Consider the following 288,358-nt stretch of genomic DNA (forward strand, 5'->3'; position numbering starts at 1 on the left):
CAATAGTTACATTTTACATTAGTGAGCTTGTAGGCCTCATTGCAGTGACACAGGTAAAAAGCCCTGTTCACATTTACTGATCACTTCACAGTATGCTGCCACCACCACACTTGTGCTACTTATCTCCTGGCTAAGGCAGTAGCCTTTCACCACTCTGAGGGTAGCACTTTGGCTGTCTATCCCATTCCAACAAGGTGGCAATCTGTGAGACAGGCCAATGCCATGATCTGTGTTCATCTTTAACAATAAAAGTCAGCATCAGGGATCCAGACATCATTGCGACTGGAACGTTCAGGGCAGGAATTCATGGCCCACACCAAGTGAGGGGCTTTTCTGTCCCAACAAATAGTGCTTAAGCAGCAATATTATAGACACACAGACAAATGTAGATACAGGGAACCCAATCTTGCCTTTGCCTCATGTTAGTTATCTATCAGTGTGGCCAAGCATAACAACATCTCGATGTCCTGCTTAGTTCCATGAGAGCCTAGCTGAAGAAACACAGTTCCGAAGTCATCCATTAGTTTGGCTAAGGACACTGCTAGGAATACTGCAACATACATACACAATACTGCTCATCAAATTACAACATGAGATAATAGTTAATTAAAAAACTGCAAAAATTAGCAAAAGACAGCTTTAACTTTAGCTGTCTGTTTGCAGACCTTTTCTTTCCCGTACAAAACATATCATTGGATGGGGCTTTAGTCTAGCCCCTTGCTCATTATTATAAGGATTTGCTGTCTTTCTTAGTTGTCTGCTTTCAATGAAATGCACTTTTTTCCAATTCTTGTGATTGTCCTATCTAGGAGCATAGTGATCTCAAAGTGTTCTTATTGGTTGGGTTGCATCCCACCACTTCCTACTTGAGGGACTCTTTTAGGGTCCTGGCTACAGACGCTTTTAGCTGTCTCTTGTCAAGACCTATTGTTTCAAGTACATAACGTATATTTAGTGTGAGCTTTCGATCAGCCCCTTGCTCATGTTTGGATCACTTTGTTGCTTATCTCAGGTGTCTGATTGTGATTCAATGGTTGTCTTCCCTATTTTTGTGGTTGTCTACCCAGAAGGATTTCACCCTCACAGTAGTGACAAAGTATTCTTACTGCATGAGTTGTAGTCGAGGTCTCTGACTTGATATAACTCTTTTTCACTTAGTACTTGCACGTTTTGTTGCTATCTCCCACCAGATTCTCTGTCCCCTCTGGGTGACTTATGTTCACTTCAATCCATGTTTTATGTATATTCATTTACATATTAAAGCATCTATTTATTAGGGCCTAGTAGCTGCAAAGTTCTGCCAGACTGCTCTCTTGCTTTATTTGGACTTGTATGCACTTTCATTTCAATTTCTTGTCACCCGGTCTCATGCACTCTATTTCTACTCCCCTCTCCACTCACACAACTCCCCCACTTTCATTTTTTATGCAGCTATTACAATTATTATTCATATTAATATTATTATCATCATTTTTCTTCTTACACTTAATATTATTAGTAGTAGTTGTAGCAGTAGTATTAGTAGTAGTAATATGTTATAAGGGCTTAGGAGCAGTAAAGTGCTTCTGGACCATTAGCTTTATATTTCAGACCTGTTTTTTTTTACTTTTAATTTACTTGTCTAATATGGCACCGTGTTAGATCCATGAATTAAAAATATTTGGCATGCATCACTACACAGGTGATTGCAAGTCTCACTAATCATGCATGTCCATATATCTTGACACATGCATGCGCTTGCATTATGGCACACGCATTGGCAGCCTTACTAACATTTGTTTTGTGTAGTAGAATATCGAATGCAAAATCGCTAGCCATGAAGTGCATATGTCATGAAACGTGTTTGCATGTGGGCAACAAAAAAGTAAAACATTGGCAAAGCCAATAGCTTGACCTTTTAAGACTGAGACCTATTGGCTTTGGCAGTGTTTGGTTTAGTTTGTATTTGACACTCCAAGAGGCTGCACGGCTTTTCTTACTCTCCTGGTCTTGCTTTTTGTTCTGCCTTCCCCTCTACACTCTTTTCACTCCCACCACCCGCTCCCTGATGCTCCTTGCCCTGCTCCCCATTGTGGTCCTGGTATTAAATATTTTCATGATATTTAATTATTTATTTTTTGAGTGTCAGGCAGCTGTAAGATACAGCCGGGCTGATTGCTTGTTTTCTGTACTTTATGTGTGTTTCATTTTATTGACACTTTAATATAGCATTCTAACATTGACATTCACTATGCTAGAACAGTAAAGTAAACACACGTCAATATGCATGTGTACACGTCATGGCAAAGGTGTGTGCAGCACCAGCTAACTTGCAATGTATTTTCTTTAATATAACCCCATTCAAATGTCATCAGCCACGCATGTGCATGCCTCTGGATGCAGGTGTTCGCATGCTACAATTATGAAGCGTTGGTACCATCTCTTAGAGCAGAGACTTATTGCCTTTGCCAATACCTGTTTTTGTGTAGTGAGTCATATCACACAATTGCTCGTTCAGTGTGATGTAGCATGACTGATGTTGGTACTCAGTTTACAATCCTCAAAAAAGTAGAAGAGTGAGTCTACCTTCAAAAGAGTGTCCTTTAGATTATTGCAGATGTCAGCACAAGTGGTAACTCATTGAACTATCTTGCCAGCTTGTTTCAAAGTGTCACTATCAATACATTTCATTATTGATTATATAATTCTCTTTTTGCTAAATACTGTATTCCATGTTGGAAAGGACACAGGAGACAGGATACTTTGAATGGAGACAGGCTATGCCCTCTTCCTGTCAGAATTCCTCTTAGAATTGAGGTCATGAAACGTGTGGTCTTGAACGAGTACTTTATGTTTTTTTCCTTCGGAAGGCTATTAGCGAAATCTCAACACTTTTAGTTGAAGGACATCAAGTAAATATCCATTAAGACTGTGCAAAAGAGACTGTAGTCATGTGCAGGCGTTTCTATGACCTACGCCCTAGACTGAGAGAAGCAGAATATAAATAAGGTGTATTTGACCCTGCACTGCGAATCTGGATAAATTACATCACCAAGTCCTTCACCTCACTTTCGGACTTAATTACATACCTTGATCTTTGTGCTCCAGTGCCAATTGAATCTCAGTCTTCTACAAACACTCCTTGATGGTTGTTGCTGTACAACTAATATTATTCTTTTCTCACATTAGCAGGCATTATGTTCCCCACCTGATTTCTGTATCTCACCTTTGTAGTTTCAGTATTAATTCTATTTCTTTCTCTTCCCAACGTTATGTATGTTTGTTTGTCCAGATCATGTCATGTGTCTGTCCTTATTCATGGGCTTCTTTCTTGTTCTATTCCTTTCAAGTTTTTCGAAATCCTATATATACACCCCACTTTCTTTTGTACTTTTCTGTCTTCTTTAACTTGTTGTGGCAAGTAGTTGTAAGTTACAAATTGCTTCACTCAATGTTAAAGGTTTACAACATATAGTAAAACGAATGAAAATTCTAGATTATTTATACAAATGTAAAGCTGGTATCTGTTTTAGAAAAGGAACCCATATTGATGATATCTTCCTAGCATCTATGACCCAATTTAGGCTGGCTCAGGACCTGCTGTCTTTTAGGAAACAACTTAAAACGTGGCTGTTCCAACAATAACTCCCGGTGTCAGGGAGGGCCTCTTTTCTACTTCAGTTTTTATGAGATTAGCGCTGGGAAACTCCCTGTGAGTATCTGTGTGCTTTATAAATGCCTAATTTCATTTCATTTCATTTCAATCATGGGTGGGGCACATAGTTGCTTCACCAGCATCAGGTTGCAAAAATGGAGTAGCTATTCTTTTTTAATGCAAACTTCAATGTACCATTTTGAATCGTGAAGCTGGTTCAGATGGCCGTTACATTCATGTTCATATCCAAATTGATATGTATTCTCTCCACTTATTTAATATTTATGCAGCCTATTTTTGGCAATTACGTCTGAAATACTTGCTAAAGGCCCTGTACCTCTTATAAGGGTTGACTTTAGTATGATTGCTGACCCACTCTTGGATACAATTTCCACATTCATCTTTTGCCCTACCAAAACGTATGCATTATTCGACCACTAAAGTGCTAGATCTTTGGCGACTCACACATTCAACTGATAAAGACTTTACATTATTTTCCAATGCTCGTTCCACATATTCATGTATTGACTATAAATTATCATTTAGACGTTTAACCCATCACTATATCAGATCATACTTTACTCTCCTTTACTGACGTTCCTCAAAATACATATAGGTGGAAAATGAATACTAGGGTTCTACTATCTGACCAAAATCAACTCAAACTAGCAGCTTCAATAGAAGATTATTTTCAAAGCAGAAAAACTGAAGATACCACAATGGTTACTCATTTGGGACGCTTTTAAATAATGCATACAAGGTGTTTCTATTTCCATATGGCACATGAGAACAAGTTATTTAATGCCAAATTATGATTATTAAAGAAACAAATTGCTATAGCTGAACAGCATTAATATCTTCCGCAGACATACAATCTAAGCTAAAATTGCAAACCATTCGCTATGAATACAATATACTGCTTAGTAATAGGGCTAAACTTTATATTTGCAAACAGAAAGTTAATTTCCAGTTAAATGCTAATAAAACAGGTTGTATTTTTGCTAAATATTTATGTATTAAAAGAGATGAGATACAGATTCCTTCCATTGGTTCCTCAAGTGGCCACCTAATATTATCCAATACAGAAATAGCTCAAGAATTCCAAAAGGCTTTCTCAAACTCATACAGTAAACTCCACAATGCTCCTGACGCTACATTTGATTGATTCCTTTCTCATTATAACTTATCAATATTATCTTGCACAGATAAAAATATTTTTATGGCCCTTTAACTATCGAAGAGGCATACTCTGCAATTAGCTCCTCAAAGTCTGGTCCAGATTAAATTCTAGGAGAATTCTGCAAAGCTATCTCTACTAAAATAGCCCCAGTCCTCTTATCCAAATTCCAGGATTTAGATTCCAATGCTTTTGTTGAGGGAATATTTAAAGATGTCACAATCATTGTGCTCCTCAAACCAGACAAAGACCGTACATAACTCTTAAACTTTCGCCCCATCTCACTCATTATTCAAGATTGCTAAATAAATGCCAAAATCAATGCACTTAGACTATCTAAGGCATGAATTCATATTATCCACCTAGACCAAACAGGTTTGATGAAGGAATGATTATCAGCATTCAGTACCAGACTTGTCTGTCATACTATTACTTCCATACCCAAAATAATGTTAATAGCATACACAATGGAGCGCAAGGATAAATATAGACCATGGGTAACTGTAGTTATGAGGAATAAATGCACCTAAGCAGAGCAATGCACATGTAATACTCTGGGAAAGAAATCATGCCCAGGATACTTGGTTGAATCAATCGGGGCACAAAACCAATGATTACAGAAAGTCACTCAGGCATGAATGTATGACGCAGTTACTCAGCATTACAAAGTCACAAATACAATCACTTTGATACTTCTGCATCCACAAGTAATAATACAAAATCCAAACAGGGTCAGAGTGTTTAGTAAATGATGTTTTAGTCAATTCACAGTTATAGGATCATCATCCCTACTCTGCTACCCAGTAAAGGTGACTATAAGGTACCAAATTATCGCCCAAGGGAATGTAAGGGTACGTATACATCGAGCACAGAACCGAGGGTTCGCGGATTCACTTTCTTTGGTGCCAGTAGTTCTATTCTATGGAGACACTGGTCCTGAGACTTCTAGGAGTTTCTTACTTGCCTTTGACATGGAGTAATTATTCTCCTTGCTAGTTGCCTGATTGTATGCGCATGATACACACACCTTGCAAGATGATGTGGTAGAAACTTTACACCATCGATTCTGCACTTGCTGTACACAAAGTCCTTACTTTCCCTTGGTTGATAATTTGATACCTGATACAGTTGCCTTTACTGGCTAGCAAAGTAGTGGATACTCCTTCTTTAGAAATTGCATATGCATGGTTGTGTTACCATCTACACACAGTTTGCTTCTGTTCGCCAATCTTTAATTCAATTACTTGCGTTCCTATTTCTTCTCCTTCCCTGTTATCATGGGTTTTCCTTGTAGTTCTCAGGCTTGAATCACAATGTCCTGATGATGTTCCCAGAAATGTAGATGGATAGAAACATCATAGACTATATACTCTGACACAGGTTGAATTTTGTATTATTGATTGTGGGTGCAGAAGTGTTGAAGTGATTGTATTCATGACTTTGTAATACTGAGTAACTGCGCCACATATTCATGCCTCAGTGACTTCCTGTAATCAGTGGTTTTATGCCCCATGAGGTCTCACCCCTTCATAAGTCTTTTAATTGTATCATTAAACCTATGATTTTAAATGATTGATTCAACCAAGTATCCTGGGCATGATTTATTTCCCAGCGTTTTTATTGTGTATTGCTCTGCTTAGGTGTCTTTGTTCCTCATACCTACATTCCCAAAATAAATCATCCTATCGGTCTTATCGCTCTAGATGCTGAAAAAGCATTTGATAAAGATAGCTGGAAATATTTGTTCAAAACTATGAAGGCATTTGGTTTTGGTACAGCATTTATTTCAATGATTCAGGCATTGTATTATTTGCCTGAGGCAACTATATGTTAATGGTATTACCTCTGTATCCTTTGCTTTATATAGAGGTGCAAGACAAGGATGCCATCTCTCTCCCCTATTACTGGCTATCAAACCTTTATTATTTTTTCTTCGTAATTCGCCAGACAATACAGGGATTACTGTTAATAATATATCTGTAAAACCATCTGCTTATGCAGATGATGTCCTATTCTACATAAGTGAACCCATCAATACTATACCCATCATTCTGTGAATTATTCTGGATTATGCTTCAAGTTCAGAATACACCTCGAACATCAATAAAACTGGGTTGTCTGCACTGAATGATTATTGTACAACAGGTATGCTTAATTAGTACTTATATTATTTGGAACTCATTTAGTCTAAAGTATTGAGAAATATATTTTAAAAATTCAATTACGAGCACTGTCGATATAAATTGCAAAAAAGTTATATCCTGTATTCCAGTGAAATTAGACAAATGATCATCATTTCATTTATCCTGGTGAGGGAAATTTGAAGGTAATAAGATGGTAATTTTGGCACTAATATTATACATACTATCTATGCTACCTTTGTCATTTCCCACATTTAAATAAAAAAATATATACAATTCTCAATAAGTTCATTTCGAATAAAAAACCTACAAGGATTACATATAAAACCTGACAACTCTCAAAACTGAAGGAGATTTTTGGTCTTCCTGATTTTCAGAAATATCATTTTTCTTTTTAGCAGCACAAAGTGTTAACTGGTTTACAAACACAGACATTGATCATACACCAAATTGGGTTCTGATTGGGTGGAATATTGCCGCTCCTTTTCCTCTACCTACAATCCTTACAATGGACCTTCATGTTATGTTGTGTTATAATATTGAAATTTGTAAATCACCCCCAAGGAGTATCTCGGCACTCCTTTTGATTGCACTTGATTTAAATTTGCAAACGAAATAACCAAGCTTTATTTAAATATGTCTAAATTAGCACAGGAGTGTAGGTTTAGTGGCAGCTGATTCCAGTGATGGGAGCCAGAAGGAGAAAGAGCGCCCCACATACCTGACTGTACGGATGCACCAGGAGCATTATAACAGGTTCTCAGGCTGTGGGTAGGAATGTAATGTTGCAACCTATTTTGTAAGTAACGGGGCCCCTTTCCATGAAGAGACCTATGGACCTGACATAAAAGCTCAAAAAGGGCATGCTTTCTTACAGGCAACCAATGGAGAGATATCAAAGTGAGTTCAGAAGGAGAGCAAGACAGTAGGTTACAAACCAACTGCGCTGCTCTGTTGTGTATCACCTGGAGCTTGAAAAAGAGACTCTCATTCATTGCAACCATTAGAGAATTTCCATAATCCAGGCGGCTCACAATGAGACCCTGGATACATTATTTCCTAGTCTGCAAGTGTAGCCACTGATGGGCTTTTCTGAGCATGTGCATTAGGCCAAAACAGGTCCTGGAAATAAGGTTCACATGCTCTTTCTTGGACAGATTTTCATCCATTAGCACCCCTACATTTGTTTACTATTTCTTTTGAAATGGGAAGGATGCCCAATTCCCTAGACCAACAGTTGTTAGACCAAAAGGAATGAGCTTTCCTAAAAAACAGTATTTCTATCTTACCGGTGTTCATTTGAATGTGGTTAGTGGACATCCATGCGGTAATCTTAGTCATACAATCGCTGATCCTTAATTTTGTAGATTCAGGATTGGGCACCATGGTGATTACAAGTTGGGTGTCATCTGCATACAAGATGACCCCAAAGCCACACTATCTTATCACTGTGGCTAAGGGGGGCACATAAGTGTTGAAAAGAGTAGTGCTGAAAGGTGAGCCCTGTGGCACACACTTGTCCGATACTATAGTTCTGGAATTAAATGAGTCCAACTGTATTGAATGGGTTCAATCATCCAAAAAACCTTTTAACCAGCCTAATACTTTGCCCCTGATTCCAATCTCCCTCAATCTTTGAACTAAGGTTGCATGGGATACGGTATTGAATGCTGAGGAAAGGTCAAGTAGAATCAGCATAGCAGAATTCCCCCCATCCTAAGTAAGTTTTATAGAGTCCAGGGCCTCCGTTAGTGCTGGTTCTGTACTGTGAGTCGCCCGTAATACTGACTTGGATGGTCCAACAGCGAATGAGTTTCTAAAAAAGTAATACATTGTTGGTTAACTAGAGTCTCCATAAATTTTCCAAGAAAGGAGAGCAATGATATGGGTCTGTAGTTAGCCAGCTCTTGAGATTCAGCCATAAATTATTTTTAAATGAGTCTGCCACAGACGCTTTTCCACTTTGCTGGAAAGGATTCCAGAGTCATGGAAAAGTTGAGCAGATCGGTAATCGAGGGGAGAAGATCAGAGGCTAGACCAGCTTTGACATGTGAAGCAGGATCATCTGGGAACCTTGATTTGATTCTATTCATCAATACCAGTATTTGTTCACGGGTAACCAGATTAAAGGTATCCAAGCAGGATCATCTCGAGACCTCGATTTGATTCCATTCATCAAGATCAGTATTTGTTCAGGGGTAACCAGATTAAAGGTATCCAAGAAAATAGGATCAGTGGTACCAGAAAGGTTACTCAAAATTGGTCGTGCCAGGTTCCTACCATAGGGAAAGGACTTATAGATCATGGACAATTTTTCTCTGAAGAAGTCAGTGAGATTGTCGCAGAGAACCTGAGAGGCAGGAATAGGTGAAGCACAGTTTACAGGATTAGTTAATTCCTTCACTTATGTATAGAGTTCTCTTGATGAATTAGCCCCATTATTGATCCTGTCTATAAAATGAGCTTTTCTTGCTTCTTTAATATTTGATTGATATTTTCCTAGCGCAGTTCTGTAGTTGGCTTTGTCTCCAAAAATTTTGGGAGTTCTCCATCTGTGTTCTAATTTCCTGCAGCCTGTTTTCTCCCTTTTTAGGGATTCAGTGTACCAGGACAATACTATATACTTCCTATTCTTACTGAGTTTGTGGGGAGCGATGCTGTCTAAGGTGTGGAAGAGAGCTCCCTCAAAATCATTTAAGCCTAGGTTGATATCATCATAGTTCCTCACAGTGGGGGGGAGAAGGCCGCCGTGAAGAGGGTGGCAACTACCTTCCTCCAGGATCTTGTCAGTCTAGGATTCTTGCAGACTAGTCTTGCATTCAAGATCTCAGATTTCACAGTGTATTTTTAAGATCAAACTACATACACCTATCTCTTGTTGGTGTTTATGGATAGTTGTTGGGATATTTTACATTTCTGATATCTGTCATAGCAATATGTTTTTCCTCTTCTCTGATCTTCAATCCAAACATCTCATACCATCATCTGCTTTCCATCAATATGTGGTCTTATACAACACAATCCTTAATACCTGTATTTGCTCTATTCCACACCCTTCTTGTTCAGATATAAAGCTTTTCGTTAATATTCATAGATTCGCTGGCCATAATGCCTCTAATATATATATAAAAATAATACTTACTACTCCTTCCAACCAAACAACAATTGGAAATTTGGAATCGTATCCTTCATACTATTTGTATCCCACTCAATACAAAGAAAATTCGGCTCAGCAATTTTTCTAGTTGGTTACCTTCATCTATCTGCCAATCCAATTCAATTATGTTAAACAATTACTATTGGTCTCCTGTCAAATTATATGATGTGATAAACCGGACTGTTGGCACTGCAGTTCAGGACCTGGTACTCTGAAACATTTTTTTGACTGTTACGTATTTTTCAATTCTGGTCAAATATTTGGGACAGAATTTTTCACATCTTTACGATTTATACTTCCTAACCTTTGACATTATTATAAACAAACCTTTTCCCTTGCTACTCCTTCATGATATGTGGATATGAAATTACTTCTAATTTCATGTGCAATCAACTCCATTACTATGAATTGGAAATATGCAAACCTTTTAGCTGTACAAGTTCAGTGGGATTGGATTCTATACCTAAATAAAGGAATCGATTTTCTTTTAGCAAAACTAAAAAATCTCCTTTAATCCGATCTCATATATGGAAAACATTGGAGGACTGTATTTCCACTTGCTAAGATATGAAGATGCATTTTTTATATTCTTAAACCAGTATTACCTATGTAGCTCTATATATGGAACTTGAAGGAGTACTTTTTTCTGGATATTATTCTGCAGCACAGTGATCTCTATGCTGAATGCAACACAAACATCTGCATGTGAAGCCTTCATTGTGCTACACTCGGCTAAAACAATATGGTGCTTTCCTAGCTAATATCTAATGAACAGGCAATATTTGACCAACACCACCACAGTCCACTGAACAGTCTCACTGATCACCAGTTTTGCTATCTCAGCAGAGCTGAGCTGCGCATCTGCTCTTACTATTGTCATTTATTCAATGGGATTAGTGAACAGAATTCTAAGTGTCAAAATTTTCAATTGTTCAGTGTGGAAGTGATATTAGGATTAAGTTTGGGACTTAGATTAGGTGGGCATTCCTACCAGTTATGGAGATATCTCAAGGCCAGCAAGATATACCCAAAGATGTGAGCTGTATAGGCCTATCACAGTATGCTGCAGGAACCAGTTTCGAACTATCTGTTGGTGTGGGTGTTCCAGAGTCTAAGAATACATTTGGAGTTCATTCACAATACTACTGGTAAGAAAATACAAAGTAGATTATAGTTAGTCAAAACTGTAACATAGCAGCTAGTCCATCATAGACTTTTTAAAAGTCCTTGTTTCTAGATATAAATCCAATATTCAAACTAGCTTCAATGATGGAAAATATTCATATCATATATAGCTTCAAAGAAGAGACCATGTATAAGCTCTGCTCATTACAACTAAATTATGGGCCAGATGTACAAAGCATTTCTACGTTCTCAACACTCTGATTTGTGGTTAGCGACCACAAAAATGCTTTATCAAATTACGAATGGCAATTTAGGAATCAGTAAACTTTTACCGATTTCTTAAATGGGATTGTGATTCCATACTGATTTAGTATTTCTGAGGGGTGTATAGTAGGCACCCCTTCAAAATACTGAGAGGCATATTTATCAATGTGTTGGTCGCCCTAGCACCACGCAAGGGGATGCAAGGGTTATGCAACACTAAAGAAAGATTTATCAAGCAATGTTAAGCCACCTTGCATGGCCCTGCATTGCTTGGTAGTTCTGGAGTAATGCAACACATATCACTGCATTGCATTACTCTGCTCAAGGGAGGTGTTTCATGCGTGGCGTGTGGCTATTCCCACGCATCCACCCCTGGATTTTGGAGCATTCACCGACTTGCCATTGCTGGCAGAACTGGAAATGTGTCAAAATGCTACGCCTCCCCAGGTGAGACGTAAAGAGGAAAAATATCTTTATTTCTCCTCATTTTTCTTGTCTATACATAGAAAGAGGAAAATGCCTCAGAAGATTGTTTTTTGTGCAGGAAGGTGTCCCTTTCTGCACAAAAACAATCCTGCCTACAATGCAGGCATCCATGGTGCAAGGGTGCCTGCGATGGTGCTAGGCAGCCAAGAGAGTGACAGAGCATGGAAAGGACAGGAATACCCCAAATGATGATAAATACGGTGCATTCTTGTCCTTTCACGCAGCACAGCAGAGAAAGGTGGCTTGCTGCGCTTCTTGAAAATGCAATTAATGTGCCTCTTAATCGTTATGCATTAAAAAACTACAGTCTCCTGAGGTGGGGTGGTAATGGCTTCGCAAAAGGGAAGGGGTTCTGTTGTAGAATACTCGGAGGCTTCCTGTGTACAAGAGCTGGTTTATTGCAGTAAAGAAACAGCAGGCATCTTCAACACAAGCTGGCCAGGCACAAACTGTCTCAACCTAGAACCCCAGGAAGAGTCCAAGCCATCTACATTCTAGAATATGTGACATAAGGCAAAACAGAGGAAAAGCATGGAAACAAAGGTAGGATTAATATACAACAGGTTCCTTTAGTAGCCTCTTCCACGTTTAAGATAAAATATTTGTTGAGGAGCAAGCAGTGGTCTCTAACGAATTCTTCAAGAAAGAAAATATATCCTTTTAACTGCAGCTCTTTACCTTTAATAAAAATGGACCACAATTTTTTTTTAAAGTTACTTTATTGAAACACAATCCCACACAAGTTGGTCTGCTGACACTCACAGGCCACTATCCTTGTGTTGGCCACTAATCAAAATTTAGCGAACCAACCTATTCATACCTAAGTCAGTTTGTTAAATTCTTTACTAGCCACGAAAATATTGGTAGCAAAGCATGGGCAGACTTTTGTGACCTGTAATTAGTACATTATGCACTATATTTCCAATCAATATGACTTTCAGTACAGGTATAATGAAGCATATATATATAACTCAGTATTCTAATATTATCCCACTACTGAGTGGTAGCACAGGCAAGGACACCATGGCACACCTGAAAGCAGTGAGGGTCATAAAGAGGCTTTCATCGGTATGAATTATCGGTTATAATAGTAGTTGTTTGCAACAAAACTCTTCTTTACAGCTCATGTATGATTTCTTTGCACTGAGACTACCAAAATATTGGCAGTATGGAACAAATCAAAAAATTTGGCATGTGCAAAATTTGAGAAATTTGTGTAATTTGCATTTGCGTAATTAAGCAAAATTTAGAGAAAATCCTGCAAAATTAGGTGAAACGAACATCTGGCATTTTGTGCTATATTTTTGCAAAATATGTGGCCTTGCATCCATTTTGATGCATGGATGACATTTATGCTAACAAACTGCAGTTTGTTTTCTGGTAGTTCACATTTCTCCCATGCTGTAAGTTTACAGTGAAACCAAAGTAATTATGCAACATGGCATTATGGGGCTATTTTGGGACGTTCTCGTAACAAGCACAACATTCCTGAAATAACGCAAATTAAACAGGCATAATTGAAATTCTGGTCTGTCTTAGTAGAAATTAGCAAAATTCGAGGAAATGCTATTCCCATTACAAACTCTCCCATGACCTACCAAAAACATAAATGAAAATGTTTTAACATTTGACTAGCAAAACCACACACTACCCATGATTCAGAGAATGGAGTTAAATTCCAAACACTGCACAAACGTATGCGTATGCAGGGAACGAAATTCCTCTTTTTGTAATCATTATGGTCTTTCTCATCTCAGAGATTTCAACATGTCACACCTGCTGAAGTTTATCATGGAGAACTGTGTGATAAAAAAGGCAAAGCATGTTTAAATTGAAAAAAAAAATCATAGAGGTAATTTTAAGTATGGGAGTGCAGTGTCAGACACATTTTTCATGATTGGTGTACTAATGTTTTTTTTTCCCTTCTTCCTTTCATATTCACATATCAACCCACGAACTATTATAACGGATTACCCACGATCTATCTATGTATATAATTACTTTAACAATGACACCTTATCTGTTCCATTCTCATTATTTCAGTCTTACTTTACCTTTTGTGTATTTTTCTTTGCCTTGGTTGTATTTTGAAAATTAATAAAGATTATTTTGAAAATAAAACAGGCAAAGCATATTCCTTTGTGGAACAGATACCCAATCCACACATAATTACTTATTTTATCCATGGAAAGCATGGGTTTTGCGGTATTTACTGCACCCATTCAATATCTAATCCTCCAGTAATGACTGTCTGACATACTGGGAATGCCTGCTCCTTTCATACAGATACCTGCGTGAAGGAGTATGATATTTATAAGGTGGCATTAAGTCACACAAAGTGGATTAACGCTGATTTGTAAATATGGAGCAGGGCATTGCTCCAGTGGAACGTTGGAAAAAGTGACGTTCCGGTGGCACAATATCCATGCAAATATGCCCCTTTGTCTTGTACTCGAAAACTACCAGTCAAGTGTGGTACAAACAGGCCCAGTTCTAGCCAGTGGGCTGGGTGGGCCAGGCCCACCTAAACATGAGCCTGGCCCACCCGAACATGAACAGTGGCCCTGACGTCAGGGGTGCAACATAAAATGGCCACAGCAATTAAAACGTTCATCTGAACGTTATTTTACTTATTTTTCTAGGAGTTGCGTGATTGGGCCTGGACTTTTTATCAAAGGCACCCCCAATCACGCATCTCCTTTTAGAAGGGTGGGTTATGTCCCCGCCCACTTGTACAGGGGCATGGCGATGGAGAGAAATCCTCTTTGGCACCGGGTAATGTGTGTGCACTGTCCTACTGCATGGATATATCCTTTTCAGCACTGGAGAAAAGGAGTTTGTTGATCCAGATTCACCTTTCCTGACCCCTTCAGCTGTTTATAAGATCGGGCTGTAACTGAACGGAGCAGTTAAGAGAATGTGTGGCTATTGTTCCAGATTTTTTATCTGCAAAGGCCCAGCTAGATGTGTGCTTCGAGGATGTGTGTATATTAGTTAATTATTTAAAAATCTATGAGGGCCCAGCATGACACATACTTCGTGTATGCTGTGTGTATTTTATATCGTTGTATCGTTATCATGAGGGATGCAAGACACAACTACTAAAATGTCCAGATAACTCTGGTGATTAATGATTCTGCTGGAGAGCAATATTTTGTCTGTTCCTAATTTTTAAATGCAGATAAACTGTATTCATGTAATGTAATGTATGTATACTTGTAAAGCGCACTATCACCTTTCAGGCATCCTGGCGCTGTATACCGCTGTGGAACCCTTCCTGGCTTTCCCTGTGAGATGCCCCCTACTGGGCACCCTCATGGTGAAGCCAGGCACCCTAGCGCTTTCGGGGCTGTTGTGGAGATTAAGCAAGCTATTGCCCAGAGTTGCAGAGTGGGACCCATGATTAGAGTAGGCACCTAGGCGAGAATTATCGAGTCCGTGGACATTGAGCCCAAGACCCTCCCGCGTTGGGAATTGAACCCTGGTCCCGGGCCAGACCTCTGCCTCAGGGTCTGCCGCTCTAATCGGTGAGCCACACTTCTCCATGTGGATACTCAATGGGTTACTTGCAGTGCAGAAGTTACAATCCTAAAATAGGACAGTGACCTATGAACTGACATCAAAGAGCTGCATACAAACCTGAATGGTATAATTAGAACTTATTTTTTTTTGTGTTGCAATATAGTCAGAATTTACCCTGCCTTTCATTACTCTAATGTTGCTATAAAGAGTTTGTTTTGGCAGATATACATTTTACTCAGTAAAGCCAACCCCGCAACCACTGGGGTATGCTTCAAGTCCTGTGTTTCCTGACCAAACCCTCTTAAAAAATACTGCCCACTAGTATGGATGACATGGGATACCTACACCTTGTAATCCTCATTGGCTTATGTGACATTCCCTATAGACTGGTTTACATACTTGCATGATTTATTGTCTCTGCATGATGGAATTACTGTGACACCCTACACTATGAGTAGCGCTATACAACAAATGAAATCTGTTAGATATGGGATTTCTGGTTGGCTGAGGCTTGCGCCAAAGCCTGGCAGAAACCACCACTCTAGTCAAGGCAAGGGAGTTACACGCCAAGATAACCCCTGCTCACCCCCTTGGTAGCTTGGCACGAGCAGTCAGGCTTATCCCGGAGGCAATGTGTAAAGCGTTTGCGCAACACACACACACAGCAGCGACACACTAGGCACACCACAAAAAGGAACTCCACACAAGGTTATATATAAAAATAGCCTTTGTATTACACATAAACACATTAGATCATAATCACACAGATACACTGTGCCAACTGGCACTGGGCAATATTTACAGGAGATTATATAGACAGGACAGGGCCACATGGGCCACCGTCAGAAATAGCACTTAGTAGAAATAGCACTTCTAGGACATAGAATAATTGTAGCACAAAATAATAAGTGTAGAACACAACCAGTAACCACTGGTAAAAGGTAGGTACACACTACGCAATCCTAATCCCTTTAGGCATAGATCACGCACGGAAACATCAACTCACTAGCATAAATCATACTAGGCAAAACAACCTCCTACTCATAAAAACACATTTAGAGGTATAGGCATAAAACACAGGGTGCGTAAAACATACTAAATGCTTTACATTTCCTAGCACCACAATCACCTCAGCACATAAATCATATTAGGCACAAACAGTGTACCCAACGCGAGGGCCCAACACATGAAAACTGTCCCCAGGGCCAACTGGCCTCTCCCAGGGCCAACGCCCTATGTCCACACAGTCAGGGCAGGCTGCGCAGGCAGCAAAAGAAGAGTGCGCAACAGGGGCCTAAATGTAGCAGATGCCCACTACTTGCTGGGCAGCTGTGGAGTCACCACGAGGTGCACAGCCTAAACATTGCAGCTGCCCACTAATTGCTGGGCAGCTGGGAGGTAGGACAAAAATGTGGCAAGGGCTCTCCGTCATCCTTTAAACAAATGGCACCAAACGTTGGAGCTTTCGGGGCTCTGAAAACAAACATGCCCCCAACGGCGGAGCCCTCTAGGCTCTAGAAATCATTGGGCCCCAGGGCAGAGCATACGGGCCCTATTAAGTAAATATGCCCCAAGATGGAGCCACGCAGAGGCTCTGGGCACGCCGGGGGCTCTAAGATAAATCCAACCCACGCTGGAGTGGACACGGCCCCTTAAAACATCTATGGCCCCCGTTGGAGCCACGGGCGCTCTAAAATGAAATATGCACGCCAGAGAGCCACGCCACGCTCTAGGAATAACCAAATGTGCCCCGTTTTGCAGCGGCCTGCAACTGAAGCGCCGCTGTGAGCCCAAAGAAAGAATGGGCATGACTGGACTGGGGAGCCCCGCTCGGGGGACTCTAAGAAACAAATGTCCCCAACTTTGGAGTCCCGCTCTGGGACTCGGAAACACAGCACCCGCCCACTGTTGGAGCGGCCCGCCAGCCCCCCAGCCCTGCCTCACTCACCGGGCTGATCTGGGTCATTTCCTCTTTGAGTGCGGCGGGTTCCTCTCACCCCAGCAGTCCTCGGCCCTTTACCGGTCCGACCCTTGGGGCCGGGGTCGTCACCACGGCAGCATGTGGGGCTCCGTCCTCATCATGGGTACCCTGCGTAGGACCCTGCTCCGGTCTCTCTCTCTGGGAGACCAGCGAGGAGGTTGCACGGCTTCCACCGGGCCGGGGAAGCGGAAGGAGAATACGGCAGGCCCCGCCCACGTCACGCCACAGCTTGCCTGGCATCCGGTGTCTCCTGGAACACAGGCATGGCTCCGCTTGTGCTCCGACAGGCGCTCCTCTTCTGGGTCACCCCCAAGCCCCACCGGCAACCCAGGCTGCGAGGTACAACATCCGGGTCGTTGTGGGCAGCGCAGCGGCCCTCTGTACCTCCTACGGCGGCAGAAATACGGGGTAGGCTCCTGAAAATTAACAAGGTCCCTGGCGGGGTGGGCACCCGCTAGGGTTTTAAAGGCGCTGCAAAGTCCCTGGCGGGATGGGCACCCGCTCCGGTAAAAAAATCAGCAGATATGCGGGGTAGGCACCTGCTAAGCACACCATGCAGGGTGGGCTCCTGCTTGAGTTGGCACCGATGCAGGGAGATCCCCACGTCGGGAGGGGGACTCCCCCTTGGCAAAGGATTGCAGTTCCGTGCTGCAAGTCAACAGCTGCAGCGCTGCTCCTCGTGGTCTGAACAATAGCGTGCTCCCCAGGAAACAAAGAGATAGCGCTTCCCAGGCGCTTGAAGTCCTCAAAAACCCAGGGCAAAGTTCAGGCAGTGATGAGGGGGGCAAAGGCTGGGCCCAGGGGCCAGCGCACAGGGCCCTCCAGCAGGGAGGCAGTCCCCAGTGGCGGTCCTCCTGGTGCCCAGCAGCAGCAGCAGGCCCCCCTCAAGTTAGGATCAGAGTGAACATTTTACATGGGGTCACAGCCCCTTCTTATACACCAAATCCCTTTGTCTAAGGCTGTAGGAGAGGGGGAGAACCAGTTACAACTGGTTCTTGAGCACTTTGTTGTGCCCAACCCCTCTCCCCATTCACAGGGCAGGCTAGGGACATCAGACGCACCACAGGGGGCGGAGCCAGCATTGTGTAGGGAAGGCCCAGCCCTATTCAGGTCCCAGGTGCACTTCTCCCTCCCATCAACATGCAGATCTCTCCATTCACCACCGGGGCAGACCCATCCTGACTCCTGGAGCCAGGCACACCAGCCAGCTCCAGCCAATCACACGCCAGACAGTCAATTCACATTTACTACAAAGCCATGCCAACTTCTAGAAGTGGCACTTCCAGACCAGACACATTAAATCTGCGCACACCATCGCGCAGCATTTGATCTCACGAGTTCGCACATACCAAACTCGCCCCTGCACTCCCCACACATCAGGAACTACCATGGACACACACATTCCCCATGCATTCCTATGGGAGGGCAGGCCAATCTCACCACACGCACTCAGACTGCGCACCCACTTTACACTGGGACACAGGGTTAAAGTGGGCAGAAGCCTAAAACAACTAACACCAGGTCACCTTTAAAAGCAAAAAGTCTGGGGGTGAACCTGCCAAAAGGGCCAAGTCCAACAAAATCGAATATGAGAGAGATGAAGGACACTGTTGGAGAGTGACAATTAGGGAATCCGAGGAGTGTGTCATGGGGGGACTATGGAGAGATGAAGTGAACTGTTGGAGGGCGGTAGTGAGGGAGTCTGAGGAGGAGGTGATTAGGGGGAGAGGATATGGAGTGATGAGGGGCACTGGTGGAGGGTGGCAATAAGGGAATCCGAGGAGGAGGTAAAAAAAAGGGAGAGGCTATGGAGCGATGAGGGGCACTGGTGGAGGGTGGCAATTAGGGAATCCGATGAGGTCATGGGGGAGAGGCTATGGAGTGATGAGGGGCACTGGTGGAGGGTGGCAGTGAGGGAATCCAAGGAATATGTCATGGGGGCTACAGAGAGATGAAGTGAACTGTTGGAGGGTGGTAGCGAGGGAGTCTGAGGTGGAGGTGATGAGGGGGAGATGATATGGAGCGATGAGGGGCACTGGTGGAGGGTGGCAATTAGTGAATCCAAGGGGGAGGGTGGGAGATATGGAAAGATGAGGGGCACTGGTGGAGGGTAGTAGTGAGGGAGTCTGAGGAGGAGGTCATGAGGGGGAGGTGCTATGGAGAGATTGTGAGGGGCACTGTTGGAGGGTGGCAGTGAGGGCATGCGAGGAGGAGGTCATGAGGGGGAGGGCTTTTGGGGCGATGAGGGTCACTGTTGGAGGGTGGCAGTGAGGGAATCCGAGAAGGAGGTCATTGGGGGAGGGGCTACGGAGGGATGAGAGGCACTGTTGGGTTGGAGGGTGGCAATGAGGGAATCCGCAGAAGAGGTCAATAGGGGGAGAGGCTATGGGGTGACGAGGGGCACTGGTGGAGGGTGGCAATGGAGCAATCCAAGGAGGAGGTCATAAGGTGGATAGCCTTTGGAGAGAGGAGGGTGCAGTTGGAGGGTGGTATTAAGGGGATTCGAGGACGAAGTCATGAGGGGGAGGGGCTTTGGAGAGATGAAGGGCACTGTTGGAGGGTAGCAGTGAGGGAATCAGAGGAGGAGGTAAATGGGGGAGGGTGGGAGATACATAGAGATGAAGGGCACTGGTGGAGGATGGTAGTGAGGGAGTCTGAGGAGGAGGTCATGAGGGGGATGGGCTACAGAGAGATGGAGTGCACTGTTGGCGGATGGTAGTAAAGGTATCTACAGAGAAAGAGGTTAGTGGTGGGGCACCAATAAATAACTCTCCATATGCTCTGTATACACACAGAAGCAATCCTTGTATCTTGGTGACTGTTTGCAAGTAGATATGATGTAATCTATGGCTTGTAGACTAACTCCAGGAATGACAAATTGGGCCTGTAGTGGCCCACCCGAAAGCACCCTTTGCCCACCCAAATAAAAATTCCTGGAGCAGGGCCTGGGTACAAAACTGAAGGTTTATTGAGCATCACATAGGGATATGTTATTTAAAGCACTTAAGTACAACAGAAGTCTAAAACAAAGGTAATTAATGTTTTCAGTGGCATTGAATATACTGCTTTTATATTATTACCAATGCTTTTCGAGGTGATGTAAGTGGGGTGTAGTCTTGACAGCCGGTTGTTTTTTCTATGACCTTGCTTTGCATGTTTGTATTGCTCAAGAAATGCTCAGCTATCTTGCAGTGTACATGTCTACTGCTAACAAGCTGTAAGATCAACTCGTCCTTGAATCCTTTTGTGGTAGGTAAATCACGTGCCAATAAAAAAGAACAATATTAACTGATCCCCCTTAATGGTGTGGTATCAAGCACTAGGTGAAAGAAATGCTTCCAGTTGCCAGATACTCTTCCCAAATGAAAGGACTTCTACCTCTACTAATGTTAGTTAATTTTGACCTCAAAAGATCCTTTTTTACTGGAAGGATCCTCATGAAGTTCATTAAAATTTCCACAAACCCTTGTGTTGAGAAATAAAAGTGTCAGGCCTGTAAGCAGGTCTCGCCATTACTTGCTACATGTAGCCAGTCCTCAAAGAGGACCAGGTGTGTGAAGATAACAGTAAATAGGAGCATTTTTTACGACAATGTTCGATCAGATCTCAGGTGCCCTGATCAGGGATGCTGTGCTTCCAGCACATAGAGAAAGGCTACACATCTCAGTACAGTTTCTCTGCCAAGTTTGCTAGGATCTTCATAGTTTCATGTTAAGTAACCGCCTGACAGACTGCATTTTTACTGGTGTCCTTCTGGATGCAATCCCTGTTTGATGGCTCCTTTATAATATCCTTAATTATTGTAGCAGGGCAGTTCATGGGAGTGTCCATCTGTGTAATCTGTTCTTATCTAGTGGACATATTGAGATGTGTACCAGGAGGTAGTTCCTTCTGTGAAAAGAGATAGGGGTCTTGTTTCAGAACTACCAACAGCAGTCCTGGGAGAGCCTAGGGGATCGCTCTTGCTGACACAATGTCATCTGCCTCAAACCTATTGATTTGCAGTAGCATGTCTCAGTCTGAAACCTAAATTATTCTCCTCATAAAATATTGATTTCAAAGGTAATCTGGGATTCTGCACAGAATTAATAGTTGAATGACACTGTCATATACAAATACAGACTTGTACTTATATGGTTATATGTGCAAACATGGAAACCAAGTGCCAACAGACAGATATCTCACTCAATCCTAAAGTGATACATTTACACACAGTCACATTGTCCTATAAGCAAATAGAAGCTGGCATCCCATTAAATCCGCTGTAAATGCTAATAATCAGTTAGTTATCATTGTCCACTAGACATACAGATCATATTTATTCTTATCTAATTGTTAGTGCACTGACCTTTTCATCCAGTCTCCCAACTGTTGATTCATTCTCTTATTCATAGACTCACCTATCTAGAAAAATCACACATAAAACCCAATCATTGAAGAAACACTAGGTTGTAGGCCAGACCTATTGGCTTTGCCAGTGCTTGAAATTCATTGTCATTGGTAAATGTTTGTTCCCCCTTTCCAAATATATCTGCGTCTTGTTCAACAACGGGATCACTTGGCTCATGGCACTATCCTCCTTACTAACTTACTATGTCAAAATTTTGAAAAGCAGGCACGCTACTAACTCTACTGACCTCCATAATCATGGCTTTGGTAATTGCATCCCCTCTCCTTTGTAGTACGTATCATTGATAGACCTCTGCTGCTCAAAAAGGCAATTGAACATGTAGAAGGTTGGGTTCCAATGGGCTGACATCTCCACTTCGTCTTCTTTAAGGGTGTTTTGCAAAGGCTACTCACTGGCATCACCATTGAGGACACTTGTGAAGCATTCAGTGGCATGCAACAGCTGCAGTGATCTCCATTGGGAAATCACATATAGCTGCCAACATTGAAGAAGAATTTAATGACAGAGTCAACAATGGTTTCAACGAAGACGTCACAGCATTGATTTTTTTTAAATTGACAATGGCAGTAATATTATGAAATCCATGAGGTTGCTTTAGAGTCCTATGTTTAGAGCATTGACTCACCTAATTGTGCAGGACTTCCTAAAAAAAGAATTAATGGTCACTTTTTGCAGTGTTTGCATTCATTTCGGCTCTCCTTTCAAAGCCAGGAAGCAGTTATGGATCATTCAACTTGGGAATATAGTCTCAGAAAAAGCCCATATACAGTAGGTATCATGCGGCCTAAGTGTAAAGAAGTCCTAAACTGAAGAGGAGCGTTTTCTAACAGAGCCAGTGGCCTGAAGAACTTGTTGAGGTAGAGCTAGGTGGTTTTGTTTGTTTTTCTTGGGTTGTGCCTTTGGTGTCAGTGGTGGTGGCGGCTTAAGGTTTTTGGGTCTTGAAAAGATGGAAGCATGTGGTGTTGGTGGTAGAATAGAGGTGATCTGCACTTCTTCTGTGCCACACTTCACATGAACAATCACTGGTTTGGACACCCCCGCGCCGCACGGCCACCAGCTGCTGCGTGTGCCCCTTGCCTGCCTTGTGCCTCGCTGCTGCCTCGTTTGCCGGTTGCCGGCTGCCGCCGCTGCGGTTGTTTTTGCCCTTTGTTTTGACGATAATTTGTGCCTGCTTTGTTTTACTCTGATTTTGCCCTTGTTTTTTCGATTATTTGTGCCTGTTTTGTTTTAATTTCATTTTCCCCGTGTTTTGCTTTTCCTTCCTTGTTGGCCGCCTACCTCGCCGCCCTCCGCCCTCCCTTCCCGCCAACGCCGCTTTTCCCCGCCCTTTTTCTATTCTGTACCCTCCCCGCTCCCGCCTCCCAGCTGCTCCGCCCACCCGCGCACTTGGCCTTAAATGGCGACCGTGCGACGCAGGTGAGTGTGACCCACTTGTGGGACACCCCCGCGCCGCACGGCCACCAGCTGCTGCGTGTGCCCCTTGCCTGCCTTGTGCCTCGCTGCTGCCTCGTTTGCCGGTTGCCGGCTGCCGCCGCTGCGGTTGTTTTTGCCCTTTGTTTTGACGATAATTTGTGCCTGCTTTGTTTTACTCTGATTTTGCCCTTGTTTTTTCGATTATTTCTGCCTGTTTTGTTTTAATTTCATTTTCCCCGTGTTTTGCTTTTCCTTCCTTGTTGGCCGCCTACCTCGCCGCCCTCCGCCCTCCCTTCCCGCCAACGCCGCTTTTCCCCGCCCTTTTTCTATTCTGTACCCTCCCCGCTCCCGCCTCCCAGCTGCTCCGCCCACCCGCGCACTTGGCCTTAAATGGCGACCGTGCGACGCAGGTGAGTGTGACCCACTTGTGGGACACCCCCGCGCCGCACGGCCACCAGCTGCTGCGTGTGCCCCTTGCCTGCCTTGTGCCTCGCTGCTGCCTCGTTTGCCGGTTGCCGGCTGCCGCCGCTGCGGTTGTTTTTGCCCTTTGTTTTGACGATAATTTGTGCCTGCTTTGTTTTACTCTGATTTTGCCCTTGTTTTTTCGATTATTTGTGCCTGTTTTGTTTTAATTTCATTTTCCCCGTGTTTTGCTTTTCCTTCCTTGTTGGCCGCCTACCTCGCCGCCCTCCGCCCTCCCTTCCCGCCAACGCCGCTTTTCCCCGCCCTTTTTCTATTCTGTACCCTCCCCGCTCCCGCCTCCCAGCTGCTCCGCCCACCCGCGCACTTGGCCTTAAATGGCGACCGTGCGACGCAGGTGAGTGTGACCCACTTGTGGGACACCCCCGCGCCGCACGGCCACCAGCTGCTGCGTGTGCCCCTTGCCTGCCTTGTGCCTCGCTGCTGCCTCGTTTGCCGGTTGCCGGCTGCCGCCGCTGCGGTTGTTTTTGCCCTTTGTTTTGACGATAATTTGTGCCTGCTTTGTTTTACTCTGATTTTGCCCTTGTTTTTTCGATTATTTGTGCCTGTTTTGTTTTAATTTCATTTTCCCCGTGTTTTGCTTTTCCTTCCTTGTTGGCCGCCTACCTCGCCGCCCTCCGCCCTCCCTTCCCGCCAACGCCGCTTTTCCCCGCCCTTTTTCTATTCTGTACCCTCCCCGCTCCCGCCTCCCAGCTGCTCCGCCCACCCGCGCACTTGGCCTTAAATGGCGACCGTGCGACGCAGGTGAGTGTGACCCACTTGTGGGACACCCCCGCGCCGCACGGCCACCAGCTGCTGCGTGTGCCCCTTGCCTGCCTTGTGCCTCGCTGCTGCCTCGTTTGCCGGTTGCCGGCTGCCGCCGCTGCGGTTGTTTTTGCCCTTTGTTTTGACGATAATTTGTGCCTGCTTTGTTTTACTCTGATTTTGCCCTTGTTTTTTCGATTATTTGTGCCTGTTTTGTTTTAATTTCATTTTCCCCGTGTTTTGCTTTTCCTTCCTTGTTGGCCGCCTACCTCGCCGCCCTCCGCCCTCCCTTCCCGCCAACGCCGCTTTTCCCCGCCCTTTTTCTATTCTGTACCCTCCCCGCTCCCGCCTCCCAGCTGCTCCGCCCACCCGCGCACTTCGCCTTAAATGGCGACCGTGCGAACGCGCAGCGTTGACGCGCAGCGGGCGCGCCGATTGTGCGCCGAAGGCGCGCCAAAGGTAAGCCCGTCTGCGCCCGTCCGCGCCTGGACCGCGCCCAGGGCCAGGACCCCTGGCCCACGAAGATCCCGACCGACCCGCCTGACGTACTCCGCCGCCACCCTCGCCGCTCTCAACACCGGCCGACTCCCAGAATGCCATCAAGCCACTCCAAAACGTACCCACGGAACTTTCAGCTGCCACGCCTGCAAGTTCTCCTGCATCCGGACCTGCCCCGCACCAGCTCTCGCCAAGTCGAACACCAGCAGCACCCACCTCAAGTGCATCCTGCTCAACACCCGCTCCGTCCACAGACACACCATCGAACTCTGGAACCTCCTAGACGCCACAGCCCCTGACGTTGCCTTCCTCACGGAGACCTGGATGAACGCCTCCTCAGCTCCCGACATCGCCATCGCTATCCCAGAGGGCTACAAGATCGTCCGGAGGGACCGAAACGCCAACCAGATGGGAGGAGGCATCGCCATCATCCACAGGAGCACCATCCGTCTCACGACCAGCACCGACAACACCCTGACCAGCGCCGAACACCTGCATTTCCAGATCCACACCAACCCGAACACCACCCTCAGAGGCACTCTGATCTACCGACCCCCTGGTCCACGCACGCAATTCAGCGAGGACATCGCCGACTTCGTCAGCCCGCATGCCCTCCCCTCCGCTGACTACATCCTCCTGGGAGACCTCAACTTCCATCTGGAAAACAACAACGACCGCAACACCAGCACCCTGCTCGACAACCTCGCCAACCTGGGACTCAAGCAACTGGTGTCCACCCCCACCCACCGCGCCGGACACACACTCGACGCCGTCTTCTCATCCAGCACAGACATCGACTTCAGCCACGCCACAGAGCTTCAATGGACGGACCACAGCTGCGTCCACTTCACCTTCAAGAGAACGACGACCCACCAACACCAGCAACAGGTCGCCCGCAGAAGCTGGAACAAGATCACAGCAGTCCAGCTCGCCACCTCCCTGAGCCAGCACCCTCCTGCCAGCTCAGCGAACCCCAGCCAGGCCGCCGACAACCTCACGAAGTGGATCAGCAACTGCGCGGACGAACTCGCCCCTCTGAGGACCCCGCCTAGCAGACCCGGCAGCAAGAAGACCCCATGGTTCACCGACGAACTCAAGAGCTCCAAGAAGAACTGCCGAGCCCTCGAGAAAGTCTGGAAAAGGGAACCGACACCGGACAACAGGACCTCCTACAAACTTGCCACCCGGAAACACCACCAGCTGATCCGCGCCGCCAAGAAAACAGCATTTAAGGACCGGTTGGACAACAACACACACAACTGCAAGGAACTCTTCAACATCGTGAAAGAGCTTTCCAACCCCAGCGCAGGAAACAACGACGTCACCCCATCGCAAGACCTCTGCAACTCCCTCGCTTCATACTTCCACAACAAGATCACGGACATACACAGCAGCTTCAACAACCAACCAACGCACACCATGACCGAACAACCACCCCCCACCACCACCCTCCACGCCTGGACCCCGATCAGCACCGAAGACACCATCCGCACGATGAACTCCATCCACTCCGGATCACCGACCGACCCCTGCCCTCACCACGTCTTCAATAAGGCCGACGCTGTCATCGCACCCCACCTGCGAGACATCATCAACACATCCTTCGACACCACCATCTTCCCTGAGAGCTGGAAACACGCCGAACTCAGCGCTCTACTCAAGAAACCAACAGCGGACCCCACCGACCTCAAGAATTACCGCCCCATCTCGCTTCTCCCGTTTCCAGCCAAAGTCATCGAGAAGACCGTCAACAAGCAGATGGCCGCCTTCCTCGAGACGAACGGATCCCTCGACCCCTCACAGTCCGGCTTCCGAGCCAACCACAGCACCGAGACCGCCCTCATCGCCGCCACCGATGACATCCGAGCCCTGATGGACAATGGAGAAACAGCGGCCCTCATCCTCCTAGACCTCTCCGCGGCATTCGACACTGTCTGCCACCGCACCCTAGTGCAGCGCCTCAGCAACGTCGGAATTCAGGAGAAGGCACTGGAATGGATCATCTCCTTCCTCGACGGAAGAACACAGAGAGTCCGCCTACCACCGTACAAGTCAGAGGCCTCCGAAGTCATCTGCGGCGTCCCCCAAGGATCATCTCTGAGCCCCACCCTCTTCAACGTCTACATGAGCCCCCTCGCGGCCATCGTACGCAAACACAACCTCAGCATAATCTCCTACGCCGACGACACCCAGCTGATCCTCTCCCTGACCAACGACCCCGCCGCCGCCAGAGCCAACCTGCACGAAGGGATGAAAGAGGTAGCCGAGTGGATGACGATCAGCCGCCTGAAACTGAACTCGGACAAGACGGAGGTCCTCATCCTGGGCTCCTCACCCTCCGCCTGGGACGACTCCTGGTGGCCTCCCGCCCTGGGCACCGCACCCAAACCGACAGACCATGCACGCAACCTGGGCTTCATCCTGGACTCCTCCCTCTCCATGACCAGGCAAGTAAACAACGTCTCCTCGGCGTGCTTCAACATCCTACGCATGCTACGGAAGATCTTCTGGTGGATCCCCACCGAGACCAGGAAGACCGTCACCCAGGCCCTCGTCACCAGCCGTCTGGACTACGGCAACGCCCTATACGCCGGTACCACCGCCAAGCTCCAGAAGAGACTCCAGCGGATCCAGAACGCCTCAGCCAGACTCATCCTCGACATCCCACGAACCAGCCACATCTCCGGACATCTGAGAGACCTTCACTGGCTCCCCGTCAACAAAAGAATCACCTTCCGCCTCCTCACCCACGCACACAAAGCCCTACACAACCAAGGCCCGAGCTACCTCAACAGCCGAGTCAACTTCTACGCTCCCAAACGCCACCTCCGATCAGCCAACCACGCCCTCGCCGCCGTCCCCCGCATCCGAAGAGCGACTACAGGAGGAAGGTCCTTCTCCCACCTGGCCGCCAAGACCTGGAACTCCCTCCCGACCGACCTGCGCCTGACCCAAGACCACCTCTCCTTCAGGAAGAAGCTGAAGACCTGGCTGTTCGAGCAGTAGCGGCACCCCCCCCCCCAGCGCCTTGAGACCCTACGGGTATGTAGCGCGCTTTATAAGTGTCACTGATTGATTGATTGATGGTTTATTATCTTTCTCAGTGGTTAGGCTTTTGAGAAATGCCTTTTTTTGTCTCTCTTGACTAGTCTTGGTCCGGGTTCAATACATGTTAGGATCATCAGATGCAGGCTTGAAGAAGATGGGGGAGTGCTCTTTCTTTTCCTTGCATGAGAGCATGAAGTCATTGTGTCCAATGGAAGAGCAGTCCCATCTTGCTCACCAGCAAGCCCAACTTCCTGCTCTGTTCCTACCTCCGGAAGAGCAGGTTTAGCTCACGGTGTTCGCTTTTAAATATCCTATGAAGGAATTTTAGTTTACTTCTGGGACAACTTGATTTCAGACTCACTACTCCCAGCCATGACTGAAGGGACAACAGTCCTGAGAGACATTGGTGTCAACGTTGTTGGTGGTAATACCTTTGTTGATCCAGGGGTGAGCCTCCTCTTAACCTCTTTCTTCCCAGAGAAGGGTGCAGCAGGAATGCTATATTGCATGAAAAAGGATCAGGGCTTGATGCCAGAGGTGGCAATAGACATCTTGTTCTCTTCACTGGCCAATTTCTTAACAGGAAAGTCCTAGTATGTGGCCATCTACTTGGCTTCTTGTATGAGCAAGCAACACATGTCACACCTATGTTCTCCGAGATGCTTTCTTTTTCCTGTTTAATTGCAGAGTCAGCCTGGACACATCAATCCCTTGAGTTCGCATCACTGCTATTGGTACATTCAAACACAGTGGTGATGCTATGAATACAAGGGGAAGTGGGTCTGGACCAAATAACAAACAAAAGAAAAAGTCCAAAAAGACAAGTTATGTATCTCCCTGTGGAAACAAAAATATCTTCATTTAGTTCTCAGTTCGAAGTTTACTTTTCTTTTAGGCAAATCCTTCTTTTCTCTTTATATATAGTCACCACACCTACCTGTAGGATTTCTATAGAATGGTCACATCACTTAATCTTGTTTTTAAATGTTTTCATTGAATTGTTTGAATCTTGCAAAGCCTGAAACAGATTGTGTTATTAGTACATCTCATTATGTCAAGAATGGTCCACCAAGTTCAACCCTCTCCCACATTGATACTTACCTTGGTTTTTTAATTTAAGACTGCAACAATTATTTGATACTAATGGCACTTCCTTTGTGTACCCACATCTGCATAAGTTAGAATTGTCTCAATTACAATATAGGACCACATAATTATTTAGTTACATGTGTTACAGTACACACTGTGATTGCCTTCATGCGTTCATTTCTATTCAAGAGTTGTTAAGTTATGCTTATACAGATTGGTTTCACAACATACAAATCAAATAATGTCTCATTTATGACATAAACAAGCTGTACAGTGTTCTAGTTTGATCATCAACATACACAGTCTCCATTTTCTGTTCTCGCCATGTTGATTGACAAACATTGTCCGGCAAATCACAGAGATGAACATTTTCTTGGACTTGCTCTTTCTTTCCAAAAATGAATTCCAATTTAAAAAGTGTATCTTTTGTACCTACAAACAGAGTTATTTGAACTAATGCTCTCAAGAAAACGTTAAAATCATAGTCCCAAAGAACCTGAGTAGGCAATCCTTAATGTCTGCTAATAATTATAAGACCCCTAATGGGTCTAGTACTCAGCTGAGTGTTCCAGATGAAGGGACTTCTTCTAGCTTCAAAAGGCTCCTAAAAGTAAAATACCAACAGAGTAAAATGACAAATCTAGACAAAATTCCCAAACCAAGACAAGGAAATGGACAATACATATAAAACCCCAGGCCTCCACCTTCTCCAAAATGTACTTTATCCCTTCGTCCCAATGGGTCCCTAGTTCAAACTCCAGCTCATCCAACAACAAAAACAAATTGAAGAAATAAAAAAGAGATGGAAACTAGGGGTGCCTGCGCTCACCAAACAGCAAATATTTTGCAAAGTACTGCCTTAACCTTACTTGATTTTTTCTAAAATTAAAGATTCCAAAGGTGGATGCACAAGAGATTGCAGACAAAAATCCGCCCAGGTCAGGAAACCAGGCATCCTCGGGATCCCAAACGGGACTGCAGTAGGTGCTTGAGGCAGGTGTTCATCCTTGACAAAGTAAGTAAAGGGCCACCCCATGGGCAATTACTCTATCAAATACCAAGCATGAGGAACTTTACCTCATACCTGATCTCTCCCGTAGGGTTTGACTATAGGCAATGCCCTCCCTGGATGATCCATGAGGTTCCGGATAATAGCGAAATGAGTAAGCCCGATGGACTTTGTTATTTACTACCTTCGTTTTCACTGCCATCTAGAGATGGGTCAAGGAGTATTGGAATGGAAGTAAGGTTGTTATCGTTAGTGAGGTGATGAAGTTTGCTACATGTGCAGGTGATATTGTAAGGAAACATGATTGGAAGGGATTGAGTAGATTGTTATAGTTGAAATGCAGTCAGGAGTTTGAAGGCAGAGGACAACATTTTTAGTATTGATAGAAGGAAGGAAGGTACAACACTGAGTGACTGTTGAAGAGGGATGAGGGATCTGATGAATGATTTTCAGCATTGGTAAAACCACTACAGATCCAAAGCATGGAGGGAAGTGTTGAGATGGAACTTGACCCTGCATGGTGTCTAGTGTCTGAGCCTTTGATTTTGGTACTAGCCTCATACTAATCCAGTGTGTGAGTGGAAGCCTGTCTGTCCCTTGACATGAGTGAAGTTCTTGTCCTTTCCTGTGATCTGGACAATGAACCACAGTCCCTGTCGTAGCTTTAGCATGTAGAGTTAGTTAATTGTAATTTATTTTATATAAATAGTTTATATAAATTAATGTACATAATTTGAATTAATTTACATTTTCAATATATGATTGAAAAGTACTTGTATATCTTTTTGCATATATTTAATGTTAGATTGTTTTATATGTATTTTTTTTCTATACATTTTAATTGGTAAGTCTGAACCTGCCAATGCCCAACACTTTCTCTATTATTGCTTAGTTTGGCTTAGATATTTGAAATCTGACCCACACAAAGTCCAACACTTTCCATACTGTTTCTTAGGTTGAAATGGAAATAGTAAATGTCACTGTTCCAAAGTCCAAAACGATCCTTACTGTTGCTGTGGTTGGAGTGGGAATAGTAAATTTTTGTCCCTTCAAAGTTCAACAATTTCAGTACTGTGCATATTTTATCTTGAACTCAGAATGCTATTTCATATAGATTTGTTTTTTTATATTTCCATTTTATTTGAGCTTAATGTTAAAATATTTTAAGTATATATTTACCTATCTAATGTCAATATTTTTGGTGACAAGATTTTTGTGGCTTACAATGTAGGATTAATTGTTTTCTATAAACATCCCACTTGTTCATTGTGCATGTTTGTGTATGTGGCCTGTGTGGTACATGCATTCTGTGTATTGGTGAGCCAAAATAATGGAGGCCTGCAGGATCTATTTTGCAAACCTCTTGCCTGTTACTGTTCTCGAGATGACGGTGAGAATGTTTTCTCAGGCTGTGGACGTTTATGGCTGAGATTTCAGAAGTTGGAGTTCTTGGGTGTACGATGGACTATTACTTAGTGGACTTCCTCTTCCCATAGCATAGAGCCATCTGGTAGCTGCTGTCCCCATCGGCTGCTGCTGGTTCCTCTGACCCAGTGGTCAGGTGTTCGAGGCCCTCCTTCTCCCACAGACTCCAGCGTCTATTTGTTAGTGGTCCAGTGGTAGAGCGTCACTGCTCTGCTGCTTGACTGTCCTTATTTTCTGCTGTTCCTGTCCCTCTTTCTGCTCTTCTCCATTGCTTTCCACCTTTGGCTTTTTATTTTTTCTTTGCTTTGTTTGGCTTTGTCTTTCCTGTGCTATTGTAATGTTCCTTTTTTCCTGTCCTCTCCCTCGTTAACATTGTAATCTCCCACAGTCCCGCCCCCTCCAGTGTCCTTTCCCACCTTTCCCACCTCCCAGCTGCCCAGCCCACCTGCAGCACTACTTAATGACAGCCACAGTGCATCCATGTTCAGTGGGTGGGCCACTGGTGCACTGAATGTGTGCCAAAGGCAAGCCCATCTGTGCTGTCTGTGCATGGCCATGTATAGTGCAAGGGACCCTGCCTCCTGGACACTCCACCGCTATGATGCCAGCACCCTCCTCGGCACAAATCTAAACGCCACTCCACCTACACTTTTATATCACCAAAGAATACCCTTGCACCCTTCGCTTGCCGAAACTGAAAACACACCTTCTGCCACATCAACACATCAGCGCCTTTCATTGCCCAGCCAACCAACAGCGCGCCCGACCGTCTAAAATACATCCTCCTCTACGTGTGGTCCCTTAACTTCACTTTCTTCACATAAACCTGGACTAACCTCTGCTTCAGACCGGACATCGCGATCACCATCTCCGACAGCAATGACATCACCTGCAAGGGCCACCCTCACCGCCTAGGAGGAGGCATTGCCATTGTCTACAAAAGTACACACCAATTGACCATGCACTCTAATGACCCAAAGGAGACAATGGAACACCTCCACTTCCAGATTTGGACCAAGCCCAACACCACCCTGAGCAGGCACCCTCATCTACAGGCTCCCCGGCCAATGACCCCTCATTCACCGATGCCATCTTAGACCTAATCGCACCCCAGGTTCTCCCATCCACCAACTACATCCTACTTGGAGAGCTCAACTTCCACCTGGACAACCCGGGTGACCAGAACACCACCATCCTCCTGGAGAACTTCACCAACATCGGACTCAAGCAGCTAGTCACTGCACCAACCCACATAGCCAGACACACTTGACCTTCCTTCTTCACCAGTGGGAACATTCAGCTACAGCCACACCAACAAACTCTCCTGGACCAACCATCATTGTATACATCACACCTTCACCTTGCCCACCATACACCACAGCCTTCATTACCCCCTCCCTGTCGCAGCTGGATCAAGGCCATAGGAGAACTTCTTGTCAACTCCCTCAGCACCACCACCCTGCCAACGCTTACAGCCACCAACACCACAGCGCACAACCTCCACTTATGGATCTCTAACTGCACCAACACCCTGGCACCCTTCAAGGAGAAACTGGGCAAACAATACTCTAAGAAGGCCAACTGGTTCACTCCCACCCTCCACTAGTCCGGACACACATTCAGACATCTCTAGAAGAGATGGAGACACATCAATCAACTCCGCAACACAGTCACCCATCCACCATGGCCAAGGGTGCCTGCTTTGGCGCATTGCAGCCATTGTGCGCCATCGTAGGGGAAAAAGACATGGGGGCTTTTTCCTGAGCCCCTTCAGACAATTTAATGCCGCCTGTGCATCATTTTCTTGATGTACTTGCTGCATGAATCTTGCACTACGTTGCGTCGAATTTACAAAGTGATACATTCAGGCGTATGCGTGACCCTGTGAAGCCCTGTGCCATATTATACCTGGGTCAGGTATGATGTATGCAAGCTGGGTGTTCCCACGCAACAAAGCCTCACAGGAGTGGTGCAGTGAAGTCTCTCAGATTTCACTGCGACTTTTCGAGGGCATCACTGCGTCAAAATCTTAAGCCTGCCTCATGGCAGACGTAAGGGTGATGCAGTGTCATAGGGATAGGCTGGACCCGTGCATTGCTGTAGTTGGGTCATGCTTGCGGCACAACTGCAGCAATGCATGACTTTAACTCTGAAAGATACGTCAGGATTCTAGGCGTATCTGTCATTAATTGCAACATGGAGTGTCACACATTGAATACGGCACATCCATGGTGTTGTAAGGAGGGTGAAGTGAAAAATGTTGCAACACTGTTTTGTCGCAGAGATGCAACACTTTTCATGAATGGGGCCCAGAAATGTGCTCTATCCTATTGATAGGGGGCATCTCCGACCTTTTGCTTGGCTCAGGGCATCAAAGCAATACTCCTTGCTGCGCTGTCCAGCACCCAAACACCTTATATGTGAACCCATGTGTTTACAGCAATTTTAAGACCAGCTATTTGTTGGTCTAAAAAAACTGCCTCTAACTGGACTTATCAGCAGTTTTGGAGGGGTTATCATCATACGAAAATGTAATTGTAAATATCGCAAAGTGTGATTAGCTGCAGGTTTTACACGGAAACGCCTACCTTGCATCTCATTTTCGTTAAGTCCGGCTATACTGAAAATTCCCATTTACGCTGGAAAAGTGCCGCTAACCGCAATTACCGGCAACTTGTAAATACAGCGATAAAAAAAAGCCTCCGTAACGTCAACAAATTGATGCTAGTGCAGCGTTAAGTTCTGATAAATATGCCCCAGAGTGGTGTGGTTTACCTCCGGTCCTACTTAAATCATGTAAACAAAAAGGGAACTTTCTCTCACATCTGTAGCTTTTTCCCCAACCCAGAGTAATAAACCAAAAAGAAGGTAAAATTAACAAGAAAGAACAGAACCACAGTGCAGTACTTTAGTGAACAAACACCACAAACTCTTAATTTTACTAGTGTAGGGTCGTGGGAAACATCTACATAAAAATGAAATCTCCTCAAAGGAGATAGAGTTTTCGAAATTCAAATTTACCTTGAGGCAAAGCTTGAAATAGGATTAACAGAGCGTGAGAAAAATAAACCATTCTTTTTATCCTAAAAAGCGAACGTGAAAGCCCACCTCAAATGGGGTTTGAAAAAGAATATGTCAGTTATATTGTATTCTTTATACCATATAACTAATAGAAACAATACAAATATTGTTGAAACATGCATTAAGGACAAGCTGCATACTGTGCAATGTAAACAAGCATCTCCATTCCTGAATCCCTGTCCCTCCGGTGCTGGGCTGGCCCTCTGTGCTGGGTCCTCCGATCCACTGGGGATGGTAAGGCCTTGGACTGGGCCTCCATCAGATTGGGAATGCTGACAGGCACAAGCAAGCAAAAGGTAAAGTTGGCCTTTAAGTACCACAGGGACAAAGATGTGAGTGAAAAGCGCCTCTGGCAGTGTTTGTCAGACTCTCAGTCCAGGTGCCTGCTGGGGCATGGACCAGGCTCCTGTGTGACCAGTGTGCATTGTGTGGCAGTCTAGCCTGGTGCTTGGGTGGCAGTCTAGCCTGGTGCATGGGTCTCTTGCACCTTTAGCTCTAGTAGGTGAGGGCAATAGGGTGCTAGGAGTGGGGTACCAATGGTCTGGGATGGGGGGGCAAAGGAGAAGACTCCCTCAGGCTAGCAGACAGGCACACACAGTTGCACAATGGGCATCAGCTTGTACTGGAGTGACTCACTCACAGTCACTCAGGAGATGATGCTCATGGTACTCATTGAGTGAGACTGCCTAGGGCGTGGTGTGAATGGTGGCCCCAGCCTTAGTGAGTCCAGTGAAGGTCAGGGCAGGTTCTTTCCATCAGCACTTCATCTGCCCAAAGATGATCACATCCAATGGCTCACCATCAACACTCAAATCATTTTCAAAGCCCTCTGCCTCACCCACAAATGCATTCACAGGAATAATGATGCAACAAATGCAGTGCCAAGCCCATGGACAGTGCCTACAGCACATTAAAAGGTAAAGGTGGGGGTGAACTCTCATTTCAAAAACTCCTGTTATGAAATGAACACCCTCTGCACTGAGTCCAACCACCTCCTCTTCAAAACAAGAGTCAAAACCTACCTCTTACCTCTCCACACTCTCCAACTTATCACTGCAGCAGCTTAGTTCACACCTCTGCAGTACACAGGCCATTCATTCACTCACTCACACAGCTAGAAGTTTACCTTTTTCACAGATAGGTTTTGCTACGTTTTTTAGATATTAGGACCAAGATGTAGGTAAAGGTACCCCACTCAGACTGCAGGTATTCAAACACATGCAGTAAAAATAAAATTGAAAATGCATGAGAGTAATGAACCTTTTGTGAAATGAAAAGGCAGTTTTAGAGTTTTTTTAAAAGCATTCCTGCGTGAAGGAGATTGTGTGCCAATTCCGAATACACAGCAGGCTGTAGGTGAGGTTGCAAGCATGCCTTAGGTGAGAGTGCCAACAGGCCTTAGGCGAGAGTGCCAGCACACCTTAGGTGAAAGGGCCAGCACGCCTTAGTTGAGAGTGCCAGCAGGGCTTAGGTGAGAGTGCCAATAGACCTTGGGAGAGAGTGCCAACAGACTGCAGGTGAGAGTGCCAGCAGGCCTTAGGTGAGTGTGCAAGCAGACCTAAGGTTAGAGTGTCACCAGGTCATAGGTAAGAGTGCAAGCAGACCTTAGGTAAGAGTATCAGCAGGCCTTAGGTGAGAGTGCCAGCAGGCCTTAGGTGAGGGTGCCAACAGGCCTTAGGTGAGAGTGCCTGCAAACACAACAATGATGGACAGAATGTGGATCAATGTCACACATTCACCCCAGTCCAAAGATCTGGGCCCAAATCCATCGTTTTTCCACTCCACACCACCCTGGGTTAGACAATGGCGATATGCAAATCAGCGCTGACCCTGTGCCCCATGGGAACAGTCCAGTCCGAACTACAAAAGCCATGTCCTTCCCAGAACGGAAACAAGCATCCGAGGACCGGCCCGGTTTCGAGGTAACACCTCTCATCAGCCCGGCTAGCTTGATTCCAGTGGTGTGGAGTGCCTGGGACTCACGTCTGAGCATCCCCAGTACACTTAGAGCGGTACCTGCAAACACAACAATGATGGACAGAATGTGGATCAATGTCACACATTCACCCCAGTCCAAAGATCTGGGCCCAAATCCATCGTTTTTCCACTCCACACCACCCTGGGTTAGACAATGGCGATATGCAAATCAGCGCTGACCCTGTGCCCCATGGGAACAGTCCAGTCCGAACTACAAAAGCCATGTCCTTCCCAGAACGGAAACAAGCATCCGAGGACCGGCCCGGTTTCGAGGTAACACCTCTCATCAGCCCGGCTAGCTTGATTCCAGTGGTGTGGAGTGCCTGGGACTCACGTCTGAGCATCCCCAGTACACTTAGAGCGGTACCTGCAAACACAACAATGATGGACAGAAAGTGGATCAATGTCACACATTCACCCCAGTCCAAAGATCTGGGCCCAAATCCATCGTTTTTCCACTCCACACCACCCTGGGTTAGACAATGGCGATATGCAAATCAGCGCTGACCCTGTGCCCCATGGGAACAGTCCAGTCCGAACTACAAAAGTCATGTCCTTCCCAGAACGGAAACAAGCATCCGAGGACCGGCCCGGTTTCGAGGTAACACCTCTCATCAGCCCGGCTAGCTTGATTCCAGTGGTGTGGAGTGCCTGGGACTCACGTCTGAGCATCCCCAGTACACTTAGAGCGGTACCTGCAAACACAACAATGATGGACAGAATGTGGATCAATGTCACACATTCACCCCAGTCCAAAGATCTGGGCCCAAATCCATCGTTTTTCCACTCCACACCACCCTGGGTTAGACAATGGCGATATGCAAATCAGCGCTGACCCTGTGCCCCATGGGAACAGTCCAGTCTGAACTACAAAAGCCATGTCCTTCCCAGAACGGAAACAAGCATCCGAGGACCGGCCCGGTTTCGAGGTAACACCTCTCATCAGCCCGGCTAGCTTGATTCCAGTGGTGTGGAGTGCCTGGGACTCACGTCTGAGCATCCCCAGTACACTTAGAGCGGTACCTGCAAACACAACAATGATGGACAGAATGTGGATCAATGTCACACATTCACCCCAGTCCAAAGATCTGGGCCCAAATCCATAGTTTTTCCACTCCACACCACCCTGGGTTAGACAATGGCGATATGCAAATCAGCGCTGACCCTGTGCCCCATGGGAACAGTCCAGTCCGAACTACAAAAGCCATGTCCTTCCCAGAACGGAAACAAGCATCCGAGGACCGGCCCGGTTTCGAGGTAACACCTCTCATCAGCCCGGCTAGCTTGATTCCAGTGGTGTGGAGTGCCTGGGACTCACGTCTGAGCATCCCCAGTACACTTAGAGCGGTACCTGCAAACACAACAATGATGGACAGAATGTGGATCAATGTCACACATTCACCCCAGTCCAAAGATCTGGGCCCAAATCCATCGTTTTTCCACTCCACACCACCCTGGGTTAGACAATGGCGATATGCAAATCAGCGCTGACCCTGTGCCCCATGGGAACAGTCCAGTCCGAACTACAAAAGCCATGTCCTTCCCAGAACGGAAACAAGCATCCGAGGACCGGCCCGGTTTCGAGGTAACACCTCTCATCAGCCCGGCTAGCTTGATTCCAGTGGTGTGGAGTGCCTGGGACTCACGTCTGAGCATCCCCAGTACACTTAGAGCGGTACCTGCAAACACAACAATGATGGACAGAATGTGGATCAATGTCACACATTTACCCCAGTCCAAAGATCTGGGCCCAAATCCATCGTTTTTCCACTCCACACCACCCTGGGTTAGACAATGGCGATATGCAAATCAGCGCTGACCCTATGCCCCATGGGAACAGTCCAGTCCGAACTACAAAAGCCATGTCCTTCCCAGAACGGAAACAAGCATCCGAGGACCGGCCCGGTTTCGAGGTAACACCTCTCATCAGCCCGGTTAGCTTGATTCCAGTGGTGTGGAGTGCCTGGGACTCACGTCTGAGCATCCCCAGTACACTTAGAGCGGTACCTGCAAACACAACAATGATGGACAGAATGTGAATCAATGTCACACATTCACCCCAGTCCAAAGATCTGGGCCCAAATCCATCGTTTTTCCACTCCACACCACCCTGGGTTAGACAATGGCGATATGCAAATCAGCGCTGACCCTGTGCCCCATGGGAACAGTCCAGTCCGAACTACAAAAGCCATGTCCTTCCCAGAACGGAAACAAGCATCCGAGGACCGGCCCGGTTTCGAGGTAACACCTCTCATCAGCCCGGCTAGCTTGATTCCAGTGGTGTGGAGTGCCTGGGACTCACGTCTGAACATCCCCAGTACACTTAGAGCGGTACCTGCAAACACAACAATGATGGACAGAATGTGGATCAATGTCACACATTCACCCCAGTCCAAAGATCTGGGCCTAAATCCATAGTTTTTCCACTCCACACCACCCTGGGTTAGACAATGGCGATATGCAAATCAGCGCTGACCCTGTGCCCCATGGGAACAGTCCAGTCCGAACTACAAAAGCCATGTCCTTCCCAGAACGGAAACAAGCATCCGAGGACCGGCCCGGTTTCGAAGTAACACCTCTCATCAGCCCGGCTAGCTTGATTCCAGTGGTGTGGAGTGCCTGGGACTCACGTCTGAGCATCCCCAGTACACTTAGAGCGGTACCTGCAAACACAACAATGATGGACAGAATGTGGATCAATGTCACACATTCACCCCAGTCCAAAGATCTGGGCCCAATTCCATCGTTTTTCCACTCCACACCACCCTGGGTTAGACAATGGCGATATGCAAATCAGCGCTGACCCTATGCCCCATGGGAACAGTCCAGTCCGAACTACAAAAGCCATGTCCTTCCCAGAACGGAAACAAGCATCCGAGGACCGGCCCGGTTTCAAGGTAACACCTCTCATCAGCCTGGCTAGCTTGATTCCAGTGGTGTGGAGTGCCTGGGACTCACGGCTGAGCATCCCCAGTACACTTAGAGCGGTACCTGCAAACACAACAATGATGGACAGAATGTGGATCAATGTCACACATTCACCCCAGTCCAAAGATCTGGGCCCAAATCCATCGTTTTTCCACTCCACACCACCCTGGGTTAGACAATGGCGATATGCAAATCAGCGCTGACCCTGTGCCCCATGGGAACAGTCCAGTCCGAACTACAAAAGCCATGTCCTTCCCAGAACGGAAACAAGCATCCGAGGACCGGCCCGGTTTCGAGGTAACACCTCTCATCAGCCCGGCTAGCTTGATTCCAGTGGTGTGGAGTGCCTGGGACTCACGTCTGAGCATCCCCAGTACACTTAGAGCGGTACCTGCAAACACAACAATGATGGACAGAATGTGGATCAATGTCACACATTCACCCCAGTCCAAAGATCTGGGCCCAAATCCATCGTTTTTCCACTCCACACCACCCTGGGTTAGACAATGGCGATATGCAAATCAGCGCTGACCCTGTGCCCCATGGGAACAGTCCAGTCCGAACTACAAAAGCCATGTCCTTCCCAGAACGGAAACAAGCATCCGAGGACCGGCCCGGTTTCGAGGTAACACCTCTCATCAGCCCGGCTAGCTTGATTCCAGTGGTGTGGAGTGCCTGGGACTCACGTCTGAGCATCCCCAGTACACTTAGAGCGGTACCTGCAAACACAACAATGATGGACAGCCGGGCTGATGAGAGGTGTTACCTCGAAACCGGGCCGGTCCTCGGATGCTTGTCTCCGTTCTGGGAAGGACATGGCTTTTGTAGTTCGGACTGGACTGTTCCCATGGGGCACAGGGTCAGCGCTGATTTGCATATCGCCATTGTCTAACCCAGGGTGGTGTGGAGTGGAAAAACGATGGATTTGGGCCCAGATCTTTGGACTGGGGTGAATGTGTGACATTGATCCACATTCTGTCCATCACTGTTGTGTTTGCAATTACCGCTCTAAGTGTACTGGGGATGCTCAGACGTGAGTCCCAGGCACTCCACACCACTGGAATCAAGCTAGCCGGGCTGATGAGAGGTGTTACCTCGAAACTGGGCCGGTCCTCGGATGCTTGTTTCCGTTCTGGGAAGGACATGGCTTTTGTAGTTCGGACTGGACTGTTCCCATGGGGCACAGGGTCAGCGCTGATTTGCATATCGCCATTGTCTAACCCAGGGTGGTGTGGAGTGGAAAAACGATGGATTTGGGCCCAGATCTTTGGACTGGGGTGAATGTGTGACATTGATCCACATTCTGTCCATCACTGTTGTGTTTGCAATTAGGTGAGAGTGCCAGCAGGCCTTAGGTGAGAGTGCCAGTAGGCCTAAGGTTAGAGTGCTAGCAGGCCATTGGTGAGAGTGCTAGAAGGCCTTAGGTGAGGGTGCTAGCAGGCCTTGAGTTAAGTGCCAGCAGGCCTTAGGTGAGAGTGCTAGCAGGCATTAGATGTGAGTGCCAGCAAGCCATAGGTGAGGGTGCCAGCAGGTCTTAGCTGAGACTGCCAGCAGGCCTTAGGTTAGAGTGCTTGCTTCTGTTCAGTGTCAGAAACTCGAAGTTGTAATCAGGGTTTTGAGCACACAGCAGCAAGGCAGTGAGAAGAAGTGACCCACAGTTACAGAGGCTCAAGCAACAGTCTTCCTTTTTTACCTTCATTGATTTGAGGAATTACGCAGGGCAGGTGTCACTTCCTGAGAATGGGGGAGTTCAGAATTAGCAGAGTTGGCCAAAAAGGGTAAAAGAGAGGCCAGCCGTGGTGGCTGGTGTACTTTGAAAGTGGTGGGACGAAAAATTGTATCGTAGAATAACAAGTGAGCGAGACCGCACTGCAAAAGGAGAGTCCCCCCCCCCACAAAAAGTTTTTGGGGAAAAAATGGATTCAAATGGTGGCTTTTTACACCACATATTTACAGCAAATTGTTGGAAAAAGGGGATCTAAATATATCATTTTAAAGCACAAGTGTGAAGAAAACATTAGAAACAAATACAAATGTGCCCCATCCTCGAACTGGTCTGCTTGCAAAATGACCCCCAATCAAAGCATACACAACCAATGGATATAGGGCCTCTAAGTGTTTTCTACCTGTAACACATCTTTGCCTATTTACTGTACTGGTTGATGAAGTCATCAAGGCTCACACCATTGGTAACACTGTACATTGCAAATACTTTAAAAATTAGTTGGCAAAAGAGATCCATCCCAGGATTGCAGTTCATCCTAGATTTTTTCAGTATTAGCCAGGCAAACAGAAACTATATTTCATCAAACTGTGGGATTTTTAGATCATTACTCTCGCCACATGTACCTCAGCACACTAGCACAGGCACAGTGAGCGCATGTTCTCACAGGGGTCAGAGCCAAGAAAGGACGATCCCACCAGGGCCTCTTGACTCGAGGCAGTCCAGTTCAGCCCTGGTTACGTCTGCGTCACTGTCTGTACAAGTCCCCAGCATAGTCAGAGACTAGTATTCCTGTTTGTGTGGTTACACGGATCGATTTCTATGCACTTACTGATTAGCATTCCTTTTTTTATAAATGTTCTATTTACCTCTTTAGTACTGAATGAATATACTGCTTCGAAGCAGTCTTCTACGAGCAGATACAGGACATGAGAGTGTGGGACCAGAACTGCACTATTATCATTTCCAACATCCCTGCTTCCCAGACACTCAAACATATACCAATAGAAGCTTTGTTAATCAAAGCTGTTTCAGTATGTGCCTTAGCGTTCACAACCCAAGAGTGAACTCTAGTGCCTCTCAGTTCTCTGATATTCGAAAACACTGTGAAAGTGTAGATATGACATCAATTTAGAGATACAGTGGAAAGGCACTCTGCTCACTCGCTAGGGGAGTCAGGTTGCCGCACTGTGCTGTTGGACGCGTATTCATTCACCTCTGTTGTTGTGTGCAGCACACTAGCAGCAGTTTGAAGGCTGCTCTTAGGTCTAGAGAAGGTACTGTGCACATCTGTACATTTGTTTATGTAAAGCTACACGGACAGTGACCCTTGCCTCTCATTCACTGGCGGGGATTGAGGACGGCCTGAGTACTCAGGTGTGGATTTATTTTTACGACAGGAGGAAACAGACACCATTAGAAAGAGCTCATGCAGAAAGGGATGGTTTTGAAAGATCATTTTGTGAAATACTTTTTAAGTTATGCTTCAAAGTAATGTCACTAGTCCCTTGCTTTAGCAACACTAGCAAGTTATTCACAAATAAACGAGGCCAGAGCCTGGTCCAGAACAAAGCTTGCAGACCAATTCCACTGTTATAACAAGAGATTGCTTTAAAATTGTAGTTTTATTGATATAACACTTATTACCCCTGATGAAGCGTCAAAGTGCTTAGATGCCTTACAGTGTGTGTGTGAATTTGATTTCTGGGTGAGACTGGGCCTGTCCAGACGTCGAAGTGCTCAGATGTCCTAGAGTGTGTGTGCGTGAGTTTGATTTCTGGGTGAGACTGGGCCTGCTCGGTGTTCTTTCTGTGGGGTCGGACTAGCAGCAATCTGCCCGTGCTCGTTGGGCTGGTCTGACAGCTCAGTGTGTGGGCCTGTTGTTTTGTGGCTGTATGTTGGCCGGTTTTGTGTTTGGCTGCTGCCTGGGTTCATGTTTACTGTTGCTTTCTCTGATCATATTACTGCAGACATGCACAACAGCAAAAGCACAAATGCATGCTGTAAGATAACTATACACCATCACCATGTCTTCACAAGTTCAAATTTGCCCTGATTTGCAAATGTCATCACGTAGGCCAGTTTGTAGCTATCTAGGGTCTGCTTTTATTTCGGTGCCCGGGCTGGAGCGTATTTTATGTTCCAGACTGTCTGAGGCTGACCTTGATGTTCTTCATGCGTTTTTGAAAATAAGGTTTGGTTGGTGGCACGTGAAGAGTTTACTTAAGTAAAACTGCTTAATAATGGTGATAACATTGAACAAGATCACAGAAGCCACTGCAGTACTGACAAATGAGGGCTGCACTGCACAGCTGGATGCAGTGATGACTGTTTCTAGAAACAAGTGACATGTGATCTTTGTACTGGTTGAATGCGAGTGCTGCTTAGGGGCAGACAGTGCTTAATTTGAGGCAGTGGTTTCTGGTGCTCAGCACCAGCACTTAATTGGCAGCAAAGGCACTTATGGCAGTTCGCCACATAGTGGGCTGTTTGCCTGATTTAGAGTGAGCAAAACAACAGTTGTTTACTTATTCATTATACAGTTAAAAATGACAACGATTATGCTACAATGCACAAACTGGGGAAGGGAACGAAACCAGGAGTTTTTATGTATCTGTATGAGCGACAACAATGGTTATTATACTGTACAAAACATCATAATGGTATTTCTAAATATGCTGTAACCGGTAAACAAATGGATAATGTTCTGTTTATCATGGAAAAAGTAATACAAAATGTCAACCAAAAAAATGACTAATAGCTGCCACCCTTGCTAATCTCATAGCTTTGGGGACCTGGAATAGTCTGAACTGACACACTGGTAGGAGTGTGATGGTTAGCAGCTGGTTTGGTACTGTCACTGGTAGCGCTAGCAGAGGCAATGGGTGGTGTAGGCTGCAGTGACCTCCTGATGAGGGCCCTGGCACTTATATTTTTACAAATTAAGCACAGGGGGCAGAGGATAGAAGAGAGGGGCTTAGAGTCAAAAGCTTTCTCTTTAACTGCCCAAAGGCACCAACCATTTTATGCTACTGTGAGATGAAATAAGTAGGGCTCAGTGTGTCATGATGTACACACCATAAAGCTGTGTTTTAAATGCAATATCCTCCAGAGCAATCCACTTTACAGGATCAAAGGTTCTTTCAAAGGAGACCCAGCCCTGATCTGAAAGAGTCTACATAAAACAGCAACTGACTGCTAAATTGTTATAAAATGAGCATCCAATTCCAGGGTGTTGTAGTTGTGCCTTTTTTGCTGTGTAGCATATTTCTCATGTACAGTTCATACTTTGAACAGAGTCATCTTCAGGCATTTTTAATGGGAGAGCATTGAGAGCTTTAGAGGCTGAATGCAGTGCAAATTTTCCCCAGTGCCTGTCAGTGGGTCAAAAAGGTTTTCAGAACACTTGGTCATTAAATCCTTGATTGCTCTGCTGAACATAATAAGCAATGGTCACTTGTTCCAGAGACAATTGTTATTCTGTGCAACTGTGTGTGAAGGAGTTACACGGTTGCAAAAATAATGAGAAGGCAAAAGTATATAAAAATAGAATGCTTACAGGTGAGTCGGTGCATTGTGTGTTTGGGGGTTGTGAAGGTCTCTGGTTAAATTGAATAAGCAGCTACCTAGGTCATCATCATATGAAATCTCTTAATTGATGTCATATCTACACTTTCACTGTGTTTTCGAATATCAGGGAACTGAGAGGCTCTCTTGGGCTGTTAACTCTAAGGCACACACTGAAACTAATAAAGCTTCTATTGGTATATTTTTGAGCGTCTGAGAAGCAAGGATGTTGTAAATGATAATAGTGCAGTTCTAGTCCCTCCCTCTCATGTCCTGTATCTGCTTCTAGAAGATTGCTTGAAAGCAGTATATTCATTCAGTACTAAGAGTTAAATAGAACATTTAAAATAAGGAATGCTAATCAATAAGTGCATAGAAATCGATCTGTGTAACCACACAGACAGGAATACTAGTCTCTGACTGTGCAGGGGACTTGTACAGACAGTGACACAGACGTAACCAGGGCCGAACTGGACTGCCTCAAGTCAAAAGGCCCTGGCGGGATAGTCCTTTCTTGGCTCTGACCCTTGTGAGAACAGGAGCTTTGCCTGTTCTAGTCTGCTAAGGTACATGTGGAGAGAGTTATAATCTAAAAATCCCCCAGTTTGCTAAAATATCATTTCTGTTTGCCTGGCTAATAGTAAAAAAATCAAGGATGAACTGCAATCCTGCGATGGATCTCTTTCACCATCTAATTGTTAAAGTATTTGCAATGTACAGTGTTACCAATGGTGTGAGCCTTTATGACTTCATCAACCAATACAGTAAAGAGGCAATGATGTGTTACAGGTAGACAACACTTAGATGTCCTATTTCCATTGGTTTTGTGTGCTTGGATTGGGGGTCATTTTGCACACAGACCAGTTCGAGGATAGGGTACATTTTTTATTTGTTTCTAATGTTTTCTTCACACTTGTGCTTTAAAATGCTATATTTAGGTCCCCTTTTCGCAACAATTTGCAGTAAATAAGTGGTGTAAAAAGCCACTATTTGAATCAATTTTTTCCAAAATATTCTTGCTGGGGGAAAACCCCCGCGCACCCTCTTTTGCAGTACAGGCTTGCTTCCTTCGCTCGCTCTTTATACTACAATAACATTTTTCGTCTCACCACTTTCAAAATACACAAGCTGCCACTGAAGTCAACATGTTGCCTAGCCCTCCGCACACTCCAGCCAGAACACCAGGTATGCGGTAGAGAGGGAGACGGCGTGACCAGGAGGGACAAAGAGGAAGGCCAGTGGTCAGGTACAAATACATCGCCGACCCACTGGGCACCAGAAGTGGGGCGTTCTGGTGCCCAATTTGGGGGACACCCGAGGGTCCCCGAGACTGGAGTGAGGGGATGTGATCAGTGCAGCACTAAGGTGGCTGCCCTTTTCGCTGGGAGCCCTGTGTGCGCCTCGGGCAGCCTCATAGTGCCGATATAGGCAATCCTCCCCATGCATTATGAACATAGCATGCACTGTAATAAATTATCACACAAAAAACGGTTTGTTGGAATATAGTTTGCTGCAGGTTTATTTCATAGAAGGAGTATGCCAATGTGGTGGGTTAACTTACGGGTGATCCAAGGACTGACAGCTGTGACTGACCTAAGCTGCCCTGCTTGCCTGATGAGGCAAACTGCACCATGTCTAACCCAATCGGTACCACCACTTATGTGGGTCTCTCCCCCTTAAATAATGTGGACCACCAGTCCATGACTTTACTCATACCTTTTTAGGGCAAAGCGTAGCAAGGCAAGCCCCCAGTTGCTCAGGCTTACAACCACCCGAAGGACCAACGGGGCACCGACATTCATTTAGGGTCCTGCTGTAAATTCTCCTGTGGTTTGGCATAGGGCACCCCTATTGTGCTCCTGCCGAGGATACTCCAATGTACCAGTAAGCCTCCAACTCGCCCTGTAACTCTGCCAAAGCCCTGGATGTGGCCGCCGTCATATCCAGGGCCCCCTCACCATGTCAATGCTCCATAACCTCCCGCAACCTGCAGATACCAGTCCTTCTAGCTGGATCAATTGCCTATCAACCTCTGGCAGTTGTGTCCCGTCCCTATCGGGGTACAATGTTGTGTTTGCGCTAAAGATGCCATGCCTAATTTACCAAGCTCTTCTTATTTTATTTTATTTTTAATTTGAGATGAAACAAGCCCTCCTGCTTGGTGGGCTAGTACTTGGCTTTATTTACCCTTCTGTAGGAAAGTTCGATGCCTTCCCCGGAAGTTGGGAACTACTGTTCTCCTCTTTAACCACAGTTTGGAGATATGTCCCTCTGGTGCCCTCTGTGCTAATGGGCCTTCTGATTAGGGGTTGGTTGGGCCTGTATTTATCCCTCACTGTCTAGGCCCCGGATTCAGGATTCACTGGTAAGTATAGAGGCCACCAGTATGTTTGTTTAAACCCGTTCCATGCATCGGACGGCCCCTGATGGTCTGTTGTCACAGTGGGCATATGCAGAGAATAGCCGGGGGCCATCCAAACCCCGCCCACTCATTAATTCCCCCACACCACGGCCGAATTTGCGCCGTGGTCAACGGGTGTAATAAGTAATTGTTGTGGCCAGCACAATATCCGTATCTTTATCCGCTGACCTCCATTTGTATGGGAGCACAGCACTGGCCAGAAATGTAACCCCTTGGTGATTTCAAACAACAGCTCTCTTCGTAACCACAGTTTTGTGTGATAAAATCCATTGTCCACTTTGTGCAAATTTGTGCATTTTCATTTGGGCTTGACTAAGCCCGTATTTGCCCCCTTACTTGGAGGGTCCCAAATTTGAGGGTTCAGATCGATGACTAAGTGCCGCACCAGCAAGTGAAAATGTAGACATGTATTGAATTTAAGCTGTGTCATGTCCTTTTGAGGACGACTGGTGATCCTCTCCCGCCTAAAACACGACAAAGGTGGATCGAAAAACAGGGGGTGACGCCTGAAGTCCCCCAATTGTACTCCAAATATTCTGCTACATATCATGTCCTAATTATCTGTAAAACCCATCAGCCTGAGTGCGATTTTCAGATGCTGTGTCACCATGCTGGTGTCCCCACCCTAGAGTATGTAGCCCATAGCCAGTCTTTTGCTAAAAGTATACCAGTGTGCAGAAATGCCAATGCTTTTGGATAGTGAGAACCGAGAGTAAAATATATGAACAAAATGTGCCTTCACCTTCTTAACACAGAATGCAAGATGTGTTCTGGTGATAGTCAGTATATCTGCTCCAAACCCAATATCTCAACACTATTGAAGCCAAAGTAACGCAACACACCTGGCTGAGGGGCTGCGGGGTATATTAGCTTAATTGCAGGAACATTTACCCAGACTCTTCTTTACAGTATTCTGCTTCATGTCACCATTGCCTGCAAGCCCGTCACCATCTGACTGCGATCTTTAGATGCTGAGTCACGCTGCTGATGTCCCCACCCTAGCATGAGTAGCCCAGTGCCAAACCTTTGCTAATGTATACAAGAATGCAGACAAGTGGATGACAAAGTTTCTGAATGGTGAGAACGGGATGTACAGAATCCAATCCCAGTCTAATTGTGGACTTTATTGGATGTTGTGTTACCGTACTGATGCACCCACCCTGGCGTGGATTGCCGATCACCCGAATTCTGATACAGATATTGCCAGGTTGCCAACAACTAAATGTGAATAGCTTTAATACACTTTGTCAACCAGAGTCCTCCAAACAAGTGTTCCCCACACCTTGAGAACCCTGCCCCCTTTACAGGGCAACCACTCCTACACCACCTGGCTGGACCAGCCAAAGGCTAGGCAGACTCTAGCTTTAAGTGAAACATCCTGCGATACACACTGGATTTTCTGTTGACTGGTCGCTAAGTATGCACCTCACCCGATCTATTGAGACAACGCTATTGAACCAATGTTGTGTCATAATCCGGTACCAGTGGGTAGTTGTCTTTTGTGCATCATCATATCAGTCCCTTGCTAAATTTAACCATATTAAATTATTTCGGTATCTACACACTTTCTATTCCTTCTCTGACTGAACCATGAAAGGAGTTTGCGGCACCAGTCCCAGTGGTAAAATTAATTGAAATTTAACACAGTATGTGTCTGGGCATGTCCTCCTATTAGACCTCTACAGCTGGGATACCTGACTAGATCTGCTAGCTGCGATACCTAAATTGCTCCCCCTCAGTGGTATTTTGTAGTAAATCCATGAGTTGTCCACAGCGATGGTTGTGCGGCCTGAAAACCCATTTGTGCCCATAGTTCCCTCTTGTGACACCTCTGTTACCTGTGCTAACCTATTTGCTCCTATCCAGGTGTAATTTTGGTAATTCAAGGCACTGACAACCTCATGGGCCTATTGCAGGACTGTGTATATGCGGCCCTGGATGAACTTAACAATTGGCTAAGTGTGGATGAGTTGTCAACTTAGCTTGACAGTGGTCCAATACCTGTGCCCGAGCAACTCATTTCAAGACGTGCCAGTGCAGGTAGAAGTAAGAGTTATATCTAGCCGCTTTACATTCCTCTCTTCCAGTTATCCGTGTATAGAGCTTGTAGGAGCATAACATAATTGTGTATTTGTGAAGTGCACGTGCTCCTGTAGGCTTGTTGGCGCTGAATAAAAAATGCTTGTCACCCCACTCACTGATACTCATTTTAACAACCTCAGAAGAATGAAAGGTTGATACAACCCAATGTCGTTTGATCCTACGACCATGAGGTCGAAACCACCACCAGAACCAGCAGATAAATCGGTCCAGGTTTTCTTTGCCATTGCCTCCTATGCCCTTTGAACTCACCATTTAACCTGAAAGTGGCCATTTGGTAGTCACCCCAGCAGGACCTGGAAGTCCTATTTAGCCTTCATATCCTTACAGCACAGCAACACTGAATGCTGCAAATGCCTAGGTGTGCAAGCATCCAATGCTTGCACTAGTTAATTCAGTAATTATTTCATTTAATTTAAACAGTGTATATGAATATAACAATGCACGGGCAGTTGAACATTTCACTCGTATTGTAATGTGACACATTTTGGTCTTGTCCGTTAAATTAAGCTAGTCGCCTTAGATCAATTGTGTGAGCAGTGCAAGTGCATCAAACTGAACGAAGAATGGACGATAAGGACCTCAATTGAACTAAGACGGAAGCTTAGTGCGGGTGTGTTATCCAAATGTTGCCTGGCTGTGGTGGAATTGTCCCCACATGTGCATCAAATTATTGAACAGATCTGCTCACATTCCCCAGGCTGTATAAATATTAACAATGTGAGTTGCCAATGACATCCATGTTGGAATCTAAGATTCCCAGTTTATGTTCTAACGCAGCCCATCTTATTGTGGGTCCTGCAAGGACCTCTCTGCCTCACTGAGAGAAACCTAGATACTTCTCACTTAACGCACTTGTATGTCACTCAAGAAAGACACCTAGCAACAACTTGATGCACTGCAGCTAGGAGAGGATTCAATCTGTTGCACCCAACTCCATGGGGCCATCTGACAACGTCTGGAGCCGAGGGTATTGGAGCACTTGTGATCACCAGCAGCATTACCCAAGAACACATATCTTGTTAGTATGCAAATGGAGATAAGCGATGTGCCCAGGGTCGCAGGTTGGAGCGTTTGCTGTGACAACCAGGTGGGCTTCCCACCGTCGCCATTGTAATAGGCCAGACCCAAAACAAACATGGCAGCCTGCATTCAAGGACATTTCCTGAGGCCATAACGATAAGAACCATGTTGCTGCAGGTATCCATCGGCCAAATCTGGGCAACGGGGCTGCGTACATCGCGGAGTGTTCGGTGAACTGCTGCCCCAACTACCACTGCAACTGCCTAGACATGAGAGGGAAGCCCTTTGTAGGCGGTTCTTACAAGAAGTATAGGTGGTTTCTCTAGCCAAGGATGAATCCCTCTGGCACCTGGACAGCATGACCGGGAGGGACAAAATTGGCCCGTGCGGACTACCTCCTCTGACTATGGGCTGGGCCACCAGCAAGAAATTCCAGCCTTGGCTTACATGGCCCGTGAGCTTGAGCTAGGCCATCCCAGTGATACAGTTCCTGGCTGGCGCTGAGTGGGCCGTAAGGCAGCATTCTGTGGGTAACACAGAAAATAGTAATTTATTAGGTTATTATAACCTAGACCTATATTTGCAATTCCAGGCCTGCTAACTTAAAGAACACATGACTTCTGCCTTAAAAGATGACCCGAAGTACCAAACCTCCTCCCCTACAGCCTTACTCTCCCTACACCAATAACGTAGCTGTAGTGTAAGCTGCATCAGGAGGATATTACTGTGAGCAGCCATTACAAAACCATCCCAGGATCCGAGGCACTGCTTGAAAGTATAATGAGCCCTCCAGATAAGGAACACCATTGACCCCATAGATTCCCCTATTTCTTTATGCCCCAAAGGCTTACTTTGATCAGCTGCTCAGAGGGAGCGGTGCCGTTATCCTCAATGCCTCTTGAGCCCAACCAGGAGTGCCGCACAACGCGCCTTTCTCCCAGCCAAGAACACGCTTAGGACACATTAGCAGCTACTTGAGTTTTGGCACCTTTGAAACACCTCCGAGTGGTTGTGTCCATGGCCACCACCCGGGTACAATGGAACAGACCCCCATCGGAGAAACCCAACGCTTGGTCTCAGGGCTGAACGGTCACTCGGACCGTGCTCTTCTTTGTCATCCTCCCTCCGCCAGAATCCCCAGATGGGGCAGGGCATATGTGGCAGCCTGCAGCCACCCGTTCTCCACTTTCACACTACGCTCCATCTGCACTGCTAGAAGTACAGCAATGATGCCCCTGACACCTCTCAGTCGGGACCCGGGCGCAATGAAACCACCCTCAAGCCCCCCTGCCAAAGCAAGGCAGGGCAAGCACATGGTCCCTCCCGTGGACGCCCGGAGGGCCCAGCAATTTTAGAATATCCTCCTACCCCCAGTCACAAGATATGTCCCTGTGGACCACAACTAACCAGGGGATACACTTCACTTAGAGGCTGCCCGGTGTACTAGCAGCGGGCAGAAGCCAGGCCAAACCGGCACCTCGGGAGGAACCCAACACCCCCCCCACAACGGCTTTTTGCTGCTACAGGGTGAAACACGTGTTGGCTGAGTGTTCGCTGCCTACTAAAAGCAACTTAACTAATGTACACACGTGTGTGAAACTGCCATGTGCTTCTTGTATTGAAAGACTGATTATTCTCACTAATTGATGTTCATAATAACAGATGACTATAGAGACATCTTTTGAAGCTACCATTGTAGGTAGCTTCTGTAAGTCCTCCTACTTTGCTTCCAAGAAATCACATATAGATTCTGCTATTATCCAAATTCTTTATTTAAACTAACCTTGTTTTTAGAAAAATGAAACAAAACGTTCATAACAAGAACAATTTTGACATTTTAAGCTAAGAGCTTGTATCTAAAGCACATTTAGAAACTGGCCATATATACATCCAAACTTCAAACAGATCTCTCATTCGTTCTGCCATTGTTTTCTGAAATAAACCATTGTCCAAAAGTGTGAGTAAAGCTTGCACTACAGAGGGGCATATTTACAAGATCCATTCACCGTGGAAGTGTCACTTTGTTGACGCTACTGTGGCGTAGTGACATTTCTCATATTAACATTGCGGCGAGAGTGGCATTCTGCAGCACACATAGGAAGTGCAAATCACCATTATTGATTGTTTATGTGCAGAAAGGTGTCCCTTCCTGCACATAAACAATAACCCTTGCAGCCCAGGCACCCTTGTGACATGGCGTCAGAGTGCCTGCTCTGGCGCTAGGCAGATTATTTGCGCCAGTGCTAAGGGAAACACAGGGGTACACAGTATTCTTGTGAATACGGCGCATCCCTGCTCTTAAAAATGTAGGTGGGTGGTGTTTCCAAATTTGGCGTAGCACAGATTTCCAACATTTTTTTGTAAATATGCTCCAGAGTTTCACCCTTTTCCTTGAGTTCCAAAAAATCTCTTTTTCAGCTACTAAATTTACGTTTACACACAAATCACTATTTTGCATGCAGTTTGTGTATTTCAGCATCTTTGTTTTTTTAACAACAGATTTTATTTGGTTATTTTGCAATATGTAGGGGTCGCAGCCCCGCCAAGGCATGAAAAGTAGAAGGATAATTTGTTCCAGCAACTATATTTCTGACTTATACCAACACCCATTAAGCATACAGGTGTAATAAACATACAGACTGTATCCGGTCTCCACATTCGAGCAAATGGTGCATTTATAGTAGCGTTAATTATAAAACATGGCAATCCAACCAATTTAAAACATACAGTGGGAAAACTGAGGCTCAAGAAAAGTAGGGCCACTCTCAGGGATCTACCTCCAGCAAAGGAGGAAGGTCGATTTCACGATAATCCGCCCATCGAGTCCATATGTTTCGCAGGGCACCCTCGGGCCTCAAAAACAGAAATCTCAGCCCCCATACATTTATCGAGCTCCGTTTTCCATTTGCCTAATGTCGGGGGAGATGTCGCCTTCCACATTTACGCTATGTCCCTCTTGGCCAAAGTGAGAGCTAGAAGAACAGGTGCTGTGTGTACTGATTTTCCCAAATATCATCTGTCAAGTGTAATAGGAAGAGTCGTGGATCTAGCGGGAGGTCCCACGACAACACCTCGTGGAGACATAATCTGACCTTACGCCAAAGGGCTGTAGTGCCGAGCAGCTCCAGACTGTGTGTAAGAATGTCCCCTCCTCCCTATCGCATCTCAGACATGTGGGGGATGGGATAACACCCATCCATCACAAACAAACCCCTGTGAAAAATCTGCAGTGTTGATACTTGAATTGGATGAGCCGATAGCGTGTGGAAACTGCAGCGCCCCTTGGGCTAGTGATGGCTTTGGCCCAGTCGTCATCTGTCAGTTCGGGTATATCAGCCTGCCATTCAAGCGTGTTTTGTCTAGTGTGGTAGGCAAATGGGTCGTCAGCATCTGATATATTTGTTTTATCTTGTGAAGTCCGAGGTCTCCCATAAGCAATCGGCCCTCTTGGGGCTGAAACTCATGGAGGGCCACTAAAGTATGGATCTGAGGGATAAGTGCATGTCGGAGTTGAATAAAATTGTGGTACCGCGTAGCACGTTTCCAAGGGTCGATATCCCCACTCAATCCCACCCCCGAACCCTTTCAGGGTCGTCACGGAGCGAAGATATGTGCCTTGCCATAAGGGAGTCAATTGGGTAAGTGTCCCCTGCCAACCCATCTGTCGGGTCTTAGCCAACCATAACTGTATCACCACCCTGCCAGCCAGCGGCAAGTGATCCAGACGGGTGGAACTGTATAACAAGTGAAGGAGAGGGACCTGGTCCATCGCAGCATGTTCAGCCAAATAGGCGGGATCTGTGGGGGAATTATACTACCATTCGTTTATTACCAGGATGTGGGATGCAACGTAATAGGCATAGATACCTGCTGCGGCGATCCCTTCACAATATATGGATTGCGTACATGTGTGGAGCGCCACTCTGACTGCCCCTCCGTTCCTCATGCATTTATTTTGTATGGCAGCGACTTGCGCAAACCATGAGCATGGAATGGGGTATGGGAAGTTCTGGAGGCAATACAAAATCATGCATGTGAATTTAATAGTTTTATTTGTGTGAGGAAAATTGTGAGAATATGTAAACAAAGACGGCACAGTGATAAACAATGTTTAGTAATTTTGTGTTCTTTTAAACCTAGAATCTGTCCTGAAGAAGGTGTTTTTGTGAAAATAAGCCGAAACTCTGCGTCGACATTTTTCTGATTCTTGTTGTATTAATGATGTTTTATGTTTTTTTAATAAATCTTTGCATTAATTGTCAAAAGTATTGAGATGTGTATTCATCTATGTTTTTAATGTATTGATAAATCAAACTGTATGTAACAATAACATTTCGTACATATTTTTTCACAAAAAAACCTCTTGTAAACAGCCTTGTTAATCCAGTTTTTGCAGAAAATGTAAAAAGACTGCATAAACTGTGGTATTTATTGCCTTGTTGTACCGCTAAAAATAGGATCTCTTACCTCTTGCCTTTTTCGTACCCAAGCATTTTCAGATAGGTAATTTGTTTGTTTGTGTTTCGTAGAGAGATTCACAAATCTCCACATAGTAGTCCTGAAGTCCAGTAGTCGGACTTATAGTGTGGGACACCACATGATTTCCAATACAAAATAAGGGTCAGCGACACCATCTTAAAAATCGCGGAGTGCCCATACAGGGAGAGGGGGAGTGAAGACCATATTGAGATTTCGCTGTTGAGGCCAGCTACTAATGGAGTGATATTGCGCGCCCAAGAGACTTTCGGACTCAGGGAGATATATATGCCAAGATATTTGAAGCAGTCTGTTGCCCGGGAAAGTTGTGATGCCCAGGTGTCACGACCTTGATGTCTGCACACCGGGAATAATATAGATTTGGCGGGATTAGCGTGAAGGCCTGTAGTTCCCCCGAACACCCTGAGGATTTCCAATATGCGGGGTCCCTAATACCAGGGATCCGTCATGAAGAAGAGGACATCGTCTGCATATAATGCTATACCGTCAGAGCACGAACAGGACCAGTCAAAACCTCAAAGGACCGGGTCACTCCTAACCCACGGCGCTAGGGGCTTAATTGCGAGAGCAAACAACAATGGGGACATGCGACAGCCCTGCCGGGTACACCACTGGATAGAAAAGGGATGTGAACGGTGTCCTGCAACACGGACCAACCTTGTCAATTCCGTTTAGAGCAGGCGTGTGTATGCCAAGAAGCGGGGCCCAAAGTTTATTGCCTCGAGTAGCTGGAATAAATACACCCAGCTCAAGGAGTCGAATGCTTTATCTATGTCTGCGAGGAGCAGGGCGGCTGGCCTGCCTAATGCCGGGTCTGCCGCCGTGGCATTATGGAAGCGTCGAATATTATGACGAGTACCCCGACTGATCTGTATGGATCAGGTCAGTGATACAGCTCCGTAAGCGATCAGCCAACACCTTCCCCAACAATTTAGGTTCAAAGTTTATGAGGGAAATGGTGCAGTAGGATGAAGGGTCATCCGGGGGTTAATGGAAAAGCACAATTTCTTCATGGCGCCAGTCCCTAGGTAGAAGCGAGTTCCGTGGCCTCCTGAATGGTGGCCAGCAGATGAGGCCTCAAGGTGTGTATGTTTGGCCTCAGGAATTGCATTCGGAATCCTTTAGGTCCGGTGGCATGACCAGAATGGAACGCGTTGAGGGCCCCAGTCAGCTCATCCGTTGTGATAGGAGTGTCTAGTTGTTCGCGGAGATGATCAGAGACGCAATGGGGGATATCTACGAGGAATTCTGCAATAAGGTCTGCCGAGATTTGTTCTTGCTGTGTATATAGGGTTGCAAAGTGCTGGGCAAATTCCGCAGCGACACCCTGTGGTGTTGGGAGCAGGGACCCATCCATACCACGAATAGCAGGGGTAATCGCCGGAGACGTGTCCGCCTGGCAGAGTCTGTGAAGCATCTTGCTAGACTTATCGCCCCATTGTTAAATCCGGTGTTGTGACGCCTCCCAGATCTCCCTTGCTTCGTCCATAAGATGCTGCCTTCGATCCTGTTGTGCTTGCAGCAGGTTCTGTTGAATAGCAGGGTTGAGAACGATATTGAGCTGTGAGGCAAACACCGCTTGACGAGACTCTAGAGCTTCCAACTTCTCTCATCTTGCCCGCCTTTCGTTAAGGCGATAGCTAATGGCAGCCCCGCAGATTGTCGGCTTAGGGGCTTCCCACAAAATATCCTAGAGCGGGCAATTATCCTCTAAATATGTAGTGACTGCTTTGTGGAGCATATCCCGATATACCCCACTGAAAGGGGGGTTTCCGGGAGCGGGTATGAAACTGTAGATTAACCCGAGAATGGTCTGATAACCCGCGTGGCAGATGGGTCACATGAGAGAACCGGGGAATAAAAAAAGAATCTAATCGCGATTGTGAACCATGCACCGTGGAAAGATAAGTAAAGTTGTGTTTGGTGGGATGATATTCGCGCCATATGTCAGCCCATCCCAAGGTGGAGGCAAGTATGTGTAGCTTAGTTGGGCCCTGCAAAGGTGCACTGTCTGGACTACGTTGGCGATCCAGTGGCACCATGATATCGTTCCAGTCGCCCCCTAGCAGAGTCAAGCCCTCGGATATGTCGCCCCAGATCCCCAACAGTTTGTCAGTAAATGCAGTTCCAAGAGGAGGAGATTTCAGCATCTTTTATATAAACCTCTATTTGACAGTCCATGTTCTTCACCTCTACAGTAATCTGCTTACATTGCATTTCATTTAACTAAATATACAGTTACATAATCCACCAAAGGAGAAAATGTGATCCAGTTGTTGACCTTTGACTTTCAAAACCTGGTTCTAAATAGGTGACTACCTCATGTGACTAATGAGTTGTGGGGCAAAAATTGAGAAATACCACTGAAATGTAATTTAAAATGTAAGAAAATTGACCAAACTAACAGGGGCATGCACATGGAACAACAATTTGTATAGCTTCCAAGACATAAGACTAACAGTTGTATCCATATGTCTGTGGATTGTCTGCAAAGAGGAAAATTCCTGAGTCATAGGGTGAGAGAAATATTCAAATACAGATTATTGTTTTTCTTTCTTTCTATTCTCTGTCTGGAAAACATTTTAGAACTGGCTTTTGAGACAGCTTTAGCTCTTTGCCAGACTCTTGTTTTTCCAAATAATAATTTATAATATATATAGCTAGAAAGGCTCAGAGGGCTTCCTCTAGTGGCCTGTTCAACTGACATTCACATTTTGGTTCTGCCCACCACACCATAGAGCATAGGGGAATGGATCAGCCTATTTTACGTATTGGCCCTCTTCAATTTGAGGGTTTGAGTGAGTGCACAAAGCCTTTGTTCATTTTTCACATTTGCCTTTCTTTTCAGTGACAAAACAGCTTTAAAGTGTGCTTTGTTATTCAATTTATTTTTAAATTAACTTCAAATGCAATTTATTTAACCTGCACTTCAGGTGTCCAGTTAGATCATGATTTATTTTGTGTCTCCTTTTCAAAGTTATAAAGTGTTCACCATTGTAAAGTCCTGTGATTTCAGTGCCCTCCATTAAATTGTGATTTATTCTTGTCTGCTTCAGAAATAATAATACTAGTAAGAATAATAAACGCAAAATCCAAACAAATGACAGATTTACTCTGGAGTCAATGTAATCTGTCCAAGCTCAATCCGTGGATCTTAATTCCGTGTCCTAGGACATGTTGCTTGCTGGTGTAGACGACACTTTGAGTACAATCTGTACAGTGGTGGCTCCTATGCAATGGTGTAGGAGCGTCTCTCCACTTAGTTTAGACCCAGCAGCTGGAAAATAAAACAATATTTTATTATCGTTTTATTTTTTACATGCTAAGTGAGCCAGCATGTAAAGGGAGGGGCGGGGCCAGCCGGCCAGAGAAACAGACCTGCGCAGTTAAGTGTCTCCAACCCAGCTGTATTGCACAGCCGGGTTGGAGAAGCAGCACAGCCTCCCTGTTCCTGAGTGAGCATTAAACCAGGTTGCTCAGGCCATTCCCCATGCTGCTGGCATAGCATGAGAGCAGTATGGGGATTCCACCGGGAGTCGAGTCTCTGGGGCTGTCCTAGTGTCTGCTGGGACCAAGAAGAAGAGGAACAGCGAGGTGCAATGTGGCCGGCAGCTTCAGGTAAGCCTTTTTTTTAAAATTATTAACCACCCCAAGCGCCCTACCCCACTGCATCTGCACCAGTAAGAATTGAATCCTTCCTGATTCTGGGCAAGCCACATTACCTCCCTGTGCCTGACCTTGCAAATATGTTAAAATTAATTGCACACTACACCCTCAAAATAACATGCTCCTCACTCTTCCCATTACATACTGGATTAAGTCATCTGATTTCAGCTTTTCCCTTACACATTATCCAGTAATTTATACAGGAGGCAACGCCGGAAATCATTCTGCTACATTAAAAATGTTCTCTGTAAAGCACTCTGCTGCTTCTTAATATGAAATTCCTTTTATAAGAAAGTTTCAGAAAAGTCATGCTCACTTTCAGGTGTCTTGTTTACCTCTCATCCTTTTCAGACATCATCCATTTCTCCCCGGAGTCCTTGGCTGCTGGTTAGTGCTGCCCTGATGCCATTAATAGCTACTCGCAGACATCCTCTTCCTGTCACAGATGCTAGATCAAGGTGGGGCGCATGGTCACGGAGCACTAGGTTTGTAGCTGCTTTATTGACTGTGTCTGATGGCCTTGATTGTTTTGCATGCATTTTATATGTGTAATTACACCCTGCGGTAGTTGCTTGGACATTCCCATAAACGAATCAAGATGCGCATCAGCAAGTCTTGGACACCTTTCTAAGTTTAAATTGTCCTGTCAAACTTTTTATTGCCGTCTCATTAATTTTCTATCATTATTTGAGCCAGCTGGTCCTTGCCTGTTGCTCAGTAATGTCTGATTATGCGATTACAGAAGATCAGAATATTTTTATAGAACAATATTGTGCTCTAGCCAAGCTGTGTACATTGCTACATTTACGGGAGTATTGGCCGCTTCCTTATGGGGCACCACAAGAGATTGCAAAAAATGAATTGAACGGCCCTCCTGCTTGGGGAAAGGCAGCCACCCAGATGCAATCTGTCACTTTTCTGTACAGCATGAACTGAAGCATTGTAATTTATGTTTTAGGAGATGAGACAAGCTAAAAAGTTAACAGGTGCCAGGATTCAAGAAAGTACATGTACATTACAAAACATACACGATGTTAAAAAGTCATTGGTGAGACACATATAAATATATAAATGATGAAAAGGTTGTAATAGCTAATTACCACCAAAAGGTTATGGGTGAAGAAAGGAAACTAATGCACAAAAGAGTTTCAGGTAAGGTTTTACAAAAAAGACGGAAAAAGGAACTAATTATGTCTATTATGTCTATTTTGTTTAAAAATTGTATATGCAGAGGATTACTAGATACCTTGTAATAGTGACTGGATGTTCACTAGAGCAGCATCTTGTGAAATAGCCCCCTTTAATAAACATGTTTTGCATGCACTATTTCATGTTCTTGGTGATACGTTTAGGCAGTGCTTGATGCAAACACATTTTACTGCAGTATTGTGAAAGTAGGTTGCTGGAGGTGGTAATGTGTGTTAAGAATGTGTGTGTGTATTTGTTGTGTTGAATCTAGAAGTGATGGTGATGTGGTCAATTTTTCTAGTGTCGCTATGTTTTTGTCCTGGATTATTGAAATGTGACACCACTGTTTTATTGTATTTTGCCTTTTTATATTTTAATTTGGTTTGAAGTTACTTTCAGTGTGTTATTGTGTTATGTTCTGTTGCTTGCTATAGATAAGTCAACAAACACCTCTACATTTCCAGGCAAAAGCAGCATTTACCTTTAAAGTTCATGTGACAAGCACCCATTTTAAAACTTTGGAAGCTTGTCAAATACTGCTGCTCTAGTTCTTCAAGTAGTTTAGATATTGTTCAGCCCAAAACAGTGGCAGCAACTATGTCTTAAAATTGCTGTGGTAGTGATTCCTTTATGTCATATGGCTCTTTGTCTCTAAGTTCACTGAATTAGGAGGAGGTTTAGGCTATGTTACAAATGGGTCACACGGTCTAACATTGGCTTCATGGGGCTCTAAGCAAAATGTGTAAAGTCTTGAAGTTAGCAGTGCTTATTTTGAGCCTGTGGTTTCCAGTGCACTGTACCGGCACTTAATTCTCAACACCGGCACTGATGACAGTCCAACATATAGTGGTACTGTCTAATTTTGAGATGAGCACAACAAGTGTTCAATAATTCAATATACATTAAAAATTACAATTTAGACTATCACACGCCACTCTTATAGCTTCGGGTGGCTTGGAATAGTCTGAATTGTCACAGTTATAGGAGATCAATGGTTAGTGGTCATGTTGATATTGGCGTTACTGACAGATGCAAAAAGTGGTACAGGCTTCAGAGGCTACCTAAGAAGGGCCCTGACACATACCTTTTTTTCAAATTAAGCATTGGAAATTTCCTGGCATGAAAGGAAAATTCTGAATACTAAAGCAGGATATATGTCTTTAGTCAAACAATCAGCTGAGACTCAGAACTATTGGCAGCAATCTTCTCCAGAGTGGGAGCTGAACCGAAAAGTGCCTGATGAGAGTTCTAAACCCTCAAATCAGCTAAATGGATGTGTGAGGTGAAGACAAAATACTTTAAATGGGGCAGGCAGAATGAACATGCAAGAAGTGTTGATCAGATTTTGGAAAAGGGGGGTGGTGATGGACAGAGTTTCTGAATGATGCAGAATACTCTTACCAAGTCAATAGATCATGGTTTTAATCCATCACCGTTTTTTAGCTCACTGCACCATCCCAGCTCAGAACCTGGCTATATGCAAATTAGTCTGTTCCTGTCCCAGTGCATGATGGGAACAGGGCAAACCAAACTACCAAGCCAATTCTTATACTGGGAAGGAAACAAGCTTCCGGGGACCGGTTTCTGGCATCACAGACTTCTTCGGCCCGGCTTGCTTGAATCCTGATGGTGCAATGAGCAAGGGACTCACGTCTGAGTATACCCTCCCACACATAGTGTGGATAAAACCGATTTTGGAAAAGGGGGGTGGTGATGGACAGAGTTTGTGAATGATGCAGAATACTCTTACCAAGTCAATAGATCATGGTTTTAATCCATCACCGTTTTTTAGCTCACTGCACCATCCGAGCTCAGAACCTGGCTCTATGCAAATTAGTCTGTTCCTGCCCAATTGCATGATGGGAACAGGGCAAACTAAACTACCAAGCCAATTCTTATACTGGGAAGGAAACAAGCTTCCGGGGACCGGTTTCTGGCATCACAGCCTTCTTCGGCCCGGCTTGCTTGAATCCTGATGGTGCAATGAGCAAGGGACTCACGTCTGAGTATACCCTTCCACACATAGTGTGGATAAAACCGATTTTGGAAAAGGGGGTGGTGATGGACAGAGTTTCTGAATGATGCAGAATACTCTTACCAAGTCAATAGATCATGGTTTTAATCCATCACCGTTTTTTAGCTCACTGCACCATCCCAGCTCAGAACCTGGCTATATGCAAATTAGTCTGTTCCTGTCCCAGTGCATGATGGGAACATGGCAAACCAAACTACCAAGCCAATTCTTATACTGGGAAGGAAACAAGCTTCCGGGGACTGGTTTCTGGCATCACAGACTTCTTCGGCCCGGCTTGCTTGAATCCTGATGGTGCAATGAGCAAGGGACTCACGTCTGAGTATACCCTCCCACACATAGTGTGGATAAAACCGATTTTGGAAAAGGGGGGTGGTGATGGACAGAGTTTCTGAATGATGCAGAATACTCTTACCAAGTCAATAGATCATGGTTTTAATCCATCACCGTTTTTTAGCTCACTGCACCATCCCAGCTCAGAACCTGGCTATATGCAAATTAGTCTGTTCCTGTCCCAGTGCATGATGGGAACAGGGCAAACCAAACTACCAAGCCAATTCTTATACTGGGAAGGAAACAAGCTTCCGGGGACCGGTTTCTGGCATCACAGCCTTCTTCGGCCCGGCTTGCTTGAATCCTGATGGTGCAATGAGCAAGGGACTCACGTCTGAGTATACCCTCCCACACATAGTGTTGATCAGCACAGTGGCCTTTCTGTGTTAGCCATTTTGTTGATTTGTAGACAAATATAAAGAGTATCGAATAAAGTTTGCAGTCCTCTGCTGGAGATCTTTCGTGGATTTTTAGAAAACCTTCTTCCATGTAAGAAATTATAGAAATTTGTCAGTTTAACCTCATTGAGGTGGAAGGGACAGTAGCAAAAGAAATCCAAGATGCCCTGATCATTGCATTTAAGCTCCATGCTGGACATACAGAAATAGCATTGTTTCCTTCAGTAAAGTTTTCTTTAGTTTTCTGTCAAAATTGTCTTGGTAAGGCAGGAAGCTCTTTAGCTACCAAATAGACTTGGGGTCCCAAAAGGGTGCTCAATAAACGGGTGTTCAGCTTAGAATTACAAAAAGAAAATCCTAACTTTGACTGATGGGAACCCCAGTGCCTAACTTAACCACTGAAATGGGGTTCCTTCCCACTTTCACAACTTCTTCAACAACACTGCCTTTTACCTGCAAAGACTCCACAAACACTGAAAATAAATAACATAAGGACCCAAATTCTCCAACGAAGTCTGCACTACTTCTGATGCTTGAGGAATTAATGGATGAAATAAAACTCTTAAAATCCTTTGTTATGGAGACCAACGATACGCTACAACGGATAAAGAAAAAAATGCTTATGTCTCAATTCACGGGCAACCAAGGTTAAACAGAGTCTCAGCAATGTGCAGGACGCAGCATCTAAGATTGAAGTTATGTCTAAAGACATTGCTCTTCTAAAACAACAGACAGAAGATTTGAAAAATCAAAATAGATGTAATAATCTCAGTATTTATGAAATCCCCAAAGGAACAGAGGGTCCAGATATGCTTGCCTTATTCAAAATTGACATTCCAAAAATAGTCGGGCTCAAGGAGGAAATAATCCTTAATTTGCAATTCGCTCACTGTGTTGGCCTTAAACCGTTAGGAGCTTCTTCATCGGCCTGCCCAAGAGCAAATATTGTCGTATTTTTAGAATATTTTTTGAATATACTGATCTACTTTTGGTTCTGTCAGCAGTGAAACAAAGAAAACAAATGCTCTAGTCGGGTCAAAAAGTTTTTATTTCCTAAGATGTGACCTGTGCAGCAGTAGCTAGACAAAAGGAATTTGTGTCATTCCTTCCTGCCTTACGCTCCATGCACGCCGGGTATGGACCTTGGAAAAAGTTGAACATTTCAACTTTTCTCCCTTTCCTCATTACAGGCCTCTCTGGCCTTACTCCGGCTTTTGTTCAATATGAAGTTATAGTTATAGAAGATGTTCTTTTATTTTATAATATGTATTTTGAAATATTTTTGTCTTTTATTTTTCTGCAGGTGTCCTCTGTCAGACCCATACCTCCATCCCAGGTGATTTATTCATATGTGTATCTTCCCCTTGAACTAATATTTGCATTTTTTCTTCAATTGTTGGTAAGTGCTCCAAATTCTCTTCATTTTGTTGTCTTCACTTATATCTTTAATTATTGTCTTATAATGTTAATTGGTATCTAATTTTCTCAGACGGTCTCATCCCTTCATCTGCACCAACTTGACTCTGTTTTGGTGGTTTTTCTTTTTCTTCATGCTTCACCACCCCACCAATAAATGCTTGTGTTACTTCATGTTTTGTTGTTCTCTATGGTTAAAGCGTCTTTGGCTTTTTACCATCTTCTTTTCATTTATCAGATTCTGTCCTTTCCCTTCCCCTCTTTTCCCCCCTCTCCTCTCCTTTTCGTTATCTAGTATCTTCACTTCTTCACTTTACCATACACTAATATGCTGTGCTCAATATATGCTTCACTGGTTGCTTTACATGTTATATTTAGATCACTATGCTCTGTTCATCTCTGATTTACATGACAAATAATCTCTGTGTTGTGTCCCGGAATGTTAAAGGTCTACACATCCCTATTAAGAAGCAGAGAGTGCTTACACATTTATCTCGATGACATTGTAAGATTGCTTTGATACAAGAAACACACCTTACAGACAATACTTCATTAAGGAGGCATTGCGTGTGCCATGCATTCAGTTCCCCACGAGATAAAATAAAATGGGGTTGTTATATTGCTTCACAAGTCCCTTTCCATGAAGATTAAGAAGGAGGATTAGGATGAAGAGGGTAGATGGCTGCTCCTCCAGCTTACTATAAATCATACCCTAATTTCCCTTCTCAACGTATATGGCCCTAATGGCATCGAGATACAATTTTTGGAACAAATCTCAACATCTCCATGGCCCTGTTCTAATCCAAACTTTTTGCCGGGGGGGATCGTAACCAAATTATGGACCCCTTTACTGATAGAAAATCTCTTTCTAGGTGTGTCCCCAACAAAATGCAAAAAACAATTAATAATACTATTCACTCCAGGGGACTGGGAGATGCTTGGAGGGCTTACATTCCTGAAAATATATACCTTCTACTCCCCTGCACATTAATGTAAATCTATAATTGAGTACATTTTCCTTACACAAAGGGGCATATTAGGATGGCGGGTGGACCTGAGTCCGCCCGCCATCCTAGCGGGAACGGAACCGCCCGCCTGCCATGCGCGGTCCCGCACCTCTGATCATGATGCGACTGCCACCGCGGAGGTCGCATCTGGCTTTTTAATATTGCTGCGGTTGCTGCTTGCTGCGCCTGCCGCAATGCTAAAATGCCATGTTGTGCATTTCCATGCACAACATGGCAGGCACTGCAGAGTGCCTGCCACCTTGTGCATGAACATGTAGGGGGTGCCATAGGTACCCCCCAAGTGCATCCCCCCATACCCCCGGGGCTCGCAACAGGCCCAAAAAGCAAGTACCAACCAGCCTTTCCATGGCAGCATCGTCTGCTAGGCACCGCCACCATACATGAGCCCCAGCTCAGACTGGCCGACAATCGTAACGATTGCGACCGGTGGAAAAGCAGTGGACAGACTTTCCGTCTGCTGCAGTACCCACTGCCATCGTGATATGGCGGTGGGTAAATCACGTTATGATGGCGTGACGGTCGCCACTGACGGCACATCGGTGGCGATCGTTACGCCTTCATAATCACCCCCTCAATCTCCACTTTAGCACATGCTGAAATTGGTTCCATACTTAGATCAGACCATGCACCAGTTCTTTTTTATATGGAAATATTGCCTGAAACCTCTAGATCAAATAAATATTACTTCAACACCAGTCTTTTAAAGGATAAAACCTTTGTGGAAAGGTTTGAATTATTTTTAAAGGATTATTTTGCCTCCAACACTATTCCTGATCTCCCATTTTATAGTTTTTTGGGGTGCCGTTAAGGCTACGGCTAGAGGTTACATTATCGATCATGTTGTGGCCAAAAAGAAAAAAATCCCTTAACAAATGTTCACTCTTACTTTCATCTATCAAACAACTTGAGCATGAATAGTATACTTCCAATAATGATGCCACTGTAAAGCTCCTTAAACAAGCTCAGCTGGCTTTAAAACAAAAAAACGATGAAAGAGACATCTAGCCTGCTACTAAAGATTAATGTTTATGGAGGGCATGGCAGACCAGGAAAGCTCCTTGCAAATTATCTCAAGATCAAATCTCAAAAGTCCAAAATAGTTAGCATTATAGATGATAATAGTATCAAACATTTTATTGATGCTGAAATTTCAAAATGTTTTTCAGACTTCTAGCAAAACCTATACTCACGAGACCAATCTCCTTCAGATGAACCCCTTGACTCTTTATTTAATTGTCTTCCACCACATGCCCATCAGACTCAGGACTTTTCCCCTCATGATAAAGATTTATACATCTCTGAAATAAAGACTCTGAATTAATTACCTAAAGCCAAAGCCCCAGGACTGGGCGGGTTTACATCCAAATTTTACTTAGCTTTTAAAAACATCTTACTTCCTCATCTTCTCTCTTTGTATCAGTACGTTCTTTCCAATAATGTGGCTCTGTGTACTTTTTTGGAAGCAAAGCTGTGTTTGAGCCCAAAACAGATTAAAATCTCTCATTGAGTGCTATTTACATACCCATTTCTCTCACAAGTCTAGACTAAAAAATCTTTGAGAAAATTATAGCCCTTCATTTCAATCATTTTATCACAGATATGATTGTTCTCGAGCACACCTGATTGGTAAAGGGTAGATTCATGGACGATAACTCCTGAGCCTTCTTGGACATTTTACATCTTGCATCATAAAGTTCTACACCCATCGCCGCTATTTCATTAGAAGCAGAAAAGGCATTTAACCGTGTACACTGGCATTTCATAATGCATGCACTCAAATGATATGGTCTCGGACCTGGTTTTTAAAATATCTTAGTCTGCTTTACTCTTCTCCAACAACCTCAATCCTCATACTTTTTCATCTTCCAGGGTACCCGTCAAAGATGTCCACTATCCCCTCTACTTTTTATATTATCTTTGAAACCTTTACTCCATACTCTTCATCAGGCGCATTCCTTTCAAGGTTTTACATAAAAAACCCTGAAATCAAATTTACCACATATGCAAACGATATTGTCCTTTACTTTTGAGATACACAAAAGTCCATTCCTGCCTTTACAGACCTCTTAACCACTTATTCCAACATATCGGATACAAACTAAACTCCACTAAATTTGAGATGCTTCCACTGAATAAATGTTGTCTAAAAGAAATGTTTACGGATATTTGTTTCAAATGGAATTCTAACTGTAGTAAATGTTTAGGGATCAAATATTCCTCTTCAATAACAAAAAAATCCAGATAAATGAGAACGATGCTCATCAACAAATTCTTCAAATGTCAAACAAATGGTCCCCTCTGGACTATCCTTGTGAGACAGATTAGACACGATCAAGATGATGATGCTGCCTGTTATAAATGTTTATTTGTCCATGTTGACAGTGAAACTTCCATTGAAGTTCTTTAAATCACTAAATAGCATGTTAGGAAAATGTTTATAGAATGGACAGAAAGCAAATCATCATTAGTTTCTTTATGCAAACCTCAAGAAATGGGAGGGGTTAATTTTCCTACTTTTCAACAAATCCTTCCTCATTTGTAATAAAACAAGTTTTGACTCGTTTACATACTGTCACAGAAACACCCTCAACTGTTTGGAAAATTGAATGATTCTTTGATCTCACCTTTCTCTTTTCATTCTCTGGCTCATTTTTCACACACACCAAGATCCTTTGCGTCTCCCAACATTAAACATTCTATATCTACTATATTTCTGGTACTTACTCAGTCTCTGCCATCATTGCAGGTGTTCCTGGACTCTTCAATATAGCACAATAAACATAATGAACTGTCTAATTCTATGGAAAGACTGGGTGGCTAACGGAATAATTCAGGTTAAACAGGTATTCAGGGGTATGCATCCTCTCTCCTCATCTGAAGTTCAAAGCAAATTCGGCCTCTCCTCTGCTTCCGCTCTCAAATACTACTTTTTAACAAATGCTCTTACACAACACACATTCACCCTTCAGTGGAGTCTTCTCCCACTCCCATTTTGCTTCCGGAATAAATAGACTTCTCCTCACCCATCAAAGCCTCTACCATATACAGATATCTCCACTATACACTTCCAAATCGTCCCAAGTCTAAAACAGAATTATTATGGGAATCAGAATTACAATACTCTTTTTCCTTACAAACCTGGAACTCAATCTGGTTGAAAATTCACCACACCTCCTTAATGTCAGCACTACGCAAAATTTATATTCTACGATATTTTGTTTTTAACTCCAACGTCTCTCTGCACATACAATCAAACCATGCAGAATACATGTTGGCCCCGTGAAAATGCACCAGGCACATATATGCATATTTTTCTTTCATTGCTCAACCATTAAATCTTTGTGGATGAAGATATGTGTAAAAAATTTCATCAATATGTTCTATGACTTTTCTTTTTAAGATTAAATATATTTTTGGGGAAGTTCTTCTCGTATATGGATTGGCACATGCAAATTAAGTAAAATTGTGGATTTACTTATTGCTATTGCTTTTCAAATAATTATATCTAATTGGAAAGAGGCTCCTAAGATTACCTTTACCGAACTTACTATGTCATCTTCATAGGATCAATAGATTATCAGCTACTTCCAAGCAACAACTTCTCCAGAAGGATACTTTTTGGTCACCTCTTACCACATACTTACGTAGTCACTCCAATCTGATCCAAGACAGAAAAATTGAAATTCAACTGCCATTAACTTTTCTTTTATTATTTACGGCACTGTAATTAACCATACTTGTATTACTTATTTAATAATTGCCATATTAACAGATACCTGTAAACATGCATAACTTTATTATTCCTTTTGTCGCTTTTCTCTCTCTGTCTACCCTTTCTTGGTTCTCCCCCCCACACAAAACACAAACTACAGATTGCAGTATTATTAGGTACTCTTTTGCATCGCTCCTTTTATTGGTCAATAGTTCTACAGTGTATTATTTTCCTATTTATCAATGCTTAGGTCATAATTCATACTCGCACTCATTTCTGTATATCTTTCCGTTTTAAATACTAGACATGTTTTATTACGATGTACTTGTTGATGAAAATGTAAATAAAGCTTCGGTAAACTAAAATAAATTAAAAAAAATACAAACAGAGAAAGGAAAGGAGATGACCATCCTTTCTCCATTATGTTCTAGCTGAATAGCTGAAAACATGGAAAACCGGACAATCGTCCTTTCTGTCTGAGAGTAAACACATCAGCACCTCTATGAATAAGTTAAGGCGTAATGGTATATTGATTATCTATTGTTGTAGAAATAATGTTAAATTATCATTTTATTGAATCATTCCATCACAGCAGTGCAATGTTTGCTAACCTGTTACATCTTCCATTGAAAGACCATGACTCGTATGCAAGATCTGTAACCTTTGTTGAGGTTTGCTTTAGTGTGGTGTTTTGTTACAGTCAGTAAATACCTATATGAAACCAACAGGAAACATTGTGTATGTATTGTATGGGCATTGAACATCAATAGAATGAAGATTGAACACAGGACTACACAAGTGCTTTCCGAGGTATGGGTAGATAACACATCGGCGTAAGTGAGAGGTTTTTAAATCCAATTCCATGACATGAGAGAAGGGAAACACTGAACTAAGTAGGACCAAGAAGGGGGAAGGGGCAGGAAATATTTTAGAGTAGGTTATATTAGTGTCTTTTACAGAACCAGATCAGAAACAATGGTCAGTAAGGTGGGTAAGGAACAGAAAATCACAAGTAAAATAACAAAAACAGAGCAGGAATAGGAGGAATTTTAATTTAGGGGACAGAAAATGTAACACACGAAGGAGTCAAGAAAATTGAGCCTGAAAGAGACACTTTGTATCAAGACTTTGTCTCAACACTTTGGGCCAGATGTAGGTAGGAAACATTTACCTATTCTTATTTACCGAATTTTACCAATTCGGTAAATAAGAATCGGTAAATAAGAAGGGGGGAGATGTAGGAACATGCAGATGTTCCTTTTACCGAATCGGTAAAAATCGGTATTTACCGATTCGGTAAATACCGACCGGTAATGCCCATTCATTCCTTGAAGCCCGTAGGAATGAATGGGCATTACCGGTCGGTAGTTACCGAATCGGTAAATACCGATTTTGACAAGGGTGCAGGGGGTGTCACTTTGGCACCCTCTAGCACCCCCAAAAAAGGTTCGGGGGCCATGTGGCAGGCAGACCTGCCCTAAGGGCAGGTCTGCCTGTCATATGGCACAGGTGTGCATGCACACATGTGCATGCACACCTGAATCGGTATTTTACCATCAAATTGAATTTGATGGTAAAATACCGAATTTGTAGGGCTTGTGGGACTCAGAAGAGTCCCACCTACATCTCAATTTTACCGACCGGTATATTTACCGATTCGGTAAAATTACCGAATTGGCCTGTTTCCTTCCCCCTACATGTCAAAAGCCAAATACCGGTCGGTAACGGCCGAATTCGGCCGTTACCGACCGGTATTTGGCTACCTACATCTGGCCCTTTGTTTTAACATTGTTTTATGTATCTGTGTCTGGTGGCTCAGCGGACTAATGAATCTACATATGAAATCTCAGTTTCACCCATTGGTCACAGCTGCACATCCTGATGGGGCCACTTAGCTGCTCAACATTCATCCTGCTGAGGTTGATAAAATTAGTACAAGTCAGTGCTTTTCCACAATGCTGTTTCGCTGTAATGCCCTCTAGGGGTTATTTTGACCAATACCGTGGAATGCCAAGTATATGAAAGAATTCCCAAACACAAAGTTTATTCTTCATAAATGTTTTATTGGGTTTTCATAATGATTACACATGTTTTATTAATTCATCATTAACACAATACTGATCATGACTCATGTCAAAGCAATGTTATTATTACACAAAGACTGTTGAAACTCACTTGATACGCTTGGGTGACCCCTCTAGAGGGTCACCAATCACAATGTCATCTATGGTATGTTCCATCTGCCAGTGTATATTTGTAAATTATTGCCTGGTGTTGAGTAGGGTGTGTGTTATAAATGTACCTCTCCTTTTTCTAAAGAAAAAGTACTGACTGGACACTCATTTATTGAGTGCTATTATTGCATGCCAGTAATTGGTGATTACTAGCCCACACCACCTCCCTTGAGTAGGCCTTGAAATGCTTCTCGTCACTACCCTGTGAGAGGCAAGCTCTACGATGGGGTGTTTGGTTTCCACTGAGGACAATTGGCGACCTGTTACTTGTGTTGGCCACATAACCAACAGCCCAATTTCCAACACACATGTTGTCTTAAGAGCCTAATCAGTGGTTTAGAGATAAAGAGTCACATGTCAATTGTGATCATGAAGCAATGCTTTTTGGGGGAAAAAGTAAGTGTGTATTTAGATGATAGTCTGGCCCTAGCAAACATATATTGTTGTTTTCAGTCATATGTAGCATGCAATACCAATTGGCAAACATTTAAAAAAAAAAAAAAAAAAAAAAGCGGTCTAGCTTTCTAGACCAGTGGTTCTTAACTGTGTTCCAAGGACCCCCGGGGGTCCATAAGGCTTTTTCAGGGAGCCCACACCTGCTTTACAAATAATAAATAAAATATGGGCAAATAAAAAGCAACATTGAAAATTTTAAAACTTTTTCAATATGTGATTGTGAATTTAGCTCAATATTTGAGCATTTGTTTGGTGTATACTTTTTGTATGGACTTTTGTGCTTTAAGGTTTCAATTACAGAAATTACTTAGGCTGGGGGTCTCCAGTTCCAAGAGTGTCTCAGTGGGGGTCCCCGGATTCCATTAATGATTCAGTACCCTATTTGGATCTCGGTGGATGGCTACTCTGTCACAACGGTGACAGCTATCCCGTCCACCGAAATACAAATCTCATTATATCCTATAAGATTTAAATTTTGGCAGACAGGATATTTGTCACTGTTGTGATGGGGTCCTCCGAGATCTAAATCAGGTCCTCGGTGTGGGTACACACAAGTCAAAAGGTTAAGAACCTCTGTCTAGAGATGTATGTTGTTACAACGCATGCTTTCACAACGCATGCCTTTACCACGCAGGTTTTACAACGCAAGTCGTTACAACGACTTGCGTTGGGGGGCGCTGGATAGTGGAATAGTTTAATTTACTATTCCAACTCCAGTCCCCGTGGATAGAAGGGGAGGTTTTGGATAGTAAATTAAACTATTCCCTATCCTACAGCGGCCCCCAGCGCCAGTCGTTGTAACGACTTGCGTTGTAATACCTGCGTGGTAAAGGTACTGCGTTGAAAAAGTTGCGTTGTAAAGGATGTTCCTCCTGTCTAGACACACTACCCCTTGCACCGAAGTCCATTCCTTTTCAGGATGCTGTTCACGTGATCAGGAATAATGCCATCCCACACACTGCAAGACACCCAGTGGTTGAATTAGGCTGACCCCCCTGGCCACATACACATACTGTATGATGTGGAGACAGAAGCACACCTTCACCTCAACAGATAAATAGATGAATGAAAGGAGTTGAATAAAAGCTGTTGCATGGATACATGTATGTATTTTTATTGTGAATTTGTGGGAAAACATGAGCTTTTTGAGACTCTAGGCCAAAGGCCAGATATAGGAAATTGTATTGCCGCGGCGATGTATTACTTTAGAAGCTGCATATGCTTCTGTGATCCCTTCCGTAGTATGTAGTGTATATGTCCTTGCCCTCATGCAAGGGAGGGGATGTCTTGTCTGTATGTCTTCTCCATAGTACAGATGCAGGAGCTGAGCAAAAAGCTGTGTCTGGGTTTCCCTGGTCCTCTTCAAAGGTAGGGTTTCTTTGCACATGGAAAGCCACTAACAGCTTGGTAAAAGCCATGATGCCTGAGTCTGTAGTACACCCTGAACACTGACCTGTGAATGTAGACTGGAGGCCCCAATATGCCTGGTGCAGTACATTATACTCATGTTTGTAATTCTGCCCTACTAAATATATATTTACTTTTACACTTAGGTTAAACCCAGAGAATGCTTTCATGAAGGTTACAAATATGAAAGTCACGAAGAGTCTCTCACTGTAAGTAACTATGTTTAAAGGAAGGAAAAGCATCAAGAAACTAGAGGCTTTTTTCACTTAATTTCAAATGTACTCTAATTAGTGTAAAAACTGCATTCAGATGTGTTTAAAACTTCAAAATGTGCACTTTTGCTTGGCATGCCAGTTCTCGCCGCTCCAATTTTCTCCAAGGATTATCTGAACTCTTCCCAAACCTGTCCCTCTTGTCTCGGCTCATTCTTTGTGCTGAACCAACAGGAAGACGATACCCTGGGAAGCAGCGAGCAAGGGACCCCCTGAAGCTGCGAGCCCCTGCAGTTTGTTCAGATGTGCTAATGGCAGACTGTCAGCTCTGCAGCCTCCCCGGAACCATTCCACTCGAGCTGCTATTTACACATCATTCTGAATTAAGGCTCCGGCGCAGGCCGGAAGTGACGGGGTCTCAAACGCTCCCATCTGAATCCCTTCTGCAGCATTCTTCAAATCCCCAAGTGCACCTTCACTCTTGCACTCCTGCATGAAAGCAGATTACTCTGCTCCTGCTGGCATTTTACTCCTGGAATGTCTGCGGCTCCCCAGGTGACGTTTGGTTGCTGTGTTTCTCACGAGCCGCATTACGGTAGGAGGGATGCTACACCTGTTTTGGTTTTTCTCTTCTTCATTCTCGCTAGATTTCCAATGTATTAATTCCTTCGTTGTTTTCTCTTCTGCATCTTTTTGTCCAGCTACACAGAACCTATGAAAACAATAAGATGCACTTTTATTCTTCTGCGCTTTGTAAAGTAAACTTACGAATTTATACTTATGTATTGGGTAGTGCAGAAATACACTATTTTATCCATCACTGCTAGATGTCTCATTGAAATCCTTTGCAGTAGGTAAATTTTAGCTGGAACTGTGCATTTTGGGAAAGCTATTTTATCGCCATATCATTAAATTACGCAATTTTATTCTATTAACTATATCGAACCGCTGAATGATCTCTAGAATGTCTGTAACATTGTTATGTAATTTTATGATTTTATTTACTATTGAAAAATTAAAAGTAAATCGTCTTTGAATAAGGAGACAGGTGGATTGGCTCTGCTAGATAATGATATGTGTGTCGTCTGTTAGAAATGGAAATGAAAGAACATTACATCTAAAAGAAGAGATACATTAATTTGTGACTAGAGAAAGCACGGGCGATTTAGACAAAGATTTCTGCTTTCACAAAACCTGTGATTCGCTACTTCGAAGAGTTTGCAACCACAGAGTGGCTTTTTGTTATTTACTAAACCCATTTTGTAATGTGGTAACAGATTCTGATTTGCAAAATAGGTTTCGATACCAATGATGAATCGCTATTAGCAAGGGTGCGTGTTTAGGTGTGCTTTCCAAATAGCGATTTGTTATGCATTTTTTGCAACCGAAATCCAGGGGTTTATTTATAAGCCCAGTGCACCGCTGGAACATAACTTTTAATGAGGTTCCGCTGTTGCACTGGGCTCACCCATATCTATGACGCCACGTAAGGCTATACCCTGCATGACTTTTCATGGCCTCGTGGATATGGTGTGAGATAATGCAGTGCAACTCACTGTGTTGGCTCGCACTGCGATGTGGATGCGTGCCATTGGTGTTACAGTGGGTGTACCCATGTAACACCTATGGCATTTATCACATTCTCACATTTACAACATGCTGCAAACCTGTAAATACTTCAAAAGCTTACACCTCCCCAGGGGTGGCACAAGGGTTGTTTTTGCGAGGGAAGGTGTCCCCTCCCCCACAAAAATAACCTGATTTCAACACAAACACCCTTTCACCATAGCACCATTCCTGTGAGCGAAACGCGTTGGCTGATTCTGTTTTGTGCATATCAAGTAACACTACTGAAAATAATAGAAGAATACCTACACAAGATTCTCTTCGTCAAACTGATTGTACAGTTTTTAATATGAACTAATTGATGTTTCCTCTCATTCACAAAAAAATTGCTATTGTTTTCTATGATCTACCAGCAGCGGGTCATTTGAGGTGGGCAATATATGATATATTATCTTGTGACTAGTCTTGGTGGTGCTGTCCGTTAGAACCCAGCTGCTTTTTCTCCACAAAAGATACCCTTTCACCTTAGTTCAAGGGTGCCTACGTTGGCTCATAGGAGCCATTTGAGTGCCAGAGCAGTAACAAAGGACAGGACTGCGCCGTACGGCATTCTTTCCCTTTTCTTTTGATGTAGGGCAGCGTAGCAGGAATGCTTGCCACACTGCCCTATGCCAAAAGTTTGTAAATGAGGCCCCCAGTTTCAAAGTATTAATCTTTTGCAAACACCTCAAAGGAGGTGGTAACCCCATTTGCAAACGGGAAGAGGCCCCCTAGCTAACCTTACACCTTCATGAATAAAAAAAAAATGGTTGTGAAGTAGGCAGTTGTCCTTGGGACCACAACCAGATCTCAAACAAAAATACTTATCTTTTTAAAGGCAGCCCTGTTTCCTTTAAGGGAAATGGGCTGCATTTAAAAATAAAAATGTTGTCTTTATTCAAAATGTGATCACAGACATGTTAATTTACTGACCCCAGCAAGTCATCTTCCCTATGATGGCGTCCAATTGTAGTGAGTCACAATTTGCAATCTACTTGAATATTGATTAAGTAGGCCAGATTGCGACCCACTGTGATTCTGAATTTTGTGACCTCATTAATTAGCTAAAAAGTCTGTTCACAAAACCATTAAAAAAAAGTAATTGCACATTTTTTGACTACTTTTTGCAAATGGAGTTTTTGTACACCATGCCCCACATTACAACTTTGCTTAGGCCAATAGTAGATTATGACTTTTATTTAATATTAGTGAATATCAGAGACATTTTAAGGCACTGAAAAAGATAGCAATTGCCCAGGGCCATGCCTTTCAAGGTGCCCTGGCAACCTTACCAGGATGTCCTGCAGCTAGCTAGAACCAGAAATGTGCATTATATAAAGCAAATAAAAGAAATTGTTGCAAATAATCAGACATAAAGAAAGTTATCCCATCACTTTTACGACAGAACACCTATACCAGGGAGGGTCATATGAAATATTTTACAAATGTTGTCAAATGCCAAAACACAGTTAAATGAGGGCTTCACAATATAACATTTCCTGTTTCAAAGGTTATCCTGATGTCCCATATGTAAGCTGCAATGGATAATCCTTCAGCGGTTAATGAATACATTCTTAAAAAGGAAAGATTGATACATGAAAAGGAAGCAAGTATATCAAAGTATTAATGTTGGTGAATTATATCACGGCTAAACGGGAACCCTCTATAAGGGACTGATTAGGTGTCTGCAGAGTGAGGGATTGTTGCCGGAGGCTGTAAGAGATCTGCAACCAGATGGACAAGATTTCTGTGTGAACCTCTACCCTGAGATGATCCTTTGTTCTAAGGTTTACATCTTTAGGATTTGTGTATTCTAAAGTCAGACCCTTGACAGTGGCATTTACCCCAACCAAGTATCAATACAATGCCCAGTTTAAAGAGGAGAATACACGATCTGTGCCATGCAGTTGACTGCTAGAACTTCTAGGGTTAAAAACTTTCCAATTACATGCCTGTGTATGTTTTCCCTACAATCACCTTAAACACCGAGTCTGTATTATCCTATATACTATATGTGTTTTAGATGTATTAAAAAATTACAATATGGGTTAATGTAACCATGCACATGTTTAACACATAAGCAAGATATTTCTACTGTTGAGCACCCTATTAAATTCAATGGTACATACTTTAAAAATAAACAAACATAAAACACTACATGCAAATTGCCAAGTATTTTGTCGGTGAATAAGACATATAGGGGCCAGATGTACGATCAAGAAAATTGTTCACAGCAAATTGCGACTCTTTTGCGAGTCGCAATTTGCGAGGCGCAATTTCGGATGTACAACAGTGTATTTCACACTGTTTGCGATTCCCAATGGGGTCGCAAATTGTGAGGCTCATTAATATTAATGAGTCTCTCGCAATTTGGGAATGACATTTAAAAAAGAAATATGAAATCTTTCAGTTTAATGTTTTTAAGGGCAGGCAGTGGTCTCTGGGACCACTGCCTGCTCATAAAAAATGTTTTCCAACATACTCACAAAGGGGAAGTGTTTTGCGGCCGCAAATGTGGTTGCAAAACACTAGTACCTAGCATGTTGACTTGCCAGTAGGGAGGGACGCCTCTTCCTATTAGCGAGAGTTGCAAATGCTATTTTGCGAGTCAGGGACTCACAAAATAGCATCTGTACATGCTATTACCCTTTTTCTGCGGCTGCAAAAAAGGATTGTTCATCTGGCCCATAGACAACACTGTTAAAATGTGAGTGATATTGCTGAATTTAGCCAAATTAAGCACAGTTCCTAAAAGTGGTAATATTAGTATTTCTTATAACTATGCAACCAGAGATTTCAGTTTGTCTGCGAAGTTTACGTAATATCTAGCACTTCTTAAGAATAAAAGCCACCTTAAGACTTTGAAAAATACCCCTCTGCCACACTAGTGAAAAAAGGTTCACCCCTTTTTGACTAGTTTGCCATGGCAACAGCTGTCCTCTCTTCCCCCAGGCTGCCTATGCCATCTTGGCAGGAACCCCCTCGAGAATATGAGCTGTGTAACAGCAATTCCACCATGGCCAGGCCACAAAGTGAGATACATTTTCATAATACACATAACAAGTGGCCCTAAAGTGCTTAGAATTTCCCATAGCACATCAGGAAAAAGCACACAGTTCAGTACAAGACAGTCATGGTGTGCACAACGGATGTACATGCAGGAGGTGTTACCATCAGTGGTGTTGGACTTGCAAGCCTAATTTGTTCAGCTAGAGCATCACCTTTTTCAGTAATGTCTGTTCTACAAACATGACGTCCTGGTGACAGAACTGGAAGAGTTCCTATCATCAGTGAATCCACCTCATAAGGGATGGGAGAAGGCAGAGAGGTGAAGAAAAGTCTTCCAACATCGTTTTGTGGCACGTCATTCCCACCCTCCTCTCATGGCCTAAATGTTCTGTTTTACTTGTTGTACTCAGGATCCCATAAATCCCTAAGTGGCACTGGTGAATTTGCAGCCGTAGCAAGATTTGCAGATGCATCTATGTTAAAAGTTCAACCTACCGCTTTATTTGGAGCACTGAAAAGTAAGGAGTTAAGTATTCGAGTATCTCAACCTCCTGTAAAACAAATAAGTGTCTCAAGGATTATTTTTATGTGAGGAACCCTCTCCTGATGTTGTAGATAAAAGCAGAACAAGTCATTATAGTAACTGGGGTTCATATGGAGGAATAGTGTGGCAGGTGTGCCCCCTAGAAAATCATTAGTCAAATAGGGTATTATAAGCCACCAGAGAGTAAAGTAGTTCACCATAATTTGGCTGATCTTAAGCATCTGACAGACCATTGGTGTAGGAGAAAGAGTGGATGGTGGCTGGCCATAATGGCAGAGAAAGGGACTGAGGGTGTAGGGGAATTTAGTGTTATATAATTGAACTTATAAGCAAATGTTCACTTTTCTCTGTAAGTGGTATAGGGGTTTGTGAAAGGCAGCTATTTAAGGTCCACCATCGAAATGTTACATCCAAAAACATGAAACAGACCCCCCCACTTTCTAACCCATAAAGAACACTCCTCCTTACTCTACCTATCCTCGCCAGTTAAGCAGTAGTTCCATTTCCCCATACCTAAAATTGACTGGACTGGCAGAGGAGAATCCATCTATCCACCACCCTCCCGAATCCATCCATCCACTTGTCCATCCATCCATCCATCCATCCATCCATCCACCCATCCATTCATCCATTCATCCATCCATCTATCCATCCGTCCTATCGTATTCTCCCTCCCTGCCTTTTGTTTATTATGGATATGGGCACAAAGGCAAAAAGACCTTCAGGATGTTCACATAGTGCCTAATCAGTATTTCACCAACTAGGCGACCACAGCACAGGAGAAAAGAGGGCCCCACACACTCCTCAGACATCTTCCTGAAGGTAGATGCAGTCACTCACTGCACATGCCTGCAGGGGATCTCTGTCTCCCTTTTTAAAGCAGGACAGGTACTACTGTACTATGAGAGCTGGAACAGCTGCTTGAAATAGCTGCTCTACCTTTCAATAACGTGCGGTTCCCAGGGCAGCTATTACTTTGCGTCTGCTCTGTGCCCAGCTGTAACGTAACAGGGTGCACTATCCCCGTTTGCACCTGGCGCATGCTGGTAAAGGTGTACCAGAGCGCAAAACAGGACATTGCATCCGAACTATAAAATAGCCCATGAATTCTTGCAATGGTCGGATACATAGGTTTAAGTTACATAGTTGTCCCACAAAAAAAATCAAGCTGCTGAACATTAAATTGCAAATTACTATAGATTTTTATTAACACATTGAAACTTTCAGCATATGTTAAGTTTAAAAGAATAAGAAAAGACTTCCATTAAACATCACCTTTCAAGATGAGGAGCCTTCTTAGGGGTGATTTAATATCACAGAAGAGTCACACCCACTTAATTACTCGTGCCTCATTATGATGTAGGTGGTAGGGTGACCAACTGGCACAGGTGCAAATTCAGGACGGTGAGTGTAAAAATTCAGGACAAAGGGACAAAATTCAGGACAAAAATTCAGGACAAAAGGTCAAAATTCAGGACAAAACTTCGGAACAAAAGGTGCGTTTTACAGACACGTCAGAGGTAGTCGCGCAATAGTATATAAGTAAGTAAATAGACCACTACCTAAGTAGAAGTCAATATAAGTTTATATTAGGTTGAGACAATCGTGCACTTCACGGTTTTTCAATATGCCCGCAGCTTGCTACCTTAGACAATTCAAAATTTGCATCTCGCTCCAGCAGGTACATTAGTCACCAGACAATGGTGAACCACACCTGAATATAAGTGAGGCCGCTTTTATTGTTGATTGAAAACTACTGGCTATACAAGGAACTTTGCAGTGCCAGCCCCACAGTAACAAATTAGCTCCCCCACCCTGCTTTCCAGCCTCCCAGGGAGACACCCGATGCCCAGTCCGGCCAGTCTGGCCTTGCTACCACCCTAAAATGGTGCCCCTCATCATCACTTTGACCGTCTCTCATGTGCATATCATAAGTATGTAGGGCAGGGTGTTGGAGTGCATTACATCACACACATTATATAGAGACAATGACTCATATTAACATAAATGTCAATGTATAGGAAATGTTATTTACGATAATGGGTGCTACAAGGTGTAATCCTTCTTTTATCTACCATTCAGTCTTTCACCATTCATTCTGTCCTTCCATCTGTGTGCCCATCTATTTCCAAACATATTCAACCTTTTGCAAACCTATCCACCATATATCCTTCCATCCACCCCTTCACTCAACCATCCATTATTCATCTACCCACCCTTTCACCCCATTCATCCGTACAGTCATCCATCCACTCTTCCACCATCCATCTATTCACTCATCCATCCAGCCATTTACCCGTTCACCCATCCATTTACTTACTCATCCATCCACCCAGTCACTTATACTTCCACCCATTCACCCTTTCAGTCATTCATCTACCCTTTCTCTCTCTCTCGATCCCGCTTTCACTTATCCATCCATCCACCCACCCATCTACTCATCCATTCATGAATCCATCCATTGATCCTATTACTCATCCATCCTTTCACTCATCCTGTAGTGTAGCTCCTATTTTCCCAATAGGCTCTGCGCATTGGAATAGTACCTACAGCAGTAAAGGCCTAGGCCAGACGTTAACTAGGTCTACTACTGTCGATACTAGACTTAAGTTTTGGGTTTGCCAGCGTAGCTCAGAGTTCGCTAGAAACTTTCTCGAATGTTCAAGGAGGAATTAACTTCCCTGATTAGACAAGAAGGGATTTAGTTTCTGACAACCATAGAACATGACAACTTTGCTCTCCCCTAATCAAGAGTCAATCTCAAGAGTCGTGTGAGCACAAGGCAATTATTTTACTCAGTCAGTACGTGCATTCTTAGTCTCATCAGATTGTAGAGAAAAGGAAGAGACGGGCGTGTTCAATAAAAAGGTGTTATTTATTGATCAGTCTCTTTTCTCGTACAAGAGAAATGGATCGATATTATTGCAATACTTATGGTTAAGTAAAGTGCATACATTAAAAGCAATAGTATAAAATAATACTGTAAAACATTGATATGGTTTCTGAGCCATATGATGTTTAAAATGATTAAAATATATTTACATACACATATACATTTGACTAAACGTACTCAACTGGTGTTTCTAAATACGCCTACCCCGTGTACCTGACCTAAGTCTAATGCGTGGGCGGGAATAGAAAGTTACAGTTTAAGTTAAGTTTGTTTTTGCCAAGTGAATAACTAAAGAATTCTCTGTGAGGGGTTATTCAGTTCTGTACCTGGAATTTAGGATGAATGAGGAATGGTATCTCTTTCTCTGCTCTCGATATTCCAGGCTGCCTGCGAGGGCTGCCCAGAAGCGCCGGTGCTGGGTCTCTCGGCTTGAGATAGCAGCGCGTCTCTCAGCGCGTCAGGAAGGCGGGGCTGCTGCCAGCGGGGTCTGCTTCTGCTTTCGGCTTCGGCAAGTATGGCTGCTCCGTCTCGTCACCACGCGTGGGTTTGCATAGGGCAAGATCGGCAATATTTATACCTTAAAGGTGCCGAGATTGACGTAAGGATGGACATAGATACGTCAATAAAGATGTCATACGACTTGCTCGTTAGCACATTCTTTTACTGAAGTTCTCTGTGAAATCAAAACAATGGCCGCACGGATTTTCCAGGTTGTCATAGGTTTGATTTGTTATGAGAACGTCGTATGCCTTATCAGGGGCTGGAGGAATGTCGCTTGTCTAATTAGATCTCAAGCGTTATGACCTAATCAGATAACACGTTCCTGTGCCGTAGTGTGACTGCGTCAGATAACGGTATCTGCATCATGGGGGCTTTTCTTGCCTCATGGGCTGACTGTTAGTTAACTTGATAGTTAGTTTAACCAGAATAGGGTCAGGAATAGGGGGATCGATTCAGAACCTATTGGAATACATGACACCCACTCCACGCTAACTATGGTCATATTTACTAATCTATGCATAGTATAACATAGTACAACATACTATAGAGTATAGTGTATACCTTACCACCCCAAAATACATAAATGCATTTTGAAATTTTCAAATATACTGAAAAATTGCAGTCATATATATTGTATGCACTTAAGCTATGAATTAAACGCTAAAGTAAACACGCATTTGTAGACATTATTGCTTATTTGGTATATGAGAAATACACATGAAATGGCTCTTAATATAGCTATACAGAAAGGAAGTTCGAGACCATCTCATCACATAATAAAATATTTGTGAACATACCAGCGGGCAACTAAAGTTTATAAAGTATCTAAAAATAGAAATCTTAGTTCTCTAGGAATAGTTTCTTACTTTAAGCAGAAGATAAGTGTCCCGAAAATTTTGTGAAAAATAATTTGGGGCTGCTAAAAAATTGTTGTCCGTGAACTGGTGGGAAGAATTGTTCATGTGACTTTATTTTTAAAGTTGAAGGCCGAATTCAGGGAACGCCGTGTGCGAGCTTGCTCCAAAGTCTCTATTTCTGTTCTGGAGAGAACATCATATCATTAAGGCTTTCGAAAAAACTGTCAACAGCTTCATGGGAAAGTTCCACTAAGTCGGAAATAGGGGTAACCATGCATTCGTGCGCATGATTGTCTGCATTGACATTCTGAATCGCATTGCTGACAGAAGGTCGTACCTGTTCAATGCTGCTTTCATCTTGAACTTCACTACTCTTCAATCGTAGTGGTGAAGATTCCAGGAATGCCGTCATCAGGATTGGTAGCCTTTGAGGGCAGCACAAAGCGTGAACCTTGGTAGGAACCAACAATGTATCTGCATCCACTGGCGCATCCGATTGTAGCGTCAGACAGGTGTCTAACACGCATTCTTCTCCGCATAGCAGACATCTCAATACAGGTAAAACACATCTTTGCCACATTGGTCGAAATGATAGAAACCAAGTCACGTTCAGGTCTCTAAGCCGGGATAGTCCCAGGATTTTTGATATCCGGTCCCGGTATCCAATGGCTAGGATCGTATCTTCCATTGTCGCCAGAGTTTGATCTGTGACATGGGTTGCCATAACGAAAAATAAGGACTAAGAATAGGATTCCTGCAATTAGTCCCAGGATCTGGGGAAGTCCGCCAAAAATCGAATGGACGAAATCTGGAAAAATACCCAGTATGGCTTTGAATGGTGTTAATGCCATCGAAAATACTGTCTTAAATACCTTTGAGACCCCAGTGGTATCAGAAATATTTAAGATTTCGCTCAGGATTTCCGCGAAATGTACGGGGGAATTAGTCGATAATAATGTATGTATCTCTGCAGTCGTCCTTGCGACTTGTAGATCATACGTTTCTTTTGATGACGTGAGCCTTGTAGGCGTCTGAAGAAGCACTGTTTTCATTCTGCTTAAAGTATCTATTCGAATAGGAGTAATTTTCAAATTGGGCCATGCCCTTGCCTCCCTGTCTGGAAAGGAGCTGGGGAATAAAGAACGTCCACAGCACTTGACCTTCGCCGTCGTAGTGACTAGATAAGGAGTCCCGGGCATAAGACTACAACATCTGCGGTCTACAATAAGAATGTAACTCCCATTATAGAGTCTTTGAAAGAATGGTTCTATTTCAGTTGCAGGTGCGCCTTGCTGGTGACATGAAAGGTTGTATGAATTCCCTTCACAGGCTCCATGCAAACTAATTCCGTTACACAGAAGCGTGCCGCTTAGTGACATAGCACAATTGTTGCCACTAAGAAACACTTTCTGTCCTTTATTACTGACACATGCATGCGAATAGGGCAGGTTCCAAGTTGTTTTAAGGTACCCCTTTCCCAATTTCTCGTACATGCCAGCCTGTATATATTTTTGGCAGTATTGAAACCTGAAGGTTGAGATTGGAATATTTATGATTCCGTGGATTATCCATTCACTGACAGGTCGTTCTGACATTGTCATTGGTAATCTTTCTAGTTTTTCAATGCTCAAGATTGTATAATCAGCACCCTTTTGCGCCATACCGATTTGTCTATCAGTAAGGTTAAAGATTTGGAATAGTGACGTTGTGTTGATTAAACGCCAAGGCGCATAGCCTGAACGCAGATTTTGTAACGTCCAGCCAAGCTGTACAATAGAACGCAATTGTGACTGACCATGTTGTAATAACAGTAAGTCTTGCGATAATATATCGATTGCTGACGACACAATGCTGTCCAAAGAAAAAATTCTGGAGGACAGAGTCATTAACCCATTGTCCACTACAGAAAGTGATTTTTCCAAATTAATACGGTCAATTTCCCGTATTCTCTCTGCTGTTTCAATTTGAGTAACCTTCCAGGCCTCATTGTATGCTGCATATACAGAGGCTGCTATGAAACGCTTTTGACGCTGTTTGCGTGGTCCCATTATGAAATCACGCAAGTCAGCACCATCAGTAAGTAAAGTTAGGTGTTGCTTAATTTCAGGCAGTGTGGAAGTTTGTAGCCATTGAAGGCATAATTTGCCCACACTGTAGGTTGTTATTATCCCTGGGTGATGTCTTTGGGGATATCTAGGGTCTGGCCTGGTCATTTTGAAACCCTGTGTTTTATTCAGGAATCTATCTTGACAGTTATTTGTATCTGTGGGCCAGATCAACCATTGTTTCCAATCAGGATGTGTTCTGTTTTGGTTTAATATATGGTTTACGTCTATCTCTTCATCTGTATCAGAGTTATTGCTAAACATTATTGGCTTTGGAATAGACGGTTTATTTAAATCTTTGATTTTGGCTAAGCCAAGACAGGTGGTTTGTTGAACAGTGTCATTTAAAAATATCATTTGTTCTGGGATCATGCAGGCTCTAAACAAAGCTTCTAAACCCTGTACTTGCCAATCTTTTGTACCCCAAACACTTTTCAAATCAACAATTTTGTCCCAATAATCAAATCCAAAGGTATTCATTTTTTCGAAGAATGAATCTGAATATATCAATTTTGTGTTGGTTATCATGGTTTTCATCCCTGTCTTGTTTGACATTTTAAAATAAAATGTTTCAGCATTACTTGTGTTAAAACCTGAAAAATATGAATATTTGTCATAAACGGTTCTTGAGCTCCCTTTTGGAGGTGTTGCACAATGTTCCCATTGATTATAATTTAAAACATTTCTAGGTTGTGCCGATTTATGCAAAAAATGATTACCATAATGGTTATAGCAATACATACTATCATAATTTGTAGAACCTTGCAAATAATTATGTTTTGTAAATTTAGCAGACATTACTAGATCAGACATCATGTTGTTAATGCTTTCGAAGTCCCAATCATCAGCAAATGAGTTTGGTTTTGCAAAGTCACTCAAGGAGATCTTGATTTGGTGTGGATATTTCAGGATCTCGACCGGACCATAAATTTCATAGTCAGTGTTGTCCCATGCTACCCCACCAGGTATCGGATTGGCTGTGAAGTTGGCTGAAGAAAGTTCTCTTTTCTCGACGTGTGAAGATGTGTGTGGTTTGAGGACCAAGTTGATGTTCTGACTTGCTGTGTCCATTTTAGCATATTTTCCCTCAATGAAGCGTCCCAAAGTAAATACCATGATGAGCCAAAGTATGAGGATAAATGCACCAAAACCCACCCAAAATTCAATCCATGGAGAAATCAGATATGTTTCTTTCAGTTGTTTCAAAAGTTCCTTAGCTTTGTCTTTAAAGGATTTTGATGATGGCTGTGTCTTTGATTCACTGAAGCCTTCAGAGGAATCATCGAAGTTGATGAAGTACCCGGATGCAGTTCTGTCAATTGTTCCAATTGCTTCAGGATTTTTGTTTCTTGCATTGTCACTTGGTACTTCATTGTAGATTGGTGTGTCTCTGCTAAATGTTTTTATTTGGGTTGTCAGAGGTCTGAGTTCTATTGCATTGTTGCATAGTCCTTGTTGTTCTTCTGTAGGCGTTTCGAATGTGATGAGCCTCTTTGTTAGGACCTCTGTACTGGTAGCAAACCTTGGTGTTCTGCTACTTATTGGGAGTCCACTTGGCCTACTGTTTGTTATCGGCCACATGTTGTGGTTTTACCAGGTCGATGGATACAACTCGGTTCTCCTTTTTACCAGCAAGTGGCGGTAGTACAACTGATCTTGTCCCGTTGACAGACAAGACAGGAACTGCTTTTCTGTAAGAAGGCCCAAATTCCTTCTTTACCGCGATCTTCTCCCTGACTAGATCCCCGACTTTTGGAATCCAGACAGGTCTTGCTGGGACAGGTGGTGATTCTTCAGTGGTTGTTGGCTGTTGTTTCAACTGTATGTTGCTCAGGTCTTTTCTTGTTTTGTTTAAGTCCTGCAAAATAGCCAAACGGTCTTTGACATCAAAGCTTTTTTCTTTAACCACTGAAGTCTGACTATCAAGGTCAGAGACTATCATTCTAGTTCCAAATAATAATTCGTACGGACTGAATCCCTTCAGAGAATTTCTTGGCAAGTTATTTAGACTACGTTGGACACTTATTAGATGTTTGACCCACCCAGCTCCCGAACCTAATATCCTTTCCATTATAGATTGCTTTCTGCCTTGGTTTTTTCTTTACACCATCCAGTACCCTCAGGAAGGAAGTGAGAAGATTCCCGCTGGGCTGTGCTCATTAGGCCATGTTTCCCCCCCGGCCGGAGGACTTGAGTGAAAACAATGGTCGAACGTAGCATGCTCTTAGCGTATATGCCATTTAGACTCGCAAATCTTTGTATAACAGTCCGGACGTCAGCCAAGTGCTGGTGATCTACATTATAAGTGGAAACTAGCCTGTATATGTTAATCGCAAGCCCTGCTTTTTACTGGTGATATTATCTGCCTTGATACGACGAGGTATTAAACTGTTTCTCTCCCCACTGCGATCTCTGTTGCAGTTTGGGCCGTTTTTTACAAACATGGTGTAATGCAGGCTCATGCCTGGCCACCAGTACCGTGATTGTAATTCTTCCAGAGAATCTTTCAGTTTGAGGTGTCTGAGACCCTCGCCCATGTGTGCGTCTGCGATTAACAAGTTTCTCCTGTCCATGTTTGGAATCACTCTATCCCCCACTCCAGGGATTCGAGCAAAAGGGACGGAGTTCGCATCAATTATGTATGTATAATTGAGTGGATAGTTGATCGGTAACGCTGAGCAGTCGCCTTTTGATGACGTTTTCACCGCCAGCATTGTTTCACCGTCAATGTATTTTAATGTACGCTTTTTTCGATCTACGGGAGCCGGTTTAGTGGCTGCCGCTGCGGCTGCTTCAGCCAATGAATTCCCTACAACGTGAACGCCATCACGCTGATGACTCAGTGAGTGTGTCACGTGAGTATTTGGTAGTTCTTTTTGTAAAAGAGCTACTTGTTCCCAGAGCAGTTTCTGCTTTATTGGTGCATCTGTGTCATCTTTGTAACCGTTCTGAATCCATGTCTGCAAATCCTTGTTATATGCTTTGACGCAGTAATATGAATCTGACACTATAAGTGTCGGGAATTCGCGATCCGCATTATCTAGCGCCATTTTCAAAGCTATTATTTCAGTTTGTAGTTCTGAATTAGTTTCTACTGAGTGTGATTTTGTTAATAGAGGTCTTAGTTTACCTCCGCGCCACACTTCTTTTGTAATCTCACATGTGGGGTTGTATGCATGTTCTCCCCAAACGGAGGGTTGAGCATGTCCGTCTGTATAGATTACACAGGCGTAATGTCGTAGAGGCAGAATGTCGATTGGCAGAGGATACGTCTTTTCATATTTTAGATTTTTTAATTCTTCTAGTTCTGGATCAAAGTAGTAGCATACTTTGTCCGTTGTGATTGAATTCACCCATTGTATCCATTCCGGATTCAATGTTGTTGTTGGTAAATTACAAGGTGTTGTTAGTGCCTCAAAGGCTGATTCTGCTGTTCTGACTGTGATATGTCTACCGTCAGCTATGTCTTTTTCTCTAGCTATTGCGGTTTGAACTGCACGAATGATTTTTTCTGTATTACTGAATTTCTGTTCAGCTTCTGTATACAAGTGTGATTTGAATGCAATTGGTACCTTTTCTCCCTCATTAGAGGTCAGGTATGTGAATCCGCATCTCCCTGGGATGACTCGAATCACAAGATTGCGTGTGTTATCACGTGTTTCTAATTTTGTTTTAATTAGCATGTCTGTTTGTAAGGATCTCAAAATTTCTGTGTGTGTTTGAGTCCAATTGGATTTTTTAAAGTCTGGTTTAATTAGATCATAAAGGGGTTTGACCCTTTCTGCGTAATTTGCAATGTATGTTCTTCCGAAATTTAGGAAGCCTAGAATTGACTGTAGGTTTTTTAGTGTTTTAGGAGCTTGGATTACGGCACATTTCTCTAGGAAATTGTCTGCCAGGCTTTTACCTTCACTTGATAACTCATATCCTAAGAACAGGACTGTCAGATGGGCAATTCTGGATTTTTTAAAGTTGAATTTGTAACCCTCTGCAGCGAACCCAAGTATTATGGTGTTCACTCTTTTCAAGTGAGTATCCAAGTCATCGTCTGTTAAGTAAATGTCATCGACATAAGATAATGCTTCATCATCATATAGTTGTAGTAATTCTGTTACTCTCGCTGAGAATACTCCCGGGCTATTCTTGTACCCCTGGGCTAACCGACAGAATTGTTTTTGAGTGCCATTTACTGAGAATGCAGTTAAATATCTGCTCTCTGGTGCTATGTTTTGACAAAAGAATCCATTGGAGATGTCCAAGGTTGTTTTGTATTTTTTGCGCACTATGTTATTCATTAGTGCAGCACTGTGTGAGTTTTGTACTGCAAAGGTTTTGCAACATGTGTTAAGGTGTCGGTAATCCAAAACTAGACGATATGAATTGTCTGGTTTGGAGACCGGAAACAAAGGATTGTTCATTTGTGAGGTGCAAGTTTCAATCACCCCCTGGTATTCTAGCTGATCTAGTATTTCATTTACCTGTTTTTTAGCTTCTTGCTTAATTGGGTACTGCCTTTGTGCAGTAGGTTGTGATTTTAACTGGATTTTGTGAGGAGGGGAGTCCTCATCCCATCCTACATGATTTTTATATAAAGCAGGTGCTAAGGCCACTGCCCACTTTCTAGCAAGTGTATATTTTTTATGAATCGGGATTTGATTCGAGAAGGCAGGCATAATTACTTCTTCGCCATGAGGGCACTCCCTGACAAACTCTGGTGGCCAGTCTTTTTCAGCTAGAAGGATGTCATAACCCTTGGAGAGGTTATCCCAAAATAGTCCCCTTATTTTCCTAGTCTTATCTCCCTCTATACGTAATGTTATCTTGTATATCTTGTGGGGCTTGCTAACTCTGGTGTCTGCAGTTTCCACTTGAAGATATTCATTCGTGTCCACTGTCTCCAGATGATTCATAAGGACTTTGCGAGCTATGCTCACTTCTGCTGCGCTGTCTAGCATTGTCTGAGCCCACTCTCCGTTTTTCAGTTGTGTCCTCAGTATTCTCGGCATTGTTAACTACCTTGATACTGGCTACCTTCTTTTTGGGAAATTGTAATTTCTTTTTTAGCTGAGCAGGTTCCTTGTCTTTGGACTTGGCGTGCTCTTCTCTTTGTTCTGATCGTCCTCTTCTTTCCGATATCTGCGAGGAATTCTGAAAAGATTGAGAGGGACGTGTATCAATGTCTTGATATCTATCAGGTTTTTTAATATTATCCCTATTTCTAAGGTTATATCTTTTCCCAGAGGGGTCACTCTGGGGTGACCTGTGTCTCTGGTTCGGAGATTTCTCCCTTCGCCTAGGAGACCTTCCTCGGGACTGGAATTTCTTTTCTTTTGGATTGGATTGCTTGTTTCCATCCCAGTTCTTTTTTGGTGAATTATTATTAAAAAATATTTTTTCTGGACTTTCAGTCAGTTGCGGTTTTACTGGTATTCCACCTAAACTGTCTCTACCTAGTTCTTCATAGGATTTTTCTATGATTCTGGCAATTTCAGCTGGTTGGTCTGCTATATCTGTCTCTTTTAACCTCTGGCGGATCGCCACGTTTGCTGCTTCACCTTTTATATTGGCTAGTAATATAGCCGAGACCTGCTTGAAGTCTTTCAGTAATTTCATACCAAGAGTTAAAGCAGGTTCTGGACCGTATTCATCTTGAATTTGTTTTAGCACATCTGGTATCACCGAAATGGAAGGAACACCGTGCGTTTTTGTGTAGATTGAAGCAAAGACTGTACCCCAAGTGTCACAGTCCTCTATGTGTGGTGCGATTCCCATTGGGAGACATATAGTCAGAATCCTGTGTTTTTCTATCGGGGTGGTGTCAGGAAACACCGCCTCTATTTGGGTGATTTTTTGTGCCAACCAGAATGGTATCTGTTCCCGTTTAGCCGGAACTTTACCTAGGCAGGATTGGATGTTCTGTGGTGTGATTTTATTTGTGTTCCCCTGATGAGGGGTCAGCTGTGGTAGTTTAATCGCTGGCTGAATTGTTGAAGTCCGCATTACATACTGAACTAATTGTCTATGAATTTTTAGTAATTGTTTTAGCTGTATTAACAGTTCTCCAGTAGACATTCCTTCGATGTCTGGGTGTGGTGTGTATCCGGCTAAGACCGGCCACGTTGCTCCTGGTCTACCTAAAGGACCGAGCCTGGTGATGTGATTATTATGTATTAGGGCGCCATCAAATAAGAGCAAATGCTCTTGGAATTTGAGTGGTACTTCCACCTCCTCGAAAGGAGTGTAAATGTCGGGTGGAACCTCTATTTTGTAATAGTGGAAGTACTTTGTTACAGCATTTGCTGCTGGAAAATGTATCCATGAATAGTATACCTCTGTCTGCCGATATTCGTGTGCCTCAATTACGAATATGACTGTGCCACCTCTAGGTGTCAGTCCATTTTCTATAAGTTTTAAGGTTATAGATTTCCTTTTGCTGACCGGAATGAGTATTATATCCGCGTCTGCATCCTTTAGTGCAGTATCTGCTGCTGCTATTTCAGCTGCTAATCTAACTGCCTCTCTTTCTTCATCACTTTCTGACATTTTACTGTCAGGATGGTTATTTTGTTTGTTTGCAGATCAGGTTTCTTATGGAACAGAGATTAGATGCACAATATTTTGGAACAGTGTATCCTTCAACGTTGACTATACCAAGAACCATACATAGGAGTTCCCTCCTGTGCGGTTTTGGAGGATATTACCTTTCACCCACTCCAGACGTCTTTGGAGTATTTGGAAAAAGGGGTCTGAGTGAGAAAGCACGACTGAGTTACTCTAAATGTCTTACGTTAGTTTTATCGCCCTTTCCAAACGCGTTGGGCGCCATGTAGTGTAGCTCCTATTTTCCCAATAGGCTCTGCGCATTGGAATAGTACCTACAGCAGTAAAGGCCTAGGCCAGACGTTAACTAGGTCTACTACTGTCGATACTAGACTTAAGTTTTGGGTTTGCCAGCGTAGCTCAGAGTTCGCTAGAAACTTTCTCGAATGTTCAAGGAGGAATTAACTTCCCTGATTAGACAAGAAGGGATTTAGTTTCTGACAACCATAGAACATGACAACTTTGCTCTCCCCTAATCAAGAGTCAATCTCAAGAGTCGTGTGAGCACAAGGCAATTATTTTACTCAGTCAGTACGTGCATTCTTAGTCTCATCAGATTGTAGAGAAAAGGAAGAGACGGGCGTGTTCAATAAAAAGGTGTTATTTATTGATCAGTCTCTTTTCTCGTACAAGAGAAATGGATCGATATTATTGCAATACTTATGGTTAAGTAAAGTGCATACATTAAAAGCAATAGTATAAAATAATACTGTAAAAACATTGATATGGTTTCTGAGCCATATGATGTTTAAAATGATTAAAATATATTTACATATACATATACATTTGACTAAACGTACTCAACTGGTGTTTCTAAATACGCCTACCCCGTGTACCTGACCTAAGTCTAATGCGTGGGCGGGAATAGAAAGTTACAGTTTAAGTTAAGTTTGTTTTTGCCAAGTGAATAACTAAAGAATTCTCTGTGAGGGGTTATTCAGTTCTGTACCTGGAATTTAGGATGAATGAGGAATGGTATCTCTTTCTCTGCTCTCGATATTCCAGGCTTCCTGCGAGGGCTGCCCAGAAGCGCCGGTGCTGGGTCTCTCGGCTTGAGATAGCAGCGCGTCTCTCAGCGCGTCAGGAAGGCGGGGCTGCTGCCAGCGGGGTCTGCTTCTGCTTTCGGCTTCGGCAAGTATGGCTGCTCCGTCTCGTCACCACGCGTGTGTTTGCATAGGGCAAGATCGGCAATATTTATACCTTAAAGGTGCCGAGATTGACGTAAGGATGGACATAGATACGTCAATAAAGATGTCATACGACTTGCTCGTTAGCACATTCTTTTACTGAAGTTCTCTGTGAAATCAAAACAATGGCCGCACGGATTTTCCAGGTTGTCATAGGTTTGATTTGTTATGAGAACGTGGTATGCCTTATCAGGGGCTGGAGGAATGTCGCTTGTCTAATTAGATCTCAAGCGTTATGACCTAATCAGATAACACGTTCCTGTGCCGTAGTGTGACTGCGTCAGATAACGGTATCTGCATCATGGGGGCTTTTCTTGCCTCATGGGCTGACTGTTAGTTAACTTGATAGTTAGTTTAACCAGAATAGGGTCAGGAATAGGGGGATCGATTCAGAACCTATAGGAATACATGACAATCCATCTGTTCTCTCATCCATCCACCCTTTCAATTCTTCACTCATCTATCCACCCTTTTGTCCATTTACCCCCTTTGACTCACTCATCAATCCTTACATCCACCCTTTCACTCATCCATCCATCCACCCTTTCACATATTAATTCATCAATCCATCCATCCATCCTTTCACTCATCCATCTACCCATTCACTCGCCCATCATCTACGCTTTCACTCATCCATCCATCCACCCTTTCACACACCCATCCACCCTTTTACCCACCCATCTACACTTCCATCCATACATCCATCTATTTACCTGTTCTCTCATCCATACTTCCACTCATTCACTCATCCATCCTTTCTTTCATTATCTATCCATTCACCCTTTCATTCATCCATTAATCCTTTCAGTAATCCATCCAGCCATTCACACATTCCTTCACTTATTTACTCACCCACCTTTTCACATTATGAGCTGGGCCTTTGTCTGCAGAGTTGCAGACAGAAGTGGCCGTCAAGAATTTCACCCCTACTGCAGTTCCTAAAGCAAGGGGTGTGGTGGGGTGTTGGAGAGTTCGCTATACCCCTGCACATAGACAATTTAAAAACGAAGAAGTCATGAGTCATGCATGATGCACAGTGCCAGGATGTGAGGTGACTGTGACATGGTGTTGTTTCCAGGGCCTTAAGTGGGGTTAAAAAACTGGGGGGTCTCTTCAAAGGGGGTATTCGATGTAATTAAGGGCGTGGCTTAAAACACCTATAGTAAAAATCTGCGCTTAGCATAGTATCCCCCCTGACTGGTATTATGTTGTTTCTGTCATTGCATCCAGATATATAATACAGCAAGTATCATTACATCAACAACAAGCCAGGACTATTGGCTTTGTCAATGGTTGTTAGTTGCTTAAAATGAAAAAGCAGCAACCATGGCTTTGTTGAACATAATATTGAAAATACTTCAGTTCTAAAATGATGAGACTGAAAGAACGATAACCCTTCTTTTTTATTTTATTTTTCAAACATATTTTTATTGGCGTTTAGTTTAATATCCATCAGGAGCCTTAACATTCATCATCATTAGTGCATATCATAGCCAAAGGAAAAACCCATCCAAAGCATATTTAAACGTTTGCTTGCTACTGTCAATTCCTTTATACCACCCCCGTTTCAAATAACAGTGCTGCGCAGGAACTGTATATTGTTGGGGAGGAGCCTGTCATTCTATAAATGGTCACATGAAGGGTGTCTTCAAATATGCGGTGGCGTCGAGGCGCTGCTGTAGTCTTGCCATTGATGCAGATTGATTGCCTGGGGTACGTGGAGTTTAGGGTGGGCAGGGGCGGGCAGAGGTCAGCTGACTCACGCCAGATTTCAAGCCATTACTGCACTCCAATCGTATGCTATTATCGCGCGGGGGGGGTGGGGGTGGGTGAATGATCTGTTGGGGCAGTACCCACGTGTAGCCTTTGTCTTTCAGAAGGGGTTACATAATAAGAAGAACATGTAAGATCCTTCCCCAAAGTGTCTTTTCATGCCGTAGGTATCAAGGTACACTATTTAGATTCAACGATGGATTCTTTATTGCTTAGGTAATATGCTCGAGATAAAACTAAATTTGAATCCATATCTAAAAGAAAATCAAATTACTTCAATACTGAAACTACAGACTATCCAGAAAAATTATGAATTCAGAAATAGGGAAACGTATAGGGAAATGGGAGATGAGAGAATGGGTACGTTTGCAATCGAGCGGAATAATTTTGCATAAACTAGACTTGAAGCTGATCAAAAAGATAGACTTACCATATTTAGACATGACAGTCTAACTTCTTCCAGTGTCTTCATCCTTCGTAGTATTAAGATACTTAAAATGAGTTACAGTTACTTCCATGGTTATTACAGAACTTTTGTTTCACAGGCTTCTTTATATGAACTGTATTCTCATATTGCAGCATGGGCGTTGTACCTTTTATGTTACAGAATGCCCTGCTGTACACTGAGGTAGGAGGAGGCCCCCACATGATGTCACACCCCAGACTGCCTCATTGACATTCTGTATGTGGCAATTAGCTGGCATACAGAATGACAATGGGCAGGAGGGGCTGCTCTTGTGCTCCAGGAGGAGTGCGAGGTGGCCCCATCAGAGGAGGGTGAGGCCTCTCACAGGGGAGCAGTGCTGCTCCCTCTGATGGCCAAAATTACGGACAAAAGGCGTCCGTAAAAGGGATCCTCACGGACAACGGACGTGAGGTCCAATTTACGGATGGTCCGTGAAATTTACGGACGGTTGGTCACCCTAGTAGGTGGGGCCGTCACCGACAAGCCATTGATGGCGGCCGCACGGACATCTATGCCATTGGTCTGACCGCTGGATTATGATTCCGACGCTCAAAGTGAGTTAAGCAGGGGTAAAGACTCCGACAGGCTCGGGACGCCGGTCGGATCTTATTCCCTACAACAGGGGCAGTGCCTGCTCAGGCACCACAGTAGGAAATACAATGTCCCTATTCCGACAGCTTTTCATGGTGGTCCAACCAGCATGGAACGGCTGCCGGAAAGGGACTTTGGGGGGCCCTAGTAGGGCCCCTGTCAACCATGGGCCTCCACTATGAGGCCATGGTTCGAGGCACATGGCGGATGGATGTTTAAAAACATGTCCTTTTCCATTGTGGCTTGTTGCTGCGTCTCATTTCCGGGCTGCAGTACAAGCCACAATAGAAAAGGGCATGTTTACGATGCCTCACGGGCTGTTGCATTGTAATCTGGTGGGTAGATGTGCGGAGTGCCGAGTACTAGTTGGGCGGTTACCATCCCACTACAACACTCGTCCGATGGCCATCATTTTTTATTTAGCAAGTGTGCTACTAACCACCTCAAAGTCAGCACATATACAGAGTGTTGGACAATAACAGTTTTGATACAAAAAAGGGGCAGATTTCCAAAGCCCAGTGGGCTTAAATGAATGTAGAAGACACTTTCACAAGAAGATAAGGGATTTTGGAATTTAGGAATACAGATGCTGTCTACAGTTTTTTGGTTCAACACTCTGTGACAGCTTTCTATGTTTGAACACTTTCAGATGTTTGCATATCTTATGAACTCCATCCACTCCGGATCTCCGACCGACCCCTGCCCTCACCACGTCTTCAACAAGGCCGACGCTGTCATCGCACCCCACCTGCGGGACATCATCAACACCTCCTTCGACACCGCTACCTTCCCGGAGAGCTGGAAGCACGCCGAACTCAGCGCTCTACTCAAGAAGCCATCAGCCGACCCCACCGACCTCAAGAACTACCGCCCCATCTCGCTGCTCCCGTTTCCTGCAAAAGTCATCGAGAAGACCGTCAACAAGCAGCTGGCCGCCTTCCTCAAGACGAACGGTTCCCTCGACCTCTCGCAGTCTGGCTTCCGGGCCAACCACAGCACCGAGACCGCCCTGATCGCGGCCACCGATGACATCCGAGCCCTGCTCGACAACGGAGAAACAGCAGCCCTCATCCTCCTAGATCTCTCCGCGGCCTTCGACACTGTCTGCCACCGCACCCTAGTGCAGCGCCTCAGCAGCATCAGACTCCAGGAGAAGGCACTGGAATGGATCTCCTCGTTCCTCGCCGGAAGGACACAGAGAGTCCGCCTCCCCCCGTTCAGATCAGAAGCCACGAAGTCATCTGCGGCGTCCCTCAAGGACCCTCGCTCAGCCCAACCCTCTTCAACGTCTACATGAGCCCCCTCGCAGCCATCGCACGCCAACACAACCTCAACATCATCTCCTACGCCGCCGACACCCAGCTGATCCTCTCCCTCACCAACGACCCCGCCACCGCCAGAACCAACCTACACGAAGGGATGACAGACGTAGCCAAGTGGATGATGAACAGCCGCCTGAAACTGAACTCAGACAAGACGGAAGTCCTCATCCTGGGTTCCTTACCCTCCGCCTGGGACGACTCCTGGTGGCCCCCCGCCCGGGGCAGCGCACCCAAACCAACAGACCACGCACGCAACCTGGGCTTCATCCTGGACTCCTCCCTCTCCATGACCAGACAAGTCAACGCTGTCTCCTCGTCATGCTTCAACATCCTGCGCATGCTACGAAAGATCTTCCGGTGGATTCCCACCGAGACCAGGAAGACAGTCACCCAGGCCCTCGTCACCAGCCGTCTGGACTACGGCAACTCCCTCTACGCCGGAACCACCGCCAAACTCCAGAAGAGACTCCAGCGGATTCAGAACGCCTCAGCACGACTCATCTTGGACATCCCCCGCCGCAGCCACATCACCGGACACTTGAGGGATCTGCACTGGCTCCCGGTCAACAAGAGAATCACCTTCCGCCTCCTCACCCACGCACACAAAGCCCTACAGAACCAAGGCCCAGGATACCTCAACAGCCGCCTCAACTTCTACGCTCCCACACGCCAGCTCCGATCAACCGGCCACGCCCTCGCCGCCATCCCCCGCATCCGAAGAGCCACAACAGGAGGAAGGTCCTTCTCCTACCTGGCCGCCAAGACTTGGAACTCCCTCCCGGCCCACCTCCGCCGGACCCAGGACCACCTTGCCTTCAGGAAGCAGCTCAAGACCTGGCTGTTCGAGCAGTAGCGGACCCCCCCCCCTCCCCTAGCACCTTGAGACCCCCGGGTGAGTAGTGCGCTATATAAATGCTTTGATTGATTGATTGATTGATTACTTTACACCATATATTTCAGATAACTATTTTATTTTCACATTTTTATATTTTCCAGCCTTAATTTCCAACTGCTGCCGGGGAAGATTGCTGCAGCCTGACTATAAAGAAGGCAGAACGCTTTTGGTTGATGATAAGATGTTTATTGCTCATCAAGACACAGCTGACATCACTCACATCCTGAGGCCTGTGAGCAACTGACTGACCAGTTATCTCTCGCAGGACTGATGGAATGTTATCATGTAAGTTAAGTGTGACAGAAAGGCTATGAAGCAATAATCAGGGGCAGAGAACAGTGAAAGACAGGAATGTACCATTGGGTTTTAAATAAAATATAACACATAACACATCTCCTTACGGAATGATTGAAAGGCAACCGAACTACAGAGTCCAAGTGGTGCAAATCAATGAAAAAACAAATGCACTTTTGTGTAAAATAGTGAACTTTTTATTTACAGAGCATCCAATCGTGTTTCATGATGTACTTATCGGATCAGTCTGCACTGACGTGGAGTGTAGTATCACAGGATGAGGTTTGCACAGCCTATGTATTGTTCACATCTGCCTGTTTGCTAAGGGGTACACATTCTTTCCATCTTCGAAGTTCTAATGGATCACAGAATTAGGAACACTTGCCTGTAAGTAAGTAAGTAAGTAAGTAATTCCTTTATTCCGCATAATTCACAACACCATAAAAAGTACATATATATTTAAAAAGGAAACACTTTGACAATTCACTACAGTCAGTGAGAGTTACATTCAATGACTTAAAACACAACAACGACAATGTTCATTTCATTTAAAATGAGATAGTCCAGTTTACTTCCCCCCTCAGTAATCCTATGAGCCTTTGTCTCTCTTAATTTCAGTGCTAACCTAAGAAAACTAGTGATGGCAAGAGGGTCCTGCGCTAATTGTAAGTATAGAAGGGCAACCCTAGCATGTCTAAATTTCATTTTCTTTAACCAATTTTTTAAAAACAAACGCCTTGGCAATTGATAATATGGACAAAGTAATACAAAATGAAGGGTGTCCTGCGGAGAACGTTGATCGCCGCCGCAGGGCCCTTTTGACTCTCCAGAATTTATAAAACCTGCTGGCTCAGCTAATAAATAATGTAAAATGTTGAGTCTAAAACGTGTTATTAAAAATCTATCCTGAGCGTTATGTGTGAGTACTAAGTATGGTTCCATTTCTTCACAGGACCTGACCAAACAATAGGCTCTCACTGACTGTTTCCCCCATTCCATCTCCTCTCTGATGGCTATCTTGTAATTGAGGAACTTCTTCTTCACGCTAGCCTTATCCCAGACTATTCCCCTCGCCGGGTCTGGGAAGAGGTCCTTACAGTCAATTTTCTCGAAGGCTGCTTTGATCGACTTGAACCAGGGTATGTCCAGTCCCTTATCCCTCCCAAGACAATCCACTATAATTTGCCTGGTCAGATCAGCCTCCGGGTTTTCCCAAATCTTAAGCCATGCTAACAGTGATCTAACTTGTATCCTATCTTCCAGAAAGGGGGCCCCCAGGTCTTCATGAACTATATAGGCAGGAACGCCCTTGGGGACCCGCAGGAGCCTTTTCATAAACTTGTTCTCCTCAACCTGCAACTTTTCCATGTCGGAGAACCCCCAGATCTCCGCTCCATACGCCACTTTAGAGTAGCAGATCGAGTTATGCAACGTCATCATTTGTTCTGGTGACCACCGACCCAGTCTGCGGCCAAAGTTCATTATTGCCCCTGTACTTGACAACAACTTAATACAACGCTCCTCTACTAAGACTTTAAATTTTAAACGCCCATCAAACAATATTCCCAAGTAAGAAAAGGATTGCACCTTCTTAATTCTAGATTCTCCTATGCTGTAAATAAAACTTGCCCTCAGTTTTTTCCCCTCTTCCATGACATAGGACTTGGATAAGTTAGCTAACAAGTCTAGGTTACCCATGAAAGTCACAAAGCCATCTATCAGGGTTTGAAGGCCCCGCGGAGTACGGGCCAACAGAACCACGTCATACGCGTAAAGTAACACTGGGATTGCTCTTTTACCTATTCTTGGGGAATCCACCTGTATTTCTAATAGCGCTTTCTCCAATCCATTTATATATACCGAGAAGAGAAAAGGCGCCAATATGCATCCTTGCCGCACACCACTTCTGCAAGCAAAGGACTCCGTGCATCCCCCCTCCATGTTATATCTTACATTGGCGATAGTACTCCAGTGCAGGGCTTTTAAGATGTTTATAAGATTCTTGTCTGCACTTAAACTGTCTAGAAGGTCCCACAACTTATCTCTGTTCACGCAGTCGAACGCTGCCGTGAGGTCCATAAAAGCCAGGTGGACCGTTTCTGTGCCTGCAATTGTGTACTTAGACACCAATAAATAGAGATTGAGGCACTGATCTGAAGTGGCTCTATTAGCTCTGAATCCATACTGGACGTCAGAGATGATGTGGTGGTCTTCCGCCCAGATCATTAGGCGATTAAGAACTACTCGACACAGAATTTTTGCCGCAACATCTATCAGGGAAATTGGACGATACCATTGGGGATTATCTTTGTTGCCCTTTTTAAAAATTGGCACAATTGTGGCCGACGACCATGACCGGGGTAGCCCTGTGGCTATTGCGGCATTCAATATTCTAGTTAAAATTGGGGCCCACAACTCTACTTTACTTAAAAATAAATCCGGCGGTATCCCGTCCGGCCCTGGTGTCTTGTTTTTTGTGAGACCCCGAATACCCACAGTGACCTCCTCCAGTGAAAACTCCAACACTACATTCCATTGGCCCTCACCTTCACCCCTATTTTGGTACCCCTTATGGTTCCTATTGTAGAGGCCAGAGAAGTGTTCTACCCATTGGTCTGGTAAGATGTTAGAACCAATTTCTGGACTATTGGTTTCTTTGAAACAGGGGTTATTAATTATGCTCCACAAGGCTACCAGATCCTTCCTTTCTGCAGCGCCTCTTAAGTCCACCCATACTTGTGTTTGGAGTGACTTTTTCCTTCTGCTCAGTTCCTTTTTATAGCGTGTTCTGCATAGCGCGACTCTCCATTTATCCCTAAGGTTCAACCTCAGGGCGGCCCTCAGCTTCCTTTGTGCAAGTGAGCAGGCGCTATCGAACCATCTGGGTTCCCTTCTGGGCTTTCCCTGTCCTTTTGTTCTAAGGAGAACATCGATTATGCGGCCCATTTCCTCAAAAGCCGCCACCAATTTGGGCCCTTCTATCGAGAGATCCAAACATTTATCGATAACTCCTCCACCTAAATTTACCAGGGACCTATAGAAGCTTTCCCCGTCGATTCTTGCCCATTACAGCCGCCTTCCCTGATCCGTTAACCTTACACTATTTGGGCCATCCCCTTTATTTCCCTTTCTGCTTGCATTTGATACTTGCAAGGCCAGTGTTAGGGGATTATGGTCACTAAAGCCACTTACTTCTATGGCAAAGCCCTCGATCTTTTTTTTAACGGGTGCGACACTAAGATAAAATCAATGAAAGGGGTGGCACCCCGACCTTTAAAGGTGGGCGTGACCTGCCTATCTGATGGGACCATTACTTGATCAATTGTATGATCCAGGGTATGTTTGCTCATTAACCTACTCAGCCCTTTGCCCTCCACTGTGTGCTCGAAGTGTGGCCCTTCCTCCAAATTACAGGAGTTCCATTCTGCTGTAATGGGAAATAAATCTGGGCACAGATGGCAGTTACAATCCCCCATTACAACTAGCATTGGTGCCATGGAAATATGTTTGTGCTTCAGGTTACCGATCCTCTCATCAAGCTCCCTCACTCTGGAGACTTTTGAGTTATAAAAATTCACCAGGGTTATATTGTGATCCCTATTCCTGAACTCCGGTGCAAGCAGGTCTTCCGAGTTCCATCTTAAATCACACCAGTTCCCACCTAGTGATACATCTACCAATGTTAGGAGCCCCCCCCCTTGCTCTGCCAGCCGTTGATTTATTGGCGGGTGTCCAGAAAGATTTGTACCCCACTAAATGGAAATTGGTGCGATTCACCTCCCAGGTTTCCTGAAAGCACATCATTTGGAATTTGCTAATAAATTCCAACCACTCCTTATTCCGGGATTTTGAGGCCAGGCCTGCCACATTCCAGCAAACCAAATTTATGACATTCTATATTTTACTGGTGACTGGGCTAAATACCCTACTTGATTCCCCGATGTTACAGGTTACCACCCCTTGCTTATTTTTCTCCCGAGCCTGGCAGGCCGTACTCCTCCCGAGTGGCCTGCCCTGATCGCTCTGGTTGGGCCTTGATGGTCGGGGGGAGGTAATTAGTATATTTACTCTGATATGATCCATCCCCTGCAGTCAATCCACCTCGCTCAGGTGTCTGTTCAGCTGAAGTGGTGCGTACCTGTTGTACAGGAGGAGTCCTGAGCCTGCCCCTCCCAATCTCTACCGCTCTGGCAACTATGTTGATTTCCCACCCCCAATGGGTCTGCAACGGGGTCACTCCTTCTCCCTCTATCGTCCCCTCTTGCTCTGTTCTCTCTTTCAGGACTACCCCACTGTCCTAGAGGGCATTCCCAGGCTTGTTTACGAGTTAGTGGGCTATAAAAATATCTTAAGTTCTGGGCTTGCACTGCCAGTGCCCTTGAATTTGTCCACGGCCCCCTGCAAATATGTTCCACCACTCTAGGGTCGTTAAAATTATTTACAATGCAGTCTCCTGCTATGGATTTACGCTTACTCTCCACTCAATTTACTCTTCATACTGAAAGAATTTTACAGCTTACATCATTGGGGAGTGGTCTATTTAGGTTTAACCAATGTGTAGTCTTATTTTTCAGTTGGTCGTGGGATTCGGTCTTACCCTCCCCCAGTTCTGGGACACCCCTTAAAATAACCACATACCGGTGGGAGATTTAAATGGGGGTGTAAAATCTTCATCACCGGCTCTACTATAGCCGGGCCATCGCCCCTCTGAGGTCCCTGGGCTTTTGATTTAGCTATAAGATCTTCCCTTACTGGTCCTCCCCTTAAATTATCCAAGCCCAAGGCCCACTCAATTTGCCCCGGGGGAGTTGATGTTCCAGATCTGGGTCTAGGGTGGGCAACAGGGTCACCTTCCCCCGTTTCACCCCTATCAGCCCTTTCCCCCTCCCCCCCACACCCAGCCTCTATTTTTCCCTCCAATTTCTCCAAGCTGCTTTGGATGTATAACAATTTGTCCAATAGGGGCTGTAAAAACGATGCCACTAAGGCCTTCAATTTCTCCATATATTCTGTGTCTCTGACCTCCAGATCCATTGTATTGACTTCCCCCCTGTGGCCTGTTCCATTCGGGGTTGGAGATTGTGGCAACTCAGTGAGAGAGTCATCCGTAACCGTTGATGTGTCTGTATACTCCGTTTAGTTGTTTTGGCTTTCTTGCCCTTCTGTTGCACACTACCCCGTATTCCACCTTTTTTGCGTTTGCCCCCACCCCCCTAATTTAATGCAGCAGAGTCAGTAGGGTTGGGTTGCTCTTGATGCACTTCCGCCACACAAATGACAGTGCTCCTAGTTTGAATTGGCACTGGCCTTAATGTCTGCTCCCGAGTACTTACAGATTCTTTCTCCTTACCCGTCATAGGAGCATTTGAGTCCTGGCTTTCAACATCCCCTTCCCTAGTCGATCCATCTGCAGAGGCGTGCTGGGAATAAGAATCTGGTGAACGGGCGTTAGCCATAGCCCCTAAGGAGGAGCGCCTCACATAAGCTGACTCCAACGAGAGGCGATGTTCTGTGATTGCAATTTCATGTGCCAACACGGATGATGCCCTGATGATAAACTGGTCCAGAGTTCCAGCCACATACCCTGCTTCATCCCTATAGCCTCCCGTGATGTCATAGTTCGGAGGTGCACTTATAGATGCTGATGGGAGACTCGGGACCCTTTGTGAGATAATAAATGTAAATCTGACCGTTCACTTACTCCGGTGGTGTTCCTCTGCCGATGGAGTTCAAGGACTTAAAGGTGTAGCCCAGTCCAGCCTCGTTCGGACTCGAACGGGCTAAAACGGGCCCGCCCTTGGTCCGGGCTTAGCCCGGCGCTCGCCCGCGCGCGTCCCGTGGGACTGGAATAGAGGGCTAAGTAAATGCACCTGGACAGGGCGTGGATGATGGGCGTCTCCTGGCCCCGCGGTCTTGTGGGGAGCGTAGTGCTTCCAGGGCATGTGCCCCTCAGAAACTCCCTGTGTGCTCAGAGTCCATGTCAGCGAGTATTTCCTGTAGTCATGCCTTTCCTCTTGATATGCTCACTGAGTCTCTCACCCACCAAATGATACTGTTTATACTCTAACTACTGTCATATCTTGCTTTTGTGCGTGTTCTCTTTTCTCTCAATGTTACTTCTGACACCTCCTCTGTCTAACACCACCACACTCCCTAATCCCATGCAATAAGGAGCCATTTTGATGCAAGCTTTACATCCCTTTAAATAGGCAAATGGTGACAGACCTGTGACTGAATTAGGAGTAGTACTGAGAGCTCATAACCTTTAAAACTGACATATATTTACCCACATCCCGTCCTCATCGCCAGTGTAAAGAAGACAAGCTGATCCTTGAATGATCCTTGAATTGCAAATAAATGTGCATTATTCATCATGCTGCAAATAACATCACTCACATCCCGTCCTCATCGCCAGTGTAAAGATGACAAGCTGATCCTTGAAATGATCCTTGGATAACGATAAAATGTGCATTATTCATGAAGCTGCAATATAACATCACCCACATCTCATCCTCGTTGCCACCGGCCTCCCAGAAATACCTCTGCAGGCTGGTGCAGCCACTCACTGCATTCGCCTGCAAGGGGATCTCTCTCCCCTCTTGAAAGTGCAGGCAGAATGCCACCTGCACTATGCAACATGGAGTGGCTGCTTCACCTCAATGCGTTGCCTCCAGGGCAGCACAAGTTGGTGGCTGCGGGGGGGGTTGGGGGAGGGGGTGTATTTTCCCTAATAGGGCACATTTTTCTTGTTTGCTCCCGCTGCACCTTATGAAAGGCGTGACATGGAGCAAAAAGGGATAGGGCACCGTATATATAATGCAACCAAAGGTCGGCTAAAAAAAAATAATTGGGAAACTTTAGTAAGAGCAGGCACCTGCCATTCCGAGCTCCAAAAGGGAAGGGGTCTAAAGGAAATCAGTTACCAACCCAACCTATTAGTCAGCAACGGATCAATGGTTTACAAATGAAATTACAAGTCACAAACCTTTGATACATCGATTATGAATTGCAATGTGGGAGGGACTCCCCTAACACATCCCTTCCCAATTGCTACAAGCCGCCCTCCCCGTTTTTCACCAGATTTTATTATCAAATACTCCTCCACAAGAGAAGCCTTGTTGTCCCCACGACCAATAAGTAAGTCCCCATACTGCTGTATTCTGCAGCTTAGATCCTTATAAAACGCCGGCTCAATCTGGGTATCAGAGACAAAGCCACAGCTTTATCTCTCCTAGCCTCTTTCTCATCAGAGTGATAACAACAATAGCCATAAACAGCTTTTTCTCACAATCCTTCACCCTCCAATGCGGCGTCCCCCAGAGTGCATCCCTTAGCCCCACTCTATTTAACATCCACATTATCCCATTGATCAGACGTATTAGGAATTTTGGTTTCATAGTGGTGTCATATACCGACGATACCCAAATCATTGCATCAGTGTCAGACAATCATGCCCTGACAGCTGAAAAATTTCGCAACTGTGTGGAAAACATCAGCTCGTGGATGAGCCAAAACTGCCTGAGTCTTAACTCAGGCAAAACTGAAGTCCTGCTGTTCCTCGGACAGGTGGCCAATAAACTTAGGCCCTCTTCCAACACCAGTAGAAAAAGTTAGGAACCTTGGAGTAATCTTTGATAAAAGACTTACGTTCGAAAACCAAGTAAATCAAATTGCATCTGCAGTGTTTTACCTATTAAAGATCATTAGGAACATCCTGCCATTTATCTCAATTCAGCTTCAAAAGCTTGTGGTTACAGCACTTATTTTTTCTAAACTAGACTATTGTAATGGACTGCACTTAAACCTACAACAATAACTGTTGACGAAACTACAAACTTTACAAAATGCTGCAGCACACCTTATTTTTAACATTCCTAAACATCAGTCTGGGGCCTTACGGGAACTTCATTGGCTACCTACACAAAAAAGAATTACCTTCAAGACGCTATTCTTCACCTACAGGGCCCTGCACAATATTGGACCAACATTTTTAGTACAAAAGTTCAACTATTATAGACCATCTAGAACACGTGGGGCCATAGGTATCAAAACAGTTTTGCGATTCTCAAATCGCAATTTTTAGCATATCGCAATTAGAGAATCGCAAAATGCAATATATGTAGGATTTGCTAAAATTTTTGCAAATCCTATATATTCCTTATTTGCGAATCGCAAATTGAGATTTGCAATTAAGGTATACCTTCCCATTCTTTCCTATTGGCTAGGAGGCCCTTAGGAATGAATGGGAAGACATTCTCAATTTGCGATTACCAATTAGAGAATCGCAAAATGAGAATGCAATTTCAAGGTTGCAAGGGTGCCAAAAGGACACCCTGTTGCCCCCCTGAAATATGCATCTGTTCACATTTTACACACATACATGCCCTAAAGGCATGTATGTGCGACATATAAGAATTAAAAAAAATCTAAAAAGTGCTTTTTTATAGAGAATTGCAAATTACCACCAACTTGAAGTTGGTGGTAATTTGCAATTCCTTAAGGCAAAATAGCAAATTTCTGGTGCTTCCAAAGTTGCATTTAAGGAATCGCAATTTGCAATTCCTTAATTGCATGTGCAAAATAGAGAATCGCAAATTTTGCAATTCTCTATTTTGCAATGCCCTTTTTTCAATTCTCAAAACACGCCGACTTTGAGAATCTGCCCGTTTGCAAACAGGAAAAAGGCTTGAAACATATGGCCTGTGGCCCTCTAATGCAAAACTATTGACAGTACCTACCTTCAAGAAAGCACTGTGGGGGGGAGGTTTTATGGTTAGTACTGTAAAGATCTGGAATTCCCTTCCTTTTAATCTTAAAGCTTCCCTAAATCTTCTTCAATTGAGAAAACCCCTGAAAACCTGAATTTTCAATCATTAGTCTCAGGATCTCCGCCTGCTTATCTGATCTCGATCTTTTCTCCAAGGCAGTGCCGAGACACCTTCGGGTATTCAAGCGCTATATAAACATATTAGCATAACATAACTTCTAAACCCATTTTGTATATCTGAAATGAAATTATGAAATGGAAAACTGGATTAGCGCATAGGATCATTGCAACCTCAAACGCAGTATTTTACTGAATCAGGTGGTTTGTGACTGCAAAAAAACCATTTGCACATCTGGCCCAATATTTTTCCAGGCGCTAAAATGATTGTGAAGTGCGGAGATCTTGAAAGTCTTCTATGATGAGCTGAGAATTCATGATGGTGTAAGCAGGTGTAGAGTGATTAAGGAGTATCTATTGATTATTCTGACAGCATAACGTCCTTTAAAGAACACTACGTCACGACACAGTAACAATCCACTTCTGCTCTCAGAACACAGCTACCCTTTCAATCTCTTGCTGACTGTAGCTTTGCCTTTGGGCTTTTGCTGCCTTTCAGCTATGTTTGCGCTGCACACATACCACATGCATACAACAAAAAATACCCTACCTACCTAAGTCCACTTTAAAATTATACACACTCACCCCATGAGGTTCCTTTAAAAGAGAGATAGAGTATGCACTGATTTTTCTGCAACCTGGACTATGACAGTAGAAACCACACTTTAACATTTCATTTAAAGTGATGAAGTAAATAAAGTATAAAATGGTAGAGGTGGTACACATAACTCACATTCATTGATTTCATGCATTTCTAATTCTTCATTTTCAGCTTACATTTTGCAAAATTAACATTTTACTTTGTAACTCATGTTTATGTGTTAGCCTACAATTCTTTTCTCCAAAATAGGCTTGTAGGTCATATACAAGTAATTGGGATTAAAGTCATTTAGCATTTCATCAAAATGTATATGTCAGCTGTAATTATATATTGTTTGCTCAAATAAAGCACCATTGAGAATCTTGGCCCCAAAGAACTAAAAGGAATGGGGCAAGGTTGTTAGTTTCTAATTTATATGGGCAATTAGAATGGCATTTTTTATAATTGAGTTTGTGTATTTTTCCGACTGACCAGTTTTTAATTAGATGTTTTAAATGTGCACATTTATTTGATGGCTGTCATTTTCATCCTTGGAAATGTCATTTTATTTAATTGATTGAAATGAATGGCAACTAGCGGGTCATGAATGTCTGACAGGGTGGGAGGGGGGACTGAGTCTGCATTGGAGGCGGGCTACTAGAGCCGAGAAAGTGGTCAAATGGAAAAGGACATAGACGTTTCACTGCATTTGCATTGCTTTGAGACATTGTTTTGCACAGCAGCAGTCCGTGCAGGAAAGAGCGGTGGGGTAGGGCGGGGTGGGACAGGGGGATGACAACAAACGAAAGAATAGAATTTTTTTATTTACTTCATTTTCCCTATTCCGTCATATGTCTACTTCCCTGCCCCCACCCCACCCCACCCCGCCTCACCGCACTTACCTGCACAGACCGCCGCTGGTTATGCAGGTCTGGGTTTGAGGGTCATCTTTTAGTTGAATGACCGGGAGAGCAAGGTCAAGAAAAGTCTGGTGAATTAAATTTTGCTCCCAATTCACAGATAGTTCATGTGTTAATTTCTTCTCCCTGATGAAGCTGGCAGGAGGTGAGCCTAATGCGGACTGTATATTTGATGTTGCTAATACACTGAATTCTCATACTTTAGAGAGACAATCAGCGTTGAGAAGCTCAGTGTTGGTGGGTGGAGCAAGCATACACTGCAACGCATGCAGGATGTGCCAATTGCCTCCACTGGAACAGAAGAAGGTACAGACTGCTGAATGAGATACGCTTGATTGACTGGATGGCAAAATGCCTCTTCACTACAGTACTGCATAATAGTTGATGGAATGTCAAAATTGGCAAAACAGTGCAAAAATAAACACAGACTAGTGTAGGTTATCTTAAATAAGCAATAGATTATTTGGTAATGTACAACATTGGTAAGCTTCATGGGAGAGCCGAGCATCTCACAGTAAACTAGGCATCCAGGTCCTGAAGACCAACTGGAAGGTCATGGTATCTTCTCTTATCTTTTTGTGAATATGTAAATGAGTCTACACTGCAGAGAAGCTGTAGTATTTACCTTCAGGACTAAAAGGGATAATATTTTCTTAGGTGCCAAGATGGCTCCCAACATGGACTTTCTGTGATGAGCTTCCGAACCAAGGGTGCCGTACTCTTGTACCTGTTATCTGCCAGTAGAAAATTGGGTTATTAACAGAGGGAGGTGAAACCCTACTCAAGAAGGAACCACAATTCCTGTCAGGGTGAAGTCAGAAGCCAACCCCAAATTAACCTGTGCTTAACCCTCTTACAGCTTGGCACACAATCAGTCGGGCTTAACTTAGAGGCAATGTGTAGAGTATTTAAACAGCACTTCAAACAATAATAAAGTGCAAACACAACACAAGAAAAAGCCCTGACCAAATAAAAAAAAACAGGGTAAATTCCAATATATTATTTGAGACCAAAATTACAAAAATCAAATCAGTAGGAGATATGCAATTTCAAAGTTTTAAATAAAAATAGTGCCTAGAGGCACAAAGTTCCAACTGTGGTTATCTGCTAATGCTGAATCTGGGCAAAGTAAAAAGTTTATGCCAACCTCGATAAAGAGCGTGCTAAATACAGGGACTAGGCTAGACCTGCTGAACAAAGTACCTTAAATCCTGGTTGCACACCATTGCAAGGCCACGTTGTCCAGTGGTGGTCCTGAGGAGCTGCAAGACTGTGATGCAGAGTCCTGCCTCATCATTGAGGATGCTGTCAACAAGGGGCTAGTGATGCGAAGTCCTGCATCAAAGATGCATTGTGCAGCACCAGTTCCAAGGAGGCTGATGGCTGCGATGTGAAGTCTGCACCATCGTCGAAGATGACGTGTGATGTAATGCTTGCATTGAGGATGCATTGTACAGCTGTGATGCAGGGCTCTGTATCTGGGATGTGTCATCTTGTGTCAATTCTGAAGCAGAGCTGCAAGAACTTGTGCTGCTTTGCATCAATTCACAGGACCACATCTGGGCTGGAATAGCACAATCAAGGGTCCAGGACTGGGGTGGCACCACTTGAGGAGTAGGATTCACAGCAGACAGAATCCAGATGGTGGGTTCAAGATGGTCTGAGCCTTTTTCTGTCCTTGAAGCTCTGATCAGGAGGCCAGACAACTAGCCCTTGGAGTCACTCTGGTGGTCCTGGGTTCAAGATGCGGGTTTAGTATTTTCACTCAGGCAGCAGGACAGCAGAGCAGAAGGGCAGGTGGGCAGTAGGGCAACAGAGTAGCAGTCCTTCTTGCAACCATGGGCTTTGGATAATCTCCACCTGGAAGGCTACACACATCATTTCATGGAAGCAAAAAAAATCTGAGAATTATGGCCCCCCAAACGGAGGCCTGGCAGTTTATACGTCTACATCACTCGACATTAATTCCAAACAATTAATATCTCCAGATCCCGGCCTGTAATTAACCATACTTTTGCATGGAGGGAACCCGTAATTTAGAACAGTTCTATTGATTAACATATACAGACACCCTGGGCCCCCTCCAAAAAAAAGCATTAAACCGGATGAAAATCAACAAACTTACATCAAACAACACATTTTGGGAAGTCCCATCCCAATTTGAGCTACCAGCATACCACCCAGATCACACAGGTCGGGAACATATGGCTAAGTTCGAGTACGTACGAATGAGGGTTCTTAGCGGGAGAACAACAGAGGATTCCCCATCGAAAAACACATTCCAGAGTACAAAAGTACGATCAATATTGGATTATACAATCATCTCCCTATCGTTGATACCGCACTTAGCCCAGTTCCCCATCAATTATTCGACACAGAACGACCATAGTCAACTGCACATTTCCTTTGCTCCCAAATAACTCAGCATTGATTGGCACCATAAACACAATAAATTTAAAATGGTTGAGGTGGACAAATGCATTACTACAAGATTTGAAGCTTGAAGTAGTGAATCAATTACTGACTAGCCACAAATAAAAACAACAAAGATCTCATAAGCGCCTGGACAGACTTTACATCCACCTTGACATCAATAATGACAAACCACCACAGAAGGAAAATAGGGGAGGAAAACAAAGTCACTTCATACGAACTGACAACACTAAATCAAGAACTGCGAAAGGCCATCAGTAAAAATAAACCCATGGATACAGACCATCAAGGATGGGAAAAAGTACGCCAGCTGAGAAGATAGTGCAAGAAATTCAGTGGAAAGAAAACCAACTCAAGCAGTTTCTGGGACCAAATAAACAACCTGAATAGGCCAACCAAAATCCTGAATAACTCAAATGTTCAAGAGGAGAACTGGGCAGACTTCATAGTAGAACAATTTGAAGGGAAAATCCATACAGAATCATCACAAAAGCAGCCACCAAAACACCAATTAAATCACGATTACAAGACAGATCAGATGGCCCCAGCAACAGAAGAACAACCAAAAGAAAAGTGTCAGATCAAAAATTCTTATCTGATGTCATCATCGACACACTAAAGAGAGGAAGAAGCAATGAAGCACCAGGTCCAAATGGCATTCCCTAAGCAATATTCAAAGAAGAAATAAAGTTCTGGGGTACTCAACTTTCAATGTTGTTTAATGAAATGGAATTATTGGGCAGTATCCCTCCAAGCTGGCTCAGCTCCATACTAAATCCAATTTACAAAGGGGGAGATTGAACAAACCCAGTAAACTACAGACTCATCGCATTACTTGATGTTGAAGCAAAATACTACGCTTCTATGATTCTGGCAGACCTAACCGAGTGGTTGGAGAAGCAGGACCTGATCCCAGTCAATCAAACTGGATTCAAGAAAGGAACCGGAACTATTATGAACATACCAACAGTATCTCAAGTTGCTGATAAATGTAAAAGGGAAAGTAAAAGACTTCTTCTCTACTTCATCGACCTAAAGGCAGCCTTCGACAGCATGGACCGACAAAGACTGTGGAAAAAGCTAATATCCCAGGAAATATATTAAGAGGAATAACCTAGCTAAACATCAACACCTGGGTAAGAGTGAAAGTAGGGGACGGCAAAGGGGTTTCGAGGGTGATACTAAAAAATAGGGTTCTGAAACAAGGATGCTGTTCATGAGTGACCTTGCTCAAGGGTTAGATCAAACTAACACTCACCCCCCACAACTAAGGTCCCTACCTTTGTCACATCTCTTTTACACTGATGAGCTAGGCCTCCAGAGGGCGCTGACAGAATCGCAGAATTGCCTAACAGCAAACAAATTAGAAATCAACACAAGACAAAAACTATGCTGATCCAAAACAGATCGAGCCACAAACTCAAGATCTGGTTGAACGACATGATGCTGGAGGAGGTTTCAAACTACAAATATTTAGGAGTCTACTTAGAGAACAGATTCAACCAACCAGCACAAAGGAACTACATGGAAAAAAGGGCTTAGTCATTAATATTTACAGTCAGCACACTAGCAAAGAAACTGGACTGTTCGTTGTTTAAGCCACTATTAGCAGTGATGGCAGCAAGGTTCCTGCCAACACTATCTTATTGCAGCATTACCCAATATGGAAAAAATTCCTCACTACTAAATAAACTTCAAGTTACCACCTTCAAACGAACCTTCCAGCTGCCAAAAAAGTGCATCTCCAGATCAGGTGTGGCTGGAATTTAGCTTCATAAATGAATCACTGGGAAGAATGAACTCAACTGTAAACAGCTGGTACAAAATAAAACATAACTAAGAACACTGTCAAATCAGTGAAGCACTCTGGACAGAAGTCGAGAAAGATAAAAAATCCTCATATAACAAATTTCTACAGAAAGCCCTCCAAACACCAAGTCAGTAGTCCTGTGGAACAAAAGCCTGTCCTTTTCTGCATTTAGACGAATCACCAACAAAATGGCAAGACTGCAATCATTGGTAGAAGACAAAACTACTTTCAGCAGGAGAACACACCAATGGATGGTAATTAACAATTATGACTCTTTAAAACAAGTACCTTACTTAAGTGCCACATTTTCGTTTTCTTTTAGAAACGACATATGCCATTCCGTTTCGGTGATCTACCATCAACAGCAGACCTACCAAGCTGAAAGTATAATGGCTTCACAACATGTAGATTTTGTGGTCAAACAATTTTATTTACTTGATCTGTATTTGTACTTACTTTTACGCAGCACAAGTCACTTTACTGCAGCCAGACTTCAAAAAGAGGAAAACTAGGATATGTAGAGCTGCCATTACCCAGTGCCTCAATCCATCGGATACTAAATTGAACTGCAAGCTGCTGAAGTTTGTAAAGTACCGTGAATTAGCCTTAAAAACCAATCTCAGTTCAATTACCATCATGTTATGTTATGTTATGTTAAGGCCATATTTTTAGAGCGCACGGCTGCCCAAAGGGGCGTCCCGGCGCTTTGGCAAAGAGGCCTGAGATCTACAAACACAAAGGGAGACAGCACTGTTATCACAAAATTTACACAGAAAAGAGGAGAGTCTTCAACTCTTTCCTGAAAACCAGGAGGTTTGTAGCTTTGCGTAGAGGGAGAGGAAGCTCATTCCAACAACGGGCTGCCACAAATTGAAAGGCTCGTTCTCCCATCCGGACCCGCTTAGCCGGGGGCACCTCCAATTTAGCCAAATCGGCAGATCGTAACACCCTCCGCGGCACATAGAAAGCAATCCGCTTCCTAATATAGTTGGGACCGATGGAATGAAGGGCTTTGAAGGCCAGCGTAAGAATCTTAAATCTGATTCTCTTAGAAATAGGCAGCCAATGCAGCCTATTCAAAAGTAGTTGAGCGCTGGCTCTCCTTGGCAAGCCGAAGATAGCTCTGGCCGCCGAATTTTGGACAATTTGCAGTCTGGCCAAAAGATACTTGGGCAGACCTGCAAAGAGCGCATTAGCGTAATCTAACCTAGATCCCACTAACGCCTGGACTACTGTCTTCCGGTATTGTAGAGAGAGTAGAGGAAGAAACTTCCTCAGCATCTTGAGGATGCCAAAACATTTCCCGGATATCCCCATAATATGGGGGCTAAAGGAAAGAGCATCATCAAACATCACTCCCAGATTTTTCACTTGGGAAGATGATTGCTCAGGGGGAAACATATCCTGGGGCCACCAGGTCTTCCAGTCCGGATCAGGCATACAGCCGAAGAACAGCAACTCAGATTTATCTGAGTTGCACTTCAGGCTGTGTCTCAGAAACCACGCAAATACTGCGCTCAAACAACCCTTAATCCTGTCGCCATCAAAAGCCTCACCTTTGCTGCAGGTGAACAAAAGCTGGGTGTCATCAGCGTATGAGATGACCCGGGCCCCATAAGCCTCCGCTACAAGCGCCAGAGGGGCCATATAGATATTAAATATGGTGGGGCTCAGAATGGACCCTTGAGGAACCCCAACCTCTAGCGCTTGCATTTCGGCGGAGAACGGGGGAGCCCAGATCACCTGCCGGCGGTCCGAAAGGAAAGAATGGAACCAGTCCAATACCGTCCCCCGCAAGCCGATCTCCCTGAGTCTTAAAAGGAGACCAGCATGAGGGACGGTATCAAAGGCCGCCGACAAGTCCAACAGGACTAACATAGCCTTACCCCCAAGATCGAGCGTCTCCCTGATGGCGTCGGTCACCTCCACGAGGGCTGTCTCCGTGCTGTAGTTCGCACGGAAACCAGATTGAGAATCATGCAGAATGTTATTCTTCTCAATAAAGGTGGTAAGTGTGAGTTGAACATGCTTCTCAACTACCTTCGCCAGAGCAGGGAGGAGGGAGATCGGTCTATAGTTAGCCAATTGCAGCGGATCTAACAGAGGCTTTTTGATAAGCGGCAGAATGAGGGCATGTTTCCACTCCCGCGGCACCGCTCCGGAACTCAAAGATAGATTGAGCAGGGGGTTCAGCAAGTTGTTAAGTGCCGGAGCCACCCTGCCCAAACATCTTGCTGGACATACGTCCAGAGGCGAGCCAGATTGAAGCCGGGTCAGTAGTTCCAGGGAGGTTGCGCAAATCATAAATGAAACATTTCATATTACACTGAACTGTAATTTGAATATTCTGTTACAGAAGTTAAAAGTGTCCAATTTGTTTTATATAAATGTTTTGTATGTAACATTGTAATGGTTTTAATTAACCAAACAATAAAGAATTTCCTAGTCAGTACTTGTTAGATTTGGGGGTCTCTAGTTGGCACAGGTAGGTACTTGTGACAAATAGGGACCCTTGCCTCTAGTCAGGATAAGGGGATTACACTCCTAAAATAACCCCTGCTCCCCCCCTTGATAGCTTGGCACGAGCAGTCAGGCTTATCTCAGTGGGTAAAGCATTTGTGACCACATACATTAACCCAGTGAGAACACTACAGATGGACACCACACAGGGTTTAATATCAACAATAAGTATACTTTATATAGATTTACCACAAGACCATAAACGACAAAAATACACAATACTCTTACTTTAAGATGGTAGTTTTAGCTTAGCTCAGTTCAGTTCATAAGATGCGACACTTTGCGTCAATGTACCTTACGATGCTTTGCGCTTCCACGACAAGCAATGTCGCGATGAGGGAAATGTGGCAAAGTTCAGGTGCAAAGAAATAAACATGTGAAGATCTTCCAGATGTGGCACACTTCTCCGGGGATGCGAGAAGATCTCGATTTGATGCGTGGACTGCAGCGGCAACACCCTTGTTCAGCGATGCGCGGCAACAGCTTCAGCTGTGACACTCTTCTCCCACGTTTGCGTGAAGCTTCCGCACGATGCAACAACTATAGCGGCCATATCCTTGTTCAGGAATGCGTTGGCAGCAGCTCCGATGGAGGTGCGCTTCGTGAGGGATGCGAGGCGCTTTCCTTGATGCGGTGCAAAGCGACAGTTCCAGTGGCGACACCCTGGTTAAGAAGTGCAACGGCAGCAACAGCGATGGCGACACGCTTCTTCCTCGTTGCAAGACTCATTTTACGATGCGGTGCAGTGCGACAACTCCAGCAGCGACATCCGTGTTCAGAAGTGTGACGGCAGGCAGCAGCGATGACGACACGCTTCCTCTTCTTTGCGAGACGCTTCTCTCGATGCAGTGCAGTGCGACATATCCATTGGCAACACCCTTGTTCAGAAGTGCGACGGCAGCAGCAGCGACGGCTACACGCTTTTTCTTTGTTGAGTCACGCTTCCAGCTCCTTGCGACACGCAGTCCCTCAGAAGGCCTAAAACAGCAGCAGGCACTTCCAAAAAAGAACTCTGGGGAGCTGGTGGTTGAAGTCTATTGTCCCTGAGACTTCAGCAGGAGGCAAGCTCTTTTCCAAGCACTTGGAGATCCTTCACAAGTTGAAAGCAAAGTATACAAAGTTCCTTTCTCCTCTCTTTGGCAGTAAGGCAACCACTGCAGGCCAATCCCCTAAGCAGCACTTCAGCTTAGGAATAGTCTCTCAGTTTCTTCAGGTTCCTCTCCTCAGCAGGGGTTGTTTCTTGTAGTCCAAAAGTGATCTAATTTCTTGGGATCAGGGTCCCAATATGTATACCCCAAAATCCTTTGTCCTCTGAAGGTAGAGGGGCCTTTGCCCAGTCCAAACCAGTTCTGGAGCACTCTGTTTACATGACTCCTTCTTTCCTTTCACAGTGCAGGGCAGAAAGATCAGACGCCCCACAGGAGGTGGAGCCAGCATTGTGGAGTGAAAGCACAGCCCTGGAGCACTTTGTTGACATGATTCCTTCTCTTCTTTCACAGTGCAGGGCAGAGACATCAACCACACCACACGGGGTGGAGCCGGCACTGTGGGGGGCAGGCACAGTCCAACAATAACAAGAGGATGGAAGGGAAAAGGTTGAGGAAACACCATACCAAGCATGTCAAGTGCAGCACTGTCCCTCTAAAAATCTACTATCAACATCTTTTTTAAACAGGCATTAAGCTATATTATCGTACAATTATTTTGAATTTGCCAATGGAAGGCTAATATGTGGATCCCGTGCTCACTGTTCCACAGGATAACAGCTATACTTCCCAGATTAGGCCTAATAAGATTGGAACTGGTCTGGGGTTGCTTGTATTGTGTTCTGGTGGGGGTCTCACCTGGAAGTTCAGGATGGACTTTTCCTATGAGGAGTAGTGTCATAGGGCAAGTCTTTGTCTAGAGTGCGCCAGTGGGTGAAAGTGGATGGGGTGGAATGCTACTGATAGCGATTCTAAGTGGTTTAGACTATTTGCAGTCATTCCTCCCATCACCTTTTGTGTTTTCATACCACTATTTTGTTACCTGCTTTTGTGCTTTGTGATGATGTAGCCCCTTATCGTTTCAAAGATATTTCCATTGTATACGGTATATGCAGAGAGAGTGGGAGTGACCTATTGACTGGTGTTTGGAGTAAAACAATGTGCTTTCTTCAGAAGAGAGAGCTGGTTCCAGGCTGTCTTTGTTCTTTTGCCAGTGGCTCCTTGAGGGTGAGATTGATATCCAGGGTAAATTCAGGTAGCTTGGTGTTCGATGAAAGTTGGGGTTCAAAGCCATCAAGGTTCATGTCATAGAGTCAGGTTTGTATTGTTTGTTGGTTTATATTCTTGACAAAAAAACTGTATTCCATCTTGATTGAGTGAAGGTTTAGGTAGGCGCTGTACATCGAGGTATGGGTGATGTGCAGGCAGTGTTTGATGCTTTGGAAGTCTGAAACAGATGAAACTTTCAAGCAGAGTTGTGCATCCACAGCATATTGGTGGATCTTGATGCTCTTATCCCATAATAAAATCCTCAGCTTTAAAGTGAATTTCGCCATATTTCTGAGTCCTCAGATAGCATTAGTTATTCAGACTTGCTTCTTCTCCCAGTAGAAGCAGCATTGATCCGTGCCCTCTCTCATTTTATCTGGTGTTATTGCCTTTATAGCACTCATCAATTCCATGCTGGATCCACTCTGGGTCCAAATCCATGAGGAAACTGCCCCATTGCAATGCCTGAAGGCAACAATCAGAATGACACAAGCATCTTCATGTGAGTCCAAACCAACAGCTTGGATATTGGTGGGATGGGGGGAGTAAATACATTAGTAGAGGAGTTCAAGGAGAATGCTCCCAACTCTTGAAATATGATGATAAAGTAGAGCAGCAGAGGTTCACTGTCACTCATAAAGGGAGTCACATATGGGATCCAGATCTGGTGCACACCTTTAAAAAGGTCAGGAGAGTCAACAGGAAGCTGCAGTAAATTGCCGGATGGAGCTAAGCCACGCTGAGAGAGTTGACCATCATGTCGTCGACTCCCCGACTGTAAGAGAATGATGGATCCTGTAGGTGTTCTTCCACCCATCATGCAATTGGAAAGGTCAGCTGCTTGTTCACATTAGATTTCACAACAGTGGTATTGATGGTATCAAATAGGACCCAGCTGACAAGTCTGAAGCGATACAATTGAGAGGCCTCTGCATTGCCACTAACTTCCTCCAATCAGGCAGATGTAACTTCTCAAAAAGGAGCAGCACCCGTCATGAGTAGCATCCCAGTCATGCTTGCTCTCATCCATATATATCTATAATAACAAGGACAGTCCCTTCTATGCACATGTGGACCAGGATCAATAATATTTACATACAAACAACGTCCACCGTGGGACTCTTTTCAGGAAAATAGGCAACCCTATATAAAAAAAACTCCTACACTCTAATCACCGTATGGGGAAGCCAACATTGAATGGATTTACTCCTAAACACCAGAGTCTCTACCCTCTTTAGTAATCTTACATACAAAAACAAGTCCAATAGATTAATCGGAAAATAATGTTTTGCTGACAATGGTTTGCGTAAGCATTTCTTTGCATTGTTCATCAAACAAACAAATTCCATATGCAGATATATTGTGGTTAATAATAAAAGTTCAGGTCAAGTGTGAGAAACAAATAAAAACTATACACAACACACAAAAAAGCAAAATAGTACGCTGGTTCTACGTGTTACAGAAAAAAACTGAGAAAACACATGAATTTCATGTCACAGCATGTGAATTAATTCTTAGGCGAAGCAAATGTCTACGTTACGACCCCTGCTGAATCTTGAGGTCTCCTCAGGACAATAATCCCCTGATTTACTACCATAGTTCAATGGACACTGTCCTCTGTCTAGTGTGTAAACCAGAATAAGTAAATCTGGCAACAAACATCCACAGTTATTGTCAATTGGTCTTTATAAATTGAATATGTCCAACAATTTCCAATGGGTATAAAAGCAGCCAATGCATAGGTCTGCATTCCCAAGTTCCGCTGTCTTGAATTTTGTCCCGGACATCTTAGATTAGATGTAAAATATAGACCAGGAGTCGAAGATTAGATTAGTTAGTGCATAACTTGATGTATAACCTTCGATCAGCGTCTTTCATCCAATCAGTTTGGACAGGCAGGTGCCAGAGTGCCTGTGTTGGAATCAGGTTGTTTTTGTGGAGGAAGGGACAACTTTCTTCACAAAAACAACCCCTAACGCCACCTCCGGGGAGGTGTAGGCTTTTCAATTTTTCAATTTTCATTTTATTGTTTGATTAATTAAAATCGTTACAATATTCGAGCAAGGTAAAAATTACAAATTTCTAAAACGGTAAAAGAATAAATATTCTGTCCCGAGTAGAGACAGGACTAATCGTGTAGGCTTTTGATGCATAACAAGATTGACAGCATGCTGTAATTCTCCTAATGTGTCAAATGTCATGGGTGTTACATGAGACTACCCACTGTAACACATATGGCATGCCTCTCTTTCGCAGTGTGAGGCTACACAACGACTTGCGTTGTGTTGCCTCACACCATATCTACGGTGCCATTAAAAGCCACACAGGGTGGCTTTATGTGGCCTCGTGGATGTGTGTAAGCCCAGTGCGCCGCTGGAACATCAGAACAAATAACGTTCCGGAGGCGCACTCGGGGGCATATTACCTACAACTAGCGATAATTATCGCTATGTTGGCTTAGCGGCAATATTTTTATCGCCGAGCTGCGGCGATTTTATCGCTTACAAACCTTGCTATAATCAAGGATTATCTCCTAAGCGACTGAAAAGTCAGCGATATTCATGCATTACCGAGCTAATGCTCTTAGCCATGTTATCCACCTACCATTGGATAACATGGCTAAGAACTGCTATGGGGCAGGTGTTAGCTTTTGGAGATATTCGCGCATAGCGCGAATATCTCCAAAAGTTGGTAATAGGAGATAGCCATGTTAGCAACTGTTTCCAGTCGCTAACATCTTGGCACGCCCACTTTGCATGTCTTTAGTGATATATTTCACTGACTTGCAAAGCGGGGCCCAAGATGGTCGCTATCTCCTACTAGCTGTCGCTAACTGGTGTTAGCGACAGCCAGGTAATAGGGAGATAATTTTATCTCCGCTTTCTTGGCTTTTAAAGCCAGAAAAGCAGAGATAAACCCCCTTGATAATATGCCCCTGGGTTTGTAACTGAGCCCCTCAATCAGTGAATACTGGGTTAAGAAATTGTAACTGCAGTAATGACGATGATCCCTGGTAAGTAAGGTGCTTATTTATAACGTTTTTCACCAATAGGGCAATTCATGCTTACTTCACATTGGACCCGATTTATGTAATCTGGGCAGATACTCAGAAAGTACTCACATTTGCTTGCCCTGACCATCTGATTTTTTAAAAATATTCTTGAAATGTATCTTCTAGTTGGTTAACAGTCTGCACATTTGTGAATTTCGTACTAACCAACCGTCCAGATTTGCTTTCATCGGAAACCTCGCAGCATGAAGCTGAGCAAATCCTACTAAACTAGCTTTAATACCACCATTCCTGATTCTGGGAATAAATATTACGATTTGTCTTTTTAAATGGCGTTATTTACACATATAACTTCCACCTCGGTGCGTAAATACGTTTGTTAGTCAGCCCCTCTGTGTCAAATGCAAGTTCCTGCATTGTGCAGTGTGCTGCAAGGGGTGCTTTCAAAGAGCCTATCTTTGTTAACCTATCAGCCCTTCTAATGCTGGCTTCTCTGCTTGGATTGCTGGTGTGCTTTGTATATGAAGTCAAGGGTATTTGCATGAGTGATGTGAAAGAAATGTGATTGGTTGTGTGCTCACAGTCAATAAACTCTGAACCTGCCCTTCATGGTATGTTTTCCTTCCACGTAAAGATGTTAAAAACATCGAGCAGGGCATATTAATGGGTAAGGGTAAGGTAAGGCTGTGGAAAATGAAGTCGTGCTCGAGTGCTTCAAATAATAATGCCATCATTTAGAAAATTTGAAATAGAGAGAATGGAGCTAAAAAAACTCCTGAAAGGTCAGCCCTCTTTAGCCAATGGTTAATGTTAAATGTCATTCACATATGCATCAGCTCATATTCATCAGCCATTGGTTGATTATAGCTGTCATTCATGATGTATGGAATTTCACCATTGTGCTGGCACACACTCACTTCTTCAATTCCACAGACATTTAGCAAATATATATTTAGCTATTCATTTGAAACTCTCAGAGCAAGTAAAAAAGAACATGCTAACATCTCTCTTTTATCTTCATGGTAAAGATTTTTTCTGTTGGTGAATAATATTTTCGTAGAGTGTTACGGTTAGAGCTGCTGACTGTGGAGCTGGGGACCCAGGTTCGAGTCTGATGTCGGCTCAACGTCCTGTGATTCTGGGCAAATCTCTTAGGCCCTGATTACAACTTAGGCAGTGCTGCACTGGGTCTGCCCCGCCGCAGCACAGCCAAAGCTATGGTCGGGCCACCCTCCAGATTAGGAGTTTTCTCCTGTCCGATGTTTTTTTTTTGTTGGTGTTCCCACAGTGGGGCCACAAAGAACGTGCACCGTAATGGGAACCCCAAAAACAGTTCATGCACGGCATGCACTGAAAAGGTCTGTGCAGGAATTGATGTGCATGCACAGAGGCCTGTTGTGCCCTCTGTGTGTTTTCACAGGGTGCATAGGGCCTCCTTTGTTTCCTCTCCCCCACCGTTTTCATGAAGGAGGAACCACCATGAAAACCCTGGTAGAGAGGAGACTCCTAATTTGCTGGGCGAGACCGCGGCGGTCCCACCAAGAATAAGAATGCCCCTACCCAGCCGCAACACCACCAGGGAACGGCAGTTCCTTGGCAGCTATTGCGGCCTGTGGTGGTTTGACCACCCTACTAATAATAGGGGGTTCCGAAGACTGCCACTGCTGCCCCCCACAAGTCTGGCATTCCATGGACTGCCAGTCTCATAATCGGGCCCTTAATCTTCCCCCTGCCTATCAAAAATGAAAGTGTCCTTGTGTAATGTAACTGGTGCTGATGTAAAGTGCTCAAATACCTTTGGGCCGCGGTCGCGCAATAAAAAAAACTGCACACGATGAAAAATGGGTGTTGCCTGTCCAACTCCACTGTATAAATGGATTTACAATTTCTCATGAGTGGAGTATATTATTTTAGAATTAAAAGGGACTGAGGGGAAATGTTCTAAATTAGAATACACACAAACTCCTGCATTTTTGTGTGTACCAACTTTCCACTGCTTCCCCAGTGTAGAATGGCCTCTCGCATCCATGGGCTCAGATTCACTCCGACTTAGTTTGTCTCCAAAGACAAGTGTAAGTGAGTGAACGAGTATACAAGTATAACCTCTCATTTAAATTCTCTTTTTAATTTTAGAAATATAATTTACATTTGCATGGAATTGGGCCCTCTGTTCAGACACCTTTATTTGTCCAAATCATACCGTGACTTTTTCAAAATGTTTTCTTTTTTTCCAGACTTCAGAATGATTACACAAAGCAACCACTGCAGTGTTTTTACAGTCGGTATCCCAGCCTCCTCGTTATGGTACCTGTTTTGTATTGATAGAGCAAGGTTTCGCTCATAAAGAGACTTGCTCGGATTCAATCCTCACGAAATAAAACATAATGCATTAATTAACATGTTTTGTATTACTAATAATGCACCACACGACATTTCTAGCATCTAGGGGAAGCTTTGTCAATGTGCTTTTAACTAACATAACTCGAGTGTGCTAAAATGGCCGCCGCAATGTGGAAACCTTTCTGCGCATGCGTCTGTCACACTCACGTGTCTGCAATCTCTTGCTTGAGCTGTGGACAATTTACTGGTGATATCTAAAAATGGCAAGAAAACGGGGAAACAAAACTCTGCTGCATAACACATGTAATACTTTGGACGCATATTTAGTAAAAGCAGTTAGTGTTCTGTCAGAGGAAAGTGATCGTACGTAGAGACGATCATCCATGTGTTCAAATGCAGTGTTTGGTGACAACTCTAGGGAAGATTTCAACTTGATGAATATAGAAGATGTAACCAATACTGGGTCACCCCTTATTGTGGATGATGTAATCAGTCACGTTGATGATGTAGATGATATCATTGTAGAACCCTCTCGTATTTCGAATACACCCACTTTATCTATACCGATTACCTCACTCAATGTATCCCCCACCCCCCCACCAAAGGTTACAGGCACTAAGAAAAAAATAATTGGATAGGGAAACACAAAGGCAAAGAGAGATAAGAAATACCCCACCCGAGGCAGCGTAGCAAATACAAATATAGATTTGGATTCTAATGCTGTTCCTAATACTATGAACATAGAAGCCATTTTTGATAAGATAGTAGTATTGCTTAGGCCGCTGCACGATAGATTAGATAACATAGCTAAAGAGGTTCACAAAGTTAGTGGCTGCCTTGAGAAAATTTATGTCAGAATTGAGAAAGGTATACCCACAACTACTACAAACAAACAACATATTGAAAGGATACCTAAAGGGAATCCCAACCATATGAAAGTATCCCAAAAAAATCCCCAGCATATACAAGATAAACACGTTTCCATAATTCACTGCGATAAGGATCAAAGGGAGGTAACAGATGTAGGGAATGGAAATCCCCCTGTACCAGATACACCCGAATCAGGTAATATAAATATTACACCTTTTAATACAAACACAGCACCCCCATCTATTAACCCACCTCCTGAGTGTGGGGCTTATGTGGCGGTCCTGGTGAATGTGCCTAAATTGGGGTAAGAGCAATGAGAAAATCATGCAGCACTTAAAAATAAAACCCTACATTGGTTGTCCAATAACTGTGGCTTCCCGTTGACGGGCGCAAATCAGATATTGCTAACACAACGGGTAGGATGGATTAGCCCCCTTAAGAAAAAATTAGAGGGAGACTGTATTATTATTAATTTTAAATCTCCAGTTTGGGCGAGGAACATTCTAGCAAATGCCACTACACCATCTCAATGGGAATATAACAGGACCCTTCTGCCACTAGGATACTTTTATAGACATCTTATGATGAATTCCGATCAGGGTGGCACCACCTATAATCCCAACCCTAAATACCAGACACCCTTTCCAGCACCGCCACTATTGCGCCCAAGCGTTCCCCTATTTAATAGATTCCAGCTATTAAGTTCTATGGAGGATAATGACTGACTTATGTCAGAGGAGGGAACACAACAAAAATCAGATTCAATAGGGAGTTGGGCTACCATAGTTTATAAAGGAGCACGAAAGGACAGTTTGCCACTTATTTCATCTAGTGGTTATCAGGATCTTAATGAACTTAAGCCCAATTTTGTTATAACCCCAGGAAATACATTACCATCATCAAACTCGGGGGGGTCACCAGAAAATCAGATATTATCCAGCGCTGTAATATTAGTACCTACAAATAATGAGAAACCTAATATTCTATATCCAACTGACATGTCTACTCCAGTTAAAGATCACAAAGGGTATATGTTTATGAAATGGAACATAGCAGGTCTTAACAGCAAACTAAACACACCATTTTGGAAAGATCTTATTACATCAAATTATGATGTCATTTGACTGCAGGAGACCTGGTATAGAGACCCGATTTTTGTAGAGGGTTACACCTCAAATTGGATTACAGCGATTGATTCCACCTCAGGTAGGGCAAAGGGTGGCCTCTTGATACTTGTTTCAAACAAATTAGTCGATTGCAAAATTATAAGTTGTATACCTATAGACTTTAATTGTCAGTTAGTGAGACTTAGATTTAGTAGGGGCAAATATTTGCTCCTAATTAACTTTTATTACAATAATTTTAGCAATAATAGAGGATGTGCTATTTATGATATAGAAAAGGAAATAGACAGGGCATTGGCAGTGCCAAATAGGCAAGTGACTATCCTCTGGATGGGAGGCATTAACGTCCAAATGTGTCCACTGGTCCATACTAAAACCTGTGGCTTTACAAAGGGCCACACCCCAGATGAAGACGTCAACTTTATGCATTTCCCCCATGGTGAATATGGTACAGCATTAAAGTCTATGTTAGCTAAATATGACCTTGAACTTATAAACTGCACCAAGAATAGGAATAATATTATATGTCCAACTTTCACTGGCAGGGGTGTGTCTACAACTATAGATCATGTTTTGATATCATGTAATAGCGATTATACTAATTTAAGGAACACGGAACAGGTGATCAGTGACCATAACAGTATTTCGTTATCCCTGTTATGTTGGGGGAATAGACAACCTAATAATTCTAATTGTATTACTGATATTATACCTATAATATCAAATGGCATGAGGTTAAAATGGGCAGGTGTTTATCCAAATAAAACACAAAAGGAAGTGATTGTTAACTGTAAACAAGAAATAGATCACTGCTTAAGCGAGGAGGCTGATTCAAGTTCCCTGATTTCCAATTTTCTAAAGATCAATGTATTTATAGAAGGGCTTCTTACCAAGAAGCACAGTGCCAGGAAACAGACACATACAGGCTGGTTTAATAGGAGTTGTACACAGGCCCTACACAATCTGAAGATAGCATTAGGAACTAAACCTCGTAAATAGGAGCATATTAGAGATTTATGCTTCAACTATAAATGCATTATTGGGGTCCGAAAAAAGAATTGCAAGATGAAGCATGGGACAAATTTAGTCTAACGGCAGCTACTAATAATATTAAACTGTTCTGGGAGACGGTCAATTGCCCTTTTTTAAAGGATGATAGTGGACCAGACCTTATTTCGCATGTAAATAGTGATGCTTGGATTGAACATTATACATCAATTATTAACCCTGATAGGATTGATATTAACTTATTATCCGACTCCATCTGGCATACACTACCCCTATCGATAAATATAGAAGAAGTCTATAAAGGGCTAGTAGATAGTAAAGGGGGCAAGGCCCCGGAGCCTGATGGGGTGCCCATTGATCTATATAAGAGTGAAATGGATCTATGGGCCCCGATTTTAGTAAGGATTTTTAATGCCGCTGTAGAAGGCCAGTTTCTGCCAACATGGGGCCAATCACTAATTATCCCCCTTTTTAAAAAAGGCTCTAAATCCGAGGCCTGTAATTATCGACCCATATCGCTGCTGGACTCGTCGCTTAAAGTAATGAGTAGGGTTATGTTGAAAAGGCTTGAAGCGTGGGCCGAAGACAACAAAATCCTCTCACCAGCCCAATATGGGTTTAGGAAGGGTCTAGGCACACTGGAACAGTGTGTTAAATTGGACCTTCTCATTAGTAAATATACACTGGCCAAAGGGGGCAAATAGTTTTTATGTTTTGCGGACCTTAGTAGCGCTTATGATCTCGTGGACCACTCCATACTGTGGCAAATATAACTGGACACTGACGCCCCAAAAGAAATTGTATATTTTCTGGCAAGGGTCTACGAGAAACTGTCTAGTAAAGTGCGCTACGGCCCAGCAGGTGAATGTACCCCCTTGTTTGAGGTAAAAAGGGGCATCCAACAGGGTTGTGTACTTGCTCCACTTCTGTTTTCACTACTTAATAATCAACTGGACATAATACTAAAACAAACTCCTGCGGATGCCCCCCTAATTGAGGGCCAGGCTGTCCCAATTTTATAATACGCAGATGATGCGGTTTTATTATCACGTGCCCCTATGGGCCTCCAGCGTCTTATCAATATTTTACATTTTTTATTAATGACAGGAAACTACGAATGAACAAATCTAAGACATTTGTAATGTCATGTGGAAATGCAGTAACTAAACCTGGAAAGGTCTTTTATCTGAAAGGAACAAACGTGCAATCAGTTAAATCCTTCTGCTATCTTGGCATAACATTTGCAGGAAATGGGAAATGGTCACAAGAATATGTTAATATTCGTCACAAAATGAGTAGGAACATCAATAATATTTTCAGATTTTCCGCAAAAGTGGGAGCACGAAGAGTCAAAGATATGGTGACTATATATAATGCTAGATGTGTATCTTCTGCTCTTTATGGTGCAGGAGTTTGGGGCCACCATCATGAACAGTCATTGCAGCAAGACGAAAATACATTTCTTAAACGTTTGCTGAGGGCCCACCATCGGCTTTCACAGAATTAATACACCAGGAAGTGGGCTTAAATTATATTTCAGATCTGGCTGCACTCCGTCCCCTCTTATTATGGTGCTCTATCTGAGCAAATGATGAAACTGTATTTACACAACGCATCATTAAAGATTGCCTGAAGCTCGACCACTGTTCATGTATCCCTTGGCTGAGCTTCATTCACCACTGGTACAGTCTCTTATTTAATTGCAATATTTTGACTGAACCAGAATATGCAGCATTAATTGCTAAAAAAGAGCTTAAAGAAACATTTCTGGTGAATAAAAGAGAGACAAGAGGGAGACTAATTAGGTTACAACCTACTGTTGTATTTTATCAGCAACTGAATCTTAAAACAGGTTTTCAGTCATATCTAGATGATGTAACATTAACCTCCCACCGTTTTGTTTTGACACACTTAAGGCTAGGGATTGTTCACCATCTAGTGGCATTTCCGACTATGAAAAGAAGTACCAGTTTACTATGCACATGTGACAATATGTCTAAGCAAAGTTCCTGTCATTTTTTAATGTTTTGTAAATGTTATCACATTTTACGGAAATTTTACTTGAAACTGTTGTTTTTAAAATATCATGTTTGATCCACCAAAAATACTATGAGGTTAATATCCTCATTGGAAAGTTCAGATGTTTGCTTTTATGTGGCATCTTATATTTTAAAATGCATTGCTGCTAGGAAATCAATTGTTCCTTAAAGTCTATGGACTAGATGTAGGTAAATCCGATTTACCGATTCATAAATAACGAATTTTACCGATTCGTTATTCATGAATCGGTAAATCAGATGTAGGTAATTAATCGGTAACAAATAATTGATTCCTATGGGCCTTAAAGCCCATAGGAATCAATGGCAAATACCGATTCGGTAATTACCGAATCAGTAAAAATACCGAATTGCCAAGGGGGACAGGGTGTCACTTTGACACCCTGTTGCACCCCTGTTTCTGGCTTGTGTGCCATGTGACACACAGACATGCCCTTAGGGCATGTCTGTGTGCCACATGGCACAGGTGTACATGCACAGATGTGCATGTACACAGGAAATCGTTATTTACCATGCAATAGTATTACATGGTAAATATCGAATTCTTAGGGGCCTGTGGCACTGTTTACTGTGCCACCTACATATTGATTTACAGAATCGGTACATTTACCGATTTCGTATTTTACCGATTCTGTAAATTTACCGAATTGGTAAATTCACCAATTCTGTAAATCAAAGGCCCCCTACATTGGAGTGGAGGAGTGTGGCTCAATGGTTAGAGCGGCAGACCCTGATGCAGAGTTCTGGCCAGGGACTAGGGTTCGATTCCCACCTCGGCAGGGTCTCGGGCTCAATTTCCCTCGGACCAGTTAATTCTCGCCTGTATTCTAATCACAGGCCCCATGCTGCAACTCTGGGCAATAGCTTGCTTAGCCTCCACACCGGCCCCAACAGCGCTAAGGATGCCTGCTTCACCCTGGGGGTGCCCAGGAGTGGACACTTCACAGGGAACTCCAGGAGGGGTTCCACAGCGGTATGAGTATCAGCGCCAGGAAGCCGCATAGGCGACACCGCAAGGTGACTGTCTGGTGACAGTGCGCTCTATAAGTACCATGACATTTACATTTACATTACAAAACCCAAATACCGGTCGGTATTTGGTCTCCTACATCTGGCCCTATATGTTTTGGAAGCTCCTTATTTAAAGGTATCCTGCGCTTTATACTTAATTCGCATAAAAAGAAATGGAGTTGGTATGTGATACTTTATAGCATGATTTGCACACATATATACAGTGTTAATTACTATAACCCTGTATGTTGTAGGCACTAGCCCCTTTATACACGACACTTTATAGCGTAATTTGCACATGACACACAATGTTAATACCTGCTATCCGTGATTATATCTGTTTGATATTTTCATAATCATAAAAGGTTTCATTGTGTAAGTTACATATTTGATAAGGCTTAAACATTTCAGGGTGATTATTGTTGGTTATGTACATTGTATATTGTAAGCACAAGTCACTTTATTGCGTAATTTACATATTTTGAATATTGTGATCTTGCGATTTTGCACATATCTTTTATCTGTTCCTCTTGCTAAGTATTATTGCCAAAGTATGAAACGGAAGCTGTAATCCTTGTTTTTATGTATGCTTATATGGTTGTTATACACACCGAATAAAGCTTTGAAATTGAAATTGAGTACCCAAGAGATCCAAAAACACGAGCACTATCAGATGATGTAATGAAGAAGTACCATCAAGTCATAACTTTCTGAAAGGGAAAGTACCCCCAAAAGAAACAGATTTGACAAGAATAAACAGAACTACCCAAAATAAAGATGAATCAGTACATGCATATTATGAGCACCTTTTACAGGTATTCAAAGAGTACAGTGGGTTAGAGAGCATTGATACGAAAGACATGACACATTTTATTTAAAACCAGAGATTTTGAAAATGATTAAAGATCATAAAATCTGCTGGCAGGCTAAACCTGTTGATGAAATACTCAAGTATGCAAAATATTGTGGGGATGAAATTGACAATAAACGAAAGAATCTAGAAGAAAAGGCAATGTGGGCCCAGGTAAAATTAGCAGAGCAACAGGAACTCCAGTTAAATCAATTACAAAATAATCAGAATCAAGGAGATGGAAATGAGGGTAAACCAAAAGGGAGAATGAACAGAGATGAGGCAAAGAAAAAGGTTCCTTGTCATGGGTGCGGAAAAATGAGGCACTGGAGGAACGAGTGTAAGGCTATTCTGAGTATAAATGTGCAAACTGACAATTTGAATCCACAGACGCAGAATGGGGTGTCAAGGAAGCAACAGCAACAGGCAATACATAACCAGTTACCACTTGCACCTATGCCAGATTCTGGGAGCCAAGCTAAATACAGTGTGGATACCACAAATTGGGAGGGAAGTGGAAGGAGAGATGTCCTTCTTTTGAGTGATGGATTTTTCAAGGAAGATAGTTACTGACGGTGCCTGAGAGGGGAGGACGAGGAGTGCGTACTTCGCGCATCCTTGCCGGTGGATCAGTCAGGTCCATACATTGAAGGAAAGGTTGAGGGAAATGATGTTACCTTTTTGTCGGATACTGGCACTACACATTCTCCTATGTGAACAGCAGACATTCCAAACCTACCCCTCGCAGGAGAAGCGATCCAATTAGTGGGCATTTCTAATAAACAAATTAGTACCCCTGTTACAGAACCGATGGAAATCAGAATAGGTAATTTTAAAGAAATGCACAAATTTGTAGTGTGCGACTCCAGTCCAGTGAACCTATTAGGTAGAGACTTGCTGTGTAAAATGAATTGCACAATCTTTTGTACCCCAAGTGGTGTTGAAATTCAAACCCCAGATGAAGATGGAGTTTATAAATTAATGTTAGGCAAACAAGAAACTGAAAATAAAAAGATGATAGCAGAAGATCTCCCAAAAGAATTACAGCATACCGTAAATCCTGAAGTGTGAGATTTCACTAGGAAAGATATAGGATTAATTGCAAATGTTGAATAAAGGTGACAGTGAAAGGAGGTGCAGTTTATCCAAATATTCGACAATACAAGATGAGCCCAGAAATAAAAGCAGGTGTTGCAGCAGAAATAAAGCGTTGAGCAAGGCATTTTAAAAGAAATTATGAGCAGTCCATGTAATTCACCTATAATTGGCATAAAGAACCCAAGAAGAAAATATAGGGTCGTACAAGACCTCCGCAAGGTTAATAAAATTGTCGTCCCATGTTGTCCAGTTGTGCCAAATCCTGCAGTGATTCTGTATCAGATACCGTGGGGAGCCGGATGGTTCATGGTAATTGATTTGTGCCATGCATTTTTCTCCATACCATTACATCCAGATAGCAAATTTCTTTTCTCATTCAAATTAGACAACCATGTTTACGTTTGGGATCGTGTCCCTCAGGGGTACACAGAGAGCCCATCGATTTTTAATCAGATATTGAAACAATTTCTTGAAACTCTGGTCCTGCCCGGGCAGTCTGTCCTGGCGCAGTATATAGACGACCTGTTGGTGGCGTCTAAGACTCAAAATGACTGTGCTGTTGATACCATTGCATTGCTAAATCATTTGGCTGAAGGAGGGCATAAAGTGTCACCTGAACAATTACAATTCTGTACCACATCAGTGAAATATCAGGGGCATCAGCTAGAGAGGGTTGTCAGAAGGGTTACCTCTCAAAGAAGAAAAATAATCAGAAACATGAATCTACCTGAAACACAGAAAGAAATCAGGATGTTTCTTGGAGTTGTAGGTTACTGTACGCAATTGATTGTGGGATTTGCAGTCCTAGCTAAACCTCTGATACAAATGACAACGAAGAGAGCAAAAGACCCAGTAGAGTGGGGATGACGAAAGCATGACTGCCTTCTTGAAGCTGTCTGTTCTGACCCAAACTCATGGTTTAATGAGACGTCCTGTGCCATATTTGTCATCCACATTAGATCCAGTGGCAACTGCATTACCGGGATGTCTGAAAGCAGTAGCTGCAACCTGCATGAGTCTTGAGCAAAGTGAATCCATCATTATGGGACACCCTGTAACTGTGTATGTCCCACACTCAGTGGTGATTTTGTTAACCAGAACACGTACTCAGTATCTGACTCCTATTTGGATGACTAATTATGAACAAATCCTTCTAGGTGCAGGGAATATGACCATTGCCAGATGCAGTGTCTTAAATCCAGCCACACTGTTACTTGATTCACACTTTGAAGAGGTAAAAGGGGAAGTCGAGCATGATTGCATCGATCTCACAGAAAACAGTACTAAGCCCCATCCAGACATAAAAGAAGAGCCATTGTTAAATTCAGAATATTAATTATTTGTGGATGACTCATGCATGAGACATGAGGAAGGAGGATTAAGTGCTGCATATGCTATGTGTACTTTGTGGGGTCCAGTTGAAGCATCCTATTTACCTGGAGTCAGGTCTGCACAAGTAGCTGAATTAGTTGCATTGACAAGAGCCTGCAAATTTGGGAAAAATTTAAAATTGACCATACACACTGACAGTCAGTATGGTTAAGGAGTTGTGCATGACTTTGGCCAACTCTGGATGCAAAGGGAAGTTCTGACTTCTTGGGGTACTCCTATTACAAATGTACATTATGTAAAAGATTGCTGGAAGCAATTCAATTGCCAAAAGAAGGGGCTGTGGTCAAGTGTGCTGCTCACCAATCTGGAAATGACAAAGTGACAGCAGGTAACCAATATGCTGACCAATTAACCCAGCATTGTGCCCAACATAAGATGGCAATAAATAAGAAAATCGATTCATGTGGAAACAGCTGCCAATTATGTTGCTTGAAAGAGTGAAAACATGGGAAGAAGTGAGAGATTTGCAAAATGAGGCAGAAATAAAGGAAAAGGAAGAGTGGGAGAAAATAGGATGTCGGAGAAGGGTTGAGGATGGTGTTATTGTTTACCTTGATGGGAGACCTGTGTTACCAGATTGTATGCTTGCTCCTATGGCTAGGATGTACCATGGAAGTTCACACATAGGTAGGGATGCGATGGTTAGACTGTTTAGACAGAGTTGGTTCAATGTGAGGTTCAGGAATGTAGCTGAGAGTCTTTGCCAGAGGTGCATAACCTGCCAACGAATGAATTCTTGTAAGAGAACTGTAGTGTTGCCAGGAAAGATTGGAAAGGCAGAAGGTCCCTTCATATGACTACAGATTGATTTCATCCAATTACCCCCTTGCCGAGGACTAAAGTACGTCCTTGTCATTGTCTGCCTGTTTTCAAAATGGGTGGAAGCCTACCCTACTCACAGAAACGATAGCATCACTGAAGCTAAACTACTACTGAGGGAACTCATACCTCTTTTCGGTTTTCAAGTAACAATTGAATCAGACCGAGGGTCTCATTTTAAAAATTAAATAATTAGTCTGATCTGTGAAGCTTTCCAAATTGAGCAAAGGCTGCACTGTGCATACCGCTCAGAGGCTTCTGGAGTGGTAGAACCAATGAATGGCACAATCAAGTCACAAATTGGGAAAGATGTATGAATCTACCCGATTGTTTTGGCCTGATGCTTTACCTCTTGTTCTGATGGGACTCAGAAGCATCCCAGACAGACACACAGGCTTGAGTCCCTTGAGATGCTCATGGGAAGAGCAATGCGGCAAGCATGGGTACCAGGACACAAGCTGATAAATATATCTGATGATTTAGTGCTCGAGTACTGCAAAGAACTGGCTGACCAAGTGCGTTCTATTTCTCACCAGGTTGGGGAAGACGCTGTCGCCAGACAATCAACTCCAGCCCATGACCTGAATCCAGGTGACTGGGTAGTGATAAAAGAACATACTCGAGAATCTTGCCTAGCACCAAGGTGGGGGGAGCCACACCAAGTGATATTGGTTATCACCACAGCTGTGAAGTGCAGGGGAATTCCAAATTAGATCCATGCCAGTCACACCAAGAGGCTGACAGAACCTGATGAAGTAGAAGCTGAAGATTGTGCAGCTGAGGGGTCTCAAGAAGTTGATCCCGAAGTAGTTGATGAGGAACAACCAAGCACCAGTCAGGATGAATGGATTCCAGTAGTTGACATACCTGCGAGTTTGTAAGAACCAGAAGTCAAACCTATCTGATAGACAGAGTGATAGTGAGGATGAGTCAGGAATAGAAGAATGTACTCAGATTACAGAAAACTAAGCCAATAGTAAATCTGAGGAGGACCAGATAAGGAGAAATCAATGTACTCAGACATTTGAAACTCCAGCAAAAACTCCTGAGTCTGAGGAGGGACAGATAGGTATTAGAGTGAAAGCTTAGGCAGAAGACAATCAAGAAATCCAAAGACCTGAGCAGGACCAGATAGGTATCATCTGAGGAAGCCACTCCTCCTGATGATGATCCATTGTATTCCAGATCCCCAGCAAGAAAAAGGTCAAGGAGGGCTACTACTACAAGTTCTTCTTGAAGCCCCCTTCCTTCTGATGACCTTGATGTTGATTGGAACCCACCAATGCAGTCTGAGAGTGAGGCACGCCATGAGCCGACAAAGGTAGCTAAGCCTAAGAGGAAGGTCCCCGCAAGGCTTTCACTTGTGGCTGATGATGACGACGAGCAAGAAGTGGTGTATTCTGCTGCTGATGAACAGTCTGACGACGACCCAGTCATCACAGATGTCACTCCAGCCCCAATGGGCGTGCAGCAGACAGACATTTTTACCCTATCCCGAATTGCTGCTGAGCGGATTGTGGGCGGCGTGGCACTGGTACCACCACCAACGCAGTTAACTACTACACCAACACGACCTACAGCTTCCATATTTTCTCGTCAGAAGGGCCGGCAGGGACCTCCATCCAGCTCGACCTCCATTACCTCAAGTAGTGGTGCTGTAAGTGCACAAAAGAGTCAAATTCAGCCACGCCCATCCTCCACTTCATCTGGCATTGAAAGTAGCACCTCCACCACCAGCAGACATCTCTAGCCCCCAGTTTGGGACTTCTTTAGTGTTAGCAAAAAGGCAGAAAACATGGTTGTTTGTTCGATTTGTAAAAGTGTAGTCAGTCTGGGTAAGCTTGGTACCAACTATGGTACCGGAGGCCAGAGAGGTCATCTCCAAAAACACCACACTATCATTTGGGAGGCACGCCTAAGGAAGATCCAGGAATACAAAAGTACAACAAATCCAAATGTATCCATTCATATTGCATCTGATGATGACGAGGGACTGATCGTGCAGGGGGGAAGTGAAGAAGCGACAGACATTTTTTCTGGTACACCCAGTACCCCTGGCAGCAGCTCTGCAGTGGTAGCGCCCACACCCTCTACCCCAGCAACATGTATGAACCACACTAAGAGTCTGGGAGAGGCACCAATGCGAAAAAGTACATCAATGAGCCTAACTGGTTTGAAGAAGTCTGCATCATCATCGTCATCATCATCACGTAAAACGGTCCAAACCACCATAAAAAGCATGTTTTGGTCGGAGGCGCCATTTGAACGCGACCACCCAACGGCACGTCTGCATAACGCAAAGCTGGCTAAAATGCTAGCGCGGGACCTTCTCCCTTTTTCTTTCATGGAAGGGGTGGGTTTTCTAGAATTTGTGGCAACAGTCTGCCCTAAATGGAAGGTTCCTAGCCGGTCCTATTTTGCCAGAGTTGCGGTTCCAGCACTACATCAAGATGTGCTGGAGGTGATTGGGGCAGCTTTGCAGAAGAGTGCTGTTCACATTATCCACCTGACAACAGACATGTGGACCAGTTGCCAAGCCCTTGATTACATGTACATCACTGGACACTGGGTCTATTTTTTCAGGGGTTACAGACAATTTACGTGCAGGTGTTGACCCGGACACAGTTTTTCAAGCTACTCGGAAACATGCAACAGTAGCCATGTTTGTCATGGAGAAATCTCGTACTGCAGTAAACATTTTGGATGAGTTTCAGAGTAAGGTCTATGAATGGCTGCATCCAAGAAAGCGCATGATTGGTTATGTTTCCACTGATAATGGCAGTAATATAGTTAAGGCCATGCATGAGGGTGGCTATTTCAGAGTGCCGTATTTGGCGCACAGTATTAACATTGTTGTGCAAGATTTCTTTAAAAAAGAAAACACAGTCAGCAAGTTACTGACCACCTGCCGAAGAATCTGCACACATTTCAGCCATTCTTTTAAGGCCTGGAAGCAGCTGAGGAACATGCAATGTGAACGTAGACTGCCAGTTAGAGGACTCATCCAGGAGGTGGTAACACGTTGGAACTCAACCTTCTACATGCTTGAGCGTCTGTCAGAGCAGTGAGTCGTAATCAATCAGTATATCTTTGCACTGGGTTCTGCTATGAAAGACATGTGGCTAGAGTTGGAGGAATGGAAGCTAGTTAAAAGCCAGACAGACATGCTTCATCCTTTTCAGGTCTTCATGCTTGAAGTCAGCAGGGTGGACTGTACTTTAGGCAAAGCTATCCCATTGTAGCGCATGCTAGAGCACCAACTGAAGGCGGTGTCTTCGACGTTCCGAGATGATGCTGAAAAGCAAGACACATATCAGTTGGCGGAGAGGTTATTAAGCCGCATAGTTGACAATTAAAGGCTTAAAAAAATACATACAGAACAACATTACATTTGTTCCACTATTCTGGATCCACGCTACAAAAAGGCCGTGGCCAGCAAAGCATTCATTCCTTTTAATGAAGCATGTTTCAAAGTACAAACATTGGCTAGCTCTGTCAGCCACTCGGTTTGAAAAAGAGCAGCAGAAAATTGAAGAAACCGGCAGAAGTACAACTGAATCAGCAGGTCATCCGACGTCAAGGTCCACTTCTGAATCTGTGGCCGAAGGTAGTCACTTTCCCTCACAGAGCCGTTAACGACACCAGCAACCGTATCATCATCCTCACCTGCACCAGGCCCAGCCATAATATTGTCGGAAGTGGATTGGCCAACTCATCAAGGGTTTACTCGTTCTAGCGATGCAAAGGCCACAGATGGTACACAAAGTGGAGCAACCCTGGAGAACCTTGAGTCGATGGTGCAGGCCTATCTGGATGACTCAAAAGAGGTCTTTTTTAATCAGAACCCATTGCTGTATTGGTATGGGAAAAGCTCTCTATGACGACTGATCACCAACCTGGCTCTATATTATTTCTCTTGCCCACTCGCAAGCGTGTCTTCTGAACGTGTTTTCAGTGCTGCTGGTGCCATTGTAACTTCAAAAAGGACCCGCCTCTCGCCCAAAAATGTGGAGAGGTTAACAATGATCAAGATGAATCAGCACTTCATACCACCAGATTACAAAATACGTGAATGCACGCAGGAAGAAGAGGACACCGACTTAGCTGATGGAAGTTCTTCTCTGTTAGCTGACCTACTCCCGTCTCAATTCCCTGAGTTTGAGGACGAGCTCCTCTTCCCTGACACCGAGGCCTGAAAATGACTTCCTTTTTTTTTTGTCCTTATTCACTTTTACTCCTGTGTGTCTTTCTTTGTTTTGCAACTTTTACCACAACAAAACTCTAATCACCTAATCACAACAAGTCCATCAGCAGCACTGTCTTCATCTTATTTCCTTATTGATTTGAAGGTTCCGCAGTCTGCATTCCTGAGGTTCACACGTTCACAACTCAATCATGCTCCTCTATCCTCCTCCTCCAGACTCCCCCTATCCATTTCCCTCAAGGCAGATGGCTGGATTACGCAGAATGAAGAAACTTTGTCTTCGTAGACGAGTCCCCTCAAGTGGGACTAGAATTACTGACTGCATGCTTGCTGATTGCTGACAGTTACTTCTGAAATTGACAGGAGAGGCTGCCCTGTGGGCCATCACTTTCAGAAGAAGATGTGGACAAAAAGTGGAACAGGTAATGAATAAGAAGAAGATGGCATGCAGTGGACAGTAATCCCTGTTTGGCTCTGATGAAAGCAATTGCTGTTTGTTTGTTGTGCATGAAATGAATCATATGTCTTCTGTTATTATTTAATCTTTTACACACTAAATGTAACTCAAGTCTACTCTGCTTTTTTTTACCGTGTTTAATTCAAATTGTACTTCAACTGTAGGGGCCACTACGTTGCATTTTCCAATATGCAAAATGTCCTTGGACTCACTGTTTCTCAATTTACCATGATGATTGATGATGAGTGTTGATGATCAAAGTTAAATATTATATCTTTTTTCTTTATAGTCACTCACTGGGATGGATGGATCAGCAGCGTCGGTTTACGGAAGAACTATGGCCAATTCGTGAGTGGCAAACAGGTAAACCAGTCTACAACAACTACTACAGCAGAACTACATGTCTGTCTAGTCGTGGTACGGAGTGGTCGAGGCAGTGTAGTGTTGTTATGCCAGGCAGAGGCCAGACAGCAGTTCATGTAAAATTGGGGCTATGTGGCTTGCTACATACAATTAGATATGCTTTGTCTGTCTGTGTCAAAAAGCCTAGGTATGCTACATCAGGTTGCTTGACTCAGTGGTGCCTGCCTTGACCGTCTGTATGGCCCTGCCGCAAGCATGGGCCAAAAATTCGTTCCGCTCGCGAAATTTGCAGATTTTCGCCTGCAAATTCGCAATCCGTTTTTTAGGCCAGCTCAGTGTAGGGTTGAGGACTAGGTTTAAGGGAATTTGGGTGTTTTTTAGGGTTTAGGGCTGTTTTGGGGGTTTAGTGCGGATTACTAGGGTTTTTGGGTTCAATTTGGCAGGGTTCCCTGAGTCTAGGGCTCAGGGCCCGATGCATGCTCGTTCATAATGATGTTGCCAAGGTTTTAGGGGGGTTTGGCGTTTTTTGGTCCAGAATTGCCCGAATTTCGGCCTTTTTTGGTGTTTTGCGGGCACGTGTGTTTGGGTGAAAAGTCGTACACCTTCCAGTGGATCGATTTTGTTCTGCCTTGCTGAGATGCTTGGGAATTACTGGAACAAGTGCCCTGGTAAGTTTCAAGAGGATCGAAGTAGTGGAAGTGCTGAAAACAGCAATTTTCTTTCAAGGCGCGATTTGCCATGTTATCCAAAGGGCGGTTTGGGGGCGCAAGGAGAAAGTGTGTTTGGGGTGTTCCAGTTGAGCTAGGGGAAAGGGGCTTCTATGAGTTGTAGGGAGGGGGAATTGGTGGTTGTGCAGGACATTTGGAAGGAATCGATTGATGGGAAGGGTGTGTTTAGGCAAAGTCGAGGAAGGGAAACCGCTGCCATAGGCGCCGATGATAATTTTCGAATATTACGTGTTTTTAGTGTGCGATTGGAGTGTGTTGCAGGTGGTTCTTAGTGGATTTGCTTAGCTGGGATTAGAGTTGGGAATGTCTAGTTTTGATTGCAAGTGGTTTGAAGAAAATCCATGGTGGAAAAGGGGTGTTGTGGGCCGAGTTTCAGAGTGCGTTTTGGCACGATTTTAAGGCCTGTGCGAGGTCACGGTAATGCATGAAATTGGGAGGGTAATGTGGGCTGTTCTAGATTTTTGGGAGTGGGTTTAGGGGTCTGTGAGCACTTCTGGGAAGGTCTAATTTTGTGTCCAAACAGCAGTTTGGTCGTAGGTTGAGGGGAAAGGGGAATTAGGTCCTGTTTCTGAGGTGCATTTTTGCCATTGGCTAACATTGGCGGCCTGCGAGGTAGCTGTATTGCATGTTTTTGGGGGGCTATTTGGGGGTGTTCTACATTTTTGGGAGTGGGTTTAGGGGTCTGGGAGCACTACTGGGAAGGTCTAATTGTGTGTCAAAAGAGTAGTTTGATAGTAGGTTGAGGGGAAAGGGGAATTAGGCCCTGTTTCTGAGCTGCATTTTTGCCATTGGCTAACATTGGCGGCCTGCGAGGTAGCTGTATTGCATGTTTTTGTGGGGCTATTTGGGGTGTTCTACATTTTTGGGAGTGGGTTTATGGGTTTGGGAGCACTGCTGGGAAGGTCTAATTTTGTATCCAAACAGCAGTTTGGTCGTAGGTTGAGGGGAAAGGTTATTTGGCCCTGTTTCTAAGGTGCATTTCGGCCCATAGGCTAACATTGCCGGTAATGCGTTATTGCAGATGTCACTGGAGACAACTCTTCTGGCACTTTACGCAGCTGTAGTGTAGGAAAAGCACTATACATTTACCAATGAGGTAGCACTTACTGGATTAGCCAGTAGAAAGTACTCCAGTAATAGTTATGCAAATCTCCAAAAAATCCACAAGTGTGCGGGAAAATCTGCGAATTTGCGCTTTTTTTGCGATTTCGCGCAAATTCGTGGACCGCAGATCGGCACAATTCACCCATACTTACTAATTACTAGCCTTGAAAAGGAGACTCAGTACGCACTTTCGAAATGATGCTTGTATGTATTACTGTCGCCTCTGAAACTGAAAGTGTTATTTTCGCACTACACATCGTACCTTATATTTTTTTCTCCCTGGTGTTTTAATATCACTTCCTGTTTTTCCATCAACAATTGCAGGCCGGCTTTTACCCTGTGCAATTGGAAAAACGATTAACTCAGGCTTACCATTAGCGATCCGCAATTCCGCATCCGCCAGGCAGGTAGTGGACAGCGTGTCTGGTCACCAAGATTGATCGACGGAGCTTCAGTACCGCGAATAAGAAGAATGGCTGGATGCACGCAACTTCCCAAATTCAACAGGACAACTACAACATACAGTTACAGTATCCTCTTCACTTCTCCTTATCTTTTAAATAATGTTATTGTTGTGAACTTCTATGAGTGTGACTCTGTACATGCATTTGTTTGCTCTCTGCTTCAAATTCATCCCTCCAGCCATTGTATACGTTTTTGTTCGCTATTTTTAAAACTAATTTAATGTACTAAGTGTTGTTTATTCTCTCTGAGGGCAGATAGGCAAGTGAAATTGCGTAATTACTGCAGCCTTGTACTGTCATATTGATTCTTCATAGTTAGTAAGTTGGTGAAAGTACTACTTAGTTTAATTAACCTAACCATCCATTCAGCAATCAACTTCATGCATGCAGTAGTGCATGCACTTCCTTTATGTCCCTTAAAAGATTTATGGATATCTTCGTATCCAAAGATTTGATTATCTTCATTTATAGTTTGTCCATGCTGTGGGTTTTTTTTCATCTCTCCACAAAACTTTCCCAAAAACCCCCATTCCCATCCAATTTTCAAACCCTAACCCTCTTCCCACGGGCTGTGTAGTTTTCATTGAGGTCTGACTAAATGACAACAATAATTCCACACACTTGCTGGGGAGGATAAGGTCAAAGCAACAGAAAACCAATTTCAAGGCTGGTGAAGGAATCCGAGGATATATTCTTACTCAGCTTGACATAGACACATGACTATTTGCAAATCAAATTTGATTTTCATGGGCGCCATCAACTGGATTGATCATCAAGAACATCCTCCTCCTACACGTGGCGAATGATTACCCCCCTGTGTCCTTCACCTTCAGTACTATTTCTTGTAGTAGCCAACGCCAAACTCCACACAACTAGTAGTTATACTTTGAATACTTTAGCATTTGTTAGGCTAAATTATGGCACTGTTCTTGTGTACTGTGCTATCTATCATACTGTTCTAATGCTCCGCTCAGGCTACTCAAGGTTTCATATTTTTTTTTTCATATGCTGTTACTGCCACTGTGTACCACCACTACTACCACCACAACGATGCAATTTCATCCGCCCAGGATTGCCAACCTTAACCGCATGCGCGCTAGTGGTTTTCCCGCTGTGCGCTGCGTTTTTCTAAAAGCCGCGTTACATGACGAGCTCAGCTCGTCATCAGCGTACGAGCGCCGTAACTCATGACGAGCTGAGCTTGTCATGAGCATCGAAGGGGTTAATCACCATTTGCCATGCAGCCAGCCCTGTGCCTAGCCCTATTCTCAAACACGAATCACAGGTAAGGTAAGCGTTTGGGGGAGGACGAATAATGGAGTAGGAGGAGAGAGTAGAGACTGACGGTAGTACTAGTAAAGTAGTAGGGCAATTGAATTTATTAACTCTGTGAGTGGCTCTTACTTTTGTAAACATTTGGGCGATTACTTAGACAATTTGAGCAGCCCGTTAAGTTTCAGGAAAACAAACGTACAGTTAGCCCCCCTCACCTCCCCCGCAAAACAGTAAAAACGTGTATGCTATGTTTAAGTTGAAACTAAATAATTATTTTTATCCCTAACAAAAATAAACTATCCCGCAAGACCCGACCCACCCCCCTCCCTAACCCCAAAGAATGTCCGCGAAATGAAAAGTCCCCAAAGTCCAAAAAACCCCAACTCCCAATTCCCACCCCCCAAAAGTCTTTAAAAAAGGGGCAAGTGACAGTCTCTCCTCCTCTACTGCCACCTGCGGTGTTCTTTGGCCAGGTGGTCCCGTTGCTCCCTGCAGAGGTTCTTGAGCAGGGTTTTAACTCTCTCCATCTCCTGCTCAAGGTTGGACACCCTGAGAGTTAGGCAGTGGATGCGTGCCTTGCACCTGCTGTGGGGGGCAGCTGATTTTTTGGCTGCTTGGCGGAGGCGGGTGGCTGCGGTACCACGGCTCCGTAACGCTGGAGGCTTGCGCTAACTGGCTGACCCAGGGTGCGTGGAGGAGGATGCAGCTGTCTTGGTGGATGTTGTGGACTGAGACTGCGTGTCCTCCTCCTCCTGGGCCACCAGCCGCCGATATTATGAGACAATCGCCTCCAGCTTCCTTTGCCGGGCCCGTCTAACCAGCTCCTTCATGGTTAGTTTGGAAGGAGCATCTATATGAAGAAAGAAAAACATACTTTAAACAATGCTCTTTAAGATTTACACAAAATAATTCAGCAGAAAGTTGTGTCACAGTAGCACTAGCAACTTGCAAGCACAGTACATAACATTTGTGGTCTGTATCTATCTAACCTCCCACTTCGTCGGCCTCTGCTCTAACATTAGTGGGAGTTTCAGGAATCAATTCTACTAGCACTATATGGACTCACTACATTATACTCAGACAGTACACCAGTCTTCTTCTTCTCTCTTGTTTAGTGAAATTGGTACTCAAACATCTGGAAGCCGGCATAATGCCAGCGCAGTGAACTTGCACCCGAGAAAAAGACGCAAGCCATGATGACACAGACTTGCGTTACTGTACCACTCTAGTACATGCAGGTGGTGAAGCTCTTACTTTTCTATTATGGGTGGCACTGGCCATACTCTGTGAAAAGGGCTACTGCTTAATTAATTTAACTTTCACCCTGCAGTGCCAATGACTACTAGAAAAGGAAAATGAAGAAGATAAATAATATGATTATCTATCCCTTCACAGGATATTTGCTTACATAAGGGATGCTTTGTTTTTTATTGAGTGAACACTGATAGGCCACACATGAATGACAGATTTGTAATAAAATTATTAACAGAGGTAGTGAGTGGCCCCCGTAATCGCAGAATATATACTGTGCTTGCAAACTACTGTTACTAGTCATGGTAGTAATCTGAAAATTTACAACTTCTTTTCCTCACCTTTGCTACACTGGAACGGACGTGGGGGTGCGGTGTTACATGCTCTTCAAAGTAACACTTACTTCATCCAGTGACCGTCTACAACACATCATCAGTAGGGTACATAAACCTATGCTATCTATGAGTAAGATAGTACCATGATCCAGGCATCCATCCATTCAAAGTAAATGTGAGTCATTCTTGTTAATGTCTCAACTGGACAAACCTTAGTTTTTCTCACAGAAAAATGACCTTTTTATTTTATTTTGGAAACCGCCAGCCATGCATCCGTGCTTGACTTGCATTTGAATTTGAACCAAAGGATATATTGCGCACACATACAGTTTCTGTTTCACCCACCCAGGCAGTCCTCTTCCCTTTCTCCTTCCACCCATCCTTGCTTCAGCCTTCAACCAGCCATGCGTCATATTCCCAGCCACCTCGGGCAGCATTCAAAAACACGTATCATTCTTTGCCAGTCATTACTTTTAACTCGCTCTTCCTTCCTTACACCCTTCTTTCCCTTTTCGTTCATCCCATCCATCAAGGTAATCTCTAATCTGACTTGGCTTCTCGATAAAACTTTCACAGCTGAGTTGAAGTCAAATTTAGAGTAGGCCATTGGTTACTCGTCACCTACCGCCGCTAATGCTATTGCTAATGCGAAGTCAAGGGTGAATGTCTTCTACCTGGTTGACAAAAACTTAGTTCTAAATTTGTTAGTCTTCTTAACAGTAAAGTGTACTTGTACTGTACAACATATACACCTGTGCAGAGAGCACACTCTGCAGTCTGCAATCTCAATAAGTAAGGAATATAATAGCTTACCACTGCCCGCCACTCCCGTGGCACCCCCCACAGCAGTTTCCGATGGCTGTTGCACCGCCTCCGCCCCTGGAGTGCCCACTTCCGTGCTGGGCCTGGCACTGGTGGATGGCTGTGCCGATGTTCTGCCTAGAAAATACATTTAATATTCTTAGATGACATATACACCACTCCCTATTTTGTCTAGGAATTAAAAAAATGTTACTAGTACTACATAAACAAATGAAATAATTTGTGACTCTCTAGTCTCTAATTTACAAATTTCCCTTTCTTCAGGGAAGGTTTTTTTTTATTTATGCTTAGCCGTAACATGTCTTGCTACACTTTTTGGCACAACTGATGAATGCTTGCTCTTTAACACGCACCATTTTTCTCATAACAGACAGAAGCTTCCCTTCTAAGAACAAGAGCAAGATCAGATCATCATCACTTGGATGGAGCCAGCAACGATTCATCCCCACAAAGAAGACTTGAAGTTCCAACCAGGTGAGGGCTCTCCCACAATTAATATGTGAAATCAGCCACTTTTCAGTTTTGAATCCTTCACCGTTAATCTTATATGATGAAGTTGATTTTAATACATGTTTTTACTTTTGATAAAGCTTTAAAACTTACATAGACTGTGGTTTTTGGTCATGAGTGAGTGAGCGAAAGAGTTTGCAATTTGCAAGCATGAGTCCGTGGCTCAGAGAGGTCGGGACTCTGACTCCGTAGTCTTGTGTCCTGGCTTGTATAATCATTGGGGATCAATCATTACTGCATTCGGGAGCTACATAATGACTCTGACACACTAGCTAGTCAGTAAGGAGATTGGGGGTTCAACTTCTGTTATGACTGAGGTATGTGGAAAGTCTAACTGCGCCTATTATAATTTATAACCAATGCCCTATTTCTTGTCCATAGTTCTGTTTGTGCAGAATAGTCCCTTCAACAGTAGTAGTATGGATTGTCCTCCTATACAATCAAAAAGTAAACTAGTATCTTGTTCTTGGTGCCCATTGACATTTTATTGTTGGGAATTGTCAAAGCATAAACATTTTGAAGCCTTCAATAGACATTATGGACAACCCAGAGGACTGCACTTGCTGAATAGAATAGGAGTTTTGTTTAACACCTTTTGCCAACTGTGCAAGCTTAGTTAGCTACACAGACAGACTAATAATAATCTAGTAGTGCACAGAGAGTCATAGTGGAGGCAGGATAAGAATTTAGAAACAGTCTACAAGAAGATCAAAGACGATTTAGGAAAAAATAGAATTATGAGGAACGTTTGGAATAAATAGGTGTTGTAAATGTTAGGGAAGTATAATTAATAATATTAACAGGAAAACTTACTGGGGCCAGCAGAGGAGCCCTCGGCGGACCTATCCTGGCCTTCCTGTTGTTCCTTCTCCGCCGGCGCCGCTACCTCCTCCTCTGTCCTCTTACCCCTGTGGGAAGCTGATGTACAACATGAAAGAAAGACACAAACATGGATGATTGTTGTCAACCAAATCAAACATTTCAAAAAACAATGACAAATTATTTCGGGGAAATAGACAGCAATTGCACTAAATTTATTGACCTATCTGATGTGGTCTACTAGGATATTAGTATTGCTGGATTAGCGATCTGTCTACTTGGAAAGTTATGTAACTCACTAAACCAACTACAAAAAGGTTCTACTAGGACTGGCAGGCAGCACTCCGTTGCACGCGAAGTGAAAGACACGGTCTGTCATGATCACCACCACTATCTATTCTTAGTGGCAGGAGTACAAAGGAAGGACTGGAATTGAGTCTCTAATGTCTAGCATTACGCAGTTCTGTAAAGTACACTGATACATAATCATCACCCAGGCCAAATGAACACAAAATTGAAAACAAGTAAGCAAACATAGTAGCACCGCCAGTGAGCAGGCGAGCACCTGCAATCACAGAAGCCTTTGAAACATAATTTACTTGCAATGTAATCTCTAGTGTCTAGCATTACGCAGTTCTGTAAAGTACACTCATACATAATCACTCAGGCCAAATGAGCACAAAATTGAAAACAAGTAAGCATAGTAGCACTGCCATTGAGCAGGCGAGCACCTGCAAACAAAGAAGATTTTGAAACATAATTTACCTGCAATGTTATCGGCAGCATTCTTGCTCTTCGGAAAAAACAAACATTTGCAATATGATAACATAGAGTAGGAGAAAACAGAGTAGTGATTAAATAGCTACTACTACTCACCAAGCCCAGGGATCTCGATGCCTAGCAGGTCGAGCAGGTCGGGTTCCTGGTCCAGAACATCAGACCACCGGTGCGTCGCCTGGCTGTAGGTGCGCCGGACCCCAGACTCACGAAACATGGCCCTGCACACCTTCCCCCATAGCCTTTGATGCTCCCGGAGCCCGTACCCGGCACCGGGCCTGCCGCCTGCCGCGACGGTGTTTGGGAGGTGGCGCTGAACGAAGAAAACCAGTGCGGCCACCTCCACCATGTTGAAATTCTCCCGGGCTATTACTGCTTCCCCCCTTAAGTGCCCGCATGGGAGCCGGGTACTGGGTGCGGGACGCTTTCCCTTGCGCTTCCCGGCTCCCTTTGCCATGGTTCTGGACAGCTGAAAAAAAAATATAGGAAAGAATAGGAAAAAAGTAAAGAAAGGAAAAGAGTTTAAAAAGTAGTTTTAAAGTATCCAAAAGTAGAAAAAAACACAAAATATAGATGTAGAAAAAGAGAGGGATAGATAATGAGTAAAAAAAAGCAAAAAAGAGTTCAAAGAAACAAAGGATTGCAAAGATTAGGGGAGGATTGAAAAAGCATGCCCAGAACCATAGCAATGAATGAAAAACAAGATGGCCACGCCCATTGAGGACTGCGTGGGTAAGTTTGCGCTATATTTCCCCTACGAGCACGCAAAAACACACGCGACCACGTAATCGCGCCCCACGCACAACGCGAGCTTGCAACTAGCGCCCGGAAACAGAAATACGCAACGTGAACAAGATGGCCGCCCCCATGTACGACCACATGGGTAACTTTGCGGTCGGTGCGCTGCAAGAGGCCCGCGAACACGCAAAGCGCCCTGCGAACACGCAAAAAAAATCCGCCAATTCGCGGATTATGCGAAACGCAAATATGCTTTCGCACAAATTCGCATACCCCAAATTCGCACATTTCGCCCATAGTTAAAAATAACACTAATATACCTGAGCAAGTGGATACACCTAAGAAAATAGATACACATACACATGTGAATGCAGTTAGTCTTAAGCAACCTGGAATAGGTTTTGAAGCACCAGATGAGGGAGATTTACATTATAGAAGAGTTAGAAATAGAACTAATATAAATGTATTTGCTAATTTGTTAGTACATTATGTAGAAGCTATGGAGATCAGTGATTGTTATGTGTGCATGAAGTTGCCCACATCAGTAGCTGAAGGGGTCACCTACCATCACGTACCCCTGACACATGGTATTTCATGTAGCATTTTAGCTAGTTTGTTTTATAGAACTGGAAAATTGCAGTATTACTATTCCAATTTTGATGAAGTATTCTCTGAAGTTCCTTTATGTAGAAATTTGAATCTTATTTCTAGTACTAGAGACTCTACACACTTCATGGGTGATTATTTTCTAACAGTAGGAACAATAGATATAGCTGAAGCACACAAAAACAATCTAACATGTATGTTACAGGAGAAAGAAAAGATTTTTCCAGATTTAGTTGAGAAAAGGAGACAGGATTTCCATGGGAAGGTCTCTGATGATAAACGAAAGATTCCTAAGTGAGCAGAAAATAAAGAGTTTACCCAAAATGGCAAGACTCGAGCTGCTATGTTGCTGGATTTTGAAAAGAAAGGTAACCTCGGTCTCCATAGAGAGAAAACAGATTATTATAACAATATATTCATTGGTTCTAGTGAATGTGACTATAACTTCAAAGTTATTGGGGGTTGGGGTTACAAAGATGGAACTGAACCAGTATTCCCTGGAATTGACTACATTTGTGGGAACAAGGCCTATTTTAAATTGCCTGATCATTGGTATGGGAGTTGCTATTTTGGAATATTATTCCCAAAGGTATACCATGTAAAGAAAATCACTGGAATTAATGAAGAAATTAATGGACTAACACGTAGTAAAATAGCAACATTTGCTGAAATCGTAGGTGACATATTTAGTGCAATAATACCTTCGTGGGAGTGGCTCTCAACACTCAAAGAATTTGCAAATTGTCAACAGTGGTGAATCGCTTATTGGCTGACACTGCTAGTGGATTTTTGATGATCAATACAGAATTAGTTGCTGTAAGATCAATGGTTTTACAAAATTGATTTGCTCTTGATATACTATTGGCAAAAGAGGGCGGAGTCTGTTGAATGCTGAAGACGCAACATTGTTGCACTTACATTCCAGATGAAAGTGTTGAAATTGGGAAATATGCAAGAAATATTACACATTTGAAAGAAGAATTGAAACCAATGGAGGTTGACAGTGCATGGAAGAGACTAATTAGTGGTCTCTCTTCAATAGGTAGTTGGTTTTCTAAAGTAGGAAAAAGTTTTTTGGGTAGAATACTGATGCCAATGGTAGGAGCAGCCCTACCGATTTTAGAGATAACCATTTGTTGCAAATGTTGCAAGCATAAAAAGACATATGCATTAAATAAGAAAGGAAAGAAAGTAAACTTCAATGACATTGAGCTTGAAGAATTAAATGGGGATTTGTATAAGGAAATGAAAAACTTCCAAATTAATAATGGGGAAAAACCTAAAAGAGTGTTTGAACAAATAGCAATGAGTAAATGTTGAAAAGTTTGCATCTGTTTCTGTAATTTGTGATGATGATATAAAATATCATCATACAGGGGATTGATGGAGAAAGGTTTCACTCATAAAGAGACTTGCTCAGGATTCAATCCTCTCAAAATAAAACATAATTCATTAATAAACATGTTTTGTATTACTAATAATGCACCACACAACATTTCTAGCATCTAGGGGAAGCTTGTCAATATGCTTTTAACTAACAGTAACTCGAGTGTTCTTAAATGGCCGCCGCAATGTGGGATCCTTTCTGCTCATGCATCTCTCACACTCACGTGACATGGCATACTCTGTGCTTTGGTGGGAAAACTTTGCTTCCCTGCACTAGAACTAAAGATGGCTGCTCTATGTTTTCACATGCTAACGCTTGCATTGCTGTTTTTACTAACTTGTTCGTTCTGCTTAATTCCTAATGCTGTAGTTAAAATAAAGTAATGGGAATAGAGTAAAGATAAGTGGTATACAGTGCATTCATTTATTCTTTGTTTGCTATTAGCTCGTGTTTGGACCAATCAAGTACAATGTTGCTCCATCTTGGGTCTCGAGACTGTGCATATGCTGAAATCTCCCGAATCCACAAGCCATGGCATTGAACGTGTGCCAGTGACAGTCTTGCCTGCGATGCACCTGGGGACTCGACCTTATGAACCCCCAAGAGGAAGACAATTTGATAAATTGTTTAACATTGTATTTATTATTAGAACATTCATTGTTGGGTGGAATAAAAATGCATGGGAAAATAAAGTTATGGGCGGGAAAGATAATTTGCATTATTGAATCAAGTGACTTCATAACTGGTATGGTGTGATGACCTCTCCTCTCTTTTGACCAATCAAATTGAGGGAATACACAAACTTGCAACATTGGGGGGTGGTACACTACCCTGGAAAATGGTATATCTAAGGTAGGCTTAGCTAGTTAGATTGTCCGACTTGTCTGAATAGCTGACCTGTCACTGACCCAATGCACTCAATAGGCGATCGAGAGCAGAGGTGCTGGCGGAGCACTCTGTCAGAAGAATCGATAACCCAATCGGGGTTCTGGGAAGGAGTTCGATAACCCGATCGTGGTTCTGGGAAGGAGTTCGATAACCCAATCGGGGTCCGACTGTTAGCTGCAGAGAGGGTTGCGACGCTGGCGTTGCACTTTAACTGTGGGTGCCGGTCCTGACCTGCGGTGGTCCTGTCCTAATCCAAATTGGTCCGCACTTGTCCTGATTCTGGTCTGCACCTGTCCAGTCCTGTTGGCACCTGAACTATCGGGGTTCCTGTCCTTTATCCCAGCCCGTGGCCAAGGTTGGTCATCACACCATTCTAGGTAATTATAAATCAATGTGGGTATGTCATTGTACTGTTTCCCTTTTCTATCCCTCCTATGTTTCAATGCTTAAAGAAAGTCTCATAATATTTTCACATCATCTTGCTTTGATCATATTCTTTCTAAATGAACGCGCTTTAATTGAATTGGTATGGACTCTGACATTTAAGAATGTACATAGATAAAGTGTCTAAACCTTTCCAGAGTCTGTGGTTATTTTATAAATGAAATGTTTATTACTGCCTATTATTCTAACACCAATGATCCCTTAGGACTCTAGGTACCGGTGACAAGGATAAGTAAGTCAAATGGTATAGGTCCTAAAGTTAATTAAATTCTGATTAGCGTAGGTTTACCTGTTCAAATTGTGTATGTTTATACGGGGCCCAGGTGAATATGGTAAAACGAGCAGGTGAGCCCACGCTCTATCAGTATCTGTAGCAAAAGCAAGCATCCCTTATCTGCAACATCAACTTCTAGTTATCATGACAAATCAAGGCAGCTCCTTTTATTTTGAAAGTGTATTCTTAGATTAGCTGGCAGCTGAAGCATAGTGAGGCACTCATTTTATAATTTATTTCTCTGTTTGCTGTATTCCACCTGTTTGTGGATGATTTGTGTGTAAATGTTGTGAATGCAGGCTATCCCTTATTAACTTTTGTATATGTTTTGGTCTGTATGTTATCCGAATCTGAAGGCTGTGAGGTGCCTGAGGATACCCCGAGGCTTGGCGTTTTCTGGAGCGGGTCCTGTGAACTATGCGTTTTAGGGTCGGCAATATGTTTTCCTCAAAGTTTAATACTTTTCTGCAGTAAGTACTAAATGTCTGAGAGCTTTGCCATTCCTATTGTGACTCTATAGTTAGTCTTTTATTTTGAACGATTTCTTCTGGCTGGAAGGGGCACAGTATTTATTTTCTATCAGTCACAGGGTATCTTTTCTGCAACACCCCTCAATGGGATTGGTAACTAGATATCCCAGGCCCAGTATCAGACCCAGGTTTAGAAATGAAGATTGTTAGGATGAAATACACTGAAGAATCATTAAGCATTATGTCGATATTATATTTTCTATAATACGTAGTTAGTACCCAATCGATACATGCTGACATATTTCTCATTTGCGCTTCACAGCAGGTTGAGCAGGAAGAAATGATATATTTGCTCAGATAAGTATGTCACTTAAGACATCTGACTCCGCCAAGTGGCTAGTGCCATTGCTTTTTCAAAGGAGAGTGCTAGTGTGGCATGAGTTGGAATCATGGCCGCTGAATCTTTCGGATAGAGACATCAGGAAGGTACAGGTGTGTAGCGAGTAGCACCACAATCAACTATGAAGAGGACACAGGAATCACGAACTCTCTCTGTGGTCCACACTGGTCTACCTCAGGAGCTTCACTAAGCAGGCAGTCCTCCTCCCTCTTCAGGCACCATCATTGTATCTGACTAGGTACTTGTGGTACCCCAAGGGTAGCTGCAAATTGTGGATATTGTAGATCATTTTCCCAAAAATATTTAATTTATGTGCCTTTACTTATATATTTTCACATCCGCTTTATTATTGCTTTTTACTGTTGCAAGCTCACTGTAAACCTAACAAGTTGCACTTAGGTTTTGTTCAAATTAAAATTGAACTTTCTCAACAACTGCACAATTTAGTTATTTTTTCTCTGAGACCACAAAGTGCTTTCTCATGGAGAGCATTGGTTACTTATTCTACTTACTCTTAGTGACCCAGTTATTTTAATATTTCTTTTTAAACTGGATCATGTATTGTTTCGTTTGACAATGTATGTGCTAAGAGCATACAATTGATGTTCTCGTCTGAATTACTTTCTTTCTGGCTACATTGCTTATGTAAATGTAATTATATTCACTGAACATATCTAATGATAACAGAAACTAATAAGTGAGAGCCTTTCTGTAAATAATGTTTGGCTCAGCTTTAGATTCACTTTGCATTCTATCAATTCTTTCTAATAAAAAGAAAACGTTGACACATGTTGAACTCAAATGAAAGAACTCAACGTACCATCATCCATCACAGAAAAAAAACATCCTTTTGATTCTAGCGAAACTGTGGGCCATGATGTCATCATGTGTATTACAAAAGGGTCCAATAAACAAACGAGAAACAAGAAAAAGTAGCATCTCCTATAAAAGAAGAGGAGCTTGCATCTGATAAACATGGGGATCTTGATCTCTACCCAATTTAGCATCTCCACCAAGGATAAGCCCTCTAATATGTCTAAGCATCCCTTCAGATGAAGGCAGCAACAGGAATGTGCTCTTGAGGGCCACAAGAAGTTCAGTATAAGAATGCTTAGAGACAGCCTTGTTGCGATTAGTGATGATTATGAGGTTCTCACTTCTATTGTACTTGAGTTGTGATACTTCTTACCAATTCTAAGAAAACGACAAACAGACAACATCTGTAATTTCTTTTAGTTCCATAACATTGCCACATTAAAGGAAAGCATGTCGCTTTTCAACTAAAAAATGCACCTGCAAGCAATAACCACCCATCAAAAACCCTTGGGACAGGAGCATATACTTCCACCAAATCTGGCTCCACCAGCATGTCATGTTTAGGTAGCAATGCTACAAGGACCACGTCCGAATTGCATCCTTTACCATCTGCAACACTAAAGTGCTATGTGAGAAGCCACTTACATTTTGGTGCCAGAGGCCCTCAAATACACCTGGAAAGTAAGCATACAGTCCTTTAAACGAACACCAAAAAATGTAATGATGTAACAGTGTTCTGTGGTAGCCATTTGAATATCATTTGTAGTATCATATGATGTGGAACCATACAGCGTTCACTGCATTGACTTGTGCTGTCATGTTGAGCTTATGGTCCAGTATGATCCCCAGATTTGTGGCATGGGTCGTGGGTGTGGATGTATGACATTACAACGCATGCTTTTACATCGCATGCTTTTACATCGCAGTTTTTACAACGGATGCTGTTACAACGCATAGCGCTTTGGAGTGCTGGATAGTGAATAGTTTAATTTACTATTCCAACTCCAGTCCCCGTGGATAGTAGGGAAGGTGTTGGATAGTAAATTAAATCTATTCCCTATCCTAGAGCGCCCCCCAGCGCAATGCGTTTTAATGGTTTGCGTTGTAAAAGTTGCGATGTAAAAGCACTGCATGGTAAAAGTTGCGTTGTAAAGGATGTTTCCCCGTGGGTGTTGGTCCTAGCTCTGTGAGCCACCAGGTAGCCTTCCACAGGGAGGATCTTTTTTCCGAAGACCTCTACTTCCGTCTTGCCAGCATTGAGATTCAAGCAATTGATTCTCATCCATTCTGCTACCATTGTCATGCAATTGGTGATGTTGGCTCTAGTGGTGGTTGTTTTGTCTATCAGGGAGCAGAAGAGATAGGTGTCAGCGGCATAGGAGATGCGGGTGATGCCTTGGGATTGGACGATGTTGGCGAGCTGAGTCATGTAAACGAGGAACAGGTTGGGGCTTAGAGACAATCCCTGGGGAACTCTGCAGAACAGATTCTTGTTCTCGGATGTGAAGGATGGCAGTCTTTTTTGGTACTTCCCATGAGGAAGGAGCTGATTCATTTGAGTGCAGGTCCTTGGTTGCTAGGCTTGTGGAGTTTTCTGTAGAGTGTGCATGAAAATGCCAACTTTTTAAAAGTGAAGTTTTCACAATTGTAACCAAAACTCCAACTTCACCATAAAAGAGGATTTTTCATTTCAATTGCAAAGACTCTGAACAGAAACTGTTCACCTGTTCCTATTTGGAAGTTACAGCGAATTAAATGTAATGAGGTAACTTAAATGTTATCCTATGGGAGAAGCAGGCCTTGCAGTAGTGAAAAATGAATGTATGAGTTTTTCACTAACAGGACATGTAAAACTTAAAATTGCATGTCCCACTTTTTCAATACACAGCACACTAACCTCTGTGCTGGTCAGGGCATACCCTAGGGGTGACCTGTGTATTAAGAAGGAAGGTTTGGTGCTGGAAAAAGTTTTATCACAGAAATGGTAAAAAATGGTAGTTTACAACTGCATTGGTAGACCTGAGATACTTAAGCGGGTGGCACAATCAGTTCTGAAGGCCCACTAGTAGCATTTAATTAACGGGCCCTGTGCACATGTAATACCCAGTTACTAGTGGCTTACAACTAAATTAAATAGGCCAATTGGATTTAAGCCAATTCTATCATGTTTAGAGGAGAGAGCACAAGCACTTCAGCACTGCTGCGCAATGGTAAAGTGTACATAATCCTAAGGACAACAAAAGCAAAATCAGAAAAAAGGTGGTGACCCTGCAGAGACGGCCAGGCCCAACAAGGGGTGAAAGAGAAAGCAAGCTGAAAATGTCAAATGCATGAAGTGAAAGAGCAAAGGCACAGAAGGGTGAAGGAGCTGGTAGAGGCCAAGGATCGGGTGAAAGTAGACAGTAGAAGAGAAAGGAGAAGGATCGAGACAGAAGTCTTGAGGGAGCTGGGTCCAAAAGGGACATAACTGGTCAGAGGATCAGTCACAGGTTAGTGACGGCTGGGCTTAGGCACCCACTCCATGCTCCACTATTCCTAGAATAGGCTGAATGGTGGAACAACAGGTTAAAGGCTGTACCATCTGTGCAATAGTGATAAAAGAAAAATTAATCAGAGGACACCACTTGCACCTGTGACTGTTCCTGACAAACCTTGGGACAAATTAAGATAAGATCTCATTGGTCCCATTCATGTTTTTCCTACTAGATTAACATTAACACAGGATCATTCATCAGATCATGACCCAAATCACTTCAGAAGTTGTTTGAAAAATGCATTTTCTACTGAAGGGACTCCATCTACATTAGTAATCGACAATGAGGTATAGTTCTTTTCTAGTACCATGAAAGATTTTCAAACACTATGGTCCATTGTATATTTGAAAACAGCCTTTCATTGTTCATGTGTAAATAGCCATTTAGAAAGGTCTGACAGAATGCTGAAAGAATGTAAACATTTAGCTCGTACGAATGGTCTCCCTGTTGACAGATCCATCCAAGAAATGTCATGGCTTATCACATTACACCCAATCTAGTTACATTAGTTACAAGAACCTCCCATTTTGCAGAGATGACCATGGTAGTAGCTCTAAATCTGTGTATTGTTGAAGTCGAAGGTAATTTTACAATAATGGACAATGGTCAAATGTGGAGTATGGACAAACATTTTAAGTGTACATCAGTGATAGAGGGGACATTCATATCCTAAAGGGGGTCCCTGTTAGGAGTGCAATCTAACCACCTGTAGTATGCATCCACATATTATTCAGTGTTATTGGTGAGACTAGATGTTAGAGGAAATGTGAACCAAGTAACTTGTTCTCGTGAAATTAGCACAATTCAATATGAAGATTAACAAATGATTCATAGAATTGTACTTACTATGTATGAACAATGTAACTCACTTGTATAGGCTCAATAGTGATGAGACGCATTGACACATTAAATGTATTTTGAATGTTTATGAGGCCAATGATATAGTTGAAGTAGACATACTATTATAGTTTAGTGAACGTTTCTATTGTACATGCTAATGACTTTACTGAAATGCTAAACTCGGGTTCCATGGTGCATTTATTATTTTAGCCTAAGTTGTAGGCCTGAATCCACAGCATGTTTGAATGTTCTTGTTTTTTTAAGTTAGTGCTTAGATTCCCATGTCAATCCTGTTTCCATGTTTTGCATTGCAGGTGGACAAATGCTCTGTTAGCTAAGAGTAGGGGTGTTATTTCTATCAGATAATTGAGGAATGAAGGAGTTACAGTTAGATTGGCCTGTCGAAGATAAGGTGATGGGAGGTGCGTTCGCACAGGAGAAAGAGAAGAGATCAAGGACGAACTGTTGCTGAGGGGCGTACATGCAAGAGGGCATGAAAGGAATCAACGTCATGGAAAATGTTGTGGCTCAAGCCTGATGTAGAGTACGTATGAGAAGAGCATTATAAGACATTTGCTGAATACAATTTTGATTATATAATGCATCAGAGAGAGGGACAGATGCCCATTTTTCATCTTGCCTTCCCAACGGAAGCACCTAAGTGCTAGCTTTCTCTTTCCTGCTTGTGGCTTTATGCTACTTGACCCATCTGATGGTGGAGTGATTTCTTAGGAAGACTTCTCTCGCCGCTAAGACTATTTCCTCTTTCAAACAATTGCATAATTGCTAAATTAGGGATGCCACTACTTGAGTTAGACTAGGGATAATGAAAAGAAGAGAACTTTCAACAATGTGGTATGTACTTTTGTTTATTACGTTCATAGTACAAACCACCAGTACATCACTTCCCAGTCAACCCGACCAGCAACTGCCGGTCCTTAAAACTCCCACGTCCCAGAACTCTACGACCCAAGATTCGATTACACATATCCCCAATAACAATCTAACCCACAACCCAACACATCCTCCCCCTAATAAATGAAAGAGAAAGAGGAAGAAAAAACATAAGCAAAAAATTCTGAACATCACACTTGGCAGAAACACCTCCGAACCAAATAATCCTTGAGCCACACTTGCTTGGCCCACTAGTTACTGGCTCTGGATACGAGTGGATCACTAGACCTCATGCTCCCCAACGTTTTCTCAAAATGTGATCGCACTAGATCAATCTTGCATTTAGGACAATCGAGATCCTGTCCTTATTTCACACCTTGCCATCACTTGTTTGAACAGAGCTTTGAGAGACCTTAACCACCAATTTGGGAGCGGAAAATTGTAAAATACCCTTGGGAACATGTCCAGGTTTTTTTATTCGAATCCAAGTTCCCACACTTAAATCACTGGGAAGAGGTCCAGTATTAAGACTCCTAGACCTGTTTTGTACCTTCTTTCTCACATCCACCACACCCATCAATTTATCATCATCAACATCGCAGGCAAGACTAGGATGTGTAGTCCTAACATAATAAAAGCTGCTACATTTTGAAGAAGCTGAAATTCGTGTTGTTGACACTTAAAAGAATTTAGGTACAGAGAATTGTCGCAGTCCTTATGAGAAAGTATGGTAGCTGAAGCATGTTTTTCAACAAAGTAATGGAATCAATTGAGAAATGCCTAGAGCTAGAACATCTAGGGACACATTTACAATTAATTCACGCACCGTAACACAGCGAGGGACCTTGCTACACTGTGTTGTGTGCAATGGAGAGAAACAAGATCTGCCCCATAATTACAAATATATGGAGCATTTCTGCTCTCTCTGTGCTGATGCATAGTGTACTGTTTAGTGGCAATGCAGCCCCCCTTGCATCCCTGCACCTTGGTGCAAGGATGCCTGTGTTATCGGAAGGTTGATTTGGTGCAGGAAGGGATACTTTTCTGCACCAAAACAATCCTTAGAGGCACGTGCCTCTTTCTGCTTGTGATGCAAAATGGAAAGAGAAAGGAACAAGACGAAATTAAGGTATTTCTAGTCGGTACACCTCGGTTGGGTAGGCGCATCATTTTGCCCAAACCCAGGTTTACAAGTGTTTGTCAATTAGGGTTTTTAACAAAATACATGGGTTGATGCATGGTAACGCCAATGCTCCACTTATATAATGGCTAGCTGATGCAAAATAACACAAGGCAGGACTGTGCCCTGCATTTGGTTACTTTGTATTTACTAAACCTCACAAATCCATGCAAATTGTTTTTGTGTAGCTTAGTAAATGGCAAAAATTATTTTGCATCGGGACTGTACAACAAAAGTGTTGAAACCCCAAAGCAAAATCATAGTAAATCGGGGCCCTAGTTTATTGCCAGTCCAGGACTCAAATTCTGTGCAATATCTGTCAGTTTCCTAGTTATTTGAAAAAGTAGGCACAACATGTAGCACACTTTTAGGTTTTCTTCTGTGATCAACCAACAGATGAATTCTAAGGGGATATTCCTATGGAACGATACGAGACGAGCCAATCAAACATTGATGATTTGTCCTGTGTAACTAACAATAATTCAAGCTTCTAATATTCACCAAATTGTGAGTCGGGAAATGCACCAGTTGATTACTGCATAGCCTTCCACATCCTTCCAAAATAGATTTGCCCAGAGCAATCCTCCCAGATGCTGAGATACCCAAGCAGCAAATATTTACAGCTGAGAGAATGAACCTATTACTTATCAGTAACCTTCATTACTCCGATTAAGGTCCTCTTTGTCCCATTCATTACATAATGAGAGTGGTACGGTTCCCAGATAGGCCGACTACACACTAGCCTTTTTACATTTATGTTTTCTAGCTTAAAGGCTTCTCCCACCCTCCTCAATTACTGTAGGTAACAAGACAAGAAAAGAGATGGAAAACCACACGGTAGGGAGGGGCACTGATTGTGATGAAGAGGACCTTCAGCAGGCAGAGAGGATTAAGTAATGGGTTCATTACCCAATAATACAACCTCCTTGTCCCAGTCATCACACTATGAGGAATTTACAAGCAACAAAATAAAGTTTTACATGTTAGAATTTCTAATTCATTTATTTGTGTACAACAATTATTTCATTGCTGCTTTTACGATTCCAAACACACAATTACAGTGGATGAAGTCATGATATCTTGAGGATCAGGATTAATAAAAGTGTGATCAGACTTCCATGTACCTGCTGTGCATAGCTCCTGGAGGAAACCCCAACAGCCTCTGCTCATGAAGTAGAAAGCGACCTAGTCGATTGACCCTGAATTTGAGAAGGAGGAGCCTCACCCAGGCATTTGTAAGCTTGACAAGTAGCTTGACGTCCCTATCTGCGCAAAGTTGAAGTCACAGCCTTATTGACACTGCCAAATGGTATACACCCGTTACAACGGATCTTTTACTCCGCAGACCCATTACAACGCGACCATTACTCCGCATACCATTACAACGCATTGCGCTGGGGGGCGCTCTAGGATAGGGAATAAGTATAATTTACTATCCAACACCTTCCCTAGGGTCCACGGGGACTGGAGTTAGAATAGTAAATTATACTTACCACTATCCAGCGCCCCAAGGCGCTATGCGTTGTAACGGTATGCGGAGTAAAAGTCGCGTTGTAATGGTCTGCGGAGTAAAAGTATGCGTTATAACGTCATACATCCCTGCCAAATGTTACAGGCACTGCCATTTGGCCAGAGGGCAGCTCGAGAATTCATCTCTTCAACATCCCACTCTCCGACCACATGCAAAGCTCCCCAGCCCTGCACACAACTCCAGTTGAAACCCGCCAAGGTGAGTACAAAATGCCATAACAAGCAAGCAATAAATAATTTTAAGAAGGAACAGCGCTCCTCTTAGCTGTCTGGGACAGAATAAAAACAGGAATGGAGAAGGAAGGGATGAGCCTTTAAGCTACAAAAAAAATAAAGGACTATTGTGTACATGGTCTGTATGGGAGCGGGACGACCTTCAGTATATAAAGACAGGGACGGGAAGGTCCTATGAAGGAGTAACGAGTAAGAAAAGCATTTGTAGGGGCCCTAAGGAGAAAGTATTATCATATCCTTGTGATCTACAAAGAAGAATCCATGTGTAAGAAGCAGATGAACAGCTTAAAGCCAAGATGTGGGAAGGCATCAACTGAAGAAAATATACTACAAGCTTGTAACTAAAAATCATGTAAGAGGATCCCCCTTGTAGTTGTGGACAAGCCAGCATGCTGGAACAACTAACACTAGATTGGTCTCAGATGTTCATGAAACCAAGCTTTGATCAGAAAAAACAGCCATCCTCTGATCGAGAATACATTTACATATTTCTGTCTGGCTTTAGCAACGGAGGTTAGACTAAGTTTTGTAAAGTCATGACACACTAGGACCAGAAGCAGCTACTTAACGCCTCCCAATTGGGCTTCCTCAGCAATCACAGCAACAAGACCGCACTGGTCATAGCTAATTATGGCATCCACGGGGACTCACTCAGAAGAATCACCTCCTTCCTCACCAGAAGAACCCAGAGGATCCACTTCCCAACCCAAAGATATCACCTGCGGTGTCCCGCAGGGCTCATCCCTCAACTCCATGCTCTTCAACACAAAAATGACCCCACTGGCCAACATTGCCAGATCCCACGGTCTCAACATAATTTCCCATGCAGATGACACCCAACTCATTCTCTCACTCACGGATGATCCCGTCACTACCACAACCAACTTCCACAGATGCATGACAAACGTCACCGACTGGATGAAGAACAACTGCCTGCAGCTGAACACGGACAAAATGGAAGTACTTATCTTCAGCAACAACAGCAACACTTGGAACAACTCCTAGTAGCCATCAGACCTAGGACCTGCACCCACTCCCTCCGACCACAACAGGAACTTCGGAATTATCATTAACAACAAGCTCACCATAAAATCACCAATCAATACCACCCCCACTGCCTGCTTCCTCACTGCACATGCTACGAAAGATCTTCAAGTGGCTACCCCTGCACATGAGACACACTGTGACACAGGCCCTCATCACCAGCCAACTATGGCTACGTTCTCTATGTAGGAACCGCCGCACACCTCCTGCAGAGACTTCAAACCATACAGAACGCCGCGGCCAGACTCATCCACGACCTTCCCTGATGAACCCATATAACACCCTACCTCAAGCAACTGGCTCCTAGTGCAGAAGAGATGATTCAAGCTACTGACCCACTCACACAAGGCTGTACACAACTAAGACCATGCCTACATTAACTGCCGCCTAAACTTTCATCAACCGTCAAGAAAGCTTTACTCGCCTCCATTTCACTAGCCCACTCCCCCGCATCTACTGAAGCATAAGTGGAGGACACTCCTTGTCCCGTAATGCAGCAAAGACCTTGAACAGCCACCCCACACAACTCCAGACCATCACCTCACGTCCGGAATTCCGATTGGTCCTCAAGAACTGCTGTTCGAATAAGCCTCTGTGGTCTGCAAGAGCCTGGATACCCTGTTGGGTGATTAGCCGCACTTTACAAATCCTGATTGATTGATTGAATGCACAATGCAGATTCTGCTTGGGAATTACAGAAAGTAAAATCTAACTCCATTAAACACACATATCTGTTTGCAATTGAGCCGCATTATGGAGTTTCCTCCCTTGAATATTAAATCCTTCCTTCTTCCCTTTGTAGACGGGCAGCATGGCAAACATTGGACACAGACCGGGCATGGATGGCAGTGGACGAGAGTGGATCAGCCTTTTCTATGTTGCCTATGTGGGTCACAAAGATCTGCTCTTAATGCGTCAGATCTTTAACCACTAGACAGATGCGAAGGACAAAGAAAGGGGAATTCAAAATGGCAGCAGCAACTATTGTAAATGTAGGCTAACAGACCAAAAACAAGTAAAAATCAAATACAAACCTTATTCACACTATCATAAACTAAAACCAGCAATACTGAAAACCCACAAGTGCAGCGAGCCAAGAAATATTTAAATAAACGCCTCCATGCCCAACTACTGACAGCACAAATAACCACAAAATGTTTGAAACATCATATGTAGTGTGGAAAATGTAATGTATTGGCGAAGTTAAAGTTTGAGAACAATCATTATCACAGTATCTGGTGGGGTTTCACATCTGCCTTGTTTATGTAGGTCAGAAAACCCCTGCACGTGCTCTGTAAGGTCTCCAAACTCTGGATCGACGCAAAAATAAAAATAAAATGGCAATTCAAAATGGCAAAACCAGACAGAAGGGCCAGAAAAGTACAAATCAAAAACAAACATTGTTCACAACACAACATACTTGAAACCAGCAATATTAAATAGGCTCACATGCATCAAGGCAAGAAATATTGAGAGTTGATATATTTCATAAAATGCCTTGACGCCCACATGACACAGAATACACGAATAAACAGAAAAAGCTTGAAAGATCAAAAGTGATAGTACAACTGTGTCATGTGGTCACCCGATCCAGACACTGTCCTGCGGGGTCATAGGTTAACGCAGGCCGCTGTCATAGTATGTGTATTTGTAAAATACAACATAATCCGGGAGGTAGCCGGAGGCTGCAGACCCTGCGGCCCAGAGGGGCCCCACCCTTCAGGGGCACCTCAAACGTTCAGGGGGGCCCCATTCAGCTTAAGGCCAATGTAAACCTGTGATATGGGAGACTCGAGGGCTCTCGCCACATTCTGCAAAGGGTTTGGGGCCCTCATTTTACTTTACAACATTGCTGCCCACCCTACGGGTGGCCTCTGAGGTTTCTGAGCTCTCTCACCCGTCTTGCAATGGGTGAGCCCCAGGCCTATTCACTCGTCCATGACAAAGGAGTAAAGTGAAAGTATGTCTCTGCGGGGGCAGCAAAGGTCTCTTGCCTTGAGCACTAGAGGGACCATCTTGGGTAACGGTGCACACATGACCCTCTCCCCACTTACTGAGCAAAGCAAAGATCGCCATGAATAAAATGTCCTTAAGTGTTTGCATTCGGATGAAGGCTGTAGTTCTGCTTGTCTTGCAGTAGCAGCTGGTCATGCCAGAACAGCTGGTCCTCACAGTTTACTGGTGGGGTTCTGAGAGCCTGCGATGCTCCATTCTTGAAGTAAGGTTGTGGATTTTTGTTTCAAATGAAGAATAGCTCATTCACTTTAGGGTGTGCATTTTTGTTTTACTCTCTTGCTGGATTTAGTAGTCTGGCCTGTCTTTACAAAGGTGGCCCTCATTTTAAAGGCATCCACTGTTTCTTATATTAGATGCAGAGGGTCTCTCCTTGTAGGTGGTGTGGCAAGTAGCACACGTTAATGCATTCCTTACCACATCATGTTAATGCCAAATACAGAACCATGGAGCATATTACCAAGAATAAGCGAAAAATATCGCTAAGCTTGGTTAGCGGCTATAATTATATCGCTGTGCTTCATCTATTTTTTATCGCTTAGGAGCCTTACTATTATCAAGGTTTATCTCCTAAGCGATAAAAATCGGCCGAAATGCATGAATATCGCTGAAAAGTCAGCGATATTCATGCATTACCGAGCAAATGCTCTTAGCCATGTTACCCACCTACCATTGGATAACATGGCTAAGAACTGCTCTGGGCAGGCGTTAGCTTTTGGAGAAAATCGCTCTTAGCGCGATTATTTCCAAAAGTAGGTAATAGTAGATAGCGATTTTAGCGACTGTTTCCAGTCGCTAACATCTTGGCACGCCCACTTTGCATGTCATTAGCGATAATTATCGCTGACATGCAAAGTGGGCCCCAAGATGAACGCTATCTCCTACCAGCTGTCGCTAACTGGTGTTAGCGACAGCTAGGTAATAGGGCGATAAAATGATCGCCGCTTTAGCGGGAAAAATTCCCGCTAAAGCGGCGATAAGGCCCTTGGTAATATGCCCCCATATGTTTTACAGACACTAAAAATTCAAAAAATCATAACATACATCATTAATAATGTCAGCAAAGGAGCAAAAAACAACTGCTTTGAGGGATTTATTTCAAGGTGAAAATGTGGACAAAGAAAGGGTTTAATGTAAACAATATGTTTATGGAATTCGGTGGGGCTATAGCCATAGCTAATTTCCTTTTAGTGCAATCAGTAAGGAGCTATTACAGATTTACAGCCATTTAACCTGAGAGTGAAAATCGCTCCCTAAGTAGAGGAAACCTCCTGAGATGAGAAGTATTGTGATACCATGAAAAGGGCAGCACTAGGGGATGAAACATGTGCTACCCATTTTATTTTATAGCCGAGCTAATATTACATTGTAAATTATTCAGTCGTATAATTTAATAAGAATGAGCTCTACCCTTTGAAAGAAAGACGTTTTTGAAGAAGTTTTCGACCATTGATGTTAATTTCAACAAATCTGCTAACCGGCCTTCAATTTGTAAGGTATTATCGGATTTCCAGCTCTGAAGTAGAGTTATTTTCAAAGATGTAAAAAAGACCCTTTGTGGCCTTTCCTCCCACTCTCCATCTAGTGTTTCAACTATTCCCAGCATGATTCGGTAGGGCGACTTCACAGGGGTTTGAAAGCATTGTGTTGAAAAGTCAGGAGCTAACAGAAACCTTGTGTATATCACCTTGCATCATGTTCTCGGATTCTACAAATTCCATATTAAATGAAGGAATAATAAAGGCGGAGGTCTTACTCCGTTGAGACATTTTTACATTGTTTTGAAACGGTATATTATTTGGCACTTTTTAGAAACCTCCCTCTATACCTTGTATCACTTTATGTACATTTTGTGGCATCTTTTTATTGGTGATGTCTTATATTATTTGTAATTTGCCATTTTTAATACTTTTTACCGTATGTAATTATTTGTCCATCATATCTATGACCCCATAAGACACCCTTAAAATTCAACGGATATTGCAAATGCGCCCCAGGGATGCCAGGGCTGTACCTGTTTTTTGGGGCCCGTGGCACATTAGAATTACAGAAGTGGTCACAGTCGCTTGGACAGCCCCTGATGCAGTATAATTGTGGCTGAGGCCCATATTGTACTTGCACAATCTCAAATGGGCCTTTCCTCATTTGTAAGGGGTGTGGCTTTTATGCAAATGAGGAAATAATTTTCCCCCTTTGTCCTTGCTGTATTACTGTTTTATAAACAAGGGCTGAGTGTTGTTGGGAGGCACAATTATTGTGAGTCACATAGAAAGTGGGGTACAGTAAGTGCAGGCTCACACGTCTCCCGCTTGAGGGCAGATCCAATCTCTCCCTTCAACCTCAAGTCAACCCCCATCATTGAAAGACTCGTGGCTAGTTTGAAGCAGTTGGTTTCTCTTTCACTGCTGAACTGTCACCAGTGCAGACACCACTTCAAGCCTGCAAATGGGGCGCCATATTTTCACAGTACAATGCATCGCCCCAGTCTGCGCCAGGTGCAGACCTGGACAGTGGGTCATGTTTTTGTAGAGCCCAGTTATTCTTCAGAAAAATATGATTATACATTGTTTTTTTGGATTATTTCAAGTCCACGGTTCAATATCCCACACATGAATGTATTCGATGCTCTGTTCCAGGAAGTCCACTCTGACTGATTACCAAAGGGTTGGGAAAATGGTGGGGGATGATTGACACTTTGCTTATTGATTTCATACTCCACCTCAATGCACTGTGTGAAGAAGTGGTACCTGCAGAAGAACAGCAAGAAAACAGATTGTGAGGATCTGAGAATGCTCTCTGTGCTCTCACGTTCTACATCACCTTTTTCTAGCTAGCGGTGGTGTAATACACAAGTCATTGTCCAGGAGACACAGGCAGTTCTAGAAAAAATAAAATATGAATTGTGCAAATGTTACAGTACCACCAACTTTACCTTTCACAAGATGGTATAGGTTACATTCACACATAACAAAGCATATGCATCTTGTCTGTTGCCAGCCTCAGAGGTGATGCTATCCCGCTCATATATATCCTCAAACCAGGTGCTACCAGGTGGCGTCAGATGTTAGTGAGATACTGTGGCCTCACTTTGCCTTTTTAGAGCATGTGCTCCTCAGAGCTTCACTACGGACAGTGCAGCTGCAGTCCAGCATTACTGGTATGTTTCAATCATGAAGTGTTCCATGGATGGGATACTAAGCACCTCTGCAAATGATACTAGCTGTGGTTTAGGACAAGGCTTTAGGGCTTCATTGAGCATAAAAATCAGCATTTCCAGCAAATTCCCTCCTACTTCCTTACCAGAACAGTGGCAGGTGGTACATAGGTCTGCATAGAATATGTTTTCTGGCTGAATGGCCGGAGTGTTAGAAGCCAGGTACAAAGCTTTAGGGCCTTGTCATCACTTGAAGAACTGAGACAGGTTGAGGTAGTGTTGAACAGAAGCCTAAGAAGCCTACACTAGTAGTACCGCATGCTATATCAACACCCACCAACTTCTAAACCGCATCCTAACTCTCCATTTCAAGGGTGAAATGATGACTGATGGACCACAGACATATGCTCCATCAATCTACACCACAACACCTTTTCAGAAAGAGCAAAGAGATTTACTTTACATGCTACTCTATTAAAATGTTATGCATTACTGGTCCTGTAGTATGAAGTGCATCAAAAGTGGTCTTGGCCTGGATGAATGCATTCTTTCACTCTCAAACAGTGCCTTCAAAGTCTGTAGAAAGGATAAAAGATAGCACATATCTATGGAAGATAGACAGTATCTCCTAAACTTGATGACCTTAGAGTGCACATTTTCGAGGTATCATTATTTAATTGTGGCTAGACCCACATCAACTAATCGTGATTTAAGAGAAAAAAGGAAAAAAGTAAAAGCTTAAGGGCCACATGTAGGAACCCTAATACCGGTCGGTAATGGCCGAAATTACCAAATTTCGGCCGTTACCGACCGGTATTAGGCATTTGGGATGTAGGTGGCTACATTTCAGATTCTTACCGAATCGGTATTTAAGAATTCGGTAAATTACCGAATTCTTAAATACCGATTCGGTAAATTACCGAATCTGAAATGTAGGAAGCACTCAAGTGAGTGCTTTTCACCTATAAGTGAATGCTTTTCAACTATAAGTTGGTGGTAAATAACGAATACCTTTGAAAATGCAAATCTGTGCATTTTCAACTGTGCCATGTGGTTCTAAACCTATGCTTCATATCCTGACAAATAAAATGCCTGGGTAGAACAAAAAGAGCTAATGTAACAAATACAGTCAATGATGGATGATTTCAACAAAGACGCACACCAAAATGAAATCAAGAAAGTACTTGCCACGGTAGATGAAACAGTGAAAACTTTTGAAAAAGAAGTTATTGTGAGGAAACAAAGGAAATTTCAATGAGACAAAATGATTAAATAAACAGGGCAGATACTAAACTTCACAAGAAAATTTGATAAGTCAAGAACTGACCTGGCAGGAGATAGAGCACGTGGGGTTGAGAACAGGGGAGTTAATGGCTCCATGACCGATTTAAGCTCAGACCAAGAGTTCCTTTATAGCAACTCATCTAACTCAAGAGAAATGATTTCTTTTTCCGAGGAATTACGCCTCTTGCAGAGAAACCAAGAACACACATTCAGGGTCAAACCAAGCGGAAGAGGAAGAGGCGCCAAAACCAAAGCCAAAGAAGATGACGGCACAGGAGAAAAGAACAGCAGTACTGGCGTGGGAACCAAGGGGACAGAATGCGAAGAGACAGTAATGGAGGACGACACACAGCAATTAAGGGTAATGAATCTCTCTGATAGAGTTATAACTGAGACTGAAGAACAACTCCTCAAACAAGGTCTTTCATTCTGCCCCGACGCACCCTTAGACTATGCACAAACATGTTGACTTGTATGCATTTGTATGCAAAGTTAAGCTCTTCAAGTTACATGCCATGCTGAAGAATGACAGTAATGTCACCACTCATAGGTCAGAGGAAAGTAATCTATCCACCCTGGTTATCGAAGACATTGAAACACTCAGATTTTTACATGATTTGAACAATCAATCACAGCTTACAAACACTAAAATGATTTCTGACCCATTTGACACAACACGCAACAATGAAATACTTCATGCACTAGGTATTGACAAGGGTACACCCAGCAAAGCCAGTTCCAGACCCACATCCAGGTTTATACCACAAGCAGCGAAAGACAACATTAAAGCATTTCATGCAGTAGTGATCATTGACTTACTTAAACTCACACACACAACACCCAAAATGAGGAACATCAGGAGGGAACACTGGAAAGCCATCACCACACTTCAGAAAGATGATGATATCATCAAAAAAACATCCGATGGGGGAGGAGCAACGCTAGCAACCAAGATGGCCGAGTAGGCTCCCGGCTCCCCCGACCTCCTTCTCCAGCTGGACGATCCTGTTTAATATCCTGATTTTCCGCCCACCCTTCCTGTGTATGAACCGATACGGAGTCCGATGGTGAAGTCCGGAGAATTTTACCTGCCTGCATGACGGAGATACGTCGTGTTTCAATCTGCGGCCTAATCACACATCGTGAGCAGGGGCCTCAAGTACTGACCCAGCCGGGTTTCAGTTGATCAACATCGGCCGTGGAACACTGGTTGGGTCCGGTCTCCCGTTGTGGAAGTTGTCTTTTTGCCTGATTTCGATGGCGGTCACTTGGTAGATATGCCACTTAAAGAGCGGTGACGAAGCACGTCTAGGGCTGTGGGCGCTGGTCTCTGTCCCGGGGATCCGCTTCATCGCTACTGGGTCCGCTGGGTCAGAGTCCTCGCTCACGGTGGCTAACTGACGGAGTGCTGCCGTGATAACTGACAAGTCACCCCCTGTAGCCGTCCGAATCGTTTTTGTTGGTTCCCCCGGAGAGACCCGGCTCTCTAGGGAACGTTAACATGTTGGGAGCTGATCGAGGGGGGAAGACTAGGACGGAGTTTGAGCCATCACTGTAGACCGTCCTGGCCGCCATCGGGGCACTACATCACCATGTGGAACCTTTTAATCCACAAAATGATTGCCAGCCCACTAGTGTCAAAAAGATTGAGACCGGACCCAGCTCCTTTGCAAGATCCACAGCGAGCTATGATCTCCACGGTGATTATTATCCCAACGAATGTGGGCCCCGTGCAGAAAGGTAAAATGGAATCCCTGGCCGATGTGTTTACCAACAATAAGGAACCCCTGGCTTTGGGAAAACCGCCATTTTCAACATCGCTGCTGATCGAGGTAGGACCTTTTGGTTCTCCATCCCTGGATACTGTTGATACTTGTATCTCATTCATGATGCCATCTTTCCCCTCCCTGACTGGTTTATCATGGTCGAGAAGGAAACGACAGCAGGAATCGACCCGGACGAGGGAGATCACTGGGGATGGAGGAGCCCACAGAGGCTTAATACTCTTGACTCTTTCCAGACTGAACTTTTCCGAACTTTTGGTGCTACTTGACTCTCCTGTTAAAGCGGGGGTTCGTATGGAAGGGGTTCGGATGAAAGATCGGAAGGGCCAAGGATGAGATTTACGGAAGGGATTTAAGTTTGCTGCTTCAATAACTGTGTCATTTTTTTTCATCATTAAGATCACGGAAGGTTGGGCGGTGTTTACGGCTTCCCCTGTTTGTTTTGTTGATGCTTGTCCAAATTGATAGCCACTTTACGGGGGTTACTTGTCTCTGGCGGAGGGGAGGGGAGACTGGGAGCCTATATGAAGATATCGTCCTCCGCAGTTCTTTTTTCTACTTTTAGAACCTAGTTAGATGGGGCAACAGGCACACTGCTAGTTGGGGTTAGGCGCAAGCCATATGCAGGGGTGCAGGGTGGGGGGTCAGGGTGTTTAGTATTGTTTTTGTTTGTTTTTTGTGTTCAATATCCTGTTAATATCCTGATCTCGGATGCCTTCTCATGGTGTTGGTCTGCTCGATGGGTTCATGGGTCCCAGGGGCGATATTGTTTGCATTAATTGTAGAATGTATTATGTGTTAGTTTTGTATGATTGTCGCGGTCGTTGCTTTATTTTAATTCTTTCACTTCCCGTACTCCTGCCACTGGAAATATCCTGTTTTGTTACGCTCTGGTCTTGGGGTGGTGAGGTCGGTTATTGATGCTGATTGACTTGTAAAACACGTTTCTCCTGTTTTAATATGACCGCACGACAACGATTACTCATAACATTGTTTCTGCCCTGGGAACGCCCATTGATGTATTCTATATTGGTACAATTGTATTATTTTCCGTAAAGCAAGGCTTCTGTATTGATTTCTATGTTTTTCACTTTAATAAAAACAATAAAAATAAAAAAAACATCAGATAAGGGGGGCAATACTGTTGTGATGAGTAGAGACAAATACATAACAGAAGCACTCAGACAGTTGAACAACACTACCTGTTATGAAAGGGTCGACAAGTCATACCTAGACAATCTACAGCATAGGTTTTCTAGACAATCTACAGCATAGGTATTGTGACCTCCTGAAGGGTTGGTTTGACAGCCAACTTCTGAGTTGGGATGAATGTCAATTCCTAATAAATGAGACACCCACAAGACCCACTTTTTACCTCTTACCCGAAGTACACATGAATAGAACCATCCCTGTGACACCGAATTGTTTCCTCAAAAGATAGCCTATTGGAGAAAACGTCTAATTTCGTACACCACTTTCTGTTCCCCTATGTAAACGACCTCAGCTCTTACTTGAGAGGCACTAAGGATTTTCTACAGAAAATCCAGAATTTACATTGGGAAAATGAGCACTGGGTGGTCTGCCTTAACGTAGAACGTCTCTACACCAGTATAAGGCACACTGACGGTTTGAGTGCATACCGACACTTCCTTATACATCTGTTGAAACACACACGCATGATTCTTCAAATGATCGAGCTTTGTCTCAATGAGAATGTTTTTATGTTCAATGGAATGTGGTACAAACAGTTACAGGGAACTTACATGGGAACTTGTTTCGCCCCCAGTTATGCCAACCTTGTGGTAGACTGGTGGGAGATGCAAGTGCTGTGCAGTGGTGATATGGAATCATGGACCCACAGGATTGGCTTGTGGCTGATGTTTGTTGACAATGTGTTTTTTGTGTGGGAGGGAAGAGAATGGGATTTGATTGATTTTGTGAACAAACTAAATTGCAGTAACATCAATTTGAAGTTTACCATGTAACATAGCCAAGGCATCATTGACTTCATAGACATCAGACTGGCAATAAGTGAAGGAAAACTATCTAAGGATCTTGACAGAAAACAGACTGCGGGCAATTAATTACTCCATGCCGCCAGCTGCCATCCCCCAACTTCATATGGAGTATCCCCTACGGGGGACTCCTCAGAGTAAAACGGAACTGTAACTCTGAAGCATCCTATGAGAAAACTAAAAATGGCATGCTGAAGAGATTCAGGAACAGGGGGTACTCCACTAAATTGTTACGTAGAAGGGTGACCAAGCAGACAATATCAATCGCAATGCGGCCCTTTGTCAACAGCCAAACCTAAAGGCAAAACCGAATATGTTTCATAACAACAATATACAGGCAGCTGACCTGAGGCAGGGGCTGAGAAAAAGGTGGCATATTCTCACCCGAGAGTCTAAGCTAGTAAGGAAATTAGGTGGGGTACCAGCAGTCACCTACAAAAAGAATCTCTCCCTTAAGGACATACTGGCCAACAGTCACTTGAAAACCCGCAAGAGAAACTGGCTTGAACAGGGCGGAGGTTTTTACAAGTGCAATAAGTGCAAGACCTGTAGTCACAGTGAGAATGCCAGGGAGGTGACACTACAGAGATCTAACAAACAATGGAAGATCCCCAGACCTATCAATTGTGGGACTGATTTCGTGGTATATGTTATCACATGCTCTTGTGGGAAGTGGTACATCGGGTCCACGACCTTCCCGGTTAAAAAAGGATTTTAGAGCACTGGTGAGCTATAACGAATTGGGACATTAGTCACAGCACAGCTATGACCAAAATGTGTCCATGATAGTACAGTGGCGAAGCTGCCAGTCTCTGTGTGGGGATGAGGGGTCTGACTGTAAAACTATAACAGACAGATAGGGTTTCAAAAAATTTAAAGTAAAAGCACACAGGCAGTGTAAGGGAGACATAATGTGAAGAGAAACTTGAAACAAGGGGAGAGGTGCCCTAGAATGGGGTGGATGGAGTAGATTGAGTTGGATGAGCCTAGGTGATATAGTGCTATGTAGGTAGGTAAACACAATGGTACTGCACAATATGGCATGTGTTTTACACTATTTGTTTTAACACCAAAGGCCATCTTTATCAAAGTATTTGCATCACCCTTATGCTACACAAGGGGACTGAGGTCAACGTAAAACCTAGAATGAGATTTACCAAGCCTTGCAATGCCGCTTGGAAGGTCCTTCCTTACTTGGTAAATTTGGAGTAACACAAGGCTGCACAAGTTTCTCTTCCCAAGGGAGGGGTTCCATGTGTGACTGTAAATGTTCCCACTCATCCACCCATGGATTTTAGTGCATGCTCAGAGTTACCATGAGTGGTAGACTTTGGAGTGTGTCAAAATGCTACACCTCCCAGAGGAGGCGTAGTGGAGAGAACTATCTTTATTTCTCCTTTTTTTTCTCTTACTTCGTGTGCTGCATTCTGCAACACACACAGAAAGAACAAAAAGCCTCAAAGGACTGTTTTGTAAAGAAAGATGCACAAAAACAATCCTTACTGCAAAGCAGACACCCTTCCAACATGATGTAAGGTGCCTGCATCGGCGCTAGGCAGCATATAGTGCACCAGCACAAGGAAAGGACAAGAATTCTCCATCTAATGTTAAATTTGGTGCATTACTACCCTTTCAAGCAGCACAGCATGATGTCTTTCTGCATTGCATTGTGTGAAAAAAGTTATGAATATGGGCCCAAATGATCCTTCCGTGTAATTTATTAATGCAAGGTACCGGAAATAATATCACATAATTGTAAGTAATTTTGGATTATTGATTGGTAATTTTTTGTAATTATGCAAAGGCAAAAAAAAACATATTTAGCACTTCTTAGAAGGCCTCTTAAAACTGCTTCAAAAATTTGTAATCACCGTCATACTCCTTTCTAGAAATCAGTTGAAGGATGGAAACCTTGTATCCTAGCGTATCTCGTTCTATAGCCGCATATACGTGTGAAATGATTTTAGGGAGTTCTGCTGTTTTAAAACATGGGAGAAGTGTGCTCTGGCCCAGCCCCCCAACCTTTCAGGGGTCCCCCTTGTGGAGCCAGCTGCTGAGGCTGGGCAGAGTCTCGCCCTGTTGACCTTGAATAAGTCTTAAACAAAGTTTTAAATACTGTTTTCCTTTCATTTATTTTTTAATGTGGGTGATATGTGCGTCTAATACAGACATTATGTAGCGACACATTGGATCTATGTACCATGCACCATCCATAAAAATAGTTTCTTTTAGATCAAAACAGTAACTTGTCACTTGTCACTATCCCTGAATGTTAGATGCAAGCACATTTAGAATTTGGTCTAGTGTGCGTGGGCACTGTCAGTGACCTGGCCCAAGAGGGCATGAAGAGCTGAAATTGGATCATAAATTCAAGTTGTTCTGAAAAGGGCCTAAAAAATCCTTATGATGTCACTGGTTCTGCTTTCCTATTTTCAAGAGACACTTCTACATATCACTAACAATTACAATTGCAGCAACCCCTCTTATAATGTTTGGAAAAATCTTTGCAATGGTGTCAATATTTCAAAGATATTTTTATCACAAGTTCTGGAATTGATAAACTACTTTGCCGAACACACTAAAGGTGATAGGAAGAATGCTTGCAACAAGTATAATCACTGGCAATCACTCGGGTTGCATCCAACACATTGATCTTTTGCCCACGGTGCCACCTCAGTTTGGACCCAGCCAAAAAATGCAATCATTGCTTCAAATACAAATCAATGCTCCAAGAGGAACAGTCCAGCCCAAACTGCCATGATAGGTAATTCCTGAACCAGACTACAAGCAAGCCAAGACAGGTTTCAGGCAGGTGTAACCTGGATCCAGTGCATCATTTCACAACTTTGCTTCGCCTGTATTTTTTTCCAAAATATCAGAAATTATGCACATCAATTGAGTCTTTGGCATAGCAGAATTGGTATACATTGCAACTATCTGGTGCATTTTCTGTGCTACAGAAAAGGGAATTGTTTCCTAAAACATCGGGCATATTCTGTAATAGCATTTATAATCTGTAGATTTATGTCTCTATTAGTGGACATATGTACAACAGGCAAGACTGTAGTACTTTTAATCTATATTGCATTCGCGGTCTGTATAGGCTGAATAGTTCTGCCAACATAGCTCTAGTAGTCGCAATATTCTGCCTATGTCTCTGATGACTGGGAGGACATGTGGTCAAGATAGGCCACATCCATCTCTCAAGAGACAAAGGACCAATTCAGACCACCACTGTGGTACGCACCTGCCTTCCACTGAAAAATGGTTAAGGCTCATCATACATGGGGTCTTAACAAACACGTTTAACATACATCATGTAGTACCAAGAGACACCTTTCCTATCCTGATACGTACCTATCCTACTTGTGGATATCTTTATATCAATTAATCAATGTAAGTGAATGTCATTGCAGAGCACTGGAAAATCTACATATTGGGTGCCAAGAAAAGTTGTGAGCCTTGCCCATAATAGCCCTACTAGAGATGACAGCACAAAAGGTCCAAATTGTTTACATCCTTCTAGAAGAAGTCTGGTGAAGTGCCAAATGATATAATGTATCAATGAGAAAAGTAATTCTTTTCCCACTTGCCCTTACGTAAAAGCAAACATATTTGAACAGAATATTCTATTACCTACTAAAGACCACAGATGCTTATGCTGGGAAACTCAGACATTGTGACTTTAAAATTAGGTGCACACATGAATAATTGTGTTACAAATTTTAATTAATAAAATTTAATAGAAACATCACGTATCATATATAAAGTCACTTAATGAATTGGAACAGTAATAAACAATAAAAGACCACTAGTGAGGATTAGAGATGTTAAAATAAAATATGAGAATGATGACATTATTTTATCATCAATGAATCAATCAGGGAATTGTAAGCGCGCTACTCACCCGTGAGGGTCTCAAGGTGCTGACTGGAGGTGGGGTCCACAGATTTGTTTAGCCGAAGAGTCAGGTCTTGAGGGTCTTCCTGAAAGTGTTCAGGGAGGGGGCATATCTGAAGTCTGCCGGTATCTTGTTCCAGGTCTTGGCTGCAATGTGAGAGAAGGATCTTCCGCCTGCTCTGGCTCTGTGGATGCACGGGTTTTTGGCCAGTGCGAAGTTGGTAGATCAGAGGTTTCTTTTGGGTACGTGGAATTTGATTCTGTTGTTGAGGTGTTTTGGTCTGATGTTGTATAGGCATGAGTGAGGATTTTGAAAGGGACTCTTTTCTCCATGGGGAGCCAGTGGAGACTACTTAGGTGTTTACTGAAGTGTTTGTGTCGGGGGATACCGAGGACGAGTCTGGTGGCGGTGTTCTGTATTTTCTGAAGTTTGCGGAGAAGGAACTTGTTGATGCCGGCGTAGAGCGCGTTTCCATAGTCCAGTCTGCTGGTGATGAGTGCGTGGGTGACTGTCTTCCTTGACTCTGGGGGGATCCACTTGAAGGTCTTGCAGAGGATGAGGAGGGTGTTGAAGCAGCTGGAGGTGACAGCGTTGACCTCGAGTCTCAGGGGGTAAGTGGGCTTCCGAGGGTGGACGGCCACCAGGTCCTGTCCCACGCAGAAGGGGTGGTACCTAGGATGAGGACTTCTGTCTTCTCAGCATTGAGCTTCAGGAAGCTGTTGGTCATCCGGACTGTGAAGTTGATTTTGGCAGTGGTGGGTCTTTGGTGAGGGAGAGGATGAGCTGGGTGTCGTCGGCGTAGGATACGATGTTGAGGCCGTGTTGTCGGACGATGGCTGCGAGGGGGGCCATGTAGATGATGAAGAGGGGCTCAGTGATGAACCCTCTTGGACTCCGCAGGTGATTTTCATGGGGTCAGAGAGGAAGGGTGGGAGTCTGATCATTTGGTTTCTTCTGGTGAGGAATGATCGGATCCACATCCAGGGCTGTTCCTTGTATAACTGCGTCGTGTAGTCTGGCGACTGGTGTGCGGTGGGAGACAGTGTTGGAGGCACCAGTAGATTGCGGATGTCGTCTGTGGCGGCGAGTAGGGTTAAATCTGTGATGGGGTTGCATCGGAATCCGGATTGGGACGGGTCGAGGACGGAATCCAATCAATGGATTCAAAACCGTTCAAAAATAGTTTTTTCATGTCTCAGAACACTACATCCTAATCTAACTAGATCATTCTCTAGTTATCCTACTTATTGTTCAGTAATTTTGCTAAGCCAAAGCAAGATACATATGGACAAACATATGCATACATTTTAGCAGTAGGAGAAGTTCTAATGTGTCCTTAAGAAGCTTCTATTTCAATTCTCATAAATCCTTTAAGAGTGCTTGCATCACTCTCTAAGACAACAAGTGTAAGCCTAAGGGCACCCAGCCGGACACGCAGCCTCTCAGCTCCAGGCATCAGCAGAGCTTCACTTCCTTCAGTCTAATAATATTACATTTAGCCCCAATATCTCTCGCCATGAACCTCTAATGTCAGCAATTTATTTGGTGCATTTATCTACTCCCTCTATTTGTTAATAAACCCTCCCACACTCCCCAGGAATTGTCATTGATTCAGATCCAATTACAGCTTTAGATCTGAGCAGCGATGTCAGAAATGGCTTCATCTCTAATTGTGCGTAGCCCTAGAAAGTGTCAAGAACCTTCATGACTGATAAGGACCATGCAGTTCAATTTCCAAACACATGTTTCAACTTTTTAGTCCAAGGTTGTAAATTGGACCAGTAGTTACATCTGTGTTATTTCAACACCTCATATTAAGGATTCTTTTGTTGCATGTCCTTGATCAGGACTTTGGCTGGCATTTGAATAGCAGACATTGGCCGGCATTTGAATAGCAGTCAAAGCAACCTGAGTTGCTTTGTTCAGAGCATGGGCTGAGAGCAACTCTTCAATTGAATATAAGTCAAAACAAATTGAGTAGCTGCCAAACACCAACAGCAAACCTTGGAAAGGAAAGAAACATGTGCTCTGCAAAGTGAGAAAAAATTAAGCTTGACTACAATTTCTAAACCACTTTTTCTTTAAATTCTAACATGACATAAGCAGGGAACACTCTGTGCAGGCACTGTTTGGACACTTTATCAAGTTTTCAATATTGTAACACCAGAATATAACTTCACAAATGTTGTGATTCAGGAAATATAATAGACAGGAATATAGCTGGCATGAATATTGGTTGTCCAGCATGTTTTAATATTGCTGTTGAATATATCATCTCAAAAAATATCGTTCTTAGTAATATACTAGTTTATGTACAATTCTTTAAAGAAAAAGTATTAACATTTTTAGGTAATATAATATTTTTAGTAGCGGGATGTTGGGTTTATAGAGGAAAGGGTAGGAGAGAAGATATTTTTTTCCATATAATATAAAACAAAATTTGTTTTCTGAGTATTTTAGTGCAAACTTGACCCGGAGGTATCAGAGATCTTTACATGAGCACCAGTTGCATTACACAAGGACACATTCATTTTTGTTAGGCACAGGGAGATTATTTGATTTGCCCAGAATCACCGGATGTTGAGAGTCATTGCTGAGCCTCACACCAGGCTCCCCAGATTTGAGATAGACCGCCCTAGCCATGAGGCCACATCCTCTCCCCTAATTTAGTTTAAAGCTAAATATGAAAAATACTATTTTAAGTAACATTTTTATAAGTGTTAGTATTTATTTTATTTGTATATTTTGCAGATTTAATAATGTGTTATGCATAGTTAGCGGCATTATGGTTGATCAATAATTTTACAATTTAAGGTTTTAAATACAATGTAATCATTTTATGTTTTTTTTATTTAAAAAGTTGTTTAATTTTATATTTTGAATATACATTTTAAAATGTTTTTAAATATTTTTCAATGTTTTTCACATAAATATATATTTATATTAGTTGGTAATTTGTATATTAAGTTGAAATTAATTATGTTATCTTTAAATTTGGTTACAGTAGTAAAAAATACTTTTAACACAGTGTATATTTTGTTATATATTTTATTGGAATTAAAACGTTATGTGGGATGTTTATTTTAGTAAGAGTTGGTTACAGATGTTAGAATATATTATAATGGTTTTGTAGTGTTAAGTGTTGTGTACCAATTTTTTAATGAGATCAAGAAATGTGACCCCTTTAGTATGCAACACCTTTCCCAAGATGGTTTATCTTGGAGTGGGATTAGTCATTCATTCATAATAAATTTATTTCGACTTTTTTGAGTCATAAAAGTACATGATTAAAAGTACAACAATTTAAATTAAACATCAGTATTTGATTTACAATTGTGGCAATAAAAAACTACAGGAGCAACAGAGTCCAGAAAATTCAATTGATCCAAAATAGCATTTAAGGCCCCTTTATTTAAAATAGTAAGTTAGTATAAAAGACATTAAAAAGATCTATTAAACATTTATATAGGGGCCAATAAGAACAAGCACAACTTCAGGTGGAAATATATAGTGATCATAACATCTATACATCGATTTCTAAAAGTCGCCCTCTCTTTCTCCACATTTCCTGCAATTAGTAAATGTAACCCCTTTACAGTCCAATACCTTTCCAAAGATCTTTAAGTTGCAGTTAGTGCCATTGGAAATATTGTGGGTAAAGACAGGGGGATCCCTCTCAAGGTTTAAGTATTTACAGCTGTTGTCCTGGGGGAGGCCAATAGGAAAGATACAGAAGGATCTGGGGAGTTTGAAATAAAATTACAGAATGAAACCCCAATAAAGAAGGAAGTACATGACTGGTATCAAACATTGCTGTCTTATGAGAAGAAAAAAATCAGAGCACCCTATGAGATCTGGGTTGGAGCGATGCAGATGTCGGACCCTCAGAAGCTGTGCCAATTTTCCTTTAAGATGCTCTATCAAGTATATAAAACCATCAAACTTAAAAAGGAATCATTATTTTATGCTCAACAGGCTCTATTGGTCACCATATTAACTTGCAAAGTTTGTAACAGCTGTTCCCCCAAGATGCCATAGATGTGGTGCGCTGAGCACTGACGACAGAAATATGTGTTTTGAGTGCCCTCTGTTAGAGGATTACCGGTCCACAGTGGAAAAGTCTATACATGAAATTTTATGTGCCAGCATTAAAATAAGCTTACAATTAATAATGTTGGGAGTAGAAGATATGCCGAGTTCGCCCCTTACTTGGGGTAAGCAGGCCCTGCTCTTTTATTTGATTCACCTTGCAAGGCGAGAAATTTGTAAAAAATGGATAGAAGCTACCCCACCCCTCTGGATAGACTGGTTCCAGGTGGCAAAAAGCACTTGTAAAAAGGATACTGGTCTAGAGGTTAATACACATTCTAAGATCTTTGAGGCTTTTCAGAATTGGAATTGCATAATAAGAACTTAAAAACGGAACTCCATCAGTCCTTCACCGCTAGCCCCGCCCCTTTTCTTTGTGTACCCTCCCCGCTCCCGCCTCCCAGCTGCTCCGCCCCCCGCGCACTTCGCCATATATGGCGACCGTGCGAACGCGCAGCGTTGACGCGCAGCATTGACGCGCAGCGGGCGCGCCGATTGTGCGCCGAAGGCGCGCCAAAGGTAAGCCCGTCTGCGCCCGTCCGCGCCTGGACCGCGCCCAGGGCCAGGACCCCTGGCCCCCACCGACGGAAGCCGACCCGACGAACCTACAACGCCACCGAACTCATCGCACTCAACACCGGCGGCATCCCGGGATGTCACCGAGCCACCCCGAAGCACACCCACGGACCCTTCAGCTGCCACACCTGCAAGTTCTCCTGCATCCGGACCTACCCTGCACCAGCAGCCGCCAAGCCAAACACCAGCAGCACCCACCTCAAGTGCATCCTGCTCAACACCCGTTCCGTCCACAGACACGCCATCGAACTCTGGAACCTCCTCGACACCACAGCCCCTGACGTCGCCTTCCTCACGGAGACCTGGATGAACGCCTCCTCAGCGCCCGACATCGCCATCGCCATCCCAGAGGGCTACAAGATCGCCCGGAGGGACCGCACCGCCAACCAGACGGGACACCATCCGTATAACGACCAACACCGACGACACCCTAACCACTGCCGAACACCTGCACTTCCAGATCCACACCGACCCGAAGACCACCCTCAGAGGCACCCTGCTCTACCGACCCCCGGGACCACGCACACGATTCAGCGAGGACATCGCCGACTTCATCAGCCCGCATGCCCTCCCCTCCGCCGACTACATCCTCCTGGGGGACCTCAACTTCCACCTGGAGAACTCAAGAGCTCTCAGAAGAACTGCCGAGCCCTCGAGAAAGCCTGGAGAAGGGAGCCGACACCGGACAACATGACCACCCTGAAGCTCGCCACCCGGAAACACCACCAACTGATCCGCGCCACCAAGAAAACTGCATACAAGGACCGTCTGGACAACAACGCACACAACTGCAAGGAACTCTTCAACATCGTGAAAGAGCTCTCCAACCCAAACGCTGGAAACAACGACATCACCCCATCGCAGGACCTCTGCAACTCCCTCGCCTCCTACTTCCACAACAAGATCACGGACATACACAACAGCTTCAGCATCCAACCAACGCACGCCACAACCGCAGCAACGACACCCACCACCACCCTCCGCGCCTGGACCCCAATCAGCACCGAAGACACCATCCGCACGATGAACTCCATCCACTCCGGATCTCCAACCGACCCCTGCCCTCATCACGTCTTCAACAAGGCCGACGACGTCATCGCACCCCACCTGCGGGACATTATCAACACCTCCTTCGACACCGCCACCTTCCCTGAGAGCTGGAAGCACGCCGAACTCAGCGCTCTACTCAAGAAACCTACACCGGACCCCACCGAACTCAAGAATTACCGTCCCATCTCGCTTCTCCCGTTCCCGGCCAAAGTCATCAAAAAGACCGTCAACAAACAGCTGGCCGCCTTCCTCGAGACAAATGGATCCCTCGACCCCTCACAGTCTGGCTTCCGAGCCAACCACAGCACCGAGACCGCCCTCATCGCTGCCACCGATGACATCCGAACCCTGATGGACAACGGAGAAACAGCGGCCCTCATCCTCCTGGACCTCTCCGCGGCATTCGACACTGTCTGCCACCGCACCCTAGTGCAGCGCCTTGGCAACATCGGAATCCAAGAGAAGGCACTGGAATGGATCACCTCCTTCCTCAACGGAAGAACACAGAGAGTCCGCCTACCACCGTACAAGTCAGAGGCCACCGAAGTCATCTGCGGCGTCCCTCAAGGATCCTCGTTGAGCCCCACCCTCTTCAACGTCTACATGAGCCCCCTCGCGGCCATCGCACGCCAACACAACCTCAACATAATCTCCTACGCAGACGACACCCAACTGATCCTCTCCCTGACCAACGACCCCGCCACCGCCAGAGCCAACCTGCACGAAGGGATGAGAAATGTAGCCGAGTGGATGTCAACCAGCCGCCTGAAACTGAACTCGGACAAGACGGAGGTCCTCATCCTGGGCTCCTCGCCCTCCGCCTGGGACGACTCCTGGTGGCCCCCCGCCCTGGGCACCGCACCCAAACCGACGGACCACGCACGCAACCTGGGCTTCATCCTGGACTCCTCCCTCTCCATGACCAGACAAGTCAACGCCGTCTCCTCGTCATGCTTCAACATCCTGCGCATGCTACGGAAGATCTTCTGGTGGATCCCCACCGAGACCAGGAAGACTGTCACCCAGGCCCTCGTCACCAGCCGACTGGACTACGGCAACGCCCTCTACGCCGGAACCACTGCCAAGCTCCAGAAGAGACTCCAGCGGATCCAGAACGCCTCAGCCAGACTCATCCTCGACATCCCACGAAACAGCCACATCTCCAGGCACCTGAGAGACCTGCACTGGCTCCCCGTCAACAAAAGAATAACCTTCCGCCTCCTCACCCACGCACACAAAGCCCTACACGACCAAGGCCCTAGCTACCTCAACAACCGAATCAACTTCTGTGTCATATATCTATAATGCACTCCACATCAGGAAGAGTTTGTGCTGAGATTCCCATGCTCTGTATGTATCTGGAGTGTGCTTCCAAATGTTAATTGCCATCTGACTTGTTCTTTTATTGTTCCCTATTGGAGAGAAAGAATGTTTTTTAGACTTTAAGAATGCACACTTAGTTGCATTGGGTGCGTGGTGATTGCATCCATAAATGTTGTAGTTTAACAGCATGTCTTTATATATTTATTGTATGCACTTTTAAGGCCTATAACATTAGTCCCGAAATAAAGTTCCTTTTGACTTTGGCAAATTGATTGTGATGTGGTGTTTTTATTTTGTAAGATTTGTTGAATACACTTTTTCATATTTTATGTTGACAAAAGCAAAAATAACAGATGATGGTCGGCATGCTGAACAGATCAAACATTCATCTCTAGTCACAGATATGGGAATAATCCTTTGCTTGTTCACTATGCCACCCCTGTTTCGACCCAGCAGTCTTGACCCTGCTTCCCATGGGAACAGACCTACCCAAACTGCCAGGCCAGGTCCGCCTGGACTGGAGACAAGCAGCCTGGGACCGGTTTCAGGCTGTTACCCCATATCAGCCAGGCTAACGTGAATCCAGGGGTGCAGAGAGCACGACTCAAGTCTAGGCAGACCCCTCCCAATTAGAGCAAGTCTGGGCAGACCCATCCCACTTAGGGCGAATATTGGTTCAAGCTAGCCGGGCTGATGAAGGGTGATAGCCCCAAAACCGGTCCCAGGATGCTTGTTTCCGGTCCAGGGAGGACCTGGCCTAGAAGTACGGGGTGGACTGTCACAATGGGTAGCAGGATCAAGACTGGTTTGCATATGGCTGGGTCCAAACTAGAATGACGTTTTGAGCAAAAAAAAATTGATTAATCCCAGATCTGTGACTGGGGGTGAATGTTTGGCACTGTTCATCATTCCGTCTATCCTCTTTTTGTGTTGCAATACTTGACAGTCCGGGTGCCCCCACTCCCGGTGTTGTAAATAGGCCCTTAGGGGCACATGCATCATTGCTTTTTGCGACCGCAATTTTTGCGATTACTTGAATTGCAATTGCAATTGCATTTAGGGAATCGCAAATTGCGATTCCGTAAATGCAATTCAACAACAAAAACAAAATTCTGATATCGCTATTAAGAAATGCAAATGCACACAAACATGCCCTTGGCTATTTAGAAATCCCAAAATGCGGGATTGATGTATGTGCCCCTTAGTTTTATTTTATTTTTGTTAGGTGTTAATTCTTTTTGCTGCTCTGTATTTTGTATTTTTAACATTGTCCGATGTTTTGTGCTTGTTGATCATGGTTCTCTGCTGCTGATCAAGCTTTAAGATAAGACTTATTTTAACATATTTTTGATGATTTTTGGGATAGTGGGGTCTAGCTAGGTGTTTTTACTGTCTTGGAGTGTGTTAGTTTATAGTTTTGTTTTGTTTAGTGTTAGTGGTTTGGTGTAATGTAGTGTATTGTGGTAGGACTTAGTGTAGTTTGTGTAGTGTAGGGAGTTATGATAGTGTGTAGTTGTGTTGATAATTTTGGCTGTGTAATGTTGTAGTGTTTGGAATGTGTTTGGGGTGTATGTTTTGTGAAGGTGGGTAGATTTTTTATGAGGTTGTTGAGTCCCAATACATGATTGTTCTTATTTTTGGGTGTGTTGTTTTGTGAAAGGATGTTTTGGGCTCTTTTTCAACTAATATTGCTTTTAATTTTCCTTTTATTATACGGTTTTCATGGAGCAGTTCTTTATTTCAATGTGGGGGGGTTTACAGTATCCTAGGAATATGGACTTCTTCTGCTGATTTGTTGTTACTCCTTTAATTTTGGCATTTTTTAGGATTTATTTTTACCAATTTTTATGTGGACTCATGGTTGATTATGGATATCAGCTATAAATCAGTAAATTATTGTTTTATTTATCTTTTGAGTGGGTAAAGTTATTGTTGCAATATTTATGTATTTGCTTGTAATATAAAATGTATTGCATTATTTATTTGCATGTGATGTGGAATTCTCAATGCATTGTGACTCATCATAATTTTGTTTTAATATGTTTGGAGACATATTTTTTGTAAATAATTTGTATTCATCATTTTTTTAATTATCAGTTTCGTTTTATATCATTTTAATTATATTTATATTATAGATCGATAAATATATTGTTACTAAAATGAATTTGAAAATAATGTTGTTTTGTGGAAGGTGCTTTGTAAAGTGTTCTATTTTTTAGTGAGATGTCTAGTTGGTTAGAGTATTCTTATTTCGCTGTAGTGCAAGCCTTTGCTACTTACAAAGAGTTTTACTTTTAAAAGTAACATTTCGTATCTCTCATTGGTCTGTTTGGATACTGTAGGTTTGATTTGGCTTAGTGACTATTCGATTGTTAGTTTTTGGTAGCTTCATTCTTTTTGTATGTTGTATATAGTACAGTGGCTTCAACCTTATCTGGCTTGAAAGATGTTGTGCCACCATTCCACTGTGTTGTTTTGGATTATTGGCCTAATACACTGTGATATATGTTTCACTATGGGATTTGGAGATTTGGTTTGTGTCTATGACCAGAATGGTGCAGTCTGCCACTCCAAATAGTCCATGATGGGACTTAGTTTTTGCAAATGTATTTGGCAGTGAGGTGATTCTATTGGTATGCCGTAGTGGTTTGCTACTTCAGTGACTTTGCATGTTATTCTCAAAAGCTTGCTTCTATAATTGGTCACTGCACTTTCCTACGGAGCAGTGGCCTATTACTTGTATCCTTTCACTTTTGTCTATTTCAGTTCGTTAATGCGCATTATTTTTCTTTTTTCTTCCAGCCCCTGTTTTGGGAAGGATCTCTTTTGTTTCATTGTACTGTTGATGTTCTTGTGTTGTTTGAGTAAATGGCCCTGTAAATCTTCTCTTATCTCATCACATACGCTGTTTTCACTTATCGCTGCTTGTCCCCTCCATAGTTGGCTGCTCTTTCCATCTCCTCCCCTCTGAGTCCAGATTTAGTTTCCTGGCCCCTTGTTACAACTGCTTCCAGTGGAGAGCTGTACGCGCACATGAGACCGCCAAACACCCAGAGGGACAATGAATTAACAATAATTATCGCAACTATATATGCAAACCAAAACTTTATAGCTATGTATTTTATAAAATGAACTGTTAATGCACAGTCTTGCTGCTACCCTGCCTACTCCAAAAGTTAACATTCAGGAGCAAAGAAAACAGTTGAGCGAGCAGTCTACTCATTCTCCTTCAATCTGCGTCGCATAACTCAAGTACACTGATGGGTTGGTAGAGACGATGCTGCAAGAGGTGATTCATTTACAGACATTGATTCACACTTTTACGTCAAACCCCATCAGCAATGCTCCACAAACCAGCTACTAATGCTAGCGTATGTTGTGGTGGCCCTGCCTTGACAATATACAGAGCTCCGCTGCCTTCAAATTCGGTCTAAATATAAATACCTTATGCATACAATTCTGTACTGAATCTCCTACTAAAGAATCAAGCCTCGGAGTGCTGTGCTATAATAGCTTAACAAAAGCATGTAGTCCTGCTCTGAACTCATGCCAAAGGGAGCTATATAATCTGGAGTAATGGTTTCCAATGCCATTGAGGTAGTGCAGGGTATTAATGCTTCAGCTGGCTAACATCGACAAAAAACATTTGCCAAGCCAATAGGTCTACTGAGAAAGACAAAACATCCAACATACATCACTTAATCAGCAAAACATAAAAAATTATTTTATTAAGCCTAACACAAACAATCTCCATTTTCTATCCTCACAACTACTGTGGAATAGAGAAAACAAAAATAGTACCTCCTGTAAATGCGAGACCTATTGACTTCGCCAATGCTTGTTTTAATTTCAAAGGCAACCCCACTGTTCATTTCATATTCTACACTTAGTGGAGGTTCGGAGGTGTCTCCAAAATGCTTTTATCAAAATGATAATAGCAGCCTTCTATGATTGTATGTGGGAGAGTTGTTTGGATCATTGCCTGCCCAATGTATAATTTGTTTTTGATGATAGTATTTGTTAGTTTGAATTTCAATATCATTTATTAGTTCATAGTATGTTGCACTTTGCTTGTTAGCCAGTATTGGGTAAATTAGGAGTATGTTACTATTATGATATTCTCCATGTATGGTGTATATTTGCATAATGGTAGAAGCCATGATTTGAAGATGACATCCACTACCCATGCTGTAGATTGGGTTAGTATGAGTACATTGTTTTGTGTTGCATATATGAGTACTCTCCTGTCATTATTTCTATTGTACAGTACGAAAGGTTCTTCATTATGTGTAGTGGTTAGGTATTTTGGGATGTGTATTTCTTGATATCTCTTAGAAGCAGCATGGGATTGGATTGTGGCTTTGCTTGTGCGTGCTGTTAATCTTTTCAGATTGTGGATTGCAGGTAATTACCCTGTAACATGCTCGGGAAAGTCAGCCAGTGCCTGTGGCTTTCTGACTGATAGTGCTTGCTGGTCTGAGACACTGTGGAACGTGTCTTACTTCTATTCTGTTACATTAGGGGGGAGATTGTGTTCTCTATCATTAATTCAAATTACATGTTTAGTTGAGGCCCTCCCACAACAAGCATCAACGGACTATTTGGTACATTTCCATTTAACATTTTCACTGCTTGTGCTTTCCTTGCCTTTGCATTCAATGTGAGAAAATAATTGTTTGCCATTCTGCAAGGTGATATATATTACTCTTTTTATCATTTTGTCTGAAAATGTTAGAAGTCTATATTTATTACTTTGTGTTCAACATTTTATTATATTTATTTCTAACACTGTAAAATGGCTTTTTAATTTTTACATTTGATACCTACATATTTAATGTCATTTTAAAGTGCTGTTTTTTTATATTTTTGAGGTTTCTGTTTAATTCTGGTGAGATTTGGGTCAGGTGAGACATTTTTTTCTTTTAATTTATGTTGAGTGTACAATATGTTCGATTTAGTTTGGGGATTGTTTTATGATTCATTTCAATTTTGGGGCTTATTTATGAGCCCTTACGACCCACATTTTGTGACGCACCAGCAAGGTAAAAAATGTGCCATGTTGTGTCATATTTACAAAGTGACACATCTAAGTCAATGAGTCACTTTGGAAACCCCTGCGCCACTTTATACATGCACCAGGTATAATGTATGCAGGGTGGGCTTTCTGACGCAAGTAATCCTCATAGAAGTGAGGCAGTGAAATCTATGAGATTTTGCTGCGACACATCTAGGATACATATGCGTCAATATGTTACACCTGTTCACAGTAGCCGTAAGACTGATGCAGGTGCATTTGAAATGGGGCTTGCCCATGTGAAATGACCCATTGATGGAGTTGCTTCACTTTCGTGACACACTCCACCAAATGCATCATTTTTGCCCCTACAGATACGTCAGAAATACTTACGTATCTGTAACTCTTTGCGACATGATACGTCATACTGTAAATATGATGCATCCAGCATGTTGCAAGGAGGGCGAAATGAGGCCCTTTATGGGGTTGGGTTTTGGAATACTTTTTATAGCTTTTACTTACGGTCTCATTACCTTGTTGTTCGGAAAGCCTCTAACCGACAGTCGGATTCCCCTAGATTGTGTCAGAACCCTTACGCCTGACTTGGTCAGAAACAAATCTGACCAACCGATTACAATGCTCGCGGTTGGAAAGGTAATCTTTCAGTCATTCCAAATCAGTTCCTACAGGCATTCAGAGAATCCAAGTCGGTCGTAGCTGATTCGTACTGCTCAACAGACAGTGTTTCTGACCGTCCGATTACGATGTCATATTCTGACAGCCTTTCTGTGTTCGCCTGTCTGACATGAAAAGGCTGTCCTAAATTGAATTTGGGGGCCTCTAACAGTCCCCCCTTCATACTAAGGTATTTGGTTAGAGTCCGTAGGGGTAACCCCTGCTGTAAAACCATGGACAGTGTGGCAGGCACAATGGGGTGCCCGCCACAGGGTACAAGGTTTTCCACAGACACCCATGAAGAAATGGGGACAGGGTAGAAACACTCTGACACCCCAGGCCTGCCCAGGTGGCCCACAAGGACCCCCCAATTTTTTAATATATTTTTTTAAATGTCTAAATGCTCCCTGGGTGCGTAAATCCGGGCAAAAAAATAAAAAATAAATGAAGCGGGGCCTCCCCCACTTCATGTAAATGAGCCCCCAGGTGAGCCGGGTCCCGGGGGCAATCGTATAATTATACAGCCACCTCCTCATGGCTATGTAAATTAGGTGCGGGAGGGCACACAGCCATCCCGCAGCCCCGGGGACCACAACTACCCTGGGGCTTTGAAAATAGAGGGAGGGGGGCCGTGCGGCTTCCCTCCTGGAGAGCGTGATGGCCCTGGGGACCGCCACCCCCAGGGCGGGCTCCTGCAATGTACCGGGGTGTCCCCCCCTGGGACATTGCCGTTTGTTTTGACAGGGCGGGAGCATGTCTTCCATCCTGTGATAGCAAACCCTAGTTTGCTTCGTTGAAGCGACATGAGGAAAACCACCTTTCACTTCAATAAAGGAAAGGAGAATTGCTTTTGGATAAGGGAAGCTGCATGTCAGCAGCTCATATTGCCCAAAAGCAATGCCGTCACCTGCAGGAGACGGGGAGCCGGTGGGACCATGGGGGCATTGGGGCTCCCCCACAGTCCCCAACAGAGAGGCCAGGCCCTGGGGATAGGGTAACCCGGGGTCAGAAGTGGCCTGGGAGAAGGGCCACGAGGCCCCCCTCCCCTGTAAAAAATAAAATAAATTATGTAGATGTGGGCAGGCCTCGGGGGATGGGGAATGTAAATTAATGAAAGTGAATGTTTCGGTTTTTTTCTCATTAAAGTTTGGAGTCGCAATCCTTGCGTGGCCCCCTAGTGTGAACACGAAGGGTGCCCGGCTCTCAGCGCGGCCCCCTAGTGTGAACGCACTGGGTGCGCGGCTCTCAGCGTGGCACTCGAGTACTTCTCAGGTCTTTAAAACACTGAGGGGCATATTCGCAAGGACACATCACCGAGTTAACAGCACTCTATTGCAGACAAAATGGTGATACATTTAATGCACCATTCACAAGATGGTGCAAATAGCCCATATCACCAGCAACAGCAGCCTCAAAAAAACATCGTCAATCAATCAATCAATCAATCATAGCATTTGTATCGCGCGCTACTCAACCGGTGGGGTCTCAAGTCGCTTGGGGGGGGGGGGGGTGTCTGCTACTGCTCGAAGAACCAGGTCTTGAGTTGCTTCCTGAAGGAAAGGTGGTCCTGGGTCAGTCGGAGGTGGGTGGGGAGGGAGTTCCAAGTCTTGGCTGCCAGGTAGGAGAAGGATCTTCCTCCGGTGGTTGCTCTGTGGATGCGTGGGACGGCGGCGAGGGCGAGGCTGGAGGAGCGTAGCTGGCGGGTGAGAGTGTAGAAGGTCAGGCGGTTGTTGAGGTACCTGGGGCCCAGGTCGTGGAGAGCCTTGTGCGCTTGGGTGAGGAGTCTGAACGTGATCCTCTTACTGACGGGAAGCCAGTGCAGGTCTCTCAGGTGTCCGGAGATGTGGCTGTGTCGGAGGATGTCCAGGATGAGGATCGTCACAGATGACACCGGCAAATATTGCTAATGAAATGCATAGTAGGTCCCATGCAAAAACAGCGAACACACCACTTTGCAACATTCTCAACGAACAGCAAGATTGGTGAAGAGGACACAAAACAGGCGATAAGATGCATTAGCACCAGGAAGTTTACACCTGCCGTGACCTGGTGTAAAGTCGGACTACAACCTGCAACATAAAATGGGGCCCAGCCCACTGCCACACCTGAACGACAACAGATGCCATGGAGCCAACGATCATGCAGCTTAGACAGCCAATAGTGCCCTGACAGCCTCCGCTACCACCCCCTTATCCACAACCTTCGGAAATCTGGAATGTAACAAATCGACTAATGTCGGACAATTATAACAATCAAGATGCATGTGAGGTTGGACAAATGAGAATCACAGTCATCTATGAATTTACATATAAAACATTTTATTTAAACAAAACAACAAAATAAAAGTAGGTACAGCCATGGCGTGTCATCCCTCGACAATCTGTGAATCTCAGCCTGCAAGACAAAAAGCAAGATAAGATTGTGTGTCATGCGACCATCAAAGGAGAGAGAGAAAGAGAAAGAGTGAGAGAGAGACAGGAAGAGAGGAAGACAGAGAGAAAGAGTGAGAGAGAGAGGAAGAGAGAGAGAAAGAGAGAAAGAGTGTGAGAGAAACGAAGAGAGAAAGAGAGAGAGAGAGAAAGAGAGAGAGAGAAATAGAGAAAGAGTGTGGAGAGAGAAAGCAAGTGATGGAGAGGGAGATTGAGTGCCGACACTGCAGACAAAACCCTCACAGCTCACCTTTCCTTCACCGGTGTGTCTCCAACCATGTGCCGCGACATACTGCAGCCCTCAAGCTCCCTCATCTGAAACATAGTATAGAATCAGTAATGGCAGAGTACATACAACTGCACAGACCTTCATCGCTGTCCTGCCCCTGCGCACTCAGGCTGCTGCACCCCATCTACTCCTGCGCACCCAAACTGCTGCAAACCATCCACTCCCACTGCCCAGAGGTGTCTGCCCGCCTCTGCGCACACAGGCTGCTGCGCACCATCCACTCCCACTGCCCAGAGGTGACTGCCTGCCCTTGCACACCCAGGCTGCTGCACACCGTCCACTCCCACCACCCAAAGGTATCTGCCTACCCCTGTGCACCCAGGCTGCTGCACACCATCCACTCCCAGTGCCTACAGGTGACTGTCCGCACCTGCGCACCCAGGCCTCACTGCTCACCTTTCCACCACCGGTGTGTCTCCAACCACGTGCCGGGACATACTGCAGCCCTCAAGCTCACTCATCTGAAACATAGTATAGAATCAGTAATGGCAGAGTACACTCAACTGCACACACCTTCATCGCTGTCCCGCCCCTGCGCACTCGGGCTGCTGCACACCATCCACTCCCACCGGCCAGAGGTGTCTGCCTGCCCCTGCGCACCCAGGCTGCTGCACCCCATCCATTCCCGCCGCCCAGAGGTGTCTGCCTGCCCCTGCACACTCAGGCTGCTGCACACCATACACTCCAACTGCCCAGAGGTGTCTGCCCACCCCTGCGCACACAGGCTGCTGCACACCATCCAATCCCACTGGCCAAAGGTGACTGCCTGCCGCTGCAGAAACAAGCCACTCTGCTCACTTTCTGCCACTGGCATGAGTCCAAGAGGGCCCACCACGTGCTGAAGCGAGCTCCAAGGCCGGAGCCCGCGTCCTTGGCAGCCAGAAGGTTGCACATTTGATTCTGGGTCTTGATATCACAATGGCCGAGAACATATCAATGCAGAGGGCATCATCGCAGGCTGCACACCCGCTGAGCCCTTAAGGTGCCGCTAACCCTGTGACCCGCAAGAAAACGCCACGTAGCGGTAGGCCCACGCTGCCCACCACACTGTGGTCCAGCAGGGCTCACACAAAGCCTTACCAGTCTGTACCACCATGACGGGGCATCACCGTGGGTTGCCCACCCGCTCAGCACTGATTGTGCCCCTACCTCAGTGCACAGAAAGTCACCGACTCGTGACTGTGTGCCTATGCCGGACACGGTGTGCCCGGTGCCACCAAGTCTTACTCCCGCCAATCATGGTACCTCTATGATTGTCTATCGTGGTGCGGCAGCCATCATGTAAGCTCCAGCCCTGGGAACTGCGAGGTGGCAGTGCCCTAGGCCCAAATACATTTATGTGACGCACAGGGACACACCCAGACAGAGAGTGGAAATGGCGTCCTGCACGTGTGCCTGGGCCTTTTTATTGGCAGGGTCACATGTCCTGTGACACCTGTGCTTGATGGGTGTGCCACAGCCACTCCAGCCGTGAGGGAGTGGCTGTGGCATACTGACAACTAGACCTGTGACCAGCAGATCACTACAATGAAAACCAGGGCCATGTAGCGTTGTCGTCCCTTCCTGTAAGCATGAGCGGAGTGGACTGGCATGGCCTATGCCAGTCCTGCGTGAGGCTGTGAACAATGACTCTAGATCTCTGGCATGGTTCCATCCTCGGCTGTGTGAGGAATCAGCTGATGCAGGTTTCCCTGTTATAGTGTTGCCGCAACTCGGGCTGCAAGCACCAATATGTCACCCTGTGACCCAAGTCCCACAACCTGGCCAACATGGAAGGTAGGGAGAATCACTGACCCTACATTCATCCATACTTTCACACATGAAAGATCGTGCACATGACACATCTGTGTGGATATGAATATTTATTGCACATTCAGAGGAGTGTTGCAGCTGTAGAAATACGGGGCCATGCAGAGCTGAAATGTACGTTTTTGGCAATGGAGTGCAGCTAATTAGAGCCAAACTCGTGCTCGGGGGTTAGGCTCCGCCAACATATGTACTTATCCAATCACTCCGCCAATCACCAAGCACTTATAAATTCACTATGCACTTTCCTTGCAGCACTCTAATAATCCAGTCTCTACCCATGTACTTATACAATGACCCAGAAAAAGTTGCATAACCAAAGTCTTCCCCACTGCCAGAGGTAACATGGTTGTGTGCACTCTCCACAGCACAATGTAATGTGGTAGGGCCCAGGGGCATGATTCATACATAATTAACACACAAACACAATTAGATAGATAGCGGAACTGGGTACGGGCTAAGAGTGGATGCAAAATCCGTCCGTTCACGGAATTTGCAGATTTTTGGCGATTTCGCAGTCCGCGAATCCCGCAAATTTGCCCAAAAATCCATAAATTTGGAAGCTGGTGGTTTTTTTCGCTTGGTCGCGCTTGAAAAATACAATGTCGCGCGAGCGGCGTTGACTTACCGTGATTCTGTGTTCGCCGAGTTGTTTTCTCCCGGTTTGCGCATGCTACGCCATCTTGGATCTTGCTGCGTGATCGCGCGAGAGTTTTTCGACCACGATTACGTCATCGCGGCCCGCCATCTTGCACAGCGAGAGTTTGACATCGCGAGTACGTCATAAGGGCCCGCAAGGACGCATCGCGGGAGTAATTTATTTATTTATTTATTTTTGAAATTTTTATTGCGCAAACAATTACCCAGAGGTGTCTCGGCGCATATAATGCCGAACACGTAGATGCGGCGCGCAGCTGACTTCCGGCGGGAGATTTCAACAGCTCGCTTTCCCGAACTTGCAAAAATTGCAATTCTGCACAAGAAATCCACCGCAGGCAGCATAAACCTTCTGAAAATGTTCATTTTGATCAGAATAACTCCTCAGATTGACATTTGGCTGCACTTTTTGGTGCAAGGAGTCCATTTTTGGGTGGGGGGGTGGGAGGAAGGAAGTGCCTCAGAGTCTCCAACTTCCTTTTCCTGTCCAGCAGGCTCCTACCAGTGCTTTGTCCATGTCCTGGTCACTTTTGATTTGGATATGGAGCTGGAAGGATTACTTTTTGTGGCTGCTGCTGGAAATTTGTATTTGAGGACTTTTTGGACTTTGGAGTTTGGATCACTTTTGGATTTGAGATTTTACAAGTAAGTTGGTGTTGTTTGTTTGGGGGATTGCAGTTGCTGCAACTTTAAAAAAATATATATTGTGGGTAGCCACAGTATCCAGTAGGCCCAGGGTTAGTCATGGGTGCATGATACAACTGTTTCTGTGATTTTTTTTTAACTTAAATCTCATTTATTTCATGGAATTTTAGCTCAATGTTATATGTTGATTTTTTATTTTTATTTTGGGGTGCCTGTAAAGCCTCACTAGCCAGTAGGCCCAGGAGCAGTGAGTGGTGCATGGACCAAGTCTTTCTGTAGGGTGTCTTGAATGTAAACATAATTGAGGGCATGGATGGCATTGGATTGTGCGGATTTTTGTGTGTTTTTTTACTTTTTGGGGTGTTGTTGGGGCCTGGCCATGTGGGTGGGGGTCAAGGGGCCATTTTGAAGCCAGGCAGTGTGCTCAGGCCTGCACCCAATTTGCCTTGCTTTCAACCATTATGCCCAGGGGTAATCAGTGGTCCATGGACCTAGTCTTTATGTGGAATGCTTGAATTTAGACATCATTGAGGGCATGGATGGCATTGGATTGTGGTGTTTTTTGTGTTTTTTGACTTTTTGGGTGCTGTTGGGGCCAGACCATGTGGGTGGGTGCCATTTTGAGGGCTGGTCCAGGCAGGGCCTGGCCATGTGGTGGGGGACAAGGGGCCATTTTGAAGCCAGGCAGTGTGCTCAGGCCTGCACCCAGTTTGCCTTGCTTTCAACCATTATGCCCAGGGGTACTCAGTGGTCCATGGAGCTAGTCTTTCTGTGGGGTGTCTTGAATTTAAACATCATTGAGGGCATGGATGGCATTGGATTGTGGGGATTTTTGTGTGTTTTCTGATTTTTTGAGTGCTGTTGGGGCCTGACCATGTGGGTGGGGGCCATTTTGAGGCCTGGTCCAGGCAGGGCCTGGCCACGTGGTGGGGGTCAAGGGGCCATTTTGAAGCCAGGCAGTGTGCTCAGGCCTGCACCCAATTTGCCTTGCTTTCAACCATCATGCCCAGGGGTACTCAGTGGGCCATGGACCTAGTCTTTCTGTGGGGTGTCTTGAATTTAAACATCATTGAGGTCATGGATGGCATTGGATTGTGGTCATTTTTGTGTGTTTTTTTACTTTTTGGGTGCTGTTGGGGCCTGACCATGTGGGTGGGGGCCATTTTGAGGCCTGATCTAGGCAGGGCCTGGCCATGTGGTGGGGGTCAAGGGGCCATTTTGAAGCCAGGCAGTGTGCTCAGGCCTGCACCCAGTTTGCCTTGCTTTCAACTATTATGCAAAGGGGTACTCAGTGGTCCATGGACCTAGTCTTTCTGTGGGGTGTCTTGAATTTAAACATCATTTAGGGCACGGATGGCATTGGATTGTGGTGATTTTTGTGTGTTTTTCGGCTTTTTAGGGTGCTTAACTGATGTTCCTCTGGCTTCCTTTGCTTTTAGGTGCACAAGAGAACCACCAGTGCCAGGAAGAAGTCCTGCAGCGGTGTGTGCAGCACAACGTCACGTTGACACGTGACGTCATGTGTGGCCACAGACAACTCTGCAACTCGTGCAACTGCGGCCTGCTGTTCTGACATCTGAAGAAGATGGGCCCAAAGAAAGGTGGCCGCAGGTCCTCTACAAAGAAAGTTGCCAGTGCCACTGCCAGTAAGAAGGAGTAGAAGAAGCTAGTGTCGCCACTTACCAAGGAGACTGGTGTGCCCACAGACACTTTTTTCGGGGGGAAAAAAACGCCTGCATCAGCGGGGTCCGCCGGGGACCAAGCTGGGAGCAGCACCTCTGCTTCATTAGGCTCAATGCCACCACGGAAGGTTAGATCCAAGCCCATGAGTGTTGCAGAGGCAGCCCCTGTCATTGCTCAATCACCATCGACCAGTGATGTAGGCTCATCACAAGAAAGTAGCACCCAATCAACGCAGGGTGTAACTCAGCTGACGAGTGTTCAACAACCACAGCCGCAACGACAACCACAGGTGCAACTAGTACAAGCACAAGTACATGCGCAAGGAGAGGCGCAAGGAGAGGTGCAAGGAGAGGCGCAAGGAGAGGCGCAAGGAGAGGTGCAAGGAGAGGCACAAGGAGAGGCGCAAGGAGAGGCACAAGGAGAGGCACATGGAGAGGCGCAAGGAGAGGCGCATGGAGAGGCGCAAGTAGAGGCGCATGGAGCGGCACAACTGCCGACAATGATTATTCCTCCAGAAGTAGGGGCACATCAGGAAATCGAGATTCAAGCGGAGGTATCATCCGAGGAAGCCACTCCTCCTGAGGATGATCCATTGTCTTCCAGATCCCCAGGAAGAAAAATGTCACGGAGGGCTACTACAAGATCTACTTCAAGCCCCATTCCTTCTGATGATCTTGATGTTGATTGTAACCCACCAATGGAGTCTGAGAGGGAGGCACACCATGAGCCGACAAAGGTAGCTAAGCCTGAAAGGAAGGTTCCCGCAAGGCTTTCAATTATGGGTGATGACGATGATGACGAACAAGAAGTGGTGTATGCTGCTGATGAACAGTCTGACGATGACCCTGTCATCACAGTCGTCACTCCAGCCCCAGCGGGCATGCAGCAAGACATTTTGACCCTATCCCGAAATGCTGCTCAGCGGGATGTGGGCGGCGTGGCACTGGTACCACCACCAACGCAGTTAACTACTACACCAACACGACCTACAGCTTCCATATTTTCTCGTCAGAACAAGGGCAGGCAGGGACCTCCATCCAGCTCGACTTCCATTACCTCAAGAAGTGGTGCTGTAAGTGCACAACAGAGTCGAATTCAGACACGCCCATCCTCCACTTCATCTGGCATTGAAACTGAAAGTAGCACCTCCACCACCAGCAGACATTTCCAGTCCCCAGTTTGGGACTTCTTTAGTGTTAGCCAAAAGGCGGAAAACATGGTCATTTGTTCAATTTGTAAACAAGTAGTTAGTCGGGGTAAGCTTGGTATCAACTTTGGTACCGGAGGCCAGAGAGGTCATCTCCAAAAACACCACACTATCATTCGGGAGGCGCACCTAAGGAAGATCCAGGGAGCCAAAAGTACAACAAATCCAAATGTATCCATTCATATTGCATCTGATGATGACGAGGGGCTGTTCATGCAGGGGGGAGTGAAGAAGCGACAGACATTTTTTCTGGTACACTCAGTACCCTTGGCAGCAGCACTGCAGTGGTAGCGCCCACACACACTACCCCTGCAACATGTATCAGGCACACTAAGAGTCTGGGAGAGACACCAATGCGAAAAAGTACATCAATGAGCCTAACTGGTTTGAAGAAGTCTGCATCATCATCATCACGTAAAATGGTCCAGCCCACCATTAGAAGCATGTCGGATGCGCCATTTGAACGCAACCAACCAATGGCACGCCTGTATAACGCAAAGCTGGCTAAAATGCTAGCGTTGGACATTCTCCCTTTTTCTTTCGTATAAGGGGTGGGTTTTCTAGAATTTGTGGCAACAGTCTGCCCTAAATGGAAGGTTCCTAGCCGGTCCTATTTTGCCAGAGTTGCTGTTCCAGCACTACATCAAGATGTGCTGGAGGTGATTGGCGCAGCTATTCAGAAGAGTGCTGTTCACACTATCCACCTGACAACAGACATGTGGACCAGTTGCCAAGCCCTTGATTACTTGTGCATCACTGCACACTGGGTCTCTTTTGCAGGGGTTAAAGACAAGTTAAAAGCATGTGTTGACACGGACACAGTTTTTCAAGCTACTCGGAAACATGCAACAGTAGCCATGCTTGCCATGGAGAAATCTCATACTGCACCTAACCTTTTGGAGGAGTTTGACAGGAAGGTCTATGAAAGGCTGCATCCAAGAAATCGCATGATTGGTTATGTTTACACGGATAATGGCAGTAATATAGTTAAGGCCATGCATCAAGGTGGCTATTTCAGAGTGTCGTGTTTGGCGGACAGTGTTAACATTGTTGTGCAAGATTTCTTGAAAAAAGAATTCACAGTCAGCAAGTTACTGACCACCTGCCGAAGAATCTGCACACATTTCAGCCATTCTTTTAAGGCCCGGAAGAAGCTGAGCAGCATGCAACATGAACGTAGACTGCCAGTCAAAGGACTCCTCCAGGAGGTGGCAACACCTTGGAACTCAACCTTCTACATGCTTGAGCGTCTGTCTGAGCAGTGGGGCGTAATCAATTAGTATGTCTATGAACTGGGTTCTACTATGAAAGACATGAGGCTAGAGTTGGAGGAATGGAAGCTAGTTGCAAGCCTGACAGACATGCTTCATCCTTTTGAGGTCTTCACACGTGAAGTCAGCAGGGAGGACTGTTATTTGGGCAAAGCTATCCCATTGCTGCGCATGCTAGAGCACCAACTGAAGGCGGTGTCTTCAACGTTCCGAGATGATGCTGAAAAGCAAGACGCATATCAGTTGGCGGAGAGGTTATTAAGCCGCCTAGTTGCCACTGAAAGGCTTAAAAACATACATACAGAACCACATGACATTTGTGCCACTATTCTGGATCCGCGGTACAAAAAGGCCATGGCCAGCAAAGCATTCATTCCTTTTGATGAAGCAGATGTTTCAAAGTACAAACATTGGCTAGCATCCGGCGTCAAGTTCCACTTCTGAATCTGTGGCCGAAGGGAGTCACTTTCCCTCACAGCCGTTAACGACACCAGCAACCGTATCATCATCCTCACCTGCACCAGGCCCAGCCATAATATTGTCGGTAGCGGATTGACTAACTCATCAAGGGTTTGCTCGTTCCAGTGATGCAAAGGCCACAGATGGTACGCAAAGTGGAGCAACCCTGGAGAACCTTGAGTCGATGATGCAGGCCTATCTGGATGACCCAACAGAGGTCTTTGTTAATCAGAACCCATTGCTGTATTGGTATGGGAAAAGGCCTCTATGGCGACTGATCACCAACCTGGCTCTAAATTATTTGTCTTGCCCACTCGCAAGCGTGTCTTCTGAACGTGTTTTCAGTGCTGCTGGTGCCATTGTAACTTTAAATAGGACCCGCCTCTCGCCCAAAAATGTAGAGAGGTTAACACTGATCAAGATGAATCAACACTTCATACCACCAGATTACAAAATACGTGAATGCACGCAGGAAGAAGAGGATACCGACTTAGGTGACGGAACTTCTTCTCTGTTAGCTGACCTACTCCCGTCTCAATTCATAGAGTTTGAGGACGAGCTCTACTTCCCTGACACCGAGGCCTGAAAATGACTTCCTTTTTTTTCGTCCTTATTCACTTTTATTCCTGTGTGTCTTTCTTTGTTTTGCAACTTTTACTACAACAAAACTCTAATCACCTAATCACAACAAGTCCATCAGCAGCACTGTCTTCGTCTTATTTCCTTATTGATTTAAAGGTGCCGCAGTCTGCATTCCTGAGGTTCACAAGTTCACAACTCAATCATGCTCCTCTATCCTCCTCCTCCAGACTCACCCTAACCATTTCCCTCAAGGCAGATAGCTGGATTACGCAGATTAAAGAAACGTTGTCTTCGTAAACGAGTCCCCTCAAGTGGGACTGGAATTACTGACTACATGCTTGCTGATTGCTGACAGTTACTTCTGAAATTGACAGGAGAGGTTGCCCTGTGGGCCCTCACTTTCAGAAGAATATGCGGATAAAAAGTGGAACAGGGAATGAATAATGAGAAGAAGATGGCATGCAGTGGACAGAAATGGCTGTCTGGCTCTGATGAAAGGAATTGCTGTTTGTGTGTTGTGCATGAAATGAATCATATGTCTTCTGTTATTATTTAATCTTTTACACACTAAATGCAACTCAAGTCTACTCTGCTGTTTTTTTATCTTGTTTAATTCAAATTGTACTTCAACTGCAGGGGCCACTACGTTGCATTTTCCAATATGCAAAATGTCCTTGGACGTACTGTTTGCCAATATACCATGATGATTGTCTTGATTAAATAATATATCTTTTTTCTTTACTGTCACTCACTGGGATGGATGGATCATCAGCGTCGGTTTACGGAAGAACTATGGCCAATTCATGAGTGGCAAACAGGTAAACCAGTCTACAACAACTACTACAGCAGAACTACATGTCTGTCTAGTCGTGGTATGGAGTGGTCGAGGCAGTGTAGTGTTGTTATGCCAGGCAGAGTCCAGACAGCAGTTCATGTAAAAGTGGGGCTATGTGGCTTGCTGCATACAATTAGATATACTTTGTCTGTCTGTGACAAAGAGCCTAGGTATGCTACATCAGGTTGCTTCACTCAGAGGTGCCTGTCTTGACCATCTGCATGGCCCTGCCGCAAGCATGGGCTAAAAATCCGTCCAGCTCGTGAAATTTGCTGGTTTTCAGCGGCAAATTCGAAATCCGCGAATCTCGCGAAATTGCCGTAAATTTAGCAAATTCTTGAGCGTAACGGATTTTTGGCCCATGCTTGCGGCAGGGCCATGCAGACGGTCAAGGCAGGCACCACTGAGAGAAGCAACCTGATGTAGCATACCTAGGCTCTTTGACACAGACAGACAAAGCATATCTAGGCTTTAGGGTTCAGTGCGGTTTACATGGGTTTTTGGGTTTAATTCGGTAGGGTTTCCACAGAGTCTAGGGCTCAGGGCCCGATGCAGACTCGTTCATAATGATATTGGCAAGGTTTTAGGGAGGTTTGGCGTTTTTTGGTCCAGAATTGGCCGAATTTGGGCCTTTTTGAGTGTTTTGCGGGCGAGTGTGTTTGGGTGAAAAGTAGTCGTACACCTTCCAGTAGATTGATTTTGTTCTGCCTTGCTGAGATTCTTGGGAATCGCTGGAACAAGTGTCCTGGTAAGTTTCAAGAGGATCGAAGTAGTGGAAGTGCTGAAAACAGCAATTTTTTGTCAAGGTGCAATTTGCCATGTTTTGGGGATAGCAGTATTGCATGTTTTTGGAGGGCTGCTTGGGGGTGTTCTACATTTTTGGGGGTGGGTTGAGGGGTCTGCGAGCACTGCTGGGAAGGTCTAATTTTGATTGCAAGTGGTTTGAAGAAAATCCATGGTGGAAAAGGGGGGTTTGGGCCTAGTTGCAGACAGCGTTTTGGCACGATTAAAACTGAGGCCTAGCAGTATTGCATGTTTTTGGGGGGCTGCTTGGGGGGTTCTAGATTTTTGGGGGTGTGTTGAGGGGTCTGGGAGCACTGCTGGGAAGATCTAATTTTGATTGCAAGTGGTTTGAAGAAAATCCATGGTGGAAAAGGGGGGTTTGGGCCTAGTTGCAGAGAGCATTTTGGCACGATCCGCAAAAATCGGCCATACTTACTAATTACTATCCTTGAAAAGGAGACTCAGAGTACGCACTTTCGAAATGATGATTATATGTAATACTGTCACCTCTGAAACTGAAGGTGTTATTTTTGCACTACATAGCGTACCTTATATTTTTTTCACTGTGGTGTTTTAATATCACTTCCTGTTTTTCCATCAACAATTACAGGCCGGCTTTTACACTGTGCCATGGAACAAACGATTAACTCAGGCTTACCATTAGCGATCCGCAATTCCGCATCAGGCAGGCAGTGGACAGTGTGTCTGGTCACCAAGATTTATCGATGGAGTGTCAGATGGAATGGAGAAGTACCGCGAATAAGAGGAATGGCTGGATGCATGCAACTTCACAAATTCAACATGACAACTACAGTTACAGTATCCTCTTAATTTCTCCTTATCTTTTAAATGTTATTGTTGTGAACTTGAACTTCTACGAGTGTGACTCTGTGTGTTTGTTTGCTCTCTGCTTGAAATTAATCCCTCCAGCTATTTGATAAGTTTCTTTGCTATTTTTAAAACTAATTTAATGTACTAATAACTATAAGTGTTTATTCTCTCTGAGGGCAGAGAGGCAATTGAAATTGCGTAATTATAATTATTACTGCAGCCCTGTACTGTCAAATTGTTTCTTCATAGTTACTAATGAGTTGTAGTAAGTACTACTTTTCAGTAACCTAACCATCCATTTATCAAAAAACTTCATGCCTGCAATAGTGCACTTCATGTCCCTTAAAAGATTTATGGATATCTTTGAATCCAAAGATTTGTTTTTCTTCATTTGTTTGTCCATGCTGTGTTTTTTTCCTTCTCTCGACAAAACGTTCCCAAAAAACCCCATTCCCATCCAATTTTGAAACCCTAACCCTCTTCCCCCGGGCTGTGTGGTTTTTCATTGAGGTGTGACTAAATGACAACAATAAATTCCACACACTTGCTGGGGAGGATAAGGTCAAAGCAACAGATAAATCATTCTAATCAGAATTTCATGTGCGCTATCGTGGATTGATCATAAAGAACATCCTCCTCCTACACGTGACGAATCGAATGCTTAATGCTTACGTTGCTTTGTCCTTTGCCTTAATGCTATTTCTTATAGTAGCCATACTCCACACAACTAGTACTTAGTTATCTTTTGAATACTTTAGCACTGCTTAGGGTACAATTTATGGCACTTTTCTCTACTGTACTATCTATCGTACTGTTTCTAATGCTACGCTCAGGCCACTCAATGTTTCATTTCTTTTTTTTTTCATATGCTGCTACTGTCAGTGTGTACCACTACTACTACCAGCACAACAATTATATTTCAACAATCCAGGATTCAAGTCAACACCCAACCTTAATCGCCATTTGCCATGCAGCCAGCCCTGTGCCTGGCCCTATTCTCAAACACGAATCACAGGTAAGATAAGCATTTTGGGGAGGTAGAATAATGGGCTAGGACTCGGAGGAAAGGGACACTGACAGTGTCACAGTAGTACTAGTAAAGTACTAGTAGGACAATTAAATTCACTAACTCTGTTAGTGGCACTTTTGTACATGTTTGGACGTTTAGATAGTTCATGCTGGTAAGTTTGAAGAAAGCAAACGTACAGTAACCCCCGCCCACCACCACACAAAATAATATGAACGCATATACTATGTTTAAGTATGTAAAATAAATGAATATATTTCCCCTAACAAAAATAAACTAACCCAACCCACCCCCCTACCTAACCCCAACCAATGTCCAAATGTCCTTCAAGTCCCTTTCCCCAAGGCCCAATTCCCACCCCCCAACAGTCTTTAAAAAAGGGGCAAGGGAAAGTCACTTGCTCCAGCGGTGTCCTCTGAGTGCTGTGGACAGGTCCCGCACCTCTTTGCGGCAGTCCCGGAGCTGGCGCTGTTGCTTCTCTGCCAATAGCTCCAGGTAGTCCACTTGCTTTCGGAGGCGGCACAGACGTGCCTTCCAGGCTCTGGGCGGGGCAGTTGATGTTTTTGCTGCTGTGCGGCGGGAGGCTGTCGGGCCACGGTGCCGTTTAGCTTGGAGGCTGCCGGCTGGTGGACCCGGGGGCACTGGAGGAGGATGCAGTAGTTGCCGTCTCCTCCTGTCCCCGAGCCCACAGCTGCCGACATTCAGCGCAAATGGCCTCCAGCTTACGTGCCCTGGCCCGGACAGCCATCACCTTGCGGGTGAGCTTTTTTTGGAGCATCTATATGAACAAACAAAGTAAAATACTGTAGCCAATAGTCTTTAACATTAAGTCAAAGTAATTAAACAGAAAGTTGTCTCACAGTAACACTAGCAACTTGCAAGCACAGTATAACATTTTGGCATGTATCTTTCAGCAGTCTTTGTAGGCGTGTGACATTAGTGGGAGTTTCAGGAATTCTACTAGCAGCACTATGGACTCACACTACTACATAGTCAGAGAGTCAGAGACTACACCAATCTTCCTCTTTTTTTCTCTTGTTTTGCAAAAGAAATTACTTGTACGTGAACTTGTGGTAGCCGGTGTAATGCCAGCTCACTCAGATTGCACCCAAGAAAAACAGACACTAGCCATGATGATGCAGACTCGCATTACTTTAAGCAGTTTATGCAGGTGGGGATAGGAAGCTCTTACTTTTCTATGGGGTGGCACTGGCCATACTCGGTTACATCAAGGGCTACTGCTCAATATAATTTATATTTCGCACTGCCACCCCGGGCCTTGACTACTACAAAAGGAAAATGAAGATTATTGATTTCTGATCATATATCCTGCTGATCACATGAACTTTGCTTATATGATGGATGACTTTAGGTGCTTTGTTTTGATAGATTGAGTGAACAACAGCAATAGTCCACCCATGACACAGCTGAAAGAAAATTATTAACATAGGGAGTGAGCGTGGTACCCATAATAGCCCGAGGAAGGGACTTGACTTGATATAATGTCAACTATACAATACATACACAATATATGCTGTGCTTGCAAAGAAAACTACTGTACTGTTAGTCAAGGAAGTATTTAAATTTTATGAACAATCATAACCTCTAGTATTTGGATTTCCTCAGCTTTGCTACTCTGGCACAGACATGCTGTTCAAAGTAACACTGTTCATCCGCTGAGCGTCTGCTCTAATACATATACCTCTGCTATCTATGAGGAAGAAGAAGATACCATCCAGGCTTCCAAAGTAAACGTCTATCATTCTTCTTAATATCTCAACTTGTACCAAGTTTACTTTTTCTCAACAACCAACTAACACCCTTTTCATTTTATTTGGTAAACTACCGTCTTGACTTGCATTTGAGTTTGACCCAAATGATATATTGCACTGCACACCACACATGCATTTTCTGATTCACCCACACAGGCAGTCATCTTTTCTTTCGCCTCCAACTATCCTTGCTTCAAGGAGCCATGCATCTGATTTCTTCCTATCAGCCATCTCTGCCTGCATTAAAAAACAAGTATCATTCTTTACAGTCATAAATGTTACGACTCGCTCGTCCTTTCTTTCACCCTTCTTTCCCTTTTCATTCTTCACATCCCTTAAGATCATCTGATATGACTTGCCTTCATGAAAAAGTTTCCCAGCTTAGTTGAAGTCAAATAGAGGGGGCCATTGCTTACCCGAGAACTACCGCCGCTAATGCTATTACTAAGTCAAGGTTGACTGTCTTCTTCGTGATTGGCAAAAATGTAGTTCTAAATCAGTAACTGTTCTTAACAGTACAGTGTACTTGTACTAGTGTACTGTCTACTAGTGTACTGTCTACTGTACAGTACATCATACACTCCTTTGCGAGCCTACTCTAAAATGTCAATAAGTAAGGAGTATAATAACTTACCACCGTCCGCTGCTGCTGAGCCATCCCCCTCAGCTCCGCCTGGTGGCACTTGTGGCGTCGCCGCATCCGCCCCTGGAGTGGACCCCTCTGCGCTGCTGGCCCCGGCACTGGTGGTGGGTAGTGCCACATCCGATGTTGTGACGCATAGAAAAAACATGTCATATTTTTAGATGCCATACACCTCCCTCTATTTCGTCTTGTAATGGAAGAGAAAATGTTCATACATATATAATTTTTAATTATTGGGACTGAAGAAAAGTCACGGTTTTGGGGAGGGTGTTAACTTATATGCTTAGCCATAGCATGCAACACTTTTTGGCACAACTGATGAATGCTTTCTTTTTACCGTGCACTAAGAATCAGAGGGGGGTTGTGCCCTAATTAGGCCTGGGTAGGACACATAACTGTAGGAAGAAATAATTGGGAACCCAGTCGCTTTTTGATTCTGCCACTTTTTTATTTTGAGCCGATTTTTTCACACCACCGTATTTAGTCCGTGGGTGTTATAGTTATTTTTTTCAATGTACAAGTTACGTCACTTGTGTGGATTATCGTGATTGTCTGAGGACTTGCCTTGTCATACACAAGTGGCTATTTGCTATGTACACAATTTACATTAAACACCATAAACAAACAATTATGTTACACATATACAAAAACATTTATATTCTACAATTCTCACAAGATGCTTTAACGTGAGGAAAATTACGAACTATACCCTGCTAACTGGTTTCAACACTAGACCTTTATCACATAGCTTTTGTGTGTTTGTGGTCTAGTAACGCAAAGGCAAAATTTAGCAACAGTTATTTTTTGACCATAGCTTGCAGCATAGTGTTCAAAGTCCTTTGCGTTAATTAAAGTTCGTTTTTTTGTGAACCAAAAAAAGCCGATGCGTTTCCAAGCCTGTGTGTGTGATCGTCAGGCTCTTCTTCAGGGCGTTGGTTAGTTGGGTACCTATGTGAAAATGACATGAATTACATTTAAAAGTAGGGCCTCTCTCTAATTCTGAATCAGTGCTAGTTGGTTAATTACACTTGGTTTTTACCTTTCCGCGAAAGGCAGTTTGAGTCTGTCTGTCAAGGGGCGCTTCTGGCTGGCAGGTCGTTCTGCAGAAGTAAAGGGCACATCATATGTTTGTTTTCTTTATATTAACAGCAAAACTCTTTGCGTTTTTACTCTAATTAGATGTACAAGGGGGGGCAGGACTCACATTTACCTATTTTCTCTGTAAGTGCGAACCGTGATTGGGATTCTGGTTTTCTTTATTCTTTGATCCCACTTTGTTTAGGCGGTGGCGGCAGGGTCTATATTAACGAGTGTGACAAAAAACAATTTTGATTTTGAGTATTCTAATCTTACCGGTAGTTGTTAGCTCTATTTCCCCATTTCTTGCCTTTTACTTACTTCGAATTTCAGCCCGCAGGCTGACCGCTGCTCGGGCACTGTTAGCGGCGTCTTTTTTTGCTCTACTACAGTTCTGTCGCATAAACTGGGAAAAACGAAAAAATTCGTTTTAGATTTAAGTTCTACCGCTTTCCTACTGCTGTCCCCTCGTTTGTTATCTTACCAGGGGAGTTGGTCATGGTTTCCACAGTCTTCCTGCTTCCTTCTGTGTTGAAAGGTTCGTTACACAGAGCAGGTCACATGACTATTTAAGTTTTACTCGTGTCATGTGATTTAGGGGTTATGGGTATGTAGTCCTAGCATGTATAGATGACTATGAGACTTTTACTCGTGTCATGTGTTTTAGGGGTTATGGGATATGTGGTCCTGACATGTTTAGATGAAGTGCTCTTATACAGAGGACGCAGCCATATATTCAAGTTTCAAATTGTTCATTGAGTCATGTGGTCACGCAGTTAAATTTCATGATTAGATACGCTTCTCTCCTGAGTAAAAGAGTTTCCACATTTCCTCCTCTTAATGGAGCTTTTTTTCCAGTGAGAACCGACCACCTTAGATCTTTTTCTGTATGGTTTTCATCAATGAAATGTTGCACCATGGGGGCAGTTAATACTTTTTGTTTGATCCTGGAGCGGTGTTGTGCCAGTCTTTGTGTAATTTGCTGATTTGTTTTTCCAATGTAGATTTTTTTACATGGACACATTATTACATAGACTATATTTTTGCTTTTGCAATTGGTAAATTCTTTGTGGCTCCATTTTATGTTGTTGTGCTCGAACATGGTGCCTTCAATGGTGCTTGCACAAGAAACACAAGTGCCACATTTGTGGTGTCCTTGTACCGGACTGAGGTTCCATATAGTTCGAAGGTCACTTTTCGCCTTTGGTATGCCTAGATCTGCTCTTATTAATTGTTGGCCTAGATTTCTGTTATTTTTGAGCGCAAACAATGGTCTTGTAAACGGAGCTTCCAAGTTTGACAACAAATGCCAGTTCTTCAGGATTATCGATTTGTATCGATTTGTGAGTGGACCATACGTTGTGACACCAACCAACTGTTGCAGTGTAGTAACCATTTCCTTGTTCTGATGGAAGACCTCAACATCCAGAAACGTTAAACGTGAGTTACTGTGTGTCATGCTGAATTTGATATCTGGATGCCTGTTGTTGAGCCAATCATGGAAGTGGGCTAGTTGTTCTTGAGTCCCATTCCAATGGCACCAGATATCGTCTATGTAGCGAGACCACTTTTGAATGTGTTCGCTATAGGGATTATTTTGGTAGACAAACCGTTCTTCGTACAAGGCCATGAAGAGCACCGCCATCTCCGGGGCATAAGGACACCCCATGGAAGTGCCCTTCACCTGCACGTAGAAGGTGTCCATGAATCGAAAGAAATGTTGTTTTAACGCCACGCTGGCCAATTCAATTATGAATTTCGTGGGTACTCTTTGTGGTTTTGGCCTGGTCTCTAGGAAATAGTATTTCATTGCTACGTCATTTTTTTCAGCTCCTCAGTATCACCATTCAAGACTCCATTCTCCAGCCCCAGAATTTGTTCAGTTGTATACAGTTCCTTTTATTCAGCCCATCACACTAGTGAGTTTTTTCTTCACATATATTACCCGCTGCCACACTTGCTCTAGCATTCACAACATGGTGGATTCTCTTGTTACTTTAGGTGATTGGTCTGCTTTCCTGTCTGTATTATAGTATTGTGTTTTCTTTGTGGTTTTAATTTCGGCACGAGGAATAAGGTTCTATTTTAGTACACGGTGATGGTTTCCATAAATCCAATGTTGTTTTGTCTATTGACTAGTAAACAGCCATACTAGCAATTCTTTTACCATTTGTAACTGAACCCTAGACATTGTATAGGTTTTTTCAAATGTATTTCATGCAGTTCCATGTCAATGTTTATTTGTTCCTTTTTCTCAACAGTGCCCCTGAATAAGGGATATTTTCCCGAAATGCATAGGGTATCTGGGCATTACTAAGTGTGCAGCACATTAATAAATTGTATGCAGCAATTACATGTTAGATTGATAAAGTTTTTCAATTTGTTCAAATGTTTGTATGAACGTTTAATACAAACTGTGTCATCTTGCATTGGTTCTCTGAGTAATTTTTTGCTCCATGCTAAGCACGGACTTTCGGTCCATGTATTAATTATTTGTTGTAAACCTTTGATCAAATGTTTAGCTAGATAATTGTTTATACTTTAACACAGCTGTGCACCTGGCATACTAGTGGTTTTCCTCTAGCTTATTTCCAAGTGATAGTATGGTCACAAACGTAACATGGTACAATGTATTGCACTTACTGGTATGATCAATCCAACACAAAATGACCGTAACAGAAGTTCGTGTGGTCGTAACCTTCGTCGGAAAGAAAGGGAACGTTACAATCACGCTGTTAGGCCTGGCACCATTGGCGTGGGTCTCCTTTCCATTGTTTGCTGTTGCCTCATATGTTTTTGCTGGATATAGATGCTTTGGGCACTGTTCCACTGCTATTCAGTGCCACAGTGCAAGTGCTCCCTATGGTAAATTGATGTATGGATTAGTGACTCCATGATTGGCTGGTTTGGTTTACTTTAATGTTCAGACCCTAGTACAGTGCACTGAGTGTGCCCAGGGCTTGTAAATCAAATGCTGCTGGTGGGCTTGCAGCACTAGTTGTGCCACCCACAGAAAGCCTGTAAAGTGTGTCTCAGGTCTGCCATTGCAGAGCCTGTGTGCAGTCTGGTACTGCCATGTTGACTGGCAAGTGCACCCACATGCCAGCCCCCAAACCTTCCCTTTTCTGCATATTAGTCACCCCTATGGTAGGCCCATGGGCAGGGTGCATTGTAGGTAAAAGGTAGGACATGCCCTGATGTGTGTGGCATGTCCTAATAGCGAATTACAGCCAATTTAGTTTTTCACTATTGCAAGGCTAACTTTTCCCGTAGGCCAGAATGGGCAGTTTGATTATAACATCTTATAATCCTAACTGACTCGGGGAACTGGGTAGAAATTCAAGTTTAGTATGCCTGAACTCAGAATGATAAAATACATCTTTTAGTGAAGTTGGTTTTAACATTCTGTGTTTAAAAATACCACTTTTAGAAAGTAGATATTTTCTTGCCTAACTATCCAAGCCTGCCTCTGCTAGGTTGTGTATTCCTTGTGTGGAGTTTGAGTGATAGGGGCAGGGGGATTCCAGGAGACAGGGTGAGTCAGCACAGGGCTGAATAGACCCATTTACAGGTAGCGTGGTGGGAGGGGAGCACCTGGGACCTGAATAGGGGTGTGCCTGCCTTCCACAATGCTGGCTCCACCTCCTGTGGTGCGTCTGATGTCCCTCCCTGGCCTACACTTTCAAAGGAAGAGAAGGAGTCCTGTAAACAAAGTGCTCCAGGACTGCACAGAACTGGTTTGGACTAGGCACAGACACTCTCTGCCTTCAGAGACAAAGGATTTTGGTGTATAAAAGAGGGGACCCAGACCCCAGAAATTTAGATCACTTCTGGGAAACAAGAAGAACCTTTGCTGAGGAGAAGAACCAGAGAGAAACTGAAGGAGGAACCTATCCCTAAGCTGAGTGATGTTCGGGAGATTGGCCTGCAGTTGTTGCCTGACTGCCAAAGAAAGGAGAAAGGACTTTGTGCAACTTTCATCATATTGTAGAAGATCTCCAAGGGCTTGAAAATAGAGCTTGCCTCCTGCTGAAGTCTCAGGGATAACAGACTTCACCAACCAGCTCCCCTCAGTTCCCTTACTGGGAATTTGAAGTGCCTACTGTTGTGCTGTGCCTTCTGACAGACTGAGTGTCGCTGGGAGCGCGACTCTCGGAGAAGAAGCACGTCGCTGCAAAACTGCTGTCGTCACATCACTGAAGAAGGGTGCTGCCGCATCGCATCACTGAAGCACCTCGCATCACTGGAGAAGTGTATCGCACGGAGAAGTGTATCAAAGGGCCTGTCATGGCTCAGAAGATTCACTGCGTCGCGCACGGTCGTCCGGCATGCAAGCATCGCCTCGTCATTTGTTGCATCAAGAAGAAAACGGCATTTTGTTGCATTGCATCGGATCGTCGTCGCATCATGGCGCTGCTGGTTCCATCGCCACTGAAGCGCAGTAAGAAACCGACGCATCACCTCCCCACGCGGAGAAGAACCGACGCATCATCGTCTCCTACGCAGCAGTAGGGAACCGACACATCACCGTTCTTGCGTGTAAGGAACCGACGCATCACCTTCCCTGCAACTCTTTTGTTGTATACTGTTATGCATCCAAAGGTACATTGAACATAAAGTGTTGCATTTACCATCTAAAGAGAACTTAGCTATTTCTACCATTCTAAAGTATGGTATTGTGGATTTTTGTTGTTTGTGGTCTTTTGTTAAGACTATATAAAAAAACGTATTTTTATAATACAACCTGTGTGGTGTCCATCTGTAATGTTGTCACTGTGTTACTGTATGTGATCACAAACACACTGCACTGAGATAAGCCTGTCTGCTTGTGCCAAGCTACCAAGGGGGTGAGCAGGGGTTATTTTAGAAGTGTAGCCCCTTACCCTGACTAGACGCAAGGGTCCCTATTTGGTCAAAGGTACCTACCTCTACCAACTAGAGACCCCCAAATCTAACACACACAAACTTCTGTTACAGTCTCATTACGCAGGATTTATTATCCCTGAAAGTATCACGGTTTGTTTCATTTTGATACACCTGCATCTTCATTTCACGCACACTGCGCAGGAACAGTTGTGGACCAAGCAAGGTAACCACACCATAGCAGACTTCCTGCACATGCTGGGGGCAATTGACTGCACACATGTACTACTAGTGCCCACTGTCGACACCGTACACAATCACCGCAACAGAAACCACACACATTCCAAATAAGTGCAGGCAAAACTGGACCACCAGGGCATGTACACTAATGTTGTTGCAAACTTCTCAGGCAGTGTGCATGATTCCTACATCTTTTGCAAGCCTCCTAGCCCTGCGGAAAGATTTTACGAGCTGCACGTAGCAGGGCGAAACACACTCCTGCCGTTTTTTTGGCTTGGGTCCTGAATGAAAGAACTTGTTCCAGCCAGACCCCCAAGCTCTTAATCTCCTCTTTCGTACTGGGGAGATCGCCCATACAGCTCGGCCAGCTGGTCAAGTCATGGGAGAGAATGGAAATGGCCTCCAGCACGTGCACCCGGCTCTTTTTATTGGCAGGGTGACATGTCCTGTGACGCCTGTGCTGCATGGGTGTGGGTGTAAACCAGCCATGAGGGAGTGGCTGTGGCATGCTGACAACTAGACCTGTGATAATCAGATCGCTACAGGGATGACCTGTACTGCTCCAGCTACAACACTCCACTAAATGTGCATTATACATTCAAATTCACACATATGTGTCATGTCTGTGATCATTCAAGTCTGGAAGTATGTTTGAATGTAGGGTTAGTGATTCCCTCTTACGTCCATGTTGCTCATGTTGTGGGACTTGAGTCACAGGGTGCACCTTTACGGATTGCGGTCGGGGTGACGCCAACACTACAACAGGGACACGCGCATTAGTTACTTCCTTGTACAGCCCAGAACGGAACCACGCCCAGAGCCCCGGGGTCATTGTTCAAATCCCTACGCTGGCCTGGCATATGCTTACAAGGGGGGGACAACAACGCAACATGTCCCAGGTCTTCCCTGTAGTGATCTGCTGATCACAGATCTAGTTTTCAGCATGCCACAGCCACTCCCTGAGGACTGGTTTACACCCACACCACACCCATCCAGCACAGGCTTCACAGTACATGTTAACCTGCCAACAAAAAGGGATAGGCACACGTGCTCGAGGTCATTTCCACTATCTATCTGAGTGTGTCTGTGTGGTCATTATTTATGCATGAGGGCCTAGGTCCCTACCACATCACATTCCCCAGTGCCTGAGGTGAGATGATGGCGTCTGCACAACAAGACTCAATCATAAAGGGCCCATGACTTGCAGTGCGCAAAGTTGGTGTCAGCCGAGGCACTTTGGCTGGCATGGGCCTATATACAGCCACAAGACAGTGACTTGCAGTGCATAGAGTTGGTGACAGCCGAGACACTTTGGCCAGCATGGGCCTACCGCCACGTGGCAATGACTTGTGGTGCACTGAGTTAGTGGCACCAGAGCTGAGCAGGTGTGCAGCCTGCGATTATGCGTAGACCTCCATACTCCATCCTGTAAATCAAGATTTGATTTGAATTGTGAGCCCAGCTGGACCACAGTGTATGCCCAGTGGGACCAGGGCTGGGGTGCAGCAGGCGCCAGGGTCGGGAAGGCACCACCGGTCATGGTGGCGCCCTCGTGGCTGGGAGGGGGGAGTGAAGGTGCATGGGTATCAGGATGATACAAACCGTGATGCTTACAGGTATGAGAAATCCTGCATCATGAGACTGTAACAGAAGTTTGTGTGACCGTAACCTTCCTTTTCTTTCCTATGAAGGTTACGACCACACGTACTTCTGTTACGGTCCTTTGGATCAAAACTTGTCTCTCCTGTAAGCATTTCGGTTTGTCCAAGTGCTATACACTGTACCAGATTGGGTTTGTGACTATACTGACGCTTGACCATTGTCACCATTTGTCCAACAGGTTTCTGAATACTGACTTCCGGAGTATAGAATTGTATTGGGGAGTTCCCGCTGCATATGCAGTTACTTGAATCCACACGTTGCCCTGATGAAGTTTCCCGATAAACGTTGGCTGTGTTTTTCATATTGTTTATTTGTGTATTTGTAATAAAGGACTGTTTTTGCACTACTGTTGACTACTGGACTTCATGACCGTACGCACCCCAATTCAGTTACTACAATCTTGGATCTGGTGAACAGAGGCGTCTGGCAACGGCTGGCATTGGGGTTGGATGCTTGAACAAAGGCATCTGAACCTTGCAGCAAAGAGCTCACAGGCACGCTCCCTGTGCAATTTGCGGCGCTCAGCGCGTTTTCTTAAAGTTTGTCTTTTTAATATTTTAAATCTACTTTTTGTTCCCCATACATAGCGCTCACCGCATTTAAAAAGCAACAGGCACCGCTGTTGGGAGCGGAATCACTTAGACCCTGAAAACACTCTCCTCGACTTTCACCGCCATCTTGGGTCAGGCAGGGAGTCATTGCGGAGCCATTTCGGCCAGCGCCCTTGCCTCTCAGTCAGGACTTGACGCCCCTATTTAAAGCTCGCCATGCCGACGCGCAGCGGAGACGCGCAGTGGAGTCGCCGGACTCACGCCGGAGTCCAGCCAGAGTCCTGCCCGTCTGGGCTCGTCCGGGCTCAGACGGGCCTGGGGCCTGGCATTATGTCCAACATACTACCACTGCGTCTTACCTACTCTCGAGAGGAGCTATTGGCACTACGCATCCTGCCCATTGAAAGCCACCCTGTCGTCAACACTGGCGCTCCAGCATTATCTCCACAAGGACTGGACGTCTTAAATCCTCTCCACTTAGGTAAAAGCACCTTACTCTGGGGTCTGCTCAACTGCAGGTCACTCCCGCGTCATGCAGTGGAACTTCATTCCCTCATTCAGGAGCAGGAATTGGACATCCTGTTTCTGTCAGAAACTTGGATTACTCCCAGTTCTGACGCTGACATTGTATTAGCCCTCCCACCAGGCTTTCTCATATTTCATTTGGACAGACCTGAGGGACGAGGAGGTGGTCTTGCTGTTATTTACCGAGACAGCTTTAAATGTAGGGCCCGGGATGGACTTGTGGCTAATTGTGAAAGTTGCCACTTTTCACTGCAGATATCCCCCACGGTGACACTGGCAGGCATGTTGATTTACCGGCCCCCGGGCAGTGTGGGCAGCTTCGTAAGTTCTGTGATGGAAACAGTAACACTGCTGGCGACATCCACTTCTTCTTTTATTGTCTTAGGGGATTTGAATCTGCATTTTAATGACACCGCAGACATAATTGCCTCAGATCTTAAAGGCGATCTGACTGCCTGTGATCTCCAGTTAATTAATACAGGAGCCACACATGAGAAGGGCCACTTATTGGACCCAGTCTTTTCTAACATCCCCCGGCTTAAGGCCAGACCAGCCCTCCCTCTCCCATGGTCAGACCATTCTTTAGTTGCGGTGGAATGGCAAGTCAAACTGCCCTCAACACCGACACATCAAGCGGTTGTGGTGGACCGCGTATGGTCCAGACTATCGATCAACGATTGGACCCACAACCTGGCAAAATTACAACCTCCACCTGAGTCAGACCCGATTAAAGGCGATGCTGACCTTAACAGGTGGTTGAAAGCCTCGCTTGATACCCTCATTCCTATGAAAACGATACAGAAGAGGGAAAAAAGAATTGGTTCTGCTCCTTGGTTCACGGCTGAGCTCCGCCTGCTTAAAAAAGGATGTAAGAAACTTGAAAGGGCCTGGAGGAAGAAATTTGATGCCGCTAAGCGCAAGGACTACTGGATAGCGATGAGGGGCTACAAAGCAGCCCTCCGCTTGGCAAAAGCACAATTTTTTGAGGAACGTATACAACTTGCCTCAAACTCCTCCAGGGAAACATTTAAGGTGGTGCAAGAACTCCTTAAAGTCCCTGAACCAGCAGTCACCCACGATCCTCAGAAGTGCAAGGAGTTGGCCGATTTTTTTCACATTAAAATTGTGAAAATACTCAACTCCCTTCCCCAGGTTACTACACCGCAAGGGACCCAAAAAGAGCTCCCCCCAACTCAGGGGAAAGAGCAACGCACTTCCCTGGACATGTTTGGCCCAGTTTCAGAAGCTGAAACGCTAAAAGCCATAGCCTCCATAAAAAGCGGCTCCCCTATGGACCCAGTTCCTTTTAGAATTTTAAAGCAAGCAGCAACCGCTGTGGTAGGGCCCATTACGGACCTAATAAATGCCTCTTTCTCTCATGGGTTGGTGCCACCCAGCTGGAAAAAAGCCGTGGTCAAGGCATTGTTAAAAAAATCTAACCTTGACACGGCGGAGCTGGCCAACTACAGGCCCATCTCTCTGCTGCCAGGCCTCAGCAAAATTGCTGAGAAGCTTGCAAATCTTCGACTCTCCAATTTTTTAGAGTCGAATGGTCTGCTCCGAGACTCGCAGACCGGTTTTCGTCCCGGTCAAGGTACTGACACGGCCCTCCTGGCAGTCGTTGAAGAATCCAGACGCATCTTAGATTCGGGAGGATCAGTGGCAGAGATCCTCCTAGATCTGAGTGCCGCATTCGACACCGTGAACCATCGGGTGCTGACTCAACGACTGTCAGAGGTGGGTGTGGCAGGGGCCGCTTTGAAGTGGCTTGGTTCATTTCTTGAAGACCGGTCTTACCAGGTCTGGGAAGGTAGCAACAAGTCTTCATCCATCTCTCTCCAGTGGGGGGTGCTGCAGGGCTCGGCCTTGAGCCCGACATTATTTAATGTCTATATGGCCCCCCTGGAGGATGTGGTGGCCCCTTTTAACATCAAGATCATCAGCTATGCTGATGATACTCAGCTGGTGGTCGCCCTTCCTCAACTGGTGGAGAACCCTGACTTGTTGCAATCATGCCTGGTGGATGTCTACGCCTGGATGAGCAGTTCATCTCTGAAGCTGAACGGCTCTAAAACAGAGATTATGTTACTTGGAAACAAAGCTCCTCTATTGCCATTAACATGCTGGCCAAGCTGTATGGGTGACTTCCCCACCATGAAAGATGAGATTAAGAGCCTGGGAGTCTGGCTGGAGCAAGATCTCTCCTTCAGAACTCATGCCAAAAGAACTGCGGGAGTATGTTTTGCCCTGCTGCGGGCTGCTCGGAAAATCTTCCCGCTCCTTCCCCTTTCATCGAGGAAGTTGTTGATTCAGGGGCTGATAACATCTCGCCTTGACTATAGCAATGGTCTTTTTCTAGGCGCCCCTGAATCCACTTTTAACAAACTTCAGCAGGTGCAAAATGCGGCGGCCAGACTACTTATGGGCATCCCCAGAACAGAATCTGCCAGACCCGCCCTTAAGGCTCTGCACTGGTTACCGGTGCGGGAGAGAGTGAAGTTTAAGGCACTCTGCACCGCACACAAAATTCTTCAGGGTAACGGACCATCTATCCTGAGGAACCTGGTAGTGCCTTATAAAGCGAAAAGAGCGCTAAGGTCCGATCAGAAATGCTTGCTCCACGTCCCGAGAGTAAAAAGATTGCGCACGGGCGGGAGACGTTTTTCTGTGCACACAGCAACCCTCTGGAACTCTCTGCCACTAAAACTTCGTGCTGAGACCTGCATCCTGCGCTTTCGTAGGGGCCTGAAAACACACTTGTTTCCTGTGTAAGCTGGTCCAACCATCTCATGGTTCACGGTTGATGCACTGTTCATAGCGCCGGGATGCCCCAGGGTAGCTGTGCGCTATATAAGTTTTTTAATAATAATAATAATAATAACGCGCAGGAACACTACGAATTGGAACTGTCGTGTGATGCGGATACAGGAGCCCGCCGTTGCTATTGTGGACATGCATCCAAGACTTGTGTGAGGAAGTTTGATAGGGCTGGTCGTGAGACTCCTCCAACTCTGGCAGTTGTTGGTTAGGAGGTACCAGGGGCCAACAGGTGCAGCACAGCCAGCTGCTTTGTCTGCTGTGTGGGTACCATCAGCCTGTGGGCAATGTGGGTCGTGATGCGGAGGATGGTTGTCCTTTTGTGCCTGTAGTGAGCAATGACTTCCTCTGACGTTGAGTCTCTGAGGCTGATGCATGTTAGGAACATCCACTGTCCTCTTCTGCGCCGCCTCTGTGGTAGTCTTGGGAGGGGGTGGTCCAGGGGGTCATGGGGGTGGTGGCGGTGGGTGGTGTGGACCTCTTGGGTCTCCAAGCTGTATGATCAGTGTCTCCATGACATATATTGGTCTTCAGAGGTGGCTCTGGGCTGGGCTCCCTTTCATACTGCAGGTAGTCATCCTTCTTTACACCAGTGAAAGGCAGGTGTTAAATCCCTGCTGCTAACACGCCTTATCACTTGTTTTGGATAGCACAACAGATCTGGCTGGTCGTTGAGAATTTCGTGAAGTGGTGTTTTTGTGTGTTTTTGCACGAGAACACCTACTCTGCATACCATTAGCGTTAGTTGTCGCTGTCATCTGTGGTGATTTTTTTGCGGAAGCTATCACTGGAAATATGGCGATATAGGCAGCTTGCACCAGCTTGAGAATGGGGCGATAATTCTTTTGCCACTTTTGCTACACTAAAGTGCCGATAACTCAGTGGTAAGTCCTTGAGAATATGCCACATAGAACGTTCATGAGATATGTATATGTAGGTGGGCATCTTGAATGCCTAGATGATGTGTTCCTTGTAGCCATAGCGTGTTTGCTGGGCAATTGTGTTACAGAGTTTCTGGTGCCAGGACTAGCTGTTACATTCCTTGAAACCTGTGAATTTGATTAAATAAATCTTTGATTACACTTGCAAAAAAGAATGTAGACTTTTTTCACAAAGAGTCATCCGAAACTTTTGGGAAATATTTTGCACGTGTTCCTCTTCACAAGTTCATTGTTTTTTCACAAGGAGTCATACATTGGCATGTTGACCTTTATTGAACTTGCACAATTGCACATGCTGGTATCTATTAGGTAGGTCTGGGCGGTGAACTCTGCTCCGTTCATGGACTTTGCAGAGTTTTCCTCATTCAATAATTCCGCGGAACACTTGGAGTTTGGAAAAACTCTACTCTGCATAGCAGACCTTTTTCCTTGCTCGATAACTTCAAGTTGGTGAGTGCAAACAAGGAAAATCCACATCCCGGTGAGATTTCTCAATGCGGGCGGTAAGATTTCTGAACTCGGTTGTGGTTGGTCATGATCACTCACATTGAGAAACCTTCCATTCACGTTGAGAAAGCTGCAGCTCGATTATAAAATCTACTCCAGCTGCAAGAAAAGAAGCAGTGGCCTCTTGCACTGCGCATTGGACCATAGATACAGTATGGTATGCAGATATTGACAATTGCAAGTATATGATTGTCAAAGGCTTTAAAACATTGTATAACATTAATGAATTATTTAAATATTGCAGTTACATCTGTTTATTACATTGTAAAAAAACCAACTGAAATTCATGTCATAACATTTAAAGTGCCTCTCTTAGCAAACAGTATATTGCAGTTCAAAAAGATGATCCTAATTAATATATCACCTTTATTTGCATTTCTTGTGGGAAGGAATGCATAGCTTCACTTCAGTACAGAGAGTTGGAATCACTGAGAGCTTCAGTAGGGACATCACTAATTATTTCAATGTTAACGTCTATAAGCCCAACACTCACACCATACTAAAAGTGCCATCTTGTTATTGGATGTAAACTTTCCTGCAACGAATATTAGGCTCAATTAAGCACCCTGGCAGTTTGATGATATTGTGTCTCACTTTCTATCTCTTGTCCTGTTCTCCTTTTGCTGGGTCTACTGAAAATGTAAACAGTGGTAGTGAAACGTTTGGTGAAATGTCGAAGCTTTGATTTCTCTTGTTGAATCAGGATAGTGTGGTTAGGGACTCTTAACACATCTATCCTCTCAAAACTACAGAAATTGAGAAATATTGGCTTATCATTCAAACATATATGTAAGCAAAACATTTAGGCAATCAATCTGGCTAGCAACAACAATACGTTGTGGGTCCATCATTGTGATGAAAGTAACTGTGGTAGATGTGGCCCAGCATGGCAGGCATACACTTGTAGGATTAGGCTGCATTACAGAGGAAAGGGGAGTGACAGTGAGAGGTCAGAGGATGTGGAGGTCGGGCAGTGCTCAGCAACCCGCTGCAGGTTAGATGGAGTGGGATGAAGAAAGAATTCAAGGCAATGAGCAAGGGGAGAAGTCCTGAGAAATTAAGGGCGGCCAGCGAGCCAGGTGCCTTTACATACCACTGGAGCAACAGAGCCAGTAACTGCAGGTAGACAGAAGAAAGTGGTGGCTGGAAGTGAGGTGGTGATGGGGTGCTCAGAGTTTCCTGGAGATTGTGCAGGAGTGCAGGTTAAGGAAAGCAACTCCTGTCCTCAGGAATATGACTGACAGAGAAAGTTTATTCCCATTATTGAGTAGAGAGTGGCTAGGGTCTACGACCATTGTGAGGGTCATGGTTTAAAGATGGCAGAGGAAGGGGCAAAGGATATCTGGATGGGGAAAGATTCCTGTCATGGAGTTCTTCCATCAGTGTTTGCCTCTGACGCGAGTGAGTGCCCACAGTGGATGCAGCCATCGGGGTGATATTTGGCGGTTGCAATCAAAGTGACTGTCACTGCTATGTCTGTCCGCAGCATCACCTTCAGCAGCTGTTGTGCTACTGATGTAGCAAGTCATGGGCCTCCTGTATTTTTGTAAATTGTTATGAGCTCTCAGCAGTCTCATTTATCTGGGGCATGTCCAGAACAAGTGTGTGGTGAGGGTCAGCAGCCATGCACATGGAGCAGCGGGCATCCCCCCTGAGACCACATTTCATTAAAGAAAGCAGAGTGGTATATGCTTAATTAAAGAATTTAAAGTACATGGAGAAGTGTGGCTCAGTGGTTAGAGGCGGCAGACCCGGAAGCTGAGATCAGCCGTGGACCAGGGTTCGATTCCCCGCCTCGGCGGGTCTCGGGCTCAAAAATTCCACGGACTCGACAATTCTCGCTCCGGTGCCTACTCGACTCACGGGGTCACACTCTGCGACTCTGGGCAATAGCTTGCTTAATCTCCACTATGGCCCCTCGCGGCGGGATGCCTGGCTTTCACCTTGTGAATACCCTGCCGGGGTTATCTCACAGGGGAATACCAGGACGGGTTCCCTAAGCAAGCGCCTTGAGACCCCTGGGTGAATCGTGCGCTATATAAATAGAAATACATTTACATTTACATTATTTTAGATTAGTATTGTATGAAAGAGTTCCTGCTTGCATGCCTCAATCCGCCCAATACGTGGATTTAGTTAGCGAGTTGATTAGTGGATTTGGTCCCAGTTTGTGGATTTTCCAGTGTATTATTCCAGTTGTCACTTGAGTTGTCTCTTAATTATTGGGGCCTCGTCATGCATGGACTTATTGACACGTGTCATTAGACCTTTAGGGTATTTGCTATTAAGAAGCAATGTCATGGTCTTAAACTATGGGGATCCATGTGGAAGTGTGTTGGAAACAGCTGTACAGGCAGTACTGGAGAGCATTTTGAAAGGCAGCTCTTTAAACCATGTTCCTCAAGTTCTTTAAGCTTTGCACTGAGATTCTCCTGCCTTACTGATGCAGCCCGTCTAGATCCATCCTGGACAACCAGACAAAGTCAGGGCTAACCCTTTCCCTTTCATGTTGCTGCATGACATTCAAACTTTGAACATTTTGGGGCAACTAAGGGGCTTATTTACAGACCCCTTGCACTGCTGGTGTGTCACTCTTTCCCATAATAAATGTGACACCCCTGCAGCACAAGGGGCTTGTAAATAAGCCCCAGTGTGTTTATATTAGTGTGCCAACTAACCATATTGTAACCTTTTGTGGTACTTTCTGAATTAGTCCAGGAGTTCACTATCCTTTATGGCAAGGAGTGTGTAATGGGTATGGTAACGCCACTTTTTTTGGACCAGTTGATGGAGGTTGAGGAAAGCCCTGTATAACCAATTTACAGCCACAGCTCCTCACGGTACCCACCCACTCCTGTTTCATATTCGTGATTCTGACTCTGACAGGTATGTTCCTGCATAAAGGTGACATTGGTGTCTTTGGTATGGAGATAGAGTATATTCTTGGGTTTAATGAAGTGTGATTAACCATCAATGTTGAATGAAACAAAATGCAACATATTAGCGTGAGGGTAGGCTTGACCGTATAAAGATGTGTAACCTTATAGTATCTGAGAAGGAGGAGTTCTCTCCGTCCCTGACCTAGTTTTGTGAGTCACCCTACGTATCACAGATATTCAAGATACATGCATATATGGAGATGCTCTGTCCATCTACAGGGGGAGCGAAAATGGAACTGCGTGTGCAAGTAGTTATGTTCTGGAGTAGTCGCCAGTGAGCAGGCTGTTGATTCCAAAGGAATAGTTGAGAGGGTAGGAAAGAAAATGGCAACAGGGTGGAGAAGAGAAATAGGAAGGATAGAGGAGTAAAAAAGGAAGAGAAACAAAATCACAGGAATAGAGATAAGAGTGCTGTAGTCTGTACCTAGCTCACTTGCCTGTGAGCTATACTCTAACAATATGGGCTGACCTCCAGCAAGCAATAGTAAGTCATTAATTATACTTGGGGTGATAGGCGGTGTCTCAGAACTTGTCCTGTGTGTTGACACACTGATAAGGGGTACCTATCAGTGACTACTACACTTTGGTTTCACAGGAATCCACAGTGGGGTGAATCTCAATCCTATACCCACTAAGAAGAATCATGGGAAGGTTTGTCACATTGAAGGTGCATACTAATGGAAGTATATTCAAAGATAGAAGTGGTATAGAGCCTGGTGTCAAATGCTAATGAGATACATCAGGCTCTTCCTATCAGGGTGTATTAACTGGCAGCATCTACACTCTAAATCATACTGGGGAACCAAGGACTATGTACTGATGTGTTAGGTGTAAGACAATAATAAATAGCTCACAAAAGTTATAGTAGTCTACAGCCATAATCAGTAATTGAAGTACATTGTCAGCGTGTATAGTTTCTTAGGTATCATCCCTGATTTTGCTTCAGATATCTGCTTAGCATGCTTCTTTCAAGGGAGATCTTGAGCTTTCTCTTTGTCCGTGCAGTTGTTACACAATTTTATTTAGGCTGTCCCTATAAAAGTGACAATGTGACAGCTTGATGTTTTTTAGTGAGAGGTATCCATATGCGTGATGCCTGTCTTATTATGTACCTTTCCATCCCACATCCTCCAATGGTTTGACTAAGGGCATCAATTCCACATCAGATGCTTCTAGAAAATCTAGGTACTCTTCCAGAGGCTCTAGTTCCACATATTCAGTTGAGTTGCCTTGGAAAGTGATGATCCTAGGATCAGGCGCCGATAGATCAAACTTATTGTCCAGTTTGCTAATGCGAGGGCCAAGAAGTAGCGACATTTTTTATTGATCCCTGAGGAACAGAATGCAGAGGTATCAATTGCATGTCCATCCATGTCAAAGGGTATCTTCCTTTGTTTGATGACAGGCAGGATCTCTCTACTATGTCAGTCCTGCAGCACTCAATTGATAATTGTGCGTAACAAGTCACCTAACCCTTGTTGGTGAGTTTGTATACTATGGGCTGTCAATATTTCCAGCAATTTAAAAAAAAGGACAAAATAGTAAGAAGTGGATGGAGAGCGATCAGAAATCTGGCCACCACATTTCTTTCAGGTTTTTCAGGCACTCCATCCAGTTGAATTTTATCACACCTCTCCCTGTCCTTGAGAGCCATTGAATTCTCCTTTAAGAGTTAAATGTCTTGGCCCCAGTTAGGAGCAGAGTCCAATCTCCATTCAATCTCACTGATCCTTTTCTTCTGCCACCTCCAGGCTGGAATTATTGGAGGATAGGTCAGTTTTACAGATCTTACCTCCTAAGATAGTTCCGCCATTATTGTGTCAAATTTGGATCTAGACTGTCAATAGTCAGAAGTCCTTTCTTGATGGATTCCATGGTCAATTCAGATATTGGTATTGCTGCCATTGTGGTCATTGTCGTGGTCCAGCCATTGTGCCAATAAGAGCTTCCCTAAACAACACTTGGCGGGCAGTCCATGTGGTCAACATACCACACAAGTTACTGTGTCTCGGTGAGATTCTTTACACTGTGATGGATCGAGAGGCACTGGTGCCGCTTCCGCAGGCCAGATCAACAGAATGATATTGTCTAATATTCAGTTCCATGCAGGGTGAATATCGGTCAGTGGCTACACAGCTGGTGTAGAGAATGGTATGGTAAGGCAGTGGACAGCCTGAACTGTGCGCCATTTAAAGGTTATTACATATTCTTGATCATGGGCAGTGATACTGCAACAAACAGTATGGCACTAGATAGACAATGCTTTCTGCAGTACAGAGTCTTTACAGAGCCATGTCCAGAGTTTCTTACTTTCCAGCTATTACCCTTACTGCACTACACCCAGAGGCCATCAAGCTACATTGCCTTATACCCCTACCACAGTCCAATCTCATTCAGTGGTGATGTGGCCTACAAATATCCAAGAATCAGAAGCATGGCAGCTTGTCACAGCAAACCAGAAAGGATAGTAACTGTTCTCACACAGCTTCACACATACATGTGATCTGCACAATCAATTTGAGTAGCGTTAGCACCACACAGGAAATTCCTGTTCTGCTATGCTACCCCCACCATATTGGCAATCTCGGTGGAGCAGGTAGGAGAAGGGGTAACTGGCAATGTTTGCTGTAGTTCTTTTAGGCAGGTGGATATACGGGGTGGTGCCCATCTACGCCGAGATACAGCATCACTTCTTGTTAGCACCATAGCGCCTTCCACTCTTCTGAATTTCTCAGAATCTCCATCTGCCTGCTTCTTTGTCAGCATGCCCTCTCAGCTGCATCAATTCATTTATACTCACTCTTGCTTCTTTCTATGCTGCTATCTAGTGTGGACAGGCAGGGGGGTGGCGTGACCTTCATGACTGCAGAGCAGGAGATTTCAGATGGATTCTGACTGCATGCAAGCTGGCAACTAGACCTAGATCCCATTGTTGCAAATGATGGCAGACCTCACCGCCCAGAGAACACTCCATAACTCACCAGACACCTTCCACCACCTGTATCAACTCTTGGGGAAGGAATTTGCTTGCCCGTGTCACCGTGTTGGTGACTCTTTGAGTCAAGATCCGCCTCCCTATTTTCTGAGGTTTAATTTTCCTTTACATCACCATTTAGTGGCAGCTGGTGTGCACATTCTCCCCATAGGAGTGTTAATGATTGCAGAAAGCAAGCCTTATTGATCCCTCTCAGGTTCAGGATGGAGTTCAAAGCTTGTCATGCGCCTATGAATTGTGTGATTGTCTGGTTAAAGTAGCGACTCATCCCCACTGTGCTATACTGCATTCCTGAAGGATTATCAAATAAGGAATTATATTGTCAGCAATCAACCTGTAGTGCTGCAAAGGAGAGAGACAAATGTATGGAGGAGACCTAAGGTTCAACTCCCACACTATCCAAACAGAGAGGCCAACAAAGGTAAAGAGGATTCAATGATTGTAGCCTAAGAATAACTTGATGTCAATGACGTGAACCATAGATGGTCCCTAATGTGTGATGTTGGACCGGGTCCTTTCTGCATGGTCACACCCAGAATTGTGCCCACCTTTGTTGAACCCATTTTTGTTGGCTTTTAGGATTCTGTGCACTTGGCACTTGCTAACCAATGGTGAGGTGCTTGGCTGTTCCTTATAAACATGGTCAAATTGGCATACACTTGATTAGATTAGATTGTTTTATTTACTTATAGGTCCCTCGTATATGGCACTACATGTACCTAGGGCCTATAAATGTAATGCTACTGGTGTGCTGTAGCACTCATTGTGCCATGTAAAACTTGTCTCAAGCGTGCCACTGCTGTCTGGAGCTGTTAGAATTGGGGGTCTCTAAAAGTAGAACATATGTGCAGAGGTTTTACATGTCTTGACAGTAAAAAACTCCTTAAGTCATTTTTCAGGGTAGCAATGCAATCCCTCTCATGGCAGATACAGAATTCTTCTTCCAAGCAGTTGAATTGTAGTTTAAAACTCTTTATTGGTAATTCAGGTTTTAAGGTATTATTCTGAACATGTCACTTTCAGAAAGTTGCTGTTTTCCTGCCTAAACCAAATGTACCTTTCTGCCAGTGTCCAGGGTCACATTATTGTAATAGCTCTCCAGTGGTGTGATGTGTATTCCTTCCACACAAGGAACAAAATGAGCATGGGTCTGGGGGAGGGTGCTTGTCTCCTGTGCAGGATGTCCTGGGGTGGTACTCATCCCTTTTAGAGTCTCAAAGGGTAGCCTGAGGGCTGCTCCCCAATCCCCTTCTTGACTTCTGAGACTGACTGCTCTGTCACTGAAAAATGCAGCACCATCATGCCTTGTCCCCTAGAAAGATTGGAGCCAAGCCCAAAAAAGGGGTAGGCTAGAGAAAGAGGTCATGCCCAATACACATGCTAGCCCTGGGTATAAGAATGGCACCCTCAGAACTTCTCATCAGAGCACTCCTGGACCTGGGGAAGATTCAAGTACTGCCCTGCCCTCTAAAGAAGGAAGAACAGACGTGTCTGCTTGTAACCCAGGAACCCCATAAGTGACTTAAAGGGTCTGTTGGCAGAACTCTGGTTTGAGGCAAAGAGACACAACAAGCTTCCAGAGGCCTCCCCCGCAACTGCCCAGCAGCATCTGGACATGCGTGAGTCCTGCTGCTGGCCTCTGCTGGAGTGACTCCTAAACCCCAAGAGGTGTCTCCAGGTCCTGGACCCTTGGTTGGCATCACAGTGCACACCTCCTGCTTCAAACATGAGCTACAGGTGAAAATTCAGAAGTTTGGGGCTCAGCACGACAGCAAGCAGGCTCTTCACATCACAACAATTGGTACGTCTCTCACCAACATGAGACTCCAAGGGTGGTCTGTTATTCATGCCAAACAGCAACCGTCTCTAGCCACAGCTAAGCTCCAGCGCCACCTGCGATCTCCTCTCTGGCCTTGTCAACATGAAGCTCCAGCTGAGGCTCCTTGCAAATACTAGGACTAGGAGAAGGTAAATTCTTCATCAGGATGAACCTGATCCCTCTATCCGACCACTGCTCCATCAGGGTCAGCTTGATCTTGTGAATATGACCCGGTCAAGCACTACCAGATAACTGAAAGTGGTGCTTTCTGACACTATTTTCATCTGAAATTATAAAAATTAATAACTCCCATTCTAATCATATTTGTAGTTTTGGTGCCATTTTATTTTTAAAATCTACTCTATTTTCCAAAATTCGTTTGGGGTTTTTCTTGTGTTTTAACGTTATTACTGTCTGAGTGTTGCGTAAATACTTTACACATTACCTCTAAGTTAAGTCTGATTCCTTTTTGGCCAAGCAACCAGACGGTTAAGCACTGGTTTATTTTGTGACTTTTGTGGTTTAGCCTGACAAGGATTGTGTCTATTACTTGAGTGGGTCTCACACCCTTCTCAACTGATAACCTAATTTCTTACAGTGATGTGTAGTGTTAAATGGACTTCCCCATACAGCAGTACAGTTAATGAAATAAACAAAGCCTTAAATAACCTATAGTGGTCCAAGACTTTCAAGTGAAGGATGGATTATGACCTGCTACCTTGAAGTGCATCTTCTAGAAAAGCCATCATTACTACAGATTCTTCTGTTTATATTGACTGTATATTGTGCAGTCAGTCAGTGTGGGTGATTTTGGCATCTCAGGTTAGCCATCTGTCTTGATCTTCATTTGGTCCTAGCAGTAGTCAATCAATCAATTAATCAGAAGTAGTATTCATCATCTTCTACAGCGGGTGGGGTGGAACCTGACTATATAAGGTCACATCGCTTCTCCTTGAACCTGGTACACTTCTTGCCAGTCGTCAACAGATTAAATTAAAAATCTCTTGACAAACTCAGACATGTCTTTTTCCCTCTGGCTCTGAATTTCTCCAGTCAAAATTATATTTTAGTTTCAAGCCCCTCCATGATGTCCATTAATCCAGTCCTGAATAAAATGCTGATAATGCAGCCCTGAAACTTAAGGTTTTCCCTTTCTATACGTTCTAACTCATTCACTTGCCATTTCCAAGGAAAAGCCAAAATAGAAAAATGTCTGCTTACGAATAGGGACTAGTTCAGTTGTTGGATGCACCATCAGACAAATGTTTTATATGAATGGCTCACACACCGAAATACACCGAAACAAGGAGGCAGTTTCAAAATAACATAAATAAGGATCACTGGGGCATATTATCAAGCGGGTTTATCTCCGCTTTTTTGGCTTTAAAAACCAAGAAAGCGGAGATAAAATGATCTCCCTATTACCTAGCTGTCGCTAACACCAGTTAGCGACGGCTAGTAGGAGATAGCGACCATCTTGGGCCCCGCTCTGCATGTCAGTGAAATGTATCACTAATGACATGCAAAGTGGGCGTGCCAAGATGTTAGCGACTGGAAACAGTCGCTAACATCGCTATCTCCTATTACCAACTTTTGGAGATATTCGCGCTAAGCGCAAATATCTCCAAAAGCTAACACCTGCCCCTGAGCAGTTCTTAGCCATGCTATCCAATGGTAGGTGGATAACATGGCTAAGAGCATTAGCTCGGTAATGCATGAATATCGCTGACTTTTCAGCGATATTCATGCATTTCGGCAGATTTTTATCGCTTAGGAGATAAACCTTGATAATAGCAGGGATCCTAAGCGATAAAAATCGCCGCAGCGAGGCGATAAACATATTGCCGCTAAGCCAACATAGCGATAATTATCGCTAGTTGTTGGTAATATGCCCCTCTGTTTTAAATTATAGTATTATTGATCGCCATACTTTTACATGAAGAGTAAATAAACACCACAAATAAAATTGTGTATATCTGCACGCGGGGATAAAATGTGAACACGGTGCACAGAAAGTCGGTTCAAAGATCGCACATATTCTGGACTAATCCAACCAAGAATGTATGAAAATAAACCTCAGCTCAACAGAGACCCCTAAACTGCAAATTACTACAATTATTTTGAACCCTCCACCCAGTTTCCATCCGGCAGCAAGTACCACGAGTAAACCAAACAATCCCATCTGGAGCAGGACATTGGCAGTTTTAGGATTTAAAGCGGCGTCCAAGAATGTGGCTATAAAAAGATTCAGGTGAATTACTGGCAATAAGACGAACAAATAAACCCTAGTATCAGAAAAACAGTATTTCGGAAATAAGTGGCCATAACATGGCGAACCGTGTCACCTTAGTATCAGGACATGGGACCAATTATTAACCATTTAGTGCTGTTTGTAGGAAGGAAGCTACCATTCAACATCTGGTGGCTCAAACCCCTCTCCCTTCAGTTCACAGCAGGATGTAAATAAATCTATTTCCAGTGACAGTAATCTTCTGAGACAGACTTATTTTACCTACACTGTTTATTTATTTTAACAAAATGGTCTTTCTAAGCCATTGCACTTCTCAAACTCAGTACCTACGCCTTGAGTACCCTTGAATATCAGTAATTTACAGCAGTTAGAGGCGCCAGGAGTGGGGTATGAAGAGCTATATAAAACACAAGTGTTTTTGCTTAGTGACTCTGCATGTTTACACCCCCAGCGTTAAGGCTGCCACATCTTTTACCCATAGACAGGAAAATAGTAATCTTTTCACATTATTGTGATATTTAGGAAGAAGAAATTGGTATCATTGGTAATGTTTTAATAATAATGATAATAACACAACAATAGCATATCATTAAATGAATGATAGTACTAATAATAGTCATAAGTGATAGTAATACTAGTTGTAGTATCAGGGGTTTTGTTATTATATTTAAAGATGGGCACAGGGCCCATGGCATTACACTCTCCTGGACCCAGTTCACGGTATAAAGAGAAATGTATGCTGCGACACTTAGGGGCGTATTTGTGAGAGGTTTGCATCATGCTTGCACCACACAACATGGTACATGCGTGACGCAAACCTATAGGCCATATTTATGAAGCCATATTAAGTCACTTTGCTTGGCTTTGAATGGCTTCATGAATCTGAAGTAATGCAACACAGCACAACTGGCTGCATTGCATAACTCTGCCAGGGCCGGACTGGCCATAGGCGGCACCGGGCAATCCCCTGGTGCGCCGCACGGGTGTTGGGCAATTTTGGGGCCCTGGGGGCCGATTTTGTTACAGGGCCGTTTTTGCAGCATAATCGGCCAAAAACCGGCCCCGGCAAAGAGCTCGCCAGCACCCCCAAACCCTCCCGAGTGGGGAGGGGGGCCGGCCGAGCACTTTGCCAGGGCCGGTTGTGGTTCCCAGTCCGGCCCTGAACTCTGCGCAAGGGAGGCATTCTATGGGCGTTGCGTGGGTGTTCCCATGCAATGCCCACAGTTTTAGCGCATTTCCAGATTTGCCAAACTTGGCAAATCTGGGAGTGCGCCAAAAAGATATACCTTCCTAAGAGAGGCATAACGAGGAGAAATATCTTTATTTCTCCTTATTACTTCCTCTTCCTATATGTGCTGCAGAAGCACACATAAAAGGAGGAAAATGCCTCTCAGGATTGTTTTGTTCTGGGAGGTGCCCCTTCCTGCACAAAAGCAATCCTGCATGCAGTGCAGGCACCCATGCTAGGGTGCCTGCGTTGGCTGTAGGCTGCCTAAAGGACGCCAGAGCAGGGGGGCAAGGACAGGAATGTCTCATATGCCTTACATACGGCACATTTCTGCCCTTTCTCTGTTGATGTAAGGCAGTGCAGCAAGAGAATTTGCTGGGCTGCCCTGCACCATAATCTTCAAGAATATGCCACTCTTGCTGCAGATTGAGCTGTATTTTAGAGACTTTTAAGTTTATCTTTATAAAATGATAAAATGATAATAGAACTACGGCCCTTATTTACAGGGATTTGGCATAGGGTACCACAGCAAGTCACCTTGCTGTGCTGCCCTATGCCAAAGTGAAAGGTGCCATGGTGCATTCCTGTTCTTTTGCTCTGCGCTGGCACCATTTCGGTAGTCTAGTGCACCATGGTACAAGGATGCCTCCACAGCATGCAAGATTGTTTTTGTGTAGGAAGAGGCACCTTCCTGTACGAAAACAATCCTACAAGGTGTTTTCCATTTCCTATCTGTGCTGAAAAAATATAGAGCTCATTACGCTTAATCTCGGGAGGTGGAAGGATTTGACACTTCCATAGGTTTACATGCTCTAACAAATCTAATACTTCCAGGCTCCAATACCTTTTCTAATATTGGTTATATATATTTTATAGTGTTATCTGTTTAATATTTTATATTTTACATAATTTGTTTTATTTTTATTTTGTTAATGTTTATATTATTTTACATAAATGTGTTTTGGGGATTTTACATTTTGAATATTTATTTTATTAGCTAAATTACCTAAATGAATTATTATATTTTGCATTTGAATTGTTTATACTTTTATTTTTATTTATCTTTGTATCTCTTTTATATATATTATATATATATATATATACACACATTTATATACATGTTATATGTATGTATATATACATATATATGTATTTCTTTAGTAGTTCATTTAAAATAGTTGAAAAATAAAAATAGCAACGTAAACTATATATTTTTTTATAATTGTTTTACACTATGCGTATATCTATCTATCTATGTATATTTTTTTTCACTGAAAAAAAATAAAGGCTAATGTGATGTTATAGTTAGGACAATACGTCAGAGCCAACATAATATTTTGAACTAACAAAAACACTGAATTTCAACAGTTATAGTTAGGAGAGCTAGCAAAAACTTGCACTTCGGCCATGCACTTCACATATTACATCACCTATGACATGATCTTTGACATCATTTATGACAACACTGAAGGTACTTACGAAGGGAGGCCGAAACCTACAACAGAAAAAGAACAGTTAGTGACAGGAAGGCAGAAAGAGAGAAAGGGACCTTGCGGAAATATAGGATGAGAGCTTGTAGCGCCAATGGGAGAATGGAGGGGGAAAAATGGAGAGAAACAAAAAAACTGAGATGGGAAGAGGGGCAAAGGCAGAGAAATGGAATACAATGGAAAGAGGAGAGAGTGCTAGGAAGAAACATGAAAAGAGGTGAAAGTCAGTCAAGACCAAGATAGGTATTACTGGCAGATAAGCGCACTGAAGCTGCTAGACTCACCGCGCTGCATGGAAAGTGCTTTTTAAACCTTCATTTGATGCACTACATCGCCAAGAGTGCACTTTGCACTTTAACTCAAGAAGGCACTGTTTTAACTGTTCTCAAATGTTTTATAAGTTGCACATTCATTGTTTTCAACTGTTGCACATAAACGTGCTGTTAAAGTATTTTAACAAATTCCTCCAGATTTGCTCACTTGACTCTCATTGGTCCACCGCAGCTTCCATAGCTGATTGAGTGGAGGGAGAACATCACGCCGGAAATACTCACTTCCGGGAGGCCAATTGACGGACGCCATTTTCCGAGTTGGCGGTCTAGTTTTGTGGCTATCAACACACCTGGCAAGCTGATATCGGATGGAATACCGCTACACTTAGAAAGCTGCACTGATACGAAGAGGGATTTAAAAGTCGACCAGTAGAGCGACAACAGAACTCACAAAGTATATATATGTGGAGCAATGCGTACTATAAGATAACCAAAAAGGATTTTGAGTGGAAAAACTGAGCGGGAAGAAATACTCGCCTACATTTTTATCCTATTTGTTTACACAGAATTTGAGCAGAGGGTTTAAACAAGGCCCGTAACGCGCTTTGATTAAACAAGTGCGCGACACCCGCGCATGGCTGGAAGTATCGTTGCCCAAAACAATTGACTAAAGCCAGTGGTACGCCTTGAATTTACACAAAAACGAGAGGAGAAGATATACAGCAATTGATTACATACAGAGACAATAACACTGTGTCTTGATAAAGATGGGACAATATATATGAAACCATCGAAACGCGTCAACGCCATTAGGAGCACAATCAAAGGACAAACACAAACAGGGTTAAATACTGATGGAAACAATGTATTAACTGTAGTGTTCTTGAGCACAATCTGATGGGCATTTGTATTTCACTAGGATTGTGTCTTGCATTATGTGTTTGTCTCCATTATGCTGGTCATAATTGTAATTTGTTGGTCATCAATCTCCCTCTGATTTACATGTACTGTATGTTTTTTTATGAAGGAACAATTTTTTATTGTGAAGCTTTATGCGGTTTTATTTTTTGTACAATGGAATATGAAGGAAAAATTCTTTTTTTATAAAAAATTGTCACTCAAATGTTTTGGATATAGCATCCAATATTTTAAAGTACTGTTAATCACTGGATTTAAACATTCTGAAATTACTGAGTTAAGGGAATTTTGTTTGTGTTGGTTACACGTACCTCATTTCCCTTGATAGCTTTAAGGGGTCCCTTTAAAAAAAATGTAGGGTCTATTTTTAGCGCAAAGGCACTTCCTGGTCTCCATTTTAGAGCGGCATGGCGCCGACACGCAGTGGACGTGCCGCTAGCGTGCCGAAGGAGAGCCTAACGCAAGCCTGTCCGTGCCCGTCCAAACCGCACAGAACCAGAGACCAGGAACCCTGCCTAATTCACCCGGGATCCTCCAAAATGTTACACATACACAAGCACAGAGCTCCAGGCACTGAACACAGGAGTTCACCCCTCCTGCCTACACTCTATAGGGGCGAGCGAGCCCCCGACCTGTCATATCTGTGTATTCACAAGCCAGAACAAGCCTCCACAGAGAAAGGTTACAGAGTATAAGTTAGACTTCACTAACCATTGGAAGATGGGCCTAATCAACTGCAGATCCCACCCAAAACACGCAATCGAGATTAAACTCCTAATAGAGGTGGAGAAGCTGGAAGCCCTGTTTCTGACAGAAACCTGGCTCTGCGACAGCTCTAGTCCAGACATTGTAAATGCCCTTCCCCAGGACTTTCAAATCTATCACCTCGACAGAGAGGGAGCGACAGGAGGTGGCATCACTATTATTTGCAAATCTCACCTTGCCTGTGTCATTACCCCCTAAACATAGCCAAGTGTGAGGCTTTTGCTTTCAGACTGTCCTTCACCCCTGAAGGCTCCTTCTCGGGATGTCTTATCTATAGACCACCAGGGAGCTCCCTGTGCATCATTCCTAGAAGCCACCCTAGACATTTTAGCTAGCCGGATAATAGAGAAAAGCACCTTTACCGTACTTCCATGCTAATGACAAGGTCAGCTCGTCATGGAGTGCCCATTCATTTCAATGGAAATATACAGTAAATTGCTGGAGATGCCTTAGCACCAAAGTGGTTAACATCAATTTGGACAACCTCGCTAACCCCTCAACAATGAGATGCATAGCCAACCTAGATTCACTAGTGGTGTGGTGTGGCTCACTGGTTAGAGGCAGCAGACCCGAGAGCAGAGAACGGGCTGGGACCAGGGTTCGATTCCCGGCGTGGCAGGGTCTTGGACCAGGATCAGCGGACTCGATAATTCTCGCCTCGGTGCCTACTCTATCCAGGGACCACACTCGGTAACTCTGGGCATTAAGCTTGCCTCATCTCCACAACGGCCCCTCACAAACGTCAGGGATGCCTGGTTTCACCTTGAAGACTCCCAGGAGGAACTATCTCACAGGGAAAGCCAGGACGGGTTCCCCAGCGGTCTATAGCGCTACGAGGCCTGCGGTGCGGGTAGCAATGCGCTTTACAAGACACACTTTAATTTCATTTCATTTCACTAGAGCTTATGCAGCTGGTGCATCTGCCCACTCACATAAAAGGCCACATACTGGACCCTATTTTCGTAAATGACCCCAGATTGGAATCACCCGACCCCATCCGGGTACCATGGACAGACCACTCCTGTGTCCCCATTTTGTTCTGAAAATCCAATTTCACAGAACCAAAAAGTGTTAGCGCAGTCCTGGGCCTTAAATGCCGAGGCAGGCTTCTGCAGCTTGGGTTACAGGCCTTGAGTCATCAGCTCCACCAGAAACTATAGAGTTAGAAGAAGCCCATAAAAATTGGTTATCTTGGATAAATGGATCCATAGACCGGAATTTCAGGAAGCCAGGCCCAATAAAACCAAAAAACACCAACAGATCATCCTGGTTCAGCCCTGAGCTGGTCACCCAAAAGAAAACTTGCAAAAAGCTCGAACGAAGTTGGAGAAAAACGTATGACCCCGAGCTCAGAATTGCCTACAAATCAGCCATCCAGCAATACCACAAAAAAATTAGGAATGCACAAGTGGCCTTCTTTGAAAAAAAAATTGAGAACTCCTACATTTCTTCAAAGGAGCTGTTTAAAATTGTAAAGTCCCTCTCCACAATCGGCCCATGTGTGAATATGTCCCAAGGCTCAAAATAGAGATGCAATGAGCTTGCCTCATTCTTCAAAAGTAAGGTGGAAAACATCTACAATTCACTATACACTTACACTAGCCCGACTGCTACATCCACCGACGCCCCTACCCACCCCCTAGAATTTCACAAGATTACAGAACTGTCAGTGACCTCTCCCCTCCCTGAACTGCTTTCATTCCCTCAACTGAGTGAGGAATAGGTTGTCTCCCTGTTACTAAATATAAAGTAAGGGTCACCATTAGACAATGCTCCTCCGCACATTCTTGTACAAGGGGGGAAAGGTGTTCTAACTCAAATCTCCCACCTCATCTTCCTATCCCTCAATAGTGGAACAGTACCCAAAGAGTGGAAACATGCCATTGTGAAACCCCTACTAAAAAAAAACAACTTGACCCCGCCTCATTGGCAAACTACCGTCCGATGTCACTGCTACCCACCCTGGGCAAGATCGCGGAGAAACACGTTAACAAGATTGTCTCACAATTCCTGGAAGACAACGTAATCATACACCAAACACGGATGGCATTTCGACCAAATCACAGCCCTGAATCGTCCCTGTTTGTTGTCATCGAGAAACTAAAAAGCATCCTAGATCAAGGGAGAGCCGGATCCTCTTGTGCTCCTGGATCTCAGTGCGGCCTTCAACACCGTTGACCATGAGGTACTGGTAAATAGACTCAAGGATATTGGAATCAAAGGCACAGCCAACAAATGGATAGCATCCTTCCTGAATGGTAGATCCTTCCAATGCATGGAGGCCGTAATCTTCTCAGACGCCTTTCCAGGCCCATGGGGGTTCCTCAGGGTTTATCCCTGAGCCCAACCCTCATTAACATATACCTGAGCCCTCTGGCCCATTTAGTGCAGGAGTTCATCCTGTCCATCGTGTCATATGCCGATGACACTCAACTAGTGGTCTCAATTTCAGAATCCATCAATTCGGACCACAGCCAACTTTCCCCTTGCCTGGAAAAAATCGGATCTTGGATGGCCAACTGTAGCCTTAAGCTTAATGGGGATAAAACTGAGCTCCTGATCCTTGGCAGTAACTTTAGCCCACGCTTGGAGATCCCCTGGCCATCAAAATGGGGTATCCCACCCACCCCCCCAATAACTTTATAAAAAACCTAGGAATGTTGCTGGCCCAGCAACTGACGATGGAGATCCAAGCAAAAAAACTGGGAAACACCTGCTTTGGGATGCTCCGAATGATTAGAGAAATATTGAGCTTGCTCCCAGAAAAATCAAGGAAGACAGTTGTTCAAGCCTTAGTGGTGTCAAGGCTTGACTACGGGAATTCAATATATCTGGGTTCCCCCAAATACGTTATAGACAGACCGCAAACAGTACAGAATGCAGCAGCCCAACTGCTCCTGAAGATACCCAAATTCCAGTCAGGAAGGGCCTCCCTCAAAGAGCTACATTGGCTCCCGGTCAGTGCCAGAATCAAATTTAAGTCCCTCTGTCTGGCCCACAGAGCTATGCACGGGAAAGGCCCGTGCTGGTAAAAGACCTGGTTTCTCTGTACTCACCACATCGGCACCTCAGGTAGGGATAAAAGTTCTTGATGAACATCCCAAGAATCAAGAGTTCCAGATTAGGGTGGAAGGTCTTCAAATATCTTTTCCCCAAGCTATGGAACAGTATGCACCCAGAGCTTCGAATGATCCTGAACGAAACGACTTTCAGAAAGAGACTGAAAACATGGCTGTTCCCATAAATATCCACGTAAACTCTCTATCTTGCTTCATAAATAGCGCTGGGAGGCCCAAGGGTAGCCATGCGCATTACAAATCCCTAAACCTAAACCAAACCTAAGTGCAGACAAGTGAGAGAAGGAAAATTAATACTAATCTTTCTCTCCACCAACTCCACAGGTGCAGATACAACTACAAAACACAGAGTTAAGGAGTCATATTGACTCGTTGAGTGGATCCCCAACATCTCCCCTCTCTCCACATGGTATACCTGCACTACCACTGCCACTCGTGTTGTCCCCCAAACACAACAGGTGAGATGTGATCCCCTTGGTCCTTGGTCTTCTTTGCCCTTGCTCTTCCCCTTCAGTGATGCTGTCCTCCAGACTCCATTTGTTAGTAATTATCCAACGTCTGGCTACTTTCCTAAGAGTTCGTTAAAATACAGGTGAGAACAAAAGCAAACAAGCATTTGTAATGCAATTGGTCTTGCCTTTGGGACCTTATATGTATTTAGCTATGTAGCGCATTAGCCTAGGTGCTGAAACGCCTACTGTTCTTTAACATGGAGGGAAAGTAAGCACCAAACTGCATGACACTCCAGGTATGGGAGCACATGTAGAGAAATATTGCCTTTCAGCTGGAAATGGTATAGTCCAAAGCTCTGTTTTTAATATAGAAGCAGGTTCAATCACAAAACATCCCTGTACCCTGGATCATAGTTAGCAACCGTCTGGTTGACAAGAGAACCAAAAAAACTGCTGGGCCAATACTTTAGTTCCAAACACACCTCCTCTCAGTTCAAGGTTGGGTGTATGTTCTCTAATGTCATACTATCCATACCAAATCGCTGTTTGTGGCTGTCAATGGGAGACTCCGGGGGAGATTCAACTCGACACATCCATTGATATCTGTCCCACTGAGACAGTCCATCCATCCACACTCAAACCATAACAAGATGTAAAAAATGTGTGGCGGAGAGGAAGGCACATCACGGGCGAACAACCCTCGGGGATCTTGGCAGATTTTACCAATACTCAGCCCCCTTTCTCATCATCGGTTGCCATTCCTTTTCCAAGAAAAGAACAGTGTCAAAAGCAAAAATTGTGCAAACAGAAAGGTGCTAGACAGGAAGCTCAAGCAATTAGCTACCTGATGTGACAGACAAAACAAAGTGAAATTTAAAATCAACAGACTAACCAATTGTACAACTTTTATTACTAACTAGGATGTGTACTGGTGAGTTAAAAAGGCTGGTAGCTTACTGTCGCATACCACTACCTGTAACCGACATGTTTCACTGCCCGGTACACTTTATGGCAGATTCATCAGGGTTCACCATTCTATCACTGCACCAATGTTGGACATAATAAAATAGGAAACTGTCGAGTTGAAAAACACACCGCATAAAATTAGTCCTGGACCAAATGCACCTCTCCTTCATACCCAATAATAGATGGATAAGACAAAGCGGGGTCATTACCCTCAACCAGCTATGTCCTCTCATACCAACTGATCGGGACAATACTCCGCCAAGTTGTCGATGGTTGTATCAATCTACAAATGAAAACAACATTAGAGTCATATTGTCTAACTCTACTTTTGCCATTGTTATACAGTGGCATCCTCACTGCGCCGCTGGTATTCACATCACACAGCCTTTGCCATGTACTACGCTAAGTTTCAAGCCCGGTTTTTGATGTGTGCATGGGTTTGAAACAGACTCCTACACAGATATCGATATGTGAATGGGCAAAAAGTGGTCAACATTATATAAAGTAAACCACTCCACGTTCAGCTACACAACACCGTGGTGTGCACAATAGTGCATGCCCCATTCCCGCATTGCTACTTATCTATAAACCGAGTGCCAGCACCTCTTCTTCGCACTCTCTATGTTTTCAATGCCAGCGCGTTCTTATTGCATTCATTAATAGTGGAGCTTGCACCGCTATGCCTTACAATCGAGATGCTCCAATCTCACAGCCAAAGTGGACACTATAAAACACACACAGAGTATACAGGGCATGGACACACTCTCCCACCCTCTACTCCTCACCGCACAAATCGGAACCAGGACCGTATCTCATCCCAGGAACGCCGACTGTCGCGCGTCCATTGTTTATAAAGTTCTATGGAAAATAGCCTTTGTGCTGGTTTTTTAAACAATCCTCTCGCAATCTGCAGGTTCTGATGGTTTGTTAAAGATGAACCTCTAGCTCTAGACATTTTGTAAGAGTGTGACACTATCAACAGGAAAAGAGTGGTTTCTGAACCAATTCAGCAATTGCAACACCACTAATGTGGTTTACAGGTTACTGTGCAGTTGTGGTCTCCAGTATATTGGACTAACCACAAGAAAAATAAAGGTTCGCATACAAGAACACCTTAGTACGATCAAGGCAGGAAAACTGACGACCAAATTGGTCCAGCATTGTCATCAGGAAAGACACCCCTTCATATGGACGGTGCTAGAGACGGTGTATGGCAATCCCAATAACATTGAGGCTGTACTACTCAGTAAGGAAGCTAGGTGGATTTTTAAGGAAAAGAGTGACACACAGGGATTAAACGAAATTATAGAGTGGAATAGAGTTAAGTAGAACCAACTGTACTGCCACCTCTATATTTTCGCACATAGTATGTCCAGGATCTTGTGCTCTTACTGTCCATCTGATGTGTCAGCATGTTGGGCTGTTATATGTATTTGGCAGCTGAGACCCAACATGAAACCTAGCATTTAGTATGTAATCCCTGAGTGCTATTGGTTGACCCATTGATACAATTAGACCTTCCAGATATCTCTTTGGTAATTTATGAAATGCTTATACCTATATTCTGGGCCAAAAGGTGTTGAAACTGATGGTTACATATAAGGTCATTCGCAGTTTCTGGAAATAAAGTTTAGTAAGATCTTGATCAAATGTAAATGGTCGCAGATTAAGAATTGGCTTTGACAACATAGCATCACGATCCCTGTTCAAACATGGCGTCCGCATTAATTAACTGAATGGGAGTGATAAAGAACATCTATTCTGTGCAGCGTGTGATACTACCAAGGCATTGTCTAGAGCTAGAGGTTCATCTTTAACAAACCATCAGAACCTCATAAAAGAGTCTTTGCAGATTGCGAGTGGATTGTTTAAGAAAACCAGAACAAAGGCTATTTTCCATAGTTACTAACTACATTCAAAGATGGCGCCCGCAGTCTTGAGCGGCGTGTGGCTGACCTAGCTACCGGGTGCTCTCATTCGCGCAGTTCTTTCCGATCACGTGATCGGAATCGTAAATGAATCGGTTCCGGTTTGGGTACTTTATAAACAATGGGCGCGCGACAGTCGGCGTTCCTGGGATGAGATACAGTCCTGGTTCCGATTTGTGCGGTGAGGAGTAGAGGGTGGGAGAGTGTGTCCATGCCCCGTATACTCTGTGTGTGTTTTATAGTGTCCACTTTGGCTGTGAGATTGGAGCATCTCGATTGTAAGGCATAGCGGTGCTAGCTCCACTAATAATGAATGCGATAAGAACGCGCTGGCATTGAAAACATAGAGAGTGCGAAGAAGAGGTGATGGCACTCAGTTTATGGATAAGTAGCAATGCGGGAATGGGGCATGCACTATTGTGCACACCACGGTGTTGTGTAGCTGAACGTGGAGTGGTTTACTTTATATAATGTTGACCACTTTTTGCCCATTCACATATCGATATCTGTGTAGGAGTCTGTTTCAAACCCATGCACACATCAAAAACCGGGCTTGAAACTTAGGGTAGAACATGGCAAAGGCTGTGTGATGTGAATACCAGCGGCGCAGTGAGGATGCCACTGTATAACAATGGCAAAAGTAGAGTTAGACAATATGGCTCTAATGTTGTTTTCATTTGTAGATTGATACAACAATCGACAACTTGGCGGAGTATTGTCCCGATCAGCTGGTATGAGAGGACATAGCTGGTTGAGGGTAATGAGCCCGCTTTGTCTTATCCATCTATTATTGGGTATGAAGGGGAGGTGCATTTGGTCCAGGACTAATTTTATGCGGTGTGTTTTTCAACTCGACAGTTTCCTATTTTATGATGTCCAACATTGGTGCAGTGATAGAATGGTGAACCCTGATGAATCTGCCATAAAGTCTACCGGGCAGTGAAACATGTCGGTTACAGGTAGTGGTATGCGCCAGTAAGCTACCAGCCTTTTTAACTCACCAGTACACACCCTAGTTAGTAATAAAAGTTGTACAATTGGTGTGTCTGTTGATTTTAAATTTCCCTTTGTTTTGTCTGTCACATCAGGTAGCTAATTGCTTGAGCTTCCTGTCTAGCACTTTTCCGTTTGCACAATTTTTGCTTTTGACACTGTTCTTTTCTTGGAAAAGGAATGGCAACCGATGATGAGAAAGGGGGCTGAGTATTGGTAAAATCTGCCAAGATCCCCGAGGGTTGTTCGCCCGTGAGGTGCCTTCCTCTCCGCCACACATTTTTTACATCTTGTTATGGTTTGAGTGTGGATGGATGGACTGTCTCAGTGGTACAGACATCAATGGATGTGTCGAGTTGAATCTCCCCCGGAGTCTCCCATTGACAGCCACAAACAGCGATTTGGTATGGATAGTATGACATTAGAGAACGTACACCCAACCTTGAACTGAGAGGAGGTGTGTTTGGAAGTAAAGTATTGGCCCAGCAGTTTTTTTGGTTCTCATGTCAACCAGACGGTTGCTAACTATGATCCTGGGTACAGGGATGTTTTGTGATTGAATTTGACTGAGTGGAGGGCTATCCCATATGTACCCGTTTTGTCCCTATGAGCTCCTTTGTGATTAAATATAGAAGCAGGGCCTTCGGTGGTCATGTCACTGAAAATACAAGATTTGAAAAAAATAATATTGTCTACAGGTGCTCGTGGAAGACGATTTCTATGGACTGGAATCTGGAGAATGGTAACGTGATTCTGGTATTTTACTGACCTCTGCTGGTCGTTTTCTATCAAGAAAGTTAAATAGAGGCAGTTGCCAGAACATTTTTTAAAAAAGCAAGTGCTTCAGCAGAAAGCAATTCTGGTATTTTACTGACCTCTTCTGGTACTTTTTTATTAAGACAATTAAATAGAGGCAGTTGAACAGAAAAAAAGTCCCTAAGCGAAGCAGACAAGTCCTTGGGCTGATCTCCAGAGCCCACAAAGTGCATACACATATAAGTATATACTAAAGCATATACTAAAGTATATATACTAAAGTATATACTAAAGTATATACAAGAGGTCTCGAATGCTCGACCTAAAAAGAGAGGGGGTGTAATGAAAGACCAAAACGATATATGTAGAAAGAGAGACATATTAGAGGATGAAATTAATTTAGAGTGTGAGACAGGCAGACAAAAGGCATAGAAGAAACCAAGGGCAAAATGAGAGCCAATAGGAGAGAGCGTGAGAGCAGCAAAAGTTGCTGGCACAGACAGAAATGGAAGGTATGGCAGAAATGGGAGAAATGGCTGTACCAGAGTGCTCCTCTCTAGTGCACAGCCAGAATCATGGCACTGGAACACAGAAAGGAAACCTCATTAATGTGATGGCACTGGGAAAAAAAAGGAAACAATATTAGCGTGATGCCACTGGAAAACAAAAAGGAAACAACATTAGTGTGACTGAGAGTCTACTTTTGTATTAAAATAATAGCACCTAGCTGAGGTCCGCTCTATTTACCATAACTAATTTGCAAACGAAATCCCATGATTAAAAAGTGCATGTTCATTTTGCTGTGTTCATGTTTTAATTTTGCTTTCAGAAAGTCGTTTAAATTCAACTGCAAACCATGGTTTCAATTTCCATGTAACAAAATAATTTCTCACTAGCTGCCCCTGGAAAGGACGTTTTGATGTTGCTCAGATGAGCCTCCATTAACTTGTCCGTGTTATTTACGTGCAAAAGCGGTTAATTATTTTTTCCTTGTGTTTTGCATTGATACATTCTACAATTGCTTTTGCCAATGGAAATAATGTTCAAATAGGAGGTGTTTTTATATTTATAGTCAATTGGTTCACTGCGTCAGTAACATATAAGTGCTGCTGTAACATGATGTCCTGCTATGCAAAGTGTGTGCCATCCATGTCAGCAACATTGCTCACCTGATAAGAGGGACAGCAGCAGTGCAAGCATCACTCATCCAGAGAAGAGGGACAGCAGCAGTGCAAACAATCCTCGGCACATCAGCAGTGCAAGCACCACTCACCAGAGAAGAGGGACACCAGCGGTGCAAGCACCACTCACCAGAGAAGAGGGACAGCAGCAGTGCAAGCACCACTCACAGGAGAAGAGGGACAGCAGCGCTGCCATCATCACTTGCCCAGAGAAGAGAGACAGCAGCAGTGCAAGCACCACTCACAGTGGAAGAGGGACAGCAGCAGTACAAGCACCTCTCACCAGAGAAGAGGGACAGCAGCAGTGCAAACACCTCTCACCAGAGAAGAGGGGCAGCAGCAGTACAAGCGCCTCCCATCAAGGACGAGGGACAGCAGCAGTGCAAGCATCACTCACCCCGAGGAGAGGGACATCAGCAGTGCAAGCACCACTCACCAGAGAAGAGGGAGAGCAGCAGTGCAAGTACCACTCACCTGGGAAGAGGGACATTAGCAGTGTAAGCATCAATCACCAGGCAAGAGGGACATCAGCAGTGTCCCTGGACATCAGCAGTGCAAGCACCACTTACCAGGGAAGAGGGACATCAGAAGTGCAAGCACCACTGACCAGGGAAGAGGGACATCAGCAGTGCAAGGATCACTCGCCCAGAGGAACGGCTTGGCAATAGTGCAAGTACCACTCGCCAGTTAGGAGGGACAGCAGTGGTGCACTAACCACTCACCCAGAGAAGAAGGACAGCAACTGTGCAAGCATTACTCACTCAGAGAAGAGGCACAGCAGAAGTGCAGGCACCAATCGCCCAAAGAACAGGTGCAGCAGCTGTGCAAGCATCACTCACCAGGGAAGAGGGACAGCAGCAGTGCAAGCACCACTCACCAGAGAGGAGGGACATAAGTGGGGCATCAACCACTCACCCAGAGAATAGGAATATCAGCTGTTCAAGGAACACTCACCCAGAAAAGGGGGAAAGCAACAGTGCAAGCATCACTTGCCCAGAGAAGAGGGAAAGCAGCAGTATAAACACCACTCAGCAGAGAAGAGGGACAGCGGAAGTGCATGCACCACCTACCAGAGAAGAGGGACAGCAGTAGTGCAAGCACCACTCACTGGTGAAGAGGGACAGAAGCAGTACAAGTACCAATCACCCAGAAAAGAAGGACAGCAGCAGTACAAGCAACATTCACTAGAGAAGAGGGACAGTAGCAGTGCCAGCATCACTCACCAGAGAAGAGGGACAGGAGCTGTGCAAGCACCACTCACCAGAGAAGAGGGACAGCAACAGTGCAATCACCACCCACCAAAGAAGAGGAGCAGCAGCAGTACAAGCACCAATCACCCAGAAAAGAAGGACGGCAGCATTACGAGCACCATTCACTACAGAAGAGGGACAGCAGCAGTACAAGCAGCAGTCACCAGAGAAGAGGGAGAGCAGCAGAGCAAGCATCATTCACTAGAGGAGAGGGGCAGCAGCACTGCGATCATCACATACCCAGAGAAGAGGGACAGCAGCAATGCATTCATTTCTCACCCAGAGAAGAGGGGCAGCAGCAGTGTAAGCACCACTCATCAGAGAAGAGGGACAGCAGCAGTGCAAGTTATCATCTGTTATCATCACATAGCCAGAGGAGAGGGGCAGCAGCAGTGTCAACACCTGTCACCAGAGAGAAAGAACAGCAGCAGTGCAAGCAGCACTCACCAGAGAGGAGGGAGAGCAACAGTGCAAGCACCATTCACTAGAGGAGAGGGGCAGCAGCACTGCGATCATCACATAGCCAGAGGAGAGGGACAGCAGCAGTTTATTCATTTCTCACCTAGAGAAGAGGGGCAGCAGCAGTGTCAGCACCTGTCACCAGAGAGAAGGGACAGCAGCAGTGCGAGCACCACTCACCAGAAAAGAGGGACAACAGCAGGGCATTTATTTCTCATCTAGGAAAGAGGCTTAGCAACAGTGCAAGCACCACTCACTTAGGAACGAGGTACAGCAGCAGTGCAAGCATCACTCAAGCAGAGGAGAGGTGCAGCAGCAGGGACATCTTCTCTCACACACCACAGGTACAGCAGTGGCAGACTGAGAGAATCCATCACATAGAATATTAAGCACTGATAGAAACTGTGCAAGTGTCCCTCACCCAGAGCCCATAGAAAAATTGTCGACTTGTGCCTCCCACACAAAGGACAGCACTGACAGAAAGAGTGGACGTGCTGGACCCAGGACACATTGGTAGTTGTGACAAAGGCCATGCAAGTACCACTAACCCAGAGTGAAAGTAAAGCACTGACAGAAGTGGTGCAAGTGTTGTGGCACATTATAGGAGCAGTGCTGACAGAAGCACTGCAAGCATCCTGGCACAGAATAGATGCCATGCTGACAGAAGCACCTCAAGCATCCTGGCACAGAATATATTGCAGGCATCCTGGCACAGAATAGATGCAGTGCTGACAGAAACACTGCAAGCATCCTAGCACAGAATAGATGCAGTGCTGACAGAAGCACTGCAAGCATCCTGGAAGAGAATAGAGTGGACATGCCATACCCATGAAATGTTGGCAGCTGTGACAGATGAAGTACAAGTGTCCTGGCACAGAACAGGTGCAGCACAGACAGAATTGGTGTAAGAGACGTGACTCAGAATAGGTGCAGTGCTGACAGAAACACTGCAAGCATCCTGGCACAGAATAGATGCAGTGCTGACAGAAGATGTACAAGTGTCCTGGCACAGAACAGGTGCAAGGCAGACAGAATCGGTGTAAGAGACGTGACACAGAATAAGTGCAGTCTTGACAGAAGCTCTGCAAGCATCCTGGCACAGAATAGATGCGGTACTGACAGAAGCACTGCAAGTGTCCTGGCACAGAGGAGGTGCAGTGCTGACAGAAGAAGTGCAAGCGTCCTGGCACAGAACAGGTGCAGTGCTAACAGAAGAAGTGCAAGTGTCTTGGCACAGAGCAGGTGCAGTGCTGACAAAAGCCCTAAAAGCATCTTGGCACAGAACAGGTGCAGTGCTGACAGAAGCAGTGCAAGCGTCGTGTCACAGAATAGATGGAGTGCTGACAGAAGCACTGCAAGTGTCCTGGCACAGCATCGATGCAGTTCTGACAGCAGCATTGCAAGCTTCCTGGCACAGAATAGATGCTATGCTGACAGAAAAAGTGCAAGCGTCCTGGCACAGAACAGGTGCTGTGCTGATAGAAGCACTCCAAGCCTCCTGACACGGAATAGATGCAGTGCTGACAGAAGAAGTGGAAAGGCAGGATTTTTACTTTCTAGGTCTGCTTACCATTCTCCAAAATCCCGTCACAGGTCGACTGGACCTTTTTACCTGTCATAGAGTGAATTAGGCAACCTATTTACCAATAATCAATACTTGCAACAATTCCCAATTATTCTCCCCAAAGGCCCACTGACTAAGAACCAAGGTTTACGATTTATTACAGAAATGAAAACAGCTGAAGATACAAACACCTCAACACGAGGTTCAAAAGATAAACAGGCACTAATACAAACATAATCCTATGGAAAAGTCTTAGGCGGCTTATGAATAGTACGAGAATCAGTTCCAGAACCATCAGGCTAACAAAAATTGCTGTAACTTGAATTCTAGTATGCATTGGAAAGAAAAATCAAGTTAATCTGTCCCTGCACTATACTAAGTGACATCCCTACTCAGCAATAGCCCATCCTAACCAAAAGGTGTCAGCCGTGGTGACTTCCCAAAGAAGTTCGCCCACTCCTCCCTTAGATTAGAGTTCCTCATCCACGCTAAGCTCCTTGCCCAACACGACCGCTCTCTCTAACTCCTCAGCCCATCTGCTCTGCCTCCACCCTCGGGGTGCTGTCCCTAATACAAAACCCCACAATGCAAGCGACACACCTTCAGGTACGCCCCTCTAGAAGGTGTTAGTTTTCGGAATTTTCCAGTATGGCACCTCTCCATCCTTGTCCGTTAAAACGTCCTTGGATCCCAGACTCTCAGTCGCTTCAAGTTGCTTCTTTGAATTCCTCGGCTACTCCTCCATGTCTGAGTCTAGCAATCTAACACTCATACACAATGGGCCCTTCTACTCTACTGTCTGCTTGGTGGTGCACCTTCAAAGAAATACATGCAATTTGGCTCACATTCTATAAATGTTGCAATATTTTCTAAAGGTATCTTCTTTTACCAAACATTTCTACAGTTAAATGCTAAGCAAGACATTTTCGATCAGGCCTGCACAATTTCCATGAACTAGGCCTCTGCTTGGTTATAGGCCCAACGTTTACATGAACAATTCATTTAGTTCTCTAGGCCTCCAACTTTAAAGCAAATGCATTTTCTACTTTAAGCTAATTATCGGATATAAACGATTCCATTATGCACCTTAATATAGAAGGTCTAAATACACAATATTGCTCTGTTAAACATATTTTCATTAGTGAAAGCCTTCATTTCAACGACATCTCTATGTTGAACAGCAATTGCGGATTTGCAACTCTTAACATTGGCTATTCATGGTTACTAAGATCCATTACATTAGTTCTCTATCTCATTTGCGTCTAAACATGATTAAAATCCTCTAAATACACAGGTGCTGACTACTTGTACATATGATGCACCTCTACAAATTTCACCTCAAGTGGCGCTCTCTCGGTTCCCCCCTTTGATGACCTGTGTCATCACCACCACACCATCCCTCAGGGTAAGAACCGAACTAACCAGAGCTTGTTGCCCATTTCCCTCGCTTGAGCATCTCCAACGCTTTCAAGCTACGATATTGACTGTCTTGCAGCCTTTCCATTCGCTGCTCTTGCACTCTCATTGATCTCGACAATCTAGTGGACTTGTACCACTTGCACACTCTTACAAAACCCCACAATCCAATCACACATGCCACCACTATGATGAGGGGTTTCAGTACAAACCCAAGGAAACTTCTTCCCAGATTTGCAAACCAATTTCCAACCTTGCCAAATCCCTTGCCAACCGTCTCCCATGCATTCTCTTGAGTCAAATCTTCAATTTCATAATGAATTGCAGTAATGTTGCTTATATATTTCTCCAGATCTTTAGAGTTATCCGGAATTTAATTGCAACATTCCTGTACCTTCAAACGTTTACAGACTCCTCCCTCTTTTGCTAGAATGACATCTAGCGCAAGACGGTTCTGTAAAACCATTGTCCTTATCGACAACAGCTCACCCTCGACTAACACTAATGACTTGGCTGTATTCAATGACAGTTCATCCACTACAGTGGCCAGTCGCCGTATTTTAATGTCATTTAAAATAACTCCCAACATAGGTATCGCTGCTCCAAACACATCTCCAACAACTGCTCCAGCACTTTCCCCTCGCTTTACTCTCTTTTGCTGCCCTCCCTCCAAGAAAGCAAAGTCCTCAGTATGATCGATCTTGGGAAAAATAATCGCTAGGTAGCATGTCCCATACCATTTTTCCAGCAATCTCACATACGCATTCGTTCCACAGACAAAATACACAGTAGGGATCACTTGTACCACGCTCTTCAGGAAATCTTTCGTGTAATACTCCAATGTAAAAGTGTGTTCACATGTAGTATGACCCACATACACATTTTCATAATAAGTCTGTGGTCTATGAAGGCACAACTTCCCTTTCTGTACCGCATCTAGAGCTATTGGACCATAACTCCCTCTTGACCAGTGCTGCTTCTCCTCTTCCGTCCAATCTACTTTGCCTTGCCCTGAATCTCGCAACTGTTTTTGATTCGTGTACCTATCTTCCACTTGCTCAATGAACTTCTTCTCTGTCTCCGACAATAAGCATGTCAAATTGTGTCAGTGCGCATACGGGGTGTTTAATTCTTGTGTAGGAATGAAGAAATATCCAAGCCTGTCCTCTGACTTATAATAATCCCACTTATTCAAGTGCTTATAAGCAGGGACTTCTGGTAACACAGCATCATAATTCGAAAAGAAATATTCAAAATGGTTTCGCCCATAAAATATGCTAAGCAGCAGACTGCATGAAATTCCATATGTCAATGGAAGGTGATGGTATCTAATACCCTCATCTACTGAAGCTGGCAATTGCATACACACATAACAGTCTTTCGCATCCTTTGCATCAATGTACTCATATAACAACTTTGCATACGCATTCTGCCCAAAATTTCCCTTGGACAGATCTGCATGTAACCTCTGACTCTCCTCTGCTAGCAAAGCCTTCTCCGCTCTTGCCCTGTCTTCCTTCTTGCTAGGGGTGGTAGGTGTCGGTGTCCCCTCAACCTTCACTGCCTGTTCGTGTGGTGCAAAGTAGAAAACTAAAACTACAATGGATATAAGGAGTATCACTCCTCCCAGAAGGGTGCCTACTATGCACTTAGCTCTACGAGTCGGGTTTCCAGCCTCCATGGTTTCAGCACAAAGTAGTTTGTTCTCGGAAATCACCCAAAGTCTCTTTCTTGGTTATTTGAGTCCCGAACCACACCTGAAAGCAGAAGTCCCGTTTAGTTCTTCATTTGCATCAGCATCAGACAGCCCTAACCCTTCTACGTCCTCTGTGGAAATTCCCTAAATTTGTTCTTCTTCCACTCGGCTCTAGATTGGTTTCAACAGCTATTTACAAAGTCTTTTCAAAGTCTTTACAAAGTCTTTAATAATCTATAATCACACTTGCTCTGATTACCTGTAATACATAGTCCAAAAGTTCCATGCGGAGCACAACTGCGTCATAAGATGGTATTTCCGGACCAAATGTAGGAAAAATCAGTCTATCCAGGAGTAAATCACGTATCTTGCTTAGGTAAGGGGGATTAGGAATGGTGAGTGTCAGTACGCCTTCGATTTCAAGTCCAGGTACCAACAATATCACCTCCAACTTAACATTTGGGATCGTACTGGTCACCGCCACTGACCTCACCCTCCCTGATCTCAGTACACCGGGCATTTGTCAGAGGGTAGGTCCACTCAGGAGTGGCGTATCTTCGACAAGGTACTCTCACCCTCCTTGACCTTCTTGGACCTCCTTGATTTTGTTCTTGTTCACCTTCTTCCGGATCTGATTCTTCGGACACAGGGGCAAGATCTCTTTCGGAAGCCAATCTCACATTAATTCGCCTCCGTCTCTCGGGCCAATGAGCTTCTGCACTTCTTGCCCTTCTGCTTCTCGTTTGTACACCTTGTTCGTCACCACTGTCAGCTTCTTCTGCGCTCAGATCACCTTCGTCGCCACTTTCCCTTTCCGAGGCACACTCAGTGTCACTGTTGTCGTGGTCACCTTCTGCTCGATCAGGAGAATCACCAACTTCCACTGGCACCCCCACAGCTTGACTCATCCCCTCTTGAGGATATTCTTCCTCGTCAGAATTTCTCTCTTCTAGAGGAGCTGTTCCTTCCAGGGGTGCTGGGACTCGTCGGGTATGAGAAGCATGGATCCAGTTTGGCCATCCGCCACACTTCACAGCAGTGGTTGTCACCAGAATAACTTGGAAAGGTCCTCTCCAGCGCACATCCAGGCAGCTTTTCCGGACGTGCTTCCGCACCAGGACCCAGTCACCCGGGCACAGGTCGTGACAAAGGTCGCTAGAAGCCGGGATTTCAGCAGCCTGCACCTGAAGAGACACAGAACGGATGACATCAGAAAGTCCCCTGCAGTAATCAAGAATCAGATCATCTGTGATATTCAGCAAGGCAGTTGTAGGAATAGATGGCAGTCTCATAGCCCTCCCCATCAGTACTTCGTGAGGTGAGAGCCCTGTCCTCCTGTCTGGTGTACTACGCATACTCATCAGTACCAACGGCAATGCATCGGGCCACTTCAAGGAGGTGGATGAGCACACTTTTGGCATTCGGGCCTTAAGAGTTCCATTTATTTGCTCCACTATGCCAGAAGCCTCTGGGCGGTAGCTACAATGCAGTCTCTGATCAATGTTCAGTGCAGAGCAGAGCATCTTCACAACTTCGCTGTTGAAATGCTTCCCTCTGTCCGATTCCAAGGAGGTCGGAACCCCAAATCATGGCACCAATTCCCTCAACCACAGTTTGGCTACTGTGAGTGTATCGCACCTACGAGTTGGGTATGCCTCCACCCACCTGGAGAACACACACACAATCACCAAGACGTACCTGAGGCGATTACACCTGGGCATCTCAATGAAGTCCAGTTGCAAACTATAGAAAGGTCCACCGGACCTCCCAATGTGACTCAATGTAACTGGTGTTCTTTTCCCCACATTCATCTGTTGACATGTTACACATCTCTGACACACTGCTTCCGCAGCCTGTGTAAATTTCGGATTGTACCACGTTTGCCTGAACACACACATCATCGCATCTCTTCCCAAATGCACAGGACCATGTATCTGTCGTGCCATCGAACTCACCAGCTCATTCGGCAACACAGCTCTTCCATCAGCCGAAACCCACATGTCCAAGTTTCCTTTGACACAACCAGCCAACTCCCACACCCTTTTCTCATAATCAGACGCATGTTCCTGCATGCCCTTCAACTCTTCCCATGTGTCAGCCACCTCAAGCATCATGCTTGATTCGGTTCTTTCCTTAGGCCCTTCGACTGTTTGTTCAGTAAAGGAGTATCCCTGCTCCGCACAATAACGTTCAACTTCATCAGCATATCGATTCCCCATTGTCACAAAATCAGTACCTTTGGAATGGGCTGTGCATTTTACCACGGCTATCTCTGCTGGACCTTGCAAAGCCTCCAGCAACAATCTGATAAATTCGCCATTCCTGATTGGGGAGCCCAATGATGTCATGTAACCCCTTTGAGACCACAACTGACCGAAGTCATGAACCACCCCAAACCCATATTGGGTGTCAGTGAATATGGTGATCCGAATCCCGTTGGCTGCCAAACAGGCACGCGCCAACGCAATTATCTCAGCCACCTGCGCGGAGTGTACTCCTTCCAAGCAGGCTGCTTCAATTATTCCAGAAATAGTACAGAGAGCAAACGCTGCTCTCAACTGACCAGCATTGTCTCTTACACATGAGCCATCCACAAAGTAAATTTCATCAGGGTCCACCAATGGCTCATCAACAATATCCGGTCTAGGTTTGGTGCATAATTCAGTCACATCAAGGCAAACATGGTCTTCCCAATCATCTTCCAAATCGTTTGGTAATGGCAACAAGGTAGCAGGATTCAAGACAGGGCACCTCCTGAGAGTCACATTCTCCGCAGCAAGTATAACCTGCTTGTAGCGTGTGTGCCTATTGTTAGTCAAGTGCTGCGTCTTGGTCCTGGACATCAACAATTCCACAGAGTGAGGTACGTGCACGGTCAGTGGATATCCCATTACAATACTTTCACATCTTTCAATGCTGACACCTGTTGCAGGAACAGATTTGAGAAATCCGGGCAACGCTGCGGCTACTGGATCTAAGGTAGCCGAGAAGTAAGCAACTGGTCTACGGACTCCTCGATGATCCTGCACTAGGACTGCCAAAGCACACCCCTCTCTCTCACAGCATAACAGTGCAAATGATTTGGTGTAATCGGGCATTCCCAGAGCCGGAGCGCGACACAAGTCCTCTCGCAGCTAGTGAAAGGCCATCATACAGTCCGTGTCCAATGGTACCGGATCACTTACGTCCTTGTGCGTCAGTTTCTGCAATGGTTCCGCCTTCAGGGAAAAGTTAGCAATCCACTGTCGGCAGTAGCCAACCATGCCTAGGAACATCCGAACCTCTCTTTGGGTCGAAGGCACCGTCATTCTCATGATCGCCTTAATCCTGTCAGGCGACACTTTTCTCTTTCCCTTCTCTATTCGGTGACCCAGATATTGCACTTCAGACAGGCAGTACTGTAACTTGTTGGGGGATACCTTGTGTCCATTCTCTGCCAAATGGTTCAGCAAGGCAATGGTGTCAATCCTACAAGCATCGTCGGTATCTGACGCAACAAGGAGGTCGTCTATGTACTGCACGAGAACGGAGTTCTGTGGCAGTACCAGACTCTCAAGATTCCTTTTCAGCAACTGATTAAAGATCGATGGACTCTCTGTATACCCCTGAGGGATACGACACCATGTTAGGACGCGGCTCTCTATTTTGAACGCAAAAAGAAATTGTCTCTCCTCGTGCAATGGGATTGAAAAGAAAACCTGACACAAATCAATCACAGAAAACCATTCAGCTTGGAATGGTATCTGAAACAGTATCACTGATGGATTCGGTACCACTGGACAGCATGGAACGACTATGTTGTTCACCTTCCGCAAATCCTGCACAATCCTGAACTTCCCACTTAGCTTCTGCAACCCCATGATCGGAGAATTGCATGGACTGCCCATGACTTCCTACAGAATTCCCTGTCTAATCATGGACTCAATCACGGGTTTTATGCCTGTAATTGTTTCTGGAGTCAACTTGTACTGGGGTGTTCTCGGGAATTCAGCATTTGGTCTTACTTGAATTCTGACGGGCTCTACTCCTTTGATCAGTCCGATCTCTTCCCCTGTAAAGTCCCACACCTCCGGTGAGACCGAATCCCTCAAATCCCAAGGGAGTTCCTCCACAGTCAAAGCAGGGTACAATTCAATGCACACATGCGTATTGGCAACCTTAAAATCAGCATCGTCATCGTTTGTCTGTAATTCTACTCCCTTGGGGGTACAATAGATGGTGCAATTGAGTTTACACAAAAGATCTCTTTCTCACAGGCACACGGGACTGGAATCACACACTACAAACTGATGTCTGTCTCTGAAACTTCCGATCTTCACAGGGACTGGCTCAGTCAGGGGATTTGTCATTCTTCTGTTTGCGACTCCTACCACTTGGATGGTCTGTCCTGAAAGGGGTAAGTTGGGGACTACCACAGACCGCACAGTAGAGCGAGAAGCACCTGTATCAACCAAAAAGGTGGTGGGATGTCCATCTAAATCTGCCTCCACAAATGGTCCTCTCTGATCTACCTCCAGCACGGCTCCAAGAGTACAGCCCTCCTCCCCATCCAGGTACCACTCTGTCACTGGGTCAAAGTAATAGCACTCGTCCCCTTCGACTATGAAAGGCATCTGCTTGTAGACCTTGGTCCCTGCTGAAATCTTTGGCGGCTGGGGAACCGGAGCCCTAGGGGCTGAAGTCCCCCCTTTTGTCGTCTGGAATTTTGTTACTGTTACTTTCCCTACCGGAGGGGCTTGGACTTCCTCCTCCTCTTCCTCCTGTACCTGATTGTCAGGGTTATGGGGACACTCGTGTCTCCAATGCCCGACCTCATGACATTGATGGCACTTGGTCGTCTTTTTCAGTGTCGCTATATCTATCCTTGGTCTCGGACCTTCTTCGTTGTCCCTTTTCTGTCCCCCTGATTTCCTCCCAAACGTGCCATTGCCTAACTGACTCTGTCCTCCCGATTGCATCTGTACTTTTTGTGTTTGTTAAATTTTAATTTGCACGCTCTTAGCAGCTGTTCTTGCAGCTTTTTAATGTCACTTATTTTGCTGAATACGAAGCTCAGGTGCACTTAGCTTGAAAACGAAGCTTAGCAGCACTTACACGCTATCCTCTCCGCTTGATTAGAAAAGCGGTGGTGTTATCTTCTTCCCGCTCCCCTCCTGCTCGCTGGTCAGATAGTTGTTTCCCCGTCACCAAGACCCTCACTCACCTCAGCCGATTGGAACGCTGATTTGGGTGATCGGATCAACTCCGGCGGCCATCTTAGAGTGGGGTAGCCTTCAAAGGCACCGATTGTCCACTATAAAAACGGAAGGCCACAGCTGACGCGATCAGCGGACGCACCGGACCTGCGCCGGAGTCGTGCCAGAGTCCTGCCCGTCGATTCATAAAGGGGGTGGTGATGGACAGAGTATCTGAATTAAGCAGAACACTCCTACCCGTCTGCGCCCGTCCGCGACCAGGATGCGGCCGCAGACGCAGGTATCGCTTTGCTCGGCATCCCCTCTCCTCTGACTTATGATAGCGCTAGGCTTAAATCTCTGCGGCCTCAGCATTGCATTCTATCATCTAATCCTAGCACATCTGTCACGCCCCTCTTTCCTCTAACGAAATGCTTCGTAGATCAACCCGGCGATGGAAAGCATGACTGTCTTTTTCAACAGAAATCCCCGCCTCAGGCACATTTAAAAGCTGGCCTGCTAAACTGTCGGTCTTTAGTCAAACATTCTCTGGACGTATTTAATACCCTGGAAGAGGATAAATGGGATCTATTGTTTCTTACCGAGACATGGTTAAGAGATGATACTAATCCCGCGATACACTTAGCTATCCCTACAGGCTACAGTATACTGTGTGCCAACAGACAGAGCCCACATTCTGGGGGCGGAGTGGCCATTATATATAGATCCCATTGGACCATCTCGTCCTTCCCCTATATCCAACCAGAACGCATCGAAGCGCTCCCTTTTTGTATCAAAATCTCTCCTAATTTTACCTTCTCTGGTCTTCTGGCCTACCGACCACCCAATTCTAAATCAGCCCATCTCCCAGCTTTTTTAGACCTCATCCTACAAGCTTCACTGCGATATGCCAACTTCACTCTTCTTGGGGATTTTAATCTCCATGTTGATAATCCTGAGGACACTGCCTCTATTAACTTTCTATCCACTTTGGCAGATGGCAATGTGGAAAAGTAAATTTTGCCATGTTCTGTGTCCCTACGTGTTTCCCATCTTATGTTATATGTGCATGATTAATATGCATATGTATTCCCCATGATCGATTAAAGACGCAATTACAGTTGTGTCCATCTCTAGTATGCCAGTTTCCAGTTCTCGTGCAAGCTACGAGTATTAGGCCTATGTAAAGCTACGTTGCCACGTTTCTCAGTGTGCACGTTATTTCATTGTAAAGTCCCCGTTTCTAGGCCTCAAAAGGGCCCGGTCTCAGATTCAGCTCCTGTCTCCTGAACCCTCGCTGAGGAGCGATACAGCCCCCACCTGTATCCCTGACCCTTCACTTACTTCCTGCCTCACAGTGCCCGGCTCGGCCTGGCTCTGCCTGCCAGTCTGCCAAGAGTATGTTATGATTCTAGTTATTAGTCCAGCCCTCCTTCTCTGCATTCCTAAGCTACTGAATCGTATCAATAGTTTCCGTCATGGTCTAGCCTTTACGTCTCCATGTAAGAGAAATACTGTATTAATGGTCATTTAATATTCCTCAACACGCACTACATGTAGAATAATGCATGCACCGGTCTTAGAGTCTGTTAGCCTTTACCCTGATAACTTTTGGATTCTATCAACATGTTCTCTAAACACCAGATACTAGATAGTGTTTGGGTACATGTCGCTCTGACTCTCCAGACTTCAGTCTCTTCTTCTAGCGCAGAAGTCATAGCCCCCAGCTTCTCCTAGTAACACGTCATTGTCAGTTTGCGCCCACCACTAGGTTAGAGGTCCCGGCTCCTTAGGTAGCCCCCTCCATGTTTCCGCCCCATTTATGACATATTCTGTTACGTTTACATCACATGTCTATGTTCACGCCTCTTGTTACACCTACTTTCTGCCTTATCTTTCGCGACTGCTACAGGCCCTGCCCACTGCTACGCCTATTGTATTGAACATCATGTATTTTGTTTAACTATATATGCTTGTGCACGGTTATTAAAAGTTGCTAGCCATCCCAGATCTTGCCCGTGCAGGTTGTCTTGTTCCTGTCCTTTATGCTGTATTAAACCTGCAAACTCCGACTACCTCGAATCTTGACTCTTATTTATTGAGCTATCTGTTATTGTATATCTAGTCAAAAATAGAGGTATTATTTATTTATTTACCACATAATGGCGCCCGAATAGGGACCTGCCCTTTCCCCACGCGCCGGTGAAGCCACGCAAGCCCCCTGATCCTCTGCAGCCGTGACGGAACCATACCGTGCACGTGCAGATATTTCTGCTTCAAGTATCCCTCAGGCCCACGGAGGAGACGGAGGTTGCGGTCCAGCATCCAGACGAGGCGGTGGAGGAACGCGGCGAGTCCCGACCAGAGCCCAAGCCGAGAGTCCAAGGTCCGAGGTATCCGGAGGCCCACCCGTAACAGAAGTCCGAAGTTCGTCCGTCCGGCGTCGTAGCAGTCCAGTCCAGTCCGAGGCCTTCCGTTCTTGCTGCCCGGTGAGTACCGTTGCTGGGGTAGTATCTAGACAGGGTCAATTGCATTGTCTCTGGTCCGTGGGTTTGGGGTACACAGATCCAACACGAAGTGTCCACTTAGGTGGATGCGGGTCCTGACGTGTCTCTTTATGAGACCGGTAAGTTTCGTACTGTTTTAGCAGTGCATCTAGTTTCTGTTCTAGTCTGTTCTGTTCTCGAGAAATTCATGTATTCTGTTTTCAGTATTCCAGGTAGTATTTTGTCAGAACTGTTATTTTAAATGTCATTCATGTATTTCAATGTCGTGGTATGAAAGTGGTGTATCTTCAGTAATTATCGTGTTCATTGTGTATTGTATTGTGTCTAGACTACAGTTCAGTCATGCCGTTGTTTTCCAAGTTACGTCAGTTAAAAACTAGAAAAGGTCTGTTAGAAGAAGCAGTTCCTGTCCCGCCTAGGGACAGTCCAGGTCATTTTATGTATCAAAAGCATGGCATAAGTGCCATATTATATCTAGATTTATGGGTGGAGTACACCAAACAGTTAGAAGAAAAGTACAGATGGCCCGTATCGGGTACATGGGATGCCGAGTGCATCATGCGAGTAGAAGAAGTATTATGGAAAAAGAAAGCCAGACAGTCACAGAAAGATGCCATCGAGTTATGGCGCAAAGAATCTCATAAAAGAACCGAAAAAGAAATCAGAAAGTCAGAATTAAGTAGAGAATCCTTAGAAAGAGCCCAAGAAAGGGAACTAATCGAACTAGGTGAACGAGTTAAAACAGAACAGTCAGACAGACAGAGGAATGCCCTCATTAAGGGTATGTATCCTCTTCTTGCCGAGGGTTTGCCAAAAGCAACCCCGGAGGCATCCAGTAATTTTCCGCCACCCTTAGTTCCGACCAAGCTACGTCACAAACCGACCGCAGCTGATATTTTTCTCTCGTCCTATTTGGACGGCACAGTCCCAGAATATGCAAATCCTGTTCCACCAGCTCCTGTAAATAATGTAATTCATGGTCCTCCAGCCACCGGGGCACCTGTTGCAGTACCTGTTACGGTACCCCCGGTCCAGCCCGTAGTACAAATTCCCGCCACATCGGTCACTCTGCCAGCACGAAGAGTATCAGTCGATGATTCCAGTATAGGGGCCGCGGGAGGAGGTCCTCCTGGTACCCCGCCGCCAAGTAGACGTTTAGGAGCAGTCGAGTTACATGAACGTGCGTTACAGCGTACGCCCAAATATCAGTCCATTGCAGAAATCAGACGAGTTCTTACTGAATGCTGTTATGATCCAGTCCCAGGCGAGGATAGTATGGTTCTATACTCCGTGCGTATAAGACAGGTGTCCGAGTATTTGGTCACCCTACCGAATATGAAAGAAGATCTAGACAGAATGTATCGTTTCATTCGTACAGGACCAGATCCAGAAAGTATTGCTGAAGTCATGTCTCTCAGAAAAGCTGAGATCCAGTTTATGCTATTAAAGTTTCTGATCAATTGTTTAATACGGGAACAAGATTCCCCGACTAAAGATCCGGTCGAAATGAAAGTTCTGACAAGGTGGAGTGATAATATAGCCGAGGGTAAGCACAAGACACTCAAAAGTATAGAGAGTATGTACAAGAAAATTCGTAAAGAAATAATAAGGTTACACGAACAACGCAAAGAAGCACAAGTAAGCGAGAAAGAAAATGACTCTTCTACTGAAGAGTTAGAGGACGAGAATACCGCCAGAATAGCGTATGTAGGTAAATCTAGATTTCCAGACCGACATTTACGCCTGGAACACAAGAAAGTCTTTCATCTTCCAGCACCAGAACAAGGCTCTCTAGAACAAGTATTTCAAGCTACCGATCAAATTCTGAAATCACGAATCGGTTATAGTGAGTTAAGTACTATGCATGAACAAGAACTAGCCCGATCAGCAGTCCGATGGATTACTGATTCTACCACTTTTCCAGACGAAATAGTGGCACAAATGTTTCTGAAATTGCCCCCAGCCGAGCAGCGACTGGTGGGTATGTATATGATCCAACACCTCATTACACTGTATGAGGGTCAACATTCTGATCCAGGTCCGTTACATGATATCCTGAACGAGTTACTCCAGTATAGATGGAAAGGATTAGGTACCGATTTAATTAGTGTCATTCTAGAACAGCGCCACAAATATAGGACGTTCTTGAACCCGCATTTTGTTCATGTCTCACCTCCAGAAAGTAAACCGTTTTACATAGATAGACAGCATCCGTTACGAGAAGTACACCCAGTTAGGACACCAGATGGTGAAATGCAACGAGTATTTGTTTACACCCCAGTTACCAAGATGGAACTCTTAGAGATGAAGAAATTAATTCCCTGTCACGACAAAGATCCAGCAGGGTTCCATCGAGAATTAAAAGACATGCTCCGTATGGGAGAATACACGTATCCAGATATTATTAAAATGTTAAAAGTCCTGTTGCCCGCAGGGGTATACGAAAAACTCAAGGAAAAAGATTGGGAGGTGGGAGAGAAAAAGATCGATTGGACAGCTCTAGAAGCTGAAGATAAGATACGAGTACCAGGTACCGGTCTTGGAGACAAATGTAAAGAATTACCTGAACTGTTAATACAAGTTTTGCCTAGATTATTAGCCACTAAAAAGGAAGACTGGGATGCAATCTCAGCCTGTAAACAGAAACAAGACGAAGACACTAGTGATTTTTATTCCAGATTTGAGAAATGTTTTATAATAAACAGTGGTTTGAAGACGAGTAGCGAGTCATACCCTCATCTTTTTGTTACTAAATTAGTCGAGAATTCAAGTCCACAAGTTAAGAATAGAGTTTTGAAAGTCGAAAGTACATGGCAAGCTAGTACTCTGTCCCAAATGTTACAGATGCTCCAGTATCACCAGAATAGAATCAGAGAAGAGCAAGAACACGAGAGAAGACGTATGAAAGACACGAAAATGAAAGTACTAGTTGCACAATCTGTTCCTCAAGACAGTCAGAAGAGGGGTCCGAATCAAGCCAGTCATCCTGCAGCTCCCGTTAAAGGGACATGCAATTATTGTAAACAGCCAGGTCATTTTATAAACGAGTGTGCAGTTCTGAAACACAATATAGCCACTGGTAAAACTAAAGAAAGACCACGTCCGCCTAGACAAGAACAAGTTTCACAGACTTCTCAGCCACAGAATGCACAACAGACAGTTCCAGCACCGCAGCCTATCGCTGCAACACAGCATGTTACACAGCAGATGTACCAGTATGCCCAGACAGAGTATCCAGAGCATCAAGCGTATTCATGAAACAGCCTAGAGAGGGAGGTAGGCTTGCCTCTCATCGAGATTCCTGTAGATCAAGAAGGTCCCTATGTTCACAGTCAAGTATTAGGGAAAGACAGAAAGTTTCTGATTGATACAGGGGCAAATAGGACTACTATTAGTCACGACGAGGTTCCAGGGGCTCCGCTCTCAGGCTCTAGAAATGTTTCCCTTGGATTTTCAGGAAAGCCTATTGTAAACGAGATATCAAAGCCAGTTACTCTAGAAGTAGGTCCATTGTCCCGAACTACTGATCTATTGCTTACGAAGTCATGTCCAGAAAATTTGTTAGGTATTAAGACACTGAAAGAATTAGGTGCAGTTATTTGCTGTTCCCCGGAAGGAATACGTTTGTTTTTACGTGACTTCAAGGGTCACTATGTTTTACGAGATTTCGATCCGAGATTGTCTAATGTCCCGCAGCATCTATGGGCGCAAGGTCCAACTGATGTTGGTTTCATGCAAATCACACCTCATCGTGTGATCTCAAGCAAGGTATAGTCTTGCCACGAATCAGACAGTACAGATTGCCACCTGAGGCTGTAGCAGCCTTATCCAAAATTATTGACGAGCTCAAGGCTCAAGGAGTAGTTGTAGAAACTGACTCCAATGTATGTAATTCTCCTATCATTCCAGTCATGAAACGTACTGATCCAAATGCACCCCCAGTATATCGATTAGTGATTGACCTTCGAGAACTCAATAAATGTATCATTCCTCAGTATCCAGTTGTTCCAGATATCTCATCTCTATTGACAGCCATTGATTCTGAGGCAATATTTTTTACAGTAATCGACCTCAAGAATGCATTTTTCAGTGTCCCCATTCATCCAGACAGCCAGTACCTTTTCGGTTTTTGTTTAAATGGAAGGAGCTATAAATTCACACGAGCTCCTCAAGGTTTTACAGAAAGTCCTAGCATTTACAGTCAAGCACTTAAGAGACAACTAGACAACATTCACATGCCAACTGACACTGCCCTGCTCCAATATGTCGATGATCTACTGATCACAGCCCGTTCTGAACGTGCTTGCGAGCGAGCGTCACTTACAGTTCTATATTTCCTAGCCGAGATGGGGCACAAGGTGTCCCCTTCAAAGCTTCAATTCTGTGTCCAGCAAGTGATCTACTTAGGCCACTTACTGTCCAAGTGGGGTAGGCAGTTGACACCCGATCGTATCCAGTTAATAGCGAGTCTTCCACAGCCCAAGACACAGAAGGAGGTACGAGCTTTTATCGGCCTTACTTCTTATTGCAGACAATGGGTTCCTCAGTATGCATTTCTAGCCAAGCCACTGATACAGTTAACGACACAGGAGGCAGCCGTATCGACTGTCCTCCCTTGGACATCTGAACATACACTTAGTTTCAATGAGTTAAAGAAAGCTTTATGCCAAGCTCCTGTTCTAGCTACACCAAACTACAGTAAGCCTTTCACACTTTTTGTCACAGAACGTGATGGTACAGCATTATCTGTTCTCACACAAGATCAAGCCGGACAATACAAGCCCTGTGCTTATTTTTCGAGCACACTAGATCCAGTAGCCCAGGCTCTGCCTGCGTGCCTCAAGTCAGTTGCAGCCACAGCACTAGCTATCAGACAAAGTGATTCCATAGTATTAGGACACTCCCTGACAGTACAAGTTCCACACTCCGTGGAAGTTCTTTTAAACCGAACACAGACTCAGCACTTGACAATTGCACGTTTGACAGGTTATGAACTGACACTGTTCCAGCCACACATAGAAATCAGACGCTGCAACGTTCTAAATCCTGCTACACTGTTACCGTCAGTTACTTCAAATCCTGCCACACACGACTGTGTGGAAGTAGTTAACATTATGACTAAGCCAAGACAAGATCTGACAGATATTCCATTACCAGATCCCGACCTGACACTTTATGTGGATGGTTCATGTATGAGAACGAGTACAGGAGAACTAGTAGCCGCGTATGCAGTGACTACTGACACTGAAGTTATTGAAACACACCGTATTGACACCCTGTCTGCTCCAGCAGCAGAGCTAGTTGCTCTGACTCAAGCCTGCATACACGCCAAGAACCTGAAAGTTAATATTTACACAGATTCACGCTACGCATTCGGAGTTGTACACGACTTCGGAGTGCTCTGGCAGGAGAGAGGTTTCATGACTTCTCATGGAACCAAGATTCAGCATGGTTTCCTTATTCAAGCTCTGTTAGATGCAATACATTTACCGACATCTATCGCTATCATGAAGTGCAAAGCACATACGAAAGTTACTGACATTATTTCTCAAGGTAATGATCTAGCAGATCGAACAGCCAAGCTTACAGCTCAGACACCAGACATACCAGTTAACAAGACACCGACATCCACTCCAGATCAGACTACTTGTATGACAGTTAAGGACCCTACTCAAGATGTCATAGATATCCAGTTACATGCTACTCCCGAAGAAATCAAGATATGGTCCGAACAAGTCATTATCAATACCGCACATAGTCCAGCACATTTAGGAGAAAAAGCCATGTTAGACAGTATCCAGAACATTTGGTTCAACAAGCATTTACGAGCTGCAGCCAAGCAGAAAGTCCGTACCTGTATGATATGTTGCCAGTTCAATCCAGGTAAAAGTGTCCCGGTGGAACAAGGTGGATTCCAGCCCCCTGACCACCCTTTTGAAGTCCTCCAGATGGATTATATTCAGATGGAGCGATGTCGAGGTTTCAAGTATGTCCTTGTAGTAGTATGCGCTTTGTCCAGGTGGACAGAAGCATATCCAGTTCCAGATTACACAGCCGCGACCGCTGCCAAGCAGTTGGTTCGTGAATATTTCCCCCGCTATGGACTCCCTAGGGTCGTGTATTCTGATAACGGCCAGCCATTCTCATCTGAACTAATGAAGCACGTTTCCCTTTTGTTAGGGTACCAGTGGAAGTTCCATTGTGTACGCCATCCAGAAGCAGCCGGTCTCGTAGAGAGACATAATCAAACCTTGAAAATCCGCATTGCCAAAATCTGTCAAGAAAAAGGTGTAGACTGGTTAGTTGCCTTGCCAGTCGCTTTGTTTTATATGCGCATGGTCGCACATTCCAGATCAGGTCTGTCCCCTTATGAGGTCGTATTCGGCCGCCCCCCGAACGTGTGGGGTACACCCAGACCCCGAAGTATTACAGATGTATCCAGTAATATGCTGACAGATTACCTAGCTTCCTTGATGTCTGCCCTACACTCTTGTCGTTCACAGGTTGCCGCTGCATTTCCCGACAATACTGAAGTCAAGCCACACGAGATCCTTCCCGGCACCCTGGTCTTAATCCGAAATTTTGATCGTTCAAGTCCGCTGGAGCCTCGCTGGAAGGAGCCGAAGTTAGTCCTTTTGACCACCCGCACAGCCGTGAAGTTGGAAGGCAGAAAAGGCTGGGTGCATCTGTCGCATGTTAAGAAATTTCACGGACTAAGACCTAAAACTTTAAATAACACTTCTACAGACATTTTTATCAAGGACTGTCCCGCAAATGACTTTGATTCAAAGCCTCCCCTGTTAGAGAAAACTCCGCAGCAGGAGTATAAAAGTAAGCTCCGGTCTAGTAAAATAAGTCAGCCAGTTTAATTGTCTAAGTCCCCCTGGGTGAAACGGTTAGACAGGTATCTGACATGTATGAAATAGACCCCCATAGTGATAGAGTTAGTCAAAACTCAATCCGATGTATCGTTTTTCTAAGTTTTATATTATTTTTAAGCTTGATGGTTACCTGCACGAGTTATGCATTTCATTTATGTTTTCCAATTTCTCATGTAAATAAGTTTTCTAATGCTACAGTAGAGCACACGTTTAGTGATCTGCCTCCTCACGAACTATCCTATCGTCTTGCTATGCGCAACAATACATTTATCCGTATGTTACATTATTCACACCAGACCAGCAATGCCACAAATTGTTGGGTGTGTGGTCGACTCCCCCCTTTCCAGACACCAAAGGGAGTTCTGCCACTGTTTCCTTATCCGTTTTCACATAATGGTTCATGTGGAGCCTGGTCCATGTTAACGTCATCCTCAAATGATATGTCCCTTCTGAACAGTACATGTTTTCCAGACAAGCAAGGTCTTCCCCACAGAACAGGGTTAGATCTAGAAAATGAAGTTTATAATTTGGGTAATTATTCTTCGAATTTTATGGTCCTGAATGTTCAGTCTGATACTACTCCAGACTTACCTGCTATTTCAGTACTACCAGTCAAAGGCGAATTATGTGTCAGAAATAATGGTTCCGTACATGTAGGACACAGTGATTGTACTACTATTGTCAAGTATAGTGACAGTGGGAAATCTATTTTCAAAGGTTCACGTCATTCTTATTTTGTTTGTGGTCAGACCGCATATGCTCGTCTGCCCCTCGATTGGGAGGGAACCTGTTACATTGCCTTCCTACTGCCACCAGTTTTTCTAGCCCCATCTGATTATCATAGAAACACACATCTAGTACATATTAGACATAGAAGGGAGATCGAGTCCCCAATTGTCGATCAAACTGAAACTGCTCTAGAACAGTATACAGATTTCAATAGAGGATTCTTCTTCTTCATAGGACCTGTCCAGAATAGTAAGTCAATTCGTAGATTGACCAGAACCCTTGAAGCAGTAGTGAATGAGACTGCCTCTGCCCTAGGTAACTTAACGGAAGAACAATCTGCTATGAGATTTGTCGTGCTCCAAAATCGTCTCGTTCTTGACGTCATACTGGCCGATAGAGGAGGAGCATGTAGAGTCATCGGATCTAGTTGCTGCATTTTCATTCCTAATAACGCGCCGTCTGTTTATTCAGCTATAACCAGACTTCATAAAATTGCCCATCAGTTACACCAGAATCCAGGCACCTGGACATGGTCCGGTTGGTTTTGGAGTATAATTTCTGCCTGGGGATGGAAAGTATTGTCATTTCTAGGTATTGCAGTAGCGATCATATTCAGTTGCTGCCTCTGTATACAATGTGGCCCTGCGATTTGCGGCATTTGTGCTACCTCTTGTATTCCTAGTCCCAAGTCCCGTTCTAAATCCCGTTCCAAGACAATTCGAGACGAGCAAAATGATACTGTATGAAATGATAGATGGTATCATGAATATTGATGTTTCCTGATGGAAACGTAGTGACAAGGAGGGAATGTGGAAAAGTAAATTTTGCCATGTTCTGTGTCCCTACGTGTTTCCCATCTTATGTTATATGTGCATGATTAATATGCATATGTATTCCCCATGATCGATTAAAGACGCAATTACAGTTGTGTCCATCTCTAGTATGCCAGTTTCCAGTTCTCGTGAAAGCTACGAGTATTAGGCCTATGTAAAGCTACGTTGCCACGTTTCTCAGTGTGCACGTTATTTCATTGTAAAGTCCCCGTTTCTAGGCCTCAAAAGGGCCCGGTCTCAGATTCAGCTCCTGTCTCCTGAACCCTCGCTGAAGAGCGATACAGCCCCCACCTGTATCCCTGACCCTTCACTTACTTCCTGCCTCACAGTGCCCGGCTCGGCCTGGCTCTGCCTGCCAGTCTGCCAAGAGTATGTTATGATTCTAGTTATCAGTCCAGCCCTCCTTCTCTGCATTCCTAAGCTACTGAATCGTATCAATAGTTTCCGTCATGGTCTAGCCTTTACGTCTCCATGTAAGAGAAATACTGTATTAATGGTCATTTAATATTCCTCAACACGCACTACATGTAGAATAATGCATGCACCAGTCTTAGAGTCTGTTAGCCTTTACCCTGATAACTTTTGGATTCTATCAACATGTTCTCTAAACACCAGATACTAGATAGTGTTTGGGTACATGTCGCTCTGACTCTCCAGACTTCAGTCTCTTCTTCTAGCGCAGAAGTCATAGCCCCCAGCTTCTCCTAGTAACACGTCATTGTCAGTTTGCGCCCACCACTAGGTTAGAGGTCCCGGCTCCTTAGGTAGCCCCCTCCATGTTTCCGCCCCATTTATGACATATTCTGTTACGTTTACATCACATGTCTATGTTCACGCCTCTTGTTACACCTACTTTCTGCCTTATCTTTCGCGACTGCTACAGGCCCTGCCCACTGCTACGCCTATTGTATTGAACATCATGTATTTTGTTTAACTATATATGCTTGTGCACGGTTATTAAAAGTTGCTAGCCATCCCAGATCTTGCCCGTGCAGGTTGTCTTGTTCCTGTCCTTTATGCTGTATTAAACCTGCAAACTCCGACTACCTCGAATCTTGACTCTTATTTATTGAGCTATCTGTTATTGTATATCTAGTCAAAAATAGAGGTATTATTTATTTATTTACCACAGCAGACTGAATCAACTTATTAGCTGTTCTACCCACAAAGCGGGTCATACTCTCGACCTAATCTGTACTAACTTGGAAGGCTTAGAGGTCCTTGTTCCAGTCCCAATAGTATGGTCAGATCATCTGCTTGTCCCATTCCCATTTCCCTGCCATTGCATAAATCGACACATTCGCCCGGCTAAACAACAGGGCAGAAATTGGAGCAAGATTTCTTCTGAGAGTCTAGCCCCTCGTCTTCTGTCGGTCGATTTGTCAGACACGAGTCTAGATCTTGACACACGACTGACTAACTTCAATGATCGGATTACCTCGGTAATAGACCTCATTGCCCCAGTCAGGCCCATAAAAACTTATCGTTCAGCTCCTTCGGCCCCATGGTATTCGAACGACCTCCGAGAGCTTAAATCGGAATGTAAACGTCTTGAAAGACGCTGGAGAACTACCTTCTCTCCCGACCGCAAAAGCCTTTATAAAGCCGCTTTAAAAAATTATAGGAGAAAGATCATTGCACACAAAAGAAAATTTCTAGAAGAAAAAATCAACCGCTCCCAAGGGTCATCTAGGGAAATATTCGAGACAGTGAGATCTTTTACGGATCCCCTAGCCCTAAAACGACCCCCTGTGGTATCAACCGTTCTCAACCCTTCTCTGAACAGGATCTGGAATGATTCCTTTAAACTGGGACTCTTTCCAGACACCTGGAAACAAGCACGACTAGTTCCTATAATCAAGAAGACCAACGCTGACCCTAGTGAGCTCGCTAATTACAGACCAATCTCGCTGCTACCAGCCCCTGCTAAAGTACTCGAAAGACTCGCTCAACAACAACTAGCGAGCTTTCTTGAAACTTCAGGTGCGTTCCATGTCTCTCAGCACGCCCTTAGGCCAGGTTATAGTACTGAGTCGGCACTTATCGAGATGTCTGATGCTGTAAGATGGAGACTGGACGAGGGATCAAGAGCGGTGTTGGTGTGGCTGGACTTGTCAGCAGCATTCAAAACCGTTTCCCACCGCCTCCTCCTTGAACGCCTGCATTCGAAGGGCATTCAGGATACAGCACTAGGATGGATTTAATCTTTTCTGTCCAACCGTACCCAGGCGGTGTTCACCCCCCCTTTCACTTCAGAAAGTCACCCGCTTCGGTGGGGAGTCCCTCAGGGCTCCTCGCTGAGTACGCTCTTATTTAATGTATATTTTTCCCCTCTTTTTGATATCATTGCCCAAACTGGTATAAAAGTCACCTCCTATGCTGATGATATCCAGCTTTTATTTTCATTCAATAGCATCACCCCTACTACTTTTGATCCCTTAAAAAACTGCCTACGAACAATTGCCCAGTGGATGGATAATAATTTCCTGAGGTTGAATGCAGGAAAAACAGAGGTTCTCTTTTTCCACCAGCCAACTCCACTTGACCCCAACATCTGGTGGCCTCTTGACTTAAGTGCCCCTCCTCTCCCAAAAGACTCCGTGAAAAATCTAGGAGTAAGATGGGACTCCAATCTCACATTCCACCATCAAGTTCACACAGTCTCCGCCGCATGTCTAGTTAAGATCAGAATGATAAAAAAGTTAATTCATTTTCTGCCCAGTAATACTAGGAAGATCGTAGTACAGGCGTTAATCACTTCACACCTGGACTACGCTAATGGCCTGTATACTGGCTTGTCTGTGGGGCGCTGTCATCGCCTCCAGACGGTCCAGAATGCTGCGGTGCGACTGGTCGTGGGTATCCTCTTACGTGAGCACATAGCTCCTCGCCGTCGTGAACTTCACTGGCTACCGGTGCACAAAAGGGCAGAATTCAAAGCTTTGGTCTTAGCTCACCGGGCCTTGCGAGGAAAGGGCTCTGCCTATCTTTCCACGTGCCTGATTCCTTATAACAACACCAGGACCCTACGATGCTCCTCAAAAAACCTCCTTACTGTCCCTAGATTTAGGAAAACTCGTTTTGGCTGGAAATCTTTCCCAGTATTGACTGCGGCTCTCTGGTATAAACTACCTAATGCCATCCGGTTGATCAAGGATGAACAACCTTTCCGTAGAACCCTAAAAACCTACCTGTTCTGTTGATCGTCATTCTTTTAGCAAACCATCCTATGCAGTATGAAGTTACACAGAAGCGCCGGGACACCCCGTTGGGGTAGCTGTGCGCGATACCAAAATACACTAAATAAATACTAACATCAGTTTATCCTTAAGCTTCCTTGTCTTTGAGTCTATTTCATCACTGCAATATCTCGCGTACCTCAAGATCTCATCCAGAGGCTTGTTCTGCCAACAAATTAAATGTTGCTGTATCATGAGACAGATATCAGGCCTTAGTCCCAGGACAAACTTGGATACAAACTGTCCCATGTCCTTGGATCCATCACATCTAATCCACTATACTGTTTGAAAATCTGCAATAGCCTCTCATAATATTCATGTACTGTCTCCTTTAGTTCCTGCCTAGTCCGGTCTATTTTCACCCAGTCAATGTCCTGTGGTGGTACCTTAGTCTTTAAACACGTGATCGCTTGCTCATACTTTGCCATCACCCTGGGTGACGGTCCATTTGTGGCAGCATCTCGCTCTGGCTCCGCTGTGGGCCATTCAACACTGACCTTACATGCTATCCACAAATCACCTGGAACCACAATGTCAACCAGCGTGTTCAAATCAATCCACAGCACCATTAAGATTTTAACATACCTTTCTACCTGTTTGTACCATTCCACTGGACTCTCACGCAACTTTGGAAATGCAGCCAGATCTCCCCTACTCCAGGGTACATGTACATATCCCCCATGAGCCACCTCCCGCAAGGGGTATGCTTCTGTATGCATCAACCCTCCTCCCGGGGATGTCTCAATAACACTCCGTCTAACACTCTTTTTCTTTGACCACCTTTCCACCCATTTCTCCAACTGGGACCACGTTCGGATTCCCACAATCAGTTCCCTAATGTGAGTTTTAATCCGATCACCCTCTTTTCTTCTAGATCTTGGTCCGAGTACTGCAACCTATGGCCACCCTGCAGTGCTTTTGTCTTAGTCAAATCCATGGTATACTTATTCGCTAATTCAGAGAGTTTTTCATGAGCTGTCCTAGCCCTCCATGTAACATCCTTCGCCACAAACAACAGCTCGTCTGGTTCGTAGAGTTCGATCCTTTCTAGTGGCAATGTACCTTCCACTATTTCCTCCACTTCTGATTTTAGTCTCAGCACATCTATCCTTCTTGCTTTTATTGCAGCCCTCAACGTACCTTGGCTAGAAGTTCCATTAGAGTCCCTCCCGCCACCATCCTGACTCTCTCGTCTGTTTTCTTCAGGTGTGTTAGGGGGAACCCTTCTGTTTTCCCAACCTTCTCGGTCCCACTCCTGTCTACTGTCGCCAGGGGTGTGGTGGGACGCCCCCCTATTCCCCACCCCTTCGCGTTCCCATTCCTGCCTGCTTTCACTAGGCATGCAGTGAGACCCCATCCTACTCTCCTGATTTCCAGACCCAGAATCATACGTTGATCTGTTGCTCTGAGTGTCCACAATTGTCTCCCAAGTTCTCAAATCTGGCCTTAATTCCCTCATCAACCTCGGCCTTGGTCCCCTCAGATCCATTGGTCCCCTCCAACCCCCCTGCTCTTCAGAGGAGTCCGTCGATGCTGCCAAAGGGGTACTCCTTTCTACAGGCCTTGGCAACTGCCTCTACCCTTCCACCACATTACTCCTGTCTTCACTGACACATCTCTCACTCCCCATTCGTGGCGGACTCTCGCCTTGTTTCTATTCTGGGTTGTACACTGATACTATGGGACCTATGGTAACAGGTACCGTAAGAGCGTCTGGCAGTTTCTGAGAGTTGACACCTTCTTCCACCCGAACTTTTTGTACTGTAAATCTTCCCACTACTCTCGTCACTGGGGAAGGTGGAGGTGCCTTTTCTCCCTCCGCTGGGCCAAACGTATCCCCTGAGGTGCTCAGACCACTCACCATTTGGACCCCACCATCCCCGACTGAGACTTCCCGGCTCATTGCTGATGTTGGCGTTCCCTCCAACTCAGGATTGTATGGAGGTTGTCTCTCTGACAACAGTCTCTCTATCAGGCTATCGTCTGTCTCCCTGTCTTCATCCTCCGTGCTTTTCCTCTGCGCATCCCCTGTATTTTCCAGCAACGGGTACAACCTATCCCCTTCAATGGTCTGTACCCTCCACCTCTTGGCCATGGCATCCCACCTCGCATCTTGAACCGCCCTAACTGATCGTTTCACTCTTTCTTGTCTCCTATCTCTGTTCTTTTCATGGGCTGCCCTGATCCATGCATTTAATGCTTCAAATTGTGTTGGTCTGGGCAAAGGCCGCAACGCAGCCATAATCGCTTTCAACTGATACAGCACCTCTAGCCTGCACGTTCCATATTTAGGAAATGTCAATTCTTCCTTTCTGTCTGTCATCTTACACCAATTATCAAGCCACAATATGGTATGTAACCCACATTTGTTGCCATATAATAAGCTGGAGTATCCTCGGGTGGAGCCTCCTCCCCACCCCGAGGTTCTATCATCTTTTCACCCTTGAAACAATTTCGCAACACTTTAAAACATTTCATGATGAAAACCACAACGTTTCATCGCTTTCCAGCACTTGTTTACTTCCTGATGACGATCCACCAATCTCAGCGCGCCTTCACACTAACCACCCTATCCCAGCGCGGCTCCACGCTAACCGACCAATCCCAGCGCGGCTCTTTCTGACGTCACTCGCCTCCGTTTCGCAGCAGTTCCCCTCCTCTCTCCGTTCGTCTCGCGGTCTCTCATGCGTCCCAATCATACACTGGAAATGATCACTTCCGACCAAGCAACCACTTCCTGGACTGTACGTCCACAGTCTGACTGTAATTGTCACCTGAACTGGCAACTGTCTGTCCGCTAACGGCTAGACAATCTCCTCAACTGATAGGTTACAAACTCACGTCAACTTCCGACCAGCGTCCGTTACCCACGCACTCACACATTCGTCCCCCCTATCTCGGTCCTGACGGGCAATCAATGGTACCTCATGACCCCCTTAACAATGGTCGACAATTACTATGGGTGTTCGATACACCCAGACCACTTAAACTCCCCTTGAGCGTAAGATTTTCTCCGGTTGCGCGCGCTCACAACCTGTTCCTCTTTCACACTAAAGACACTCAACTCCGCAAGACAATACAACACACAATACAACATAACACCGCAATCTAGCAACGCATGACCCTTTTCATACTCACTCTCTTACGACCTGCTGCTTTCTGCCGCACTGTCACTCTTCGTCAGTTTCCGTTGAATGCCATCCTCCGTCCGCGATTCTCTGGACACTCATCATTGGTTCTCTATGGGCCTCTCGGAAATCTCAACCTACTTCTAGATTACCCTCACTCCAGAAGATAAACCATCCTACTCTGCTACCAACTGGAAAGGCGGGATTTTTACTTTCTAGGTCTGCTTAACATTCTCCAAAATCCCGTCACAGGTCGACTGGACGTTTTTACCTGTCATAGAGTGAATTAGGCAACCTATTTACCAATAATCAATACTTGCAACAATTCCCAATTATTCTCCCCAAAGGACCACTGACTAAGAACCAAGGTTTAAGATTTATTACAGAAATGAAAACAGCTGAAGATACAAACACCTCAACACGAGGTTCAAAAGATAAACAGGCACTAATACAAACATAATCCTACGGAAAAGTCTTAGGCGGCTTATGAATAGTACGAGAATCAGTTCCAGAACCATCAGGCTAACAAAAATTGCTGTAACTTGAATTCTAGTATGCATTGGAAAGAAAAATCAAGTTAATCTGTCCCTGCACTATACTAAGTGACATCCCTACTCAGCAATAGCCCATCCTAACCAAAAGGTGTCAGCCGTGGTGACTTCCCAAAGAAGTTCGCCCACTCCTCCCTTAGACTAGAGTTCCTCATCCACGCTATGCTCCTTGCCCAACACGACCGCTCTCTCTAACTCCTCAGCCCATCTGCTCTGCCTCCACCCTCGGGGTGCTGTCCCTAATACGAAACCCCACAATGCAAGTGACACGCCTTCAGGTACGCCCCTCTAGAAGGTGTTAGTTTTCGGAATTTTCCAGTATGGCACCTCTCCATCCTTGTCCGTTAAAACGTCCTTGGATCCCAGACTCTCAGTCGCTTCAAGTTGCTTCTTTGAATTCCTCGGCTACTCCTCCATGTCTGAGTCTAGCATCCTAACACTCATACACAATGGGCCCTTCTACTCTACTGTCTGTTTGGTGGTGCACCTGCAAAGAAATACATGCAATTCGGCTCACATTCTATAAATGTTGCAATATTTTCTAAAGGCATCTTCTTTTACCAAACATTTCTACAGTTAAACGCTAAGCAAGACATTTTCGATCAGGCCTGCACAATTTCCATGAACTAGGCCTCTGCTTGGTTATAGGCCCAACGTTTACATGAACAATTCATTTAGTTCTCTAGGCCTCCAACTTTAAAGCAAATGCATTTTCTACTTTAAGCTAATTATCGGATATAAACGATTCCATTATGCACCTTAATATAGCAGGTCTAAATACACAATATTGCTCAGTTAAATATATTTTCATTAGTGAAAGCCTTCATTTCAATGACATCTCTATGTTAAACAGCAATTGCGGATTTGCAACTCTTAACATTGGCTATTCATGGTTACTAATATCCATTACATTAGTTCTCTATCTCATTTGCGTCTAAACATGATTAAGATCCTCTAAATACACAGGTGCTGACTACTTGTACATATGATGCACCTCTACAAATTTCACCTCAAGTGGCGCTCTCTCAGAATTACAAGTGTCCTGGCACATAACAGATTAAGCACAGACAGAAACGGTGTAAGAGACGTCACCGAATATGTGCAGTGCTAGCAGAAGCAATGCAAGCATCCTGGCACAGAATAGATGCAGTGCTGACAGAAGAAGTGCAAGCGTCATGGCACAGAGCAGGTGTAGTGCTGACAGAAACACTGCAAGCATCCTGGCACAGGACAGGTGCAGTGCTGACAGAAGCACCGCAAGTATCCTGGCACAGAATAGAGAGGATGTGCCGTACCCAGGAAATGTTGGCAGTTGTGACAGAGGCCATGCAAGTACCACTAACCCAAAGTGAAAGTAAAGCACTGACAGACGTGGTGCAAGCGTCGTGGCACAGAATAGGTGCCATACAGACACAGATTAAATGCAGTGCTGACAGCAGCACTGCAAGCATCCTGGCACAGAATAGATGCTGTGCTGACAGGAGAAGTGCAAGCCTCCTGGCACAGAACAGGTGCAGTGTTGACAGAAGCACTGCAAGCCTCCTGGCATGGAATAGATGCAATGCTGATAGAAGAAGTACAAGTGTCCTGGCACAGAACAGGTGCAGTGCAGACAGAATCGGTGTAAGAGAAGTTATACAGACTATGTGCAGTGCTGACAGAAGCACTGCAAGCATCCTGGCACAGAATAGACACAGTGCTGACAGAAGAAGTGCAAGTGTGCTGGCAGAGAGCAGGTGCAGTGCTGACAGAAGAAATGCAAGCATCCTGGCACAGAACAGGCGCAGTGCAGACAGAAGCGGTGCAAGAGTTGAGGTACAGAATATGTGCAGTGCTGACAGAAGCACTGCATGTATCCTGGCACAGAACAGGTGCAGTGCTGACAGAAGCGGTGCAAGTGTCCTGGCATAGAACAGGTGCAGTGCTGATAGAAGCCCTGCAAGCATCCTGGTACAGAATAGATGCAGTGCTGACAGAAGCACTGCACACATCCTGGCACAGAACAGATGTACTACTGACAGAAGCACTGCAAGCACCCTGGCATAGAACAGATGCTGTGCTGACAGAAGCATTGCAAAAGACCTGGCATAGAATAAATGCAGTGCTGACAGAAGAAGTGCAAGCGTCCTGGCACAGAAGAGGAGCAGTAATAAAATGTGCTTTGGGAATAATACTTTGAAAGCTGTCGAAGTTGCAACGTTTTCCCCGCAAAGTTGGTTTCCTGGTTGAGAGATACTTTTCATAGCATGCCAAGGTAATTTTCAGTCAGACAAGCTCGAAAATATATGCAGATTACATATGGCTGTGCAAGGTTACCTCTTGGTAATCTGTTCTGTGCACAGTGGTAAATGTTTCCAGAATATTTCGATGGAACTCTACCTTTTGGAAAACCTTTCTGTGCCCAGTTAGCGGATTTTTTCTGTGTGTAACTTTTCCTTTAGGATAACTTTTGTATTCGCAAGGCCATTGTACCAGAAACAAACACTTTTTTCTAAAGACTATCTAAAGTAGGATATGTTTATTCATATTAAATAGGTATGGGTGTGTGCAAAGCCTCATGACTCACACCACTGGTTAATATCATAATTATGAGTAGGCGAGTGTATTCTTTAAAAATAAAGAACTGGGGCACTTATTTATGGGATTTTGGCATAGGGTAGCACAGCAAGGAACCTTGCTGGGCTACCCTACGCCAAAGTGAAAGCCAGGAATGCACCATATTTATGAAATGCTGTGCATTCGCGTCCTTTCTCCTGGCGCTAGCGCTGGTTCAGCAGCATAGCGCCAAAGTAGGCTCCCTTCCACCGTAGTGCAAGTGTGCCTCCATTTACATGCAGGATTGGTTTTGTGCAGGAAGGTGAATCTTCCTGCACAAAAACAAACCTTAGAGGCATTTGCCTCTTTCTTAGCTGTGCTGCATTTAGAAAGAGGAAAAAATTAAGTGAAGCAAAGATATTTCTCTGCGTTATGTCTCACCTCGGGAGGTGTATGGATTTGGCACTTTCCCAGGTTTACATGATTTTTTAAGTCTGGGGCAGTGTCAAAATCCATGGGTGCTGCATGGGAAAAACCACCACAAAGCTCATGGAACGCCTACAGTACGCAGTTTAAGGTGATTCATTAATTCAAAACTTATGAGGCCACTCAAAGCCATGTCTTTGCGTGGCTTCATAAATCAGATTGAGAGCCCTGTGTCACGCATGTACCACTTTACGTGATGCAAAGGTGATGCAGGGCTATCATAAATAAGCCCCTGGCTGCTAAAAGTGTAGGGAATGGCACATTAGTTCAGAAGTGAGCCACCCACCTGCTCACACTGAACTTTCAGCCAATAGGCTCTATTGTGCTAAGTCAAGACCGGCAGCACCTAGTCGATCCATCTGCTCGCTCCAGTTTCTCCTTCTCATAGAGGCTTATTTACAAGCCCCTTGCGCCATAGGTACGTCACTTTTTCCCATATTAAAAGTGATGCACCATCAGCACAAGGGGCTTGTGAATAAGCCCCCTAGTCTTAGTCTGCCCATCTGTACCACCCACCCTCTTCTTGACTGCCCCCACCTCCTCACAGTCCCGGCAGCACTCACTGGCACCTGTTAGTGTTGGGTGCAGCGCTTCAGATTCCAATTTATCCTCCAGGATGGGTATCCCTGAAACATCCCGGAGGAGAATCCTCAGAAGGGGTGCCTCTTGCACAGCTGGTGAAAATGGGAAAACGTCAACTCCTACAGGTAGCCCAAATGTTCTAATTTCCGCCAACATCTGTGCGGTTTTAAATTCGAACATTCCTACTGGTACTTTTGCTACAGATTTCCATATATCTTTGTGAAGGCTGCAAAAACAATTTTGCAGCTCCATAGACCCTCCTGCTCCCCATACCCAGAGCAGCCTTAACTGCATTATAGGCCCCTGGGCAAAGCAGTGCACTGGGTCTTGCCTACCCAACCACTCACACGAATAAAAATGTGTCATGAAAATGTGTGTTCAATTCTGATCTGCATGGGGATCCTATGCCCATGGGGCCCCCGAGCAACTGCCCAGAGTGCCCATGCATGAAGATGGCACTGCCCACCACAAGACCAGAATTTTTATCCAACTCTGGATCCAAGAAGGGCCCTGTGGTATTAATGACGCTGTAACCATGCATTCACAAATTGCAATATTGCAGAGTATGGTAAATAGCGGGTGCCTAATACCCATATATTTCTGAATTTCACATCTCAGAATGGGAAAAAACGTGCAAATGACTCGCCGTTCCCTGTTCCCAGGTGCACAGACCCAGATAATGCCCCATTTGCCTGCATTGGTTGCAGGCTGAAGGAAGAACAGAATTATAAGCAGTCCAATAATATCAGACTGTTGTGATCTGCTTCAGGCACCAGGAATTGCGATAACCTGATTGGTCCACACTGCAGCCTTGGAATATAAAACAAGTATTGCACCTTAACAGCTTGGCTGTGAGATTCTTCCCCAAGGCCAAGGAGGGCTCATTCAGATTCACTGCCAATCGCCTTTATATTCCATATTTCGCCCTGGAGGCTGCCTACAGGGACGGGGCTGAGATCCACTGTTTATTCTTCACACAGCACGCCACAAAAGACCCATCAGGTTCTAATGACTTCAAGACCCTCAGAAGAATTGAGCTTCTGAAAAAAATAAAAACTGAAAAGTGAAGGTATGATAGAATTCCATTTCATCTACTGTCATTCATGATAAATGCTTCCAAAAATGCTTTACTGTGCAGCTCAATGATAATCACATTATGTGAAGATGATGGATGAAGCGGCAACACAGGTCTCAAAGCGCACAGGGGAGGAGGGGGGCTCGGCACTCTTGACACTGTGCTGGAAGACAGGTAGAAACCAACAGCATCAGTCAGAAAGGAGAACAAATGTGACCCATCAGGACTGTTCATGCAGAAAGTAAAAGGTAGAGGGCGAGACAAAAAAGGGTCTGGTTCTGATTGAAGGTTTGTCAGAGACACCTCGCCCACCCAGAGCTAACACATCCAGAGATCTCATGCTATTCCATGCCAGAAGCTACTTACTTTTCATGTCTGGGAGGGTCATTGTTTTCGATAATAAATTCAGGACAACAGAAACCAAAATGCAAAGGGCAAACAAGCCTGTATAGCCGTCTCTCCAGAAATGGAAAAATAGCATGAGGTCTATAAGTTAACCGCACACCAATTCTTCCATACTAATTCCGTGTGATCATGATCCTGGGAGAACATGGGGATCTTTCCAAGGGAGTAAGACACAAAGAACCATAGAGATCTAATTATTGCCCTGGTCCTGAAAACAATGCCAGGTCTCTGTGGAATGAATAAAAACACTGAAAATCAGTAGTTCTACAGGCGGAAAGTCGGTTTCACCACTAGCCTCATATTGACGCCTATGGTTCTCCTACCATATTTCTAGTGAAAACATGGCCAGTGTCCAATGGAGCAAAGTCATAATGGAATAGGTAATTCCAAGATTTTAAATGAAGTTTAGAGGAAAAATGTAAAATGATCAAACAAAAGGGGAAGGGTAGTTCCAAGACGTGAAGAGCATCTGACCCTACAAAGACTAAAGAAAAAAATTGATTTGTAAACCATGAAGGCTTATTCAAATTTTGAAAGTAACAAGTTCAAATCATCAAATTAGTGTCAAATCAGTAACCAGTAGATGAATGCATCAATCAATGTATTTGAGAGATGTTAAAATTTAAAGACACAAAAGTATATTGTTATGAAGTTGTCTCAAATTACAGAAAGCGGACTAAATCTCCCTTGAAGGGAAATCCCTACTCGGTTAAGCTATGGAAAAGGCAGGAAGGTTAGGGAGAAATCTGGAAGAAGGTTTCATCATAAAAAGCCTCTTAAATCAAATATTAATTAATCTAGCAAGTGGTGAAGGCATCTTTCCATGAGTCTAAGGGGCATATTAACAACGGCCAGCGATAATTATCGCTTCCCGTGCTTAAAGATAATTATATTATCGCAGGCTGTCTCTGGTAGTTATCGCCCTGGTAGCGCATAATGAACAACGTGTTACTCCAGGGCGACAAAAATTCCAGAGATATCGAGGTCATTGCCCTTTTGCAGGGAACATCGCTGGTTTTCCAACGATGTTCCCTGCAAAAGGGTGATAACCTTGCTGATACGACCTATAGGATTGTATCAGTATAATCCACCCCCTATGTTAGGGATGGCTAAGTCAAGATTTTAGCAGACATTAGATTTTGGCGAAAACTGCCATTTTCGCCAGAATCTAATGTGTGCTAAAATCATGTGGATTGCCTTGTAAATATCGCGATGTAAAATCAGAGATATTTGCAAGTTAGTCCATCTGGTGTACGCCCAGTAACGCCCACTTTGCATCTCATTGGAGATGCAATGAGAGGCGTTGGGAAAAAGGGTGCTAACATGCGATTATGCATGTTAGCACCCTCTTGTAAATAGAGCTCAGGTCTTATCTCTGCTTTTTTGGCTTACAAAGCCAAAAAAGCAGAGATAAAGCCATTGTAAATATGCCCTCAACTCCTTTGGGCAAGAGGAAAAGGCATCTTCTCTAAAGAAAGGTGTGAAGGCATCTCCTTCTAAAAATGCTGCAAATAGATTCTTAAAACGAAAGATCTAACATTATCAATAGCTTCTAATTTCTCCAAACACCCATCTTATCAAGTTAAGAAAGAAAACATACAGTTTGTGTCTCATTGAAATATACAAAACTTTCTCACAAGCAAACTTCGAAAGTGGCCTTCAAAGTAGCAGATAAGACCTGCAGGCTGCTTGCACTTGCAGATGCAGCTAAAAGTCCATCATCCAATTACGAAATTTTACCACAAAGCACTCTTTTCTGCATGCGAAAGGAGAAACGCATTACAAGTTTTCAATGTTGCTTCAGCTTTTCGACAAAAAAAATGTTCACGTTTCATCAAAAGTAAAAGTATAAAAGTATCATGAGCCATTTTAAAATACAGTCCTACCTTAAGTGAAATCAGTTTAAACGTTGAAAATGTGCTGAAAATATATTTGTGTGTTAGATGTTAGTGTCAATCAATATACGTGTCAAGTATTTAATCATGGAAAAAACGTCTGAAGTGGTGACCAATCTACATTTTCATGACCCGAACACAGGAAGAGCATATTCAATTGATGCTTGTTTCCTGTCTAGGGAAGACATGGCTTGGCAGTTCGGGCTGGACTGTTCCCATGAGGCACAGGGTCAGCCTGATTTGCATAGGACCATGTCTGAACTGGGGTGGGGGAGTGAGCTAAAGAATGATGATGGATTAAACCCAGATCAGTTGATTGGGGGTGAGGGCTTGCAATGTTCAACACCCTATCTATCATCCCCTTTGGTTTTGCTTTACTCTGAAAGACCGACACTGGGGTTTACTTCAAATCTCTGTGAGCTTCAAGAACTGATATGGCTCAATATGTTATGTCATGTCATGTCATGTTACGTTCTGTTCTGTTCTGTTATTTTATGTGTGTTTTTGATCAGCTGAAGAGAATCCTGTCAGGTGTGTGGGCAGGTGTCATTTAGCAGGTGTGTGGGTATTAGCCTTGGATATGGTAGATTGGCAAAGCGAAAAGCCAGGTCTTCAGCATCTTGTGAAATTCAAGAAGTGAGCATGAGACTCTGATGTGGAAGTGGACGATTTTGTTTGCTTTAAGAGCAATGTAAGAGAACGCCATCCACCAGACCTGCTTCTGAATATGCTTGGACTGTGTGTGAGTAGGAGTCCTACAGAGCAAAGGTGTCTTGGAGACTGGTGGAAGGTAGGGGTGGGCCGAACTAATGAAGTTGCCTCTGTGGAATTACATGGAGTAACATCAAATCTCCAAGCAAATACAGTGAACTCCCACCAATGGGTGCAAATAGACACGTCATGCTGCTTTTGTTGTGATTTAGTGCTGGGAGTGCTAAATCACAATGTGAGGGTTCCAAAGGTCACAGCTACTCAAGTAAATTTTGCTGCCGCTCGAGTTGATTTTCAACTCGAGTGACAGACTTCTGATCACGAAGAGTCACCTGCAACCACCCGCATTAGAAAAAATGTCACCGACTGTCCTCCTAATTACCGGAAATCGCACTAGGGGATGCCAAATCTCCTCACGCTCATCAACTTACTGTCTGGAGCCGCACGCAAGAAAAAAGTCTTCCAGGGGGCGATTGGCGTTACAAGAGTAGAGTAGAGTTGCCAAAATTCTGCAAATTCCACCTGCAGAATGGAATATTCTGCCCACACCAAGTGGAAGGAGGAGCAATTGTTTAGTTACATGGTGCCTAAATTGGTCACTGCCTTAAATATGTGTGTGAGGAGATTGAAATGAGTGTGTTTATGTATCGGGAGCCAGTGGAGCTCTATGATGTATGGTGTGATATGAATTCTGTGTGGGAGTTTGAGTATGAGCCAGGCTGCCGATTTCTGGATGGTTTGTAGTTTTGTAGTGGGCTGCTTAATGATCCTGGGATAGAGGGTGTTCCTATAGTCCAACTTGCTGTTGACTAGGGCGTGAGTGATGATTTTTCTAATGTTGCTTGGAGCCATTTGAAGATCTTCTCAGCATCTTCAGGGTGAGGAAGCAGGATGCAGTGATGGAGGTGACTTGTGCAGTCATGCTATTAAGGATGATTAATGATGGTACAGATGGTTCTGAAGTTCCTGGCACACCTGGCATGGTTGCTTGGTGTGGGTTCAGATTTAGCCACCCACCGATTGCATTCCCAATGAGAGATGTTCCTGTCGAAGATCACTACTTCTGTCTTGTTGGTGTTAAGCTTCAGACAGTTGACTTGCATCCACTTAATTACTTCGGTCATGCAGGAAAGTATCTTGTTTCTTGTGCTGCGGGTCTTGCCTGAAAAGGAGAGTATGAGTTACATGTTTTCTGTGTAGAAGAGGATGTTGGTGTTGTATGCATGAATGATGTTGGCCAGAGGGATCCTGTATGCGTTGAAGAGGGTGGGGCTGAGCAATGAACCTTGAGGCACTCTACCGATGAGTGTGTGGGCTTCTGAGGAGTAAGATGTCAGACTGACAGCTTGTGTTGTATCCATTAAGAAAGAGCAGATCCAAGGCAGAGCAGATTCTTAGATGTCAAGAACATGCAGACACTTGGTGAGGATGGGGCGTGAGACCATGTCAAATGCTGCAGAGAGATCCAGGAGAGTGAGGATTGTGTGTTTCCACTGTTAAGGATATGTGAATGATGTCCTTGATGGCAACGAGTGCTGCTTAGGTACTGTGGTTGGGCTGAAATCTGGACTCCATGATGGAGCACATGGTTATTGAGGTAGTCGGTGAGGCGTCGGTTGATTTGTTTCCCAATATGGAAAGCTAATGAGAAGATCGGCCATCGTTTCTCCCTCGACCGTCACCTACCCAGCCGGACATTGGGTACAGTTCTTCCTCATCTCCCTGCTATGGCCCCTTCCTCCCCTCCTCTCCTATGAATCCGCTCAACCTCGTTGTTTGTTTATTGTACCTTACTACGTTACAACGCTATGGTAACTGATGTAACTTGTAACGCAAGGTTCCTCTGGTAAAGCGCTCTGATACCTCCGGGTCTTGCCTTGCGCTATATATACTCTTTCTAGATTTACCTTGTAATGCAACGATCCTCTGGTTAAGCGCTCTGATACCTCTGGGTCTAGCCAGCGCTATATAAACTTATCAAAACAAATAAACTCAAAACTGGTTCCCTGATCGCTGAGACTAGACAGCTATTGAGGAGATGGGCCCTGGTTTCCCCCTGACCATCACCTACTCAGCCAGACATTGGGCACAGTTCCTCCTCATTTGCCCGCTAATGACTCCTTCCTTCCCTTCCTCCTTCTTGCATTCTTGCAACATTATATTTGTGTACTGTACCTTTCTATGCTCTTGTAACTGATGTCCCTTTTATTGTAACAATCCTAAATGTAAACTGCTCTGATACCCTCTTGGGTCAAGTTCGCGCTATATAAAACTTTATAAATAAATAAATAAATGGCTGGGTCAGAGGATTTTTTCTTGAGCAGTGGCATGACAGTGGCATGATTCCGGTTGTCCAGAGTCAATACAGGCATTTAGGATGGGAGTTGGTGCTTCACATATTGGTAGGAGTCCATTGGTGAGGGCGTGGTTGGAGCAAGGGTCGGATGGGCTCCAGAGTGGATGGTCTTCATAGTAGCAGCAGTTATGACAATGGTGATGGCTGACTGGAGGTCAGGGCTCTTTTGTCGACTGTGATGGGAAGTTAAGCTGCAACAGTGACGGGGTCTGGTTGAAGGTCAAATTTGCTATATATGGAAGTGACCTTGTTACAGAAGAATTCCGAGAGCTTGTTGCAAAGATTATTTATTTATTTATTTATTTAGCATACTTGTATAGCGCTGTCCTGTCACCCAAAGGGCATCCTGGAGCTTTGACTCAGATAAGCTGGACCATCGATGCGAAGCATAGCCTACTCAAGGAAACAAATGAGTTTTCAGCCCTTTTTTGAAGGCCGGAAATTCACCCTGGCTTCTTAACAGGAGCGGGAGGGAGTTCCAGAGTCTGGCGGCTGCAAAGCTAAACGACCGCCCTCCCATCCTTACCCTTTGAACTCTAGGGACCGACACCAAGTACGCAGACGAGGAGCGAAGGCTCCGAGATGTAGTGTACCAGGAAAAAAGGTTCTGTAATAGTCCTGGGCCCTGCCTATGTAAGGCTCTAAAAACCAGACAGGATGCTTTAAAAAGGATCCGCTGATGAATCAGCAGCCAGTGTAGATCCTGTAATGCCAAGGAAGATGACGCAGCACGCGGACGAGAAAGTGCCAGCTTGGCAGCCATATTCTGGACCCACTGCAGCCTGCCCATCAGTGTTCTAGGCGCCTCCAGGAGCAGTGCGTTGCAGTAGTCTAATCTGCTCAGGATCAGACCCGCACTACTTCTGGCCTAGCCTGGGCTGGGACAAGTGGTAAGACCTTCCGCAACATCCGAAGCAACATCATACAGGTTGCTACGGTCTTGTTTACGAACAGATCCAGTTGAAGGTTGGGGCCAAACATGACCCCCAAATTCCGAGCAGACTCTGCAGCCGTTACTGTTTCGAAAAAGGAAGAAGGCCAAAAATCATCCGGAAGGGCGCGTGGTACACGGTCATTGGAACAGTAGAGTACCTCCGTCTTGGATCCATTAAACTGGAGGGAGTTGGAACGCAGCCAGTTCGATGCAGCAGTCAGGCAGCGGTGGAAAGTCTCTAAGGAGACAGCGTCTTTACCCTCCAGAGAGAAAACCAGTTGGGTATCATCGGCGTAATTAAACACCGAGATACCAAAAGATTTTATCAGTTGGATCAATGGGCGGAGGTACGGATTAAATAATATAGGGCTGATGGCCGAGCCCTGAGGTACCCCCTGCCCAACTTTCCGCACATCCGACTTAAAAGGTGGCAAAGCCACTACCTGCTATCTGTTGTTAAGATAGGAGACTAACCAGTCTCTGGCCAACCCCGTGACCCCGCTCTCCTCCAGTCTCTCAATGAGGGTGCAATGGCTGACCGTGTCAAACGCGGCCGACATGTCGAGCAGCACTAGAAATGCTGCCCGACCTGTGTCGACCCATGAACGGAGATTGTCTAACACGGCCACCAGCGCCGATTCTGTCCCGTGCGCTGGCCGGAACCCAAACTGGGCCACATCCAACCATGCCTTCTCCTCCAGGAAACTAGATAGGGAGCGGGTAACCAACTTCTCCAGGATCTTAACCGGAAAAGGGAGCAGGGAGATCGGCCTGTAATTAGACAGACAGGTAGGGTCGAGTGTTGGTTTTTTCAGAAGGGGGGAAACCACCGCTAGCTTCCAGCTCTCCGGGACGGTCGCAGTAGCAAGCGACTGCTGGCAGATGGAATACAAGGGGTGGAAGAGTTCATCCTGGAATGCTTTCCAGATCTTGTGCGGAATAGGGTCCAGCGGAGAGCCCGATGATACAGTCAATGCCAGTTTACAGAACTCCTCAAAGGAAGGCAGGGAGAAGCAGCTCAACTGAGGATGGTTGGGAGATTCACCCAGGGTTCCCGAACTTAAAGGGAGACCATTCCACACAGAATGGTTAGAAAGTTCCTATGGGGCCACCCCGATAAGAAGAGGGCGGCTCAGCAGGGGATCAATGGATGGTACTCCCACGGTGGCCAGGCCAGGGAGAAAATCATTCAGTTGGAGAGAGCCGGAAAGTACCTCCGGAGCTCCCAAACCGAGGGGCCGGCGACTCTCTCGGGGTCGACTGGAAGGTTCTTCCGGAACTCCCACACCAAGGAAAGAATACCACGGCGGGGGACGACTGGAAGATTCATCTGGAGCTCCCGGGCTAGAATCAGGACAGCTCAGCTGGGGTCAACTGGAAGGTACTTTCGGAACTCCCAAACCGAGATGTCGACAACTCTCCCGGGGTCGACTGGAAGGCTCTTCCAGAACTCCCACACCAAGGGAAGAATACCACGGCGGGGGTCGACTGGAAGATTCATCCGGAGCTCCCGGGCTAGGAGAGGGACAGCTCAGCTTGTGGGGGTTGATGTTGCAGGATGTGGCTGGAGGTGAAATCATTCATGAGGGCAAAGATTTCCTTTCTGCTGTTAGTGTGGGCATTGATGTGATCTGCAAGAACTGTGCACTTTGTGTTCTTTATCTGCTGGTAGAGTCTTAGAATGAATTTGAAGATGTCTTAATCTGTCGTGTCTTGACTTGTTCTCCATTTGCGCTCCAGTTGCTTGAAGTGGCATTTTATCCACCTGTACCTCTGTGTACCAGCTGGCCAGCAGTCGGGTCCTTGCTGTTGGATTACACTTGCGTCAGGGTCTCGACACATGCAGTAATCCAATTTATGAGGCTTCTTGATGGCTTTCAGCAAATCGATGTTGTGTTTGGGCCAGTATGTTGAGAGGGTGAAAACCCACTCCTCCTCTGTGATGCTTATCCAGCTGCACTGGGCAGGTCCAGTGGTGATGCATGATGGGTATGCTGAAACGGACGAGGATGAGAACTTTCCAGGTCATAGCTGCTGGCTTCTTGACTGTGATGTTGCTGATTGAGGAGAAAATTAGGTCCAAAGGTGTCCAGCAGTGTGGGCGAGTATAACGTACTGGAGGGTTCAAAAGTTTTCTGTAAGGGCCGTAGATTTTCAGTCATTGTGTTCTCTTAGGTGAAAGTTAAGGTCTTCGAGGAGATTGAAGGTGCTGGCATTGATGATGAGGTGTACGACGATGTCAGTGATGTCGCTGGCGAAATTGGTGTGGGCTCTTAGTGGTCTATGATAAAAGGTTCCGCCCAGGGAAAAGTTGGTTTTGATATGTATCTTGAACATAAGGTATTCCATGTAGCTGGTAGGGTTGTCTGTGTATGTGGTCTAGCTGACTGTACCTTTGAATGTGACGGTGACCCCACCATCAGGTTTGTGCTGAAGGTCATGCCTGGTGACCTTCAGTCAGTCCCTGGCGGGCTATCTCTCTTCTGCTCTAATGTATGGATTCCTCCAGCAATAATCTTCAGTTTACTTCTTGGCGTTTATTTACTATTTCTATGACATTGGTGAAAAGGATGAAGGACAAGCATGTGTGCCCCCACTAGTGCAGTATTGATGGGACTATCATTGAAACTGGACCACAAACACAGCTATATAGTCTATCGCAAATTTAGGATAAAGAATGTAACAATGGCCTGTTCTTTCCATGGATCGTGTTCATTTATTTTCTCCACTACAAAAGACTTTTATACGTTTCGGAGATATTTATGTTTTTGATTGCATCCTTCCCAATTATTAGAAAAGCGGCTCTCTCTGGAAATTCAAAGAAGGTGTGAAGTAGATGGAGGGTAAGATTAGTCACTCTCATGCATATAGCTATGACTGTCCATGGCTGCTGTCAAAGGAGAAATAGGTTAGCACACCACCTTTTCAAGGTAACTGTGTCTGTTACCACAGAGGCCATCAGGCGCTAAATTTAAATCAGCATCCACAAGAAGAGTTATCATATTAAGTATTGTCCCATTGAAGTTAATCTATCCCCCCCATTGGACAATCGTTTTCTAAACAATATATAAGGCATCATACTTATGTGAGATGGAATAATATTCTGACCTTCAACCAATTAAAATCTTGTAACATTCAAATACATTCAGGTTACAATTAGGCACACTATGTATTTATGTATGCAACAAAAACCAACTCCATTTGCTAAAAAAGTCACTTAGGAAAAATTTATTTTCAGCCATTACACTTTTTACTGGGGCATACTGTCCTTGCGAAGAAGACTTCTCCCATATATCAGTCATTTGAGGCTGGCTCATTTCATACCAAAGTCAAACATTCATGGAGGCATCATCATTTTTTTTACTGCAAGTAGCACACTCTTTGCGTTATGGTTTGTCTTGTGTTACAGAAACATTTGTGTGTGTGTGTGGGGGTAATGCTTTATAAATCTATTAGCACTCAGTGATGTTCAAAACTAAAGTACGGAAAAAGTGAAACAGTAGGGCCAGTGGAATTCCCTAGTGAATACACATCAGCTCTTAAGTCCAGAAGGCACTTTACTATGTCTGGCCACTGCATTATAATTTCTGAACTTGTTGTCAACGCAGGACATTGTAAATCGTGTATTCCTCCATCTCCACCGGGGGCGATACAGGATGCCACTTCCCATACATAAATCAGTTCTTCCTGTAAGATCCCACTAATGAAATTACATTTGGCTTGGACTGACTTTTTCTCCTTAGCTGTTAAGCGGCATATCTATGAGCTCCTTTGCACTGCTCTTACACCACGCAACTTGGCGCAACAGCTACGCAAATGAGATTTATGTAGCCATGCAAGGCTAGCTTGCTTAGCCCTGTGTGGTTTCATTAATCTCGATTGATGTAAGGTAGCGTTCAATTCTGCGTTGCTTTACTCTGTGCCAGGGGGGCCTATTTATGACTTTTGTGGGCAGTGCTGCAAGTCACCACACAAGCAGAATGCAGTACACATAGAAAAAGGAAAAAAGATGGGAAATAAAGATATTTCTCCTTGTTATGCCTCTCCTGGGAGGGATATCTTTTTAGTGCATTCCTAGGTTTACAAGGTCTTGTAAATCTGGAAATCCATCGAAAACCATGGGAGTTGCGTGGGAACACCCACACAATGCCAATGGAACTCATACATAGGGCAGACTAACGCAACACACCAATTTGTGCTGCATTGCGTTACTCCATATTTTTGGAGCCACTCAAAGCCATGCATAGTGGCTTTGCTTGGCTTCAAAGTATGACTTAAGATTTGCGTCGCTCTTGCACCATGTTGCGTAGTGCAAGAGCTACTCAAACCAGGGACACATTTATGTGTTTGGTGTCACACGTTAGGGCAGCACGTCACCTTGCTGCACTGCCCTGTGTCACAGGGAAAGGGCAGTAATGAGCCGTATTCATCCAATACAATGCATTCCTTTCCATTCCCATACACTGGAGCTGGTTTCGCAGCCTAGGCCAATGCAGGCACCCTTGCACCATGTTGCAAGGCTGCCTATTTTGTAGACAGGATTGTTTTGTGCAGGAAGTGACACCTCTCAGCACAGAAACAATACAGAGAGGTTTTTGTTCTCTTTATATGTGTGCTGCAGAAAGCAGAACATATAGAAAAAGGAAACAATGAGGAAATATAAAGATATTTCTCATGGTTGCATTTCACCTGGCTATGCCTAACTGTTTGGTGCATTCCCAGGTTTAAAAGGTCTTGTAAGTCTGGGAATGCATCAAAAACCATGCAAGTTCCATGGAATGTCTACCCAGGGCAGAGTAACGCAATGCAACAATTTGCACTTCGTTATATTACTTCAGATATTTGGAGCTACTAAAAGCCACACAAAGTGGCTTAAAAAATCTGACTTAAGGTTTGTGTCGCCCTTGCACCACAATGTATGGTGCAAGAGCAACGAAAACGAGGTCATAAATATTGCCCTTACTGTATAGATGCAACCACTGAACACATCCTACAGCAACCCCACTAGTCTAAATAAGAAGTTGTTGACGAATCAGAACTAATTATCTGCCAAAACCCACTGTTAGGTCACACTACCAATCCAGGATACAAAGTTGGGGCCTTGATTAATTGTCAACTTTGATCTTTCTTTCCAGACATGAGTGAATATTGTGATGGGAAAACTTAGGGCCATATTATCAAGGGCGATACATTTTTGCCGCTTTTATCGGCAGCAAACTGCCGCTAAAGTGGCGATAAAGGGCTTGATAATACGCACTTGTGAATACCCATAGAAGCCCAGGTTCTGGTGTTAACCTGGGCTTCTATGGGTATTCACAACGGCCTATTATCAAGCCCATTATCGCTGCTTTAGCGGCAGTTTCCTGCCGATAAATGTGGCGATAATTTATTGCCCTTTCTTGATAATATGGCCCGTAGTTCGTTATTCACCTCTACAAACATACTATTGATGCTGCGATGCTAGTGCCTCAGCAGGCATTGGTACTGTCCCATCAAGAGTACCTCAACAGATAAGTCACAGCCAGCCCCTTTCAACCTTAACTAATGGGAAAATTGATGGCTCTAATTTCACAGAAAATCTCATGTGGCCTAGACCTGTGAAGTGGGATGGTATCAGTAGGTATAAGTCTGATTAGGGTATGACTGCTCTTTGTCTACAGTAGCAGAGAGTGCAAAAATTGGTAGAGTGAAGTGATGCCTAAATAAATGTCCAAGGCATGTGATTAACGCGAGTATTCCATCCATGACGTTTAGACAAATTAATTTAGCTGTCTGGCAGATCTTGTGTAATAAAAAAAAATCAAAAGCAGTATAGAAAGAAGAGCTTTGTTTTTGAGCATCTGTAGATCTTCTTTATAGACTTTTAACTGTGTTACCCCTTGATGTAGTTTCACTGAGAGAGACATAGTTAACACAGACTCTAAATCAACACAGCACAACAGGACTGAACATCAGGAGTGGGCATAACTGGCTTAATTCTCTCTAGCGTAGTTACTCATAACTATGAATCCACATTTGTAAAGCGCACACTTACCCATAAGGGTCTCTAGGCGCTGGGGGCCGTCGGGAATATTAAGCAAGCTATTGCCCATAGTCACATGGTGCTGGGCTAACCTGCCGCCGGTGCTGGGGATCGACCCGTGATCCCCAGATTCAGGAGTCAGTCGCCCTAGCCGCGGCACCACACCTCTTCCTCTAACTATGCCAAAATGACTCATAATTAGGTGTATTTGTGCATGAAGTGTAATCCAGCATTTAGCTTTATTTTCTATTTAAATGCACCTTGCATCCAAAATGTGCCCGGGGATGCATTTTGCGCTAAGAAAAGAACACAAAATACCACAGGACACTAATCACAGTAGCCAGCAGCCACTCACTCTCTTATGTCATTATTCCTATGCTCCTTCGGTAGGATTTTTGCCACAAATTACTCTTAATTACTCGATCTGGTGTAATTACTCGTATTTCGGTAATTTTCATCATAACTGTAATGCGTAATTACCAAAATTACTTTGATTGCTCTAGCATAATTAGAATTTCTCCCAGGCCTACCTAGCATGGCATAATCGTGTGACAAAGACAGTGAAGTTTTACATTGTTAAATCTCTGACAAATGTAATAGGAAGGCGCATTGCATTGTGAACCATTTGATAAACAGAATAGAAGGGGATTTTATATCATGAACTCAGTAGGAAGGGTTTATCTTTGGTGAACACAGAGAAAAACATAATAGGAAGGCTCATTACATTGTTAAACAATGATACAACATCTTGATTATAACTCGTGTTCTGGAGTGTCAAAGTACTTTTTCTTTATAAACGCAAAAGCCTAATGTGTGCTGAGTTTCTACCAACACTCCTTCCCTGAAAAATCCTTGGACTATTCTCCCTCACTCCTCTGAGAGTCAAGCACTAAAGGGGTGTTCTA

This window comes from Lissotriton helveticus, chromosome 2_1, assembly GCF_964261635.1.
Source record: "Lissotriton helveticus chromosome 2_1, aLisHel1.1, whole genome shotgun sequence".
Taxonomy (NCBI): domain Eukaryota; kingdom Metazoa; phylum Chordata; class Amphibia; order Caudata; family Salamandridae; genus Lissotriton; species Lissotriton helveticus.